Genomic DNA, 288,358 nt, shown 5'->3' on the forward strand with positions numbered 1-288,358 from the left:
GCCAGGGAGCTGGTGATAGGAAGAGGGTAATACAATGGAGAGGGTGACAGTAAGAATGTGACGCCAGGGAGAGGGTGACAGGAGAGCGTGATGTCAGGGAGAGGGTGACAGGAAGAGGGCGATGCCAGGGAGAGAGTGACGCCAGAGAGAGGGTGACAGCAGTGGGTGACAGGGAGAGGGTGACACAAGGTTAAGGGTGACAGGAAGATCGCGACGCCAGGGATAGGGTGACAGGAGTAGCAGTTGGTGAGAGTGTGATAGAGAGAAGGAAAGGGTGATGGGAACAGACAGTGAATGATAATGATATTGCTTTTTAATTACCTGGTCCTGGGCCTAGAACTGCAGCGCGGCTCCTCTGCACAGACTGCACTCAGAGTGACCATAGTAAGTCAGAGCAGTAGCGGATCTAGACTTTACTTTTAGGGGGGGGCGGTTTAAGAATGAATACAGATTCCTCCCCTCTATACTCATTGCTCTTCCCACTTACAGTCCTGCCAGGGGCAAACGCAGGATTTACTGGAGGGAGGGGGGAAGGGGGGGGGGGGTTTCTTCCCAGTAATGTAGCAGCAACCATCTGTGCCCTTTCTGTAAATAGTAATAACCGCAAACCAGTGGACAGCACTTGGAGGCTCATGTGGTACAAAATACGCTGACACAGCAAGTCTACATGCCAAAGTTTCAGAGCTGTGGCCCATCATCTTAATAAAAGGGCCACAGTTATGAAACGTCATTTAAACTTGCAGTTTCAGTACCACCACATGAGCCTCCAAGTGCCGTCCACTGGTTTGCGTATATATATATATATATATATATATATATATATATTTGCAGGCATGAGAGGCGGCACTCGGAGACTTCGAAAATCAACAAACGTGTATTAAAGTACTACATCATCTGATGTCACACTTTAATATACGTTTATTGATTTTCTAAGTCTCCGAGTGCCACCTCTCATTCCTGCAAATTTACATAGGGGTTCTTCCCTGGGGAGGGCACCGGAGTGGGACAGTCCCAAAGGGGATCTTCGGAGTGCCGGAGCAGCTGCATATATATATATATATATATATATATATATATATATATATAAAAGAAAAGAAATGGAGGGCACAAAGGTGAGTATTCAGTCAATAGTAATTTACTGCAAAGTATTAACTCTCATACATTTTGGTAAAGGTAACCGGTGCAATGTAGATAATCAGTGCAGCTTCCGGACAGCCAGCACTGATCACCGCCGTTGCTTCCCAGATACCATGGACGCTGTAGTTTCACAGCTACACGGACTCCAAACGAAAACCACACATTCCGGTACTCCGGTCGATGGGTCTCACGTCAATAGTCACACGTCCTGCTGGCCACGCCCAACGCGTTTCGTCACGGGACTTCACCAGGGGGTGTGGCTAGCACCATTACATCCGACTTTTTATACTACTGCAGCGTTATTGCACCAATCCAGATACATAATTACAAATTTGCAAAAAAAAAAAAAAAATATATATATATATATATATATAATGTTAGGCAGCACTCAGAGTCTTGTTAATTTGTAAAAAAAAAAATCAGTGTTTAATTATCAATGTTTCAGGTACTGTCTCCTCGTCATCAGGATACACTGCAAACATTGATTAAACACTGATTTTTGCACTGGAGCAAGGAACAGGAGTTTTAGCAGAGGGCTGAATTTGTACAAAATAATAATATATATATATATATATATATATATATATAATTTCCAAATGGTCGGCACTCACTTCTGTCCCCAAGTCTGTAACTTGCCAAGGTGCTGCGTCGGCTGAAAGCATGCAGGTATACCAAAGGACGGCACTCACTGGTCTCACGCAGAAGTAATAAACAAAGTCCTCTTGTCAACGTTTTGAGTTTATTTCAACCCGTCATCAGGATACACACATGTGTGTGTGTGTGTGTGTGTGTGTGTGTGTGTGTGTGTGTGTGTGTGTGTGTATAAAAGAATACACAGACACAGACTATACACACATACATAAACACCACACCACACACAGTCACACACACATATATATACTGTACCCGAGCTGCAGAGAAAACAATTCCAGCAGCACTGTTGAATGTGCAGACACATGAGGACCCGCAGCAGCTTCGGGTGTAGTATGGGTTGCCGGCGGTCAGGGTCCCGGCGACCAGCATACAGGCGCCGAAATCCTAACCACCGGCATACCGACAGCTGGGCGAGCGCAAATGAGCCCCTTGCGGGCTCCCTGCGCTCACAGCGCACCACGCTATTTATTCTCCCTCCAGGGGGGTCGTGGACCCCCAAGAGGGAGAAAAGGTGTCAGTATGTCGGCGGTCGGGATTCCGGCGCCGGTATGGTGGTCGCCGAGAGCCCGGCCGCCGGCAACCTGAAGACCACCCGCAGCTTCTACTGTCTGCTGGACACTATTTAGGCAAGCACAGAGCTTTGCCGGCAAGAGCTCTGTGCAGCGGCAGCTGCGATCGCGATCACGGTTTTGTTTAAAACGGAGACCCGTCTGTCAGACACCCCCCCCGCGCGTGTGGCCCGGGAGCGGTCCTCACCCACAGCCCTCAGCCGGCTACTGCTCACCTCGCACCTGGCTCTTCCTCCACTGATTGCTGCACACGAAGCCCGGGGCAGCCGGCGCTGATTTGCTGCTGTCACCGGCCAGGCCCAGGGGAGACACGGCGGAGGCCGCGGCAGCAGGTCTCCCGGCAGCAGTAGCCCCCAAGTCCTGCAGACTCTCCTGCTGCTCAGCCAGCCAAGCGGCTGCTACTTGCGGCCACGCTACAGCGGAAGTAAGTACAGTTGTCCCGGTGCCGGCTTCCAAATATGCAGGGCAGGTTCCCTAACCAGCGGCTCCCTCTTCTACCTGGTGCAGGTGGGCGGGCTGCTAGATGGTTAGAGGACGGGCGGGCAGGGACGGTGTAAATATTTCTAATTAAAAATATCCTAGATGATAGAGAGGGTTTTACATCCTTGGTACCCGCTTACTCCCCCCTCCCACCCTGAATCCGCTACTGCCCAATCACAGTGACAGGGGCGTGATTTCATATGGGCTGAAAGCACGCCCCTGCCAAAGAGGCACTTATACTAGTGCCGCTTATAGGGATTTTTTTAATGGCCTTTTCTCTGACGTCCTAGTGGATGCTGGGGACTCCGTCAGGACCATGGGGATTAGCGGCTCCGCAGGAGACAGGGCACAAAAATAAAGCTTTAGGATCAGGTGGTGTGCACTGGCTCCTCCCCCTATGACCCTCCTCCAAGCCTCAGTTAGGTTTTTGTGCCCGTCCGAGCAGGGTGCAATCTAGGTGGCTCTCCTAAAGAGCTGCTTAGAAAAAGTTTTTCGTTTTTTTATTTTACAGTGAGGCCTGCTGGCAACAGGCTCACTGCAACGAGGGACTTAGGGGAGAAGAAGTGAACTCACCTGCGTGCAGGATGGATTGGCTTCTTAGGCTACTGGACACCATTAGCTCCAGAGGGATCGAACACAGGCCCAGCCATGGAGTCCGGTCCCGGAGCCGCGCCGCCGACCCCCTTGCAGATGCCGAAAAGTGAAGAGGTCCAGAAACCGGCGGCAGAAGACTTTTCAGTCTTCATGAGGTAGCGCACAGCACTGCAGCTGTGCGCCATTGTTGTCACACACTTCACACCAGCGGTCACTGAGGGTGCAGGGCGCTGTGGGGGGCGCCCTGGGCAGCAATGAAATACCTATACTGGCTAAAAGATACATCACATATAGCCCCTGGGGCTATATGGATGTATTTAACCCCTGCCAGGTCTCAGAAAAACGGGAGAAGAAGCCCGCCGAAAAGGGGGCGGGGCCTATTCTCCTCAGCATACAGCGCCATTTTCCCTCACAGAAATGCTGGTGGGAAGGCTCCCAGGCTCTCCCCTGCACTGCACTACAGAAACAGGGTTAAAACAGAGAGGGGGGGCACTTATTTGGCGATATGATTATATATATTAAGATGCTATAAGGGAAAAACACTTATATAAAGGTTGTCCCTGTATAATTATAGCGTTTTGGTGTGTGCTGGCAAACTCTCCCTCTGTCTCTCCAAAGGGCTAGTGGGGTCCTGTCCTCTATCAGAGCATTCCCTGTGTGTGTGCTGTGTGTCGGTACGTGTGTGTCGACATGTATGAGGACGATGTTGGTGAGGAGGCGGAGCAATTGCCTGTAATGGTGATGTCACTCTCTAGGGAGTCGACACCGGAATGGATGGCTTATTTAAGGAATTACGTGATAATGTCAACACGCTGCAAGGTCGGTTGACGACATGAGACGGCCGGCAAACCAATTAGTACCTGTCCAGGCGTCTCAAACACCATCAGGGGCGTTAAAACGTCTTTTTACCTCAGTCGGTCGACACAGACACGGACACTGACTCCAGTGTCGACGGTGAAGAAACAAACGTATTTTTCTTTTAGGGCCACACGTTACTTGTTAAGGGCAATGAAGGAGGTGTTACATATTTCTGATACTACAAGTACCACAAAAAAGGGTATTTTGTGGAGTGTGAAAAAACTACCTGTAGTTTTTCCTGAATCAGATAAATTAAATGAAGTGTGTGATGATGCGTGGGTTTCCCCCGATAGAAAATTATTGGCGGTATACCCTTTCCCGCCAGAAGTTAGGGCGCGTTGGAAAACACCCCTTAGGGTGGATAAGGCGCTCACACGCTTATCAAAACAAGTGGCGGTACCGTCTCCAGATAGGGCCGCCCTCAAGGAGCCAGCTGATAGGAGGCTGGAAAATATCCTAAAAAGTATATACACACATACTGGTGTTATACTGCGACCAGCGATCGCCTCAGCCTGGATGTGCAGCGCTGGGGTGGCTTGGTCGGATTCCCTGACTGAAAATATTGATACCCTTGACAGGGACAGTATTTTACTGACTATAGAGCATTTAAAGGATGCATTTCTATATATGCGAGATGCACAGAGGGATATTTGCACTCTGGCATCAAGAGTAAGCGCGATGTCCATATCTGCCAGAAGTTGTTTATGGACACGACAGTGGTCAGGTGATGCAGATTCCAAACGGCACATGGAAGTATTGCCGTATAAAGGAGAAAAAGACAACGTCTTTTCAGCCTCAGTCCTTTCGTCCCCATAAGGGCAAGCGGTCAAAAGGCCAGTCATATCTGCCATGGGATAGAGGAAAGGGAAGAAGACTGCAGCAGGCAGCCCATTCCCAGGAACAGAAGCCCTCCACCGCTTCTGCCAAGTCCTCAGCATGACGCTGGGGCCGTACAAGCGGACTCAGGTGCGGTGGGGGGTCGTCTCAAGAGTTTCAGCACGCAGTGGGCTCACTCGCAAGTGGACCCCTGGATCCTACAAGTAGTATCCCAGGGGTACAGATTGGAAGTTCGAGACGTCTCCCCCTCGCAGGTTCCTGAAGTCTGCTTTACCAACGTCTCCCTCCGACAGGGAGGCAGTAGTGGAAACAATTCACAAGCTGTATTCCCAGCAGGTGATAATCAAAGTACCCCTCCTACAACAAGGAAAGGGGTATTATTCCACACTATATTGTGGTACTGAAGCCAGACGGCTCGGTGAGACCTATTCTAAATCTGAAATATTTGAACACTTACATAAAAAGGTTCAAATCAAGATGGAGTCACTCAGAGCAGTGATAGCGAACCAGGAAAAAGGGGACTATATGGTGTCCCGGGACAGATGCTTACCTCCATGTCCCAATTTGCCCTTCTCACCAAGGGTACCTCAGGTTCGTGGTACAGTTTCAGACGCTGCCGGTTGGATTGTCCACGGCACCCCGGGTCCTTACCAAGGTAATGGCCGAAATGATGATTCTTCTTCAAAGAAAATGGACGATCTCCTGATAAGGGCAAGGTCCAGAGAACAGTTGGAGGTCGGAGTAGCACTATCTCAAGTAGTTCTACGACAGCACGGGTGGATTCTAAATATTCCAAAACCGCAGCTGTTTCCGACGACACGTCTGCTGTTCCTAGGGATGATTCTGGACACAGTCCAGAAAAAGGTGTTTCTCCCGGAGAAGAAAGCCAGGGAGTTATCCGAGCTAGTCAGGAACCTCCTAAAACCAGGAAAAGTGTCAGTGCATCATTGCACAAGGGTCCTGGGAAAAATGGTGGCTTCTTACGAAGCGATTCCATTCGGCAGATTTCACGCAAGAACTTTTCAGTGGGATCTGCTGGACAAATGGTCCGGATCGCATCTGCAGATGCATCAGCGGATAACCTTATCGCCACGGACAAGGGTGTCTCTTCTGTGGTGGTTGCAGAGTGCTCATCTGTTAGAGGGCCGCAGATTCGGCATACAGGACTGGGTCCTGGTGACCACGGATGCCAGTCTGAGAGGCTGGGGAGCGTTCACACAGGGAAGAAACTTCCAGGGAGTATGGTCAAGCCTGGAGATGTCTCTTCACATAAATATACTGGAGCTAAGAGCGATTTACAATGCTCTAAGCCTGGCAAAACCCCTGCTTCAGGGTCAGCCGGTGTTGATCCAGTCGGACAACATCACGGCAGTCGCCCACGTAAACAGACAGGGCGGCACAAGAAGCAGGAGAGCAATGGCAGAAGCTGCAAGGATTCTTCGCTGGGCGGAAGATCATGTGATAGCACTGTCAGCAGTGTTCATTCCGGGAGTGGACAACTGGGAAGCAGACTTCCTCAGCAGACACGATCTACACCCGGGAGAGTGGGGACTTCATCCAGAAGTCTTCCACATGATTGTGACCTGTTGGAAAAAACCAAAGGTGGATATGATGGCGTCTCGCCTCAACAAAAAACTGGACAGGTATTGCGCCAGGTCAAGAGACCCTCAGGCAATAGCTGTGGACGCTCTGGTAACACCGTGGGTGTTCCAGTCAGTGTATGTGTTTCCTCCTCTGCCTCTCATACCAAAAGTACTGAGAATTATACGGCAAAGGGGAGTAAGAACGATACTCGTGGCTCCGGATTGGCCAAGAAGAACTTGGTACCCGGAACTTCAGGAGATGCTCACGGAAGATCCGTGGCCTCTACCTCTAAGACGGGACCTGCTTCAGCAGGGACCGTGTCTATTCCAAGACTTACCGCGGCTGCGTTTGACGGCATGGCGGTTGAACGCCGAATTCTAAAGGAAAAAGGCATTCCGGAAGAGGTCATTCCTACACTGGTAAAAGCCAGGAAGGAGGTGACTGCACAACATTATCACTGCATTTGGAGAAAATATGTTGCATGGTGTGAAGCCAGGAAGGCCCCCACGGAGGAATTTCAATTGGGTCGATTCCTACATTTCCTGCAAACAGGATTGTCTATGGGCCCTTAAATTGGGGTCCATTAAGGTTCAAATTTCGGCCCTGTCGATTTTCTTCCAGAAAGAATTGGCTTCAGTTCCTGAAGTCCAGACTTTTGTAAAAGGAGTACTACATATACAGCCCCGGTTGTGCCCCCAGTGGCTCCGTGGGACCTTAATGTAGTTTTGGATTTTCTCAAATCCCATTGGTTTGAGCCACTCAAATCGGTGGATTTGAAATATCTTACATGGAAAGTAACCATGCTACTGGCCCTGGCTTCAGCCAGGAGAGTGTCAGAATTGGCGGCTTTATCGTATAAAAGCCCATATCTGATTTTCCATTCGGACAGGGCAGAACTGCGGAAGCGTCCTCAGTTTCTGCCTAAGGTGGTGTCAGCGTTTCACCTGAACCAGCCTATTGTGGTGCCTGCGGCTACTAGCGATTTGGAGGATTCCAAGTTGCTGGACGTTGTCAGGGCATTGAAAATATATATTTCAAGGACGGCTGGAGTCAGAAAATCTGACTCGCTGTTTATACTGTATGCACCCAACAAGCTGGGTGCTCCTGCTTCTAAGCAGACGATTGCTCATTGGATTTGTAGCACAATTCAACTTGCACATTCTGTGGCAGGCCTGCCACAGCCAAAAATCTGTCAAGGCCCATTCCACAAGGAAGGTGGGCTCATCCTGGGCGGCTGCCCGAGGGGTCTCAGCATTACAACTCTGCCGAGCAGCTACGTGGTCGGGGGAGAACACGTTTGTAAAATTCTACAAATTTGATACCCTGGCTAAAGAGGACCTGGAGTTCTCTCATTCGGTGCTGCAGAGTCATCCGCACTCTCCCGCCCGTTTGGGAGCTTTGGTATAATCCCCATGGTCCTTACGGAGTCCCCAGCATCCACTAGGACGTCAGAGAAAATAAGAATTTACTCACCGGTAATTCTATTTCTCGTAGTCCGTAGTGGATGCTGGGCGCCCATCCCAAGTGCGGATTGTCTGCAATACTTGTACATAGTTATTGTTACAAAAAAAATCGGGTTGTTATTGTTGTGAGCCGTCTGTTCAGAGGCTCCTACGTTTGTCATACTGTTAACTGGGTTCAGATCACAAGTTGTACGGTGTGATTGGTGTGGCTGGTATTAGTCTTACCCGGGATTCAAAATCCTTCCTTATTGTGTACGCTCGTCCGGGCACAGTATCCTAACTGAGGCTTGGAGGAGGGTCATAGGGGGAGGAGCCAGTGCACACCACCTGATCCTAAAGCTTTATTTTTGTGCCCTGTCTCCTGCGGAGCCGCTAATCCCCATGGTCCTGACGGAGTCCCCAGCATCCACTACGGACTACGAGAAATAGATTTATCGGTAAGTAAAATCTTATTTTTGTGCCCGATGCTTGGCCCCGCCCCCCTCTTCCGGGCCTTTCACACAGACAGCGGGAGGCACCCCAGAGCGGTGCCTCCAAAACACTTTTAAAACTGAATATGTGTCATAAGTATCTTCTTTATATTATTTTAAGCATTATGACAGGGCCGCACGACCCTGATCTGGCATTGTGGGGGCATAGAGGGCTGCCATCAGAAATTGTGGGGCCCAGGACTGACAAAAATAGGAAGCCCCCCCCCCCCAAACAAAAAAGTTAAATTAAAATAAATATATTTCCCTTATGTCCTAGAGGATGCTGGGGTCCACATTAGTACCATGGGGTGTAGACGGGTCCACCAGGAGCCATTGGCACTTTAAGAGTTTGAGAGTGTGGGCTGCCTCCTCCCTCTATGCCCCTCCTACCAGACTCAGTTTAGAAAATGTGCCCGGAGGAGCCGGTCACAGCTAGGCGAGCTCTCCTGAGCTTTTCTAGTAAAGTTTTATTTTAGAGTTTATTTTTTTACAGGAGGCTGTTGGCAACAGCCCGCCCTAGGGACTAAGGGGGGGAGCAGTGTCCGCCCTGCGGGGTCTGAGCCACTGACTCCGCTGACTGGACACTGAGCTCCAGAGGGGTCTGATCTGTCTCTGCCACAGGGGAACCGCTCACCCCAGCAGCATGCCGCCGACCCCTTACAGAGCTGAAGAGAGTGGTAAGTTAGTCACCGACCCCCCTAGCAAGCGGGGGGGGCGGTGTGAAGATAGTGGCAATGGGGAGGGAGCGCGGTATTAACCACGCTCCGGGTTGGTACCAGAGGCACATAGTGCGGCGCTGTGTGGGGCGCCCTGGGCCAACGCCTACCCCCACACTGTTCAACAAGCCTGTCGGAGTCCAGGGATCTCAGCCAGCAACTTTCCTAAGGCCAGTATAATCACCTGAAGAGCAGGAAGACAGCGCCATTTTCCTGCCTGCAAGCGCTGAGAGGAAGATTCAGGTCCCTCCACAGCAACTCCAGCTTACTGTACACGGTACCAGGGGGTTGTAGAAGGGAGGGGAAGCTGTAATTAGACTGTATATCCTATTAATAGAGGTGTATCTAGGGTAGGGCGAGTGGGGCACGTGCCCTGGGTGCCTTGGCAGGCCCAGGAGAGGGGGGCGCCGCCGGCGTCCAGGGCATCATGCCCCACTCGCCCCCGTCAACCATAAATGTGAGGGGAGGAGAGCGCAGCGTCTCTCCCTCCCCTCACCGCCGCTGCCAGCAGCGCTGCTGTGTCCGGTCTCCGGCGCTAGCCAATCAGAGCTTGCGGACCGGCTCCTGATTGGCTGCCAGTCCGCGAGCTCTGATTGGCTAGCGAACCGACGCCAGACAGCTGTCGGAGACCTGGAGCGGTGAGGGGAAGGAGAGGCGCTGTGCTGCGCTCTCCTCCCCTCACATAACAACAAGCCAGCGGCCGGTGAGTGACGGGGGGGGAAGTCCGGCGGCACGGGGGGTCCTGCGGCACAGTGGGGCAAGTATCTGGCACCAAGTGGGGCCTGGCACTGTGGGGCATGTAGTTAGAACCAAACAAGAAAGATGTAGAATCCGTCTAGAGTGCGCAAACAGAAGCAGCTTGATAAGAATAGACACCTAGAGGTATCTCTCTAAAATACCTCTCACCTAAAAATTAGGAGTAAGTGCAAGAAGAGAAGTGGTGTCTATACATACAACCAAGCGCATGTTAAAGGAACCAATGTTGTCTGTAGTCCTATTTCCTGCAGATCTCCAGGGTAATGTTGTTAACCCCAGTAGGAAAAAGCAGATATAAAGTGCATATAGTGAAGCACTGTTTGGAAAATAAAGTGCAAGTGCTGGCACAATATCAAACAACAATTTAATAATTCATCAAAGTAACATATAAAATCTTGTAGCAGCATGTAAGAATATATCTCAAATAGAGACCGGACTGGGAGATCCATTGCGGAGGTCCAGCAGTTGCAGAGCAGGAGGTGCCTATGGGAGACTGATTGAGATACACTCATACCTACTGGCTTCTGGTAATTGCACTTTATAGGACCTTCCATAAGGACGTTGTGATGCTGCTATAGGATTTTATGTGCTGCTATTTGAGATATATTCTTACATGCTGCTACAAGATTTTATATGTTACTTTGATGAATTATTAAATTGTTGTTTGATATTGTGCCAGCACTTGCACTTTATTTTCCAAACAGTGCTTCACTATATGCACTTTATATCTGCTTTTTCCTACTGGGGTTAACAACATTACCCTGGAGATCTGCAGGAAATAGGACTACAGACAACATTGGTTCCTTTAACATGCGCTTGGTTGTATGTATAGACACCACTTCTCTTCTTGCACTGTGGGGCATGTATTTGGCACTGTGGGGCAATGTAACTGGCACTGTGGGGCAATGTATCTGGCACTGTGGGGCAATGTAACTGGCACTGTGGGGCAATGTATCTGGCACTGTGGGGCAATGTAACTGGCACTGTGGGGCATTGTATCTGGCACTGAGTGGGGCATGTATCTGGCACTGTGGGGCAACGTATCTGGCACTGTGGGGCATGTATCCGGCACTGTGGGGCATTGTATCCGGCACTGTGGGGCAATGTAACTGGCACTGTGGGGCATGTATCTGGCACTGTGGGGCAATGTATCCGGCACTGTGGGGCATGTATCCGGCACTGTGGGGCATGTATCCGGCACTGTGGGGCATTGTATCCGGCACTGTGGGGCAATGTAACTGGCACTGAGTGGGGCATGTATCTGGCACTGTGGGGCAATGTATCTGGCACTGTGGGGCATGTATCCGGCACTGTGGGGCATTGTATCCGGCACTGTGGGGCATTGTATCCGGCACTGTGGGGCAATGTAACTGGCACTGAGTGGGGCATGTATCTGGCACTGTGGGGCATGTATCCGGCACTGTGGGGCATTGTATCCGGCACTGTGGGGCATGTATCTGGCACTGAGTGGGGCATGTGTCTGGCACTGTGGGGCAATGTATCCGGCACTGTGGGGCATGTATCCGGCACTGTGGGGCAATGTAACTGGCACTGTGGGGCAATGTAACTGGCACTGTGGGGCAATGTAACTGGCACTGAGTGGGGCATGTATCTGGCACTGTGGGGCATGTATCTGGCACTGTGGGGCAATGTATCTGGCACCGTGGGGCATGTATCCGGGACTGTGGGGCAATGTAACTGGCACTGTGGGGCATGTATCCGGCACTGTGGGGCAATGTAACTGGCACTGTGGGCCATTTTCAGTGGCCACACCCCTTCTGGAGCGTAGCCACACCCCTTCTGGTGTGTGGCCACGCCCATTTTTTGCCACACGCACCTTCGGCGCGCGCACATGCTTCTTTTTATGTGTTTTTTTTTTTTTTTGGGGGGGGGCGCCATTTTCCATCTTGCCCTGGGCTCCCAAAACCCTAGTTACGCCTCTGCCTATTAAGGAGCACAGTCAGCGCTGACAAGGGGTTTCTCCTTGCTAAAAAGCGCTGTGTGTGGGTTGGCTCCAATCTTTGTCTCTCTCTTGCCATTCTTGGGGGGGAAACTCTGTCTACCCCCACCTGTGTGTGTGGAGTGTTTGGTGGTCACCTTTAGCTATGTCCAGGGACACTGTGTCATATGCTGCAAAGGATTTATCCTCCCAGGATGATCCCATTCCATTTAATCAGGATAGCACTGGTTTAGCACAGATACCAGCAAGGGAACCAGAGTGGTTCTCCTCTATCAAAACTTGGATTTCTCAGATCTCTGACAGGGTTGCTAGTAATGAATCTGCAACTCAGGTATTACAGAGCTCTATGGCAGTATGGCCTGTGTCTGTTACCTCAGGACACCCCGCTATATACCCCCACAAACGTGCGCTTGTGCATGTCACACAAGACGACACGGATACCGATTCTGACACTACAGATGGTGATGGGGATGTGTTGCGGGGGTCCGCATCTCTTGCTAGGCAGGTGGAATTGTTGGTAGAGGCTATCAGGGATGTGTTAAATGTATAATGATACCACACCTGAGCATGTTGAGGAGGCGTTTTTCACTGAAAATAAAAAAGCCTCGCTAACCTTCCCTGCGTCAAAGGAGCTGAATGCTATATTTGAAAAAGCATGGGTAAACCCTGAAAAGAAGTTTCAGATCCCTAAGAGGATTCTGGTGGCTTTTCCTTTCCCTGAGGAGGATAGGAAAAGGTGGGAAAACCTGCCGATTGTTGACGCATCTGTATCCAGACTCTCAAAAAAGGTGGTTTTACCTGTTCCAGGATCTACCGCCTTAAAGGAGCCGGCAGATAGGAAAATTGATTGCTAGTGCATGGATTGCAAAGGCTATAGTGAAGTGGTCGGCTACCTTAATTGAGGATTGGGATACAATGGATAGGGATGACGTTGCATTGTATTTACGCAACATTCATGATTCTGCAGGTTTTATGGTAGAATCCATGAAAGACCTGGGATCCATGGCTGCAGGAATTTCTTCCATGTCTGTTTCAGCTCGTCCGGGACTGTGGCTCTGCCAGTGGTCGTCCGACACGGAATCCAGAAGAAGTGTGGAGTCGATACCCTATACAGGTCAGGCTCTCTTTGGGGAAGCTCTAGACGCGTGGATATCCACCGCTACAGTGGGTAAGTCTCCGTTTCTTCCCTCAGCAGCACCTGCTCCGAAGAAATCCTTCTCCTCAGCTGCACAGCAGTCCTTTCGGCCTAACAAGCCTAGATAGGACAGATCATCCAATACCTTCTTTAGGGAAGGTAAAGTTAAGTCCAAGAAACCTGCCGCTGCATGTCTGGGTATCGTCTGACCTGGATCCCTGGGTAGTAGATATTGTGTCTCAGGATTACAGGCTGGAATTTCAAGGTCTCCCTCTTCATCGTATTTCAAGTCGGGCTTACCAACTCTGTTGGAGGACAGCACAGTGCTTCAAGACTCTGTCCAAAAGCTGGTGGAGGCACAGGTCATGCTGACAAAGGGTTACTATTCGAACCTTTTCGTGGTACCGAAACCGGATGGTTCGGTCAGACCCATTCTGAACCTAAGATCGTTGAACCCCTTTCTAAAGGCGTTCAAGTTCAAGATGGAGTCTCTCAGGGCGGTGATATCAGGTCTGGAAGAGGGGGAATTCCTGGTATCACTGGATATCAAGGTAGCGTACCTTCACATTCCGATTTGGCTACCGCATCAGGCTTATCTCCGCTTCGCATTGCTGGACTGTCATTTTCAGTTCCAGGCCCTGCCATTCAGCCTCTCCACAGCACCGAGGGTGTTTACCAAGGTGATGGCGGAAATGACGATGCTACTCCGCAAGCAGAGTGTGAACATCATTCCTTATCTGGACGATCTCCTGATAAAGGCATCGTCCAAGGAGAAGCTGCTGCAGTCCATTGTTCTCACAACGCGACTGCTCCAGAGTCTGAATTTTCCAAAGTCACAGTTGGAACCAACCGAGAGATTGTCTTTTCTGGGAATGATCCTGGATACGGAAGTGCAGCGGGTGTTTCTTCCGCGGGACAAGGCGTTGCTGATCCAATCAGAGGCAGAACTACCGCCAGTGCAACCAGTGTGTTGCACTCTGGCCCGCCACTGTCCAGGGGCCCAAAGCATGTAATGAGTCAAATTGACTCATTACATGCCGCTGTGTGCTGTGGGCAACCGCTGCCCACAGCACACAGCCGCCCACAGCACACAGGAGAGGAGACGGAGAGGAGCGCAGCTGCCACGGGCTAGAAGGAGGAGGAGGGAGGTGGAGGAGGGAGCCGCAGCAGCGCTGTGTTATTGGTAGAGGCGCTGCTGCTGCTGCTGTCCCTCTGCTTCACCATAGGATGTCTTCCGATGCTGTGAAGTGCATCCCAGCATTCACAGCGGCGGAGAACAGCCTATGGTGAAGGACTGGGACAGCAGCAACAGCGCCTCCACCAATAACACGGCGCTGCTGCGGCTCCCTCCTCCACCTCCCTCCTCCTCCTTCTCTCCTGCCCGGGAATCGGGATCTCTGCCAGAAGCTGCACCGAGGAGCCTGAGCCAGCGGACACAGTAAGTATAATTCTCTTTCTTTCTTTCTTTTTGTCTGCCTTAATGTGTAAAAAGGGGGACGCTGTCTGCCGTAATGTGTAAAAAAGGGGGGCGCTGTCTGCCGTAATGTGTAAAAAGGGCACGTTGTCTGCCATAATGTGTAAAAAGGGGACGCTGTCTGCCGTAATGTGCAAAAAGGGCACGCTGTCTGCTGTAATGTGTAAAAAGGGCACGCTGTCTGCCGTTATGTGTAAAAAGGGCACGCTGTCTGCCGTAATGTGTAAAAAAGGTGGACGCTGTCTGTCATAATGTGTAAAAAAGGGGGACGCTGTCTGCCGTTATGTGTAAAAAGGGCACGCTGTCTGCAGTAATGTGTAAAAAAGGAGACGCTGTCTGCCGTAATGTGTAAAAAGGGGGACGCTGTCTGCGGTAATGTGTAAAAAGGGGGACGCTGTCTGCCGTAATGTGTAAAAAGGGCACACCGTCTGCCATTATGTGTAAAAAGGGGCACGCTGTCTGCCGTTATGTGTAAAAAGGGCACGCTGTCTGCCGTAATGTGTTAAAAGGGGGATGCTGTCTGCCGTAATGTGTAAAAAGAGGGATGCTGTCTGCCATTATGTGTAAAAAGGGGGACGCTGTCTGCCTTAATGTGTAAAAAGGGGATGCTGTCTGTCTTAATGTGTAAAAAGGGGACGCTGTCTGCCGTAATGTGTAAAAAGGGGCACGCTGTCTGCCGTTATGTGTAAAAATGGCACGCTGTCTGCCGTTATGTGTAAAAATGGCACGCTGTCTGCCATTATGTATAAAAAGTGGGATGCTGTCTGCCGTAATGTGTAAAAAGGGCACGCTGTCTGCCATAATGTGTAAAAAGGGGAATCTGTCAGCCGTAAGGTGTAAAAGGGTCTCTACCTGGTGTAGTGGTGCTACTGTGCGGCGTAATTTGAATAATGGAGACTACTGTGCACCGTTATATGAATTGGTATTATTTTGTGGCCACACCCCTTCCCCACGAAGCCACGCCCCTATGTACTTTTGTGCATGCCCTGTTTTGCATGCAGGGGTGGGGCTCCGATGCCGTTTCTTGCACACAGTGCTAAAATGTCTAGTTACGGCACTGTTGCTAGGTATCCATTTCTCTGGCCCTGAGCAGGTCCCCCTCACCAGATCCTCTCCAGGGGTGAAGGGGTGGACTTGGATGGGATGAGGGGGGGCCAAAGCATTTTGTCGCACCTGGGCCCACCGCTCGCTAGTTCCGCCACTGGATCCAATCCATGGTACGAGCTGTCTTGAAGCCACCCCGGGTGTCGGTTCATCAATGCATTTGCCTATTGGGAAAGTTGGTGGCCTCCTACAGGGCTCTTCAGTACGGGAGGTTCCATGCTCGGCCCTTCCAACTGGATCTCATGGACAAGTGGTCGGGATCTCACCTTCACATGCATCAGAGAATTAGTCTGTCGCCAAGGGCAAGGATTTCTCTCCTCTGGTAGCTCCAATTGCCTCACCTCCTAGAAGGCTGCAGGTTCTAGGTTCTAGATGCAATCCTCTGGGGCTGGGGAGCAGTCACTCAAGAAGTAACCTTCCAAGGATGGTGGTCAAGCCTGGAAGCCAGCCTGTCCATCAACATCCTGGAACTAAAAACCGTCTACAATGGTCTTCTTCAGGCGGCCCCTCTTCTGAGAAATCGGGCCATCCAAGTGCAGTCGGACAACGTAACAACAGTGGCTTACATAAACCGACAGGGCGGAATGAAGAGCAGAACGGCAATGTCAGAGTTGACAGGAATACTCCTCTGGACAGAAAAACATGCGTTGGCGCTGACAGCCATCTTCATTCCGGGAGTAGACAACTGGGAAACAGACTTCCTCAGCAGACACGATCTCCATCCAGGAGAGTGATGACTCCATCCGGAGGTTTTCAAGGAAATAACAGATCTTTGGGGATTGCCCCAAATAGACATGATGGCCTCTCGTCTCAACAAGAAGCTTCGGCGTTATTGTTCCAGGTCGAGGGACACACAGGCAGTGGCAATGGACGCCCTGGTGTCTCCCTGGGGGTTCCAGTCAGTGTACGTGTTTCCACCACTCCCACTCATCCCAAGAATCCTAAAGCTCATAAGGAGAACAAGGGTTCTAGCGATCCTCATTGCCCCAGATTGGCCAAGAAGGGCTTGGTACGTGGACCTTCTGAATCTACTGCAAGAAGAGCCGAGGCCTCTTCCTCTTTGGGAGGACCTGCTGCAGCAGAGGCCGTTCGCCTATCAAGACTTACCGTGACTATGTTTGACGGCATGGAAGTTGAGCGCCTGATTCTTGCTCGGAAAGGTATTCTGAAGAAAGTTATTCCTACCCTCATACATCAAAACATTACCATCGTATTTGGAAGAAATATGTTTCTTGGTGTGAGTCCAAGAAGTTTCCTGTGGTGGAATTTCAACTGGGACGTTTCCTCCTCTTCCTGCAAGCAGGAGTGGATATGGGTCTGAGGTTGGGATCTGTGAAGGTCCAGATTTCAGCCCTATCCATTTTCTTTCAGAAGCAATTGGCTGCCCTCCCTGAGGTTCAGACCTTTTTGAAGGGAGTTCTACATATCCAACCTCCCTTTGTACCGCCTACGGCGCCATGGGACCTTAACATGGTGTTGCAGTTCCTCCAGTCGGATTGGTTTGAGCCTCTACAGGAGGTGGAGCTCAAATTTCTTACATGGAAGGCGGTCACTTTGTTGGCCTTAGCTTCTGCTAGACGTGTCTCCGAGCTGGGGGCTTTATCCTGTAAAAGCCCTTACTTGATCTTCCACGAAGATAGAGTTGAGCTCCGGACTCGTCAGCAGTTTCTTCTAAAGGTTGTGTCGGCATTTCATATCAACCAACCTATTGTGATGCCAGTGGCTACTAACTCCTCAATTACTTCAGAGTCCTTGGATGTCGTGAGGGCTCTGAAGATATATGTGAAGAGAACTTCTCGTCACAGAACGTCGGACTCTCTGTTTGTCCTATATGATCCCAAGAAAATTGGGTGTCCTGCTTCTAAGCAGACTCTTTCTCGCTGGATTAGGTTCACTATCCAGCACGCTTATTCTACGGCAGGACTGCCGTGTCCAAAATCTGTAAAGGCCCACTCTACTCGTAAGGTGGGGTCTTCCTAGGCGGCTGCCAGGGGTGTCTCGGCAGTGCAACTTTGCCGAGCTGCAACTTGGTCTGGGTCGAACACGTTTGCAAAGTTTTACAAGTTCGATACTTTGGCCTCTGATGATCTGAAGTTCAGTCAATCAGTTCTGCAGGAGCCTCCGCGCTCTCCCTCCCGTTCTGGGAGCTTTGGTACATCCCCATGGTCCTAATGTGGACCCCAGCATCCTCTAGGACGTAAAAGAAAATAGAATTTTGGTACCTACCGGTAAATCCTTTTCTCGTAGTCCGTAGAGGATGCTGGGCGCCCGCCCAGCACTTAGTTTTCCTGCTATTGTTATTTGGTTCAGTACAACTTCGTTTTAGTTGAGTACTGCATTGTTACTTGGTAAGTAATGTTTCAGCTGTTGCTGAGTAGTTCATGCTAGTTGTCTTGACGTGCCTTGTATGTGTGAGCTGGTATGAATCTCACCACTATCTGTGTTAAGTCCTTCTCTCGAAGTATGTCGGCTCCTCGGGCACAGTTTCTAGACTGAGTCTGGTAGGAGGGGCATAGAGGGAGGAGCCAGCCCACACTCTCAAACTCTTAAAGTGCCAATGGCTCCTGGTGGACCCGTCTATACCCCATGGTTCTAATGTGGACCCCAGCATCCTCTACGGACTATGAGAAAAGGATTTACTGGTAGGTACCAAAATCCTATTATTCCAAAAAATCAAAAATACAATTTCTATGCAGACACAAAGCCACCTCCCTCAAGTCTGTGTATTTAAGGTAGGAATATTTATTTATTTATTTTAGTTGAAATTTTTAAATTTGCCATCAGACACCTCCAGATCTCACCTCATATTTCTTGTTTTTATATATATATACCGTATATACATATATATATATATTATATACACATGCATACATACATGTGCCGCTGTTTGGAGGGCCTCTCAAAATGGCCGCTGCCTCAAAGGAGACAGTTATTAAAGATACTAGAGAGCTCCTCTAGTATCTTGAATAACTGTCTCCTCTGTGGCAGTGGCCATTTTGGGAGAGACATTTTCCCCCCTGATGGTGGCCCTGGGGGCATATACTGTGTATCTGGCACTGTGGGGGCATATAATGTGTATCTGGCACTGTGGTGGGCATATAATGTGTATCTGGCACTGTGGGGGCATATAATGTGTATCTGGCATCATAGGGGCATAATGTGTATCTGGCACTGTGGGGGTATATAATGTGTATCTGGCACTGCAGTACTGGGGGCATATAATGTGTATCTGGCACTGTGGGGGCATATACTGTGTATCTGGCACTGCTGGGGGCATATACTGTGTATCTGGAACTGTGGGGGCAGATACTGTGTATCTGGCATCATAGGGGCATAATGTGTATCTGGCACTGTGGGGGCATATAATGTGTATCTGGCACTGTGGGGGCATATATTGTGTATCTGGCACTGTGGGGGCATATACTGTGTATCTGACATCGTGGGGGCATAATGTGTATCTGGCACTGTGGGGGCATATAATGTGTATCTGGCACTGTGGGGGCATATACTGTGTATCTGGCACTGTGGGGGCATATACTGTGTATCTGACATCGTGGGAGCATAATGTGTATCTGGCACTGCTGGGGGCATATAATGTGTATCTGGCACTGCACTACTGTGGGCATATTATGTGTATCTGGCACTGCACTTCTGTGGGCATATTATGTGGGGCATATAATGTGTATCTGGTACTGTGGGGGCATATAATGTGGATCTGGCACTGATGAGGGCTTATAATTTGTATCTGGCACTGTACTGCTGGGGACATATGTGTATCTGCCACTGGTGGGAGCATATAATGTGAATCTGGCACTACTGGGGTTGTATGTGCATTTGGCACTACTGGGGGCGTATGTGTATCTGGCACTGCACACTATACTGGAGACATTATGTGTAAAGTACACTACTGTGGGCGTTATATGTAAGGCTTCTAATTGTGTATGCGAAAATATATCTATAGACTGATAAAATAAAGTTGCGAGGCCATGCCCACTTTTCCAGGAGCGCATGGGGGCTAAGCACTTTCAAATATTCTCGCTCAGGTTACTAGTAGGCCTGGAGCCGGCCCTGTATAGTAGCTTATGAGTTATTGTTCCTCAGACCCTTTTGGTGAGGAATACTTCAGCTGACTGCCATGCATGCGCAGCAGATATGTCTATGCCAAACCCTAATGCGGAGTGATAGCATAAGCTCTGGGACAGAACCGGCTCTTATCGGAGCCTCTGCCCTGGCAAGAGTTCTTTGCTAACTTCTTTACTAATTTAGGCAAAAATGTATCATATCCGCATTGAAAATGTGGACTGTGGTAAATAAAGCCCTATGGGCATAATTCAATTGTTTTTTAGCTGCGATAATTAATGGGCACCCAATTTTGCAATTCAATTGTGTTGGGCACCCTTATGTTGATCTTGCCGTATTAGACTGGATTTAGCTTCATAAAGCAGCAAACCCTGACAAAACTAATGGGCACGATGCAAAAAGTGCCATTTGGGTGCCCAAACACGACACTTTTCACTCATTTTAGCTCGCCACCTCAGGAGGTAGCAAGCTGAAATGCCTGCGCTGGCAGCTGCATGGAGCAACAATTGAATTGCTCCATTGGGCGGCCGGTAGTGACAGCTGCCATGCAAAACAATTGAATTCTGCCCTATGTCTTCATCTTGCAGGAAACCCATGCAAAGATGGCTAGAATATACAAACTATACACACATAATTCAGATTCAAATTCATGACCCCAGCGTTTTGAGGCAGCAATGCTTACCACTAAGCCATTGTGCTGCTCACTAGAATACAAACATATGACAGTCCACTTTACAATAAATTATAAAGGACTATATTGATAACTGCATCCCCTTCTGAGGACACTGAATTCCAAGCCTTTCTATTAGTCTATTATCCACTATTGTCCTTCATAATGAAGGATCCCTTGTATGCACAACTGAGGCAGTAGAAAGTATTGGCGACCGGTTTTCATTATTAGAGGTGCTTTCATTTTTAATCAGAAAGATTAAAATATTAAAGCAAAGAAATAGGCAATAGAATTTAACCGTGTTACAACTTACATGGCTACATTGGTTTAATGTGTTTCCATACCCTACCTAATAAAGGGGGTAATTCCAAGTTGATCGCAGCAGGAATTTAGTTAGCAATTGGGCAAAACCATGTGCACTGCAGGGGAGGCAGATTTAACATGTGCAGAGAGAGTTAGATTTGGGTGGGTTATTTTATTTCTGTGCAGGGTAAATACTGGCTGCTTTATTTTTACACTGCAAATTAGATTGCAGATTGAACACACTCCACCCAAATATAACTCTCTCTGCACATGTTAAATCTGTCTCCCCTGCAGTGCACATGGTTTTGCCCAATTGCTAACTAAATTCCTGCTGCGATCAACTTGGAATTACCCCCAAAATGTACGTAATGTCCATTGTTTAAATGTAAAAAAAACATCATTAAGAGTATTTTATTGCTGGGTACACACTATGCCGATCACTCAGCTGATCGAATTAAACACTCTGCTCCCTGAAGCATTTCTCCAATCAGTGTGATCTAGTACACACTCAGCTAGAAATAGCTCAGTGTGTACTGTATGTTCTTCTATGGGATCGGGAAATCAGCCAGTTTAAATATTAAATTGAATGCAACCTCTTGATTTGATAGCTTGCAAGAGCAGCTTAAGCCGTTGATTAGCTAACACTCCTGAATACACTCCTATACAATCCTCAGGCCCATCGGCTGATATTGTGTGATCAGCCTAACGATTGCATAAGTGTGTACCCAGCTTAACTTGTAGCAATTTAAGAGTGGACAGGCAACATGTTATAGGTTGAGGTCTGCCATATAAGTCAAAGGCAGAAGTACCAGGTGAAGCAAATCGAACCGATCGTACTGCAGAAAAATTGAGGCCCTCGGACTGGACAAAATCAATTTACAACTAATTTTAACTATAGCATTAAAAATAAATGGTCACTATTGCAGTTAAACTGTAGATGTTTCCAAACTACATATAAGAAGCACTTTATGAAAATGATTATACTTTGCTACCATTGGAGTGCTTTATTGTCAATGTAACCTGCTGCGCCATGTAGCAAGCAAAGCAGCACCAGACCAACTTCCTTGCATGATATCAGAAGACTAAATCAGTCCAATTCTCTTCCACAGGGTTCCATAGAGCTATACAGAATAGGATGGAATGGACTTGAAATGAGCCAATCTGAAAAGTGATCTATGTCCAATACAGGTAGGTTCTCAGGGCCCAACATATGTACAGTGTAATACTTTCTGTTTTATAGTCTAATATTTTATGTTATGTTTTTCAGAAACAGGCAGTATAATAACTGGCCACCATGGTTCATAAAAGTAAAACATTTTGGATTGGCAGTTTCAAGGATCATGCTATCAATATAAATGTTGGGGGACTGAAGAAGAGAATCAGTTCTATTACACTGTCGCAGTTCCCAGACACAAGGCTGGGTCGATTACTTTTTTGTGACTCTGAAGAATCCATTCTACAAATCTGTGATGACTATGACTTGGTGTCTAAGGAGTTTTATTTTGACCGAAATCCAGGCCTTTTCCCATATGTCCTGTACTTTTACGAGACTGGGAAACTGCACATGATGGATGACCTATGTGCCTTCTCGTTCTCCCAAGAAATAGAGTATTGGGGCATCAGTGAGTTTTTTCTAGACTCCTGCTGCAGCTATCGATACCATGAACGTAAATTAGAGAGCAGGAGGCGTAACTGGGATGAAGAAAGTGAGGTGAGCAGTGTGGACATGTCTGTCGATGAAATTTCCGACTTTAATCATGACCTAATGCGCTTCAACTCATTACAATGTGGTAACTTGCGCAAACGACTGTGGCTGACCATGGAAAATCCTGGTTATTCAATACCAAGCAAAATATTTAGTTTTATTTCTATTTGTGTAGTTCTTCTCTCAATATCCACAATGTGCATCAACAGCATGCCAGAATATCAGAAAGTAGACGAGGATGATGTTCCCATCGATGATCCAATTCTCCATAATCTGGAATATTTTTGTATTTCCTGGTTTACTTTTGAGGTGTCTTCAAGGCTGCTTCTTGCTCCCAACCTAAAGAAGTTCTTCAAGCATCCCTTAAACTTAATTGACATTGTTTCCGTGCTGCCATTCTACTTTACTCTATTGGTAGATCTGACCATTGGCAGTGATCACGAGTTGGGAAATGTTGGGAAAGTTGTTCAAGTCTTTCGATTAATGAGGATTTTTCGAGTCCTTAAATTGGCGAGGCATTCAACTGGACTTCGGTCACTTGGAGCTACACTTAAGGTAAAATGAATGATTTTAATATTTAGCATATATTCCAGACACTTCCATATATACACTTAATATAACCATAACCACAGACACCTACTGTAATAATTAGACTAGCTTGCAGACTCTGGGGGTTGTTCAGTACGGATTACAAATTCTGCTAAAAAGCAGAATTTGCAAGCCATAGTTTTCGCATGCTGGGGGCCGCCCATTGTAGGGCAAGGCCACCCAGCATGTTACCCGCCACCCACCAACTGCGACCGCGCCACAGTTAGTGTGCGGTCACAGAAACTAGGGAAGCCTCCTGCCGGCACAGACTGGGTGCAACGACAGGAACCCCGCTGCCATCTTTTTGCTCAGATCAGCTGCATGTGACGTCATACAGCTGCCCTAAAAACGCAGCTGACCCGCCCCTGTTTTTGGCACCCCGCCCCACTGTATGACCTGCGAACAACTCTGCCTGGCAATCAGGCAGAGGCCATTCGCAGTTAATGCAACCTGCCAGCATTAACTGTCCCCGCACGTGCACGACGGGACCTGCGCATGCGCACTGCATCCCGATCGCCAAAAATGCAGTTGCATTGTGTTTGCGATGTGGCCTCAAATAGCCCCATATACTAACTTTATTGAGGAAAAGTTGTTGTTTTGCTCCACAGAAAGTTTAATGACTGAAGAGTTCCACCTATCCTTCACTAGGCAACAAATGAAGGTCACCAGGCATCACTTATCTGGTCCCAGCAGTTTCCATACCCTCAGGGGCATAACTAGAAATATCGAGGCCTCTTCCAACTTTTCTAGGGAGGGACACTTTATGCCATGCCATTAGCTGAGGCCAGAGGGGACATATCTAGTTCTGACAATTTATGTTACCAATTCCCCATATCATTATCAATACACTTAATATTATAAAAAATCCCCCATATCGGTCTGTTCTCCAACAATTCCTTAAATCATATTTATCATAAATTCTTAATATTGTCATTACCTCCATTAAATAATCATATAATTATGTCCCCCCATCAATACCAATATTACCATGCCCTTTAGCAACCGCTAACATCAAGATATCTTCCATCCTCTGACAGAGCCAGGCATTGAGCAGCATGGATGGCAGACCTATGGGGCCTGGCAGTATGGGGCCTTGATGGACCCCATAGCAGCTGCTACTCTGCTAGTTATGCCATGGCACCCAGCACAGTACCATCCCAGAAGTAGAGGCTGACATTGCAAAGCCCCAAAGTGTCAGTGCCTTTGGCTGTGGATTACAGAAATAATGGCTCACCAGATAGGGACTTCGTTCTAACCTGTTCTACGGGCAAAGGGCTGTGAAAGAAAATCTTAAAGGAGAGGTGTTGCTAACATATTCTGCATTGTGCTAGTTGCATTGGGTGCAAACTGAAAGAGAGAAAGGATTGATCTTAACTTGCAAAAGTTAAAACCAGCTTTTCGAAAATGAAGTTGAAACATATTTGTCAGTGGTCTCATTAGTGAGTAGGCTTTCTGCCTTCATTTCTCTTCATGTACTGTAGTGTATTATGGGAATGGGAACAAGGACAAATTCATTATAGTTATTGATATTTCCCCAGTTTGTGAGGGTTAGACACATTGCAAGCAAAGTAATAAAATAAGTGTCATACACACTAAGATGTACTAAAGCCTTGGAGAGTGATAGATTATAGATAAAGCACCAGCCAATCAGCTCTCATGTTACAGGCTATGTTTGGAAAATTATGGTTAGGAACTGATTGGATGGGGCTTTATCTCTCTCCACGGAGAGATTTCGAGTCTCATGCAGCTCTGTATACGGTAGCCAATAGAATGCTACTACAGCTGCACGCATATGGGTCCCCACACTAGTCTGTTAGCTGTCGCAGCTGTCATTATTATTATTGGGACATAAGGTGCCCATACACTTGACGACCTGTAAACAATGCATTCTCGTTAACGATTTCCCTTGAACTCCCCCGGCAGTCCTGGGCAAACGATACACTGCGATACACATAAGATATAGCTTAAGATCTGGGAGTGGCTACATCCAGAAGCATGCTGTCATTGGCGATAGCTTCAGATCTACCCTGCAGCAGGGAAGTGCAGAAGCTCTGACCAACGACCAGTGGGACCGCTCATCATGATCGTTATCGTTCACAGACACTGAACAATCTGCACTATTATAAACAATTTGTAGTTCCGATCCATCGGAAATGGCCAAATCGCTCATAATATTGTCTAGAGTATGGGCACCTTATGAGATCCACCTGAAAAAGGTGTCCCCTTGGCATATGCATACTCTGGCTACATGCCTCTGAGACGGATCTCTTCTGTGCGAACACCCATTTGCCACCCAGTCGACACCCTGAGACATCCATATCGCATATAGGGAGAAGTGACCGAGATCTACCTGCTAGATGTACACAATGAAGCATATGCTCACTAGATGCGGCCATATTCACTGCATGTGACTCACAATCAGACTCAGACTGTGCAATAATTACTGGCTGGTGCCCCATACCTAGAATTATACATTTAAGACATAAATGTGGCTAAACTGAGCCATATTTTAGAAGAAAAAAATTAGAATTTACTCACCGGTAATTCTATTTCTCTATTGCGTACTGTCAGACCCTATGAAGAGGGATCCCACCCCCCTCAACATACCTAACCCCCTAATCTGGCTGCACCGCCATTAGAGCTGCTTCCATAAGTTTCATGGGCTGGTTTTCCATCCCAATCCGCCCCTGCCTGCATCACAGGTGATTGCAGGTGCGAGTGCAGAGGTGCCTCTAAACCAGAGGTTCTCAAACTCGGTCCTCGGGGGCACACACAGTGCATGTTTTGCAGGTCTCCTCACAGAATCGCAAGTGAAATAATTAGCTCCACCTGTAGACCTTTTAAAATGTGTCAGTGAGTAATTAATACACCTGTGCACCTGCTGGGTTACCTGCAAAACATGCACTGTGTGGGGTACCGAGGATCGAGTTTGAGAACCTCTGCTCTAAACATTATCCTATAAATGGACTGGAAGCGGTTCCCCGGTCAGCCAGTCCGACGCAGAATCCACCCCATATTGTCACTCAGATGACACCGCTGTAACCTGGGTGTGTGAAATAGCAGGAACAATGGGAGATGTGCACTGAGCAAGTCATGTAAAAGTATAATCTCCTGCACATTTAGTGCCACCCTTATCATTAAAATAACATTGTTTCTCTGACGTCCTAGAGGATGCTGGGGACTCCGTAAGGACCATGGGGAATAGCGGCTCCGCAGGAGACTGGGCACAACTAAGAAAGATTTAGGACTACCTGGTGTGCACTGGCTCCTCCCCCTATGACCCTCCTCCAGACCTCAGTTAGGAACTGTGCCCGGAAGAGCTGACACAATAAGGAAAGGATTTGGAATCCCGGGTAAGACTCATACCAGCCACACCAATCACACCGTACAACTCGTTATACTATTCCCAGTGAACAGTATGAATAACAACTGAGCCTCTCAAACAGATGGCTCCAAACAATAACCCTTTAGTTAGGCAATAACTATATACAAGTATTGCAGACAATCCGCACTTGGGATGGGCGCCCAGCATCCACTACGGACTACGAGAAATAGAATTACCGGTGAGTAAATTCTTATTTTCTCTGACGTCCTAGTGGATGCTGGGGACTCCGTAAGGACCATGGGGATTATACTAAAGCTCCCAAACGGGCGGGAGAGTGCGGATGACTCTGCAGCACCGAATGAGCAAACTCAAGGTCCTCCTCAGCCAGGGTATCAAACTTGTAGAATTTAGCAAATGTGTTTGAACCCGACCAAGTAGCAGCTCGGCAAAGTTGTAAAGCCGAGACCCCTCGGGCAGCCGCCCAAGAAGAGCCCACTTTCCTCGTGGAATGGGCTTTTACAGATTTAGGATGCGGCAGTCCAGCCGCAGAATGTGCAAGTTGAATCGTGTTACAGATCCAGCGAGCAATAGACTGCTTTGAAGCAGGAGCACCCAGCTTGTTGGGCGCATACAGGATAAATAGCGAGTCAGTCTTCCTGACTCCAGCCGTCCTGGAAACATAGATTTTCAGGGCCATGACTACGTCCAGCAACTTGGAATCCTCCAAGTCCTTAGTAGCCGCAGGCACCACAATAGGTTGGTTCAAATGAAAAGCTGATACCACCTTAGGAAGAAATTGGGGACGAGTCCTCAATTCCGCCCTATCCATATGGAAAATCAGATAAGGGCTTTTACATGACAAAGCCACCAATTCTGACACACGCCTGGCCGAAGCCAAGGCCAACAGCATGACCACTTTCCACGTGAGATATTTTAGTTCCACGGTTTTAAGTGGCTCAAACCAATGTGACTTTAGAAAATCCAACACCACGTTGAGATCCCAAGGTGCCACTGGAGGCACAAAAGGGGGCTGAATATGCAGCACTCCTTTAACAAACGTCTGAACTTCAGGCAGTGAAGCCAGTTCTTTTTGGAAGAAAATCGACAGAGCCGAAATCTGGACCTTAATGGAACCTAATTTGAGGCCCATAGTCACCCCTGACTGTAGGAAATGCAGAAATCGACCCAGCTGAAATTCCTCCGTTGGGGCCCTTCTGGCCTCACACCACGCAACATATTTTCGCCATATGCGGTGATAATGGTTTGCGGTCACCTCCTTCCTAGCTTTAATCAGCGTAGGGATGACTTCCTCCGGAATGCCCTTTTCCTTCAGGATCCGGCGTTCAACCGCCATGCCGTCAAACGCAGTCGCGGTAAGTCTTGGAACAGACAGGGTCCCTGCAGCAGCAGGTCCTGTCTGAGCGGCAGAGGCCATGGTTCCTCTGATATAATTTCTTGAAGTTCTGGGTACCAAGCTCTTCTTCGCCAATCCGGAACAATGATTATAGTTCTTACTCTTCTCCTTCTTATTATCCTCAGTACCTTGGGTATGAGAGGAAGAGAAGGGAACACATAAACCGACTGGTACACCCACGGTGTCACTAAAGCGTCCACAGCTATCGCTTGAGGGTCCCTTGACCTGGCGCAATATCTTTTTAGCTTTTTGTTGAGGCGGGACGCCATTATGTCCACCTGTGGCCTTTCCCACCGGTGTACAATCATTTGGAAGACTTCTGGATGAAGTTCCCACTCTCCCGGGTGAAGGTCGTGTCTGCTGAGAAAGTCTGCTTCCCAGTTGTCCACTCCGGGAATGAACACTGCTGACAGTGCTAACACATGATTTTCCGCCCATCGGAGAATCCTTGTGGCTTCTGCCATCGCCATCCTGCTTCTTGTGCCGCCCTGTCGGTTTACATGGGCGACCGCCGTGATGTTGTCTGACTGGATCAGCACCGGCTGGTGTTGAAGCAGGGGTCTTGCCTGACTTAGGGCATTGTAAATGGCCCTTAGTTCCAGAATATTTATGTGTAGGGAAGTCTCCTGACTCGACCATTGTCCCTGGAAGTTTCTTCACTGTGTGACTGCCCCCCAACCTCGAAGGCTGGCATCCGTGGTCACCAGAATCCAGTCCTGTATGCCGAATCTGCGGCCCTCTAGAAGATGAGCACTCTGCAGCCAACACAGCAGCGACACCCTGGCCCTTGGAGACAGGGTTATCAGCCGATGCATCTGAAGATGCGATCTGGACCACTTGTCCAACAGATCCCACTGAAAGATCCTTGCATGGAACCTTCCGAATGGAATTGCTTCGTAAGAAGCCACCATCTTTCCCAGGACTCGCGTGCAGTGGTGCACCGACACCTGTTTTGTTTTTAGGAGGTCTCTGACTAGAGATGACAACTCCTTGGCCTTCTCCTCCGGGAGAAACACTTTTTTCTGTTCTGTGTCCAGAACCATCCCCAGGAACAGTAGACGCGTTGTAGGAACCAGCTGCGACTTTGGAATATTCAGGATCCAGCCGTGCTGTTGTAGCACTTCCCGAGCTAGTGCTACTCCGATCAACAACTGTTCCCTGGACCTCGCCTTTATAAGGAGATCGTCCAAGTACGGGATAATTAAAACTCCCTTTTTCCGAAGGAGTATCATCATTTCGGCCATTACCTTGGTAAATACCCTCGGTGCCGTGGACAGACCAAACGGCAACGTCTGGTATTGGTAATGACAGTCCTGTACCATAAATCTGAGGTACTCCTGGTGAGGAGGGTAAATGGGGACATGCAGGTAAGCATCCTTGATGTCCAGTGATACCATGTAATCCCCCTCGTCCAGGCTTGCAATCACCACCCTGAGCGATTCCATCTTGAACTTGAACCTTCTTATATAAGTGTTCAAGGATTTTAAATTTAAAATGGGTCTCACCGAACCGTCCGGTTTCGGTACCACAAACATTGTGGAATAGTAACCCCGTCCTTGTTGAAGGAGGGGTACCTTTATTATCACCTGCTGAGAATACAGCTTGTGAATCGCCTCCAGCACTGCCTCCCTGTCCGGGGGAGCTGTCGGCAAGGCAGTGTCACAACTGAGGGCTGGTGCTGACCAGGGGGAAGCCTCAGTTGTAGGGGCTGAGGCATGTGTGTACCTGGGAGGCAGTACAGGGTTCTTAGACATGCAGGGAACCTTTAGAACAAATGCCCGAAGGCGTGACCAAGACAACGAAGGAAAGTTCAAAGGTTTATTAAACACAGTTCAGAGGAATACTGATGTCTTGGTACAGGTAACAGGAATCACAGTTCAGAGAAATACTTGGGATCGATGACGGAACACCGATGGTGACTTGGAATCTATGACGGAACACCGATGGTTACTTTGGGATCGATGGCGGAACACCGATGGTTACTGGAGATCGATGGCGGAACACCGATGGAGACTTGGGATCGATGGCGGAACACCGATGGTGACTTGGGATCGATGGCGGAACACCGATGGTGACTTGGGATCGATGGCGGAACACCGATGGAGACTTGGGATCGATGGCGGAACACCGATGGAGACTTGGGATCGATGGCGGAACACCGATGGAGACTTGGGATCGATGGCGGAACACCGATGGAGACTTGGGATCGATGGCGGAACACCGATGGTGACTTGGGATCGATGGCGGAACACCGATGGAGACTTGGGATTGATGGCGGAACACCGATGGAGACTTGGGATCGATGGCGGAACACCGATGGAGACTTGGGATCGATGGCGGAACACCGATGATTACTGGGGATCGATGGCGGAACACCGATGGTTACTGGCAGGGCAGGGCACCGCTGGAAGCTAGAAGCTGGAAGCCGGTCTCAGGTAACTGCCAGTCACAGGATGCAATGATGAGACACTGCAGAGTCAGGCTGTACTGCAGAGAAAGTCCATGGGAGGACTGCACACTGGAATCACTGAAGACAATTGAAGCACTGACCTCTTTCCACCCCAGGAACAAGATATTTATACCAGCTGGGAAACAGGGATTGGCTGGCTGATTAACCAGAGATCAGAGAGCAGCTGCTGGGTAATCAGGCTGAGAGCAGAGTGCAGCTGATAGGCTGAAAGGTATCACGTGATTAGGAAAACATGGCTGCGCCCATGTTAGCTTTTGGAGGGAAAGATTGTTTGTAACTTGCATGTGAGTTTTAACCATGAAGCTGCCAGAATCACAGTGAAGAGATTTGAGACATTGAGATGCAGCGTGCTGCATGCAGACAGTGCAGATGGAATCCAGGCTTGGAACACTGGGACAGTCTCAGGAGGCATTTGGAAGGTAAATACTGATAAGGAATTACCTGGATCGTGACAGCACCCCCTCCTTTAGGAGTGGCCCCAGGACACTTCTTATAAATTCTTTACCTGAACAAATGGAAGAATCTAGATTGAATCCTGATGAACTTGAACTGGCTGGAACCAGAGGAGACTGTACTGGACCTATGGACGAGACCAGATTGAGTCCAGACAAACTTGAACCGGCTGAGACCGGCGGAGACTTTAGACCGACGGATAGGGCAGCATTAGATCCGAAGGTACTGGAGTCGGCTGGAACCGAAGGAGGCTGATCCGGACAGACGGATGGGACCGGATTGGGTCCGGAAAAGCTTGAACCGGCTGGGACCGGAGGAGTCTTTGGATTGACATTCGAATCAGCTGGAACTGAAGGAGTCTTTGGACCTACGGATGGAACCGGATTGGGTCCAGAGATATCGGAATCGGCTGGAACTGAAGGAGTCAGAATCCGGTTAGAACCGGAATGAGTGGTATCCGAGTGTTCAGTTAGACCATCCTGGACCTGGTCCATGCTGGATGCCAACAGGTTGGTGCTCTCTGAAGACGGCAAACAGGAGTTCATAACTGCATCTGTAGCACAAAAATTTCCATCTGGGAACTTGGCTCTGGATACTTCCCTTGGGGCTGAAACTTTGGTGACCCCTCCTGGGGTTGACGAATCAGACACCTCTCTCAGGGATGTTTTCTCCAGCACCCCTCCTGGGGCTGACAGATCAGAAACTCCTTTTTGAGAAGACTCATATGCCCCTACTAGAGCTTGAACATTGGATACCCCTCCTGGGGTTGCAGAAACGAACGCCCCTTCTTGGGCTGTAGACACAGACGTCCCTTCTTGGGCTTTAGACACAGACGCCCCTTCTTGGGCTGTAGACACAGACGCCCTTCCTTGGGCTGAGGAAAGTTCGGACACTAGGATCTGGTACTGTACCAGATATTTACCGACTGTTTGTGTCCCCTGACGTAGCCGGAGGATATCAGAGGAGGCTGAGGTCACACGACCTGGTTCATCAAAGATGCACCTGAATGTTGCCACGAAGTCTGCATATGAAGAGAGCAGGGCATCAGACTTCTCCCATAGAGGTGATGCCCAATCGAGGACGGAGCCACTGAGGAGGGAGATGATGTAAGCAACCTTGGTGCGGTCAGTTGGGAAACTGCCAGGTTGTAACTCGAAATATATCTCACACTGATTTAGGAAACCCCGACAGGCTTTTGGGGAACCATCAAACTTGGCAGGTGTCGGTAAATGGAGACAAAGAGCAGAAACAGGAATGGTGGGTGGGGATACCACCAAAGGTACTGCAGTCGGCACACTGGACGCCCCTGAACCACGGAGGGTTACTTGTATTCCATCCAGCCGAGAGGAGAGGTCCTGGAGACAGCGGATCACATGGCCCTGTACAGTCTCCTGACGTTCAGGGCAGGCTGCAAGTTCTTGCATCGGCCTGGTCGCTTGGACCTGGTCTCCGGCCGGATCCATTTGGAGGTCAGTGCTTACTGTCACAACTGAGGGCTGGTGCTGACCAGGGGGAAGCCTCAGTTGTAGGGGCTGAGGTATGTGTGTGCCTGGGAGGCAGTACAGGGTTCTTAGACATGCAGGGAACCTTTAGAACAAATGCCCGAAGGCGTGACCAAGACAACGAAGGAAAGTTCAAAGGTTTATTAAACACAGTTCAGAGGAATACTGATGTCTTGGTACAGGTAACAGGAATCACAGTTCAGAGAAATACTTGGGATCGATGACGGAACACCGATGGTGACTTGGAATCTATGACGGAACACCGATGGTTACTTTGGGATCGATGGCGGAACACCGATGGTTACTGGAGATCGATGGCGGAACACCGATGTAGACTTGGGATCGATGGCGGAACACCGATGGTGACTTGGGATCGATGGCGGAACACCGATGGAGACTTGGGATCGATGGCGGAACACCGATGGAGACTTGGGATCGATGGCGGAACACCGATGATTACTGGGGATCGATGGCGGAACACCGATGGTTACTGGCAGGGCACCGCTGGAAGCTAGAAGCTGGAAGCCGGTCTCAGGTAACTGCCAGTCACAGGATGCAATGATGAGACACTGCAGAGTCAGGCTGTACTGCAGAGAAAGTCCATGGGAGGACTGCACACTGGAATCACTGAAGACAATTGAAGCACTGACCTCTTTCCACCCCAGGAACAAGATATTTATACCAGCTGGGAAACAGGGATTGGCTGGCTGATTAACCAGAGATCAGAGTGCAGCTGCTGGGTAATCAGGCTGAGAGCAGAGTGCAGCTGATAGGCTGAAAGGTATCACGTGATTAGGAAAACATGGCTACGCCCATGTTAGCTTTTGGAGGGAAAGATTGTTTGTAACTTGCATGTGAGTTTTAACCATGAAGCTGCCAGAATCACAGTGAAGAGATTTGAGACATTGAGATGCAGCGTGCTGCATGCAGACAGTGCAGATGGAATCCAGGCTTGGAACACTGGGACAGTCTCAGGAGGCATTTGGAAGGTAAATACTGATAAGGAATTACCTGGATCGTGACAGGCAGATTTGAGGAAACGGCGAGGGGGAGACGTCTCGAATTCCAGCTTGTACCCCTGAGATACTACTTGCAGGATCCAGGGATCCACCCGTGAGCGAGCCCACTGGTCGCTGAAGTTCTTGAGACGGGCCCCCACCGTACCTGGCTCCGCCTGTGGAGCCCCAGCGTCATGCGGTGGACTTAGAGGAAGCGGGGGAGGACTTTTGTTCCTGGGAACTGGCTGTATGTTGCAGCTTTTTCCCTCTATGTTAGGGTCTCCTGCCCTGTGCTGCCACGTCGTCATGGCAACCGGGAGACAAGTGCTAGCGGAGTAACCTGAGCGCAGCTGATACTCCGGTTCGGGTCTTTTGCTGTGCAGTGGTTATAGGCTCTGTGCATGGCAGGGGATCCGGTGCTGGTTTTTGTGCTCACAGTCTGTGAGGTCTGAGTGGGGCGTGGACAGCACCTGCTTTATAAGGCCTCTTTTCAGGGTAAGCAGATGCTGCTGAATCTTTGTTGGTTAGTCAGTTTCTGAAAGTTAGCCAGTACTGTGTAGCTTTGTATTTGTTTGTTGCTTACTGCAAATAGGCCTGGGGATTTGGTATTACACTCTGCCAATCCAGACCTAGCAGTAAGACTGGAGTCAGTCGTTTAGCTTGCTGGGGTTCTGTTACTACTCTGTGAACTTAGCAAGTTTGCGGCTGTATTCTAAGACTTGCCTGTCTAATCCTGTCTCACTGTGCTAGGTGTCAGGGGTCAGTTTAGTGGCAGTAAACCGAACCTGTGCACTGCAAGTGAGAATTAGGATTGTGGAGAATCTCCTTGTGTCTATCATTCCATCTCTGACCAAGGAGTTTACTGCCACACCCGTTGGTAACCCTTTAGGGTTTTGCTGTTGCCCTTAGCAACAGCATTTCGGGTTTTCTATGTATTAAAACACAACATCTTGCTTTTCACATCTGAGCAGTTCTAATACAAGGGAGATACCCAGTTCCTTAGCCTCTGGGCTTCTCTGTTCACGTTGTGTGTATTTTGTTACCCTACCACCTTCTGTGTACGTTATGTCATATTCCCTAGTCTGTCTGTGAGTCCATTTGTTTTGCATAACAGTTCAAACACCAGTACATTCCTGCAGGCACTGGAGTGCATAACAGTCCTGACACCAGTGCTTTCCTGCAGGCACTGGTGTGCATAACATATTCAGCAGCCCAATACTCCTGTTGAAATTTTGTGGGAATATGGAGCATACCCCTCAAAATACGTTGCAACAGGTGGTTGATCAGGTGCAGGTCCTGACTCAAAAATGTAATGATTTGTCCATTAAAATGCACACCTCCCAGGCTGCTGGCGGAGCTCCCGCAGCAGCAGCACCTGCAGGGGTTAAGGAGCCGAAAGTAAATCTCCCGGATCGTTTTTCTGGAGATCGCTCGCAGTTCTTTTGTTTCAAGGAGAGCTGCAAGCTATACTTCCGGCTTAGGCCTCAGTCTTCTGGGTCGGAGATTCAGCGGGTGGGCATAGTGATTTCCTTGCTACAAGGAGACCCACAGGTCTGGGCATATGGGTTGCAGCCTGACTGTCCGTCGCTTAAAAGTGTTGATGCTTTTTTTACGGCACTGGGCATGTTGTATGATGACCCTGACAAGACGGCCTCAGCCGAGGCTCAGATTTCGATCCTTAAGCAAGGGCGAAGGCCAGTTGAGGTTTACTGTACGGAGTTTCGGAGGTTGGCCCATGATACCCAGTGGAATGACCCAGCCCTGAGACACCAGTACCGAAGAGGTCTTTCTAACCAGATAAAGGACCAACTGGTACAACATCCCTTGCCTGATAGCTTGGATCAGCTCATGCAGTTATCCATCCGGGTGGATAGACGGCTGAGAGAGCGTAGGCTTGAAAGGGAGACTGAGATTTCCTTCCTTCCCAAGGGAACCTCAGACTCTGAGGAATTTTCCGAGGAGCCTATGCAGATTGGGGCTACCCGCCTCTCCTCGCGTGAGAAGATGCGGAGGAGACAGCAGGGGTTGTGTTTGTACTGTGGGAATAAAGGTCATGTGGTAGTATCATGCCCAGAAAAGCCGGAAAACTTCAGGGCCTGAGGGTGATGGGAAATATCCTGTCAGGCCAGAAGTCAGAATTTCCCAAGAAGACTTTTATCATTCCGGTGACTTTGAAGATCCTCGGTCAAACTGTCAAGACTGAGGCCTTTGTGGACAGTGGGGCCGACGGGGTTTTTATGGACCGCCAATTCGCCCTGAAACACTCTGTTCCCTTAGTACCCTTGGCATCGGAAATTGAGATTTGTGGGTTAAACGGGGAACCATTATCCCAAGGTAAAATTACCTCTTGCACTAGCCAGATTTCTTTGTTTATTGGAGCCACACACTCTGAAAAATTGTCCTTTTATGTGACTGTCTGTACTTTTGCCCCATTGGTGTTGGGGTTACCCTGGTTAAGGGCCCACAATCCTCAATTTGACTGGGTCTCTGGGGAGATTCTTAGTTGGAGTACTGATTGTTTCAGGAGTTGCTTGAGCCTTCCAGTCAGGTTCTCGCAGCTAAGTTTGCCAGGATTGCCAGGGTGTTATGCAGATTTTGCGGACGTGTTCTCCAAAAAAGTTGCAGAGGTACTACCTCCCCATCGCTCCTATGACTGTGCCATTGATTTGTTGCCAAATGCTAAGCTTCCCAAGAGCAGGTTGTACTCCCTGTCACGTCCTGAGACTCAGGCTATGGCAGAGTACATTCAGGAGAACTTGGCTAAGGGATTTATCAGACCTTCACAGTCTCCAGTTGGGTCGGGGTTCTTCTTCGTGGGTAAAAAGGACGGTTCGTTGCGACCCTGCATCGACTTCAGGGAATTGAACCGTATCACGATTAAAAACTCATACCCACTGCCTCTCATTTCGGTCTTGTTTGACCAGCTTCGTACTGCCACCATTTTTTCTAAGATTGACCTACGCGGTGCGTACAATCTAATCCGAATAAGAGAGGGGGATGAATGGAAGACTGCCTTTAATACCCACTCGGGGCATTATGAATATTTGGTGATGCCTTTTGGGCTCTGTAATGCCCCGGCAGTCTTCCAGGATTTCATGAATGATGTGCTCAGGGAATATTTGGATAGATTCTTAGTTGTATACTTAGATGACATCCTAATCTTCTCCCATTCCCTGGAGGAACATCGGAAGCATGTACGCTTAGTCCTCCAGAAACTCAGAGACCACCGGCTTGGGGCGAAGCTGGAGAAGTGCGAATTTGAAGTTCAGCAAATCGCATTTCTAGGATATATTATCTCCCCAGAAGGTTTCCAAATGGAGGGTTCCAAGGTACAGGCAGTCCTGGATTGGGTGCAGCCCACTAGTTTGAAGGCGCTTCAGCGTTTCCTGGGCTTTGCGAATTTTTATAGACGATTTATCGCTGGATTTTCGTCTATAGTGGCGCCCTTGGTGGCACTCACTAAGAAAGGGGCGGATGTTGCTCACTGGTCTTGTGAGGCTAAAGCGGCTTTTGCCCGTCTCAAAAGGGCATTTGTTTCGGCCAAGGTGCTGCGACACCCAGATCCAGAGCGTCCTTTTGTGGTGGAGGTGGATGCCTCTGAGATGGGTATTGGGGCAGTGCTTTCTCAGATGGGAGTGTCAGATAATCGCCTTCATCCCTGTGCTTACTTTTCCCGTAAATTTTCGCCTGCCGAGATGAATTATGACGTGGGTAACCGGGAATTGTTGGCTATTAAGGATGCACTCGAGGAGTGGAGACACTGGCTTGAGGGGGCTAAGTTTGTGGTCTCAATTCTCACTGACCATAAGAATCTGGCATATTTAGAGTCAGCGAAGCGTCTCAATGCCAGGCAGGCACGATGGGCTTTGTTTTTTGCTCGCTTTAATTTTTTGATAACATATCGCCCTGGGTCAAAAAACATCAAGGCTGATGCGCTCTCGCGGAGTTTTGCTCCAATCCAGGAGACCACCGAGGAGCCGTTGCCCATTGTTTCCCCATCATGTATTAAAGTGGGCATTACCCAGGACCTCTTATCATTAGTCCTTAGAGCACAGGAGCAGGCTCCTCCAGACCTTCCGGTTGGTCTTTTGTTTGTGCCTCCTAGGTTAAGACAGCGAGTGTTCCTGGAATTCCATGCCAAGAAGTCTGCAGGTCACCCGGGTATTGCCAGAACTCGGGAGTTGCTATCTAGGGCGGTGTGGTGGCCCTCGGTGGCTAACGATGTGGATCAGTGGGTTCGGGCATGTGACATCTGTGCCCGAAATAAGACTCCTAGAGGGGTTCCTGTTGGCCCACTACATCCACTCTCTATCCCATCTAAGCCATGGACCCACATTTCAATGGATTTTGTGGTGGACTTGCCCAAATCCTCGGGGATGACAGCCATCTGGGTTGTCGTTGACAGGTTTTCGAAGATGGCGCACTTCGTTCCACTGGTTGGGCTGCCATCGGCCAGACGCCTGTCTGAATTATTTATGCTGCATGTTGTGCGTCTCCACGGGTTGTCACTTGATGTGGTCTCTGACCGCGGATCCCAGTTTGTGGCCAAATTCTGGAGGGCATTTTGTTCCGATCTCCAGATTTCTGTCAGCTTGTCGTCGGGCTACCATCCGCAGTCTAATGGGCAGACTGAAAGGGTGAACCAGTCCTTGGAGCAGTTCCTCAGGTGTTATGTCTCCAAGTGTCAGACTGACTGGGTTGCTCATCTGTCCATGGCGGAGTTTGCCTATAACAACGCGGCTCACTCTGCTACAGGGATCTCTCCCTTCCTTTGTGTGTATGGGCATCATCCTAAGGCCAATTCTTTTGACCCCCTGGACTCCACGCCTGGTGGTTCCTCTGTGGTTTCGGTCCTTAGAGGTATTTGGCGGAAAGTGAAGAAAGCCCTTGTGTCTGTGTCATTAGTGACCAAAAGGGTTTTTGATAAGCGGAAAAGACCCTGCAGCTTCAAATTAGGAGACTTCGTCTGGTTGTCTACCAAGAATTTGAAGTTGAGACAGCCATCTCATAAGTTAGGCCCCCGGTTCATCGGCCCTTATAAGATCACCAGGGTTATCAATCCGGTGGCATTTCAGTTAGATCTGCCCCGTTCTTTGGGTATCAATAAAACATTTCATTGTTCCCTTTTAAAACGGGCGATTAGTAATCCTTCTTCCAGTGGAAGACCTTCCCCTCTTCTGATACGTGGCCAGAGGGAGTTTGTTGTTGAAAGGATTCTTGACTCCAAGGTGGTTCGGGGTCGGCTGTCATTTTTGGTGCACTGGAAGGGGTATGGCCCGGAGGAGCGGTCGTGGGTGCGCAGTTGTGATCTTCATGCCCCCAGACTGATACGCTCTTTCTTCTCGCAGTTCCCCGATAAACCCGGTGGTAGGGGTTCTTTGACCCCTCGTCAGAGGGGGGGTACTGTTAGGGTCTCCTGCCCTGTGCTGCCACGCCGTCATGGCAACCGGGAGACAAGTGCTAGCGGAGTAACCTGAGCGCAGCTGATACTCCGGTTCGGGTCTTTTGCTGTGCAGTGGTTATAGGCTCTGTGCATGGCAGGGGATCCGGTGCTGGTTTTTGTGCTCACAGTCTGTGAGGTCTGAGTGGGGCGTGGACAGCACCTGCTTTATAAGGCCTCTTTTCAGGGTAAGCAGATGCTGCTGAATCTTTGTTGGTTAGTCAGTTTCTGAAAGTTAGCCAGTACTGTGTAGCTTTGTATTTGTTTGTTGCTTACTGCAAATAGGCCTGGGGATTTGGTATTACACTCTGCCAATCCAGACCTAGCAGTAAGACTGGAGTCAGTCGTTTAGCTTGCTGGGGTTCTGTTACTACTCTGTGAACTTAGCAAGTTTGCGGCTGTATTCTAAGACTTGCCTGTCTAATCCTGTCTCACTGTGCTAGGTGTCAGGGGTCAGTTTAGTGGCAGTAAACCGAACCTGTGCACTGCAAGTGAGAATTAGGATTGTGGAGAATCTCCTTGTGTCTATCATTCCATCTCTGACCAAGGAGTTTACTGCCACACCCGTTGGTAACCCTTTAGGGTTTTGCTGTTGCCCTTAGCAACAGCATTTCGGGTTTTCTATGTATTAAAACACAACATCTTGCTTTTCACATCTGAGCAGTTCTAATACAAGGGAGATACCCAGTTCCTTAGCCTCTGGGCTTCTCTGTTCACGTTGTGTGTATTTTGTTACCCTACCACCTTCTGTGTACGTTATGTCATATTCCCTAGTCTGTCTGTGAGTCCATTTGTTTTGCATAACAGTTCAAACACCAGTACATTCCTGCAGGCACTGGAGTGCATAACAGTCCTGACACCAGTACTTTCCTGCAGGCACTGGTGTGCATAACACTCTACCTCTGCCTCTGGGCAGAAAGGACGCGCCTCTAACCCGCTTGCCTTTCTGGGGCCGAAAGGACTGTACCTGATAATACGGTGCTTTCTTTGGCTGTGAGGGAACATGGGGTAAAAATGCTGACTTCCCAGCTGTCGCTGTGGAAACGAGGTCCGAGAGACCATCCCCAAACAATTCCTCACCCTTGTAAGGCAAAACTTCCATGTGCCTTTTAGAATCTGTATCTCCTGTCCACTGCCGAGTCCACAATCCTCTCCTGGCAGAAATGGACATTGCGTTTATTTTAGATGCCAGCCGGCAAATATCCCTCTGTGCATCTCTCATGTATAAGACAGCGTCTTTAATATGCTCTACGGTTAGCAATATAGTGTCCCTGTCTAGGGTATCAATGTTTTCCGACAGGGAATCTGACCACGCAGCTGCAGCACTGCACATCCATGCTGAAGCAATAGCCGGTCTCAGTATAATTCCTGAGTGTGTATATACAGACTTCAGGATAGCCTCCTGCTTTCTATCCGCAGGCTCCTTTAGGGCGGTCGTGTCCGGAGACGGTAGTGCCACCTTTTTTGACAGACGTGTGAGCGCTTTATCCACCCTAGGGGATGTCTCCCAACGTGACCTGTCCTCTGGCGGGAAAGGGTACGCCATTAGTAACTTTTTAGAAATGACCAGTTTCTTATCGGGGGAAGCCCACGCTTCTTCACACACTTCATTTAATTCATCAGATGGGGGAAAAACCACTGGTAGCTTTTTCTCCCCAAACATAATACCCTTTTTTGTGGTACCTGGGGTAATATCAGAAATGTGCAACACATTTTTCATTGCCGTAATCATATAACGAGTGGCTCTATTGGAATGTACACTAGTCTCATCGTCGTCGACACTGGAGTCAGTATCCGTGTCGACATCTGTGTCTGCCATCTGAGGTAGTGGGCGTTTTAGAGCCCCTGATGGCTTTTGAGACGCCTGGGCAGGCACGGGCTGAGAGGCCGGCTGTCCCACATCTGCTATGTTGTCAAACCTTTTATGTAAGGAGTTGACACTGTCGCGTAATTCCTTCCACATGTCCATCCATTCAGGTGTCGACCCCGCAGGGGGTGACATCACATTTATCGGCACCTGCTCCGCCTCCACATAAGCCTCCTCATCAAACATGTCGACACAGCCGTACCGACACACCGCACACACACAGGGAATGCTCTGACTGAGGACAGGACCCCACAAAGTCCTTTGGGGAGACAGAGAGAGAGTATGCCAGCACACACCAGAGCGCTATATAATGCAGGGATACACACTGATTTTTCCCCTATAGCTGCTATAATACACAGTTTGCGCCTAAATTTAGTGCCCCCCCTCTCTTTTTTACCCTATTGAGCCTGGAAACTGCAGGGGAGAGCCCTGGGAGCGTCCTTCCAGCGGAGCTGTGAGAGGAAATGGCGCCAGTGTGCTGAGGGAGATAGCCCCGCCCACTTCTCGGCGGACTTCTCCCGCTTTTTTCAGGATATTTTTGGCAGGGGATTTTACACATATATAGTCTTACTGACTATATATTATGTGTTTTTTTGCCAAGTTAAGGTACTCTTATTGCAGCCCAGGGCGACGCCCCCCCCCCCCCCCCCCCCCCCAGCGCCCTGCACCCATCAGTGACCGGAGTGTGTGGTGTGCATGGGGAGCAATGGCGCACAGCTGCAGTGCTGTGCGCTACCTTAATGAAGACCGGAGTCTTCAGCCGCCGATTTCCTGGACTTCTTCTTGCTTCTGGCTCTGCAAGGGGGACGGCGGCGCGGCTCCGGAACCGGACGACCGAGGCTGGGCCTGTGTTCGATCCCTCTGGAGCTAATGGTGTCCAGTAGCCTAAGAAGCCCAAGCTAGCTGCAAGCAGGTAGGTTCGCTTCTTCTCCCCTCAGTCCCTCGTAGCAGTGAGTCTGTTGCCAGCAGATCTCACTGAAAATAAAAAACCTAAATATACTTTCTTTTCTAAGAGCTCAGGAGAGCCCCTAGTGTGCAACCAGCTCGGCTGGGCACAAAATTCTAACTGAGGTCTGGAGGAGGGGCATAGAGGGAGGAGCCAGTGCACACCAGGTAGTCCTAAATCTTTCTTAGTTGTGCCCAGTCTCCTGCGGAGCCGCTATTCCCCATGGTCCTTACGGAGTCCCCAGCATCCACTAGGACGTCAGAGAAACAATGTTATTTTAATGATAAGGGTGGCACTAAATGTGCAGGAGATTATACTTTTACATGACTTGCTCAGTGCACATCTCCCATTGTTCCTGCTATTTCACACACCCAGGTTACAGCGGTGTCATCTGAGTGACAATATGGGGTGGATTCTGCGTCGGACTGGCTGACCGGGGAACCGCTTCCAGTCCATTTATAGGATAATGTTTAGAGCAGAGGTTCTCAAACTCGATCCTCGGTACCCCACACAGTGCATGTTTTGCAGGTAACCCAGCAGGTGCACAGGTGTATTAATTACTCACTGACACATTTTAAAAGGTCTACAGGTGGAGCTAATTATTTCACTTGCGATTCTGTGAGGAGACCTGCAAAACATGCACTGTGTGTGCCCCCGAGGACCGAGTTTGAGAACCTCTGGTTTAGAGGCACCTCTGCACTCGCACCTGCAATCACCTGTGATGCAGGCAGGGGCGGATTGGGATGGAAAACCAGCCCATGAAACTTATGGAAGCAGCTCTAATGGCGGTGCAGCCAGATTAGGGGGTTAGGTATGTTGAGGGGGGTGGGATCCCTCTTCATAGGGTCTGACAGTACGCAATAGCGGCCTTCCTTGCATCTTTTGCTGCAGTTTTGTCTGAGACCAGGGGCAGATTGAGAACTAAAAGTGGCCCTGTAAAATGTTATAAAAGTGGTTGGAAATGGGCAGCACAAGTTATAACATACTGTGTAGCCATGGCAGCATCACTGGATAGCAGAGTTGCTGTACTGCAGAGATGAAATAACAGAATGAATAGGGACTATGCAGTGTACTGAGTGCGGTGATCTACCTGTCATGTGGAGGGGGAGCGGGGGACATGACAACACACATAACAGGCCCCAGAGACACATCTGCCTACCAGGAATCTTCCTGATGAGCCCTTTGGCCAATCCGCCCCTGGATGCAGGCAGCCAGTGTAAAGAGCTGGGTGCTTCTAAACACTGTCCCAGCATAAATGGTCCGGAAGCAATTCCTCAGTCAGCCAGTCCGACGCCGGGAGGATTGTCCACTAGTGTAGAACACACGCCGTGTTTAGTGTGCATCGAGTATGATTGGTGAATGGGGCACCCTGTCTGCACGGTATGTAATATTCTTATTACTTGGTGCATTAATGAAACAAATGTAATAAAAAAAAAACAATACATGTAGGTAACAAAAAAGTAGCATCAAATGATATATAGAAAAATGAGTTGATAAAACAGTTGTTCCCTTTAAATAAGAACTTCATGAGACATATTAGAGATGCACACTAAACAATCCAGCTCTAAATTAAACTTATGAAATAAAGATAAGCAAAGCTTTTATAGTGCTTTCAGCCTAACCAATGCAATGTGGGCAATTCTTTTTTGGAGACATGCCCTTTCAAGTAAGAGAAAGCAGACATTTTAACACCACTCAAATGGTCCAGTGCACCTGGTGAGACATTCAGTAATAGCTTATTTGTGGGACTCTGGGAATGAAGTCACCAGTGTTCTGTGTCTCTTGGCATATACAGTACATTCTAGTCACTTTCAGCTAATATCACATATCGCCTAGTGCACTATAGAGGTGTAAAACAAAAATAATCTCCCCGCTCCAAAGAGGGCCTTATTCAGAGATGTACGCAATGCCGATATTTGCGTAGTTGAATGATTATTGGTCGCACTGTACATGTGCTGTCGCTCACAGTGAGGATCTCTTCGCAAAGTGGTTCGACAGTCAGAGACCATTTGGGGGAGGTGATGGGGAGCGGTAGCAAAAATACAGGTGTGGAGCGACCGTTTTTGGGGCCTGTCTTAGCCTACAAATGCTATCCCATACACAGAAAACATGGCGCCAGTGTCTCATTTCCCATGGCCATACAGTTACGCAGATGGTCTATTATTGAAGGATCTGCATTCACTACTGGGTGTTTGTCAGTGACGTGCGGTGAGGTCAGGCAGGTGACACAGAGCCTTTCCTGTTATACTACCGTATAAGCAAGAGTTTTTACTATATAAAGTATATGAAATAGACAAAGAATATAATAGAAATATCTTCTTTGCATTATTCTAATAATTTTTATAGTCAAAACTCTGGAGTAAAAAGTCTATGACAGATGAGACACTGCCTCCCATGCCTATCTTATCTGCACATCTCTGATCAAAACTCACCAAATTCCTAGCAGTATATACTGCTGCACCTGTATATAATGCCCACATGCACCCTTTTGCTCATATATTGTGTGTAAATCTGGCTCTGGTGCTAGCCAGTGCCTTCCAAGCCATTTACCTCACCGCACGTCCCTGGTGTTTGTACATAGGGCCTAATTCAGCACGGAACGCTGCTCCAACAATGTTCGCATGCTGAAGCCCTGTGCAGTGTGCAAATGTGCAGAAGTGTGTGTGCACACAGTGAGGTGCGATGGCATCTCACATGTGCGAACGCCTCTGCCTGACGTACAGAGGTGTGGGAAGTGGGCATTGCAGCAGTGTTTCGGGGCAATGTTGCAGGAGCGTGGTCTGGACAATGTAGGAGTGTCCGGTCAGCCGATGCGGGGTGGGCCGCATCGGCTTCATGATATCACACACAGCCGATGTAACCCGAAGCATGGCGGGTAGCCATCTGCCTTAGCAACTAGGCTGCATAAGCAGAGGGTAACCCTAAACATGCAAGAGCATTGCCGTCTTGCGATGCGCTCGCATGTTTGCAGGGGGGAGGGAGGGCTGGACCCAGCATGTGGGCAGACTTGCCCTGTGCTGGGCGTCCCCTCGCATGTCAGAGTAAAGGGTTGTAGATGTGCAATTTTTCACACATCTACAACCCATGCTGAATAAGGCCCTAAGTTGCTTGGATCTGCAAAGCTGCCGGTGGGTGTCTCAATCCATTTCTAGGCGACTACAACATTAGCATTTTCGTTCATCCACTGCATACGGGATTGCAGCTATGAATACATTAGCATACATCTCTGAATCAGGCCCAGAGAACATTAAAACACACACACACCCTGTTGGCAAATGAGTGGTGTCAGCAAGAACTGCCCCATATTTTGCTTTTGGCTCGCTGCAGTGTGACTGCCATTTTATGACACAGCGATCAATTGGCACTATAGGGGTCATTCCGAACCGTTCGCATGCTGCTGTTTTTCGCAGCCGTGCGAACGGGTTGGTTCTGCGCATGCGCGGCGGATGCAATGAGCTGGCGCGTCATTGGGCAATGACAAGAAGAACGAAGAAAGCGATCGCTTCTGCGATCGCAAGAAGATTGACAGGAGGAAGGCGTTCCGGGGCGTAAACTGACCGTTTTCTTGGAGTGGTGAGTCCAACGCAGGTGTGTCCAGGCGTTTGCAGGGCGGGTGTCTGATGTCAATTTTGGGACCGGACAGGCTGAAAACATTGCAGCGGGTAAGTAACTTGAAAGCTACTTAGAAACTGCACAAAATGTTTTTGCATAGCACAGCTGCACAAGTGTTCGCACATGGTTTTGCCCAACTGCACAGTGCCCAACTGCTAACAAATTTGCTGCCGCGATCAACTCTGAATGACCCCCTATGGAGGTCATTCCGAGTTGATCGCTCGCTAGCAGTTTTTAGCAGCCGTGCAAACGCATAGTCGCCGCCTACGGGGGAGTGTATTTTAGCTTTGCAGGAGTGCGAAAGCCTGTGCAGCAGAGCGCCTGCAAACACATTTTGTGCAAAACAAGACCAGCACTGTAGTTACTTATCCTGTGCGATGATTGCTGCGACGAGTGACGCGGTTATGACGTCAGATACCCGCCCAGCAAACGCCCGGCTACACCTGCGTTTTTCCAAACACTCCCAGAAAACGGTCAGTTGACACCCATAAACACCCTCTTTCTGTCAATCTCCTTGCGTTCGACTGTGCGATTGGAATCGTCGCTAGAACCAGTGTAAAACCACAATGGACTTCGTACCCATACAACGCACATGCGCATTGCGATGCATATGCATGCGCAGATTAGCCTTTTTTTCACTGATCGCTACGCAGCGAACAACGGCAGCTAGCGATCAACTCGGAATGACCCCCTATGTCTTTAGCATGTGAGCTGAAACCAGAGCACCCTGAGGAAAGCCACACCAACTCACCACAGACAGCACCCTGGTTAGAGTCAAACCCACAAGCCCAAGTCGAAAACAGTCACACAGTGGTCACCATTGCTGCAATGGTGACCACTGTGTGACTGTGTTCGACTTTTAGTTACAGTAAGTGGCACAAAAAAAAGAGAAGACATCTTATTAGATTTAGACCCATATGTCAATGCCAATCCTATTTATTTTATTTTCAATTGAAATACTATCAGGCTTCTACTGATGTTTCTATACATGCTTAGTAGCGAGACACTGGTTGGGACCACTGGCTTATACAGTATAGAGCATAGTTGTCAACTATCCCAATTTCAAGGTCAGGTTGACATGTTAAAGACTTTACCCTGGACATAGCTTATTTTGTATGTCACATCATACAAGACATGCCTACTCCCCTGGCAGGGCCGAAACTAGGATTGCTCTCACCCGGGGCAAGACAGTAAATTTGCGTGCCCCGCCCCCAGTACAGCCACTTATAAATGTTACACCACAGTACAACAGCTTATACATGTTACACCGCAGAGGATACACTTATGCACATTACAGCACAGAGGAGCCGTGTATACACATTACATAGATTGTATAGGGGGCACACTGACACAAAAACAGATTGTATATGAACACATTGACACACACAAACTGTATACGGACCAGATGCACACTGACACACACACACTGTATAGGGACCAGATGCACAATGAAACACACACACTGTATATGCGGACCAGATGCACACGGACACACACACACTGTATATACAGACCAGATGCACACTGACACACACACACTGTATAGGGACCAGATGCACAATGAAACACACACACTGTATATGCGGACCAGATGCACACTGACACACACACACTATATATACAGACCAGATGCACACTGACACACACACACTGTATATACAGACCAGATGCACACTGACACACACTCACTGTATAGGAACCAGATGCACAATGAAACACACACTGTATATGCGGACCAGATGCACACTGACACACACACACACACACACACACACACACTGTATATACAGACCAGATGCACACTGACACACACACACACACACACACACTGTATAGGGACCAGATGCACAATGAAACACACACTGTATATGCGGACCAGATGCACACTGACACACACACACTGTATATACAGACCAGATGCACACTGACACACACACACACACACACACACACATACTGTATAGGGACCAGATGCACAATGAAACACACACACTGTATATGCGGACCAGATGCACACTGACACACACTGTATATACAGACCAGATGCACACTGACACACACACACACACACTGTATGGGGACCAGATGCACACTGACACACACACACACACACACACACACTGTATAGGGACCAGATGCACACTGACACACACACACACACACTGTATAGGGACCAGATGCACACCGACACACACACACACACTGTATAGGGACCAGATGCACACTGACACACACACAAACACTGTATAGGGACCAGATGCACACTGACACACACACACACACACAGTATAGGGACCAGATGCACACTGACACACACACTGTATAGGGACCAGATGCACACTGACACACACACACACACGTTGTAGAGGGGGAGCTGTCTGGCAGAGAAACATACCTCGTAAATCTCCTCTCTGTCACAGGTTCAGTCCCCTCTCGTTCAGAGTCCACGCTGCTGCACTGTGTCCCTCCCTCGGTTCCCAGGCATGGGGGAGGGCTGTATGCACTGCTCAGGGCTGCCGGAGACTGCTGTGAACGTTCCCCTGTCAGAGGAGCCTGCAGTGCTGCAGCGTGAGTGACAGTGACTCATTCACTGTCACTGACTGCAGCCAGCATGCCCTCATCAGTCCCGCGCGCAAGGGTTCAAACCTGCCAGCCGCTGCCAGACTCTCCGTCCTCTCTCTTTCCTCCTTCGATGCGTGATGCGTGTGACAGCATCGCTCAAGGTGCCCTCACATAATTTTGGCTGCGGAAACAGCCTCCCTAGCGCCCCCTCGTTTTAGCGCCCGAGGCGCGTGACCCCCTAGCCGCCCCCCCCCCCCTAGTTACGGCCCTGCCCCTGGAAATTGCAGATGAGTCACAATGTCAGCAAGTTTTCCTGAACACCCAGGAGAGTAGACCACCCTCCCAGATAACTACACTTCCTCATGGGTATATTGACACAATTTGCAGTGAATTATGACAATGCTGTATGTCCCCACCGCCTGCTCTGTGTTACTGAGAATTGTAGCCCTACGTAGTAGGGGGAAAGACATAATTGCGCAGACAATGCCATCATGCAGACTGCCCTTGCCACTTGGACCTCCCCTCCAGGAACTTCCAATGGGAAAGTAAAAATTGTCAGCAAGCATGCATTGTATGCCACTGTAACAATCTGTATTCTCCAGGTTTAATTTGAAGAATTCCTAGAGTGTAACATTATACCAAGCTCAGTGATCATATAACAGTGGGGACTATAGTGCATATATTACAATAGGAGTCATTATATCCATGCAGACAGTATGGCACATGATGTTCTGCTATGCACTACAAGTGATATCAAAATATTGTAAATATTGTATATGATGCATATCTAGCAACTGTCCCGATTCCAACGGGACAGTCCCGCTTTTCGGACACTGGGGGTCATTCCGAGTTGTTCGCTCGCAAGCTGCTTTTAGCAGCTTTGCACACGCTAAGCCGCCGCCTACTGGGAGTGAATCTTAGCTTCTTAAAATTGCGAACGAAAGATTCGCAATATTGCGATAAGACATCTCTGTGCAGTTTCTGAGTAACTCGAGACTTACTCGGCATCTGCGATCAGTTCAGTGCTTGTCGTTCCTGGTTTGACGTCACAAACACACCCAGCGTTCGCCCAGACACTCCTCCGTTTCTCCAGCCACTCCCGCGTTTTTCCCAGAAACGGTAGCGTTTTTTCACACACACCCATAAAACGGGCAGTTTCCGCCCAGAAACACCCACTTCCTGTCAATCACATTACGATCACCAGAACGAAGAAAAAACCGTGAGTAATATTCCTAACTGCATAGCAAATTTACTTGGCGCAGTCGCAGTGCGGACATTGCGCATGCGCACTAAGCGGAAAATCGCTGCGATGCGAAGAAATTTACCGAGCGAACAACTCGGAATGACCCCCACTGTCTTGCTTGCGGGCCACAGTGTCCCGTGTTCAGGGGGGGCCGGTTGGGACAGCTAGTGATCACCGCTGCCAGTGATCACTGAATAGATGCCGTGCGCATGTGCTTGGCATCTTATCATTGCAGGGAGGTGAGGCGGGTGCTGCCCAGCAGCTCAGGGAGCACTGGGCACGTCCCCTAAATGTAAAAAATGTGGGTTGTGCTGTGAGGTACTGACCCTTTTTTTTTTTAGGACACCACCCTTCTTCAGAGGCCCCACACCCTTTTTGGGCGTGGATGCGCCTCAAGTTGGGAGGTACACAAGTTGAGAGGTATGTATATGTAAATATCTAGCACGTCCCTAGCAAATCAGTCTAGCATGTTAATCCCTTATATAGAGGTCTAAAACAGGGGTAGACAACCTGTAGCACTCCAGCTGCTGTGGAACTACACATCCCAGCATGCCATTTCAGTTTTCCTGTTAGGGCATGCTAAAACTGTGGCAGGGCATGCTGGGATGTCTAGTAGTAGTAGCACAGCATTCGAGTAAGATAATTACCAGGGCCAGATTAACAATGATGTGGGTAGAGCTCAGTTCTAGGCCGTTTATAATAATAGGCCCACAGGCTTCACTGGAGACGTGTGCATAATCATATCACCATATTATACATTCCGTATTAGCCGATGCCTATGTCACCGACCGTGAATGTCACAGCTTTGGTCAGCTTGGCTACTCAATCGCTGTGCCTTATGCCAGGATGCACCTGGTGTGTAGACATGTGTGCGCCTTCTGATATGTTGGATCCAATCTATAAATATATGAAGCAGAACTTATTACAGGTTGAGTCTCCCTTATCCAAAATGCTTGGGACCAGAAGTATTTTGGATATCGGATTTTTCGGTATTTTGGAATAATTGCATACCATAATGAGATATCATGGCGATGGGACCCAAGTCTAAGCACAGAATGCATTTATGTTTCATATACACACAGCCTGAAGGTAATTTTTAGACAATATTTTTAATAACTGTGCATTAAACAAAGTGTGTGTACATTCACACAATTCATTTATGTTTCATATACACCTTTAAGACACAGCCTGAAGGTCATTTAATACAATATTTTTAATAACTTTATGTTAAACAATGTTTGTTTACATTGTGCCATCAGAAAACAAAGATTTCACTATCTCACTCAAAAAAATTTGTATTTCAGAATATTTGGATATGGGATACTCAACCTGTATAGCAATTATAGGTTCATATATAGCAATAATTGATTTTCCTTATGATTGCTGTTTTTATTAATATTCATAGAGGGGATTTTCTTGAATATTTGTGGGCGGGTTTATGGGGCATTTCAGTAGGATCCTGTACAGTGCTGGTTGTACCGTGACAGGAGGCGGACTCAGGTTTTCCATCCTCACTCCATCATGGCTGAAATGTAGTAGAATTCTGAAATTTTAAGAAAATATTTTAGGGACATTTTATTTTAAAAATGTAAAAAAGTGTTTCAGTTGTCGATTGCTAACAACATCGATCTTTAGATGATAGATTTGTGACTTGTGGGCATCTACAGTATTAACATAAATCACAGCCCATTATCTGCTTCTACTGTTGTGTTTTCTTCTGTTTTTTAGCATAGCTACAGAGAAGTGGGCATACTGCTGCTTTACCTGGCGGTTGGTGTCTCTGTCTTTTCTGGAATAGCATACACTGCGGAGCAGGATGAAGACACAGGGTTCGACACTATACCTTCATGTTGGTGGTGGGGAACCGTAAGCATGACCACCGTAGGCTACGGAGATGTTGTGCCTGCTACTGTAGCTGGGAAGTTAGCGGCTTCTGGCTGTATCTTGGGTGGAATATTGGTTGTGGCATTGCCAATAACCATCATCTTTAACAAGTTTTCTCACTTTTACCGAAGACAGAAAGCTTTGGAGTATGCAGTGAGGAACAGTGACAGGAAGCCATGCAAAGAGCCTGATGTCGATTGTGAGAAGGAATCAGAGACCTTTGCAGAACTTTAAATAGGATGCCAATGATTAAAGATACAATATGCACGTCATCAAATGCAGACATGTATACATTATGACATGCTTCTTTTCTCCATTTGTTAACTTTGAATGCTGAACTGAGTAACCTTGTAAAATATATACTGTTTATGCTGCTAATGCCTTTACGGATGTGATATGGGAGCCCACTGGTCGGGATGCCAGAGGCTACATGACTGACACTGGCATCCCGACAATAAGAATGCCGACAGGGGATGGGGTAATTATTTTCCCCCTCCCCTGTCCACTACCCTAACCCATCTGGGGTGGCGTCTAGGGCTAAGATGGTGAGGAGCTAAGGCTCAGGGGGATGACGGCTATGGCTAACCCCCCCCCCCTGGACCCTATCCATAGCACCGATACTTACCTTCGGGATGTTGGTGGTTGGCGTTCCGGCGCCAGTCACATGATCGTTAGGATGCTGGCCGCATCCAACCTTTACATAGGCATAGATACATACCTGAAAAGCAATTCTCACCATTGTCAACTTTCGCTCATGTTACAGAAACAAAACCCCAAACAGCCAATATTTTATACTGTAACCAAACATTTTCTTTAAGGGTAGCTTCAGGTGTGCCACAAAGCATATAACACTCACATGCAAAGATGCCACCACAACCCAGATGTCAAAGCATTTGCCATTTACAGTATAGTAGCCAAACACCACATCTAACTTATCAACTTCAATCTTTAATTTCCCACAATCCACCTAAAGTATAGCGCAAGCAGCATTTTATCATTTTACCCTTAATGAAAGATGAAATCATATCATTTTCTCTATCGTCCTAAGTGGATGCTGGGGTTCCTGAAAGGACCATGGGGAATAGCGGCTCCGCAGGAGACAGGGCACAAAAAAGTAAAGCTTTACTAGGTCAGGTGGTGTGCACTGGCTCCTCCCCCTATGACCCTCCTCCAGACTCCAGTTAGATTTTGTGCCCGAACGAGAAGGGTGCAATCTAGGTGGCTCTCCTAAAGAGCTGCTTAGAGAAAGTTTAGTTTAGGTTTTTTTTCTTTACAGTGAGTCCTGCTGGCAACAGGATCACTGCAACGTGGGACTTAGGGGGAAAGTAGTAAACTCACCTGCATGCAGAGTGGATTTGCTGCTTGGCTACTGGACACCATTAGCTCCAGAGGGATCGAACACAGGCCCAGCCGTGGAGTCCGGTCCCGGAGCCGCGCCGCCGACCCCCTTGCAGATGCTGAAGCGTGAAGAGGTCCGGAAACCGGCGGCTGAAGACTCCTCAGTCTTCATAAGGTAGCGCACAGCACTGCAGCTGTGCGCCATTTTCCTCTCAGCACACTTCACTGGGCAGTCACTGAGGGTGCAGAGCGCTGGGGGGGGGCGCTCTGAGAGGCAAATATAAACCTTATACAAGGCTAAAAATACCTCACATATAGCCCATAGGGGCTATATGGAGATATTTAACCCCTGCCTGACTGGAAAAATAGCGGGAGAAGAACCCGCCGAAAAAGGGGCGGGGCCTATCTCCTCAGCACACGGCGCCATTTTCTGTCACAGCTCCGCTGGTCAGAACGGCTCCCAGGTCTCTCCCCTGCACTGCACTACAGAAACAGGGTAAAACAGAGAGGGGGGGCACATTAATGGCTATATATATATATATTAAAGCAGCTATAAGGGAGCACTTAATATAAGGATATCCCTTGTATATATAGCGCTTTGTGGTGTGTGCTGGCAGACTCTCCCTCTGTCTCCCCAAAAGGGCTAGTGGGTCCTGTCTTCATTAGAGCATTCCCTGTGAGTTTGCGGTGTGTGTCGGTACGTGGTGTCGACATGTATGAGGACGATATTGGTGTGGAGGCGGAGCAATTGCCAAATATGCAGATGTCACCCCCCAGGGGGTCGACACCAGAATGGATGCCTTTATTTGTGGAATTACGTGATGGTTTATCTTCCCTTAAACAGTCAGTTGAGGACATGAGGCGGCCGGACAATCAATTAATGCCTGTCCAGGCGCCTCAAACACCGTCAGGGGCTGTAAAACGCCCTTTGCCTCAGTCGGTCGACACAGACCCAGACACGGGCACTGATTCCAGTGACGACGGTAGAAATTCAAACGTATTTTCCAGTAGGGCCACACGTTATATGATTTTGGCAATGAAGGAGACGTTACATTTAGCTGATACTACAGATACCGTAAAACAGGGTATTATGTATGGTGTGAAAAAACTACAAACAGTTTTTCCTGAATCAGAAGAATTAAATGACGTGTGTGATGAAGCGTGGGTTGCTCCTGATAAAAAGTTGATAATTTCAAAAAAGTTATTGGCATTATACCCTTTCCCGCCAGAGGTTAGGGCGCGCTGGGAAACACCCCCTAAGGTGGACAAGGCGCTCACACGCTTATCCAAACAAGTGGCGTTACCCTCTCCTGAGACGGCCGCACTTAAGGATCCATCAGATAGAAAGATGGAAGTTATTCAAAAGAATATATACACACATGCAGGTGTTATACTACGACCAGCTATAGCAACTGCCTGGATGTGCAGTGCTGGAGTAGTTTGGTCAGAATCCCTGATTGAAAATATTGATACCCTAGATAGGGACAATGTTTTACTGTCGTTAGAACAAATAAAGGATGCATTTATCTATATGCGTGATGCACAGAGGGATATTTGCACACTGGCATCTCGGGTGAGTACTATGTCCATTTCAGCCAGAAGAGCCTTATGGACACGACAGTGGACAGGCGATGCGGATTCAAAACGTCACATGGAGGTTTTGCCGTATAAAGGGGAGGAGTTATTTGGAGTTGGTCTATCAGACTTGGTGGCCACGGCTACTGCCGGGAAATCCACTTTTTTACCTCAAGTCACTCCCCAACAGAGAAAGGCACCGACCTTTCAACCGCAGCCTTTTCGCTCCTACAAAAATAAGAGAGCAAAGGGCTTGTCGTACCTGCCACGAGGCAGAGGAAGAGGGAAGAGACACCAACAGGCAGCTCCTTCCCAGGAACAGAAGCCCTCCCCGGCTCCTGCAAAAACCTCAGCATGACGCTGGGGCCTCTCAAGCGGACTCGGGGACAGTGGGGGGCCGTCTCAAAAATTACAGCGCGCAGTGGGCTCACTCGCAGGTAGACCCCTGGATCCTGCAGATAATATCTCAGGGGTACAGGTTGGAATTAGAGACGGATCCTCCTCATCGTTTCCTGAAGTCTGCCTTACCAACCGTCTCTTCCGAAAGGGAGAGGGTGTTGGAAGCCATTCACAAGCTGTACGCTCAGCAGGTGATAGTCAAAGTACCCCTATTACAACAAGGAAAGGGGTATTATTCCACTCTATTTGTGGTACCGAAGCCGGATGGCTCGGTAAGGCCTATTCTAAATCTGAAGTCCTTGAACCTCTACATAAAAAAGTTCAAGTTCAAGATGGAGTCACTCAGAGCAGTGATAGCGAACCTGGAAGAAGGGGACTTTATGGTATCCTTGGACATCAAGGATGCGTATCTACACGTTCCGATTTACCCCGCACACCAGGGGTACCTCAGGTTCATTGTTCAAAACTGTCACTATCAGTTTCAGACGCTGCCGTTCGGATTGTCCACGGCGCCTCGGGTCTTTACCAAGGTAATGGCCGAGATGATGATTCTTCTTCGAAGAAAAGGCGTATTAGTTATCCCATACTTGGACGATCTCCTAATAAGGGCAAGGTCCAGAGAACAGCTGGAGACAGCTTTAGCACTATCTCAAGAGGTGCTAAGACAACACGGGTGGATTCTGAATATTCCAAAATCCCATTTAATCCCGACAACTCGTCTGCTGTTCCTAGGAATGATTCTGGACACGGTTCAGAAAAAGGTTTTCCTTCCAGAGGAAAAAGCCAAGGAGTTATCCGATCTGGTCAGGAACCTCCTAAAACCAGGAAAAGTGTCAGTACATCAATGCACAAGAGTCCTGGGAAAAATGGTGGCTTCTTACGAAGCAATTCCATTCGGCAGATTCCATGCAAGAATATTCCAAAGGGATCTGTTGGACAAATGGTCAGGGTCGCATCTGCAGATGCACCTGCGAATAACCCTGTCACCAAAGACAAGGGTGTCACTTCTGTGGTGGTTGCAGAAGGCTCACCTATTAGAAGGCCGCAGATTCGGCATTCAGGATTGGATCCTGGTGACCACGGACGCCAGCCTGAGAGGCTGGGGAGCAGTCACACAAGGAAGAAACTTCCAGGGAGTATGGACGAGTCTGGAAAAGTCTCTTCACATAAACATTCTGGAACTAAGAGCAATCTACAATGCTCTAAGCCAGGCGGAACTTCTCCTGCAAGGAAAGCCGGTGTTGATTCAGTCGGACAACATCACGGCGGTCGCCCATGTAAACAGGCAGGGCGGCACAAGAAGCAGGAGTGCAATGGCAGAAGCTGCCAAGATTCTTCGCTGGGCGGAGAATCACGTGATAGCACTGTCAGCAGTGTTCATCCCGGGCGTGGACAACTGGGAAGCAGACTTCCTCAGCAGACACGATCTTCATCCGGGAGAGTGGGGTCTACATCCAGAAGTCTTCAACATGTTAATAGACCGTTGGGAAAGACCAATTGTAGACATGATGGCGTCTCGCCTCAACAAGAAACTGGACAAATATTGCGCCAGGTCAAGAGATCCACAGGCAATAGCTGTGGACGCACTGGTAACTCCTTGGGTGTACCAGTCAGTGTATGTGTTTCCTCCTCTGCCGCTCATACCAAAGGTATTGAAGATCATACGGCAAAGAAGAGTAAGAACAATACTAGTGGTTCCGGATTGGCCGAGAAGGACTTGGTATCCGGAACTTCAAGAGATGCTCACGGACGAACCGTGGCCTCTACCTCTGAGAAGGGACCTGCTACAGCAGGGTCCCTGTCTTTTTCAAGACTTACCGCGGCTGCGTTTGACGGCATGGCGGTTGAACGCCAGATCCTAAAAGGGAAAGGCATTCCAGAAGAAGTCATTCCTACCTTGATTAAGGCACGGAAGGAAGTCACCGTGAAACATTATCACCGCATTTGGCGAAAATATGTAGCGTGGTGCGAGGATCGGAGGGTTCCGACGGAGGAATTCCAACTGGGTCGTTTCCTACATTTCCTGCAATCAGGATTATCTATGGGTCTCAAATTGGGATCCATTAAGGTTCAAATTTCGGCCCTGTCAATATTCTTCCAAAAAGAATTGGCCTCTGTCCCTGAGGTCCAGACTTTTGTCAAGGGAGTACTGCATATACAGCCTCCTGTGGTGCCTCCGGTGGCACCGTGGGATCTAAATGTAGTTTTAGATTTCCTCAAATCCCATTGGTTTGAACCATTGAAAAAGGTGGATTTGAAATATCTCACATTGAAAGTGACTATGTTACTAGCCCTGGCCTCTGCCAGGAGAGTATCTGAATTGGCGGCTTTATCTTATAAAAGTCCTTATCTAATCTTCCATTCGGATAGGGCAGAACTGCGGACTCGTCCGCATTTTCTCCCTAAAGTGGTATCAGCATTTCATCTGAACCAACCTATTGTGGTGCCTGCGGCCACTAGCGACTTGGAGGACTCCAAGTTGTTGGACGTTGTCAGAGCCTTAAAAATATACATTGCAAGGACGGCTGGAGTCAGAAAATCTGACTCGCTGTTTATATTGTATGCACCCAACAAGTTGGGCGCACCTGCTTCTAAGCAGTCGATTGCTCGTTGGATTTGTAACACAATTCAACTTGCACATTCTGTGGCAGGCCTGCCACAGCCTAAAACTGTAAAAGCCCACTCCACAAGGAAGGTGGGCTCATCTTGGGCGGCTGCCCGAGGGGTCTCGGCATTACAACTCTGCCGAGCAGCTACGTGGTCGGGGGAGAACACGTTTGTAAAATTTTACAAATTTGATACCCTGGCAAAGGAGGACCTGGAGTTCTCTCATTCGGTGCTGCAGAGTCATCCGCACTCTCCCGCCCGTTTGGGAGCTTTGGTATAATCCCCATGGTCCTTTCAGGAACCCCAGCATCCACTTAGGACGATAGAGAAAATAAGAATTTACTTACCGATAATTCTATTTCTCGGAGTCCGTAGTGGATGCTGGGCGCCCATCCCAAGTGCGGATTATCTGCAATACTTGTACATAGTTATTGTTAACTAATTCGGGTTATTGTTAAGGAGCCATCTTTAAGAGGCCCTTTCTGTTGTCATACTGTTAACTGGGTTTAGATCACAAGTTGTACGGTGTGATTGGTGTGGCTGGTATGAGTCTTACCCGGGATTCAAAATGCCTCCCTTATTGTGTATGCTCGTCCGGGCACAGTACCTAACTGGAGTCTGGAGGAGGGTCATAGGGGGAGGAGCCAGTGCACACCACCTGACCTAGTAAAGCTTTACTTTTTTGTGCCCTGTCTCCTGCGGAGCCGCTATTCCCCATGGTCCTTTCAGGAACCCCAGCATCCACTACGGACTCCGAGAAATAGAATTATCGGTAAGTAAATTCTTATTATAATTTATATTCTTAGTATTAGCGTGGACAATATTGCACTGTGATTAATATTTACCATTCCTGATGACACAGGAACCATGGAAATGCCCAATTAAGGTGTCATATAGCAACCATCAATAACTAACCAGATACTTGCCATCATAGCTAACCTGCAGATAAAGACAAATAAACGCTAGTCGCTAATTGGTTGCATGGGTTCAGTGCACATTTTTAAACTAAAGGTCTGATTCTGACTGTACAGTACTGCAGAGTGGCAGGGATGCGGCTATGTAATACCATACACATAAAATGCACATGCAGCAGGAGATAGACGCCTCCTACACGCATCTGCAAGATCGAGTGCTGCATCTGAGAACGCACACTTGGATCACCGTAGCTACTCGCGATGTTAGCAGACTTTGGTCAGTCTATCATGAAGATTACCCAGCCAGGTCCAGGAAGTCTGCATCCAATGACACAGACCCTGGGCCCGGCGTGCCTACAAAATGGTAGCAACATCCCCCAGTTTTGAAGAATGGTGCTGGTAGTCTGCCCTTGCTCTGTCCCCCAAATGCTGAAGCATGTCACTCATGCTGAGCCTAAGAGGGGGCTGCGAGCGAGATAAGACCCATTCTGCACATGCATAGAAGGTGTCTTATGCCTGCGAAGACCCACAAACATTGGATTTGTACGTAAACCATTGGGCCTTAAATGCAGTGTTAATGATAATAAATGAGCCCTACTGGCCATGCAATGCATGATGGGACAGGTAGTTCTTCGAGTGACAGCACTATACAGAAAACATTGAAGAATGCAAGTTTACATAATATACATGCCTCCCAGTCCTAGATTGCACAAATTAAATAATGTAACCATATTTCTGTACATGGTATTAATATTTTGCAAGAGTGAGGGTGACATATAAAAATAGCACACAGGTAAGTAGTACATAAATGGCTTCAGTGATGTCTCAAACTGGAAATCGATGTAACATTGCATTACTGTTGATATAATATTAAGGTGGTCCAGGTGTCTATGGGTAACTAGCAGAAACGGAAACTGAAAGTGGTAGAATTAAAAAAAAAAAGAAAAGAAGAAAAAAAAAGAGGTAGCTGCTTTCAGTAACTTTTTATGTAGATTTTCAGGTGCTGATTCCGTAACATACCAGCCTGTTTATTGGCTGGCTCAGTTCATTTTCCTCACTGCGTATGTCCATACGCTACTTTGAGTAACTACGGGTGATACAGATTTATATGTTTCTCCATTTGCAGCTGAGTGGCTGCAGCTGTGCATTTGCGTGTAGGCTTAGTGTTCTGCGGATGTGACGTGGGCATATAGGCGAAATTGCAGACTATTCACAGGTGAGTATAGAGATCTGTCTGATTTTAGATGGATCTCTTACACCAGGTATAGGGCTAGCCTGCAGTGAATGCTCACTGGCACTGATAACCGCTACTAAGTGGATCAATAGGGGTGGTATGGCCACATAAATGTGCCAACTCTGAATATATATCCAAAGATCCAAATACATGTCCAATCACAGAATGCCGCCACATCTGCAGCCGACTTCTGTGAGATTAGTAATTAGGTTTTCACTGCCCCTGTAAATGAAAGAACAGATATTTGCAATACCACAAGATCCCATGCATGCTGTAGGTCTCAAGCATGAATGGCTTGTGTGCGTAACATTATCACTTAACTTTTCTTTGAAGTCCCTCAACAAAACTTGCTCTGAAAGAAGTATGTCTTGAAGCTAAAGACTAGGTTTCATGTATTTATGTACATGAAACATACATGAAACATATACTATTCCATGTATAGAAATGTATGACTGCTACAAAAGACATAACATCTCATGTGACCAGATTGTTAGTCTGACTTCATATGTCATTTTATATTTGATTCTTAATTAAATATTCATCTTTTTCCTCATTTGCCTGCAATAGCTTTGCTTTCACCAGCAGACCTCGGCTGGAAGGAGGGAAATCAATTCAGCATGACCTACTGCTGCAGTGATTGGCTGTGCACATTCCTGCTTAATATGGAAGTCCAGTAATGCTAATTTTCCAGCACACCTCTATTCAAACCCACCATCCAGTAGCATGAACTGGACATTGAATTTCCAGCACTATTATATGGACTATTGCAAATTTACAGAGGGGGTTATTCAGGTTTGTTAGCAAATTGATTGACAAGCAGAGGCGTTCACAATTTCTGCGGGGTGCCCGCAGAAAATGCGGGCGCATGCGCAGGACGCGTCCTGCGCATGCATTCTCTTTGTAGTTTTTGCTGTTGGATCACGCATTTCGATCCAACCTGAACTAGGCCCTCAGTCCCCAAGGACAACTAACAGTCCATGTTTTTAAAGATATCCATGGTTCAGCACAGATGGTTAAATCGTATTGACTGAGGTACAGAGGCGTCACCGGGTGTGGTGACACTCGGTGCGCGCCCCTGATCTCCTGCCGCGGAAAAAAGGGGTGTGACCTTGTACTTAGGGGGCGTGGCTTCGTGGGGATCCCGGAATCGTCACTCTGGGGGCGTGCCCAGCATCTCCGGGGATGCTGGGCTTCCCCCAGAGCCAGTCTCCGTCCGCTGTCGGCTCCTCTTCTGTGACAGGAGCCGGGTGCTGTAGGAGACTTTCTCACTGCAGCACCTGGTTCCTGTCAGTGCGGAGGAGCTGACATTTGGTGTCACCCTCCTCCAGGCGTCACACCCGAGTGCGGGCCGCACCCTCCGCACCCGCCTTGTGACGCCACTGCTGAGGTACTAATTAAGTCACCGATAGCCATGCAATATCCTGCAAATATTTAATGATAAATAGGGCCCTACTTGTGAATGTGTATTTCCCAAGCAAAATAAATTGTTAAACACAAGTGTAATCCTAAGCGTAGTGTAAACCTGGCACATATGCTACAGGCAAAGAAGTGCACACATCTAGTGATCGATGAAACTTTCCATATACACATTACCCTGCGATTGGGGCCACAACTGTGTCTCACTCAGCTTCCACATTTACAATAGGCACTTGCACAATCAGGCATATCTACTTACCGCCTCTGCAAAAAAAAATAAGAATTTACTCACCGGTAATTCTATTTCTCGTAGTCCGTAGTGGATGCTGGGAACTCCGTAAGGACCATGGGGAATAGACGGGCTCCGCAGGAGACTGGACACTCTAAAGAAAAGATTAGGTACGATCTGGTGTGCACTGGCTCCTCCCTCTATGCCCCTCCTCCAGACCTCAGTTAGGGAAACTGTGCCCGGAAGAGCTGACATTACAAGGAAAGGAAATTTTGAATCCAGGGTAAGACTCATACCAGCCACACCAATCACACCGTACAACTTGTGATACCTTTACCCAGTTAACAGTATGAACAACAACTGAGCCTCACTCAACGGATGGCTCATAACAATAACCCTTAGTTAAGCAATAACTATATACACGTATTGCAGAAAGTCCGCACTTGGGACGGGCGCCCAGCATCCACTACGGACTACGAGAAATAGACTTACCGGTGAGTAAATTCTTATTTTCTCTGACGTCCTAGTGGAAGCTGGGAACTGCGTAAGGACCATGGGGATTATACCAAAGCTCCCAAACAGGCGGGAGAGTGCGGATGACTCTGCAGCACCGAATGAGCAAACACAAGGTCCTCCTCAGCCAGGGTATCAAACTTGTAGAACTTTGCAAATGTGTTTGAACCCGACCAAGTAGCCGCTCGGCAAAGCTGTAAAGCCGAGACCCCTCGGGCAGCCGCCCAAGAAGAGCCCACCTTCCTTGTGGAATGGGCTTTTACTGATTTTGGATGCGGCAATCCAGCCGCAGAATGAGCCTGCTGAATCGTGCTACAGATCCAGCGAGCAATAGTTTGCTTTGAAGCAGGAGCACCCAGCTTGTTGGGGGCATGCAAGATAAACAGCGAGTCAGTCTTCCTGACTCCAGCCGTTCTGGAAACATATATTTTCAAAGCCCTGACTACGTCCAGCAACTTGGAGTCCTCCAAGTCCCGAGTAGCCGCAGGCACCACAATAGGTTGGTTCAAATTAAACGAGGAAACCACCTTTGGGAGAAATTGGGGACGAGTCCTCAATTCTGCCCTGTCCATACGGAAGATCAGATATGGGCTTTTACATGACAAAGCCGCCAATTCCGACACACGCCTAGCCGATGCTAAGGCCAACAGCATGACCACTTTCCACGTGAGATACTTCAGTTCCACGGTCTTAAGTGGCTCAAACCAGTGGGATTTCAGGAAATCCAACACAACGTTAAGATCCCAGGGTGCCACTGGTGGCACAAAAGGGGGCTGAATATGCAGCACTCCCTTAACAAATGTCTGAACCTCAGGCAGTGAAGCCAGTTCTTTTTGAAAGAAAATGGATAGGGCCGAAATCTGGACCTTTATGGATTCCAATTTTAGGCCCATAGTCACCCCTGACTGTAGGAAGTGCAGGAAACGACCCAGTTGGAATTCCTCTGTAGGGGCCTTCCTGGCCTCACACCAAGCAACATATTTTCGCCATATACGGTGATAATGCTTTGCTGTCACGTCTTTCCCAGCCTTTATCAGCGTAGGAATAACTTCATCCGGAATGCCTTTTTCCGCTAGGATCCGGCGTTCAACCGCCATGCCGTCAAACGCAGCCGCGGTAAGTCTTGGAACAGACAGGGCCCTTGTTGCAGCAGGTCCTGTCTGAGAGGCAGAGGCCATGGGTTCTCTGTGCGCATTTCTTGCAGTTCCGGGTACCAAGTCCTTCTTGGCCAGTCCGGAACAATGAGTATTGTTCTTATTCCTCTCTTTCTTACTATTCTCAGTACTTTTGGTATGAGAGGAAGAGGAGGAAACACATATACCGACTGGTACACCCACGGTGTCACTAGGGCGTCCACAGCTATCGCCTGAGGGTCCCTTGACCTGGCGCAATATCTTTTTAGCTTTTTGTTGAGGCGGGACGCCATCATGTCCACCTGTGGCAGTTCCCATCGGTTTGCAATCAGTTGGAAGACTTCCTGATGAAGTCCCCACTCTCCCGGGTGGAGGTCGTGTCTGCTGAGGAAGTCTACTTCCCAGTTGTCCACTCCCGGAATGAACACTGCTGACAGTACTTGCACGTGATTCTCCGCCCATCGAAGAATCTTTGTGGCTTCCGCCATTGCCATCCTGCTTCTTGTGCCGCCCTGGCGGTTTACATGGGCGACCGCCGTGATGTTGTCTGACTGAATCAGCACTGGCCGGTTTCGAAGCAGGGGCTCTGCTTGACTCAGGGCGTTGTAAATGGCCCTTAATTCCAGTATATTTATGTGTAGAGAAGTCTCCAGACTTGACCACAGCCCTTGAAAGTTTCTTCCCTGAGTGACTGCCCCCCATCCTCGGAGGCTTGCATCCGTGGTCACCAGGACCCAGTCCTGTATGCCGAACCTGCGGCCCTCGAGAAGGTGAGCACTCTGCAGCCACCACAGAAGAGACACCCTGGCCCTTGGGGACAGGGTGATCAGCCGATGCATCTGAAGATGCGATCCGGACCACTTGTCCAACAGATCCCACTGAAAGATCCTCGCATGGAACCTGCCGAAGGGAATGGCTTCGTATGAAGCCACCATCTTTCCCAGGACTCGCGTGCAGTGATGCACCGATACCTGTTTTGGTTTCAGGAGGTCCCTGACCAGAGATGCTAATTCCTGGGCCTTCTCCACCGGGAGAAACACCTTCTTCTGTTCTGTGTCCAGAATCATGCCCAGGAAAAGCAGACGCGTCGTAGGAATCAGCTGCGACTTTGGAACATTCAGAATCCAGCCGTGCTGTTGCAACACTTCCTGAGAGAGTGCTACGCTGATCAACAACTGCTCCCTGGACCTCGCCTTTATGAGGAGATCGTCCAAGTACGGGATAATTATAACTCCCTTCTGCCGAAGGAGTATCATCATTTCGGCAATTACCTTGGTAAATATTCTCGGTGCCGTGGACAGGCCAAACGGCAATGTCTGGAACTGGTAATGACAGTCCTGTACCACAAATCTAAAGTACTCCTGGTGAGGTGGGTAAATGGGGACATGCAAGTAAGCATCTTTGATGTCCAGTGACACCATAAAATTCCCCTCTTCCAGGCTTGCAATAACCGTTCTGAGCGATTCCATTTTGAACTTGAATTTCTTTATATAAGTGTTCAAGGACTTTAAATTCAGAATGGGTCTCACCGAACCGTCCGGTTTCGGTACCACAAACATTGTGGAATAGTAACCCCTTCCCTGTTGAAGGAGGGGGACCCTGACAATCACTTGCTGGAGGTATAGCTTGTGAATTGCCACCAGCACTACCTCCCTTTCCATGGGGGAAGCTGGCAAGGCTGATTTGAGGTAACGGCGGGGGGGAGTCGCTTCGAATTCCAGCTTGTATCCCTGAGATACAATTTGTATAGCCCAGAGATCCACCTGTGGGCGAACCCACTGGCTGCTGAAGTTTCGGAGACGCTCCCCCACCGCACCTGGCTCCGCCTGTGGAGCCCAACGTCATGCGGTGGACTTAGTGGAAGCAGGGGAGGACTTTTGTTCCTGGGAACTGGCTGCATGGTGCAGCTTCTTACCTCTACCCCTGCCTCTGGCAAGAAAGGATGCACCCCTGACCCTCTTGCCTTTTTGGGAACGAAAGGACTGCATTTGATAATACGGTGCTTTCTTAGGCTGTGAGGAAACCTGAGGCAAGAAAGTGGACTTTCCAGCTGTCGCTGTAGACACGAGGTCCGACAGACCGTCACCAAACAATTCCTCACCCTTATAAGGCAAAACCTCCATGTGTTTTTTAGAATCAGCATCTCCTGTCCATTGCCGAGTCCATAAGACCCTCCTGGCAGAAATGGACATAGCATTAATTCTAGAGCCCAGCAGGCAAATGTCCCTCTGAGCATCTCGCATATATAAGACGACGTCTTTGATATGGCCCAGGGTTAGCAAAACAGTATCTCTGTCGAGGGAATCTATGTCGTCTAACAGAGTATCTGTCCACGCTGCTACAGCACTACACATCCAGGCTGAAGCAATAGCAGGTCTCAGTAGAGTACCAGAGTGTGTATACATTGACTTCAGGATAGCTTCCTGCTTTCTATCCGCAGGCTCCTTTAGGGCGGCCGTATCCTGAGACGGCAGGGCCACCTTTTTAGATAAGCGTGTCAGCGCCTTGTCCACCCTAGGGGATGTTTCCCAACGTAACCTGTCCGTTGGCGGGAAAGGGTACGCCATCAGTAACCTCTTAGAAATCACTAATTTCTTATCAGGGGAACTCCACGCTTCTTCACACAATTCATTTAATTCATCAGATGGGGGAAAAGTCACTGGATGCTTTTTCTCCCCAAACATATAAACCCTCTTGGTATTAACAGGGTTAATCTCAGAAATGTGTAATACATCTTTCATTGCAATATTCATGTATCGGATGGCCTTGGTCATTTTAGACTGTAAATGTGCCTCATCATCGTCGACACTGGAGTCGGACTCCGTGTCGACATCTGTGTCAACCATCTGAGATAGAGGGCATTTATGAGCCCCTGACAGCTTCTGAGTCGCCTGGGCAGGCGCGGGCTGAGACCCCGGCTGTCCCAAGGCTGCAGCGTCATCAAACCTTTTATGTAAGGAGTTTACATTGTCATTTAAGACCTTCCACATATCCATCCAATCAGGTGTCGGCCCCGACGGGGGCGATACCAAACTTATCTGCCCTTGCTCCGCCTCCACGTAACCTTCCTCATCAAACATGTCGACACAGCCGTACCGACACACCGCACACACACGGAATGCTCAGACTGAGGACAGGACCCCACAAAGTCCTTTGGGGAGACAGAGAGAGAGTATGCCAGCACACACCACAGCGCTATATAACACAGGGATTTTCACTGCTAATAAGTGATATACCCAATAGCTGCTTTTTTTGTATTCTTTGCGCCTAAATTTATGTGCCCCCCCTCTCTTTTTAACCCGTCTTGTACCTGGATACTGCAGGGGAGAGCCTGGGGAGCTGCTTCCAGCGGAGCTGTGAAGAAAAAATGGCGCTGGTGTGCTGAGGAAGAAGGCCCCGCCCCCTCAGGGCTTCTGTCCCGCTTTCAGTGTAAAATTATGGCGGGGTTTTTTTTACATATATACAGTGCTAGACTGTATATATGTATTTTTATGCCAAAGGTACTTCAATTGCAGCCCAGGGCGCCCCCCCCCCCCCAGCACCCTACAGTGACCGGAGTGTGTAAGTGTGCTGGGAGCAATGGCGCACAGCTGCGGTGCTGTGCGCTACCTTAATGAAGACAGGAGTCTTCAGCCGCCGATTTCGTCGTCTTCTAGCTTCTGTTCTTCTGGCTCTGCAAGGGGGACGGCGGCGAGGCTCCGGGAACGGACGATCGAGGACAGGTGCCTGTGTTCGAACCCTCTGGAGCTAATGGTGTCCAGTAGCCTAAGAAGCACAAGCTAGCTGCAAGCAGGTAGGTTTGCTTCTCTCCCCTTAGTCCCACGTAGCAGTGAGTCTGTTGCCAGCAGAAGCTCACTGAAAATAAAAAGCCTAATAAATACTTTCTTTACTAGTAAGCTCAGGAGAGCCCACTAGGAGCACCCAGCTCTGGCCGGGCACAGATTCTAACTGAGGTCTGGAGGAGGGGCATAGAGGGAGGAGCCAGTGCACACCAGATAGTACCTAATCTTTTCTTTAGAGTGCCCAGTCTCCTGCGGAGCCCGTCTATTCCCCATGGTCCTTATGGAGTTCCCAGCATCCACTAGGACGTCAGAGAAATAAATGTTGTTTCATAATTTATTTTCTCTAAAGTATTCATTAAACGCTTTAATGGTTACATTTAAGTGAAAGAAAATGAATGTGCAAGTGGTGAGCAAAATATTTTTTCAGAGCTATAAAAACACAATTCAGCTGCTGAACTACTAAATGATCGAAATACCTCATCTTAAGCTTACAAAGTAAACCAAGAATACCAAAAGCTCCATTGACAATGTCCATGATGACATCCAGGGTCATTTGAAAATCAAGAAATAGAACAATAAAAACTATAAATAAAAATAGAATTTTAATACCTACCGGTAAATCCTTTTCTCTTAGTCCGTAGAGGATGCTGGGGATGCTTCAAGAACCATGGGGTATAGATGGGATCCGCAGGAGACATGGGCACACTATAAGATTTTGAATTGGTGTGAACTGTCTCCTCCCTCTATGCCCCTCCTCCAGACTCCAGTTATAGGAACTGTGCCCAGGGAGACGGACATTTCGAGGAAAAAGATTTATTTAATTATTTTAAACTAAGGTGAGATACATACCAGCTCACACCACTAACACGCCGAACAACATGGCATTCAACAACAATGCATGCAACGGCATGACCAACAACAGTCACAGATTGACTGAACTCAACGCAACATGAGCGTAACTATAACCAAACTGCAGATACAGGCCGCACTGGGACAGGCGCCCAGCATCCTCTACGGACTAAGAGAAAAGGATTTACCGGTAGGTATTAAAATCCTATTTTTTCATACATCCTAGAGGATGCTGGGGATGCTTCAAGAACCATGGGCTTTATACCAAAGCTCTAGAACGGGCGGGAGAGTGCGGATGACTCTGCAGCACCGATTGACCAAACAAGAGGTCCTCCTCAGCCAGGGTATCAAACTTGTAAAACTTCGCAAAGGTGTTTGAACCCGACCAAGTAGCAGCTCGGCAAAGTTGTAACGCCGAGACTCCCCGGGCAGCCGCCCAGGATGAACCCACCTTCCTCGGAGAATGGGCTTTTACCGATTTCGGCAACGGCAATGCTGCCGTAGAATGAGCCTGCTGAATCGTATTACAAATCCAGTGCGCAATAGTCTGCTTAGAAACAGGAGCCCCAATATTGTTGGGAGCCCACAGGACAAACAGAGCCTCTGTTTTACTAATCTGCGCCATCCTGGCGATATAGATCTTCAAAGCTCTGACCACATCTAGAAACTTTGACTCCGCCAAGGCGTCAGTGGCCACTGGCACCACAATTGGTTGGTTAACATGAAATGATGAAACCACTTTTGGCAGAAATTGTTGACGAGTTCTCAACTCCGCATGGAAAACCAAATATGGGCTTTTGTGAGACAAAGCCGCCAACTCAGACACTCGCCTTGCAGATGCTAAGGCCAACAACATGACCACTTTCCAAGTAAGCAATTTTAACTCAACCTTGCACAAAGGTTCAAACCAATGTGATTGCAAGAATTGCAACACCACATTAAGGTCCTATGGTGCCACTGGGGCACAAAGGGAGGTTGGATGTGCAGCACGCCTTTTACGAAAGTCTGCACTTCTGGAAGGGAGGCCAATTCTTTTTGAAAAAGATTGACAAGGCCGAAATCTGTACTTTAATAGAGCCTAACTTTAGGCCCGCATCCACACCTGCTTGTAGGAAATGGAGCAAACGCCCCAGGTGAAATTCTTCCGTAGGAGCCTTCTTGGATTCACACCAAGACACATATTTTCTCCAAATACGGTGGTAATGCTTTGCCGTTACTTCTTTTCTAGCCTGAAGAAGTGTAGGAATGACTTCACTGGGAATACCCTTTCAGGCTAGGATTTGGCGTTCAACCGCCACGCCGTCAAACACAGCCGCGGTAAGTCCTGATACATGCACGGCCCCTGTTGTAACAGGTCCTCCCGAAGAGGAAGAGGCCAGGGATCTTCTACGAGCAACTCCTGAAGATCTGGATACCAGGCCCTTTTTGGCCAATCCGGAACAATGAGGATCGCCTGAACCCTTGTTCTTCTTATAATTTTTATCACCTTTGGAATGAGAGGAAGTGGAGGCAACACATAGACCGACTGAAACACCCACGGTGTCACTAGGGCGTCCACCGCTATCGCTTGAGGGTCCCTTGACCTGGAACAATATCTCTGAAGTTTCTTGTTGAGGCGGGAAGCCATCATGTCCATTTGAGGAACTCCCCAACGACTTGTCACTTCTGCAAAGACCTCTTGATGAAGACCCCACTCTCCTGGATGGAGATCGTGTCTACTGAGGAAGTCTGCTTCCCAGTTGTCCACTCCTGGAATGAAGACCGCTGACAGAGCGTTGGCATGTTTTTCCGCCTAAGCGAAGAATCTTCGTGGCCTCGGGCAGTGCCGCTCTGCTCTTTGTTCCGCCCTGTTGGTTTATGTACGCCACTGCTGTCACGTTGTCTGACTGAGTCAAGACCGGCAGACCTCGAAGATGTTCTGCTTGCAGTATGCCATTGTAAATGGCTCTTAATTCCAGAATGTTTATGTGTAGACAAGCTTCCCGGCTCGACCACTTTCCCTGAAAGTTTCTTCCCTGTGTGACTGCTCCCCAGCCTCGGAGGCTTGCATCTGTGGTCACCAGGATCCAATCCTGAATCCCGAACCTGCGTCCCTCCAGAAGGTGAGAACTGTGCAGCCACCACAGAAGGGAAATCCTGGTCCTGGGAGATAGAACTATTTTCCGGTGCATGTTCAGGTGAGACCTGGACCACTGGTCCAACAGGTTCCATTGAAACACCCTGGCATGGAAACTGCCATACGGAATGGCCTCGTAGGCCGCCACCATCTTCCCCAGCAACCAAGTGCAGTGAAGAACTGACACCTTTGCCGGTTTCAGAATCTGTTTTACCATGTTCTGCATTTCCAGAGCTTTTTCCACTGGAAGAAAAACTCTCTGCAATTCTGTATCCAGAATCATACCCAGGAACGACAGCCGTGTTGTTGGATCCAACTGTGATTTTGGCAAATTTAGGAGCCAACCGTGTTGTTGCAGAATCGTCAGTGAAAGGGCAACATTCTTCAACAATTGTTCCTTGGACCTCGCCTTTATGAGGAGATCGTCCAAGTACGGAATAATTGTGATTCCCTGCTTGCGCAGGAGAACCATCATTTCCGCCATTACTTTGTTGAAAATCCTCGTGGGCAGTCCGAACGGCAACGTCTGAAATTGGTAATGACAATCCTGCACAGCAAATCTCAGGTAAGCCTGATGTGGAGGATATATGGGGACATGTAAGTAGGCATCTTTTATGTCGACAGACACCATAAAATCTCCCTCCTCCAGACTGGAGATCACTGCTCGTAGAGATTCCATCTTGAACTTGAATTTTTTGAGAAAGAAATTGAGGGATTTAAGTTTAGAATCGGTCTGACTGAGCCATCCAGCTTCTGGCCCACAAACAGGCTTGAATAAAAGCCTTCCCCCTGTTGAGACGGGGAGACTGTGACAATCACTTGATTTTGACACAACTTTAGTATCGCAGCGCTTACTATCTCCCTTTCTGGAAGAGAAGCTGGCAAGGCCGATTTGAAAAATCGGTGAGGGGGCACGTCTTGAAACTAACTTGTACCCTTGGGCTATTATTTCCAATATCCAAGGATCCAGGTCCAAGTGCACCCAGACCTGACTGAAGAGTCGGAGACGTGCCCCCACCGGTGCGGACTCCCGCAGAGGAGCCCCAGCGTCATGCGGTGGATTTGGTAGAAGCCGGATAGGACTTCTGCTCTTGGGAACTTGCCACAGCCTGTGACCTTTTTCCCCTTCCTCTTCCTCTCGCAGCAAGGAAGGAGGACCCTCGGCCATTTTTGAATTTATTGGGCCGAAAGGACTGCATCTGATAGTGGGGCATTTTCTTCTGTTGTGCCGGAACATAAGGTTAAAATGACAACTTACCCGCGGTAGCCGTAGACACCAGGTCAGTGAGGCCGTCGCCAAACAAGACCCTATCGTTAAACGGTAGAGACTCCATCGCCTTCTTAAAGTCAGCCTCAGCATTCCATTGATGAATCCACAACGCTCTTCTCGCTGAGACTGCCATGGCATTGGCCCTTGATCCCAAAAGGCCAATATCCCTCACAGCTTTTTTAAATATGCTGCAGCATCCCTGATGTGACCCAGAGTCAAAAGCACACTATCCCTGTCTAGGGTATCTACCTCAGATGACAAGTTATCTGCCCATCTTTCAATAGCGCTACTCACCCATGCCGCAGCAACGGCAGGCCTGAGTAGCGCCCTCGTAGTGACATAAATGGATTTTAGTGTATTTTCCTGCTTACGATCCGCAGGATCTTTTAGGGCTGCCGTGTCGGGACGGGAGCGCCACCTTTTTGGAAAGACGCGATAAAGCTTTGTCTACCGTGGGGATTGACTCCCACCTTTCCCTATCCCCAGCAGGGAATGGATATGCCACTGGAATTCTTTTGGGAACATGAATCCTTTTGTCAGGATTTTCCCAAGCTTTTTCAAAAAGTGCGTTCAGCTCATGAGAGGGAGGAAACGTTACCTCAGGTTTCTTTCCTTTATACATACAGACCCTAGTATCAGGAACAGCAGGGTCCTCAGTGATATGTAATACTTCTTTTATCGCCGTAATCATGTACTGAATACTCTTAGCCAGTTTCGGATGTAATCTGGCATCACTATAGTCGACACTGGAATCAGAGTCCGTGTCGGTATCTGTATCAGTTATCTGGGTAAATGCACGTTTCTGTGACCCCGAAGGGGTCTGGGCCTGTGACAAGCATCTTCCATGGATTTCCTCCATGACTGGTTCTTAGACTCAGATTTATCAAATCTCTTAGCCAACTTAGTCACATTTGCGTTTAAAACACTCAACATATTCACCCAATCCTCCGTCGGCGGTGCCGACACTGCCCCTCTCACAGAATTGTCTGTCCCCACTCCAGCCTCCTCCTGGGAAGAGCATTCAGCCTCAGACATGTCGACACACACACGTACCGACAGCCACAACCACACTGGGGCTATAGGAGACAGACCCACAATAAAGCCTGCCAGAGAGACACAGAGAGACTTCTGCCCTGCAGTGCCGTGATCTGTGTGGGAGCATGGCGCGCAGCACGGCCACTGCGCGGTACCTCAAACGCCATCTTCTGCCGTCACTAAAGTCTTCTGATCTTCTCATACTCACCCGGCTTCTGTCTTCTGGCTCTGTGAGGGGGGTGACGGCGCGGCTCTGCGAACAAGCAGCTAGGCGTACTAAGTGATCGAACCCTCTGGAGCTAATGGTGTCCAGTAGCCTAAGAAGCAGAGCCCTTGAACTTAGAAGAAGTAGGTCTGCTTCTCTCCCCTCAGTCCCACAATGCAGGGAGCCTGTTGCCAGCAGGTCTCCCTGAAAATAACAAACCTAATAAAAGTATTTTTCTGAGAAACTCTGGAGAGCTCCTCAGTGTGCATCCAGTCTCACTGGGCACATAATCTAACTGGAGTCTGGAGGAGGGGCATAGAGGGAGGAGCCAGTTCACACCCATACAAAGTCTTATAGTGTGCCCATGTCTCCGGCAGATCCCGTCTATACCCCATGGTTCTTGAAGCATCCCCAGCATCCTCTAGGACGTATGAGAAAGTGGGTGTAGTGTGTAGCACATAGTACAGACCTGGACAACCTGTTGTTCTCCTGGTATTGTGAAACTACAAGTCCCAGCATGCTCCACCAGACAGCTGATTGGGTATGCTGGTAATTGTAGTTAGTCAATGAAAGAAACTTATTCATCTGGCTTGACCTAATGTATATAGCATTTTGGACTCCCAAGGCTGGGGTTACTTATACATTTATTATAATCAGGAATTCATTGCATCCTTGTTATTGAAGCTTAGCAGTTTTTGTCACTCTCTGCTGTTACACCCCTGTTTAAGATTATTCGCATCAATACCAGCACTGGCACGTCTTGACTTCAATGTTGTGACAGCAGAGATTGACATTACCTGTTAAGCATATTAGTATTACAAGTTCCTGACTAAAGATAGAATATATTTGGTGGCCACTATCTGAGTTATGGGGCCAAATGTAATAGTGAGAGTTTCAAAAAGTGAGAGATTTGGTAAGGTTTTTCAGTGTTTTTTAAAGCGGCAATCATTTACACTGCAAAACCAGGTTGATCTTGCTGTGTAAATGATTGCCACTTTAAAAAACACTGCAAAACCTTACCAAATCTCTCACTTTTTGAAACTCTCACTCTATTACATTTGGCTTATGAAGTCTGAGTTTGGTGCAACAGATTAAACAGTGTTAGGACCCTAACCAGCACTACACAGAAATAGAATACTTAATGTGCATGGGAGCCATAAGCCTTACAGTTCCTTTATTTGACCTTATAGATTCCTTAAAAAGACATCAGCAGTAAATTATACAGTAGTTGCATACAATAGTTATATAAAGTACTATTATTACTATCTGTCCGCTTCATTTTAGTGGGAGACTTTCCTAGGTATTTGTTGCTTCTTCTCGGTCAATGTACTTTTTTTGTTTTTGAACTATCACAAATCACTTCTTGTTTTATTAAATAACAATTGACTTATATGTTCATAATGAGCTTAATGGATTTGGACTCTATTTTCAGATTTTTTTTATAGGATTCCCATAAAGTATAGAGTGGCTTGGTGCATTAAGAAATGGCAGCTGGCATTGTGGTTTGTTCAATCCATCATATTAAGTTGAGTTGCTTTTGTTTTTAACATAAAACCTATGAGCAAAGGAAAGAGGTCCCATTTTTACCGGAGCAGACCGGCACTGAATGTATTATATTCAGGAATTGCATCTACCCTTATCTTCCTACTATAGTCTCAGTTCTGGAACAAAATGATCAAGTGATAAATATAATTTATGAAGAATATAGACTGAGATAAATGAAATACATTTGTTTTAAATAAATATCTGTAACTGATTTAGCATGAAAGGATGGAAGAACAGCCTTTTTGTATACTGAAAAAGGAGATTAGATAGAGAACAGATGTTTCACTATTGTAATGTAGGCACTGTACATTATTTATAGGCAGATTAATACAAGGTTCAGATCTCATGAAAAGTACTGAATCAAAAATATTCAGCATTTAAGTATGAAATATGGATACACTGTGGACATATCAACCTCTGTATATAGAGGATATTACATTGCAGTATATAGAGGCCATTATATGAGAGCAATGAGGATGTGCATGCTAACAGCGAACAGAATTGAACCCTTTTGCATTGGCAGGATAAATGGAGATACAAACGGTAACTTCAATACAATGCAGATTGTATCTCCACTTTTATTTCAGGGGGAAAAAGAAACAAAATCAGATATATTTGAATCCCTTCTATATTTTGTAAACAAAACCCACAATAAAGATTTGCCACAGTGACAACTTGGAGATAGTTCACAGCTAAAATGGAACCTTGTGGCAGGATGTAATGGAGTCCGAGATCGGCGGACGTGCGGGATACCAGCCAATCTCTGACTTTTTTTTTAAAGGAGCACTGACTTACAAAGCAAAAATATGCCTTGTAAGCGAATGCGCCTCCAGCGATCTCGGACTCCATTATATCCCGCCGTTGGTGTCTCGTATGCAAAAGGCACTAAATAGTATACTTTGCAAAGAGAGAATTTGTAATTTAGAACATTTAGGCATGGCAACCACCCATTTTACTTTATTTTTAAAGTGAACATACTCTTATCAAATTATTATACCCATCACAGTCCTATTTTTAAAGCACAGTACTGAATTGCCAGGGTTGCCTGTAGGAACTGGGGGGTGGCCACTATACAAAGTGTGGGTGTGGTGAGAGAGAAAGTGTCCCTGGTTACGTAGCTTGGGGTGCATATGCTTGGTGATGAAGGATATTTTAGGCTCCTCACAGAGGTACATTAACTAAGTATTACTGAAACCAGAACCCAGAGAAATGAGTCAAGGAACAGACTGAGATATCCCAATGTATGATCAATAAGTGAGTTGTATTGTTGTGATATCTAAGCTGTCATATTTAATGTTTTGATTATGACTCCGTTCTTGTATTAACTTACGGAGACTTACCATGTCTACAAGGAGGCGGTCAATTCAAATTGGCTTGCGCCAACAGAAATCTAGCTCCACGCAGAACGGAGGCATTGGGGGGAATTCAAATGTTTGAAAAGTCGGTTGGGTGTCTGTTTTTTTCCTATTACATAGGAAAAAACAGACTCCCAACTGACTTTTCAAACAATTGAATCTCCCCCATTGTGTCTAATAAACTCACTGTTTGACACACATCAGAGAAAATCTGAAGAACATTATAAAAAATCTATACAATATAGTGACCCCCATTTATCAAGCCTTGGAGAGTGATAAATAGCACGGTGATAAAGTACCAACCAATCAGCTCCTAACTTCAATGTTACAGGCTGTGTTTGAAAAATGACAGGTAGGAGCTGGTTGGCTGGTTATCACCGTGCTATTCATCACTTTCCAAGGCTTGACCCATCGATAACTGCAGCTTGAGGATTCTCCATATTACAGAATAAGTGGATCATTATTAATGTTTTGTTGTTTGTGTGTTTGTCGTTTCATTTTGAATATTTGGAATAGTAAAATACGTTTATTCATTAAATGTTGTTCAAGTCGGAATTTCCCTGTAGCAACAAAAGCGCCTTGCATATTTTCTTGTTTGAAGTAGCAATCTTATGTAGCTTAACTGAATAAACAAAGATTTAGTTTATTCTTATTGGACTCCATACATTCTAATAAGAGGTCTCTGCAAAATATAAAATATTTAACTATATAAAAATACAAAAATGTTTCAAAAAAATAGATTGAAGTCTAATCATGGTGGAAATGCCTTTAAAAGTTTTGCTGTCTGCGTTTCTTTGATTCAATGGCTTCCAGAATGGGCTGCCGCTTTGACTGGTACTTTTGATGAATTTCCTCAATTTCCCGTTCCATCATTGGATCCAGTGCACTTAGTCTCATCCGCAGGTCGGCCACACTCCAGTCTTTTAACTGGGAGGAACAGAAACATCAATTAACACTTGGCAGAAGGGGAAATCCAGGTGACAGACACTGATTTATGAGGTATTACCTCTTTGTTATAATATGACTTTGTGATGGCATACATAGGGGGAGATTCAATTCTTTTCACCCCTTTTCACACCCATTCTGTTTCTGTCCTCAGGGGCGTGGTATCATTATTTCAGCTTGCTAACTCCGGAGTATGGAGGCACCCAACCCTTTACACAACTAAACCTGATCACTATGGGCGCAATATGCGCAATAACGGAGATCATTTTAGAAGGAAATTGGGAAATATGTCATTTGAATCTCACCCATAATGTTTTGGGGTGATATTATTATTGTTTGCAGCAGCTGATTTGAGATGCACGCTGCTGCAACCACTTTACTATCTTTTGCTGTAATTGCATCTACAGCTATATAATTAATATACTTCCTAGTGAAGTGGGCAGAATGGGGGAGATAAATACCTTGTATATCCGGTCCATCAGAGGAGGCGGAGCCTAATGATGCAATTCTGTTGTAATTGCATCATTATAGTCCCGTCCCCTATGCAAACAGTGTTATTTTACTGCAAGGGGGTGGAGCCTAATGAGCAATTTGTCCAGACTTGGCCCTCATCACTGCTCACCTTCTACTCCTCTCCAGGTTTCTCCCGGAGAGGAAAATTTGGTAAAAGCCTATGCATTGATGAAAATAAATATTCCATAATAACAATGACATCATCAGGAACTTCCAAGAAAGCCTACAGGGGAGATCTGTCTCAAATCACTTGAAGAGCCAGAAATGGCCTCACATATCTGCTATTAGATCCAGGTTACACTGAACCTACAAATTCATACCCCTGAATATAGACAATACAGTCTACCGTACATACATACTTTACACACCTGGGGGTACATTTAATATTTACCCCCATTTAATAAAAAAGACAGGTGTAGGTGTTGCTCGAAGCAACCAATCAGATTCTCTCCATGATTTTCTAGAATGCAACAGAGAATGATAGCTAGAATCCGATATAACACAACCACTAAGCTGTATTAAATCTATGCCCTGGCATGAAAAAATTGCGGACAGCAGGATGTAATTATAAAACAAAGGTCAATGAAAAGGAGGTGAGTTTACAACTCCCCCCCCCCCCCCCAAAAAAAAAAAAAAAAAACCCGTCTTAGTTGGCATAAGTAGGAGCTGTCATGATTAAAATTCTATAATAGAAAAAGTGTGTGTTTATATGGAGAGTGGCCTCAGGAATGTAATTCCATATCAATAGCCTTTTTCTTCATTGGTGCAACTGAACTGCAGGTATCAAGAGAAGGAGAAATTAATTAGCAAAATCATGGGTATCAGCATTGAAGAACTACACAGCATTTTGCCAATGTAAATAGCTTGTGTTGTCCAAATGTGGACAACTTATTTAATTTAAAAAATATATATATAATCTAAATTAGTGTAATAAAAACTATGCAGAACAAATGTATAGTCATTTTTATGGGCTCACCTAAACATAAAACTACAGTATGTGGTTTCCTAATGTATTAAACAGCACCCCTCAGATACACACAATGGTGTTTATCTAGGATTACAGTGAATGAAAAACAAGAGCTGCAAAGCATGGGGTGCAAATCATATTTTATTTATTTTTGGCATGTAGGCAAAATACTTAATACTTTTGTATGTACCCAACAAATATTGTACAGTATTGTGTTTACACTGATATTTAGAATGGAGCTATCACACCCCCCTTTCCAATCCTAAATTTCTTGTCACATTTTATATCTGCCCCACCTGCAGTGCAACATGTTTGTGCCAAGGTACATACTCGCTGCTGCTTTTTTATTTTATTTGTTTCTGCTCCCACCTCTGCATAAGCTCTAATGGCATAAGCCTCTATGAATGTGTAGCCTATCACTTCCCTAGGAAGCAGTGACATCACAAAGTACCTCAGTGAGGTGACTGAGTCTTAGTGATTTGCACAGTCTGCATACTGATGCATACTGATATAGCCAAGATAAGTGCAGTAATGGAGTGCAGGTGATGATTGTCCTTTATATGTGCCGCTGATAGTGGAGTGGAATGTGCGGCTATTACTGTGACTTTCACTTGACATTGGGACAATCCATTCTTGTATTATGTTTAAAATTAACCTGATTGATTTCAAATAGAGTGAAAACAAAAGAAATGGCAGCACGTATTGTGCTGAAGTGCAGAATAAAGCCTTTACAATGTATTGATCGTGGATTACATCACCTATATCTGATTACAGAATTTGCTCCTATGCCTAAGATAATAATGTTTAGGTTCTCATATATCCCATTGTTTTCCAGGAATCTCAGGAAGTTTCAGAGAAACGTATAGAATAGCTTAATGGTTGTGGAGGTAACGATCTGAGAACAATTCTATTAATCATGGTATTGAATGGAAATACATTTCTTCAGAGCTTTGCTACACTTCAGTATCTAAGCTGCTCTCATTATATCTCTGTAAATTATATTTAGCACTTCCCAAAGGGAGATGCCGGGCTGAGTGGCAGAAGCAGCTGTTGTGTGCCTCAGTCCCGTCTTCCGGCTTTACGCTGTTGCTGCTACAAAGCCCCGCCCCGGTGTACATCTGTGCATATGATTGTGTAAGGCCTGAGATGCCACTTTACCATCTGGTGCACAAAGACACAAACATTAGTCGCACCATAGGAACTTGAACCAACCCTGTGGCAGGTGCAGTTGCTGTGTCAGATTATGGCCTCTTGTGTGTCTCTGTATGCAACCGCTTTCACCGCCACACCCGCGACACTCCCATAATATCTCTGCTTGCACCTTTATGCTCAGTAACACACCATACAGTGCCTATACGATTATCTCTGCAAGCACCTGAATCGCTGCTGCAGCTTAGTAAGCCCACCTTCTGGACACATACGCAGTGCCACTTTTTAGCAGGTTTCAATGGATGTGTATTAGCAAAATATCATTCTCCTCCATGAACATCTGCATTGTATGTGTCATAGATTACCTAATGTTGTTATTAATAACTTACCCATGCTGACATATTAGAGGCTGAATTGTCAGCTAAGTCAGAGGCTCCCAAACGCGGTCCTCAAGGCACCCCAACGGTCCAGGTTTTAAATGTATCCATGCTTGGCCACGGGTGACTTAATTAACACCTTAGTCAATTTGATTTAGCCACCTGTGCTGAGCCATGGTATACCTAAAACCTGGACGGACTGGGTGAATCAAACAATGGACGACATAGACATAGACACCCTTCCGGTTGACCGACTACACCATGCATGCTCTTGTGTGTAGCAACAGCTGAATATATTGCCCAGATGCTCCCACTGATGTAAATACATTTGTATCAGATTTTGATTGACCCAACAAGTATTATTCTAGCAGCACACATCTTACAATATAGCATTTCCATGCGCGTAGCTAGCATAGGTGCAGGGAGTGTAGCTGCTATGGGGCCCAGAGCTGAAAGAGGCCCACCTTCCCTTGTAACAGTGACATCTGTTATATACTTTTCTCACCATTGGTAGATACAGAGGCCCTTACATTTTGCTTTGGGGCCTACAATATATGTAGGTAGGCCCCTGGACCTGCTCATCGAATTTGTGATATAAAATGAACTGGAGGGTATTATAATGTAACATAATATGCACTGGAGCACTGTAATGTGGCACAATATGATGTGGAGGCACTAGTTATAGTGTGGCATAATTTTACATCATTGGGGACACTGTGTGTCATAATATGAATTGGGGATACTGTGCTGCATAATGTGTACTGCCAGCCCTGCAATGAAACATAATATGAACTAGGGCACTACTAATTTACTATGGTTCATATAGCAAATAAGGGCACGATCATGGGGCATAAAATGAACAGCTGCTGTGGAGAGTTTTTTCTCTAGAAGCATTGGTATAGGGGCCCCATCAAAATGTTGCTATGGATCCCACAAAGTTCTGGCTACGCCCCTAAGCATTTCAACACAACAAAATAAGACAAATCTTTTATTTTATTATTATTCATCTTTGTTATTTTGCTTTTTCTTGCTACAATGTTTCGCAATCTAAGCAGGTTCCACATAGGCAGAGGCAGGATGATAAACAGATGGTGAGGAATCTCCACAGCTAATTTTCTTACTATACTCATTCATTCTGCAACCACAAGATAATTATAAATGCTGCATAACTCTACATAATATAGCCATGGCTGCACTCTTCTACTGCAGACAGCCATGTATACTGGCTTGTAATCTGTAAAATGTATATGTAACCCATAAAAATATTATGTGAAATCTGAATAAAGGTGGAGTTATCGGCTAAATGGTCAGGACTGATAAATGATGAAGACGGGACTAGGCAGGATTAGGGTTCATGTGAGAATACACTGTGGGCCATGTACTACACTAAAAATGGGTCATCATTCTTGCTAGTAACAGCAAAACACACATTTTCCTGCACCCATACCATATCTATCAGGGCACTTACAAAGCTGTAGTCTCCGTTAAGAGGTATTTTCCATTCAGAGGAATCTGGAGTTTGTGCTGTTATTTTCTTTTCTGGTGTTCCGAACTGGTTCTCATTCTTCTCAAAATACTCAAGAAACGATGGTTTGGCAGGCTGTGAGGGCGAATTGCTTTCTGTATTGATAAAAATGACAAAAACGGTTTTTAAATATAAGAATATATATATATATATATATATATATATATATATATATATATATATATATATATATAAAGTTAGCCTTTCCTAAATTGTATTATATAAGAAGCACTTCAATTATACATCTATCACATAGCAGAAACAACGGCACGCTCGTACTGTATGCCTGAATTCTGCATTGCACTTTTAGTGATGCCACTGGTGTAGTGATACAGGTAGCCACATTCACAGGAATAATGGTTTAGTTCACAAAATGGCTGCCCCTGGCGGCATAACAAATGTCTGAGCAGAAATGCAAGATCTGAAGTGGGTCACCCACATGTACTTCCATGATTCCACAACTCGCACAATTTATTGGACCCACTTCAGACTAGAGATGAGCGGGTTCGGTTTCTCTGAAACCGAACCCGCACGAACCTCATGTTTTTTTCACGGGTCCGAGCAGACTCGGATCCTCCCGCCTTGCTCGGTTAACCCGAGCGCGCCCGAACGTCATCATGACGCTGTCGGATTCTCGCGAGACTCGGATTCTATATAAGGAGCCGCGCGTCGCCGCCATTTTCACACGTGCATTGAGATTGATAGGGAGAGGACGTGGCTGGCGTCCTCTCCATTAGAAATTAGATTAGAAGAGAGAGAGAGATTGTGCAGAGTCAGACAGAGTTTACCACAGTGACCAGTGCAGTTGTTGTTAGTTAACTTTTATTTATTTTAATATATCCGTTCTCTGCTATATCCGTTCTCTGCCTGAAAAAAAACGATACACAGCAGCAGCCAGTCACACAGTGTGACTCAGTCTGTGTGCACTCAGCTCAGCCCAGTGTGCTGCACATCAATGTATAAAAGGCAAAGCTTATAATAATTGTGGGGGAGACTGGGGAGCACTGCAGGTTGTTATAGCAGGAGCCCCCAGGAGTACATAATATTATATTAATTTAAAATTAAACAGTGCACACTTTTGCTGCAGGAGTGCCACTGCCAGTGTGACTAGTGGTGACCAGTGCCTGACCACCAGTATAGTAGTATATTGTTGTATGTATTGTATACTATCTCTTTATCAACCAGTCTATATTAGCAGCAGACACAGTACAGTGCGGTAGTTCACGGCTGTGGCTACCTCTGTGTCGGCAGTCGGAACTCGGCAGGCAGTCCGTCCATCCATAATTGTATTACAATATATACCACCTAACCGTGGTATTTTTTTTTCTTTCTTTATACCGTCGTCATAGTGTCATACTAGTTGTTACGAGTATACTACTATCTCTTTATCAACCAGTGTACAGTGCGGTAGTTCACGGCTGTGGCTACCTCTGTGTCGGCAGTCGGCAGGCAGTCCGTCCATCCATAATTGTATTATTATTATAATATATACCACCTAACCGTGGTTTTTTTTTCATTCTTTATACCGTCGTCATAGTGTCATACTAGTTGTTACGAGTATACTACTATCTCTTTATCAACCAGTGTACAGTGCGGTAGTTCACGGCTGTGGCTACCTCTGTGTCGGCAGTCGGCAGGCAGTCCGTCCATCCATAATTGTATTATTATTATAATATATACCACCTAACCGTGGTTTTTTTTTCATTCTTTATACCGTCGTCATAGTGTCATACTAGTTGTTACGAGTATACTACTATCTCTTTATCAACCAGTGTACAGTGCGGTAGTTCACGGCTGTGGCTACCTCTGTGTCGGCAGTCGGCAGGCAGTCCGTCCATCCATAATTGTATTATTATTATAATATATACCACCTAACCGTGGTTTTTTTTTCATTCTTTATACCGTCGTCATAGTGTCATACTAGTTGTTACGAGTATACTACTATCTCTTTATCAACCAGTGTACAGTGCGGTAGTTCACGGCTGTGGCTACCTCTGTGTCGGCAGTCGGCAGGCAGTCCGTCCATCCATAATTGTATTATTATTATAATATATACCACCTAACCGTGGTTTTTTTTTCATTCTTTATACCGTCGTCATAGTGTCATACTAGTTGTTACGAGTATACTACTATCTCTTTATCAACCAGTGTACAGTGCGGTAGTTCACGGCTGTGGCTACCTCTGTGTCGGCAGTCGGCAGGCAGTCCGTCCATCCATAATTGTATTATTATTATAATATATACCACCTAACCGTGGTTTTTTTTTCATTCTTTATACCGTCGTCATAGTGTCATACTAGTTGTTACGAGTATACTACTATCTCTTTATCAACCAGTGTACAGTGCGGTAGTTCACGGCTGTGGCTACCTCTGTGTCGGCAGTCGGCAGGCAGTCCGTCCATCCATAATTGTATTATTATTATAATATATACCACCTAACCGTGGTTTTTTTTTCATTCTTTATACCGTCGTCATAGTGTCATACTAGTTGTTACGAGTATACTACTATCTCTTTATCAACCAGTGTACAGTGCGGTAGTTCACGGCTGTGGCTACCTCTGTGTCGGCAGTCGGCAGGCAGTCCGTCCATCCATAATTGTATTATTATTATAATATATACCACCTAACCGTGGTTTTTTTTTCATTCTTTATACCGTCGTCATAGTGTCATACTAGTTGTTACGAGTATACTACTATCTCTTTATCAACCAGTGTACAGTGCGGTAGTTCACGGCTGTGGCTACCTCTGTGTCGGCAGTCGGCAGGCAGTCCGTCCATCCATAATTGTATTATTATTATAATATATACCACCTAACCGTGGTTTTTTTTTCATTCTTTATACCGTCGTCATAGTGTCATACTAGTTGTTACGAGTATACTACTATCTCTTTATCAACCAGTGTACAGTGCGGTAGTTCACGGCTGTGGCTACCTCTGTGTCGGCAGTCGGCAGGCAGTCCGTCCATCCATAATTGTATTATTATTATAATATATACCACCTAACCGTGGTTTTTTTTTCATTCTTTATACCGTCGTCATAGTGTCATACTAGTTGTTACGAGTATACTACTATCTCTTTATCAACCAGTGTACAGTGCGGTAGTTCACGGCTGTGGCTACCTCTGTGTCGGCAGTCGGCAGGTATCCAATACTAGTATCCAATCCATCCATCTCCATTGTTTACCTGAGGTGCCTTTTAGTTCTGCCTATAAAATATGGAGAACAAAAAAGTTGAGGTTCCAAAATTAGGGAAAGATCAAGATCCACTTCCACCTCGTGCTGAAGCTGCTGCCACTAGTCATGGCCGAGACGATGAAATGCCAGCAACGTCGTCTGCCAAGGCCGATGCCCAATGTCATAGTACAGAGCATGTCAAATCCAAAACACCAAATATCAGAAAAAAAAGGACTCCAAAACCTAAAATAAAATTGTCGGAGGAGAAGCGTAAACTTGCCAATATGCCATTTACCACACGGAGTGGCAAGGAACGGCTGAGGCCCTGGCCTATGTTCATGGCTAGTGGTTCAGCTTCACATGAGGATGGAAGCACTCAGCCTCTCGCTAGAAAAATGAAAAGACTCAAGCTGGCAAAAGCACCGCAAAGAACTGTGCGTTCTTCGAAATCCCAAATCCACAAGGAGAGTCCAATTGTGTCGGTTGCGATGCCTGACCTTCCCAACACTGGAGGTGAAGAGCATGCGCCTTCCACCATTTGCACGCCCCCTGCAAGTGCTGGAAGGAGCACCCGCAGTCCAGTTCCTGATAGTCAGATTGAAGATGTCAGTGTTGAAGTACACCAGGATGAGGAGGATATGGGTGTTGCTGGCGCTGGGGAGGAAATTGACCAGGAGGATTCTGATGGTGAGGTGGTTTGTTTAAGTCAGGCACCCGGGGAGACACCTGTTGTCCGTGGGAGGAATATGGCCGTTGACATGCCAGGTGAAAATACCAAAAAAATCAGCTCTTCGGTGTGGAGGTATTTCACCAGAAATGCGGACAACAGGTGTCAAGCCGTGTGTTCCCTTTGTCAAGCTCTAATAAGTAGGGGTAAGGACGTTAACCACCTCGGAACATCCTCCCTTATACGTCACCTGCAGCGCATTCATAATAAGTCAGTGACAAGTTCAAAAACTTTGGGTGACAGCGGAAGCAGTCCACTGACCAGTAAATCCCTTCCTCTTGTAACCAAGCTCACGCAAACCACCCCACCAACTCCCTCAGTGTCAATTTCCTCCTTCCCCAGGAATGCCAATAGTCCTGCAGGCCATGTCACTGGCAAGTCTGACGAGTCCTCTCCTGCCTGGGATTCCTCCGATGCATCCTTGCGTGTAACGCCTACTGCTGCTGGCGCTGCTGTTGTTGCCGCTGGGAGTCGATGGTCATCCCAGAGGGGAAGTCGTAAGCCCACTTGTACTACTTCCAGTAAGCAATTGACTGTTCAACAGTCCTTTGCGAGGAAGATGAAATATCACAGCAGTCATCCTACTGCAAAGCGGATAACTGAGGCCTTGGCATCCTGGGTGGTGAGAAACGTGGTTCCGGTATCCATCATTACTGCAGAGCCAACTAGAGACTTGTTGGAGGTACTGTGTCCCCGGTACCAAATACCATCTAGGTTCCATTTCTCTAGGCAGGCGATACCGAAAATGTACACAGACCTCAGAAAAAGAGTCACCAGTGTCCTAAAAAATGCAGCTGTACCCAATGTCCACTTAACCACGGACATGTGGACAAGTGGAGCAGGGCAGGGTCAGGACTATATGACTGTGACAGCCCACTGGGTAGATGTATGGACTCCCGCCGCAAGAACAGCAGCGGCGGCACCAGTAGCAGCATCTCGCAAACGCCAACTCTTTCCTAGGCAGGCTACGCTTTGTATCATCGCTTTCCAGAATACGCACACAGCTGAAAACCTCTTACGGCAACTGAGGAAGATCATCGCGGAATGGCTTACCCCAATTGGACTCTCCTGTGGATTTGTGGCATCGGACAACGCCAGCAATATTGTGTGTGCATTAAATCTGGGCCAATTCCAGCACGTCCCATGTTTTGCACATACCTTGAATTTGGTGGTGCAGAATTTTTAAAAAAACGACAGGGGCGTGCAAGAGATGCTGTCGGTGGCCAGAAGAATTGCGGGACACTTTCGGCGTACAGGCACCACGTACAGAAAACTGGAGCACCACCAAAAACTACTGAACCTGCCCTGCCATCATCTGAAGCAAGAAGTGGTAACGAGGTGGAATTCAACCCTCTATATGCTTCAGAGGTTGGAGGAGCAGCAAAAGGCCATTCAAGCCTATACAATTGAGCACGATATAGTAGGTGGAATGCACCTGTCTCAAGTGCAGTGGAGAATGATTTCAACGTTGTGCAAGGTTCTGATGCCCTTTGAACTTGCCACACGTGAAGTCAGTTCAGACACTGCCAGCCTGAGTCAGGTCATTCCCCTCATCAGGCTTTTGCAGAAGAAGCTGGAGGCATTGAAGAAGGAGCTAACACGGAGCGATTCCGCTAGGCATGTGGGACTTGTGGATGCAGCCCTTAATTCGCTTAACAAGGATTCACGGGTGGTCAATCTGTTGAAATCAGAGCACTACATTTTGGCCACCGTGCTCGATCCTAGATTTAAAGCCTACCTTGGATCTCTCTTTCCGGCAGACACAGGTCTGCTGGGGTTGAAAGACCTGCTGGTGACAAAATTGTCAAGTCAAGCGGAACGCGACCTGTCAACATCTCCTCCTTCACATTCTCCCGCAACTGGGGGTGCGAGGAAAAGGCTCAGAATTCCGAGCCCACCCGCTGGCGGTGATGCAGGGCAGTCTGGAGCGACTGCTGATGCTGACATCTGGTCCGGACTGAAGGACCTGACAACGATTACGGACATGTCGTCTACTGTCACTGCATATGATTCTCTCAACATTGATAGAATGGTGGAGGATTATATGAGTGACCGCATCCAAGTAGGCACGTCACACAGTCCGTACTTATACTGGCAGGAAAAAGAGGCAATTTGGAGGCCCTTGCACAAACTGGCTTTATTCTACCTAAGTTGCCCTCCCACAAGTGTGTACTCCGAAAGAGTGTTTAGTGCCGCCGCTCACCTTGTCAGCAATCGGCGTACGAGGTTACATCCAGAAAATGTGGAGAAGATGATGTTCATTAAAATGAATTATAATCAATTCCTCCGCGGAGACATTGACCAGCAGCAATTGCCTCCACAAAGTACACAGGGAGCTGAGATGGTGGATTCCAGTGGGGACGAATTGATAATCTGTGAGGAGGGGGATGTACACGGTGATATATCGGAGGGTGAAGATGAGGTGGACATCTTGCCTCTGTAGAGCCAGTTTGTGCAAGGAGAGATTAATTGCTTCTTTTTTGGGGGGGGTCCAAACCAACCCGTCATATCAGTCACAGTCGTGTGGCAGACCCTGTCACTGAAATGATGGGTTGGTTAAAGTGTGCATGTCCTGTTTTGTTTATACAACATAAGGGTGGGTGGGAGGGCCCAAGGATAATTCCATCTTGCACCTCTTTTTTCTTTTCTTTTTCTTTGCATCATGTGCTGATTGGGGAGGGTTTTTTGGAAGGGACATCCTGCGTGACACTGCAGTGCCACTCCTAGATGGGCCCGGTGTTTGTGTCGGCCACTAGGGTCGCTAATCTTACTCACACAGCTACCTCATTGCGCCTCTTTTTTTCTGTGCGTCATGTGCTGTTTGGGGAGGGTTTTTTGGAAGGGACATCCTGCGTGACACTGCAGTGCCACTCCTAGATGTGCCCGGTGTTTGTGTCGGCCACTAGGGTCGCTAATCTTACTCACACAGTCAGCTACCTCATTGCGCCTCTTTTTTTCTTTGCGTCATGTGCTGTTTGGGGAGGGTTTTTTGGAAGGGCCATCCTGCGTGACACTGCAGTGCCACTCCTAGATGGGCCCGGTGTTTGTGTCGGCCACTAGGGTCGCTTATCTTTCTCACACAGTCAGCTACCTCATTGCGCCTCTTTTTTTCTTTGCGTCATGTGCTGTTTGGGGAGGGTTTTTTGGAAGGGACATCCTGCGTGACACTGCAGTGCCACTCCTAGATGGGCCCGGTGTTTGTGTCGGCCACTAGGGTCGCTAATCTTACTCACACAGCTACCTCATTGCGCCTCTTTTTTTCTTTGCGTCATGTGCTGTTTGGGGAGGGTTTTTTGGAAGGGACATCCTGCGTGACACTGCAGTGCCACTCCTAGATGGGCCCGGTGTTTGTGTCGGCCACTAGGGTCGCTTATCTTACTCACACAGCGACCTCGGTGCAAATTTTAGGACTAAAAATAATATTGTGAGGTGTGATGTGTTCAGAATAGGCTGAAAATGAGTGTAAATTATGTTTTTTGAGGTTAATAATACTTTGGGATCAAAATTACCCCCAAATTCTATGATTTAAGCTGTTTTTTAGGGTTTTTTGAAAAAAACACCCGAATCCAAAACACACCCGAATCCGACAAAAATAATTCGGTGAGGTTTTGCCAAAACGCGTTCGAACCCAAAACACGGCCGCGGAACCGAACCCAAAACCAAAACCCGAAAAATTTCAGGCGCTCATCTCTACTTCAGACTGGCTTTCATTCCTAATACTCAATAGAGACGGCACTGACTGGTGGTATAAGAACTGATCATTGCTGAGCCTAAAGTGCATTACTCTCTTCTAATTCTCCTGGATCTCTCTGCTGCATTTAACAATGTTAACCATTCCCTTCTCATACAAATGCAACAAGCCCTAGGTTTTCAGGACACTGCCCTAACCTGGTTCTTAATACAGTGTGGGATTATGCATTACAATATCCTGGTTTTCATCCTACTAATCAAATCACTGTGGGGGGCTGCAGTCCTGCAGCCTATAGGTAAAATTCGCCACTGCTCAGGAGGTATATTGGGTGTCCCTCCTGCATCTTACCATTTCTTCAGTTAGGGGGGTGTGATGCGATTTGCTATGAAATGCATTAATGCAGCCCTACCCATCATGATGCAACCTAAATGCAATTCATGCTACCTCTGTGACCGTTATTACCCAGTTTTCTTTTAGCACTGTTGTTTCCAATTGTAAAAAGCAACGGAATTTGTTGCGCTATATAAGACACTAAATAAATCTCCTGGTGACCAGATAGAAACATAGAATTTGACGGCAGATAAGAACCACTTGGCCTATCTAGTCTGCCCCCCCCCTTTTTTTTACCATATTTTTATCTCTAACCTTTTTTGATCCTTATTTCTCTGTAAGGATATCCTTATGTCTATCCCATGCATGTTTAAATCGCTCTACTGTCTTAGCCTCTACAACCTCTGATGGGAGGCTATTCCACTTATCCACTACCCTTTCTGTGAAGTAATTTTTCCTCATATTTCTCCTGAACCTCCCCCCTTCCAGTCTCAGTGCATGTCCTCGTGTCCTATTGCTTCTCTTCATTTGGAGAATGTTTCCCTCCTGGACTTTGTTAAAACCCTTGATATATTTGAAAGTTTCTATCATGTCCCCCCTTTCCCTTCTCTCCTCCAAACTATACATATTTAGATTTCTTAGTCTTTCTGGGTATGTTTTGTGATGTAGGCCATGCACCATTTTAGTTGCCCTTCTTTGTACAGTCTATAATGTATTAATATCCTTTTGAAGATATGGCCTCCAGAACTGAACACAGTATTCTAGATGAGGCTGTACCAATGACCTATACAGTGGCATTATTACTTCTTTCTTTCTGCTGTTGATTCCTCTCCCAATGCAGCCAAACATCTGACTAGCCTTCCTCACTGCTTTGTTACATTGCTTACCTGCCTTTAAGTCACCTGAAAAAGTGACTCCTAGATCCCTTTCCTTCTCAGTAGTTTCCAGTATAGTGCCATTAATACTATATTTAGACTTTGGATTTTTGAGACCCAAGTGCATGATTTTGCATTTTTTGGCATTACACTGTAATTGCCACACTCTTGACCATTCCTCTAGGCTACCTAGATCCTCAATCATTTATTTTACCCCACCTGGTGTGTCTACCCTGTTGCATACCTTTGTGTCATCTGCAAAAAGACATACTTTCCCTTTAATGCCATTTGCAATGTAACCAATAAAGATATTAAAAAGCACTGGTCCAAGTAGAGATCCCTGGGGTACTCCACTGGTAACATTTCCCTCCTGTGAATGCACTCCATTTATCACAACTCTCTGTTTTCTATCCTGCAACCAAGATCTTATCCATTCAATAATCCTAGTATTCAATCCCAAGCTTTCAAGTTTATTTAGCGGTCTGCGATGTGGAACAGTGTCAAAAGCCTTACTAAAGTCTAGATAAGCTATATCCACGGCTCCACCTTTATACATCACCATAGTCATACAGTCAAAAAAGTCAATAAGATTTGTTTGACATGAGCTCCCCCCAGTGAATCCATGCTGTTTGGGATCCTGTAAATTGCTGGATTTGAGATAATTTACAACTTTGTCTTTTAAGAGTGTTTCCATCAATTTCCCTACTACTGATGTAAAACTCACTGGTCTGTAGTTGTTTGCCTCTTCCTTGCCTCCACTTTTGTGCAGTGGGACTATATTTGCTCATTTCCAGTCCTCTGGAATTACTCCTGTAGCTAATGGCTGGTTGAATAATTCTGTCAATGGTGCTACCAGCACCTCTTTAAGACCAGTTAGAGAAATAAGTAAGTATGCTGTATACTGCATCTACGGGAGGCAATAATCTTACTGTCAGGATACAGACGCCGAAATCCTGACACCCAGTGAATTACCGGTGGTCACTAGGGTGTGGTCCACACCACCAGCTGAGGGGGAATATAACTCTGTGGTGACCAAAGGTCGCCACCGGGCCCAAAGCGTGGCGAGTTCAGCGAGCCCACGAGGGGACGCGATGCGCTTACCGTCGGTATTCTGGCTTTCAGGATCCCGGCATCGGCCTCCTGACCTCCGGGATCCTGACAGCTGGGATATTATTCTGAACCCGTATCGACTTATGAGTTGGCAAAGTAGGCAGGTAGATTGGAGAAAAATGATTATGAGACTGGACACTTTTCCCATTTATAAATGAAGCCCACTATCATTTTAAATTGCAAGTGTAATTTAGTATTAATAACTGGAAGTTCCAATACATAGGAACCTGAACTTTCTAATGGCCCATACACATGGTGAGATTCGGGCTATGCCCGATTCCCACTATGCGACAGGGGCTAGGTCGGCACATAGTCAGTATCGCAAGCACACTCAGTATGTGCTTGCGATACTGACTAGGAGGGTCATTCCGAGTTGATCGTAGCTGTGCTAAATTTAGCACAGCTACGATCATGAACTCAGACATGTGGGGGGACGCCCAGCACAGGGCTAGTCCGCCCCGCATGTCAGTCCCGCCCCCTTCCCCCGCAGAAGTGCAAAGGCATCGTACAGCTGCGATGCCTTTGCACTGAAGAGTAGCTCCTGACCAGCGCAGCTTTAGCGTGCTGGCCGGGAGCTACTCATCGCTCTCCGGTCTGCAGCGGCTGCGTGTGACGTCACGCAGCCGCTGCGGGCCACTCCCCGCATGGTCCAGCCACGCCTGCGTTGGCCGGTCCGCGCCCACAAAACGGCTGCCAAACGCCGCCGTTTCGCCCCCTCCCGCCCTTCGACCGCCTCTGCCTGTCAATCAGGCAGAGGTGATCGTGGCGCAATGATGGGCAGCCGTGCGCCGGTGCGGTTCTGAACCGATCGCTACGCTGCGAAAAACTGAAGCGTGCGATCGGGTCAGAATGACCCCCCCCATATGAGATTTTGGCTAAGTGTCAATTTTGACCATCTCTTCTATAGAGATAGTAAAAATTGACTTGCCTGCGCAGTCTATCTAATCTTGCGATGCTGAGCACGCGGGACCGCGCATCGGCATCGAATCGGGATCGCAAGGTGACTTTCACCTTGCGATCTGCACTAACTTTTCTTATGATTTTCACTATATAGTCAAAATCGTAAGAAAAAATCTCACCGTGTGTACGCACCATAACTTGTATAGCCCATCAGTGATACACACACAAATGTCACTTTTTGAGAATGGTAGCATACTGAAAAAGTTGAGGGTGAGGGCAGAATTTTACAGGTTTAAAAACATATATTTTTCATTTTGGGGTTAATAGTATTATATTTCAGGCTTGCACTGTTGCCATCCCTCCGTCTTGTAATGTGTACTCGAATTACATTGCGTACTATATTTTTCTGCATTATTTTCTATGAGCTCTGTATCTTTGATACACACATACGTGTGTGTGTGCGTGCGTGTGTGTGTGTGTGTGTGTGTGTGTGTGTGTGTGTGTGTGTGTGTGTGTCCGATAAAGACTGAAATCCTTTCTGTCTTTCACATGCCTTTCCCTGTGACCTTGGCTCAGTTGGAAAGGTTTTGACTAGCATGTGATGCCTTGTGAGAAGCAGTAAAGTGCCTTTCTTCCTTTGGGAGGATAGTCTTTCAGATTCAAGTATTGGTGAACTTGTTAGGAACAATTTAAAAGATTGCTGTGGGATAGAGTTGCAGAGACTCAACCTGCAACTAGACTGGCACTGACTGAAAAGGCTCCCAAGCAAAATCTAAAACATCCAAAGGACAACAAAAATCAATATGGTGTCTAAGACTAAGGGATACAAGGAAGCATCTCTTCACAAATGCTTTACTCAATTATGACACATGCATTACACACAAATTTCTGTTCATAATGTAAGTTGTATGCGACTGATATATAGGTTCTACAATAAATCTCTTTAATATTCTACAGTAATATACATTGGCTCTTAAATAAATAACTGTGTATTAAATAATACACGTCAAGATAGACTGACTAAATATGTGCTCTATTAAAAATGTATTGTTCAAGTCATCCCAAAGAATTATCAATGATTCAGTTGGAGACAACATGACAATCTATATCAGAGGGGACCGTGGACATGCGACCAGTCGATTGCAGACACTCAGCCAACAGCAGCCAAATCTGAAGCAGCCGCTGCAGGCCGTCACTGGGACAATATAGCCAGTAGAAATCAGGCTGATTCCTATCGGCTGAGGCTGTCACAGGTGACAGCCTTCATTCCGCCAGTGCCAGCCGCAGTAGGAGAATCAGGGGAAGGGGGCACAGGGGCAGGGCTGGCTTAGGGGAGTACATTGCGGATGACGACTGGACCATATACTAATGAAGACTGGTAAACATGGCGGCAACCGCAGCTGCTTGCTGTCCCGCTTGCACATACCAAGCTCTGAAGCTGCTGCTGCTGAGTTGCCATGGCTAAGGGACTGGGTGCTCCTCTCCAACAGTCAAGTCAGCCTTTATGTGGTGAGGCCGGGACAATTTAATGTATGTTTTCTTTTTTCGTGGGGGACAATGTTTTTTTTCCTGTGGGGGAGAATATATTTGGGTTTTCTTGCGGGGGCCAATGTGTTTGGGTTTTTCCAGTGGAGCCAATGTGCATGTTTTTTCCCTGTGGAGGCCACTCTGCGGCTTTAGCAAAACAGTCCCCACACCATGTGGAGTGAGGCCATGGGGTAAATTTACTAAGATGGGAGTTCTATTTAAGATGGGATGTTGCCCATAGCAACCAATCAGCTTCTACTTCTCATTTATCTAGCACCCTCTAGAAGATGATACCTGGCATCTGATTGGTTGCTATGGGCAACATCCCGTCTTAAATAGAACTCCCATTTTAGTAAATTTATCCCCATGTCCCTTTTTCTTAGGCCATGCCCCCATTTTCAGGCGCACGCAAATAAGTAACCATTAGTAGATAGCAACAGCTTTTCAGCTTTAAAAGTAGATAATGAACCCTTAAAGTCTGGACAACCCTGGTCTATATGAAAGTCTGTGAGGCTCTGTGGCTGACAGAGTAACATTGTATGTCGAGTGTTAAAATTTTTCCATGACAATGACACTTATGTCTCTAACTGGTTATTTTTTATGGCACTGTGAGCTAGCGACAGGGGTGCTTGAAAGTTTGTGAACCATTCAGAATTTTCTATATATTTTTAATGGCAGACGGGCAACAATTTTTCTTTTTGGAGAGCAGCGGCTTTCTCCTTGCAATCCTGCCATGAATACTATTGTTGTTTAGTGTCCTCCTGATGGTAGACTCATGAACATTAACATTAGCCAATGTGAGAAAGGCCTTCAGTTGCTTAGAGGTTACACTGGGTTCCTTTGTGACCTTGCAAACTATTAAACACCTTGCTCTTGGCGTGATCTTAGTCAGGGCCGGATTAACAATGGGGCGGATGGAGCTGCAGCTCCAGGCCCCCCATGAAAATAGGCCCAGACAGTACTGGTAGACATTGGTGACAAGAAAAAAAAATATTGTTTCTGTCACCACCATTAGTGGCCGTCCGAAGTCACGCCCACTGCCTCCCTGGCTCCCTCACCCCCTCCACCCCACAGAGTGCTCACATTAAACATAATGTAGCGCAGTCGAATGCACTCCCTGCATGGATGCGGAAGAGGCTGGCCGCGGGCCGAGGCAGCCCTCCCCTCAAGTCCTGTTTCCTCCCCCCTCCTCCTTTCCGCCGTGTGCTGCCGCGGCTTAACACTGCAAGATCCAAATGATAGGGGCTGCTGCCGCCGCTAAAGTCTAGGACCCGCTGCTGTCGGCGCTAAAGTCTGGGACCCGCTGCTACCGCCGGTAAAGACTGGGACCCGCTGCTGCTGCTGGTAAAGACGGGGACCCGCTGCTGCTGCTAAAGACATTGATCCACTGGCACTGCTATTGAAGGAACGAAGTGCTGCCTGGGCGGGGGGTTAGGGGGATGCCTGGTAACATGGTACCAAAGTGCACCTGTAAAGGGGGGGTTAGGGAATACCTGTTTTAACTCTTTTTCTCTCTCTCTCTCCCCACCCTTTTCTCTCTCACTCTGTCTCCTCCCACTCTCTCTGTCCCTCCTTCTCTTCCTCTGTGTCTCCCCCCCTTCTCTTCCTCTCTATGTCCCCACCCCTTCTCTTCCTCTCTGTCTCCCCCCCTTCTCTTCCTCTCTGTGTCTCCCCCCTTCTCTTCCTCTCTGTGTCTCCCCCCCTTCTCTTCCTCTCTGTGTCTCCCCCCCTTCTCTTCCTTTCTGTGTCCCCCCCTTCTCTTCCTCTCTGTCTCCCCCTCTTCTCTTCCTCTCTGTGTCTCCCCCCCTTCTCTTCCTCTCTGTGTTTCCCCCCTTCTCTTCCTCTCTGTGTTTCCCCCCTTCTCTTCCTCTGTGTTTCTCCCCTTCTCTTCCTCTCTGTGTCTCCCCCTTCTCTTCCTCCCTGTATCTCCCCCCCTTCTCTTCCTCTCTGTGTGTCCCCCCTTCTTTCTCTCTGTCCCCCCCCTTCTCTTTCTCTCTGTGTCCTTCCTTCTTTCTCTCTGTGTCTCACCCCTTCTCTCCCTCTCTATCTGTTTCCCATTTCTCTCTCCCCCTTCTCTCTGTGTGTCTCCCCTTTCTTTCACTACACTCTGTGTCTCTCCTTTCTTTCTCTGTCTCCCCCCTTCTCTATGTGTCTCCCCCTTCTCCTCTCTCTGTGTATCCCCACGTTCTCTCTCCCACTTCTCCCCCCTTCTCTCTGTGTATCCCCCATTCTCTCTCCCACTTCTCCCCCTCTCTCTCCCCCCCCTTTCACTCTCTGTGTCCCCCCTTTCACTCTCTCCCCCTTCTTTTTCTCTCTGTGTCCCCCCTTCTCACTCTCTCATTTTCTCTCTCTCTCTCTGTCTCCCCCTTCTCTCTCTCTCTGTCTCCCCCTTCTCTCTCTCTCTGTCTCCTCCTTCTGTCTTCCTCTTCTCTATCTCTGTCTCGCCCCTTTTCTCTCCGTGTGTCAGCTACCTTCTCTCCCTGTATCCCCCTTCTCTCTCTGTGTCTCACCCCTTCTCTCCCTCCCCCTCTCTCTCCTTGTGTCACCCCTCTCTCTCTGTCTCCCCCTACTCTCGTTTTATCTCCCCCCTTCTCCCCTTCTCTTCCTGTAGCTCCCTTCTCTCTCCCCCTTCTCCCCCTCTCTCTCTCTCCTCTGTCTCCCCCTTCTTTCTCTCTCTGTATCTCGCCCCTTCTCTCTCTGTGTCTCGACCCTTCTCTCTCTGTGTCTCGACCCTTCTCTCTCTGTGTCTCCCCACTTCACTCTCTCCCCCTGCTCTCCGTTTCCCCCCCTCTCTCTGTCTTCAACATCTATCTCTCTCCCCATCTCTCTCTTTCTGTGTATCCCCTCTTCTCTCTCCCTCTCTCATCACCCCTCTCCCCCTTCTCTCTCTCCCAGTTCTCCTCCTTCTCTCTCACTCTCTCTGTCTACCCATTCTTTCTCTGTGTCCCCCTTTTCTTTCTCTCTCTGTCTCCCCCTTCTCTCTCGTCTCACCCTACTCCCTCTGTCTCCCCCTTCTCTCTCGCTCTGTCACCCCCCTTCTCTCTCGCTCTCTGCGTCTCCCCCCTTCTCTCTGCGTCTCCCCCTTCTCTCTTCCCTCTCTCCCTCCTCTATATCCCCCCCCCTCTTCCCCCTTTCGCTCTCCCACTTCTCCTCTCTCTCTGTCTACCCCTTTGCTCTCTTTGTCTCCCTCATGCTCTCTCTCTCTCTCTCCTTTGCTCTCTTTGTCTCCCCCTTCTCTCTCTCTCTCTCTTGCTCTCTCTCTCCATGTCTCCCCTTCTCTTTCCTCCCTTCTCTCTCTACACTTTCACTAATATAAGTATAGCAGGGAGGGTTAGGATTAGGCACTAGGATTAAGGTTAGTGTTAGGCTGCGGAGGGGGAGGTTAGAATTAGGCTGTGGCAGGGGAAGGTTAGGGTTAGACTGCATGAGGAGAGTATTAGGAAGAGGGTAGGGTTAGTTTACTTACCAAGTAGTGTCAGTATTCTGACCACCGGCATCCTCACTGTTGGGATCCCATACCCAACCCATAGACGGGTACATTCAGACATAGGCACATAAAGACATAGCGGAGCACATATAGGCATACTACAGGCACATACGGACATACAGGAGCACATGGACATAGAGGTACACATATGGATATAGGCACGTACGACCATAGACGGGCACATTCAGACATAGAGGAGCACATACAGACATAGGCACATTTGGACATAGAGGAGCACATAGACATAGGCACATTTGGACATAGAGGAGCACATACAGACATAGGCACATAAAAGACTTAAGGGTCTATTTACTAAGCCTTGGGTGGAGATACTTTATCTCCGGTCACTTTATCAACCAAACGGCTCCTAACTGACATTTTTCAAACACAGCCTGTGAGATGGCAGTTAGGAGGTAATTGGCTGGTACTTTATTTCCGTCCACTTTAACTCCATCCAAGGCTTAGTAAATAGACCCCAAAGGCACATATAGACAGAGGAGCACATACAGACAGGCACATATGGACATAGCGGAGCACATACAGACATAGGCACATATGGACATAGAGGAGTACATAGAGACATAGAGGACCACATGAACTCCAAATTCTAACTTGCCACTGGAATGACTTTACACCCCACAGCACAGGTCACACCCCCACATCACTAGTCACACCGCCACAGCACTGGTCACACCCCTGTGGTGCAACACAATAGACCCTTCAGCAATTTCAGCTCCAGGCCCATGTGGACCTTAATCTGGCACTGATCTTAGTTGGTCGACCACTCCTGGGGAGGGTAACAATGGTCTGGAATTTCCTCCATTTGTACACAATCTGTCTGACTATTGATTGGTGGAGTCCAAAGAGATGGTTTTGTAACCTTTTCAGCCTGATGAGCATCAACAACTCTTCTTTTGAGGTCCTCAGAAATCTCCTTTGTTCGTGGCATGACACACTTCCACAAACGTGTTGTGAATATTAGACTTTGATAGATCCCTGTTCTTTTAAAAAGAAAGGTTATCCACTGACACCTGACATTAGGGTTGGACTGGCCAACAGGGGAAACCACTGAGGGGGTATGGATTATTAGATCTACACTAAAAAGGACTACAGTCAATAGGTCGAGCACTAATGGTAGACATGCATTAGGTCGACAGGGTCAAAAGGTCAACATACAATAGGTAGACAGTAGGGAAGGTCGACATGGTCAAATGGTCGACATGTAAATGGTCGACACATAAAATGTAGACACAATTTATTTTATTTTTTTGGGGGGTGTTTTGTCACTTTTCTGCCACAAACAAGCCCCATTAGTGCACTGCGTCCCCTCACATGGCTCGCTTTGCTTGCCATGCTTTGGGCATGGTGCCTTGCTCCACTACTGCTGCTCTTGGCACAGGTTACTATTCCCAACTGTAGTCCATGTTGATGGTAAAGTATGAAAAAGTGGAAAAAAATAAAAAAAACTTGTATCTACCATATGTGTATTGAACATTGTCATGTCGACCTTTTGACCCTGTCGACCTAATGCATGTCTACCATTAGTGGTAGACCTATTGACTGTAGACTTTGTTTACTGCAGATCTATAGTCTGGATACCACCGGTGGGCCCCACTGCCTGGGGCCCCCTTCTTCTCCTTTAGGGACCTGGTTCCAGACAGTGCAATTGAGTTATACAGTATTCATATGTTACCTTATACTGCACAGGACTATGGTGTATTTTCTACAGTGCACTGCTGTTATTAATCTGATACATTATCATGCATGCACTAGCAGTATTTACTACATAAATGTACAGTGGATCCAGCCCATGTGCTCTCTAATGGCTAGGAAACCAATGTGGTGCCTAGCCACACCCCCTCTGAAGACTGGCCACACCAATAAACATGGGCCCCTACCACTCCATTCGCCCAGTGGGCCCTTCATGCCACAGTCTGACACTGCTATCTAGCCACCATTCCAGAGTAACAGACTCAGCATTAGGCTGAAGTTGAGGATTCCACTTAGATCTGGTAGAGTACAGAATGGGCTGTCGTATAGCAATAACCAGCGCTGTAACTACGTGTGTGCCAGGTGTGCCTGGCACACAGCTCAGTCGCCCTGAGGGCGCAACGGCCAGCGGCTTGTACTGAGTCAAATTGACTCATTAATAGCCGCCTCTGCGCCGCGCTGGAGAAAAGCCGGAGGCAGGGGAGGAGAGCAGCAGCGCCGGAGGCAGCAGAGGAGGAGGAGGGAGGGGGACTGGAGCCACAGCAGCGCTATGTAATTGGTAGTTGCGCCGCTGCAGCAGTCCCCTCTCCTTCTGCATTGGCTACCTGGCGCTGCTGTGAATGCTGGGATGCGCTTCCATCATCCCAGCATTCACAGCGGTGGCGGGCAGTCAATGTGTAAGGAGAGGGGACTGCTGCAGCGGCGCCTCTACCAATTACATAACGCTGCTACGGCTCCAGTCCCCCTCCCTCCTCCTCCTTCCCGGGATCTGATCATCTGCCAGCACCGAGAAGCCTGACTGCCAGCGGGGAGAGATGGTAAGTATCTGTCTGTCTCTCTCTCTATCTATTCTGTCTGCCGCAATGTGTAAAAAGGTGGATGCTGTCTGCCGTAATGTGTAAAAAGGGGGACGCTGTCTGCCGTAATGTGTACAAAAGGAAAGCTGTCTGCCGTAATGTGTAAAAAGGGGACGCTGTCTGCTGTAATGTGTAAAAAGGGGGACTGGCTGCCGTAATATGTAAAAGGGGTTCTACCTGGTGTAGTGGCGCTACTGTGCAGCGTAATTTAAATAATGGAGACTACTGTGCACTGTAGTATGAATTGGTATTATTTTGTGGCCACGCCCCTTCCCCATGAAGCCACGCCCTATATATTTTTCGCACGCCTACGGTGCGCACTGCCCCTATCTTGCATGGGGGGGGGGGAGGGGGGGGCAATGCAGTTTCTTGCACACAGCGCTAAAATATCTAGTTACGGCACTGACAATAACTGCCTGTATGGATGTGCTGGACTGTCAAAATGTTGGAGACTTGGGTCCAATTCCCAGGGGATCTTGGACACACAAAAACAATGTAAGGGAAGGGCACTAGATCATTGGTTTATCGGCCCATTACACATCTGAATACTGGCAGACAAAAACACCATCTGTATATGCAAGATCATCATCTTGTGGTGCAAAGCCTGATACCAATTCAGACAAAATAAAGTAAAAAATATGGGCCATCTGAACTTTATGCTGCAGTGAAGTGAACTGAATGTTTAATTAATTAATTTTTTTTATCATCAATAGTATTTATTGACATTTTTCAGGGAAGGGATACAGAAAGAAAAAGGGGTGGGCATGGGGCGGGCACAATAAACTTGAATTGGCATGGGCGAAAACGGGACAAAAAACAGGCAAAAAGGCCCGCAAATTTGCCAAAACAGGTGGATCGGCAGTGAATTCGCCGATCCACCTGTTCTTTGCCAGTGTCGGAATTTCCAACAAGTCGAAAAGATGGCATTTACATTGATTGAAAGAAGCGAATAGAAATTCACCCTAAAAACGTAGAAAAGTGCAGTTTTTTCAAACTGTCGTGCATTCCAACATGAACTGAATATACCCCAAAACTGTAAAGTATCTGATCTAGACGGTTTATGGACAAACCGTCCACCATATCCATCAGTCACATATTCATGCCAAGCCATCCACTTCATAATCTGAGAAGAGGCGGAGGAGGAAAATGGTATAAACACTAGTGAGGCAGCGTACAGTGGTTAAGAAGGCAGTAAGGGGGGAAAGGGTTCAAATGACGACACTCCAATGACATAAATGACAAATGCATTCTCTTGCTGTGAATACAAGTAAAAGAAGCAGGTAAAATTGCACACACAAAAAAAAAAATGCTCCTGAATGTAAGTGTTAGTCAGTACGGGAATGAATATGTTCAATTTCCATAACCATTTACATGATTGATGCCCGTTGGTAATGGCCCCAAGGACATAAAGATAATTCCAAGTGAGTAAATGATGGACAACATTGGACCTCCTAGTGTATTACATTTCTGCTCCAGGTTTCCTCTTAAATCTCTGGTGCTACTAGAGTTCAGAGGTCATCAAATAACCTCCTGTTAAATGGGCATCTGTGTGCCGCTAAAATGTCAAAAATCCATAAAAGAAAATGACTATTTACTACATTGAACAGCTCAATATGTAAAGAAAACATTATGCTCAATAGAAGTTTTGTTCCAGCAGCTGGACCATTTTGTTAATGTGTGGACAAGGGCTGGCACACTTTCCTGGCTGCCTTCCCTCCCTGCCCCGTAAGGCAAACTGGCAGATCACGCTAAAAGCCATTTAAAATATACAATTATATAATTTATAGTTCTTTAGGAACATTTGGAGGAAAAATAAAACCTGTAAGTAAGTAGAGGTGCTTTCAGATGACTGCACAACATATGGATACAGCTTTTAACATGTTTATAAATATATCAAAATAATTTATGGAAACTGAGACAAAGTAAAATAAAAACTGCTAAAAAAACAGCAGACCCCCTGAAAAGAAATCGGCCTCAGACTATCTCATGTTCACTTACTGTGGAGCTATATGGCCGCAATCGTGTTTTAATTTTTCATAGTGGAGTCACATTTGCTTACACTTTGTTAAAGTCAAGACATTGTTTTTTTTACTAGATCTCAACCCTGACTACAAGGCATAATTGACAAAACTTCACTGGTCACGAATATTTGGTATGAATCATTGATGTACGCCATGCCAATATTTTTGCAGTTGAGCGATTATCGGTGATCTGAGCATGCCTCACTGCTGCACTTAGCATGCATGGAGATGGAACTGCAGTTATGGTCGCAGTGAGGATTCATTTGCAAGTGACTGACATAGAGCAGCCATTTTGTTTGAGGAAACAAGGAGTCCCGTACACAGGAAACACACCTCAGGAGACCATATACTCACTCAGGAGTTTTATGTTTGCCTGATCTGCGCCGATGCTGTGAATGTACACACAGTTGCGGGCAGCTGCAAGGGCTCTGGTGGGCATCGCTATACAAATCCCGCCAACTGTTACATTAGCCTATTTTTTCAGCTGCATATTTCGCACGTCCTGTGAGTTGCACCAGCATTAGCATAAAACCTGAATCAGGCCCATATTCCTGATACAATGTAGTCGACTTAATACGATTTTGTGGTTTGAAATTTGCAACTTTGTTTCACCATTTGCATTTCAAGTTTACGTTAAAATTTGTATTGTTATGCTTAAACAGGTTTTTTTGCTTTTTTCAAACAATAACTTTTTATATTCGACTGTATTGTAAGTTCAAAGTCTGTCATTCACAATTAAAAACAATTACGCTAAAACTTTTTTAAATTGATCAAATAATAATAATAATAATTTTCACATCTGTATACTGAGTTGACACACTAAAGGCCTGATTCAGAGGCAATGCAAGAGCCCAAAGCCTGCAATGCAATCCAATTGTCAGACTCAACAACGGACTTGAACCAATTTGGTCACACACATGTGCTGCCAAATTACTTAGTGACCCAACACTTTTGAGGCTGTGCAGAACAAGCAGATCACAGTATTTATAAATACCAGAAGAGAAATAACTGTCATAAATAATCAGCCAATGGGACATTGCTTTCATTAGTATGACCAAAATTATGCAACATATTTATTGAAACAATCTGAATAGTTATTAGTCTCAGATTAGACAACTGCTATATATGATATATTTTGGGGAATTCAACTGAGGTTGAACATTGTGAAATGCAATTGTCACGGTGTTCAAATGCTGGCATCGGCAGTCCGACTTACACACTTCGCCTGGCCGTTTTGCACCCTGGCTCGTTCAAAAGTGCTCGCTAGCCCTATGGGGTAGCGAACACTTTTAAGTGAGATCCCACTGCCGCACATATTCGGCCTGGCGAATCCATTGAATTCCCCCGATTATGTGAAAAGTAACTTTACTACCTACTACCAAGGTCCCTTTACTACCTAACTACTGCTTCTACTAATCCAGTAACCGCATACTGCTAACATGTTATGAGGTAAAATGCGTGTGCTATACAAAATATATTATTTTAAGTTCTACAGTCGGCCATTGTACATGTACAGTATATTGTAATGAGTGCTGAATATTTTATTCCACCTGTGTTAGCCACTATAGATTTTTATGGTCTCTTTATAAGTTACACAGATATTTCCCATTACTTTGCCAAGCCATTGCTGTTTTTTGAACATTTGTAAAATGGAAGTCAAATTAGCATAGCGTAGGGCAGCCGGCTGCCTCCTGAATCATTTTTCTCTTGCTAGTGATCGCATGTGAATTTGACAAGTTCACGCTCATCTGTGCATCAGGTTAGGCTGCACTTTTCATCTACCAAACTAGTCAGTCACATGCTAACATAAGGGTAAATGTAAGAACCGTCAATATGGGGAAGAAGTGGTATAAGGGGCACGTTATGTGCACTGATACCCATTCTCCCCCATGGATTACAGCGGTGATGCATGCTCAGCTGTCATTATTGGTGCTGCTATCTTTTTAGATAGCATGCTGTTATGCAGGGCAATGTGTGAATGGTCAGTTGCACTCACCGTTCCAACACCTGCAGCTATCAAATTCAACAACTGCAGGTGTCGTTGTTCATACACTACAACCAGGGATAGAGCTGCAGCGGCTGCCGACTCCAGGCTGCAAAGGAGATCACGCAGTAAAGAGGTGAAGCAGGAAGCGTTACACCCACACGGTATGTGCGAGTATAATACATCTCCCCCTTACCGCTTGGACTGATTGAATTCTTCATTCTGGTGCTACTCTCTCATAATGTGGTCCTATAGTTTTGAAACCACTTGTTAAGTCAACATCCACTTGAAATACCCCTGAAAACTCATTTTATCCACCACTGATATAGACAGAACTGACAGAAATGAGAGTGGGCAGCATTCCTTACATGAACAGTTATAGGTTGGCTAATTTCTTCATCTGTGCAGCAGCAGTAGTGCTTCTACAGCATTTGTTCAGGGTTCGCTCATGTGCATGAATGCTCATAGAGAGGCCTTACCCAGTCATCTCTGCATTAATATCTTATGTGATGCGGTCAGGATCACAACAGCAGGATCTCAACTATCAGAATCCTGACAGATCCCGAAGGTAAGTACAGGGATTACAGTTAGGCACCATGAGAAGGGCAGGTTACGGTTAGGCTGTGAGGGAAGGGGGGAGATTGACTGCCAGAATTATGTACCCAGCCCTATCTAACACATATAGCAAAAGTACTGTTAATCCAAAACGGAAGATAGAATGGACTAGAATCTTACGTTTCATGGTACCAGACTCCTCCTCATCGTCCTCTTCTTTATTTATTAACATGGTTCCCAATTGCATCTCTAAGTGGTCATTTTCCAACATTGTGCTATCAGCCCCTTCACTCATGGTACTGAACTCCTGCATTGTGTTCATATCTCCACTTCTGGCATGGACCATTGTGCTGGAATCAACATCATCCTCATCCTAGAGAGGCACAGAATACATTCATATACAAGGAGTATAAGGTAAATCAGGATTAGAAGGAAAACTACCGTACCCCTCCAAACATTTTTGGTACTTAATGAATAAACTCTTCATATTTATTTTACTTTTAAAACAAAAATATTTGCAAGAGGGGGAGGAAAGAGGAAAAAGAGCAGGAAATACCCAAGAGAAACCTACCTGTGTTATGAAATAATAATGCTGGTCACATTCGGCCCAAGCAAAAGCAACAGAATCAAGTGGAAATTTGCCACATATGAGATGATAAGTTGGATGACATCTGGCTATTTGCCCTCTAACTGAGAGGACCGATAACTTCTGGGGTCTCTGGTGCTAATTATTGCAGTTTAGCAACCTTTCGCTAACAGTTGGGGCAGATGTATTAAGCCTGGAGAAGTGATAAAGCAGTGATAAGTGCAAGGTGATAACGCACCAGCCAGTCAGCTCCTAACTGTCAATTTACATATTGGAGCTGATTGGCTGGTGCGTTATCACCGTGCACTTATCACTGTTTTATCACATCTCCGGGCTTAATACATCTGTCCCAATGTGCTAGTTAAAATCTAGTTGAGCTTAGTGTGCAGCTTAAAAAAAATAGACAGATCCATTTTGCATGCTACTCTGAATTACACCCAAAAAATGTCACTGCCACAATTTGCTTCTGGCTCAGGCCTGGAACAAATAAGTAACCCACAAAAATCTTGAATCTTTAAAGGCGATGTTATGAAAATCTAGCATTAAATGCTCATTTCTGACCATGACCAACAGGGATAGGCTTGAAGAGGACAGAGCTTGTAGCTATAGAGCCACAGCTGATTAGCTGGTAGCCAGGCATACACGCCCTTTAATCAAAGAGTTTTTATGTTACATGTCTCAATATTTTTACAGAACACAAACCCCATTTTCCTCCTCTTCAGGTTCCACTTCACGCTGCTGTAATTCACTGCGTTTGATCTTTTTCTCCATGGCTTCATTTATTAAATGCCGCAAAATAGCTGCTCCTTTAGTCGTTTTCACAAATGGGTGCTAGATGAGATAAAAATCAATATATATCAGACTTTCTAACAATGTAATCTTATAAATGCAAATAAAACCAATAACCAAGCACTTCCTCTCCACTATTAAATACATATAAAAGGTATCTGTAAATATCTACATGCCCATTGTTTACACAATTTATTCCTTCAATCACATTTTCACAAGCTGAACACACAAACTGCATGGAAAATGCATGAGGCCATGGAGCTTTTACCATATAAAAAGAACATTTCACAGAATCTCTTTTGATATTCCTCCAAACTAAGGGCCTGATTCAGTTTTTTACAAAAACTCGGTTTACATATAAATCTGATGGTGGGGGAATTGCGCATGCACAGCGGGTCTCGCATGATCACTCGCAGACCCCCCCTTAGTCACATGATGCAGCATTAGGAGGGCATAGGGCACGGGGACTCTTCTACAAAATGGAGGGGGGGAGATTTTTCTATATTCCTGCGGAAATTTTATCCTAAAACTACCTCAGATTTTCACACAAGTCCTAAAGTAGAAAAAGGGAACTAAATCAAACAAACGAGACAAATTTCTTTGAGACATGCTAATTTTTTAATTGATTCAATATCACATATCTGTGAGTGGCAAAAGTATGTGAACCTTTTGCTTTCAGTATCTGGTATGTCCCCCTTGTGCAGCAATATCTGCATGTAAACGTTTCTGGTAATTGTTGATTAGTCTTGAACATTGGCTTGGAGGAATTTTACCCCATTCCTCTGTACAACACAGCTTCAGCTCTTATGTTTCATCCCATGAACTGCTTGCTTCAGGTCCTTTCACAACATTTCAATAGGATTAAGGTCAGGACTTTGACTTGGCCATTCCAAAACTTTACATTTATTCTTCTTAAACCATACTTTGGCTGAATGACTTGTGTGATTTGTGTCACTGTCTTACTGCATGTCCCACATTTGCTTGAGATGTACCTCTTGGACAGATGCCCTGACGTTTTCCTTTAGAATATTCTAGTATAATTCAGAATTCATTGTCCTATCAATGATGGAGAGTAATCCTTGACCAAATGCAGCAAAACAGGCCCAAACCATGATATCACCACCACCACCGTGTTTCACAGATGGTATGAGGTCTTTATGCCAGAATGCAGTGTTCGCCTTTCTCCAAACAAACGCTTCTCATTTAATCCAAAAAGCTCTATTTTGAACTCATCTATCCAAATTATTAATGCAGGGGGATGCATTCAGAAAATAGCACCAATGGGTCTACTTCTATCATCTATGTATGCACAATTGTTTAGATGCGTGGATAGATCCTTCAGTACAAGTTACTGCATATGTAAATATTGGTTATGCCTGCACAACATATTTACTGGTAATAATCTGTGGACCGTGAAAGTACTTGTTGCTACAGCAGCCAAGGTCTTCAGAAATCTTGTAGCAGACGTGGATCAAAACATTCACTTCTGAGGAAGCCGCCGATTCCAAAAAAAGGCGGGGAAATGCATTCAGCCACGATTCACTATATTCCTGTACAACCAGACCGGAATCTACTTTTGTGCTGCACCGTGTTGGAATGGTGGAACAGCCTTAACTAAGAGATCCTCTAGAGATGACTGCAATACAAGGGTAATGCGCCAGCAGCCGGGAGGATCATCCACAGCAGAACAAGTAAAGCCAGTGGTGAGACTACGTACATACGTTTTAACAATCTGGCCTGATCTAATAACAATTTGTTCATTGAATGGATGGGAGATTACAAGTTTAGAGGTAGAAAACGCTGATGCTAATCTTGCTTTGCTTTAACAGCATAAGTCCTCTAAACAGCTGGTGTCAGAAAAACTGATAATAAAATTGGACACATTGTTGTTTCATTAACTGGCTACAAAACAACAAGCTGATAATTTCACTGATGTCTATATATTTACAGTCATGAATTGATGTTTCCGATTATGTCTTCATAATAACAATATAAGCCTTTCAAGCAACTGGTGCTAAGACAAATTGATACTTATTGGACACAATGCTTTTAATCAACTGGTTACTAAATAACAAGTTGAAATACCTTGTATAAGAAAGGATACAACTGTTACTGAAAGAAACAGCCAGTTAGATTTGATTATTTTATTATATAAATGTAATACCGGCCGGTGGTTACCTATATATTGCCTGATATACATTTTTGATATATATTTTATATGTTATGAATAAGGGAGGTCATTCCGAATTGTTCGCTCGCAAGCGGATTTTAGCAGATTTGCTCATGCTAAGCCGCCGCCTACTGGGAGTGAATCTTAGCATCTTAAAATTGCGAACGATGTATTCACAATATTGCGATTACACACCTCGTAGCAGTTTCTGAGTAGCTCCAGACTTACTCGGCATCTGCGTTCATTTCACTGCTTGTCGTTCCTGGTTTGACGTCACAAACACACCCAGCGTTCGCCCAGACACTTCTCCGTTTCTCCGGCCACTCCTGCGTTTTTTCCGGAAACGGTAGCGTTTTTCCCCACACGCCCATAAAACGGCCTGTTTCCGCCCAGTAACACCCATTTCCTGTCAATCACATTACGATCGCCAAAACGATGAAAAAGCCGTGAGTAAAAATCCTAAGTGCATAGCAAATTTACTTGGCGCAGTCGCAGTGCGGACATTGCGCATGCGCATTAAGCGGAAAATCGCTGCGATGCGAAGATTTTTACCGAGCGAACAACTCGGAATGACCTCCAAGGTGAATACATTCTTCAATTCCTGTGTGCTGTAATATTTCTTCTTGCATATGTAAATATTGGTTATGCTTGCACAACATATTTACTGGTAATAATCTGTGGACTGTGAAAGTACTTGTTGGTACAGCAGCCAAGGTCTTCCGAAATCCTGTAGCAGACGTGGATCAAAACATTCTGCTGCCAGACGTGGCAACTGACTAACATGGATATTCAATTTGGCCCGAAGAGACATCGGGAGTAAAGAGATGTGTCTTTGGGTGCTGCGGTCGGTCTATTTGATTAACTCGGCCGATAAAACATACTATTACACCTGTAAACACACAGGTTCAGTGAAACCTGTGTGTTTTCGGGAGAAATGGCCCCGTTTGAGTGAAAACGGGGCTGTTATCGGGGATTTTGCTTCGCCTGCCGCATTACACAATCTACCATAAACACTTTTAATAGAAACGTGTGTAGAGCAGTGTAATCTTTAAAAGTCACATAATGTATTTTCTATGCTAAAACCTGGATGCCACTAATTCAAACGCATCCCTGTCCTATGGCCACCTGCAATTCCAAGTGTGACTTGTGATTATTTGTAAAGGTCTAGACCCTGTGCTGACCCCAGCGCTTTCACACTGGTATGAACATTAACAAGAAACACAACGTCCTGGTGTATCCAATAGGTTAACATACCTTGTTACTAATAATGGATGACATTACCCTTGCCACTTTGTTTTATTTATTTTATATTTGTTTTATTTATTTTATATTTAATATGAGTTGTATTTGGCAATGGCCTACTCTAAGGTCACTAAATAATTCAGTATAATATTTACAGAACACACTATTCCCACCACATCATGTCCTAGTTTTCTCAAGTCACGTCTTCCTGCAGCCTACGCAGCTCCCTGACCACTTTATCTCTTCAGCAGTGAAAATACTGAGAGGATTCATACTGGCTGTGAAGGGAAATCCGTACCCTGAGAGTTCCCAAGGAGTTTCACAGTTTAAGCTGTACAAGCAATTAAATGAAAACACTGCTTCTAGCTACACTCAGCGATGCATAGTAAACTACTGTGAAGGGAAGCTGCATACTGGCCTTTCCATGATCTACTGCATCAGTTTGTTCCCATGGACAGCTTACTATGAACACTGCCTCCACTGCTTAGACTCAACCATGCGGCTCTCTGAGTGGTCAGCTGATAATACATACACATGATTGATCTATGAGGGTTCCACAAGTGGGATGTAGTCAAAAAGGTCAACAATATTGACATTCATACAGGACAATGTCAACAGTTATGTTAACGTGCAAAATGCGTCGACAGTCCCCTGGGACCCAGAAGCCGTGTTGGAGTGCTGCAGTGATCGAGAGCAGGTAAGTGACTGCTGGGCCACCAGGGACAATATGTCAATGTTCTAACATGTGGACATTTTTCCGCACTGTCTACACGATGTATGTTGACAGTATGACTGTCAACATATCATACCACATCCAGCTGCAGTCTGGTTTCACCCTTGCTAAGAACATACATGTGTATTTAATAGTCACTATCAAGCCTTCTCTATGATATATAGGTGTGCATCCTATGTCCCATATGGCAAAAGAAAACAGATTGGAAATCATAAAGCTTCATACCTGTAGAAGTTCCGTTGCACTCACTCTCTGCTCTGGATTCTTGACTAAGCACTGGTTAATAAAATCTATGAACTCTTTTGACCAAAGTTGTGGTTTCCGGAGTGTTGGTGGTGGGTTTGATGGGATCATGAATATTGCCTTGAAAGATAAAAAAAATCAGGTGAGTATAACAACAAAATATGTATATTTAAAGGTTAGATTAAAAGCTTTAAAATGAGCCCAATAAAAATCAAAGTTTTGTCACCTTATAAAAGAAAAGAAGGAGTGTGTACATCTAGCCATGAGGTTTTAATGCAGGAAATACATGGTATAGAGGCCTTAATCAAAATGCATTCCTAGTGACTTTGCTGAAAATTCATACACCATGACTATAAGATGGACTAAAGGAAGGCAAAGTAAGTGAAATTAAACTAAGCTCTGTGGACTTTTTCATATACTGTAGAAAGTATAATAAGTGACAAATGCCTTATATCATGCTTGCCTACCCTCCCGGAATATCAGGGAGACTCAAATTTCAGGAAATTCTCCCACACTCCTGGGAGTAGAACAAACTCCTGTATTTGCTCCCTGTTCATCCTCCTGGACCTATTTGCTACCTTCGACACTGTGGATCATCCTCTCCTCCTCCACACCCTCCAGACCATTGGCCTCTATAGCACTGTCCTTGCCTGGTTCACCTCTTAGTATCTAGTTGGGGTTTGAAATCTGCACAGCAATGGATTGGAATTATAATTGCATACATCTATCTATATGTGTAAATATGTGTTACCAACATGCGGCTATAATATTAGTAATTTTAATAGCTCTAGGTTGGTGGTGCTACCAGATAATAGTTCAGGAAAATGTATAAAAGGGATTGGCAAGGGCAAGTAGACTGTCAGTCTGGGGCACACATATGTATGTTTTTACTTACGTATTGTGAAAAGTGATTAAAACATAACTTTTATTAATGTACACTTAAAATGACAAAACGACATAAACACATTTATAAAAAAAAAAAAAAGTAATATTAAATAAGTTCCAAAATCCGGTCATAAATAAATAGTGACTACAATAATGGTCTGTTACATTTCTCCTTTTTCCCATTTGCCCAAATAGCCACAATAGAGTGACACTATGGGGGAATATCCAATTAGCCACGTTAATTTACCGTGGCCAATTGGTTCGCCGGTGGGTTATCCAATTAGCCCCGATACGGAGCGCTCCTCCCCCCAATGCCGGTACTTATCGGGATTATACCCGAGGCACACGAAGCATAATCTGCAATAAGTGCCGCGAAAATACATAGGTCCACGGCTATTATTTTTGCCAAAAAATGGGACCTAATAATATGATAGGGTGATAAAAAAAAAACCTGAAAAACACCCGTCTTTCATGCCAACGGCACTATCGTGAGTAATTGGATACCCCCTATATCCTTCTTATAGTGTGCAGCGATAACAGGGGGAGGGGGGTTTGTTTGATAATACAAAAATTGCAGCGACTGAGCGAGAATATAATGTTTTATGGTGTGTACACACGGTGAGTTTTTTTCTTACGATTTTGACTATATAGTCAAAATCGTAAGAAAAGTTAGTGCAGATTGCAAGGTGAAACCCACCTTGCGATCCCGATTTGATGCCGATGCGCGGTCAGCATTGCAAGAATAGATAGACTGTGCAGGCAAGTCAATTTTGACTATCTCTATAGAAGAGATAGTCAAAATTGACACTTAGACAAAATCGCACATAGTTAGTATCGCAAACACACGGATTATGTGCTTGCGATACTGACTATGTGCCGACCTAGCCCCTGTCGCATAGTGAGAATCGGGCATAGCCCGAATCTCACCGTGTGTATGGGACATTACTCTTATTAAATTTAGTGTTAAGGGTTATATATTATGTCCCAAATAATTATGAAAGAGAAAAAACATAGGCTGTATTTCTCCAAACGCTCATAACAAGAAGCAGTTTAGCAACATAATGTCAATATGTTTTCAATGCAGCGCAGTATTTGATAGCAACAGATAGCAAGTTTTTTTTAAAATGTAGTAATACAGTCTCAAAAGATATTTCTTGTCCCAATTATGAAAGAAAGAAAACTACAGGCTGCGTTTCTCCAAAACACTAATCAGAAGAAACAATTTAGCAACATAATGGCAATAAACTTTCTAATGCAGTGCTGTTTCTGAGAGCAACACATACTGCAGTCATTTAGTCTAAAGGGATATATAATAAGATTTTACTTACCGGTAAATCTATTTCTCGTAGTCCGTAGTGGATGCTGGGGACTCCGTAAGGACCATGGGGATTATACCAAAGCTCCCAAACGTGCGGGAGAGTGCGGATGACTGCAGCACCGAATGAGTAAACACAAGGTCCTCCTCAGCCAGGGTATCAAACTTGTAGAACTTTGCAAAGGTGTTTGAACCTGACCAAGTAGCCGCTCTGCAAAGCTGTAATGCCGAGACCCCTCGGGCAGCCGCCCAAGAAGAGCCACCTTCCTTGTGGAATGGGCCTTAACTGATTTAGGCAGCGGCAACCCAGCCGCAGAATGAGCCTGCTGAATCGTGTTACAGAACCAGCGAGCAATAGTTTGCTTTGAAGCAGGCGCCCCCAGCTTGTTGGAAGCATACAGGATAAAGATTCTGTTTTCCTGACCTTAGCCGTTCTGGCTACATAAACCTTCAAAGCCCCGACTACATCCAGTGACTCGGAATCCTCCAAGTCAGTAGTAGCCACAGGCACCACAATAGGTTGGTTTATATGAAAGGATGAAACCACTTTCGGCAGAAATTGTGGGCGGGTCCGCAATTCTGCTCTATCCGCATGGAAAACCAGATAAGGGCCTTTATGTGACAAAGCCGCCAATTCTGACACACGCCTAGCCGAAGCCAAGGCTAATAGCATGACCACCTTCCACGTGAGATATTTTACTTCCACCGTTTTGAGTGGTTCAAACCAGTGTGATTTCAGGAAACTCAACACCACGTTAAGATCCCAAGGTGCCACTGGAGTCACAAAAGGGGGCTGAATATGCAGCACTCCCTTTACAAACGTCTGAACTTCAGGCTGAAATCTGAACCTTAATGGAACCCAATTTAAGGCCCAAAGTCACTCCCGACTGCAGGAAGTGAAGGAAAAGGCCCAGCTGGAATTCCTCCGTAGGGGCATTCCTGGCCTCACACCAAGCCACATATTTTCGCCATATACGGTGATAAGGTTGAGCCGTCTCATCCTTCCTAGCCTCTATCAGCGTAGGAATGACCTCATCCGGAATGCCTTTTTCTGCTAGGATCCGGCGTTCAACCGCCATGCCGTCAAACGCAGCCGCGGTAAGACTTGGAACAGACAGGGCCCCTGTTGCACAAGTCCTGTCCTAGAGGCAGAGGCCACGGTCCTCTGTGAGCATTTCTTGCAGATCTGGATACCAAGTCCTTCTTGGCCAATCCAGAACAAAGAGTATTGTTCTCACTCCTCTTTTCCTTATGATCCTCAGCACCTTGGGTATGAGAGGAAGAGGAGGAAATACATAGACCGACAGGAACACCCACGGTGTCACCAGTGCGTCCACAGCTATCGCCTGAGGGTCTCTTGACCTGGCCCAATATCTCTGCAGCTTTTTGTTGAGGCGGGATGCCATCATGTCCACCTGTGGCAGTTCCCACCGACTTGCAATCTGCATGAAGACTTCTTGATGAAGTCCCGACTCTCCGTGTGGAGGTCGTGCCTGCTGAGGAAGTCTGCTTCCCAGTTGTCCACTCCCGGAATGAACACTGCTGACAGTGCGCTCACGTGATTCTCCGCCCAGCGAAGAATTCTGGTGGCTTCTACCATCGCCACCCTGCTCCTTGTGCCGCCTTGGCGGTTTACATGAGCCACTGCGGTGATATTGTCTGACTGAATCAGAACCGGTTGGTCTCGAAGCAGGGACTCCGCTTGACGTAGGGCGTTGTATATGGCCCTTAGTTCCAGGATGTTGATGTGAAGGCAAGTACCCTGACTTGACCACAGCCCTTGGAAATTTCTTCCCTGTGTGACTGCCCCCCACCCTCGGAGGCTTGCATCCGTGGTCACCAGGACCCAGTCCTCAATGCCGAATCTGCGACCTTCGAGAAGGTGAGCACTCTGCAGCCACCACAGGAGAGACACCCTGGCCCTGGGGGATAGGGTGATTAACCGATGCATCTGAAGATGTGATCCGGACCGCTTGTCCAGTAAGTCCCATTGGAAGGTCCTCGCATGGAACCTACCGAAGGGAATGGCCTCGTATGATGCCACCATCCTTCCCAGGACTCGAGTGCAGTGATGCACTGACACCTGTTTTGGTTTTAATAGATTCCTGACCAGTGTCACGAGCTCCTGAGCTCTCTCTATCGGGAGATAAACCCTTTTCTGGTCTGTGTCTAGGATCATGCCTAGGAGAGGCAGATGAGCTGTAGGAACCAACTGCGACTTTGGAATATATAGAATCCAGCCGTGTTGCCGTTACACTTCCAGAGAAAGTGATACACTGTTCAGCAACTGCTCTCTTGATCTCGCTTTTATGAGGAGATCGTCCAAGTACGTGATAATAGTGACACCTTGCTTCCGCAGGAGCACCATCATTTCCGCCATTACCTTGGTGAAAATTCTCGGGGCCGTGGAGAGACCAAACGGCAACGTCTGAAATAGGTAATGACAATCCCGTACCGCAATTCTGAGGTACGCCTGATGAGGTGGATAAATGGGGACATGAAGGTATGCATCCTTTATGTCCCGAGTCACCATAAAATCTCCCCTTTTCAGGCTTGCAATGACCGCTCTTAGCGATTCCATCTTGAACTTGAACCTTTTCAGGTATATGTTCAGGGATTTTAAATTCAATATGGGTCTGACCGAACAGTCTGGTTTCGGGACTACAACATGGTCGAATAATAACCCCCTCCTTGTTGAAGGAGGGGAACCTTGACCACCACCTGTTGAAGATACAATTTGTGAATTGCAGTTAACACTGTTTCCCTCTCGTTGGGGGAAGCCGGCAGGGCCGTCGGTGAGGGGGCATCTTCTCAAAGTCCAGCTTGTATCCCTGAGACACAGTATCTATTGCCCAGGGATCTAACAGGGAGTGAACCCACTTGTGGCTGAACTTACGAAGGCGTGCCCCCACCGGGCCTAGCTCCACCTGTGGAGCCCCAGCGACATGCGGTGGATTTTTGTAGAGGCCGGGGAGGACTTCTGTTCCTGGGAACTAGCTGTGTTGTGCAGCTTCTTTCCTCTGCCCCCGCCTCTGGCAAGAAAGGACGCACCTCGGACTTTCTTGTTTCTTTGTTCGAAAGGCTGCATTTGATAATGTCGTGCTTTCCTAGGCTGTGCAGGAATATAAGGCAAAATATCAGAATTACCAGCTATAGCTGTGGAGACCAGGTCCGAGAACCCTTCTCCACACAATCCTCAGCCTTCCATATGCCTCTTAAGTCGGCATCATCTGTCCATTGCATATTCTACAGGACACGTCAAGCAGAAATCGACATAGCTTTGACTCTAGGACCCAGTAGACTCATGTCTCTTTGGGCATGTTTTATATATATATATATATATATATATATATATATATATCTCTTAAGACAGCATCTTTAATATATATATATATATATATATATATATATATATATACATACATACATACTAGGGTCTCAATCTCTGCTGATAAGGTACCTGTCCACGCTGCCACAGCGCTATAAACCCATGCCGACACAATCGCCGGTCTGAGTAGTGTACCAGAATGTGCACGCTATCTGCAGGATCCCTGACAATAGCTGTTACGTCAGGGCTACCTTTTGGGCAAACGTGACACCCTAGGGGAAGATTCCCATCATATCCTGGCCCTAGTGGGGAAAGGATACTGCCTGAGAATTCTTTGTGGGAAACTGCAGTCTCTTGTCTGGAGATTCCCGCTCTTTTTTATCATGAGAGGAGGGAAATTTACCTCAGCATTCTTCCCCTTAAACATGTGTACCCTTGTGTCAGGGACAGATGAGTCATCAGTGATATGCAAATCATCTTTTATTACAATAATCATATATTGAATACTTTTCTGCCATTTTGGCTGTAACTTTGCATTATCGTAGTTGACACTGGAGTAAAACTCCGTGTCGATATCAGTGTCTATTATTTTGGATAGTGAGCATTGAGAGACTCTGAAGGTCTCTGCGACATAGGGACAGACATGGGTAGATTTCCTGTCTGTTCTCTAATCTTTTGTGCAATAAATTCATCTTAGCACTTAATTACACATATCCAAACAGGTGTCGGTGTTGTCGACGGAGACACCCTCTCACACACATATTTGCTCTATCTCCTCCTTAGGGGAGCCTTTTACCTCAGACATGTCGACACACACGTACCGACACACCACACACTCAGGGAATGCTCATCTGAAGACAATTCCCCCATAAGGCCCTTTGGAGAGACAGAGAGAGAGTATGCCAGCACACACCCCAGCGCTATTAACCCAGGAATAACACAGTAACTTAATGTTAACCCAGTAGCTGCTGTTTATTTTGATTTTTGCGCCAAATTATGTGCCCGCCCTCTCTTTTTACCCTCTTCTACCATGTAACTGCAGGGGAGAGACTGGGGAGCTTCCTCTCAGCGGTGCTGTGGAGAAAAAACATGGCGCTGGTGAGTGCTGAGGAAGAAGCCCCGCCCCCTCGACGGCGGGCTTCTGTCCCGCTTTCATGTACAATTTTGTCGGGGGCTCATACATATATACAGTGCCCAACTGTATATTATGCAAACTTTTGCCAAAGAGGTCTCTAATTGCTGCCCAGGGCGCCCCCCCCTGCGCCCTGCACCCTTACAGTGACCGGAGTATGTGGGTGTAGTGTGGGAGCAATGGCGCACAGCTGCAGTGCTGGGCGCTACCTCATATGAAGACTGGAGTCTTCTGCCGCCGATTTCGAAGTCTTCTTGCTTCTGCCGGCTTCTGTCTTCCGGCTCTGCGAGGGGGACGGCGGCGCGGCTCCGGGATCGGATGACAAAGGGTGAGATCCTGTGTACGATCCCTCTGGAGCTAATGGTGTCCAGTAGCCTAAGAAGCAGAACCTATCTTCAGAGAGTAGGGCTGCTTCTCTCCCCTCAGTCCCACGATGCAGGGAGTCTGTTGCCAGCAGAGCTCCCTGAAAATAAAAAACCTAACAAAATACTTTCTTATAGCAAGCTCAGGAGAGCTCACTAAACAGCACCCAGCTCGTCCGGGCACAGTTTCAAACTGAGGTCTGGAGGAGGGACATACAGGGAGGAGCCAGAGCACACCAGAATCTAAATTCTTTCTTAAAGTGCCCATGTCTCCTGCGGAGCCCGTCTATTCCTCATGGTCCTTACGGAGTCCCCAGCATCCACTAGGACGTTAGAGAAAATGTATTTATTATTTATTAACAGTTTCTTATATAGCGCAGCATATTCCATTGCGCTTTACAATTAGAACAACAGTAATAGAACAAAACTACGCAAAAACAGACAGACATATAGGTAAGAAAGCCCTGCTCGCAATCCTACAATCTGTAGGCCTAATTCAGACCTGATCGCAGCAGCAAAATTGTTCTCTAATGGGCAAAACCATGTGCACCGTAGGTGGGGCAGATGTAATGTGCACAGAGAGTTAGATATTGGGTGGGATCAGTGCCAGATTAAGGACCACATGGGCCTGGAGCTGAAATTTATGAAGGGCCTATTGTGTACCGCCGCAGGGGTTGTGACCAGCAACAGCGGGTTTGTGACTCATGCAGGGCCCGCCACACATTGGCCCTCATTCCGAGTTGTTCGCTCGCTAGCAGTTTTTAGCAGCCGTGCAAATGCTAAGCCGCCGCCCTCTGGGTGTGTATATTAGCTTAGCAGAAGTGCAAACGAAAGGATCGCAGAGCGGCAACAAAAAAAAGATTGTGCAGTTTCTGAGCAGCTCCAGACCTACTCAGCGCTTGCGATCACTTCAGACTATTTAGTTCCTGTTTTGACGTCACGAACACGCCCTGCGTATGCCCAGCCATGCCTGCGTTACCCCAGGCACGCCTACGTTTGTATCTGACACGCCTGCGTTTTTCCACACACTCCCCGAAAACAGTCAGTTACCACCCTGTTACCACCCAGAAACACCCACTTCCTGTCAATCACTCTGCGGTCAGCAGTGCGACTGAAAAGCGTCGCTAGACCTTGTGTGAAACTATATCGGCTGTTGTGAAAGTACGTCGCACATGCGCATTGCGGCACTTACACATGAGCAGAAGTGCCGCTTTTTTGACTAAACGCTGCGCTGCGACCGAAAACAGCTAGCAAACAACTCTGAATGACCACCATTGTTCTTTGCCTGAGTCAAAGCCATCCTGGGTCCTAGTGGTTCATTTACTAAAGGTTCTAAAAATGAAAATTGGTGATGTTGCCCATAGTAACCATTCAAATTCTGTCTATCGTTTCTCTAATGCATCCCAGATAAATGATAGTCAGAATCTGATTGGTTGCTATGGGCAACATCACCACTTTTCATTGTTAGAACCTTTAGTAAATGCCCCTAGTGTCTGCGTGCTGTAGCAGGTAAGCAGAGGCGCGGAATCACATTTGCTGATTACAGAGTATGGCATGTTTTAATTTTAAAGGCAACATTTTGGTTGCGACGCATCACTGCAGCTGTGTTGTGTATAATGATTTGTGCACTAAAGTGTGGTATTGTATTTATGGGATGCAGTCAGCATGTCAACAATTCCAATGTCAGAAGTTATGATGTCAACATTTTTGAAATGTCAGCATGGACTATGTCAGCTTCTGCAGAATATTGACATGTTCACAATGTCGGCATCAATGTTTCAGTCCCCTTTCGGACCATTTTCAAGACTGCCGATAATTAGTGCAGCCGATCTCAAGCCGACAAGTAAATGCCGGTACTTTCTGCTTTGAGAGCGGCTTGTGTGATTGTTGGTGGTCTTGAAATTGTTCCAGAACGGCATCAAAGCATTGACACTTTAGGTGAATATATAATTCATAGCCTTCGGTATCCGGTCTGTACGTCAGCCACACTTAGGTTGACAGTAATTAGGTCGACGTGCATTCGGTCGACATGGTCACTATGTCGACATGGATAAAGGTCGACATGAGGGGGTTTTTTTTTATTATTTTTTAAACTTTTTCATATGTTACGATCCACGTGGACTACGACTGGGAATAGTAACCCGTGCGGTAGCGGAGCGAGGCACCTTGTCAGCCATGCGAGGGGACACGGTGCACTAACTGGGGTTCCCGGTCACTTTACGAAGAAAACGATAGCAATTTTTTAATTAAAACTCATGTCGACCTTTTTCCATGTCGACCTAATGACCGCGTCTACCTATTTCGGGTGTCGACCTAGTCGCTGTCTACTAATAGTGGTCAACCTAAGTGTGGTCGACCCTATGATCCACACCCTAGCCCATGGGTCTTCAACCTGCGGCCCTCCAGCTGCTGTGGAACTATAAATCCCAGCATGCCCTGCCTCAGTTTTAGCATGCCTTAATAGCAAAACTGTGGCAGGGCATGCTGGGATGTGTAGTTTCACAGCACCCGGAGGGCCGCAGGTTGAAGACCCATGCCCTAGCCTTTACTACAGCATGTGATGCAGGTTATACATTTTTCTGGTGGTATTACACTTCCATTCTTTCTTCTCTCTCTCTCTCTCACTCTATATCTATCTATATCTATCTATATATACACGCTGTCAGGCCTGGTGCAAGCCGCTCAGCAGGTTCTGCAAAAGCAGGGAGGCGCCGGATGGGAGAGGCGCTCTCCTTGCTCTGTTTCTGTCGGCTGCCGCTGCGCCTATCACACTATGATAAACAGCGGCGCCAGCACCTTGAAGCGTGGCATCCAACACCCGGCAAAATCAACACCCCCCCCTCTTCGGCTGAGTGTGAGGGCAGTGACGATGAGGGGGAGTTAGAGGGAGGCTGAGGGCAGGGGCTCTGAAGGGGGACTTACAGGGAGGGTGAAGGCAGGAACGCTGAGAGTTACAAGGAGGGTGAGGGCAGGGACGCTGAGGATGAGTTGGAGGGAGGGTGAGTGCAGGGACGCTGAGGGGGAGTTGGAGGGAGGCTGAGGGCAGGGGCTCTGAAGGGGGACTTACAGGGAAGGTGAGGGCAGGGACGCTGAGGGAGAGTTATAGGAAGGGTGAGGGCAGGGACGCTGAGGGGGAGTTGGAGGGAGGGTGAGGGCAGGGACGCTAAGAGGGAGGGACGCTTAGAGGGAGGGTAAATTGAAATGAAAAATTAAACAAGAACAACTATGGGTCTCACATATGCCTTGCAACAAAAGACTGTACACATTAATAACAAAACCCCATATTTGTATAAACATAGTCAACATGGCACCCCACAACTGCTTACACAGTACCTAGTAAACGGCTGAGACATACCCCCAGAAGATTTACAGGATTTTCCTCCAGTTTCCCATCCCATAGCAGGAGGTGCAGAGCCGACGGCAGGTAGTAAATGTCCATCTAACGAGAGTGATCAAACAGGGGGACGGGGCCAAATGCCAAAATCTTCCCAGTGAGGAGCCTTGGCCAATCCACACCTAGGATGTTAACTGGTCCGTGCCTATTCTCCGTTACCTTTGCTCCAGGGCAGTGGGGATTGGGAGCCACATCCGGGAATACAGGCAGCTCCCAGGGCTGTAGTGTGCTGCTGCCGCTGTGCTGTCCGTGCAGTACGGTGCCCTGGGCCTGCTGCCCTGAGCGCCGGCACTGGATGCTCATCATTTTCCGTGGGTGCTACCGGGCCCGAGCATCCACGGAATCGGCACCTATGCCCTACACACACACACACACACACACACACACACACACACACACACACACACAGCCTGTCCCACCAACCCCAGTCCCTACACACACACACACAGCCTGCCCCCCCAGTCCCTACACACACACAGCCTGTCCCCCCCAGTCCCTACACACACACAGCCTGCCCCCCCAGTCCCTACACACACACACACAGCCTGCCCCCCCAGTCCCTACACATACACAGCCTGTTTCCCCCCCATCCCTACACACACACATACACAGCCTGTCGTCCCTACACACACATACACAGCCTGTCCCTCCCCCCCAGTCCCTACACACACACACAGCCTGTTCCCCAAGTCCCTACACACACACACACACACACACAGTCTGTTCCCCCCAGTCCCTACACACACTCTGTTCACCCCCCCCCCAGTCCCTACACATACACAGCCTGTCCCCCTCCCCAGTCCCTACACACACACATACACAGCTTGCGCCCCCCGCCCCCCAGTCCCTCCACACACACAGCCTGTCCCCCCCCCCCCCTACACACAAAGCCAGCCTACCCCCTCCAGGCACCATACGTATGCACACACACACACTGCTCGCCCCTCACCCACCCCGTTACTGAGCAAGCGGGACACAGAAGAAGAAAGCAGGGGTGCATAAAAACAGACCAGGCACAGTCGGGGGCGTGGCCTAATCACGGGTCCGTAACCACGCCCCTTTGAGAGAAAAAATCCTAACATTCAGAAAGCAGCAGGAGCCGGTCTCGGCAGAGAAAGTCACCCGACTTCCAGGCAGGCAAGTCCGCTACTGGCTGCTGCTGTCTTGCACGCTGGCCGGCGCTTGTGCCTTATCTCAAGGGGGCGGGACATCAGACGGCTACTGAACAGGAAAACAGGAAAACATTTTTTTCCTGTTTCCATCTGCAGGGGATCCTGTGGGCCTATTTTGAAGAGGGGGCCTGGAGCTGCAGCTCCATCCGCCCCATTGTTAATCCGGCCCTGGGTGGGATATATTGTTCCTGTGCAGGGTAAATACTGGCTGCTTTATTTTTACACTGCAATTTAGATTTCAGTTTGAACACACCACACCCAAATCTAACTCTCTCTGCACATGTTGTAATTGCCCCCCTCTGCAGTGCACATGGTTTTGTCCATTAGCTAACAAATTTGCTGCTGCAATCATGTCTGAATTAGGCCCTATTTCAAATACCAAAAGGGATAGAACACAGATTGTATTTGTCCAGATGCTCATCAAGACAGGCAATTATACAACACAATGTCTGAATTAGGCCCTATATCAAGTCGCAAAAGGGAGAGAACACAGATTGTATTTCTCCAGATGCTCATCAAGACAGGCAATTATACAACACAATGTCAGTAAGTGTGATGTTTAGGAGCAGCACGTGTCCAATTTTCAACCTGTAGTGTTTATGCATAATTATACTCTGATAGCTTTAGTCAAAAATAAATAAAATCAACCTTAAACCACATATTAGCACAAATGGTTTGACACTTATACCAGGAGTGTTATTCATTTAATAAGTAATTCTTTATTTATACTAGACCAGATGAAATTCTGGATGGAGGGAAAAAAGAATATACGAAATGTAATTGAGCTAAACCCCTTCTGCTTTTGCTCATCTGTTTAAACATTGAATGAGCAATGAGAGTGTCGTGAGATCAAAAATCTGATATAGAAGAAAGTATAGTGGTACATTTCTGCTTTCGAAAAAGGGGAACCCTGTTGCTTAGAAAAGCATTGCAGAGCTCCTCCTATAATATGGATGAGAGAGTGTACATAGGAAACCTTTTTCCATATCATAGGAGGAACTCTGCAATACTTGCCTAAGCAACAGGGTTCCCCTTTTGAAAAGCAGAAGGCTGTTCCTCTCCAAGAATGCGACTAAACTTATTATTCACTCACTGGCCATCTTACAGCTCAACTATTGCAAGAGTCTCCTCACTGGCCTCCCAAGCTCCAATCTTGCTTCCCTTTGATCTGTTCTCAACTACGCAACTAGACTTATCTTCCTCTCCCTCCGCTCCATATCTGCCACACCCCTTCAGTGAAATTTGTACTTGCTCCCATTCCTCTTACAGAATCCTCTTCAAACTCATCACCTCCACATACAAAGCCCTCTCTAACCCCACTCCTCCCTACATCTCCAACCTCATTAACCTACATACTCCCTCACACCCTCTCCGGTTGGCTAATGACCATCGCATCCAGTGCCGTTTCTAGTGGTGGATGTGCAGTGTAACTGCACAGGGCACCCGCCGTGGCACTTTTCCTGTTCCTGAACTGCTCCCCCTCCTTCCTGTCATAGTACACCACTCAGGGGGGGTGGAGTTTCACAGAATTATGCATTTGCATCGTGATGTCATGACACAACGCATCATTTTGCAAAACTCCGCCCGCCCAAGTGGAGTACTATGGCGGGTCTGACGCTGGCGTCAGCTGTACAAACCCCTGACAATGATCATTACACACCCCTGGCAGTTACATTACCTCTGGCAATGAGCATTACACACCCCTGGCAATGGGCATTACCTCTGGCAACAAGAATTACACACCCCTGGCAACTAGCTTTACACCCCCCTGGCAATTAGCATTACCCCTGGCAATGAGCATTACACACCCCAAGCAATGAGCATTACCCCTGGCAACGAGCATTACACATCCCTGGCAATAAGCATTACACACCCCTGGCAATGGGTATGACACCCGTCTCAGAGCATGAAACCCCTGGCAATGAGCATGGATCCCAGAGCATGAAACCCCTAGCAATGAGCAATACACCCAGCCCATGAAACCCCTGGCAATGAGCATGACACCCAGCCCATGAAACCCCTGGCAACGAGCATGACACCCAGCACATGAAACCCCTGGTATCAGGCATGACACCCAGCACATGAAACCCTTGGCAATGAGCAGGTAATTTAAAAGTAATTAGAAGCATAATGGGACATAATGTATCACGGGCATTGTGGTGTGTGGCATAATATGGTGCAAGGTGCATTACTGTGTGGGGCTAAATATGGTGCATTTTTTTCCTGTGATGGCCGCGGTCTGTTGGTGCAGGGTCAAAAATTGGGGTGTAAGGTAGGCTTTTCCTGTGAGGCCATGCCCATTTTAGTGAGACCATGCCCATTTTAGCAAGGTCACTCCCCCTGTATCTATGGGGGGGATGCATTTATGAATGTCAATGGGGGGGCGCATTTTTAAATCTCACACTGGGAGCCAAATTGTCTAGAAACTACCCTGGTTGCATCTCCTCTACCCTGGTCACTGCTTCCCATGCGCGAATCAAAGATTTTGCCTGTGCTGACCTCCCTCACTCTCACTTTCTCAGACCTTGCAAGGCTTCAAATGGGCACTACCTCTCATCAAAGCGTACCCTTCTACCACATAACCTAGTCTTGAGGTCGCTCTCCCAACCCTCTGCCTCACGCCTTGGCCATCTCTGCCTTGCTTACTTCCTGTCATCAAGCCACCTTCTGTTTGCTTGTGCCTCATGAAACCTGTGAAATACTATGAAAACGTCCCTCCCAAAATGGTCACTGCCTGAGAGATGACAGTTTTGAAGGATGCTAGAGAAGGCAGCGGCCATTTTGGGAAGGACATTTAATAGACGGAGCCTGGGAGGAGGCAGACAACGACACAGCAGTTCCAGGAATGCGGCAGCAGCGTTGGCAGTGGTAGCGGAGGGAGCATGCTAGCAGCAGCATGAAACAACCCCCGACAAGCAGGTACAGTGCCAATTTTAAGAGGCATTTTAACTAAGTGAGGCATGGTGCAAGGGGTATTACTGTGTGGGGCATAACAAGGGCCATTAATGTGTGGGACATAATTTGGTGCTAGGGGCATTACTGTTTGGGGCATAATATGATGTAAGGTAGTATTTTTCTGCAAGACCATGCCCATTTCAGCAAGGCTACACCCATTTGTTGGTAGACTAGGTCCCTTTTCCTGGGGCGCACACATTTTTTTTTCCATGACTATGGTGGTGGCGCATTTTTTTGAGTTCGCACTGGGATCCAAATGGGCTAGAAACAGCCCTGCTCCCAATATTTCTTGTTGCAACATTACGCAGTGGGTTTAGGCCACAATTATGTTATTTGTACACCCCACACCACCCACTTATACCTTCCCTCTGGGATCTACCAGTAGGGATGTTTTAAATGTAGGCAGTGGTAGCGGGGGGAGCATGCTAGCAGCAGCATGAAACAACCCCCGACAAGCAGGTACAGTGCCAATTTTAAGAGGCATTTTAACTAAGTGAGGCATGGTGCAAGGGGTATTACTGTGTGGGGCATAACAAGGGCCATTAATGTGTGGGACATAATTTGGTGCTAGGGGCATTACTGTTTGGGGCATAATATGATGTAAGGTAGTATTTTTCTGCAAGACCATGCCCATTTCAGCAAGGCTACACCCATTTGTTGGTAGACTAGGTCCCTTTTCCTGGGGCGCACACATTTTTTTTTCCATGACTATGGTGGTGGCGCATTTTTTTGAGTTCGCACTGGGAACCAAATGGGCTAGAAACAGCCCTGCTCCCAATATTTCTTGTTGCAACATTACGCAGTGGGTTTAGGCCACAATTATGTTATTTGTACACCCCACACCACCCACTTATACCTTCCCTCTGGGATCTACCAGTAGGGATGTTTTAAATGTAGGCAGTGGTAGCGGAGGGAGCATGCTAGCAGCAGCATGAAACAACCCCCGACAAGCAGGTACAGTGCCAATTTTAAGAGGCATTTTAACTAAGTGAGGCATGGTGCAAGGGGTATTACTGTGTGGGGCATAACAAGGGCCATTAATGTGTGGGACATAATTTGGTGCTAGGGGCATTACTGTTTGGGGCATAATATGATGTAAGGTAGTATTTTTCAGCAAGACCATGCCCATTTCAGCAAGGCTACACCCATTTGTTGGTAGACTAGGTCCCTTTTCCTGGGGCGCACACATTTTTTTTTCCATGACTATGGTGGTGGCGCATTTTTTTGAGTTCGCACTGGGAACCAAATGGGCTAGAAACAGCCCTGCTCCCAATATTTCTTGTTGCAACATTACGCAGTGGGTTTAGGCCACAATTATGTTATTTGTACACCCCACACCACCCACTTATACCTTCCCTCTGGGATCTACCAGTAGGGATGTTTTAAATGTAGGCAAGTTTGCCTTAAATTGGCATGGAAATCTGCATGTCATCAATGGTAGAGAGAAATGTGTCCATACAGTTAAAAGAAACTGCTGCTTTACTTCCTTGTGCAGGATACAAGTAAGGAACCCTTCTTAATCAAGGATGCTCCACTCCACACCCATGCACAGCACATAGGGCGCCAGTGATTGTCAGTACCGTGCACCGGTCACCGCAATTCAATTATTGTTCCATTCAGGCACAAACAGCTGCTGGAGCCAGCATTTTCTACTCGCAGCCCTCCCTGTGCTGTCAGACAGAAATGTGCGAAAAGTGACCCATTTGGGCATCCAAATGACACTTTGTGTCGCATCCAGCACTTTACAATACAATACAATATCGTTTTATTGTCATCAGGAAAAAACAAGTTTCACAGACAAAATTCCTTTGTGCAAATACAATTGCAGTAAAATAGCAACGTCTCTAACAATAAAAACATACATATACAATTCAGACATTCAACATTCGGACTGCTGATGGGAGGAAACTGTTATGTAAGCGTCCAGTGCGTGCCTTCAAAATACTAAACCGTTTTTTGGAAGGTAATTTCTCAAACACCTTATGAAAAGGATGGCTAGGGTCTAATAAAATATTTCTGGATCTCTTCTGAACTCTAGATTCGTAAAGATTTGTAAATCTTAGTAGTGTTTAGTCACTTTACGCCAGGAAACCCGGCACAGCGGGGAGCAATTAGCACAAAGAAAATCGAATAGCACCCCCCGATCTCCCGTCACTTTAGACAGGAGATCGGGCAATCATAAACAATTGAATCATCCCCATACTGAGAGACCCCTTTGCCATAAAAACTACACCTGTCACCTGAATCAGAGTGCTGGCTCTCAATGCTCCATCCATAAACCCTTAATAAAGAATGAAAGGTATATAGCAGGCTCCCCAACTCCGGACACACTGGGATTCCCATTGGTAGATAGGATACATTATGAAGAACAGCCACTCTTATCTAAATGTAGTCAACAATTTATGGCAGTTGTGATATAAAATTCCCCTGTTAAAAAATTGCCAGGAACAGCAAACACACTGTCAGTTTCTTCTGCATTATGGGGACAATGCTGCTGCTTCACAGACCGTACTCATTTGTAATGATTAATGAATGAATTAGCATTCTCATGAACATTGGTTCAGTTCATAAATGGCAGCTTCCACAGCAGTAGTGGACAGGTATAATATAACCCTATCCTCAAATGCTCAGGACAGGTTTGTATCTCTGTTACATCTTGTATTTTCCATTATATAGTGAGTCACAGATTCCACTATAGAAGACATTGCAATACTGTATAGCATGAGAGTAGAATGATTTCAGATGTAAAATGGACATAAAGTTGGACACAGTACGCAAGCAGCCAAAGTTTTCTATAATGCACCTGCGCCTGAGACACTATGGGTGTGTCCCGGTAATCTGCACACAAAGACACAATAAAGAAGATTTGGAAGTACAGTTTGAGAATTTTAGTGGACGCTCCTGGAAGGTAACAGGGAGGTGGCTAAACAGACACATGCTAATGTTGCGTTTTATGAAAGCACAGCCACTCAAATAGGAGGCCAAAGTCAGATGGAGTATCTGCACCTGCCATAGGGCTGCTGAAAGTTGTGATGCTGCAAACAATGATGGTGTCTAGAGACGCACCAGACAGTAATGCAGCGGCCCACAGAGGGCTTCTCAGTCCATGCATATACGGGCGCACCCTTTTACACAATGGAAATCATTTGTAGTGCCTGCGACAAAAGCCAAATACAGCCGCGTCTGTGTTGGCCACAGAATCAGGCCCAAGACGTCCTTATCCTATTTACAGTACAGACTGATCATTGAAAACATCACGAGGTTGACAAAAAAAGGCGTTATTTCCCGATCATTCACTTGACACTCCCGCTGATACTGTACTTTTAGCTCACAAGTAGATTTGTTACAAAAATAACTTTAATGCAGGTTTGTGTGTAAACAAAGTTTACCAGGAATTTATTGATATATCTGTATCCTCAATTGTAGTATAGGATTTAATGAGCCTGTTTGGTTAAGTCTTTAACCTTGAAACAATGGTAATGCTGGCAATAAAGCATTTTATATGTAAAGGATTTCACAATAGCTATTTGTAAAGCTGGAAATGTCCTTCCCTGAGCACCGCTAACACGGCCCATCTACAATGCCGTGAACCTGTCTAATGTTCTCCCTCAATATCCTGACTTTAATGTGAGATATATCAGAGATGATTCCAATCAGCCCTGATTTCCCGGCATGGCTCCAAGATAAAGAGGACTGGCAGTGTTCACTCTATAGGCCCTATAATTAGATCCATTAACCAGAGATCAATGACCATCTATTAGTTTCATTTAGATGTTACTGTGCTAGGAATACTGGACTTCTATTGTCTGCTGAAAAAGCTGCAACGCCTCATAATAGGACTCATACTTGTGAAAATATAATGTATATATGTAATATCCAGTTGCCTGATCCTACAGCTATGACCAATAACAGGTTTGTGTTTTCACAAATGCTTATAAAAACTATAAAATTATGCTTAATAATCATTAATTGAAAAATGTGTTTCATGGTGGAAAGCACAAGTAAATTAGAAACACCTATTAATATGTATCTACAAATCGGCTCCATGGAAGGGCTGACCCTGTGATGGAACGATGTCACACAAATGGGAGAGCAGGACGATGGGAAACTTTCTATGTAGTGAGGTGCCCTCCAAGGCACCCTGCAAGCTGTAAACAGGTGTTGTCAGGTCAATGATCATGCCACACCCCCAGTCTTATGCACCAGTCACACACCCTTCTATACAGCCCTGCTCCAAATACAGCTATACCAATTCACAACACACTATTGATCACCTACTCGGCCACCTAGCCCAATTCCGGTGCACACCTATTCTGCAGTCTTTTGAAACACTATTTAATTCAGTTTTTCTTGGCAGAAGATAAGGTTCGCACCACTCCTCTTAGAAGAGGTAACTACTATAGTCCTTTCTACTGCCACTGTGAGTTGTAAGGGGAGTCCAGAATCCCCTTGGGGGTAACAATGAAAAAAGGAATGAACTCTTGGATGCAGGTTGGCTTATTGAATCTATATCGAATATAAATTTTCCTGATATCGGTTACTCTATGGGCCTAATTCAGACCTGATCGCTAGCTAGCTATTTTTTGCAGCGCTGCGATCAGATAGTCGCCGCCTATAGGGGAGTGTATTTTTGCTTTGCAAGGGTGCGATCGCATGTGCAGCCGGGCGGTACAAAAAAGTTTTGTGCAGTTTCTGAGTTGCCCAGAACTTACTCAGCCCTTGCGATCACTTCAGCCTGTCAGGTCCCGGAATTGACGTCAGACACCCGCCCTGCAAATGCTTGGATACGCCTGCATTTTTCCAAACACTCGCAGAAAATGGTCAGTTACCACCGACAAACGCCCTCTTCCTGTCAATCTCCTTGCGATCGGCTGTGCGAATGGATTCTTCACAAAACCCATCGCACAGCAACTATCCGCTTTGAACCCATATGATGCGCCTGCGCATTGCAGTGCATACGCAGTTCTGACCTGATCGCAGCGAAAAAAATTAGCATGCAATCAGGTCTGAATTACCCCCTATGTTAGGATCAATGGTGGTAAAAGAGAGAGTGAATGCTATACCATCCAATGCATAACCTAGTCCTTAGGCTGCTCCTCCATCCCCCTGCCCCATGCCTTGGACATCTCTGCTTTGCTCGCATACCACCATCAGGCTTCTACCTGCTTGCTTGCACCTCATGTCATCTGTCTGTTGCCCCTCCCCACTAGATTGTTAGCTCTTCAGAGCAGGGCCCTCTTTCCTCTTGTCTAAGCCCTCTTCTTGACACATTTCACTCAGCGACCATCTTTACCTGCTTTTTCTCCTGCTGGTAAAGGCTAATCTCTATCTATGGCCGCCAGCCCCAAGTAGTACAATGATTACTCCTTCGCTACTTACATCTAAGCTGTATTATGCTTTGAGAATTGTGGTGCTCTATGTTACCTGCACTCCATTTTTGTTATTTATTTACTGTTATGCTAAGTTTTGTCTCCCTGTACTGTCCTTTGTACGGCGCTGCGAAACACTTGTGGCGCCCTATAAATAAAATGTAATAATAATAATAATAATCCAAAAATATAAATGTATTCCAAAATGGAGGTATTATGAGCAGATTACAGTACATCTCAGAGGATTAAGTAAATTTCAGTTTTGAAACTATTATGCATTGCAAGGGTCGCTGCCCACTTCATAAGACACAGAAAAGTGCTAAAAGTGACATAGCTTTTTGTGCGTCAGAATTAAGGCAGCCAGTAGTTTTCTATGAGTTGCAAGGAAACAGCAACATGTGTCCTCTTTGCTCAGAGTCCCATGTGGGTTTGGGGCCTAGCTTTCTGGGTTGGTTGATGCTCAGGGTAATGCTAATGGTGAATAACAGTAAACATCACGGCTCAGCCTCCTTCAATTTTGCGATCTTCACATTCATTCATTTAAACTTTCAGTTTCTCTGATACAAAATATCCTCATTAATGTCAGAAAGCAGGATGGTACAATGAGATTTTATTACAAGCCTGACTTAAAGTTTGAAGCTTACAAATGTACAACTTGAAGGTGCAAAATACGGGTCTACTACGTTATGTCGGCTGTCGGGATCCCAGCGCCCAACATACCGGTGCCAGGATCCCAACTGCCGGTATGCCGGCAGCGGGGCTAGTGCAAAAGAGCCCCTTACGGGTACGGTGGCGTGCTACGCGTGCCACACTATTTATTCTCCCTCCAGGGGTGTCATGGACACCCCAAGAGGGAGAATAGTTGTCGGTATCCTGACTGTTGGGATCCCGGCACCGGTATGCTTAGCGCCGGGATCCCGACAGCCCTCATATCAAATGCTCCCCGCAAAATACATCCTTATTCTACATAAAGGGGAAAACCCCAAACATTAATTGCAGGAAATTCTTCTCTCAAAGCAGTGATCATCCATCAAATGTAACCTCACTGCTCCTTTATCTCATTTACATAAACCAATGTCGCAAAATGAAATCTTGTTTATGCATTTAAATGACAATTGACCATTTGCTCCCAAACACTGGAAAACAGACAAAAATGGTCAAATTTGGTTAATCCATTGATTTAACTAATTTGTCTGATTGGCCATTTTTGACAGTTTTCCAGCATTACACAGCAAATGGTCAATTGTCATTTGCTCCCATACATTACCAGATTTTCATTTCAACCAGTCAGATAGGACAATAAATATTTAGGTGTATGGCCAGGTTAAGCCCACAGCCTCCGCCACCCTGGCATGCAATTATAGGCACTGCTCTGTAAAATTAGGTGCACCTGCTCAAAGGTGGAGCAGGAGGTCACAAAAGAGGATTTTCTCAGTGGTATTGCAAGTCAAACATGTCATCCATATATTGAGGATTCTACAAAACAAAACAAAAACGTTGGTATACAGTATGTGTACCCAGGGCTGCCATCAGAAATTCTGGGGCCCAGGACTCACAAAATATGCAGGGCCACCCCCCCCCCCCCCCCATAAAAAAAAATGGATAAAATAATAATAAAAAAATTAATATATATATATATATATATATATATATACACACACATACATATATCTATATACATGCATATATATTATATATATACACACACACACACATACGTAATATGTATGTGTGTGTGTGTGTGTGTGTGTGTGTGTGTGTGTGTGTGTGTGTGTGTGTGTGTGTGTCAAAAATAGAAGTAATCAGCGCCTAATAAAGAAAATGACGGTGGGGACATAGTATGAAATTTAGTGAAAAAAATGGGACAAGCACTTATCTCAGATAGGAATCTTCGGTCCTCAGACCAATATCATCACAGTGATATGCAAAAGAGAAAAAGAAACAACCAATAGTGTGTACCGTTTAAACCTATATGTACTTATAGCATTTTTCACTTGAAGATTAACTCCCGGCCAGCGCAGCTCCTGCGACTGGCCAGGAGTTACTAGTCACTGCCCTGGGTCGCAGCGGCTGCGTGTGACGTCACGCAGCCGCTGCGGCCCGCCCCCTGCACGGTCCGGCCACGCCTGCGTTGGCCGGACTGCGCCCACGAAAACGGGGGCCAAGCGCCGCCGTGCCGTCCCCTCCCACTAGGTAACGACGGTCCTTCGGCCGTCTGGCATGCACCAGCGCACTGCGGCGCCGCCGCATGCGCAGTACCGACCCGATCACTGCGCTGCAAACAACTGCAGCGTACGATCGGGTCGGAATGACCCCTATTGTGCACTGCAGGGGGGGCAGATATAACATGTGCAGATAGAGTTAGATTTGGGTGGGGTGTGTTCAAACTGAAATCTAAATTGCAGTGTAAAAATAAAGCAGCCAGTATTTACCCTACATAGAAACAATATAGCTCACCCAAATCTAATGGGCCCTACACATTCGGCGACCCGTCACCGAGCTGCCCGACGGTCGATACGGCAGACGGGCGACCTTGCATCGGGGGGGGGGGGGGGGGGGTGGAAGTGACAAGGGGACTGAAGTTTCTTCACTCCCGTCACCCGGCTCCATAGGGTGCAAGCTATGGACGAACTTGTCCATATTGGCTTGCATGCATAAACGGCCCGGCACCAACGATGATCGTTGGTGTCTACACCATACCTCCCAACATGACCTTCTCCAGGAGGGACAGAATGCTCTGCTCCTGGACTTCCCTCTTAATTTGTGATTGCTGCCAGCACCTGTGCTGAAACACCTTTCTTGTCCATTAACCTGCTCAAAACAGGTGCCAGCAATCATAAATTAAGAGAAAGTCCAGGAGCAGAGCATTGTGTCCCTCCTGGAGAGGGTCATGTTGGGAGGTATGGTCTACACACTGAACACTGTTCTTGTTCATTAATGAACGAGAACGTTCATATCGTTCAGTTATATCGCCTAATGTCTAAGGCCTATAACTCTGTCTGCAAATGTTATATCTGCCACACCTGCAGTGCACATGGTTTTGCCCAACTGCTAACAAATTTACTGCTGCGATCAACTCTGAATTACCCCTTTAGATCCCCTAACCAAAAATGCACTAACATTAACTTTTTGGGTATATCTGATAAGGCTTCATTAATGTCTATTTGTATATTAATCTCCTAAAATCTGCTCAATTTAGCCAAATTTTTGTCTTAAATGAAGGATATATGAATGGACTGCCTTTATTACTTGTGCTACGTTTGTGACTTTGAAGCTGTTGTTTGAGAGTTGCCTCAGTTATAAAGACACCACTCTGCAACAAATTTACTGCGGACAGTTTAAAAAAAAAAAAAAAACAAAGTGTATCACAAATCAACATTGAACAGTACTTTTAATTTAACAGTCAAGGTCTTACAATGGTATAGCATTCATTTGCTGCCATCTAGTGGTACACATGCATAAATATGAAAGAGCATGTTTCATCTGTCTTTTGAGAAATAATAAAGGATTAGTTTTTATTGCTGCTAATTAAGAATAGGCACATTAGCAAGGAAAAGTAATTTGCTATGCTGGTGAATTTCAGATAATGCTATAATGTCTTGTGGTGCCAATATATTTTCAACTATAGTGATGAGGATTTTTATAGTGATGAGAAGTCTGAATGCTGTGGAAATGTCTGCTTTTACATGGTCCTTTGGTGTAATTTACAAACCAAAGACAATAATGAGGTGCTACTCTACTTGTCTGATATACAGATACATAAGTCATAGATAGGGTACCACCACACTACATAATTTTTTTAAACATCTTCATACCTCCCAACATGACCCTCTCCAGGAGGGACAGAATGCTCTGCTTCTGGACTTCCCTCTTAATGTATGATTGCCATCACCTGTGCTGAAACACCTTTCTTATCCATTAACCTGTTCAACACAGGTGATGGCATTCTTACATTAAGAGAAAAGTCCAGAAGTAGAGCATTGTGTCCCTCCTGGAGAGGGTCATGTTGGGAGGTATGCATCTTTGAGCATCATTCGGCATATTTTTGGTCTGTAAAACTTGCATACGTCCCAACATGACCCATTCCAGTAGGGACAAAATGCTCTGTTCCTGGACTTCCCTTTTTATTTATAAATTGCCTTCACCTGTTTGTTCATAGACTTCCCTCTCAATTTATGATTGCCATCACCTGTGTTGAAACCTTTTCTAGTTCAACACAGGTGATGGCAATCAGAAATTAAGGGGGAACTCCAGGAGCAGACCATTATGGGTCATGTTGCGAGGTATAAATATGTGCATGCTAAGAAATGTAAAAACATTTCCACAAGGCAGTGGCATAACAGTTCCAGGTTACAGATGCAGTGGCTCTCAGGGGGTTACATATGTAATCCCGGCGGGTGGCATGCCGGCTCTCAATATCTTGTCATGTCCTTGAGTGGCCTAGCCAGAGCCCAGACTTGAATCCGATTTAACATCTCTGGAGAGATATGAAAATGGCTGTGCACAGACGCTTCCCATCCAACCTGATGGAGCGTGAGAGGTGCTGCAAAGAGGAATGGGCGAAACTGGCCAAAGATAGGTTTGCCAAGCTTGTGGCATCATATTCAAAAAGCCTTGAGGCTGTAATTGCTGCCAAAGGTGCATCAACAAAGTATTGAGCAAAGGCTGTGAATACATGTGATTTCTTAGTTTTTTATTTTTAATAAATTTGCAAAAATCTAAAAAAACAAAACAAAACAAAACAAAACACTTTTTTCACGTTGTCACTATGGGGTATTGTGTGTAGAATTTTGAGGAAAAAAAATTATTTATTCCATTTGGAATAAGGCTGTAACATAACAAAATATGGAAAAAGCGCTGTGAATACTTTCCGGATGCACTGTATGTACTGAAGAGTGTTGGTATTCTGAACGCCGGTATCTTGACTACTACTACTACATTTTGGGTGAATAGTTAATAGCGCTCTATGGGGTAAATTCATTTCAGCTAGATGGTCACAGAAGTGCTCAGGGAAATTAGCGGTTACTGTATCATATTATAGAGTGATGTGTTCAAACATCATGGCGGCAATTGCTGAGAACTGAATCTTTCCCCCTTTATTTTGTTATTTCTTAGTAGATATGGAATATTGAGTAAGAGGGCAACTGTTAATGAGCTGTAAATAGGAAAGTAGGAAGATGACATTAAATAATTAAATTAAATCTCCACAACTCTTTCACAGAAGATTTGGCAGCACACATCAAACAGTTGAGAGCATTTAGTTTTCTCTAAACCCATGTCAGTATAGCAGGTAAATGTAGGAATGCTAGGCTGTTTTAGCGGGGCCCAGCACCCTATCCGATTTTAAACTGAAGAAAATTTGCCCTGACGCCTCATGTTACTCTGCCTTTCTGTGAACTTGCTCCCTCACCACTATGTACTAGGTCACTTCTTTCCATTGAAGTCCGCCTGTAACTGGATGCAGAAGTATCTGGCAAGAGACAGTAGGGCTGGGTTTGCCTCTGGCCGCCAGGGGAAAACCCAGCCCCATCTGTCTCTAGATAGCAGGACTCAGCAGATGCCACTGAGGTGCAGCCATTAAAAGACCAGCTCATCTTTGTGGGAATTGGAAGCCACTTTAGCAGCAGAATCACCTAAATTCTATCTGCCTCAGCCATCTGTAGTTGTCAGCTCTGTGGACAGCTACAGTGGACAGATAGGGAGCAGGCTTCCCCGTCTGTCTCAGATCGCAGGAGACACTAGTAAGGCGCAGCAATTAACAAACCAGGTCCGAGGACCAGCTCATCTTCCTGGGAACAGAATGATCGGCGATCACTCCACTTGCAGGTATCTAACTCATTGAAGGGGCATGTGTGGTGGTTTGAGGGACACTGATAGGGAATGCAGGGTGGTCAAATGGCAAAGAGTTTAAATATTACATTTAATATTATGCTACTCTTTAGTGCTCCCTATTCATAATAGTACACTACACAGCTATAGCATACCTTCTAACAATCCTGCTTATCGGGGAATATCCCCCTAACAGTCCCCTGTGAGACACTGCAGTATCTCACATGGGGATCACTCACGCCACTGCTCTGAATAGCAGATCAGCGCATGAATAGATGCCGTGCATATGCACACTGTATCTGTTCACAGAGTCTGGGGACAACCCAGCATCTCTGGAATTGCTGGGCAGGGCCCCAGAAAGATGGAAATGGGGGAGTGTCAAAAGGTCATGCCCCTCCCTATGAGGCTATGTAGGCACAGTTCTCGGACTTCACATTACAGAATTTTGGAAGTTACGGCTATAGCGTTGCATCAAAACTGTGCTCTTCAAATTTAAAAGTGCCCTCCTCAGTGACCAGCACCGTGCCGTAAAAAACCCTAGCGTGAACACTAGGAAACCCTGGGAATTTACTGGTGGTCGATTTCAGTTATCCTGCTGCGAGTAAGCATTAAAGAGAAAGTAGATATAAAGTCCAAACAAACCTATAGCTAAAAATCATGAACCCTAGGAGAGTCCCAAACTAAATGCCAAAATTTACACTCGACAGCCCAGGAACAAACCATGGCTGGCGGGCCATACTGTTGAAAAAAAATAAAAAATAAACACGGTTTTATTAAGAATCTGATATGAATTGCTGTGTTCTGTGGAGGGGGGTGGGGGGGCGTTTGTTTTTTTTCCATTTCTGTGTTGCTTAGTTCATGTGTTGCATGTGTTGCATGTCATATGCTGCTAGCATATGGACAAAAAACGGTCAGGACTCACTCCAGCCGGGAGGAGCAGTGCTTTCATGAATTGGTCCTACTATAAGTGATCCCTATTCGGAAGCAGGTAGCAGAGTTCGCCAGACAGGGGCAGAGTATGCTCCAGCCGAAGGTCCGCACTGCCGCAGAGATTGTGGAAATAGTGGTTATCAACCAGTGCATAAGTACCCCTAGGTCAAAATATGCAGCGCTGGCTCAGACACACTGATCCACAAAACTTGGAGAAGTTAGCTGTTGTATTGGAGCGGTTTGAAACCACTGAAAATATGGCGAAAATATACAATAAACCAGGGAATGGGCGTCCCATCAAGTTGGCACCCCACCCGATGGCCAAGGACCCCAATTGCAACCCCAGTACAAGGAGACACCACTGCAGACGCTATATATACACAGCTTTCCCTACTATGGTACCCCTGGACTCCAGACCACCATTAATGTAGGAGCCAGTTTTGTTAAGTAGCCGAGAATTACCAGCTATAATTGCTTCAGGGAGTGAGCAGACCCTGATTTCAGAGGATGTCCTACCCAGGCCAGCAGAGCAAGTACCAAGGATATTGTAAGTGTTCTGTGTACGTGGATCCATAGAAAGTTTTTCCCGTGTGCAAATGAGTCTCAGTCTAAATGGGGTGCACGTATAATGTAGTTACCTTGGTTGGGCCAAAGCTCCCTTACTCACTGATACTGGGACACAACTTCCCAGAGTTCACTGAGCTCTTAAAAAGCACCTCAGAGACGGAAAAGGAATAAAGGCTCTAAAACCCTCCCTCACAAAGTGAAGAGTGGTGTGTTAAGATAACCAGTTCTCTTAGTAGAGGAACCTTGACAGGACCCATGTAAGACTGATGGGCCCTACACACTGCGCGATCTGCCGCCGAGCTGCCCGACAGCGGATACCGCCAATGGGCAACCCCGCAGCGGGGGGGCAGTGCAGTCACCCAGCTCCATAGCAGTGCAGGCAAATATGGACGAGATCGTCCATATTGGCCTGCATGCACAAGCGATGGGGCACCAGCGATGAACGAGCGTGGGGCCGCGCATCGTTCATCGCTGGTGCCTCCCCGGTATCTCGTTCATTAATGAACGAGATCGTTCATATCTTTTACTAATATTGCCCAGTGTGTAGAGCATATAAGATACTACACTGCCAAGTGACACTTATTTACGAAGCTTTGCCCGAGACCGACAGAACAACGCTGCTCTTAGGAATATCAAGGCCCATCTCATCGAGGTCAATGGCATAGCAAAAAGCACATACGCACCGGATGGCACTCCATATTTTATCCTTAAGACAGACCTACTATTTAGGGTTAAGAAGGAACAAGGGGAAAAGTCGAGCAGTTATTGGTGTCTAGGGTGCATATCCCTCTATTGTTATGAGCAGCTCACACCCATCTTTGGGGAGGCCATCTTGGAATGGAAAAGACCCTAGATCGTATCCTGCTCCTGTTCTTTTGGCCAGGAATCATGACTGAAGTTAAGACGTACTGCCTACAGTGTCCGGCAAGCCAGGGGACCAGTTCTGGTAACCTTGGACTATGCCTCTTGTTATCCAGCAGCAATACCCCTGCAGAACACCAAGACAACTACCACTGCCAAGATATTGCTGCTCCTCTTTTCACAACTCAGGTTTCCTAAGGAAATCCTTACAGATCAAGGTACACCATTCATGTCCCAGAAAATGTCATGTAGGAGGTTGGAAATAGCTCGTCTAGACACTTTGGTCTACCACACACAGACAGATTGGCTGGTGCAAAGACTTAGTAGGAACTTAAATGTCTATAATTCATTGGGCTGTCCTAGATAATAAATGGGAATGGGATGAAGTACTCCTTTGCCTCATATTTGCTATACGTGAGGTACCGCAATCTTCAACAGGATTCAGCCCTTTCAAACTTCTCTTTGGGAGACAGCATAGAGGCGTTTTGGACATTTGACAGAAGGCTTGGAACAGCAGAAGACAGAGGAATCAAACATGAACGACTATATAAAATAGGTATTGTTGAGGACAATCTGATAGAGGCTCAAAGATGGCAAAAGCGAACCTATGATCCAGAGGACAAGGCTTTAGTATTAGTATCAACACAAGAGAGCAAGTTGTTTGCCCATTGGCATGGTCCCTATGAGGTGGTAGAACCTGTAGGACCAGTAAATTACCATGTCAGGCAGCCAGGACAGAGGCATACAGAGCAAATATACCATATTAACTTGCACAAATCCTGGCAAGAAGCGGGGCCCATGCTTGTACCCCTGGCTGGGTCACTTGGTTCTCTCACTGTTCCCTAGAGGGTACTCTGTCTGCGGAGCAGCGAGGAAGAGTAAAACCTGGTGTCCACAGGAAAAGGAGGGTTGTTATTCCTCTGGGGGAACACACCACATTCATGGGATATGAGGAAGACACGCCTAGAAAGGTATTCCGGAAAGCTGAATGGTGTAGAGCATCGCAAATGAAAATGTGTGCTTCCCTAAGCTTGGAAAAGCGAAAGGCGGGGGGGGGGGGGGGGGGGGTGGATGTGTAGTGAGATGGGTTGTCTCTCACCTGAATTGCCCACATTTCTGTGGGACCAGGTCCCTCCAAGGGAGAGGAAGTAGCAATGGTGGTTTGGAACTCCAGATTTTTCAAGATGCGCAGAGTCAGCTGGGAATCATCACCAGAGAACAGGAAGAAGTTAAAACTCATCTGCCCAGTGCTCTGGGCACTGATGCTTGATGGATAGCGGCCAGTGAGAAGGCCAGAGTGTGATTAGTGCCAGGGACCGATAGAATAGCTTTTCAAGGAAGCATGGCAGGATATGGCTGCACTCCAGGGCAGCAGAATGAACTCTGAAGACTTTGGTGCAAGAGACTTTGGTGCTGGGTTGTTGGAGTACACCTGCACACTACTAGTGAATTTTATTCACCTAAATGATCCCAATTCTATTGTTACTATATTAAGTTTTACTTTATGGGGGTGTAGCCCTAATTCAACCAATTCAAATTGGCTGTAGCAAATAAAGGGGGGTGGGGAACAAGGGGTGGTTTTTAATGGGTGCATATATGTAGGAGATAATTTCTCTGGATTTTACAGCTTAATAAAAAACTTAGCCTTTATTGTTCATAGTATAAAAGTATCCCAATCTATGGGTAAGATTCAGTGAAATCTAGAGGTTCAAATTAAACTAATTGATATAATTAATTATAAACAAATTATGTTAGAATAGATGTGAAAATATAGAAGTTAAAAAGCGAAGTAGGATATTAAATCCCTTATATTATTTGATATTACACTGTAACCAGATGAGGTAAATCTGAAAACTACAGAGCAGAAATCAGTCTCATAATCGGTGTATGAGCAAAAATGACCTCAACTCAGTGGACAGTATGATTATCAATCAAGGTATTTAAATATAATGGGGCTAATAATTGCTCTCTGTGTAGCGTTAAGGTCACCATATATTGGTATTTCTCTTGTCACTATGTGTTTATTAATAAAGCACAATTTTATCAGTGGTTGTGTGTTCTTTTATTTATTAATATAATGTGTGTTTATACAATTATGTTGTAGCTACAAATCATGTATCAGTATTCTTAATACATGATATTATAAAGTAGCTGTTGTTACTGAGAAGTAACAATTGTTGCCAGTGATAGTCCTGCTGGTGGTTTAGCAATATATTCTGCTTATTTCACTCTAGGTAACATCCCCTACTGATTTAGGGGCTAATTCAGGTTAGATTGCAAATCCCGATCCAATCAGAATTTTTACAATTGCCCTGCGCATGCTCCCGCACTGTCAATCAGGCAGAGGCGGTCGCGGGTCGAAGGGGGCGGGCAATGCTCCATTTCCAGGGAGGAGACGTAGCGTTGTGGGGGCAGTGCAGCGCGAACAGGGGGCGGAGTCGGACGAGCGGGGGCGTGATCATGGTGACATCATGCAGCCTCCGTGATCAGGGAGAAGGCAGTGGGTCTCCTGCGGGCAGAAATTGGGATCACTAGCAATTTCTGCTTGTTGAAGGGGGAAGGGGGGTGGAGGCTCTGGTCAGCATGCTGGGCGGCCTTGCCTAGCGATGGGCGACCTCCAGAATGCTAGGAGAAGGATAGCAAATTCTGCTGATTAGCAGAATTTGCTATCCTTACTGAATTAGCCCCTCAGAGCGGATTCTATATGCACGTGTAAGTGACGAATGCATAGCCATGTATTTTCAGACATATGTATTTGCTGATAAAATCAGAAATATCTTAAATAGGTTGAATCGTGTCAAACACCAATACCAGTCACAGGATATAATTACAGATCTATCAGGATCCTCCCTTTAGAATTTATTTGACACAATTCAACTTATTTATGCTACCTGAAGATGGGGTGTGCAATCCCTGAAACATTGTAGTCAGCATGAAGTACATTTTTCACTACTATATTAAACTGCAGTGCTGTGCTTGTTTTCCATTGTGTTTTCCAGTGTTGTGCTTGTTTTCGGTTTGTGTTTGCAGTTGCATGGCAACGCAGGAGGTTAATTGCCATAAGGAGAGTGCCGGACCTAATTGGTTGTTTATTATATACGTATATCACAATGTTTTGGCTTTTATTATTTTCATGTAGTTTTCCAGCAGTCACAGTATACTGCAGCAGCAGAGTTTGGTGCTGATGATGGGCCTGCACTGCACTTAGGGCCTAATTCAGAGTTGATTGCGGCAGCAAATTTGTTAGCTAATGGGCAAAACCATGTGCACTGCGGGGGGGGGGGGGGGGGGGGGGAGGGGGGAGGCAGATATAACCTGTGCAGAGAGAGTTAGATTTGGGTGGGTTATATTGTTTCTGTGCAGGGTAAATACTGGCTGCTTTATTTTTACACTGCATTTTAGATTTCTGTTTGAACACACCCCACCCAAATCTAACTCTCTCTGCACATGTTACATCTGCTCCCCCTGCAGTGCACATAGTTTTGCCCATTAGCTGTATGTATGTGTATATATACACATACATACATATGCATACATACACAACAAAAGGGGAGATAAAGAACAATTGCAGATAACTAGTGTCAGAAGGAATATTGGGATAACATTATTTTGATAAGATCATAGTACGGGTGGGTATGAGAATGTGGATAGCACCCTCAGGACCAATGGGGATGTCCATGCTCAGCCTGGTCCTGGTGCTCTTCCCCCACAGTTCCCTGCTCATCTTTAGGTTTAGGCCAAGGGGCAGACTTGATGTTCTCAGCCAGAGAGGTGGTAAGCCTGGTCCTGGAGTTGTCATGGTAGACGTAGTAAAGCAGTCCTTCTGTTATCTTGTTGTTTGCCTTCTGTTTTCCTTCAGTTTAACACAGGTATAACACTGCTATTGATTTTAGCTGCCACTTTATAACTAGCCACTTCATATACTAGGCACTGCAGCGTCCTGGCCTATACTGAATAAATAAGTCTACAAACACATGTTCAACCTGATTACAACCCTCTCCCCCACACAGCAACCCTCCACCTCCAGCAAAAGGTGTTTATGAAATCTAGCAAATGTAAGTAAAGTTTCTTGCATAGACAGATATAAATTCACTTAGACCAGCTTTCTAAACTTTTAACCATGCAATGTAATTTGAAAAAACAAAACAAAAAACCTGCAATATTGATATGAGTAGGTTTACCGAGTAAACCTTTAGTAAGGCAGTTGCAATACTCTGCTGCAATATGGTTTACCGAGATCTTTCACTTTTAATCACTAATAGGTTTTCTCAGAATAGGACACCCATCTGTGATCCATCTGTGTTTAAGCCCTTATTGGGACTGAAAATTTTAGAACAAAATACCCTGTGGTTATTAGTACATCCAAGATACATTTTGGTATGTATGAACCTGCTCCACCTGCTCCTCAAGATAGTTAATGGTTCAAAGGTGCACATTGATGTTTAATGTATATCTCTCAGTTTCCAGATTGGACATCACTTGACATACCGTGGGATGGCCTATCTGTATCAAGCCATTGAATTTATGTATAAATAATCACTGGCACCTTGTATGTATCTAAGCCTGAATGAATAATGTATATGTCCTGATATGCATCTATAGGTATGGTTTTTTTTTTTTATTATTTTATTTGCTATGCAGATCGCTTAACCCCTGAAGAAGTCCTTGGTGACGAAACGCATTGGGTTTTTCTGACTTACGCAACATCTGCATCTTATTAAGATCAATGTCCACTAAAGGAACACAGTGTATTTAATGTGGATGAATTGGCTTCCCCTGCTGTGAATCACCTATTATGTACTGTGGATGTGAACTGATACCATTGTTTTTTAATCCATTTTATTGTGAATAAATCTTTTATGTAAAAGTAAAATCTATAGTGACTTAAAGGAATATTGTGAATACACTACTGTTTACATAGGGAAGTCTCACACTCAGCCCTCAGATTATATATATATATATATATATATATATATATATATATATATAAACACTAAACAATCCCTTCATGCGCTCTAAAATTAGAACTACTGTTTTATTTATTCAAAATCAGTTAGTGTATTTTGAATCAATTTCTTTAACCCTACACCTTTATCAATGGGCAAGCTTCCACACAGAGATGATCCCCTGTCGAAGGAGACTAAAATTAAATAGAAACCGAAAAAAGTATCTCTGTGGAGCGCACTTATTAAAATATGATTTGGTATATTGCATCTTTAATGAACAATAATACATTGTGAAAATGTTTACCAATTCTTTTTAATGGAAATGAGGATTTAAATTGTTTTTAGCAATAAAAAGAAACAAGTGTTTTAAAGAAAAAGGGTGTTTATGTAAAGTCATCCTCTCTTCATTAGTAACCAGATATAAATATACAAAATCATACTTAACCAGTAACCAGATACAAATATACCAAATCATATTTTAATAAGTGCGCTCCACAGAGATACTTTTTTCGGTTTATATTATATATACACAAACATATATATATATATATATATTATATATATATATATATATATATACATACACACACACACATACATACACACACACATATAATAAGAATTTACTCACCGGTAATTCTATTTCTCGTAGTCCGTAGTGGATGCTGGGACTCCGTAAGGACCATGGGGAATAGCGGCTCCGCAGGAGACTGGGCACAACTAAAAGAAAGCTTTAGACTACTGGTGTGCACTGGCTCCTCCCACTATGACCCTCCTCCAGACTTCAGTTAGGATACTGTGCCCGGAAGAGCCGACACCATAAGGAAAATTTTTGAATCCCGGGTAAGACTCATACCAGCCACACCAATCACACCATATAACTCGTGATACAATACCCAGTTAACAGCATGAAAACAACTGAGCCTCTCAACAGATGGCTCAACAATAACCCTTTAGTTAAACAATAACTATATACAAGTATTGCAGACAATCCGCACTTGGGATGGGCGCCCAGCATCCACTACGGACTACGAGAAATAGAATTACCGGTGAGTAAATTTTCTCTGACGTCCTAAGTGGATGCTGGGACTCCGTAAGGACCATGGGGATTATACCAAAGCTCCCAAACGGGCGGGAGAGTGCGGTTGACTCTGCAGCACCGAATGGGCAAACTCTAGGTCCTCCTCAGCCAGGGTGTCAAACTTATAGAATTTTGCAAACGTGTTTGCCCCCGACCAAGTAGCTGCTCGGCAAAGTTGAAGAGCCGAGACCCCTTCCTCGTGGAATGGGCTTTCACTGATTTAGGATGCGGCAGTCCAGCCGCAGAATGTGCAAGCTGAATCGTACTACAGATCCAGCGAGCAATAGTCTGCTTTGAAGCAGGTGCACCCAACTTGTTGGGCGCATACAGGATAAATAGCGAGTCAGTTTTTCTGACTCCAGCTGTCCTGGAAACATAAATTTTCAGGGCCCTGACTACATCCAATGACTTGGAGGCCTCCAAGTCTTTAGTAGCCGCAGGCACCACGATAGGTTGGTTCAGATGAAAGGCTGATACCACCTTAGGGAGAAATTGGGGAGGAGTCCTCAATTCTGCCCTATCCATATGGAAAATCAGATAAGGGCTTTTACATGACAAAGCCGCCAATTCTGATACACGCCTGGCCGACGCCAAGGCCAACAACATGACCACTTTCCACGTGAGATATTTCAATTCCACGGTCTTAAGTGGCTCAAACCAATGTGACTTTAGGAAATCCAACACCACGTTGAGATCCCAAGGTGCCACAGGAGGCACAAAAGGGGGCTGAATATGCAGCACTCCCTTAACAAAAGTTTGAACTTCAGGTAGTGAAGCCAGTTCTCTCTGGAAGAAAATCGATAGAGCCGAAATCTGGACCTTAATGGAACCCAATTTTAGGCCCATAGTCACCCCTGACTGTAGAAAGTGCAGGAAACGGCCCAGCTGAAATTCTTCCGTTGGGGCCTTCCTGGCCTCACACCACGCAACATATTTTCGCCATATGCGGTGATAATGGTTTGCGGTTACTTCTTTCCTAGCTTTAATCAGCGTAGGAATGACTTCCTCCGGAATGCCCTTTTCCTTCAGGATCCGGTGTTCAACCGCCATGCCGTCAAACGCAGCCGCGGTAAGTCTTGGAACAGACAGGGCCCCTGCTGCAGCAGGTCCTGTCTGAGCGGCAGAGGCCATGGGTCCTCTGAGATCATTTCTTGAAGTTCCGGGTACCAAGCTCTTCTTGGCCAATCCGGAACAATGAGTATAGTTCTTACTCCTCTTCTCCTTATTATCCTCAGTACCTTTGGTATGAGAGGAAGAGGAGGGAACACATAAACCGACCGGTACACCCACGGTGTCACTAGAGCGTCCACAGCTATCGCCTGCGGGTCTTTTGACCTGGCGCAATACTTTTCTAGCTTTTTGTTTAGGCGGGACGCCATCATGTCCACCTGTGGCCTTTCCCAACGGTTTACAATCAGTTGGAAGACTTCTGGATGAAGTCCCCACTCTCCCGGGTGGAGGTCGTGTCTGCTGAGGAAGTCTGCTTCCCAGTTGTCCACTCCCGGAATGAACACTGCTGACAGTGCTAACACGTGATTTTCCGCCCATCGGAGAATCCTTGTGGCTTCTGCCATCGCCGTCCTGCTTCTCGTGCCGCCCTGTCGGTTTACATGGGCGACCGCCGTGATGTTGTCTGACTGGATCAGTACCGGCTGGTTTTGAAGCAGGGGTTTTGCCTGAGTTAGGGCATTGTAAATGGCCCTCAGTTCCAGAATATTTATGTGCAGGGAAGTCTCCTGACTTGACCATAGTCCTTGGAAGTTTCTTCCCTGTGTGACTGCCCCCCAGCCTCGAAGGCTGGCATCCGTGGTCACCAGGACCCAGTCCTGTATGCCGAATCTGCGGCCCTCTTGAAGATGAGCACTCTGCAGCCACCACAGCAGAGACACCCTGGTCCTTGGAGACAGGGTTATCAGCCGATGCATCTAAAGATGCGATCCGGACCACTTGTCCAACAGGTCCCACTGAAAGGTTCTTGCATGGAACCTGCCGAATGGAATTGCTTCGTAGGAAGCTACCATCTTTCCTAGGATCCGCGTGCAGTGATGCACCGACACCTGTTTTGGTTTTAGGAGGCCTCTGACTAGAGATGACAGCTCCTTGGCCTTCTCCTCCGGGAGAAACACTTTTTTCTGTTCTGTGTCCAGAACCATCCCCAGGAACAGTAGACGTGTCGTAGGGACCAGCTGTGACTTTGGAATATTTAGAATCCAGCCGTGCTGTTGTAGCACCTCCCGAGATAGTGCTACCCCGACCAACAACTGCTCCCTGGACCTCGCCTTTATCAGGAGATCGTCCAAGTACGAGATAATTAAAACTCCCTTCTTTCGAAGGAGTATCATCATTTCGGCCATTACCTTGGTAAAGACCCTCGGAGCCGTGGATAGACCGAACGGCAACGTCTGGAATTGGTAATGACAATCCTGTACCACAAATCTGAGGTACTCCTGGTGAGGATGGTAAATGGGGACATGCAGGTAAGCATCCTTGATGTCCAGTGATACCATGTAATCCCCCTCGTCCAGGCTTGTAATAACCGCCTTGAGCGATTCCATCTTGAACTTGAATTTTTTTACATGTGTGTTCAAGGATTTCAAATTTAAAATGGGTCTCACCGAACCGTCCGGTTTCGGTACCACAAACATTGTGGAATAGTAACCCCGTCCTTGTTGAAGTAGGGGCACCTTTACTATCACCTATTGTGAATACAGCTTGTGATTTGCCTGTAACACTGCCTCCCTGCCTGAGGGAGTGGTTGGTAAGGCAGATTTGAGGAAACGGCGGGGGGGAGACGTCTCGAATTCCAGCTTGTACCCCTGAGATACTACTTGAAAGATCCAGGGATCCACCCGTGAGCGAGCCCACTGATTGCTGAAATATTTGAGACGGGCCCCCACCGTACCTGGCTCCGCCTGTGGAGCCCCAGCGTCATGCTGTGGACTTAGAGGAAGCGGGGGAGGACTTTTGCTCCTGGGAACTGGCTGTATGCTGCAGCTTTTTCCCTCTACCTCTGCCTCTGGGCAGAAAGGACGCGCCCCTAACCTGCTTGCCCCTATTGGGCCGAAAGGACTGTACCTGATAATACGGTGCTTTCTTTGGCTGTGAGGGAACATGGGGTAAAAATGTAGACTTCCCAGCAGTTGCTGTGGAAACTAGGTCCGAGAGACCATCCCCGAACAACTCCTCACCCTTATAAGGCAGAACTTCCATGTGCCTTTTAGAATCTGCATCTCCTGTCCACTGCCGAGTCCATAACCCTCTCCTGGCAGAAATGGACATTGCACTTATTTTAGATGCCAGCCGGCAAATATCCCTCTGTGCATCCCTCATGTATAAGAGTGCGTCTTTAATATGCTCTACGGTTAGCAATATAGTGTCCCTGTCTAGGGTATCAATATTTTCCGACAGGGAATCTGACCACGCAGCTGCAGCACTGCACATCTTTCCTCTGGCGGGAAAGGGTACGCCATTAGTAACCTCTTAGAAATTACCAGTTTCTTATCAGGGGAAGCCCACGCTTCTTCACACACTTCATTTAACTCTTCAGATGGAGGAAAAGCAACTGGTAGTTTTTTCTCTCCAAACATAATACCCTTTTTTGTGGTACCGGGGGTAACATCAGAAATGTGCAACACATTTTTCATTGCCTCAATCATGTAACGTGTGGCCCTACTGGAAGTTACATTAGTCTCATCGTCGTCGACACTGGAGTCAGTATCCGAGTCGACATCTGTGTCTGCCATCTGAGGTAGCGGGCGTTTTAGAGCCCCTGATGGCTTTTGAGACGCCTGGGCAGGCACAGGCTGAGAAGCCGGCTGTCCCACATTTGGTATGTCGTCAAACCTTTTATGCAAGGAGTCGACACTGTCGCGTAATTCCTTCCACAGCACCATCCACTCCGGTGTCGACCCCGCAGGGGGTGACATCACATTTATCGGCATCTGCTCCGCCTCCACATAAGCCTCCTCATCAAACATGACGACACAGTCGTACCGACACACCGCATACACACAGGGAATGCTCTGACAGAGGACAGGACCCCACAAAGCGTTTTGGGGAGACAGAGAGAGAGTATGCCAGCACACACCAGAGCGCTATATAACACAGGGATCCCACTATAAATGAGTGTTTTTCCCTTATAGCTGCTTATATTATATATACTGCGCCTAAATTTAGTGCCCCCCCTCTCTTTTTTACCCTTATGTAGCTTGACACTGCAGGGGAGAGCCAGGGAGCGCCCTTCCAGCGGAGCTGTGAGGGAAAACTGGCGCCAGTGTGCTGAGGGAGATGGCCCCGCCCCTTTTCCGGCGGACTTCTCCCGCTTTTTCTGGAGTTCTGGCAGGGGTATTTTTAAACCTATATAGCCTTCCTGACTATATATGGTGTAGATTTGCCAGCCAAGGTGTCTTATATTGCCCTCAGGGCGCCCCCCCCAGCGCCCTGCACCCATCAGGTAAGGTCCTGTGGTCGATCCCTCTGGGGCTAATGGTGTCCAGTAGCCTAAGAAGCCCAAGCTACCACCAGTTAGGTAGGTTCGCTTCTTCTCCCCTTAGTCCCTCGTTGCAGTGAGTCTGTTGCCAGCAGATCTCACTGTAAAATAAAAAACCTAAAATATACTTTCTTTCTAGGAGCTCAGGAGAGCCCCTAGTGTGCATCCAGCTCAGCCGGGCACAAGATTCTAACTGAAGTCTGGAGGAGGGTCATAGTGGGAGGAGCCAGTGCACACCAGTAGTCTAAAGCTTTCTATTAGCTGTGCCCAGTCTCCTGCGGAGCCGCTATTCCCCATGGTCCTTACGGAGTCCCAGCATCCACTTAGGACGTCAGAGAAATATATATATATATATATATATATATATATACATACACACATATACATATATATACACAGGTTGAGTATCCCATATCCAAATATTCCGAAATACGGAATATTCCGAAATACGGACTTTTTTGTGTGAGAGCGAGATAGTGGAACCTTTGTTTTTTGATGGCTCAATGTACACAAACTTTGTTTAATCCACAAAGTTATTAAAAATATTGTATTAAGTTACCTTCAGGCTGTGTGTATAAGGTGTATATGAAACATAAATGAATTGTGTGAATGTACACACACTTTGTTTTATGCACAATGTTATAAAAAATATATTAGCTACAATTACCTTCAGGCTGTGTGTATAAGGTGTATATGAAACATAAATGCATTCTGTGCTTAGATTTAGGTCCCATCACCATGATATCTCATTATGGTATGCAATTATTCCAAAATACGGAAAAATCCCATATCCAAAATACCTCTGGTCCCAAGCATTTTGGATAAGGGATACTCAACCTGTATATATATATATATATATATATATATATATATATATATCTCTGATCCATGGCTATGCGGTACTTGCCAAAAACTAGTAGTATTTAATGCAAGCAAAAGCAGAGAATGTGCACTTCCCGATAATGGTTAGTGCAGACAGAAAGAAAACAGAGTGATTTACAGTGTAGTAACAGCAGTAGAACCATTGGTTGCCTGCTTATAGACATACAGAAGTATAATAAATTTGTCAGAGCAGGACTGGATACTACAACAGAATTTTAGCATAATCTTGGAACTACAGTATGAAAGAAACTACTTCAGAATTTGTCATAAGTAGTAGTAATATATTGCACTAATAGTAATACAGTATTATTTCATGCTATTTCCACCATAATCTATGTATCACTTTTTCCATTTGACAAATTTGTTCTTAAATCATTACTATGCATAATGTCTGCTTAGAGTTTACATTGTCTGTCTTCTTTTAGTGCTATAATATCATACAAATGTCTTTGTTATAGAGCTAGCTTTTAACTTAGGATTAGGCTGCAGAAGGCGACGATTAGGGGTGGGGGTAATATACTTACCTGGAAAACGTCGGCATTCTCAGCATCGAGATTCCGACCACCGGGATTTCATACCTAACCCATTTGTAATGTAGACTCCCAGCTAAGAACTCAAGCTCAGACTTCTTTACTATCTTAGGGCCCGATTCATGTTTGTAAGTAAAGCAAAAAAGCAGGCAACTGGGCAAAACCATGATACACTGCAGGTGGGGCAGATGTAACATGTGCAGAGAGATTTAGATTTTGGTGGGGTGTGTTCAAACTGAAATTTAAATTGCAGTATAAAAACAAATCTGTCTAACATTTGTGGGCTATATGCAAAATTAGCCAATATCTACCCTGCACGAAAAAATATACATGTATTTGTTTTTCTTGCATGTCAACATGGTTTGTTCCATATACAAAGTTACTTTACTTTTTTATACTTTACTTACAAAAATCAGGTCCTTAAAATGCCTTTACTGTATTCTGGAATTGGGGTGTTTGGCAATGTGCAAGTGCTTTGATCTAAGAATATCTTTAATGTCTTCTTTTTGGAAAGTGTCATAAACAAACCGCATGCTAAACAGGTTATCTAAACCATATTACTTAGTCACGACACATATGATACAAGTGGTATATGTTAATAACCATATGTGGATTTATCTGCTCTTGAAGATACAACAGTGATGTAATGACAATTGTCACGGCCTTTATAGTCCACATGGTAGGAATGCTGCAAGTTCTATAAAGCTAACAACAACGACCTTGAAGGCAAATAAGGCAGCTGCTAGATGTTATGAGTAGTGTTCAATGGGTAGGCAGAAAAGCAAAGTGACATTTGTACACACTCCACATGGCCTGCTTGTCTCAGAATGTAACGGTTATTCTGTGTCCGTACTGCTTACCCTCATTGGATGAATATCAGCATATGGAGGTTTTCCTTCAGCCATTTCAATTGCAGTTATACCAAGAGACCAAATATCTGCCACACAGTTATATCCAATCTCTTGGATCACCTCTGGAGCCATCCAAAAAGGTGTACCAATAACGGTATTCCGCTTTGCCATAGTGTCCTAACGGAAGTAACACAAAAAATAAATGAATAGAAATGATCACATATTACATTTAACTGGTGCAAACACAAATAATTAATATTTGATAAAATAGTTTTTAAAAAGTTTTATGACAAAGGAGCAAAACATCTCAACCAAATTGTATTTTATTAAATAGTTAAATACTATAAATGTGTGACAAATAGATTATGGTATTTGTCCTTTTCTTTACTTATGGGACTATGGGGGTAATTCAGATCTGAATGCTGCTGCGCGTTTTTGCACAGTGGGCAATCAGATCTGAATTGTGCATCCATATGCACACAATGCGCAGGCGCGACGGACGGCTGCAACGGGGATCACCAGTCAGCAACGGGATTGTGTGGAGGATCCATTCGCAAGGAGATTGACAGGAAGAGGGCGTCTGTGGGTGGCAACTGACCGTTTTCAAGGAGTGCCCGGAAAAACGCAGGCGGGACCAAGCGTTTGAAGGCGGCGACTATCTGATCGCAGCAGTGCAAAAATAGCTGCCTAGTGATCAGATCTGAATTACCCCTTATGGCCTAATTCAGATCTGATCGTAGCTGCTAACTTTTTCTCTAATGGGCAAAACTATGTGCACTGCAGGTGGGGCAGATATAACATGTGCAGAGAGAGTTAGATTTGGGTGGGGTGTGTTCGAACTGAAATCTAAATTGCAGTGTAAAAATAAAGCAGCCAGTATTTACCCTGCACAAAAACAATATAACCCACCCAAGTGTAACTCTCTCTGCACGTTACATCTGCCTCTCCTGCACTGCACATGGTTTTGCCCATTAGAGAAAGATTTTGCTTTTGCGATCAGGCCTGAATGGGTATTTCCAGGTGTTGATTGGAATTTACATCTGTTGAACCCACAAAATGATAATAGGCAATTTACTATGCAGGTATAGCAAATGGATTTTGCTTTTATTATTATCCTTTATTTATATGGCGCCATAAGGGTTCCGCAGCACCCAATTACTGAGTAAATAAACAAATAAACAAAACAGGAAAACAGTGACTTAAGGCCCGTACACACTGGTCGATATATATCGACCGTTCTCTAGAACGGTCGATATATCGCGGGACCGTCGGCCAGTGTGTACGGCCGATACGTCTGTGAACTCCGTCGTTCACAGACGTATCGCGTCGGCCGCGCAGCACAGCCGACGGCCAATATATCTACCGATATATTGGCGCGTCGCTGTGTGTGTACGGGGCGGTCGGCCGACCGCCCGTACACATGCTGCGGCGGCCGGCGGTGATTGACAGCTGAACTGGGCGGGCATGTGTACACGCCCACCCAGTTCATGACGTCAGTCCCCGACGGATCGGGCAGTGTGTATGCACAGCACACTGCCCGATCCGTCCATAGATATATCTGCAGATCAATTGATCTGCAGATATATCTATTAGTGTGTACCCACCTTTATAGTTGACGACAATATAGGACAAGTACAGTGTAAATAAACATAGCTACAAAAGCAGATGACACTGAAATAAGTATCAGGTGGCAGAAGACTGCTGGAGTTGGTGCAGCTGAAGATTATTAAAATAAGAAAAAGGATAAGCACATGAGGGAAGAGGGCCCTACTCGTGACAGCTTACATTCTAAAGGTGAGAGGTAAACAGACAGGGGTAACACAGACGGGGTACATAGAGAGCGTGGAACAGAGGGTTAGGATGAGATTTGGCTGGGTTTGGTGAAGCAGTGGGTCTTGAGAGTCCGTTTGAAGTTTTGTAGAGAGGTGGAGATTCCAGAGAATTGGAGCAGCACGTGAAAAAAATCTTGGAGATAGGAGTGGGAGGTAGTAATCAGAAGATAGGAGAGTCGGTGTGCATTAGCAGAGCGAAGAGGATGGGTGGGAGGGTAAAGGGAGATAAGGTCAGAGATGTAAATGGGAGAGGAGTGTGTGAGGGCTTTGTAAGTGAGTGTGAGAATCTTGAAAGGGATTCTGAAAGGGAAGGGAAGCCAGTGAAGGGCTTGTAGGAGAGGAGAGGTGGACGTAGTGTGTTTGGTGAGGAAAATGAGCCGGGCAGCAGCACTGAGGATAGATTGGAGTGGAGAGATGTATTTGTCAGGAATGCCAGACAGTGGTCCAGTCTGGAGATGACCAGTGAGTGGATAAGGGTCTTAGTAGCATCCTGGGTCAGAAAGGGTCTGATCCTGGAAATATTTTTTAGATGAAAACGACAGGTTTGCATTGCTCTTCAACACGGTGGGGGGTAATTCAGACCTGATCGCTAGACAGCGCTTTTTGCTGCCCTGCAATCAGACAGTCGCCGCCTACAGGGGGAGGAAGAAGTCGCTGTGCAAGTGTGTGTTCGGATGTGTAGCAGAGCTGCACAAACTGATTTGGTGCACTCTCTGCTCAGCCGAGGACTTACTTTGCTGCTGCGATTGGGGCCGACGCAGACGTCAGACAACCTCCCTGAAAACGCCTGAGCCCGCCTGCGTTTTTCCAGACACTCCTGTAAAATGGTCAATTGCCACCCACAAATGGCCTCTTCCTGTCAATCACCTTGCGAATGCCCATGCGTTCGGATTTTTCGCACAATCCTATCGTTGACCGGCAAACTCCGTTGCTGTGGTCCGTCATGCCTGAGCATTGCGGCTCAGACGCATGCGCAGTTCAGATCTGATCGCACGCTGTGCAGAAACACACGGCAGCGATAAGGTCTGAATTACCCCCACAGTCCTAGGTGAGTTTATTAGCAGATATACAACATAACTTACCACGTAAATGGTGAGGTACATGAGGGGAGAACTTACCGTCAGCTGGCCTGCCACACCAAAATCTGCTAGTTTAGCAATGCCTTCGGAATTTAATAATATATTCCCAGCCTTGATATCCCTGTGTATTTTCCTCATAAAATGAAGATATTCCAGTCCTTTTAAAGTTGACTGCAAAATGGTTGCTATTTCATCTTCTTTTAACTACAAAGAAAAATAAAAGACCACAACAATAAAACTGAATGCATGTGACCTGTCAAAACTGCATTCACGCTGATAAAAAATAAGATTTTACTTACCGATAAATCTATTTCTCGGAGTCCGTAGTGGATGCTGGGGTTCCTGAAAGGACCATGGGGAATAGCGGCTCCGCAGGAGACAGGGCACAAAAAGTAAAGCTTTTCCAGATCAGGTGGTGTGCACTGGCTCCTCCCCCTATGACCCTCCTCCAGACTCCAGTTAGGTACTGTGCCCGGACGAGCGTACACAATAAGGGAGGATTTTGAATCCCGGGTAAGACTCATACCAGCCACACCAATCACACCGTACAACTTGTGATCTAAACCCAGTTAACAGTATGATAACAGCGGAGCCTCTGAAAGATGGCTTCCTTCAACAATAACCCGAATTAGTTAACAATAACTATGTACAATTATTGCAGATAATCCGCACTTGGGATGGGCGCCCAGCATCCACTACGGACTCCGAGAAATAGATTTATCGGTAAGTAAAATCTTATTTTCTCTATCGTCCTAGTGGATGCTGGGGTTCCTGAAAGGACCATGGGGATTATACCAAAGCTCCCAAACGGGCGGGAGAGTGCGGATGACTCTGCAGCACCGAATGAGAGAACTCCAGGTCCTCCTTAGCCAGAGTATCAAATTTGTAAAATTTTACAAACGTGTTCTCCCCTGACCACGTAGCTGCTCGGCAAAGTTGTAATGCCGAGACCCCTCGGGCAGCCGCCCAAGATGAGCCCACCTTCCTTGTGGAGTGGGCCTTTACAGATTTAGGCTGTGGCAGGCCTGCCACAGAATGTGCAAGTTGGATTGTGCTACAGATCCAACGAGCAATCGTCTGCTTAGACGCAGGAGCACCCATCTTGTTGGGTGCATACAATATAAACAACGAGTCAGATTTTCTGACTCCAGCTGTCCTTGCAATATATATTTTTAATGCTCTGACAACGTCCAGTAACTTGGAGTCCTCCAAGTCACTTGTAGCCGCAGGCACTACAATAGGCTGGTTCAGATGAAATGCTGACACCACCTTAGGGAGAAAATGCGGACGAGTCCGCAGTTCTGCCCTGTCCGAATGGAAAATCAGATATGGGCTTTTGTAAGATAAAGCTGCCAGTTCTGACACTCTCCTGGCCGAAGCCAGGGCTAGAAGCATGGTCACTTTCCATGTGAGATATTTCAAATCCACCTTCTTTAGTGGTTCAAACCAATGAGATTTTAGAAAGTCCAAAACCACATTGAGATCCCACGGTGCCACTGGAGGCACCACAGGAGGCTGTATATGTAGCACTCCCTTAACAAAGGTCTGGACTTCAGGGACTGAAGCCAATTCTTTTTGAAAGAAAATCGACAGGGCCGAAATTTGAACCTTAATAGATCCCAATTTGAGACCCATAGACAATCCTGATTGCAGGAAATGTAGGAATCGACCCAGTTGAAATTCCTCCGTCGGAGCACTCCGATCTTCGCACCACGCAACATATTTTCGCCAAATTCGGTGATAATGTTGCACGGTTACTTCCTTCCTTGCTTTAATCAAAGTAGGAATGACTTCTTCCGGCATGCCTTTTTCCTTTAGGATCCGGCGTTCAACCGCCATGCCGTCAAACGCAGCCGCGGTAAGTCTTGAAACAGACAGGGACCCTGCTGAAGCAAGTCCCTCCTTAGAGGTAGAGGCCACGGATCTTCCGTGATCATCTCTTGAAGTTCCGGGTACCAAGTCCTTCTTGGCCAATCCGGAACCACTAGTATCGTCCTTACGCCTCTTTGCCGTATAATTCTCAATACTTTTGGTATGAGAGGCGGAGGAGGAAACACATACACCGACTGGTACACCCAAGGCGTTACCAGCGCGTCCACAGCCATTGCCTGCGGATCTCTTGACCTGGCGCAATACCTGTCCAGTTTTTTGTTGAGGCGAGACGCCATCATGTCCACCATTGGTCTTTCCCAACGGGTTACCAGCAAGTGGAAGACTTCTGGATGAAGTCCCCACTCTCCCGGGTGAAGATCGTGTCTGCTGAGGAAGTCTGCTTCCCAGTTGTCCACTCCCGGGATGAACACTGCTGACAGTGCTATCACATGATTCTCTGCCCAGCGAAGAATCCTTGCAGCTTCTGCCATTGCACTCCTGCTTCTTGTGCCGCCCTGTCTGTTCACATGGGCGACTGCCGTGATGTTGTCCGACTGGATCAACACCGGTTTTCCCTGAAGCAGAGTTCTGCCTGGCTTAGAGCATTGTATATTGCTCTTAGTTCCAGAATGTTTATGTGAAGAGACGTTTCCAGGCTCGTCCATACTCCCTGGAAGTTTCTTCCTTGTGTGACTGCTCCCCAGCCTCTCAGGCTGGCGTCCGTGGTCACCAGGATCCAATCCTGTATGCCGAATCTGCGGCCCTTGCGTGGAATCTGCCGAATGGAATTGCTTCGTAAGAAGCCACCATTTTTCCCAGGACTCTTGTGCATTGATGTACAGACACCTTTCCTGGTTTTAGGAGGTTCCTGACAAGCTCGGATACTCCTTGGCTTTTTCCTCCGGGAGAAAAACCTTTTTCTGAACCGTGTCCAGAATCATCCCTAGGAACAGCAGACGAGTTGTCGGCATTAACTGGGATTTTGGAATATTCAGAATCCACCCGTGCTGTTTTAGCACTTCTTGCGACAGTGCTAATCCCATCTCTAGCTGTTCTCTGGACCTTGCCCTTATTAGGAGATCGTCCAAGTATGGGATAATTAATATGCCTTTTCTTCGAAGAAGAATCATCATCTCGGCCATTACCTTTGTAAAGACCCGAGGTGCCGTGGACAATCCGAACGGCAGCGTCTGAAACTGATAGTGACAGTTTTGTACAACGAACCTGAGGTACCCCTGGTGTGAGGGGTAAATTGGAACGTGGAGATACGCATCCTTGATGTCCAAGGATACCATAAAGTCCCCCTCTTCCAGGTTCGCTATCACTGCTCTGAGTGACTCCATCTTGAACTTGAACTTCTTTATGTACAGGTTCAAGGACTTCAGATTTAGAATAGGCCTTACCGAGCCATCCGGCTTCGGTACCACAAAAAGAGTGGAATAATACCCCTTCCCTTGTTGTAGAAGAGGTACCTTGACTATCACCTGCTGAGAGTACAGCTTGTGAATGGCTTCCAAAACCGTCTCCCTTTCGGAGGGGGACGTTGGTAAAGCAGACTTCAGGAAACGGCGAGGTGGATCTGTCTCTAATTCCAACCTGTACCCCTGAGATATTATCTGCAGGATCCAGGGATCTACCTGCGAGTGAGCCCACTGCGCGCTGTAATTTTTGAGACGACCACCCACCGTCCCCGAGTCCGCTTGAGAAGCCCCAGCGTCATGCTGAGGCTTTTGTAGAAGCCGGGGAAGGCTTCTGTTCCTGGGAAGGAGCTGCCTGTTGCTGTCTCTTCCCTCGACCTCTGCCTCGTGGCAGATATGAATAGCCCTTTGCTCTCTTATTTTTAAAGGAACGAAAGGGCTGCGGTTGAAAAGTCGGTGCCTTTTTCTGTTGGGGAGTGACTTGAGGTAGAAAGGTGGATTTCCCGGGTGTAGCCGTGGCCACCAAATCTGATAGACCGACTCCAAATAACTCCTCCCCTTTATACGGCAAAACTTCCATATGTCGTTTTGAATCCGCATCGCCTGTCCACTGTCGCGTCCATAAAGCTCTTCTGGCCGAAATGGACATAGCACTTACCCGTGATGCCAGTGTGCAGATATCCCTCTGTGCATCACGCATATAAAGAAATGCATCCTTTATTTGTTCTAACGACAGTAAAATATTGTCCCTGTCCAGGGTATCAATATTTTCAATCAGGGACTCTGACCAAACTACCCCAGCACTGCACATCCAGGCAGTCGCTATAGCTGGTCGTAGTATAACACCTGCATGTGTGTATATACTTTTTTGGATATTTTCCATCCTCCTATCTGATGGATCTTTAAGTGCGGCCGTCTCAGGAGAGGGTAACGCCACTTGTTTAGATAAGCGTGTTAGCGCCTTGTCCACCCTAGGAGGTGTTTCCCAGCGCTCCCTAACCTCTGGCGGGAAAGGGTATAATGCCAATAATTTCTTTGAAATTATCAGCTTTTTATCAGGGGCAACCCACGCTTCATTACACACGTCATTTAATTCTTCTGATTCAGGAAAAACTATAGGTAGTTTTTTCACACCCCACATAATACCCTGTTTAGTGGTACCTGTAGTATCAGCTAAATGTAACGCCTCCTTCATTGCCAAAATCATATAACGTGTGGCCCTACTGGAAAATACGGTTGATTCGTCACCGTCACCACTGGAGTCAGTGCCTGTGTCTGGGTCTGTGTCGACCGACTGAGGCAAAGGGCGTTTCACAGCCCCTGACGGTGTTTGAGTCGCCTGGACAGGCACTAATTGATTGTCCGGCCGTCTCATGTCGTCAAACGACTGCTTTAGCGTGTTGACACTATCCCGTAGTTCCATAAATAAAGGCATCCATTCTGGTGTCGACTCCCTAGGGGGTGACATCCTCATATTTGGCAATTGCTCCGCCTCCACACCAATATCGTCCTCATACATGTCGACACACACGTACCGACACACAGCAGACACACAGGGAATGCTCCTAACGAAGACAGGACCCACTAGCCCTTTGGGGAGACAGAGGGAGAGTTTGCCAGCACACACCAAAAGCGCTATATATAACAGGGATAGCCTTATAATAAGTGCTCCCTTATAGCTGCTTTATATATATCAAAATATCGCCATAAATTTGCCCCCCCTCTCTGTTTTACCCTGTTTCTGTAGTGCAGTGCAGGGGAGAGACCTGGGAGCCGTCCTGACCAGCGGAGCTGTGAGAGGAAATGGCGCCGTGTGCTGAGGAGATAGGCCCCGCCCCTTTTCCGGCGGGCTCGTCTCCCGCTATTTAGTGAATCCAGGCAGGAGTTAAATATCTCCATATAGCCTCTGGGGGCTATATGTGAGGTATTTTTAGCCTTTATATAGGTTACATTTGCCTCCCAGGGCGCCCCCCCCCAGCGCCCTGCACCCTCAGTGACTGCGTGTGAAGTGTGCTGAGAGGAAAATGGCGCACAGCTGCAGTGCTGTGCGCTACCTTTAGAAGACTGCAGGAGTCTTCAGCCGCCGATTCTGGACCTCTTCTGACTTCAGCATCTGCAAGGGGGCCGGCGGCGCGGCTCCGGTGACCATCCAGGCTGTACCTGTGATCGTCCCTCTGGAGCTGATGTCCAGTAGCCAAGAAGCCAATCCATCCTGCAAGCAGGTGAGTTCACTTCTTCTCCCCTCAGTCCCTCGTTGCAGTGATCCTGTTGCCAGCAGGACTCACTGTAAAATAAAAAACCTAAGCTAAACTTTTTCTAAGCAGCTCTTTAGGAGAGCCACCTAGATTGCACCCTTCTCGGCCGGGCACAAAAATCTAACTGGAGTCTGGAGGAGGGTCATAGGGGGAGGAGCCAGTGCACACCACCTGATCTGGAAAAGCTTTACTTTTTGTGCCCTGTCTCCTGCGGAGCCGCTATTCCCCATGGTCCTTTCAGGAACCCCAGCATCCACTAGGACGATAGAGAAAAATTATTTGTGGACCATCCTTTGTAATGGATATACAGCTATCAGCCATAACATTAAAACCACCTGCCTAATATTGTGTAGGCCCCGTCCGCCAATACAGCTATGACACATTGAGACATGGGGGGTAATTCAGATCTGATCACTGGGCTGCCTTTTTTGCTGCCCTGCCATCAAATAATTGCCGCCTACAGCGGGAGGGGGAAAGTGCTAGTGTGCGATCGCTTCTTTTGCAGAGCTACACAAAAATCAATTTGTGCAGTCTCTGCGCAGCCCAGGACTTACTCTTCGTGTGCGATGGAATCCTGCTGATCGGGGCCAGAGCTGACGTCAGACAACCTACCTGAGAGCGCCTGATTCCGCCTGCGTTTTTCCGGACACTCCGCCCGTGTGTTTGGATTTTTCACACCATGCCTGTTGCATTGCGGTGCATACGCATGCGCAGTTCAGATCTGTTCGCCCGCTATACGAAAACACACAGCAGCGATCAGATCTGAATTACCCCCATGGTCTCCACAGGACCTCTGAAGGTGATTTGTGGTATCTGGCACAAAGAAGTTAGCAGCAGATCCTTTAAGTTGCGAGGTGGGTCCTCCATGGCTTGGACTTGTTTTTCCAATACATCCCACAGATGTTCACTCGGATTGAGATCTGATGAATTTGGTGGCAAAGGCAACCCTTTGAACAGTTTCTCATGTTCTTCAAACCATTCTGAACAATTTTTGCAGCATGGCAGGGCGCATTATCCTGCTGAAAGAGACCACTGTCATCAGGGAATACTGTTATCATGTAGCAATGTTTAGGTAGGTGGTACATGTTAAGGTAACATTCATATGAATGCCTGGTCCAAAGGTTTCCAAGCAGAACTTGCCCAGAACATCAATCTGCCTCTGCCAGATTGTCTTCTTCCAATAGTGCATCCTGGTGCCATCTCTTCCCCAGTTAAATGACACACATGTACCCGGCTGTCGACATTATATAAAACATGATTCATCAAACCAGACCTTCTTCTTCTTCTGTTGCTCCATGGTCCAGTTCTGATGCTCACTTGCCCATTGTAGGCAGTTTCGTGGTAGACAAGGGTCAACATGGGCACTCTGACTGGTCTGCGTCTACGCAGCCCCATACTCAGAAAGCTGCTATGCACTGTGTGTTTTGACACCTTTCTATCATAGCCAGAAATCATTTGTTTTTAGCAATTTGTGTTACAGTAGCTATTATGTGGGATAGGAATAGACAGGTTAGCCTTCACTTTCTAGGCACATCAATGAGCCTAGGGCACCATGACCCTGCCATCGATTCACAGGTTGTCCTTCCTTGGACCACTTTTCCTAGGTACTAATTGCTAGTTACTGGGTAGACCCCACAAGACCTGCCGTTTTGGAGTTGCTCTGACCCAGTAGTCTATCACAATTTGGGCCATGCCAAAGTAACTCAGATCCTTACGTTTGCTCATTTATCCTGCTTCCAACACATCAACTGCAAGAACTGAGTGTTCACTTGCTGCCTAATATATCCTACCCCTTGACAAGAGTATTATAAGGTGATAAATAATGTTATTCACTTCACATGTCAGTGGTTTTAATTATGACTTAAAAGTGTATAGTATATATAAAGGAACTAGCTGTTCTACCCGTTCTTCACACGGAGTTTCCGATTTCCACGTTTGTACATATAAATGATTGTTAAAAATGTGGTAAATCTACAAAGATGCAAATTTGAGACGTCTTAATGTAAGTAAATATTAATCCATGGTTCTTGGCGTTACCCGAGAAACACCCATAGCAAATACAGTAAAAAGTGACAGGACCATTTTTGTAGTTTATTAAATTCTTCACACTGGAGGTGCAATCCAAATTTTGATCCGATTTTCCATTTGGGCGTTACCGATGCGTGGCTTGCATTGCATAAACGATAATGACGTCATTAAGTCAACCCCCTTTTCATCCACTTAGGGGAGGTTTATTACAATTCTAATTATGTAGTTTTCCTATTTGCCGCCTGAAGAATACCTATGTTAAATTTCATCTTCCTATCATTTCAGGAAGAAAGAGAATTAGTGATGTGCCAGCCAGTCAGTGAGAGATATGGTAAAAAGTGACAGGACCATTTTTGTAGTTTATGAAATTCACACTAAATTTTGTGTCTGTGTTATCAGGATTACCGCTGCATGACAACCTCAAACATTATACAGGAGGGACCTTAAACAAACCATGCACCTGCCTTGTGTAAAACATGAAGTGAAACTCACTCATATACTATACTGGCACACTATATTTTAAGCACTTCCTCTTAGCAGGACACTATAAATAGAATTGTCAGAACAAGACACTGTAAATTTCATCTATATAACCAACTAATCAAAAACCTGTGAAAATGACAGACACCAGGGCCGGATCATAAGGTGGTGGGTGGTGGTGGTGGTGAGGGGGGTGTCGCTACTCACACATGAGCAGCCTGGATTCTGGAACTCCTGCTGCTAGGAGCTGGGACTCTGTCATGCTGAGCAGGTGTGTGTGTTCTGCCAGCGCACCGTAGAGGTGAGGAGCAGTGTTAGCCATAATATCCCTTCCAGATACAGGACATGGTAGTGGGCATTGCCCTTCTCTTAATACAACCAACACTAAAATCACAAACAAAAAACCTACATAAATTGCACCTACTAAAACTGACTGTAGCTCTCTTTTCAATCCACATCTTTACAGCTCTCCTATGCTTCTGTATCCTTGCACCAATTCAGTATACATTTATTGTCCTCTATCATGGATTAAAACTGGCACACACCTGCTATTATGGGATAGCAAACAGGCAGTCAGAGTTGCCTGCACTCTGCGCATAAGAGAATAACATCCTAAAATCACTATTACTTCTTTCAGCTACTGCATGCTAGTTTGGGAAAGAGAGAGAGGTGAGTGATGAATGCTCTATGAGCAGAGGTAGAGACTATCAGCGCTATCAGGCCTCCCTATTCTCACACAGCAGTTATATCTTCCATTAGGACACGGTCATGGTCTGCATAGGTCAGACTATATGGGGAGCGAGCTGTCAGTCTCCCTCTGCTCACACAGGTGGTGCTGCTAATAGTGCTATTAGTACTGTCTGCTCACATAGCAGTCCCCACAAACCACTTGGTCACACTGTCTAGGGTGGTTTTGTGGGGATACTAATACATCACAACAACAACAACAAAAATTGGTCAAAGATCAGATCACTTTTGCTAGCACCATTACAGACTCTAGGTAATTCTGAAAAAGATTAAACAAAAAAAAAAAGGTACAAATAATCAGATGGAAATCAAACATTCACAGAGAAATGATCTTACGGTTTGTTTCCTTAGACGGATGATGTCAGACACGGATCCCCCTCCACAATATTCCATAACAATCCAGAGGTCAGTATTCTTAAAGTAGCTGCCATAATACTTCACAACATGTGGGCTGCAATGGAGAAGATGTGGATATTATAGTAAACAAATCACATAGTTTTATGTATTCTTAGACTGTTCCTGTCTTTGATGCTTATGAAGAATTTACTTTTTGACTAAAAAAAGGAAGGGCTGAAGATTTTTGCAAAGGGAGATGTATGTAAACAAGGCTAAACGAAAATCAAAAAGACAGAGAAGAGGCTTGTGTGAAGACAATGGATAGAGGAGAGGCTAGGGAGAACGATCAATGATAAATGCATGTGAAGGGTAAGATGAGAGGAGTATGTGAAAGCAAGAGAGTAGATGAGAGGCTCATGTGAAGGTAAGAAGGTAGATGAAAGGCTCTTGGGAAGACAAGAAGATGCATGAGAGGCTCGTGGGAAGACCAGCAGACAGCTGAGAGGCTAGGGAGTAGGGTAAATGATAAGTGTATGTGAACAGAGCTCATGTGAAGGCAAGAGGGTAGAGGAGAGACTGTGAAAGCAAGTGGGTAGATGAGAGGCTCATTTTTGTTATAACTCTTTTGCTTTTAAAAGGTATTTGTCCTTTTCAATTGGCTCACCACCAGGTGACCGCTGTGTTTTAGCATTCAATCTGTGCTTGGTTTGTGGATAATTTATGATGATGAGACAAATCAGTCAGATTAGCTAAATCTGTGTTAATTGCTATATTAGCACTCCCTCCAGGGCAGGCGAATGTGGTTCATTAGTGTTCTAGGCCTGGTTTGGAGAGGATGACTGTGGCCTAGCTCCATGTGGTTCTCACTCTATCCTGGCCAGTTATATTCCAGTGTACACATTATATCCTAGAGAGGGCCTGAGGTAATCCAGTGTTGGTTTCAATATCATTCAGGTAAATCGGTATAATCGGTATCTTCCTATAGTTTGCAGTTTTGTTCTGTTTTCAGTTTAACCCTGTGTACTCTGCCTGTCTATTCTCATCCTGGTATTGTATCTACTGCGATTCCCAGCAGAACATACAGTAAAGAGGGGTACACACTAGGCCAGGGCTGGCCAAACCAGTCCTCGAGATCTACTAACAGTTCACATTTTCCAGACCACCTAGCTGGGGCACAGGTGTAGTCATTACTAATTAAGATGTGCTGCATTCATTCCTAACTGACAATTCTACAGATCTCCAGGAGGCCTGGAAAACATGAACTGTTGGTAGATCTCGAGGACTGGTTTGGCCAGCCTTGCACTAGGTGATTTATTGATAAAACATAAACAATAACGACATTTATGTTGTTATTGTTTATTTTTAGCCTGAAATTGTCCAGTGTGTATGGGGGTGATATTGGTGAACAATAAACAATGCGCACTCCCGTATGTCGTTCAGCGTTCACAAATATTGAGTTGACCTGCAGCTCAACCCGTCAATGTCGGGCTCAGCTGCATGTTCGGGAAAGCCGGCAGTGACTTCACATTATCGATGAACAATAACATTCAGTGTGTACGCACTATAACGTTGAACACTATATCGTTCAATGATGTAGTCGTTCACCGCCGGCATTTAAAGATCAGGTAGTGCGTTCCTGCCTTAACTCCACAACATGCCTGCATTTACATGTGTGTTCTATTTTATATCCCTTCAGGTATCAGTATCTACTTAAGTCTGTGTTGGGGTTCGGTGCATACATGGTGACTTACCGGGTCATTCCGAGTTGATCGTAGCTGTGCTAAATTTAGCACAGCTACGATCTTCTTCCCCGACATGCGGGGGACACCCAGCAAAGGGCTAGCCCGCCCCGTATGTCAGTGCCAGCCCCCCTTTGCAGAAGTGCAAAGGCATCGCACAGCGGCAATGCCTTTGCACTTCAAGAGTAGCTCCCGGCCAGCGCAGCTTTAGCGTGCTGGCCAGGAGCTACTCAATGCTCCCCGGCCCGCAGCGGTTGCGTGCGACGTCACGCAGCCGCTGCGGCGCACCCCCCATTCGGTCCGGCCACGCCTGCGTTGGTCGGACCAAACCCACGAAACGGCGACCAAATGTCGCCATTCCGCCCCCTCCCACCCAACGATCGCCTCTGCCTGTCAATCAGGTAGAGGCGATCACATCCCTGCTACGGCCTTCGGCTGTCTGGCATGCGCCGGCGCATGCACAGCAGGGACCCGTTCGCTCTGCTGCGTTAAAATGCAGCGAGCAAACGGGTCAGAATGACCCCCTTAGAACAATGAGAAGGCAAGAGGATAGAGGAGAGTCGCGTGCAAAGCAAAGTGGATAGTGGAGAGGTTAAGAAGGATAAATTATCAAGTGCATGTGGAGGGTTAGTGGAGAGTGTCGTATGCAGGCAAGAAGGCAGAGGATAAATGATAAGTGTACATGAAGAGAGCATAGACGAGATACTCGTGCGAAAGCATGTGGACAGAAAAGACTGCATGAAGGCAAGCAGACAGATCAGAGGTCTGTGTGAAACAAGCAGATAGAGAAGAGTCTAATGTGAATTCAAGTGAATAGAGGAGGGCTCATGTGAAGGCAAGCGAATAGATGACACACTAGAGAATTCAAGTGAATAGATGAGAAGCTTGTGAGAAGGCAAGCAGATAGAGAGGAGGCTGGTGTGAGGGCAAGAGAATAAGCTAAGATGAAGGAGAAATGCAAAGGTTATGTTAAGGAAGCATAGATACGAGACTTGTGTGCGATGAGATGGCCAAAGATGAGGCACCTATGAAGTTAGGTGTACAGATGTATCCTCATACAGCTTGTCTCAATACGCCACACATCTCTGCTAGTGTTGGGTATCTTCTTTACCGAAAATATGTCTTAGTATCAAGGTGATGCGACTAGGACACACCAGGAGACTGTGCTGATTAATTTGAGATGCAACTCAAGTCTGTATATGAAGCACTACTGAACTCGGCATAGACAAAGCCAGGGCTGCTGCTTCGTAGCACTTCATAGATATACAAGTGTCGCAGATCAAATTAATCAGCACAGTCTGGACAGTGAGCTCTGAGAGTGGCAGCTTAGCTCAACTTTAGGACACATCTGTAGGTGTGTACCTTACAGAATGTGACGTGAAAATGATCGATGAGAAATTTGTATGAAAAAGATGTACATGTGGCTAATCTCAAATGAGGAAGATGGATGCGAGTCATTTAAGTGAAACATGCAAATGGAGGCAAGGCTGAAGTTATAAATGGATGGTACAGATAATACAATATTATTATTACACTTTATTTATAGGGCGCCATAAGTGTTTTTGCATACGGCAGACATTAGAACAATACAGGTTACATAGAATTTAACATTACAGTAACAGAAAAACTAAAACAGAGCACAGTTAACAATTACCAACACAATTCTCGGTACACACTACAGCCGAGATGAAAGGAAGCAAAGGAACAGTCTGCATACTACTAGGGGCAGGCAACCACTGGAAGAGATAAACTGTAATGAGCGAGAGGAGATGCAGGTATAGACATTCACTACGTAGGCTGAACAAGAGGGAAGAGGGCCCTGATCCAAGGAGCTCACAATCTAGGGGGTAGGGGAAAACAGACAGGTGACATGAGGTGCGAGCAAGCGAAAGGCGGCCTGATGGTATGAAGTAAGCGAGGCATAGATGGCCTAGTGGGTTGGGCAAGTGGCTTCAAAACTAGGTTATGCGGAAGGGTACGCTTTGATGTACAGGTGGGTTTTCAGTGCCCGTTTGAAGTTTTGCAAGGTCGGGGAGAGTCTAATAGAGCGAGGGAGCTCATTCCAGTGAAGGGGGGCAGCAAGGGAAAAATCTTGGATTTGTGCATGGGATGTACTGACCACGGTAGAGGAGAGGCGATGGTCATTGGTGACCTGAGTGGGCGGGAGGGAGTATGTAGGGAGATGAGGCAGGAGATGTAGGGAGCAGTGGAATTAGAGAGGTGAGGAGTTTGAAGAAGATTCTGTAGGGAGATGGGAGCCAGTGCAGATTTTGTTGAAGGGGAGTAGCAGATGTGGATCGGCGGGAGAGGAAAATGTCAAGCTGCGGAGTTGAGAACAGATCGGAGTGGAGCGAGATGGAAGCATGGGAGGCCAGTGAGGAGAATGTTGCAATAGTCGAGCCGTGAGATGACCAGTGAGTGCATAATAAGTTTAGTCGCACTCTGGGAGAGGAACAGCCTGACCCGAGCAATGTTGCGTTGCTGGAACGGACAGGATTGAGCCAGAGACTGAACGTGGGGGGTCAAGAGTGACGCCCAGGCCGCGGAGTTAGGGAACAGGGAGGATGGCGGTGTTGTCAACAGTGACAGAGATATTAGGGAGGGTGGAGACCCTGGATGGGGGAAAGATGATGATGATTTCGGTTTGGTCCATGTTGAGCTAACACTGCTTCTCACCTCTATGGGGGGAATTCAAGTGTTGTGCACACTGGCGGCCACTAGATAGCGAGGGACTAAGCAATTTAAGTGTTAGTCCATTCAGGTGCACACAGAGGCCGGCTCTGACATTACTATTACGTTGTTACATCATTTTGACAGACTGGTAAGTAGTTTTTTATATTTACAAAAGGAACTGACAAGTGACACACTAATTTCTCACAAAAGTGCAGTCAGAGAACAAATATAAGCTTTCAATTACAATGGTTAAATAATAATTTTTAATTTGATAATTTCTGTCTTTCATTTCTAGTCATTTGTGTATTGTGTTTGGAAGGAATTAGTATGTCTTACTGACAGACGAGATGACGGCTGTCAGTATACCGACAGCGGAATCCTGTCTGCCGGAATCCCGGCAGCGAGGCATCGAGTCCCCTTGCGGGCTCACTGCACTCGCCACGCTTCGGACTCGGTGGCTCACCACAGGTTGTATTCCCACTCAGTTGGGGGCGTGGACCCACCAACCGAGTAGGAATACCCGGCGGAGTTCAGGATTTCATCGAGCGGTATTTCACTGGCTGTCGGGATTCCAGCGTCAGTCTCCTATATGTTGGAATCTAGACAGCTGGTATTTTAACTGCATCCTGTTTGGAATACCTGTTTTCAACTGGCACTACAATACTATATCAGTGCCACAAATCCCATTAATAATCTATTTAAGATTCAAAATCAGTGGCAACAAAGTGATTGGAGAAGAATACATTTTCGAGACACTGAACAAGCTGCAAAGTCACTCACACTTATGCTATTATTACATTCCCCTGCTCTTCTTTCTCATACTTTACATGACCAGCAGTGTCAGTGAAAAGAATTGTTGGGGAAGAAGGTATGTCTATGATGTGTGTATTTTCCATACCACTTCTAAAGAGGTGGAGAGGAGTGCAGCAGCTGTTATCACTTACTAAAATTGTATCAAGTCCAAATCATCCAAAATATCATAGAACAGCCATTCCTCAAACCTGTATCAGCACCAGATCAAAGAGGAACAAGAGAGAGGCGAGTGCTCATATGGGCTAATTCAGCATGGATCGCATTTGTAAAGCTGCTCTCAGGCAACTTTGCAAATGCGATCCATACTAATGCAAATGCAGTAGGTGTTAAACACCTCCTTGTTACATTTGCGATCCCAGCACTGCGTGTCGCAGCCTGAGATCAACATTGCGACTGATGGTTGCGATGTTCCCAGCAGACTCCCAGCTGAGTAAGCTTCAGCTTATTCAGGCTGGCCATTGCAGGGGACCTTGCGAAGCCAAGAAATCTACGCTGAGACGCAGACCTTGGCCTCGCCACTCCCGGAAAATGGGAGGCAACCTGACCCCATTTCCATAAACGCCAGCCGTCTCTGCCCCCGCCCCGCCTCTAAATGCCTCTGACTGTAAATCAGACAGAGGCTGCTGGAAAAATCTGAGCGATCCATACTAATGCAAAGGCATTAGTATGCACATGTGCAGAACATGTCCAGTGCCTGTGCAGTTTCCCGATTATCAGGAAACTGCGCAGGGGATTGCATAAGCGACCCATACAAAATTAGACCAATAGTGTAGTATACACAGCGTCTTAACCCTTTAATAACTGCTGCATACATGAAAATAAGTGAAAATGGGTTTATCTGATAATAATTTCCAATCTTTCAACTCCAGGTATACAAAAAAGTTGGTCACTGGGAGTATAATCTGAAATGATCTCCAGCAGTGGCAATCTTACCTATGGGAGTGAGCCAGTTGCAGTCTATGACTGGCAGTGATGACTTCTAGTAGAAGTCTTACCTTCCAGTAAAGCCCAGTACAGGTAGTCCCATTGGGAGATTTTTCCTCCCTCAGGGACTGCAAGACTGGGCTGCGATCCCCTCAGAGAGATCAGTGCATGCACAGTCAAGTGGCTGCTTGACTGGGCATGTGGTAACCCTGGCTCCTATGGACTGCAGCAGATATAGTACATAGCTGCCGGGGTTTGCACATGTGCAGTCCAGCCTACGCTTGACCGCACATATGCAGTTCCAGGACTTGGCTAGCAGCGGCTCACTCCTCTCCTGGGACCCGGCCAGTGGCACGGTCATCTCCCGGGATCTGGCCAACGGCAGCCCCCCTCCTACTCAAAGGCAGGAGCCGCTACTGATATCCAGAAACCTATATTGTTGTAAGAATCCCTGCATCAAGAATGGATATAAAGTCCCAGAAAAAGTCCATAAAATTAAGGTAAGTGTTCGCATACAAACACTTTGGGAGATCACATAAAATGTTTCATTTAGCCACACTTCATCAGGTCACCCATATGGAGTCTCCTGACTACAGCTGATCTAACCACTCCATCTTGCCAGCATAATCAGAATTGAACATTGTACTGTGAAAAGTGACTTGTGGTTCTTAATCGAAATTCAAAGAAATCAGGTTTGAGATGAAGCAAAGGGAATTGAATGCAAACACTATGGTTGACACACCAAAGATGGCAGGAAATTCAGGATAGGCATGTATTGGTGTTTCATATGAGCGTATATAAAAAATAAAAATAAAAAGTCATATTACCAAAATAGACCCTTATGGTCTATTTAGACCCCATAGTGGAGCCGGTAAAGATCTTCAATATTAAAAGCAGGACTGATCTCTTTATTCTTCACAGTATGATAAGCTGATATATATGTAAAATATTTTACAGGAAACTTCTCTAAATTAACTAGAGAGGAATAAATCACTTGGATGCAGAAAAAAAGGTCAGGATTTAATAATTTATAACCGTTAAATATTGAATGATTCCTTATTCCCTTGTGTACTGGCAACATTTTCTCTACACTGCTCTCTAAAAATATGTAGAGACACTTGAAGCAAAGGATTTTTTTGGGGGGAAAAAACAATTTCTCTTTGAGGAAATTTTATCTATTACTTGTGGATGGATATTTTTATAAGTTAACTAGAGAAGGTTTTTATGGAAAGAATAACTCTTTTTTACTTAATGGCTGCCTTTTATACCACTGTCTTCGAAAACAAAGAGCTACAATTACAATATAATCATATATAACATATTCAGAGACTGTCCTTAGTGTTTGAACTGGTGATGAGATGGACAAAAAAATATCTGTTGAATTGAGGAGCCATTCAATTCATTTGTATCTATAAGTCAGCATGAGATTTGCATCCTCAAACATCAATAGAAAGACAAAAAAGTAGTCATCATCATCATCCAATACTTGGCTCTTGGGATTTGAATAGCCCTGAACTATTGCATATTGGGCCTAATTCAGCCCTGATCGTAGATGTGCTAAATTTAGCACATCTACGATCAGTCTTCAGACATGCGGGGGGACGGCCAGCACAGGACTAGTCACCCGGCATGTCAGTCCTGACCTCCCCCCCATCCCCGCACAAGTGCAGTGCTTCTGTACTGGAAGAGTAGCTCCCTACCAGTGCAGCTCCTGCGCACTGGCAGGGAGCTACTCGTCGCTGCCCGGGTTGCAGGGGCTGCGTGTGACGTCACGACACCTGCGTTGCCCGGACCATGCCCCCTAAATGGCAGCCAAATGCTGCCGGCCCGCTCCCACCCAGCGACCACCTTTGCCTGTCAATCAGATCTGTCGGTAAGTCCGTATGTACTAAACAATTCTAACCAATGAATGGAGATTTCGGTCTGCAAACATCTTGTGCAAGCAGAAATGTCAACAAATCACTGGGGGGAGGGTTTAGCTAGAAACTACGGGCCATGCAGTGAGAATAGTGGGGATGGCGGTAGTTAACGAAATGGGGGAGAAGTTGGGGGGAGGGTAAGAGCAGGCAGTAAGGTTACTAACATTGGTACTAAAAGGGATTTTACCAAAGCACTAACCAATGACGATTACAGGTCATCCTTGCTACATAAGGTGAAAGATGTCCCTAACGCAAGGGAAAATACTTATCTTAGTTGTATGTATGTAAACGCCAGAAGCATTACTGGTAAAAAGGGCGAACTAGAAATACTTGCAGCAAGCAACCAGTATGATATTATAGGCATTACTGAAACTTGGAGGGACGAATCTCATGATTGGACAGTCAATCTAGAGGGCTATACACTGTTTAGGAGAGACAGACTAAATAAAAAGGGTGGAGGGGTGTGTCTTTACGTAAAGCCGTTTTTCAAACCTGATATACGGGAAGATATTCAGGAGGGGACTGTAGACACTGTCGAGACATTATGGGTAGAAATTGCATGCGGGGAAAAAGGAATAAAAAAAGTTAGTATTGGGTGTATGCTATAGGCCACCTGGTATCAACGTATCTGATGAGGAATTGTTACTAAAGCAAATTGAAAGAGCAGCAGGAGTAGGAGACATAGTAGTGATGGGAAATTTTAACTATCCAGAGATAAACTGGAAAAACAATTCATGTGATACTGCTAGGGGCAATATGTTTTTAAACACACTTAATGATAACTACTTAGTTCAACTAATTGAGGAACCAACTAGGTACAATGCAATCTTAGACCTGGTATTAACAAACAATGGGGATTTGGTATCAGGTATTATAGTAGGGGAACCCATAGGAAACAGCGACCACAATATGGTCACATTCAATATCAGTTTTCATAAACAGCCCTATACTGGCTCAACTAGGACTCTAAACTTTAGCAAAGCAAATTTTGAAAAGATGAGGGTATTTTTCAGGGATATTGAATGGGAAGGTTTGTTTTTAGGAAAAAATACTACGGAGAAATGGGAGGTACTAAAATTCCTGCTAGCTAAAAATACTCTCAAATTTATTCCCACGAGCAGCAAAAAAAGGAATAAAAATCATAAACCGATGTGGCTTAACAAAAAGATAAAGGAACTTATGGGCAAGAAAAGGCGAGCATTTAAAAAATACAAATCTGACAGGGAAGCAGAGTAATTTCAGCACTATAAGGAATGTAACAAAATACGCAAAAAGGAAATAAGAGCGGCTAAAGTAGAAACTGAAAAACTAGTAGCAAAGGAAAGCAAAGCGAATCCCAAAAAAATATTTAAATACATTAATAGCAAGAGATTAAAGTAGGAGAGTATAGGCCCTTTAAAAGACAAGTTGGGAGTCTTAAGCAAAAATGATAATGACATAGCGGACACACTAAATTAGTTTTTTTCAACAGTATTTACTAGAGAGGACCCAATTCAGGGACTAACACATAATCTCAATAATGAGAATATCCCACTGATACGTACTTATTTAAGCGAGGAAGTAGTCTGTGAACGATTAAAATATTTAAAGATTAATAAGTCACCAGGTCGCGATGGTATTCACCCAAGGGTTCTAATGGAGCTTCACTCTGAACTTGCAAAACCGCTATTTTTGATCTTTAAGGATTCAGTAATATCAGGTATGGTTCCCAAAGACTGGCGTATAGCGGAAGTAGTGCCTATATTAAAAAAGGGAAGTAAAGCTGAACCAGGTAATTATAGACCAGTTAGTCTTACATCTATAGTGGGGAAAGTATTGGAAGGTATTCTAAGAGATAGTATTCAGAAGTTCCTTGAAGTCAATAAGGTCATTAAAAGGCATCAACATGGGTTTATGAAGGACAGATCCTGCAAAACCAACTTACTTGGCTTTTATGAAACAGTAAGCGCAAACCTAGATCAGGGTAAAGAGGTGGATGTAATCTTTTTAGATTTTGCCAAAGCATTCGACACTGTACCACACATGAGACTTATCTACAAGCTACAAGAAACACGGCTAGGAAGCACAATATGCACTTGGGTCAAAAACTGGTTAGATAATAGGGAGCAGCGCATTGTGGTTAATGGATCTTTTTCAAATTGGACTGAAGTGCTAAGTGGTGTGCCGCAAGGCTCAGTATTAGGACCGCTATTGTTCAATATTTTCATTAAAGACCTAAGAGGAGGTCTAGAGAGCATGGTGTCAATTTTTGCAGATGATACCAAATTGTGTAAAGTTATAAATGCGGAGGGAGATGCTGAGTCGCTTCAGAACAACTTAGTTAAATTAGAAGCTTGGGCAGCAAAATGGAGAATGCGCTTCAATACAGACAAGTGTAAGGTAATGCACTGTGGTAACAAGAACAAAAATAACACCTACCTACTAAATGGGGTAAAATTAGGGGATTCTGTACTGGAAAAGGACTTAGGTGTCCTCATAGATAGCAAACTAAGCAGTAGTACCCAAAGTAGGACTGCAGCAAAGAAGGCTAATAAGATATTAGCATGCATAAAACGGGGAATTGATGCTAGGGACAAGAGTATTATACTCCAGTTATATAAATCACTTGTGAGGCCACATCTTGAATACTGTGTACAATTCTGGGCATCTTACTACAAAAAGGATATCCTGGAGCTAAAAAAGGTTCAGAGGCGGGCAACCAAACTAATTAAGGGTATGGAGACGCTGGAATACGAGGAAAGGCTTGCAAGACTAGGCATGTTTACACTGGAAAAGAGGAGATTAAGAGGGGACATGATCAACATTTACAAATATATAAGGGGACAATATACAGATCTTGCGCAGGACCTGTTTTTGGTTAGATCAACACAGAGAACTTGTGGACACTCGCTCAGGTTAGAGGAGAGGAGATTCCGCACAATACGGCGTAAAGCCTTTTTTAAGGTAAGGATGATACGTGTTTGGAATTCCCTGCCTGAGGGAGTTGTAATGGCCGACTCAGTCAACACCTTTAAGAATAGGTTAGATAAATTCCTAATGGATAAGGATATCCAGAGTTACGGGGCATAGTCACGCACTATGGTTATTATAAAAAAGAGGGGTAAAACGTAACGGCAGTCATCAACTTCAGCCAAAATTTTATACAAAATAATAGTGCATAGGAGATCACAAATAGGTTGAACTCGATGGACAATTGTCTTTTTTCAACCTTAGATACTATGTAACTAACTTCAAAACTCACCTGATTATTTTATATATACTGTGCATGTATTTATTTATATATATATATATATATATATATATATATTTATTTTTTATATATATATATATATATATATATATATATATATATATATATATATATACACACATACATACATACATACATACATACATACATACATACATACATACATACATACATACACACACACACACACACACACACACACACACACTTATTAATGATTTTATTTACTGTTTTATATAGAATGCCAGTATATTCAGTTGCACTTAACAACTGGTGGAAAAAGATGGAATAAAAACAAAATTTAGTAATAACAGATAGCAAAAGATGTAAGAGGACCCTGCTTACAAGCTTAACATTTATAATGAACTAGACATCGATACACAAGGATACGTGCTACAAGACTGCAGAGGTACTGGTGGGCTGTATGATCCAGTCCTACAGGAATGTTGACCAAGGGTCAGGAGGATGTGAAAGAGAAAATGTTTAAAGTACTGTGTGGACTGTAAAGAGGACATGTAATTGGATAGGAAAGCTTATTGAGGTTATGTGGGTGGTTCTGGAAATTTGATAAGCTTGCCTGAAGAGGGAGTTTTCAGGGAAAGCTTGAACATTGGAGGAAAGTCTTCTTGTGCATGGAAGGACATTCCACACAGGGGGTGCAGCCCAAAAAAGTACGGTTACTGTGAATGAAAGCAGGTAATGGGTATGGATGAGATTGCAGAACAGAGGGAGTCGAGCTGGGATCTACTCTGAGATAAGCAAAGAGATGTACAGTATGTTGGTGGTGTTTGGTTAAAAGCCTGATGTATAAGTGTCTTACAATGAATTGGTAGAATACATATAACCAATATTGGGACTGACAGGGTGGCGCAGCAGACACTTAGCGAGGAAGATTAGCCTCGCAGATGCATTCACAATAGTTTGTAGAGATGACGGTCTGTTTTGGGGAAGACCAATAAGAAAACTATTGCAATACTCAATGCGGGATTTAATAACTGCATGAATTAGGAATGGTTTTCAGGTTTACATTGATTCTGTCTACCTTGTTTGTCCCAGTTTTAAGCATGTTGTATTTTCCTTTCTGGCTGCTAAAGCATCTTACAAATCAACGATAATAATGATTGTGAAATCAAATGCACTTCTATAAGAACCAAGGGTAATACATTCAGGCTGTTACTTCAATAATTCAATGTTAAACATCCAACAGACATCTGAGTTTAAAACATATAATCAATTAATTGCTAATTACAGCAAACCCTTTTCTAAAGGTTTCCAAAAGAAGATGGATAGATGCAGGACCAGACATTAACAACAGAGGCGTCACCAGGTGTGGGTACACCCGGAGCACACTCTGCATTACTACACTCCCCCCCCTCCCCTTTTCCCACACTCACCCCGCCGGAGCCGCGGCCGGCTGAGAAGGGGAAGTGGCCTAATTTAGGGGGCGTGGCCTCGCAGGTCTCCTCTTTTTCACTCCAGGGGGTGTATCCAGCTTCCTCGGACATGCTGGCTGCCCCCGGAGACTAGGCAGCATGCAGTGTTGGCTCCTTTTCTGTGACAGGAGCCAAGTGCTGCAGAGGATTATCATACTGCAGCACTTGGCTCCTGTCACTGCAGAAGAGCCAGCATTTGGTGTCACCCCTTCCATGGGTGACACCTGGGTGCGGGCCGCACCCGCCTTCTGACGCCACTGATTAACAACATAAGTTTTTGGGTTTTATTATCTTTGGAGTAATGTAGCTGCATCACACATTCTTATTACTATAGATTCCCACTGATTGCTCCTAAAACCACTGCTTTTTTTCCTTTGTTGTGTGCATGCCTGCATGCTGAAAGCTGAAATTGCCCTTAGGTTTGTCTCCACATACCTAAGGCAGTTAAGCCAACCAATGACATTAAAGTAAATGTGCCAATTCTGACATAGTATGTGCCTAAAAATACGGCCAATACAAAAGGAACACTCCAATATGTAATGGGATGGTTCATAAATAAGGCTGTATGATGACCTTGTTTGGCAAAGCATGTGGTATTCATCTAACCACATATCTGTGACATCTATGATCTAGGGGTATATTTACTATCATTCAGTTTTCAGTTTTGCGTGATTTGGCATTCGATTTCCATTCGATTTTGATTAAAGACCTTTACTAAAGGCAAAATTGAAAGTCAAATCGATTCTATGACTGAATTCAACTCAAATTCGAATTTCTGAAAAACAACTTTTTCACATAGTCCAATATAGGATCCCCTCATTTACTAAAATTCAATGTGCAAATCGATTTGAAATCAAACTTCAAATCCCCAAATGAATTGAATCAAGTTAGGCACTCGATTTGTGCTTCTAAACACCATTCTATTGTTGGAAAATTGATTGTGATGACTGTTAAAGTACCCAAAAGCATGTGGAGCATTATGGCTGTAGGAATAATGGCTGCCAAGGTTATGGTATGTATGCAAATCACCTGACTGAGGGGGTAATTCAGAGTTGATCGCAGCAGCAAATTTGTTAGCAGCTGGGCAAAACAATGTGCACTGCAGGTGGGGCAGATGTAACATTTGCAGAGAGAGTTAGATTTGGGTGGGTTATTTCGTTTCTGTGCAGGGTAAATATTGGCTGCTTTATTTTTACACTGCAATTTAGATTTCAGTTTGAACACACCCCACCCAAATCTAACTCTCTCTGCACATGTTATATCTGCCACCCCTGCAGTGCACATGGTTTTGCCCAACTGCTAACAAATTTGCTGCTGCGATAAACTCTGAATTACCCCTGAGAGAACCCAGGAGCATTAATCAGAGCAACATCAGCAGCTTTATGAGTTAATACTGACATTTATACAAATAGGCATTATACCTAGTCCATGAATGAGCAAGAGATGGCAGCATAACACAATATCTGGCACGTTTGTCGGATGATATACTGAAACTTAAATTCATGAGTGTTGTAACTGACTATTCTGGCTTGTGCTACAATGCCTACATCCTCAGCAAATCATCCCTGGCTATAAAGCTAATAGTACTTGTTTTTATATTGTTCTAATTTCCCCCCCCCCCCCACCCCTCCTCCCACCACCACCACCACCACCACATGTGATTTAGGCTATGGCTATTGCACCTGGCTTCTGACTCAATTGTCAAATCATCAAACTCCTGCTGGACAGAAGTATAAAGAGGCACATATAGCCACCCAATCCATGACAGAATGTACCTTTTGTCTTTTAAAAACAAGGTTGATAATTCGGGAGGCATATTATTATAACATTTGGCGAAAGTGTTCTATATTGTGCTCTGCTGCCATCTATTGCATAACCGTGCATGAAATAAACCCCCAACCAGGTTTTGTTACCTTCAACTGACTACGTGAGCACAGAGAGTGGCAAGCAGGAAGGCAGATTAGGGCTAAACTTATTGCCAAATATGTCGGCTGTATTTTTTATAAAAAAAAACCACACTAAATTTTAATCATCAGTTAGGTTTTCATGTATAAAACAGTGTAAAGAGAGAGCTTCCCCTTTAATTAGCGTGCATGTGATACATTTGGACCAATAAGTAGAAATGAGGAAGTTCTGTTTGATTTGGCATTGGATTTTAATGGGGATGTAGGTTCGATTTTGGAAGGGATTTCAAAATCTCAACACAAAATCCCTTCTAAAAATGAATCAAAATTGAATTTTGATTTGAAAATCGAATGTAAAATAGATTTTTAGTAAATGAGGGATTTTATAAGGGATTTGTTTATTTATTTTTTTAATTCATAAAAATCATTCCCAAATCAAACTTTAGTAAATATACCCCCTGGACCTCATACAGAAAAGTCAGGTATTACAGATTTGCAATACACGTTTGCTCAGATATGATCAAGATCTCACCAATCGGCAGTCGGGTCAATTGACTGTTCTAACTATATAGGACAACCAGGAGAAGTTCGCTCTGCCTAATGATGCAAGTTTAACATATCTATGATTACTTACAGCTACTGTTTCCACAACTATTTATTCCATTATTCATATATTATCAAATGCGTAGCTATACTACTACTACATTGTGCCCTAAACTTACTGATCAAGATAAGTGTTGTGCTTTAGACATTGGGCTGTGTTGTCACCCTGCAACAGGATTTTCCACCTCCTTCATTTACACTTATATTAGACGTTCTAATTAATTTAGAATTGTTTCCACTGCCATAACCAAGTGGCATACTGTATTCCCAACTGTGTGATTAGTGAATATTCTTACATCTTTTGGGAGACTGAACAAACAACTAATCTCTACCTCCTATGCAAAAATGAATTACAAATTTCTACACCGCTCATACATTACCCTGAATTTACGCTTTCTTATTGGAGTCTCATAAAAATTAAAACGAGATTTATGGAAAGAACTTACCATTGTTAAATCTCTTTCTGCGAGGTACACTGGGCTCCACAGGGAATGACATTGGGGTGTAGAGTAGGATCTTGATCTGGCACCAACAGGCTAAAAGCTTTGACTGTTCCCAGAATGTATAGCGCCGCCTCCTCTATAACCCCGCCTCCGTGCACAGGAGCTCAGTTTTTGTTAACCAGTCCAATGCAGTAGCAGGTAAAAGAGACGACAACCATTAGTAGCCACATACACCACATTTTCACGACAGGAGAAAGTGTCAGCGGCTAATGCCATACCAACCCAAAGAAGCTATGTGCGTCAGGGTGGGCGCCCTGTGGAGCCCAGTGTGCCTCGCAGAAAGAGATTTAACAATGGTAAGTCCTTACCATAAATCTTGTTTTCTGCTGCAGGGTACACTGGGCTCCACAGGGAATGACATTGGGGATGTCCTAAAGCAGTTCCTCATGGGAGGGGATGCACTGTAGCGGGCACGAGAACCCGGCGTCCACAGGAAGCATCCTGGGAGCCGGAAGTATCGAAGGCATAGAACCTTATGAACGTGCTCACTGAGGACCACGTAGCCGCCTTGCACAATTGTTCAAGGGTCACACCACGGCGGGCCGCCTAAGAAGGTCCAACAGACCGAGTAGAATGGGTCTTGATGGTAGCAGGAGCTGGAAGGCCAGCCTGTACATAAGCATGTGCAATCACCATTCTAATCCATCTGGCCAGGGTCTGCTTATGAGCAGGCCAGCCACGTTTGTGAAAACCAAACAGTACAATAGAGAATCAGACTTCCGAAGGGATGCAGTTCTCTTCACATAGATATGGAGAGCCCGTACCACATACAAAGACCGCTCTTTGGAAGACAAGTCAGGAGTGGCAAAGGCCAGAACCATGATCTCCTGATTAAGGTGGAAAGAAGACACCACCTTAAGTAGCCGGGACGTGTTCTAAGAACCGTCCGGTCATGGTGAAAAATCAGATACGGGGACCTACTAGACAAGGCACCCAGATCCAATACCCGTCTAGCAGAGGCAAAAGCCAGCAGAAACAATATCTTAATAGAAAGCCACTTAAGGTCTGCCGATTCAAGAGGCTCAAATGGAGACCCTTGCAACGCCTCCAGAACCACCAACAAGTCCCAAGGAGCCACAGGCGGGACACAAGGAAGTTGAATCAGCAACACACCCTGAGTGAACGTATGAACATCAGGTAAAGTCGCAATTTCTCTGAAACCAAACCGACAAGGCAGAAATATGAACCTTGATGGAGGCCAGACGAAGGCCCAAGTCCAGGCCCTGCTGTAGAAAGGACAAAAATTTGGCCGTACTAAACTTGTAAGCGTCATGATTATTAGCGGCGCACCCAGCAAAGTAAGAATTCCAGACCCAATGATAAATCAGAGCAGAAGTCGGTTTCCGGGCCTTCAACATGGTTTGAATGACCGCCTCAGAAAATCCCTTGGTCCTCAAGACAGAAGCTTCAAAAGACACACCGTCAAAGCCAACCGGGCTAAATCCTGATATACACAGGGGCCCTGAATGAGGAGATCTGGGCACTGCGAAAGTAGAAGGGGATGCTCTATCGAGAGATCCTGAAGGTCTGAGAACCAATGCCATCTGGGCCACGGGGGAGCGATCAGAAGTAGGATTCCTCCTTCTTGTTTGAACTTCCTTATTACTCTGGGCAGGAGTGACACCGGAAGGAACACGTATTGCAGACGAAAAGTTCCATGGAATTGCCAGTGCGTCCACGAACGCAGCTTGAGGATCTCTTGTCCTTGCTCCGAAGACCGGAACCTCGTGATTGTGTTGAGATGCCATCAGGTCCACATCTAGAAGGCCCCACTTGTCCACGAGGAGTTGAAACACTTCTGGATGGAGGCTCCACTCTCTGGTGTGTACGTCCTGACGACTGAGAAAGTCCGCTTCCCAGTTTAGGACCCATGGAATGAATACTGCCGATATGGCTGGCAGATGGCGTTCCGCCCATTGATGAATCCTGGATATTTCCCTCATTGCCATGCGGCTTCGAGTGCCACCTTGATGATTTATGTACGCCACTGTGGTGGTGTTGTCCGACTGTACTTGAACAGGTCAGTTCTGTATTAAATGCTGGGCCAAGTTCAGCGAGTCGAACACCGCCCGCAGTTCCAGAATGTTTATTGGGAGGAGAGACTCCTGGTCCACTGACCCTGAAGGGAGTATTGCTCCAACACCGCTCCCAAACCTCTCAGACTGGCATCCGTCATCAGAAGGACCCAGTCGGAGATCCAGAAGGGACGACCCCTGCTCAATCGATGGTCCTACAGCCACCAGTGTAGTGACAGACGGACCTCCGAAGACAAGGAGATCATTTGCAACCTGATCCGGTGAGGCAGGCCGTCCCACTTGGCAAGAATCAGTTTCTGCAGAGGGCGGGAATGGAATGGAGCATACTCCACCATGGGCGAAAAGCCAACACCACGAGACCTAGCACTTGCATTGCCGAATGTATCAACACTTGCGGACAAGATAGGAAGCATCGAATTCTGTCCTGAAGGACTTTCTCCTCAGACAAGAACAACCGCTGGCTGTGAGTGTCCAACAACGCCCCCAGGTGCACCATGCTATGAGCAGGGACCAGGGGAGATTTCTTCCAGTTGATGAGCCACCCGTGGGCATGCTGAAACCGGATAGTCAGATCCAGATGGCGTAGGAGAATTTCTGGGGAATTTGCCAGGATCAACAAGTCATCCAGATACGGCAGGATCCTGACCCCTTGACGGCGGAGTACAGCCGTCATTATCGCCATGACCTTCGTGAAAACTTGCGGAGCCGTAGTCAAACCAAAAGGTAATGCCTGAAATGGGTAATGGAGGTTGCCAACCGCAAACCTCCGGTACTGCTGATGCGACATTGCAATGGGAATATGCAGGTAAGCATCCTGTATATCAAGGGAGACCATATAATCCCCAGGTTCCAAGGCCAGAACAATAGAGCGAAGAGTTTCCATACGAAACTTGGAGACCCTCACAAATTTGTTCAAGGACTTGAGGTTGAGAATGGGCCAAGAGGACCCATTCGGTTTCGGGACTAGGAACAGCGGTGAATAGTACCCCCTGCCCCTCTGAGCCAGAGGCACCTGTACTACCACTCCTGTGTCCAGGAGGGACTGTACCACCGAATGAAGAGTCTTTGCCTTCACCGGATTCGAAGGGACGTCTGTCAGGCAAAATCGATGAGGGGGACGATATTTGAAGGATACGGCGTACCCTCGAGTGACGACTTCCTGTACCAAGGCATCTGAAGTGGTCCTCAACCATTCCTGTGAAAACCCTAGAAGTCGCCCCCCCCACCCTGGGATCCCCCAGAGGGAGGCCCACCCTGTCATGCAGCAGGCTTGTCAGTTTTGGAAGCAGGCTGACGGGCAGCCCAGGCCCGTTTAGGTTTGGGCTTATTAGGTTTGGAAGTGCAATCCTGTTTCGGGTACGCCTGACCCTTCGCTTTCCCTGAAGGATGAAAGGAGCGAAAGGAAGTACTCTTAACCTTCGGTACCGAAGGAGCAGTACTAGGTAGACATGCTGTTTTTGCAGAAGCTAAGTCAACCACTATCTTGTTGAGGTCTTCTCCGAAAAAAAATGTCTCCCTTAAAAGGGAGCACCTCCAGAGTTTTCTTAGAGTCCAGATCCACAGACCAGGACCGCAACCAGAGAATCCGGCGAGCCAAAACGGGCATAGTAGAAGCCTTGGCCGCCAGAATACCGGCATCAGAAGCCGCCTCTTTAATGAAATGAGAAGCTGTGACAATATACGACAGACATTGTCTAGCATGATCAGAAGCATTGGAAGACAACTCAGTTTCCAACTCCTGAGCCCACGCTTCAGTAGCCTCTGCAGCCCAAGTCGCTGCAATGGTGGGCCTATGCGCATCACCAGCTAAGGTGTCAATCGCCTTTAAACAACCCTCCACGCGCTTATCCGTCGGTTCTTTCAGAGACGTGACTGTAGTTACAGCCAGAGCTGAGGATATCACCAGCCGCGCCACTTGCGAATCCACTGGCGGGGTGTCTCCCAATTTTTACTTAGCTCCGCCGCAAGGGGATAGCGAGCCAGTATCTTCTTGTGAGGCGTAAATTTCTTTCCTGGATTTTCCCAGGATTCCTGACGTATGTCAACCAAATGGTCAGAGTGAGGTAAAACTTGTTTAACCACTTTCTGACGTTTAAATCTGTACGGTTTCTTAGGGTCAGTATCAGGCTCTGGATCACAACATGGCATTCGACAGAACACACGCCAACAGGCATGAACCAATTACAGCAACATGCTGAAAACTAATATAACACAACTTGTGTAACTTTATTAAACAAAACTGCAGGTAAAGTACGCACTGGGTCGGGCGCCCAGCATTCTCTACGGACTAGGAGAAAAGGATTTACCGGTAGGTATTAAAATCCTGTTTTCTCATACGTCATAGAGGATGCTGGGGTCCACTTCATGACCATGGGGTTTATACCAAAGCTCCAGTATGGGCGGGAGAGTGCGGATGACCCTGCAGCACCGATTGACCAAACTTTAGGTCCTCATCGGCCAAAGTGTCAAACTTGTAGAATTTAGCAAAAGTGTTTGACCCTATCCAAGTAGCTGCTCGGCAAAGTTGTAAAGCCGGGACCCCCCGGGCAGCCGCCCAGGACAAGCCCACCTTCCTGGTAGAATGGGCCTTCACCGACGTCTGTAACGGCAATCCAGCCGTAGAATGAGCGTGCTGAATCGTACCTCTGATCCAGCGCGCAATAGTCTGCTTGGACACCCAATCTTGTTGGGAGCATACAGGACAAACAGAGCCTCTGTTTTCCGTATCCGAGCTGTTCTAGCGACATAAATCTTCAAAGCTCTAACCACATCTAGAGACTTTGACTCAGTGAATGTGTCAGTAGCCACTGGCACCACAATTGGTTGGTTTATGTGGAAAGATGAAACCACCTTTGGAAGAAAATTTTGGCGAGTTCTCAACTCCGCTCTATCCTCATGGAAGATCAGGTAAAGGTTGTGAGACAAGGCCCCCAACTCAGACACCGCCTTGCGGATGCCAAGGCCAGAAGCATCACCACTTTCCAAGTGAGAAACTTCAACTCTATCTCCTGGAGAGGTTCAAACCAACTCGACTGAAGGAACTGCAAACACCACATTAAGGTCCCATGGTGACACTGGAGGCACAAATGGAGGCTGGATGTTCAGAACCCCTTTCACGAAGGTCTGAACTTCTGGAAGAGAAGCCAATTGTTTTTCAAAGAAAACTGATAAGGCCGAAATCTGGACCTTGATTGACCCCAATCTAAGGCCCGAATCCACACCAGCCTGCAGAAAATGGAGAAAACGTCCCAACTCAAACTCTTCCGTAGGAGCCTTCTTGGATTCACACCAAGATATATATTTTCTCGGAATACTGTGGTAATGTTTAGACGTTACTCCCTTCCTGGCCTGAACAAGAGAGTGGAAATGACTTCCTTGGGAATACCCTTTCGGGGTAGGAACCAGCACTCAACAGCCATGCCGTCAAACGTAGCTGCGGTAAGTCTTGATACACGCACGGCCCCTGCTGTAGCAGGTCCTCGCGAGGAGGAAGAGGCCGAGGATCTTCTATGAGCAACTCCTGAAGATTTGGGTACCAAGCCCTCCTTGGCCAATCTGGAGCAATGAAGAATTCTCGAACTCTTGTTCTTATTATTCTGAGAACCTTTGGGATTAGCGGAAGTAGAGGGAAGACATACACTGACCGGAACATCCACTGGGCCACCAGTGCATCCACTGCTATTGCTTGAGGGTCTCTCGACCTGGAATATCTCTGAAGCTTCTTGTTGAGATGAGATGCCATGTCTACTTGAGAAACGCCCCAGAAACTTGTCACTTCTGCGAAGACTTCTTGGTGGAGGCCCCACTCTCCTGGATGGAGATCATGTCTGCTGAGGAAGTCTGCTTCCCAGTTGTCCACTCCCAGAATGAAAATTGCCGCCAGAGCTCTGACATGTCTTTCTGCCCAGAGGAGAATCCTTGACACCTCTGCCATTGCTGCTCTGCTTTTCGTTCCGCCTTGCCTGTTTATGTACGTGACTGCTGTTACATTGTCCGACTGGATCTGCACGGGATGATCTTGAAGAAAATGTACCGCTTGTAGAAGGCCGTTGTAAATGGCTCTCAATTCCAGAACGTTTATGTGAAGGCAGGCTTCCTGACTTGACCATTTTCCTTGGACGCTTTCCCCCTGAGTGACAGCTCCCCAGCCTCGGAGACTTGCATCTGTGGTTACCAGGACCCAGTCCTGAATCCTGAACCTGCGTCCCTCCAATAGGTGAGAACTGTGTTGCCACCACAGGAGCGAAATCCTGTTTTTTTGACGACCGGATTATCTTCCGGTGCATGTGTAGGTGGGATCCGGACCACTTGTCCAACAGGTCCCACTGGAATACTCTGGCATGGAATCTGCCAAACTGTATGGCCTCGTAGGCCGCCACCATCTTCCCCAGCAACCGGATGCACTGATGGATCGACACACTTTTGGTTTCAGTATATGTTTGACCATTCTCTGGATTTCCATAGCCTTTTCCACTGGAAGAAATACTCTCTGAACTTCTGTGTCCAGAATCATCCCTAGAAAAGACAATCTCGTCGTCGGTTCCAACTGAGACTTTGGAAAATGTATGATCCACCCGTGTTGTTGGAGTATGGACAGGGAGAGTGTGATGCTCTGCAGCAACTGCTCCCTGGATCTCGCCTTTATCAGGAGATAGTCCAGATAAGGAATTATATTGACTCCTTTTTAACGAAGGAGGACCATCATCTCCGCCATCACCTTGGTGAATACCCTTGGTGCCGTGGAGAGACCGAAAGGCAACGTCTGGAACTGGTAATGGCAGTCCTGAACCGCAAATCTCAGATAAGCCTGGTGAGGAGGATAAATGGGAACATGTAGGTAAGCATCCTTTATGTCTACTGACACCATGAAGTTCCCTTCCTCCAGACTGGAAATCACTGTCCTCAGCGATTCAATTTTGAACTTGAACCTTTTCAAGTAGAGATTCATATCTTTTAGGTTTAAAATTGGTCTGACCGAGCCGCCCGGCTTCGGAACTACAAAGAGGCTTGAATAAAACCCCTCTCCTTGTTGTGACAAGGGTACCAGGGCTATGACCTGATCCTGACATAACTTTTGAATTGCCGTTGTTACTGCCTCTCTTTCTGGAAGAGAAGCTGGCAAGGTCAATTTGAAAAATCGGCATGGGGGGGGGACATCTTGAAACTCCAGCTTGTACCCCTGGGATAGTATTTGTAAAACCCATGGGTCCAGGCCAGATTGAATCCAACCTTGACTGAACAGTTTCAGACGTGCCCCCACCCGAGCGGCCTCCCACAAGGGAGCCCAGGCGTCATGCTGTAGATTTGGCAGAAGAAGGGGTTGACTTCTGCTCCTGGGATCCTGGAGACGCTGCGGACTTCTTTCCTTTTCCCCTTCCCCTACCTGCAAAGAAGGGGGAACCTTTGGCCTTTTTGTATTTGTTGGGCCGAAAGGACTGCATGTGAGAGTGATGTGCCTTTTTTGCCGGGGCAGGAGCATAAGGCAAAAATGTTGACTTGCCTGCGGTAGCCGCCGAGACTAACGCATCCTGCCCATCACCAAATAAGGCCTCACCTTTATATGGGAGAGCCTCCATATTCTTTTTGAAATCTGCATCCGCGGTCCACTGGCGAATCCACAACGCCCGCCTAGCCGATACTGCCATGGTAGCGGCTGTTAAACCCAAGAGTCCAATATCCTTCATCGCTTCTAGCATGTATGCGGCCGCGTCTTTGATATTACCTAACTTTAGGAGTATCTCATCTTTATCAATTGTGTCAATTTCTGATGACAAGTTGTCTGACCATTTTTCAATAGCATGACTCACCCATGCGCAAGCAATTGTGGGCCTGAGCAGCGTACCATTGGCAACATAAATGGATTTTAATGTAGTCTCCATTTTGCGGTCTGTCGGCTCCTTTAGCGAAGCCATCCCAGGTACAGTGAAAATCACCTTCTTTGTCAATCTAGACAGGGCACTGTCCAACACCGGGGGTGACTCCCATTTTTTTCTATCCTCTAAAGGAAAGGGATAAGCCATCTGAATCCTTTTGGGAATGCAAAATTTCTTTTCAGGATTCACCCACACCCCTTCAAAGAGAGTATTTAGCTCGTGGGAAGGAGGGAAAACAACCTTAGATTTCTTTTCTTTATAGAAATAGGCCTTCTCCTGAGGTACAGGAGGGGCTTCAGTAACTTCCAAAACTTCCCTTATAGCCACAATCATATATTGTATATTTTTCGCCAATTTATGACCTACTTCCCTGGAGTCACTATCGTCGACACAGGAATCAGTCCGTGTCTGTATCAGTATTTACAATATTTGCAAACGGTCTTTTATGTGACCCAGAGGGGTCGCCTGCGGATGGGAAACAGAGCCTTGAAAAAGCACATCTTCCACAGATTTTCTTCAGCATTCTGCATGAGATTCAGACTTAGCTAATCTCCTATTGATATGATGCACACTATCACGTATTTCTTTCACCCATGCAGGCTCTTGGTGTGGCGGCAGCGCCACCACATTACAACTCTGTGTCCCTAAAATGGCTTCCTCAGGGGAAGAACTCCCTGACTCAGACATGTCACACTCGTGCACACACACACCACAGACACTCTGGGACTTATAGGGGACAGACCCACAGTAAAATCTGTCAGAAGGACACAGTTAGGAGCAGCCAGTTCACAACCCTAGCGCCAGTACAATGTCTGTGAACACAAAATACCCACTGACACAAGTGCTTTTTATAATGTAAATACACCCTGTAAAGCACCAAATTCACTGTGCCCACCCTTGTTTTGCACCCTGATACTTGTATTCAGAAGTGGAGGAGGACCAGCGTTGTCTCTGCAGCTGAGGAGAGAGAGGAAATGGCGCTGAGCAGTGTGTTGGCTGACTGAGGAAGCTCCGCCCCCGTAATGGCGCGTTTCCCCTCAGATTTTTCACATAATATTTATACTGGCAGGGGTAGGGCTGTGCCTTGGTATCTTATGCCCTCTGTTAGCCAGTTTACAAGGTTATTTGCTGCCCAGGGTGGTGGGGTGTGTGACTGACAGGAGCAAACTGGAGCCTCCGCTGTAAGTACCCGGCAACCAGGGCGTGGGAGTATACAGCGCCGCTGGGGAAGGTGATGGAACTGCAGCAGGAGATGTCTGACTGCAGCCCTTGAAGTCTTCATTTTTCACTTTAAAAAAGCTCTTCTGAGGGCTGCTGGAGCAGCCCACCTGTTGTATGCCTGCACTGCATGGCACCAACTACAAAACTGAGCTCTTGTGCACGGAGGCGGGGTTATAGAGGAGGCGGCGCTATGCATTCCGGGAACAGTCAAAGCTTTTAGCCTGTTGGTGCCTCGGATCAAGATCCTACTGTACACCCCAATGTCATTCCCTGTGGAGCCCAGTGTACCCCGCAGCAGAAATTGTGTTAAACGTCATTGGGGGATATCCAATTACCCGTGGAACATTACCGCAGGTAATAATATCACCTGGGGCTATACTATTGTGTCACCTGGCTCAGTGCCGGCTCACCTCCTGAACACTCCATCACGCTCCCCTCCAGCTCCTTTGTAGGAGGCACTGCCTGGCCGCAGCACTCGGTGTGGATGCAAGGCACAGAGCTGAGCGCCAGCTTCCAGGTGCTGTAGCGGCCACGGGGCACTGACTGGAGGGGTTGCCGTGGCTTATGAGAGATTTTGTTTCACCTGCCTCAGGCAGGCTAAGTGAAATCCCCAATAGGTGCCGGCTTTTCGGAACTGCAACGGCGAAAACACATAGGCTTCACTGAACCTGTGTGTTTTTGGACCAAAAAAATATTTTGTTCACGGGAGATCTAATTGGATACCCATAAAAATAATATGGTGAACTACTGGGAAAAACATCTGTTTTTTGCTCACGATGAAAGTAGAGCAGACATTTTTTTTTCTTCATTTAGCTACCGTACACTGGCCCAATTATAATGGGTGCACGGGGGCCCACACCACACACGCTGTACCCATTTGTTGAATCTTTACCCCCCTGGTGTCCTGCACCAACGTCAGCAGTGCTGTTAAATCACTGTGAAAATGGTGCAGCTGCCAATTTCCCAGAGATCTGCGCATGCACTCTAGTGCTCAGACTCTCAGCGCTGCCGGCAGAGAGGAGGAGGCTGCACACAGGCCTCCTCCTCTCTTAAAGTGCCCCTGCTCCCATATATACACATGCTACCCCCTTCATTCAAGAGTTCCCTTAGATCAGCAGTACGTTTAACATCACAGTATAATTTAGAATTGCTGTCAGGAGACCCCTCTCCCCCCCCCCCCCCCCTTCTCACCTAGGGGCACATTTATTAAGCCTGGTGAAGTGATAAATTGCATGTGATAAAGTACCAGCCAATCACCTCCTAACTACCATGTCACAGGCTGGGTCTGAAAAATGACAGTTTGGAGCTTACTGGATGGTGCTTTATCACCTTTCACTTTATCACTTCGCCAGGCTTAATAAATCTGCCCCCTAGCTCCCTATCGCAACCCGGTGATGTTCCTATATTTTGTTAGTGGTTGACGTCCCATCTATAATTATGTGCTCCCCTATGTATGGTGCATATGCGTGGATACCCTCCTCCTACATGGCATTTTAGCTGGACCATATTTCTTTTCATTGTTTTCTCTATCAAACCGGTTTAATTGTCATGCTTTATCATTCTTGATGTGCTCCCTCCTCTGTGCAGTTTTACAATAAAGTACATTTGAAAGATTTTTGGGAGTCCAGTTCCAGGCGTCCTTTTATCCCTTGACACAGAAGAAGCGTTTGAAATGGGTCAACTGGGATCATCTATTTTAGACTCTCCGGAGGTTTGGATTCCGAGAGGCGTACCTGACTATTATAAAAATGATGTATTATACCCAAATTCTGGCTAATGGATTGCTGTCCACTTCCTTTGACTCTAACAGCTTTTCAAAATGCTGCTCATCTTCGGTATGATAAAGGATGGCTCTTGGAAGATTCCACATTTGTAAACCTAGAAATAGAGCATAATCTGGTCTATACCTACTCCCCTGGGGCTTTACTGCAGGTTCCTAGGACAAAAATCCCTACCCAGATTAGATAGAACATTCTTTTTCATGGTACTTATACGTCCTGGCTAGCCATAAACAAAAAACTGGGACGTTCCAGTTTCACTACTAAATATATCCCAACATGGGGCAATGGTGGTCATTCCGAGTTGTTCGCTCGCTGCCGTTTTTAGCAGAATTGCAATCAGGCTAAAAACCGGCAATTCTGCGCATGCGTATGTGCCGCAGGGCACACGCGCAAAGTACTTTCACACAAAACTATACAATTTTACACAGGGCTGTGCGACGCTTTTCAGTCGCTCTGCTGATCGGTGAGTGATTGACAGGAAGTGGGTGTTTCTGGGTGGTAACTGAGCGTTTTCCGGGAGTGTGCTAAAAAACGCAGGCGTGCCAGACGAAAACGCAGCAGTGGCTGGGGAAACGGGGGAGTGGCTGGCTGAACGCAGGGCGTGTTTGTGACGTCAAACCAGGAACTAAACAGTCTGCAGTGATCGCAATCTAGGAGTAGGTCTGGAGCTACTCAGAAACTGCAGGTAAATATTTAATAGCAGAACTGCTAAACTTTCGTTAGCAATTCTGCTAAGCTAAGATACACTCCCAGAGGGCGGCGGCCTAGCGTTTGCAATGCTGCTAAAAGCAGCAAGCGAGCAATCAACTTGGGATGACCACCAATGTTAACTTTCTGCCGGGTCTTGACAATGCTAAATTTCTAGATTGTAAAGAAGTGGAAATTGCACAAATAAATGTTGTATTTGATATGGGAGGAGTTCTCTACTCTTTTCAGCAATCACAGGAGAGGTTTGGCATTCCCAGGACGTACTTACAACTTTCGCAATTATACTAGGACATTTACATGACATCTATGGGTGGTCTTCAGTATGCCGAATGTCGGGAGTTCCGGTGCACAATATACTGGCGCCGGAATCCCGACACCCGGCATACCGACAGATATTCTCCCTCGTGGGGGTCCACGACCCCCCTGGAGGGAGAATAAAATAGCGTGGCGCGCTACCACCGTGCTCCGCAGCGTGGCTCCTTTGCGCTCGCCACGCTGTCGGTATGCTCGCGGTCGGCTCCCGGCGCCGGTATGCTGGTCGCTGGGAGCCCGTCCGCCGGCATACCATACTACACCCGACATCTATTACCTCCCTCAGATAAACTGGAGTTATTACTTCATCTTCTTTATACTAAACCTTATAAAATGTGGTTTCTTCACTCTGAATTATTAGAGAAAGATATGTCTAAGGTATGGTCGAATACGTTTAAAGCCAGGGCTCCATGTATAGCAGGCCAAGAGTCATCGGATTATATTCTCAAACACTATGCTATTACGTTAAAGTACTTATATTGTACTTATAGTGTACTACCCTACAGGAAACAAAGGTAATTTCATTAATAGAGCATATACAGGTTGAGTATCCCATATCCAAATATTCCGAAATACGGAATATTCCGAAATACGGACTTTTTTGAGTGAGAGTGAGACAGTGAAACCTTTGTTTTTTGATGGCTCAATGTACACAAACTTTGTTTAATACACAAAGTTAATAATAATATTGTATTAAATGACCTTCAGGCTGTGTATATAAGGTGTATATGAAACATAAATGAATTGTGTGAATGTAGACACACTTTGTTTAATGCACAAAGTTATAAAAAATATTGGCTAAAATAACTTTCAGGCTGTGTGTATAAGATGTATATGTGACATAAATGCATTCTGTGCTTAGATTTAGGTCCCATCACCATGATATCTCATTATGGTATGCAATTATTCCAAAATACGGAAAAATCCGATATCCAAAATACCTCTGGTCCCAAGCATTTTGGATAAGGGATACTCAACCTGTATATGTCACCTGCACAGAGAAGTCATTTTGTAAAAGAGGAAGATGGTCTATGTCCGAAGCGCAAGCAGAGTGCAAAACCTATCAATAACTACATGAATAAGAAAGATCACAGTTTTTGTCATACACAAAAGTATGTGTAAGCCTATTGTATTTTTGTACAAAGTGCCTCCTCTCCCAGTCACCAGGAGTCCTGCTAAAAAAGTTAGTTATGAAGGAGATGTCAGTGAAAAAAGGCAGGGGTAACTTTTATAGGTAATTCAGCATATTTTATGTTTGTACTCTAAAATCTGTAAAAAAAATTGTGAAATACCCCAAGTTATAAGCATAAAGGATAACCATTCCATTATCTGTGGCATGATTTTATAAATTCCCTCCTAAAACGGCTATATATTCTGTATTTACAAACTCTGTTGTATATGCATTTCCCTGTATGTCCTTACCTGTCACATTGCTGCATGATGGAGATCTCCTTAATGATTTCTTGAAGGTCCGATTCCACAGGAATTTGTTTTATGGCCACAATCTGGCTGGTTTCTTTGTGACTGGCTTTAAAAACACTGCCATAGGATCTAAGGAGGAAAATTTGCATCACAAAGACATCTTGAGAATATAGTGCTATACAATCAGGCCTGCAACTTTGACATAACACTGTAGTGGTTCCTGGAATTACTGCTGCTTACACACGCACACATTGGAAGTAGCTATTTTGTGAGTTGAAAGTATAGCCATGGGATTATAGCCCCATTGGAACAGCCCCTAATGTGCTATACTGGACTCGCATGACAGTACACCAGCCTGGATTCCGCACACTTCCCCATTCCAGAACTTGATTGACAAATCATGGTGTACACATAATTGTGGCCCTGTTGCTCCAAGGCACAACTGAGCAGCAGCAGGTCGGCCACAATGATGTGAATCAAGGCCCCATGCTCCTCCCTGGACCTTCACCTTCTTTGATCACTCTAATGCCAGGCATTGAATGTTGACAAGTATGCTTCTGTCTATCAAGTCACATGGAACCAGTGGTCTCAATGAGATATGTACTGCTTTATGTCACTGCTTTCTAGTGAATAGATAGACTGAAGTCTCACGACAATTTATAAGCTAATACAATGGCTTTCCCCATTGCACTTTACAAGGCACCATAAGCATGGAGCACAAAAATATCAGGATGTGCATCTACTATATAGGTTTGTGGAGATACACATCTGAAAAGGCACACTGTGCAAATATCATCATAACCCCATGTTCCACACATATTATTACCAACAATTTCAATAGACTTATTTATTCAGTTCTTCTCCTGAAGTGCTTGCTCAGCTTAGCCTGATTGATGGCTCCAGTTATTACCGAGAGTGAGTGAGCAGTGGAACTGTCCCAATTTACATGTGTCACTGTTGTCTGTGGTAGCATTATTTAACTGTGGGCAAAGCAGGTAAGACATGGTGAGGGACTAGAACACTCTGGGAGAGAGCAGAATGCTATAGTCTCTTAGTCAAAGTATACACTAAGACCTCATGTTTATTTCAGATATCATAACAAAATGACAGCACCAAATACTCCAATGTTTCTTACTGCAGATGCAGGGGACAGGACACAAATTGAGTCATCACGGCCCTGCACTCTACTGTTCAATGCTAAATGTGTGCTATAGAGCAGTGAGTGATGGTCCACAATGTTGCGATTTCACTGTGAATGTGCCATTAAACCCCCAATCCATCCACTTTCACTGGGAACTGGTCAAGATTCAGGAGGCTGATTTAGTTTCCTGGGAGCTGGTGAGATTTGTCCGACATTCAGGAGTCTCTCAGACATAATGGAAAAGCAGGCAAGTACCATATGTCTTATTGTGATTAGTATGTCCTTAGTGTGCTAAAGCATTCCTGCCCTGTATTGTGTAATGTTAGTCACAGGGGTCATACATTTAACAAACCTGGGTATGTGTATTAAATCTCTGTTTAAATCTTTGAAGATACAAACTTTACTCTCTCTCTTTGCCATCATGTCAACCATTTATTCATGATTGTTTTAATGTGGCTTTCAGGTCATAACATCATTTTCTATAAACTGTAGCCAGAGGCAACAGTGAAGTGAGTATCTTGTTTAAAAAAAAAAAACAGCTAGCGTTAGATTTCAATCATGTGGTTACCTTGCGGTGGTAGATAGGTAATCACAATAGGATAGAAATGTGCACTACAAACCAGTTAATTTCAGATATTATATTTGAATAATACACGTTCCATATTGTGATTAGTATGTATTCCATGTCTTATGTATGCTACTCAGGGTGAAGGGGGTGCCATTGCTATAGGGTCCAGAGGCAGAGGCCCACCTCTAGGACCAACCTTTCCTGTATCCAGCTGACATTGCAGAGGTTGATTAAGGGTGGGGTGAAGTCTGCAGCTGCCCCAGGACCCAGCCACCTGCAGTTTACTTTTTTGTCTTAATAAATAGAGGGGTAAATTTACTAAGATGGGAGTTCTATTTAAGATGGGATGTTGCCCATAGCAACCAATCAGATTCCATGTATTATATTCTAGAAGGTGCTAGATAAATGAGAAGTAGAATCTGATTGGTTGCTATGGGCAACATCCCATCTTGAATAGAACTCCCATCTTAGTACATTTACCCCAGAGTCTACTAAACATGCCTGAAGAAGAGTCCTATTCCCAGAGGCAGGAGTGTTGAATGAGTTATAGTATACTGGAGACAGTCCTTATGTCCACTGCCTGGTGCCTAGCAACTTTCATGGGACCAAGTCACCTTATTAAATGTTCTGAGATCCATCCTTACCCTTTCTCCATACTGCTCCTCTGTCTTATCACAGCAGGCTGCAATACTCAGGAGAGGGTAAACGAGATCTGCAGTCTGATCACACTCTTTGTAAAGTCATATTTGATCACCCAGGAAAGATCCAACTATAATGAATTGCTATTTACTATTTCTGCAGGATGGCAGTTGCTAGATCTACACTGTCTACATGTAAATAGGTCGACACTATATAGTTGACAGGGCTAAAAGGTCGACATGACAATGGGCAACAATTTTTTTTTTTTTTAATACTTTACCATCTATGTGGACTACGATTGGGACTAGCACAGGGAGGGAAGCGCTACAATAACTATGGTCAAAGACTGTGAAATGGACACATTTATGCCAATTTAAAAAAAAAGAAAAAAACTTGTGTTGAACTTTTGCCTGTCAACCACGTAGGGTCGAACTATTGACTGTCTATCTAGTTACTGCGGATCTAATGATCCATACCCATTTCTGCAATTGGACCATAATACCAAATCTTTTTACCGTATTTCCTAAGCCATCAAAAGCAATTTGTTATCACTGATAGATTATAGAAAATAACATCCACACTAGAAAAAGAAGCAGTTGTCTGGGTGCACTAAGAACCTCAATTAGTTATTAAATGAAAACAATTAATTTGTATTAGTATCATTTAAATGATATAGAAAGTATATCAGCCAATATGAAATATTTCAAAAATAAAGAGTTAAAAAGAAGAATGAAAATAGTGAAATAAAACTGTTCTCTATAAAAAAAAAAAAAAAAAGACAGCTTTATTTATTGTGATGATTTTATTATAAATAAAGGCATTATAGCCCCCCTCTAGGTGCAATAAAGGATTTCAAAAACTCTCTCTTGATCTGCGTATATTTTGTCATTCTGACATTCAGTGACAAAGTAAAGGGCCGTACGGACGGGGAGCTTTCCCCAGAGATGTGTGCTACAATAAACTCACTTGATACAATAGTAGAAAAGAGGCTGCTAGATCAATTCTCACCATGTATATGTAAACACAATGTGGTTTCTTTTGTTTGCTTTTGGAAATATGCAGGATACCAACAAGAATATTGACAGTAGGTAACTGATAATTTAACAGAAGCATGACAACTGTTAATTGAGCAGTCTAAAAGCACATTGATGGTAATGTGTGCAATTATTGTAAGGCACATTACGTCACTGTAAAATGAATGTTTGATGTAAGAGGTGAAAATTTAAATGAGTAACTACAGGCTTTTGGCATTTTATTATTTAAATGTTCTATGTATGTTCTGTCTATCTGTGAGTCCACACATAAAAATGATATTTTAACAGTATTAATTGATAAGCGTGCCCCACCAAAAGAGTTTACTTTTTTCTTTGTCCTAAGTATTATGGTTATACCAATTTTTAACCTATCCAACTGTATATTTCCCGCATAGATAAACCTGCTTACAATATTTAGCCACCCATCTTATATCTTACCTTCAATAATGTTTATATATGTATATTAAATGTAATTAAACATAGTTTTTGCATTGTATTAATAATATTATTTTGATTAAATTCAGTACCAACAGTGTGTCCATAAAATAAGTGTCAAACCTAAAATGAATCACTTTTTGATAGTGTGTTATTTTTGTTTAAATATGAAAATAAGATTAGTATTTTTTTTTTTCATTACTAGTGTTATTTTTAATTACTGGATTAAATAATATATAATAAATATCATTTTACAATGAACATGTGTTATGCTATTCATTTATTATCACCTGCAGGTGTCTGTGTGAGTATATGACTATTTCCAATAAGCAGCTACACAAAAAATCATAAGATTGTACACACTGCTGCTGATTGCTGATACACTCCTCACTCCCCCATAGTTGAGGGGGAAATCCAAGAATGTAAACTACAGCCTTCATCGGGTATGGGACTCTAGGACACTGTAAATATGTCGACATGGACATTAGGTCGACATGAGAATTTTTTGTTTTTTATGGTGTCGTTTTCCTTGACAAGTGACCAGGAACCCCAATTAGTGCACCGCGTCCCCTTGCATGGCGAGCGACTACCGCTGCGCTCGGCAGAGGTTACCATTCCCAATCGTAGTCCACGTGGATCATAAAGTATGAAAAAGTCCCCCCAAAAAATGTGAAAAACTCATGTCAACCTTTTTTCATGTCGACCTATCCACTGTCAACCAATGGGTGTCGACCTAATTGGAGTCCGGATACCCTTTCATCAGTGCTTCAAAATAGTTATACAAACACCAAGAATCATGACCTCACTGATAGAATTACCGGTGAGTAAATTCTTATTTTTCTATTTCTCGCAGTCCGTAGTGGATGCTGGGAACTCCGTAAGGACCATGGGGAATAGACGGGCTCCGCAGGAGACTGGGCACTCTAAAAGAAAGATTAGGTACTATCTGGTGTGCACTGGCTCCTCCCTCTATGCCCCTCCTCCAGACCTCAGTTAAGGAAACTGTGCCCGGAAGAGCTGACACAACAAGGAAAGGATTTGGAATCCAGGGTAAGACTCATACCAGCCACACCAATCACACAGTACAACTTGTGATAACCTTACCCAGTAACAGTATGAACAACAACTGAGCCTCACTAAACAGATGGATCATAACAATAACCCTTAGTTAAGCAATAACTATATACACGTATTGCAGAGAGTCCGCACTTGGGACGGGCGCCCAGCATCCACTACGGACTACGAGAAATAGAATTACCGGTGAGTAAATTCTTATTTTCTCTGACGTCCTAGTGGATGCTGGGAACTCCGTAAGGACCATGGGGATTATACCAAAGCTCCCAAACGGGCGGGAGAGTGCGGATGACTCTGCAGCACCGAATGAGCAAACTCAAGGTCCTCCTCAGCCAGGGTATCAAACTTGTAGAATTTAGCAAATGTGTTTGAACCCGACCAAGTAGCAGCTCGGCAAAGCTGTAAAGCCGAGACCCCTCGGGCAGCCGCCCAAGAAGAGCCCACCTTCCTTGTGGAATGGGCTTTTACTGATTTAGGATGCGGCAGTCCAGCCGCAGAATGTGCCAGCTGAATCGTGTAACAGATCCAGCGAGCAATAGTTTGCTTTGAAGCAGGAGCACCCAGCTTGTTGGGTGCATGCAGGATAAATAGCGAGTCAGTTTTTCTGACTCCAGCCGTCCTGGAAACATAAATTTTCAAAGCCCAGACTACGTCCAGCAACTTAGAATCCTCCAAGTCCCGAGTAGCCGCAGGCACCACAATAGGTTGGTTCAAATGAAACGCTGATACCACCTTTGGGAGAAAGTGGGGACGAGTCCTCAATTCTGCCCTGTCCATATAGAAGATCAGATATGGGCTTTTACATGACAAAGCCGCCAATTCTGACACACGCCTAGCCGAAGCTAAGGCCAACAGCATGACCACCTTCCACGTGAGATACTTTAGCTCCACGGTCTTAAGTGGCTCAAACCAGTGTGATTTCAGGAAATCCAACACAACGTTAAGATCCCAAGGTGCCACTGGAGGCACAAAAGGGGGCTGAATATGCAGCACTCCCTTAACAAACGTCTGAACTTCAGGCAGTGAAGCCAGTTCTTTTTGAAAGAAAATAGATAGGGCCGAAATCTGGACCTTTATGGACCCCAATTTTAGGCCCATAGACACCCCTGACTGTAGGAAGTGCAGAAATCGATCCAGCTGGAATTCCTCTGTTGGGGCCTTCCTGGCCTCACACCAAGCGACATATTTCCGCCACATGCGGTGATAATGCTTTACAGTCACATCCTTCCTAGCTTTTATCAGCGTAGGAATCACTTCATCTGGAATGCCCTTTTCCGTTAGGATCCGGCGTTCAACCGCCATGCCGTCAAACGCAGCCGCGGTAAGTCTTGGAACAGACAGGGCCCCTGCTGTAACAGGTCCTGTCTGAGAGGCAGAGGCCATGGGTCCTCTGAGATCATTTCTTGTAGTTCTGGGTACCAAGTTCTTCTTGGCCAATCCGGAACGATGAGTATAGTTTTTACTCCTCTCTTTCTTACTATCCTCAGCACCTTGTGTATGAGAGGAAGAGGAGGGAACAGATAAACCGACTGGTACACCCACGGTGTCACTAGTGCGTCCACAGCTATTGCCTGAGGGTCCCTTGACCTGGCGCAATATTTTTTTAGCTTTTTGTTGAGGCGGGACGCCATCATGTCCACCTGTGGCAGTTCCCAGCGATTTACAATCTGTGTGAAGACTTCTTGATGAAGTCCCCACTCTCCCGGGTGGAGGTCGTGCCTGCTGAGGAAGTCTGCTTCCCAGTTGTCCACTCCCGGAATGAACACTGCTGACAGTGCTAGCACGTGATTCTCCACCCATCGAAGAATCCTTGTGGCTTCTGCCATTGCCATCCTGCTTCTCGTGCGTTCCTGGCGGTTTACACGGGCGACCGCCGCGATGTTGTCTGACTGAATCCGTACTGGGTGGTTTTGAAGCAGGGGCTCTGCTGGACTCAGGGCGTTGTAAATGGCCCTTAGTTCCAGTATATTTATGTGTAGTGAAGTCTCCAGACTTGACCACTGTCCTTGGAAGTTTCTTCCCTGAGTGACTGCCCCCCATCCTCGGAGGCTTGCATCCGTGGTCACCAGGACCCAGTCCTGTATGCCGAACCTGCGGCCCTCGAGAAGATGAGCACTCGCCTTGGGAACAGGGTGATCAACCGATGCATCTGAAGATGCGATCCGGACCATTTGTCCAACAGATCCCACTGAAAGATCCTTGCATGGAACCTGCCGAAGGGAATTGCTTCGTAAGAAGCCACCATCTTTCCCAAGACTCGCGTGCAGTGATGCACAGACACCTGTTTTGGTTTCAGGAGGTCCCTGACCAGAGATGACAATTCCTGGGCCTTCTCCACCGGGAGAAACACCTTCTTCTGTTCTGTGTCCAGAATCATGCCCAGGAAAAGCAGACGCGTCGCAGGAATCAGCTGCGACTTTGGGATATTCAGAATCCAGCCGTGCTGTTGCAACACTTCCTGAGAGAGTGCTACGCTGACCAACAACTGCTCTCTGGACCTCGCCTTTATGAGGAGATCGTCCAAGTACGGGATAATTATAACTCCCTTCTTCCGAAGGAGTATCATCATTCCGGCCATTACCTTGGTAAATATTCTTGGTGCCGTGGAGAGACCAAACGGCAACGTCTGGAATTGGTAATGACAGTCTTGTACCACAAACCTGAGGTATTCCTGGTGAGGTGGGTAAATGGGGACATGCAAGTAAGCATCCTTGATGTCCAGCGACACCATAAAATCCCCCTCTTCCAGGCTTGCAATAACCGCCCTGAGCGATTCCATTTTGAACTTGAACTTCTTTATATAAGTGTTCAAGGATTTTAAATTCAGGATGGGTCTCACCGAACCGTCCGGTTTCGGTACCACAAACATTGTGGAATAGTAACCCCTGCCTTGTTGAAGGAGGGGGACCTTGATTATCACCTGCTGGAGGTACAGCTTGTGAATTGCCGCCAGTACTACCTCCCTTTCCTTGGGAGCAGCTGGCAAGGCTGATTTGAGGTAACGGCGAGGGGGAGTCGCCTCGAACTCCAGCTTGTATCCCTGAGATACAATTTGAACAGCCCAGAGATCCACTTGTGAGCGAACCCACTGGTTGCTGAAGTTTCGGAGACGCGCCCCCACCGCACCTAGCTCCGCCTGTGGAGCCCCAACGTCATGCGGTGGACTTAGTGGAAGCAGGGGAGGATTTTTGTTCCTGGGAACTGGCTGCCTGGTGCAGCTTCTTTCCTCTACCCTTGCCTCTGGCCAGAAAGGATGCTCCTCTGACCCGCTTGCCTTTCTGAGGCCGAAAGGACTGCATTTGATAATACGGTGCTTTCTTAGGCTGTGAGGGAACCGGAGGTAAAAAAGTCGACTTCCCAGCAGTTGCTGTGGATACGAGGTCCGAGAGACCGTCTCCAAACAATTCCACACCCTTATAAGGCAAAACCTCCATGTGTTTTTTAGAATCAGCATCACCTGTCCACTGCAGAGTCCATAATACTCTCCTGGCAGAAATAGACATTGCATTAATTCTAGATGCCAGCAGGCAAATGTCCCTCTGTGCATCCCGCATATATAAGACGACGTCTTTTATATGTTCGATGGTTAGCAAAACAGTATCCCTGTCGAGGGAATCAATGTTGTCTGACAGGGTATCAGTCCATGCTGCTGCAGCACTACACATCCAGGCTGAAGCAATAGCAGGTCTCAGTAGAGTACCAGAGTGTGTATACACAGACTTCAGGATAGCTTCCTGCTTTCTATCCGCAGGATCCTTTAGGGCGGCCGTATCCTGAGACGGCAGTGCCACCCTTTTAGATAAGCGTGTTAGCGCCTTGTCCACCCTAGGGGATGTTTCCCAACGTAACCTATCCGTTGGCGGGAAAGGGTACGCCATCAGTAACCTCTTAGAAATCACTAGTTTCTTATCAGGGGAACTCCACGCTTCTTCACACAAATCATTTAATTCATCAGATGGGGGAAAAGTCACTGGCTGCTTTTTCTCCCCAAACATAATACCCCTCTTGGTGGTAACCGGGTTAATATCAGAAATGTGAAATACATCTTTCATTGCAGTAATCATGCATCGGATGGCTTTTGTAGACTGTACATTTGTCTCATCCTCATCTACACTGGAGTCAGACTCCGTGTCGACATCTGTGTCTACCATCAGAGCTAGCGGGCGTTTATGAGCCCCTGACGGCTTCTGAGTCGCCTGGGCAGGCGCGGGCTGAGAAGCCGGCTGTCCCAAGGCTGTTGCGTCATCGAACCTTTTATGTAAGGAGTTGACACTGTCGGTTAAGACCTTCCACATATCCATCCAATCAGGTGTCGGCCCCGTCGGGGGCGACACCACACTTATCTGCCTCTGCTCCGCCTCCACGTAATCCTCCTCATCAAACATGTCGACACAGCCGTACCGACACACCGCACACACACAGGGAATGCTCAGACTGAGGACAGGACCCCACAAAGTCCTTTGGGGAGACAGAGAGAGAGTATGCCAGCACACACCACAGCGCTATATAACACAGGGATTTACACTGCTAATAAGTGATTTTCCCAATAGCTGCTTGTCTGTATCGAATTTGCGCCTAAATTTATGTGCCCCCCCTCTCTTTTTAACCCGTCTTGTACCTGGATACTGCAGGGGAGAGCCTGGGGAGCATGCTTCCAGCGGAGTTGTGAAGGGAAAATGGCGCTGGTGTACTGAGGAAGAAGGCCCCGCCTCCTCAGCGGCGGGCTTCTGTCCCGCGTTTTCTGTAACTTAATGGCGGGGGTTTTTACACATATACAGTTAACTGACTGTATTATGTGTATTTTATGCCAAAAGGTATTATAATTGCTGCCCAGGGCGCCCCCCCCCCAGCGCCCTACAGTGACCGGAGTGTGTAGTGTGCTGTGGGAGCAATGGCGCACAGCTGCAGTGCTGTGCGCTACCTTAATGAAGATAGGAGTCTTCTGCCGCTGATTTAATCGCTTCTTCTTCTGTCTTCAGGCTCTGCAAGGGGGACGGCGGCGCGGCTCCGGGAACGGACGATCGAGGTAAGGCCCTGTGTTCGAACCCTCTGGAGCTAATGGTGTCCAGTAGCCTAAGAAGCACAAGCTATCTGCAAGCAGGTAGGTTTGCTTCTCTCCCCTCAGTCCCACGTAGCAGTGAGTCTGTTGCCAGCAGATCTCACTGAAAATAAAAAACCTAACAAATACTTTCTTTTCTAGCAAGCTCAGGAGAGCCCACTAGGAGCACCCAGCTCTGGCCGGGCACAGATTCTAACTGAGGTCTGGAGGAGGGGCATAGAGGGAAGAGCCAGTGCACACCAGATAGTACCTAATCTTTCTTTTAGAGTGCCCAGTCTCCTGCGGAGCCCGTCTATTCCCATGGTCCTTACGGAGTTCCCAGCATCCACTAGGACGTCAGAGAAATATCTCTGAGAGTAAGTCCTGCTGATAGCAGCTAATGATAAGCAATGTGATATTTTAGATCATTACATTAATGTTTCTAATGTACAATTTTTCAGTTAGTTGCACTAAAGAGTTTATGACATAAATATGTAGTTAGACTCTATATTTTAGGTATTCAGGTATGTGATATCAGTGTGCTTTGTGTGTAATGACCAGTAGCCATCAAGTATGTGATATCAGTGTGACTTGTGTATAATGAATAGTAGCAGCTGACCAGGCTGTAGGGTTCTGTTTGAGGTACCCTACCCTACTCACCAAATACAAATGCCACCTCCTTGCTAGGGTTTACCAACTCTGCCATTACAGTCCAGGTTTTAAGGATATCCATGCTTGAGCACAGGTGACTTAATTAGTACCTTGGTCAATTTGTTTTAACCATCTAAACTCAAGCATGGATATTCTTACATTGTAATGGCAGCGTTTAGGGATACTTTCCCCGAGGCCCTATTCCATGGGCAAAGGCACTTCTTGCACTGGGTGACATAATGTGAACTAGGGAATTACTATAGAGCATAAAATAAACAACCTCTCTGGATTGAGGGCCTCTTCAAAATGTAGCTATGGGGCCCAAAAAGTTATAGTTGTGCTCCTGATGCTACTGTATTCTTGTCCTATATCATGTCTTCCATGTGGCATTACACATACAGCATGAGGTTACATTCATAGATGCACAAATGTAAAATAATATTTTACTCACCGGTAAATCTATTTCTTGTAGTCCGTAGTGGATGCTGGGGACTCCGTAAGGACCATGGGGAATAGCGGCTCCGCAGGAGACTGGGCACAACTAAAGAAAGCTTTAGGACTACCTGGTGTGCACTGGCTCCTCCCACTATGACCCTCCTCCAGACCTCAGTTAGGATACTGTGCCCGGAAGAGCTGACACAATAAGGAAGGATTTTGAATCCCGGGTAAGACTCATAACAGCCACACTAATCACACCGTATAACTCGTGATACAATACCCAGTTAACAGTATGATAACAACTGAGCCTCTCAACAGATGGCTCAACAATAACCCTTTAGTTAGGCAATAACTATATACAAGTATTGCAGACAATCCGCACTTGGGATGGGCGCCCAGCATCCACTACGGACTACGAGAAATAGATTTTCCCGGTGAGTAAAATCTGATTTTCTCTAACGTCCTAAGTGGTTGCTGGGGACTCCGTAAGGACCATGGGGATTATACCAAAGCTCCCAAACGGGCGGGAGAGTGCGGATGACTCTGCAGCACCGAATGAGCAAACTCTAGGTCCTCCTCAGCCAGGGTAACAAACTTGTAGACTCTTGCAAAAATGTTTGAACCCGACCAAGTAACAGCTCGGCAAATTTGTAAAGCCGAGACCCCTCGGGCAGCCGCCCAAGAAGAGCCCACTTTCCTCGTGGAATGGGCTTTTACAGATTTAGGGTGCGGCAGTCCAGCCGCAGAATGTGCAAGTTGAATCGTGCTACAGATCCAGCGAGCAATAGTCTGCTTAGAAGCAGGATCACCCAGCTTGTTGGGTGCATACAGGATAAATAGCGAGTCAGTTTTCCTGACTTCAGCCGTCCTGGAAACATATACTTTTCAGGGCCCTGACTACGTCCAGTAACTTGGAATCCTCCAAGTCCCAAGTAGCCGCAGGCACCACAATAGGTCGGTTCACATGAAAAACTGAAACCACCTTAGGAAGGAATTGGGAACGAGTCCTCAATTCCGCCTTATCCATATAAAAAATCAGATAAGGGCTTTTGCATGACAAAGCCGCCAATTCTGATACACGCCTGGCCGACGCCAAGGCTCACAGCTTGACCACTCTTCACGTGAGGTATTTCTAGCTCCACGGATTTAAGTGGCTCAACCCAATGCGACTTCAGGAAATCCAACACTACGTTGAGATCCCACGGTGCCACTGGAGGCACAAACGGGGGCTGACTATGCAGCACTCCCTTAACAAAAGTCTGAACTTCAGGCAGTGAAGCCAGTTCTATTTTGGAAGAAAATCGATAGAGCCGAAATCTGGACCTTAATGGAACCCAATTTTAGGCCCATAGTCACCTCTGACTTGTAGGAAGTGCAGAAATCGACCTAGCTGAAATTCCTCCTTTGGGGCCTTACTGGCCTCACAGCACGCAACATATTTCCGCCATATGCGGTGATAATGGTTTGCGTTCACTTCTTTTCTAGCTTTAAATAGCGTAGGGATAACTTCCTCCGGAATGCCCTTTTCAGGATCCGGCGTTCAACCGCCATGCCGTCAAACGCAGCCGCGGTACGTCTTGGAACAGACAGGCCCCCTGCTGCAGCAGGTCCTGTCTGAGCGGCAGAGGCCATGGGTCCTCTGAGATCATTTCTTGGAGTTCTGGGTACCAAGCTCTTCTTGGCCAACCCGGAACAATGAGTATAGTTCTTACTCCTCTCCTTCTTATTATTCTCATTACCCTGGGTATGAGAGGCAGAGAAGGGAACACATACACCGACTGGTACACCCACAGTGTTACCAGAGCGTCACAGCTATCGCCTGAGGGTCCCTTGACCTGGCGCAATATCTTTGTAGCTTTTTGTTGAGGCGGGACGCCATCATGTCCACCTGTGGCCTTTCCCAACGGTGTACAATCATTTGGAAGACTTCTGGATGAAGTCCCCACTCTCCCGGGTGGAGGTCGTGTCTTCTGAGAAAGTCTGCTTCTCAGTTGTCCACTCCGGGAATGAACACTGCTGACAGTGCTAACACCCATCGGAGAATCCTTGTGGCTTCTGCCATCGCCATCCTGCTTCTTGTGCCGCCCTGTCGGTTTACATGAGCGACCGCCGTGATGTTGTCTGACTGGATCAGCACCGGCCGGTGTTGAAGCAGGGGTCTAGCCTAACTTAGGGCATTGTAAATGGCCCATAGTTCCAGAACATTTATGTGTAGGGAAGTCTCCTGACTTTTCCATAGGCCTTGGAAGTTTCTTCCCTGTGTGACTGCCCCCCAGCCTTGAAGGCTGGCATCCGTGGTCACCAGGACCCAGTCCTGTATGCCGAATCTGCGGCCCCCTAGAAGATGAGCCCTCTGCAGTCACCACCACAGCGACACCCTGGCCCTTGGAGACAGGGTTATCCGCCGATGCATCTGAAGATGCGACCCGGACCACTTGTCCTACAGATCCCACTGGAAGATCCTTGCATGGGACCTGGCGAATGGAATTTCTTCGTAAGAAGCTACCATCTTTCCCAAGGCTCGCGTGCATTGCTGCACCGACACCTGTATTTGTATTAGGAGGTCTCTGTCTAGAGACGCCAACTCCTTGGACTTCTCCGGGAGAAACCCTTTTTTTCCTGTTCTGTGTCCAGAACCATACCCAGGAACAGTAGACGCGTCGTAGGAACCAGCTGCGACTTTGGAATATTCAGAATCCAGCCGTGCTGTTGTAGCACTTCCTGAGATAGTGCTACTCCGACGAACAACTGCTCCCTGGACCTCGCCTTTATAAGGAGATCGTCCAAGTACGGGATAAGTACTTCGGCCATTACCTTGGTAAATACCCTCGGTGCCGGGGATAGACCAACGGCAGCGTCTGGAATTGGTAATGACAATCCTGTACCACAATTTTGAGGTACACCTGGTGAAGAGGGTAAATAGGGACATGCAGGTAAGCATCCTTGCTGTCCAGCGATACCATGAAATTCTCCAGGCTTGCAATAATCGCCCTGAGCGATTCCATTTTGAACTTGAACCTTCATATATAAGTGTTCAAGGATTTCAATTTTAGAATGGGTCTCACCAAACCGTCTGGTTTCGGTACCACAAACATTTTGGAATAGTAACCCCGGCCTTGTTGAAGGAGGGTTACCTTGATTTCACCTGCTGGAAGTACAGCTTGTGAATTACCGCCAGTACTACCTCCCTTTCTCCGAGGGCAGCAGGCAAGGCTGATGTGAGGTAACGGCTAGGGGGAGTCGCCTCGAACTCCAGCTTGTATCCCCGTGATACTACTTGCAGAACCTAGGGATCCACCTGTGGGCAAGCCCACTGGTCCTTGAAGTTCCCGAGACGCGCCCCCACCGCACCTGTCTCCACCTGTGGAGCCCCAGCGTCATGCGGTGGACTCAAAGGAAGCGGGGGAAGATTTTTGATCTTGGGAATTGGCTGTCTGGCGCAGCTTTTTCCTTCTTCCCTTGTCTCTGTGCAGAAAGGAAGCGCCTTTGACCCGCTTGCTTTTCTGAAGCCGAAAGGACTGTACCTGAAAAAACGGTGCTTTCTTAGGCTGTGAGGAAACCTGAGGTAAAAAAAATTTCTTCCCAGCTGTTGCTGTGGATACGAGGTCCCAGAGACCATCCCCAAACAATTCCTCACCCTTATAAGGCAGAATCTCCATGTGCCTTTTAAGGCAGCATCACCTGTCCACTGCCGGGTCTCTAATACCCTCCTGGCAGAATGGACATTGCATTAATTCTGGATGCCAGCCGGCAAATATCCCTCTGTGCATCCTTCATATAAGACGACGTCTTTAATATGCTCTATGTTAGCAAAATATTATCCCTGTCTAGGGTATTAATATTATCTGACAGGGTATCAGCACTATTTATGCTGAGGCAATTTTAGGTCTCAGTATAGTACCTGAGTGTGTATATACAGACTTCAGGATAGCCTCCTGCTTTTTATCAGCAGGCTCCTTCAAGGTGGCCGTATCCTAAGACGGCAGTGCCACCTTTTTTGACAAACGTGTGAGCGCCTTATCCACCCTAGGGGATATCTCCCAACGTGACCTATCCTCTGGCGGGAAAGGGTACGCCATCAGTAACTTATTAGAAATCACCAGTTTCTTATCGGGGGAACCCACGCTTCTTTACACACTTCATTCACTCATCTGATGGGGGAACAAAACACAGGCTGCTTTTTCTCCCCAAAAATAAAACCCCTTTTATGTGGTACTTGGGTTCATGTCAGAAATGCGTAACACATTTATCATTGCCGAGATCATGCAACGGATGTTTCTAGTGGATTGTGTATATATATATCTCAACCTCGTCGACACTGGAGTCAGACTCCGTGTCGACATCTGTGTCTGCCATCTGAGGTAACGGGCGTTTTTTTGAGCCCCCGATGGCCTTTGAGACGCCTGGGCAGGCGCGGGCTGAGAAGCCGGCTGTCCCACAGCTGTTACGTCATCCAGCCTTTTATGTAAGGAGTTGACATTGTCGGTTAATACCTTCCACCTATCCATCCACTCTGGTGTCGGCCCCACAGGGGACGACATCCCATTTATCGGCCTCTGCTCCGCCTCCACGTAACCTTCCTCATCCAACATGTCGACACAGCCGTACCGACACACCGCACACACACAGGGAATGCTCTGACTGAGGACAGGACCCCACAAAGCCCTTTGGGGAGACAGAGAGAGAGTATGCCAGCACACACCAGAGCGCTATATAATGCAGGGATTAACACTATAACTGAGTGATTTTTCCCCAATAGCTGCTTGTATACATATATTGCGCCTAAATTTAGTGCCCCCCCTCTCTTTTTAACCCTTTGAGCCTGAAAACTACAGGGGAGAGCCTGGGGAGCTATCTTCCAGCTGCACTGTGAAGATAAAATGGCGCCAGTGTGCTGAGGGAGATAGCCCCGCCCCTTTTTCGGCGGACTTCTCCCGCTTTTTCTGGAATACTGGCAGGGGTATTTTTACATCTATATAGCCTCTAGGACTATATATGATGTAGATTTGCCAGCCAAGGTGTCTTATATTGCCCTCAGGGCGCCCCCCCCCAGCGCCCTGCACCCATCAGTGACCGGAGTGTGAGGTGTACATGAGGAGCAATGGCGCACAGCTGCAGTGCTGTGCGCTACCTTGGTGAAGACCGAAGTCTTCTGCCGCCGATTTTCCGGACCTCTTCACTCTTCTGGCTCTGTAAGGGGGACGGCGGCGCGGCTCCGGGAACGAACACCAAGGTCGGGTCCTGCGGTCGATCCCTCTGGAGCTAATGGTGTCCAGTAGCCTAAGAAGCCCAAACTACCACCTGTTAGGTAGGTTCGCTTCTTCTCCCCTTAGTCCCTCGCTGCAGTGAGTCTGTTGCCAGCAGATCTCACTGAAAATAAAAAACCTAAATATACTTTCTTTCTAGGAGCTCAGGAGAGCCCCTAGTGTGCATCCAGCTCAGCCGGGCACAAGATTCTAACTGAGGTCTGGAGGAGGGTCATAGTGGGAGGAGCCAGTGCACACCAGGTAGTCCTAAAGCTTTCTTTAGTTGTGCCCAGTCTCCTGCGGAGCCGCTATTCCCCATGGTCCTTACGGAGTCCCCAGCATCCACTTAGGACGTTAGAGAAATATAAATTATGATCAGGTATAATCATTCTCTGGACCAGGATGCAGTCAGAATCCCGGCACGATGGAAGCCGGCGGTCAGGTGACCGGCCCCGGAATCCCGACACCACACAGAATCCCAACCGAATGCAACCCAATGGCGGGTATTGGGGTGAGGGTTAGGTTAGGCACCACAGGGTGGGATAGCTTTATTCCCTATCCCCTGTGTCCTTAGCCCTAGCCGCCACCCCCTGTGATTAGCCGTAGCGGACACCCCGTGTTCATAGCCCGAGCCACCACCCCAGGCGGGTTTGTGTAGGGGGGAGGGGTAAATTAATTAACCCGTCCGCTGTCAGCATTCTAAAAATTGGGATGCCGCAGTCGGTCCCGTTACCGCAAGGATCTCAGCCGCCAGCATTTATTATAATACAATTATTATAAACTATATACACATAACAAAATACATAGTTTTCAGATGAATACTGTAAGTACATTCATAAGGGCTAAGCAGAGACAAAAAAAAAAAAAGCATAACAAAGTCTATATATAGTATATATGTCAGGCGTGAAAGTAATATATACATACTATTTATCCAAAAAACGCTACACAGGACACCCCCTGAGGTTAGGAGAAATAAAAAAAATCTCATACACAACAGAGAAAAGGGTTCTTTACATTAGGAGCAGTAAAGATTTGGAATTCTCTGCCAGAAAAGGTAGTAATGGTGGACTCAATCAATAAGTTTAAAAATGGACTAGATAAATTCCTAATTGAAAGAAATGTCCAAGGATACAACATTTAAAATGGTATAAAATTTCATAATACAGGTTGAACTCGATGGACATTTGTCATTTTTCAACTATGTAACTATGTATATCATAAAGCACTTACCCCTCTCCAAGTTTTTCTAGGACATCAAAAACTTCTTCTGGCTGTTTATTCAAACTTTCTTCACTTAACTTTTTTAATTGCCTTTGTAAATAATAAAATTAAAAAAAAGTTTTGTTAAATAATGTAAAAAAAAACGTAATTTTACTATAGCTCCTTCCTCCTTCCAATATTTTAGCATCCACCTATTTTCCAAGGTGCAAGAGGGGCATGAGAGCAGGACTTGGCTATGGTACAAGGGAAGTGTCCATGTCACACTAAGGATGCCTTAAACTACTGTATGAAGCACTGCACCACCTCCTGCCCACTTTCTTTGTGTACCCCTTCAATGCAGTGCGCATCTGTTCTGGAATCGCATCCTGATCCCGGAAGCGGCATAACCCTCTTCTTAAATTTGGGAGACATGAGTAATAGGTGGCATTGCTCATGGCAACCAGACTGACTAATTGTTTTAATACAGTTTAGAAAATGAAGCAAATATGAAAATGGCTGGTATAACCACCACCACTTGTACTTTGCACCAGTTTTAGAAATGTCTCTCATTATATTAAGCAATATACACACAGGATACAGCAGCACACAAAGTTATCCAGTTTTATGAAACACGCTTCACTTAACCTTTTGCAGAAAGGGCAGACATGTAACGTTTCAAGACTGTGGGGTCTATTTACTAAGCCTTAGGTGGAGCTAAAGTGGCCAGAGATAAAGTAGCAGCCAATCACCTCCTAACTGTCATTTTTCAAACCCAGCCTGTGACATGGCAGTTAGGAGCTGATTGGCTGATACTTTATCGTCTGCCACTTTATCTCCATCCAAGGCTTAGTAAATAGACTCCTATATAATATCATACTAATTACTAGTCCATCAAAATTACAGAACAACATAACGGTAATGTCAGCGCTTGAACGGAGCAACACTTGAATTGCTCTGTCGGGCGCCATCTAGTGGCCTCTGGAGCGCAAAACTCTTGAATTCCCCCCATAGAGGTGAAGAGCAGCGTTAGCCTTTTATTATATAGGATATCAATCATAACAACTTTCATTAGACATTTCCACCAATCACAATGCTAATATTATACCATGTGGTCATTATGCCACTATTCAACCTTAACCCGCCCTTTGTCAGCAAAAATAGTTTGCCGTCAAGCTCCTTCTTAGATCTCTCAATGTACTTCATTAGGTATACACCAATGAACTAAACTTTGCCATAGTAAAACACTGAAAATACAGTACATGTAATAAATATTTTACCTTATTTACAATATTTAGTTGGATTTTCTCTATATATATTGAGACTGTTCAATATATATCCAAAAAGATATAAAAACTATGAGGCATGTTATAGAACAATAAAAAGTATTATACAAGAAATACAATATAATAAAAAAAATAAGATTTTACTTACCGATAAATCTATTTCTCGTAGTCCGTAGTGGATGCTGGGACTCCGTAAGGACCATGGGGAATAGCGGCTCCGCAGGAGACAGGGCACAAGAATAAAAGCTTTAGGATCAGGTGGTGTGCACTGGCTCCTCCCCCTATGACCCTCCTCCAAGCCTCAGTTAGGATACTGTGCCCGGACGAGCGTACATAATAAAGAAGGATATTGAATCCCGGGTAAGACTCATACCAGCCACACCAATCACACCGTACAACTTGTGATCTGAACCCAGTTAACAGTATGATAACAACGAAGGAGCCTCTGAAAAGATGGCTCACAACAACAATAACCCGATTTAGTTAACAATAACTATGTACAAGTATTGCAGACAATCCGCACTTGGGATGGGCGCCCAGCATCCACTACGGACTACGAGAAATAGATTTATCGGTAAGTAAAATCTTATTTTCTCTGACGTCCTAGTGGATGCTGGGACTCCGTAAGGACCATGGGGATTATACCAAAGCTCCCAAACGGGCGGGAGAGTGCGGATGACTCTGCAGCACCGAATGAGAGAACTCCAGGTCCTCCTCAGCCAGGGTATCAAATTTGTAGAATTTAGCAAACGTGTTTGCCCCTGACCAAGTAGCTGCTCGGCAAAGTTGTAAAGCCGAGACCCCTCGGGCAGCCGCCCAAGATGAGCCCACTTTCCTTGTGGAATGGGCTTTTACAGATTTTGGCTGTGGCAGGCCTGCCACAGAATGTGCAAGCTGAATTGTACTACAAATCCAACGAGCAATAGTCTGCTTAGAAGCAGGAGCACCCAGCTTGTTGGGTGCATACAGGATAAACAGCGAGTCAGACTTTCTGACTCCAGCCGTCCTGGAAACATATATTTTCAGGGCCCTGACAACGTCAAGTAACTTGGAGTCCTCCAAGTCCCTAGTAGCCGCAGGCACCACAATAGGTTGGTTCATGTGAAAAGCAGAAACCACCTTAGGGAGAAATTGAGGACGAGTCCTCAATTCTGCCCTGTCAGAATGAAAAATTAAGTAAGGGCTTTTATATGATAAAGCCGCCAATTCTGACACACGCCTGGCTGAAGCCAGGGCTAACAGCATCGTCACCTTCCATGTGAGATATTTTAAGTCCACAGTGGTGAGTGGTTCAAACCAATGTGACTTAAGGAACCTCAAAACAACATTGAGATCCCAAGGTGCCACTGGAGGCACAAAAGGAGGTTGTATATGCAGTACCCCTTTTACAAATGTCTGAACTTCAGGTACTGAAGCCAGTTCTTTTTGGAAGAAAATCGACAGGGCCGAAATTTGAACCTTAATGGACCCTAATTTTAGGCCCATAGACAGTCCTGTTTGCAGGAAATGGAGGAAACGACCCAGTTGAAATTCCTCTGTAGGGGCCTTCTTGGCCTCACACCACGCAACATATTTTCGCCAAATGCGGTGATAATGTTTTGCGGTTACATCCTTCCTGGCTTTGACCAGGGTAGGGATGACTTCATCTGGAATGCCTTTTTCCTTCAGGATCCGGCGTTCAACCGCCATGCCGTCAAACGCAGCCGCGGTAAGTCTTGGAACAGACAAGGCCCCTGCTGGAGCAGGTCCTTTCTTAGAGGTAGAGGCCACGGGTCTTCCGTGAGCATCTCTTGAAGTTCCGGGTACCAAGTCCTTCTTGGCCAATCCGGAACCACGAGTATCGTTCTTACTCCTCTCCTTCTTATGATTCTCAGTACTTTTGGTATGAGAGGCAGAGGAGGGAACACATACACTGACTGGTACACCCACGGTGTCACCAGAGCGTCCACCGCTATTGCCTGAGGGTCCCTTGACCTGGCGCAATATCTGTCTAGTTTTTTGTTTAGACGTGACGCCATCATGTCCACCTTTGGTTTTTCCCAACGGTTTACAATCAGGTGGAAGACTTCTGGGTGAAGTCCCCACTCTCCCGGGTGAAGGTCGTGTCTGCTGAGGAAGTCTGCTTCCCAGTTGTCCACTCCCGGAATGAACACTGCTGACAGAGCTATCACATGATTTTCCGCCCAGCGAAGAATCCTTGCAGCTTCTGCCATTGCCCTCCTGCTTCTCGTGCCGCCCTGTCTGTTTACGTGGGCGACTGACGTGATGTTGTCCGATTGGATCAATACCGCCTGACCCTGAAGCAGGGGTTTCGCTTGACTTAGGGCATTGTAAATGGCCCTTAGTTCCAGAATGTTTATATGAAGAGATGTTTCCATGCTTGACCACAAGCCCTGGAAATTTTTTCCCTGTGTGACTGCCCCCCAGCCTCTCAGGCTGGCGTCCGTGGTCACCAGGACCCAATCCTGAATGCCAAATCTGCGGCCCTCTAGTAGATGAGCACTCTGCAGCCACCACAGAAGAGACACCCTTGTCCTTGTCGACAGGGTTATCCGCTGATGCATCTGAAGATGCGATCCGGACCATTTGTCCAGTAGATCCCACTGAAACGTTCTTGCATGGAATCTTCCGAATGGAATTGCTTCGTAAGAAGCCACCATTTTTCCCAGGACCCTCGTGCACTGATGCACTGACACCTGGCCTGGTTTTAGGAGGTTCCTGACTAGCTCGGATAACTCCCTGGCCTTCTCCTCCGGGAGAAACACCTTTTTCTGGACTGTGTCCAGAATCATTCCTAGGAACAGTAGACGTGTCGTTGGAATCAGCTGCGATTTTGGAATATTTAGGATCCACCCGTGCTGACGTAACACTACCTGAGATAGTGCTACTCCGACTTCTAACTGTTCCCTGGACCTTGCCCTTATCAGGAGATCGTCCAAGTAAGGGATAATTAAGATGCCTTTTCTTCGAAGAAGAATCATCATTTCGGCCATTACCTTGGTAAAGACCCGAGGTGCCGTGGACAACCCAAACGGCAGCGTCTGAAACTGATAATGACAGTTTTGTACTACAAACCTGAGGTACCCTTGGTGAGATGGGTAGATTGGGACGTGGAGATAAGCATCCTTGATGTCCAGAGACACCAAATAGTCCCCTTCTTCCAGGTTTGCTATCACCGCTCTGAGTGATTCCATCTTGAATTTGAACCTCTTTATGTAAGTGTTCAGGGATTTCAGATTTAAAATTGGTCTCACCGAGCCGTCCGGCTTCGGTACCACAAACAGCGTGGAATAATACCCCTTTCCCTGTTGTAGGAGGGGTACCTTGATTATCACCTGCTGGGAATACAGCTTGTGAATGGCTTCCAAAACTGCCTCCCTGTCGGAGGGAGACTTTGGTAGAGCAGACTTCAGGAACCGGCGAGGGGGAAACGCCTCGAATTCCAGTTTGTACCCCTGCGATACCACCTGTAGAATCCAGGGGTCCACTTGCGAGTGAGCCCACTGCGCGTTGAAATTCTTGAGACGGGCCCCCACCATGTCTGAGTCTGCTTGTAAAGCCCCAGCGTCATGCTGAAGACTTGGCAGAAGCAGGGGAGGGCTTCTGCTCCTGGGAAGCGGCTGCATGGTGCAGTCTTTTTCCCCTTCCTCTGCCCCGGGGCAGGAAGGAATGGCCTTTAGCTCGCTTGTACTTATGGGAACGAAAGGACTGAGTTTGAAAAGACGGTGTCTTTTTCTGCTGATGTGAAGTGACCTGGGGTAAAAAGGTGGATTTTCCAGCCGTTGCCGTGGCCACCAGGTCCGATAGACCAGCCCCAAATAACTCCTCCCCTTTATACGGCAATACTTCCATATGTCGTTTGGAATCCGCATCGCCTGACCACTGTCGCGTCCATAACGCTCTTCTGGCAGAAATGGACATAGCACTTACTCTTGATGCCAGGGTGCAAATATCCCTCTGTGCATCACGCATATATAGTAATGCATCCTTCAAATGCTCTATAGTTAAACAGTATATTGTCCCTATCCAGGGTATCAATATTTTCAGTCAGGGAATCCGACCACGCGACGCCAGCACTGCACATCCAGGCTGAAGCGATTGCTGGTCACAGTATAACACCAGTATGTGTGTATATACTTTTAAGAATATTTTCCAGCCTTCTATCTGCTGGTTCTTTGAGGGTGGCCGTATCAGGGGACGGTAACGCTACTTGTTTAGATAAACGTGTGAGCGCCTTATCTACCCTAGGGGGTGTTTCCCAACGTGTCCTAACCTCTAACGGGAAAGGATATAGTGCCAATAATTTTTTAGAAATTAGCAGTTTTTTGTCGGGGGAAACCCACGCTTTATCACACACCTCACTTAACTCATCTGACTCAGGGAAAACTATTGGTAGTTTTTTCACACCCCACATAATACCCTTCTTTGTGGTACTTGTAGTGTCAGAAATGTTCAACGTGATCATGTAACGTGTGGCCCTACTGGACATTACGTTTGTCTCCTCACCGTCGACACTAGACTCAGTATCTGTGTCTGGGTCTGTGTCGACCCACTGAGGTAACGGGCGTTTTAGGGCCCCTGACGGTGTCTGAGACGCCTGGACAGGCACTAATTGATTTGCCGGCTGTTTCATGTCATCAACCGTTCTTTGCAAAGTGCTGACATTATCACTTAATTCTTTAAATACGATCATCCAGTCAGGTGTCGACTCCCTAGGAGGTGACATCACTAACCCAGGCAATTGCTCCGCCTCCACATCATTTTCCTCCTCATACATGTCGACACACACGTACCGACACACAGCACACACACCGGGAATGCTCTGATAGAGGACAGGACCCCACAAGCCCTTTGGAGAGACAGAGGGAGAGTCTGCCAGCACACACCAAGCGCTATATATATATACAGGGATAACCTTATATAAGTGTTATTCCCTTATAGCTGCTGTTTATATAGTTTTTAGCTGCCAATAGTGCCCCCCCTTCTCTTTTTTACCCTGATTCAGTAGCAAGTCTGCAGGGGAGAGTCAGGGAGCCATCCTTCCAGCGGAGCTGTGAGGGAAAATGGCGCTTGTGTGCTGAGGAGATAGGCTCCGCCCCTTCACGACGTCCTTATCTCCCGCTTTTTCTGTAAAAAATGGCAGGGGTTAAAATACATCCATATAGCCCAAGAGCTATATGTGATGTATTCTTTAGCCAACCTAAGGTATTATCTGTTATATTGCGTCTCAGGGCGCTCCCCCCCAGCGCCCTGCACCCTCAGTGACCGGAGTGTGAAGTGTGCTGAGAGCAATGGCGCACAGCTGCGGTGCTGTGCGCTACCTTAGTCTGAAGACAGGATCGTCTTCTGCCGCCGATTTCACCGGACCTCTTCGCTCTTCTGGCTCTGTAAGGGGGCCGGCGGCGCGGCTCCGGGACCCATCCAGGCTGAACCTGTGATCGTCCCTCTGGAGCTAATGTCCAGTAGCCTAAGAAACCCGATCCACTCTGCACGCAGGTGAGTCCGTTTCTTCTCCCCTTAGTCCCACGATGCAGTGAGCCTGTTGCCAGCAGGACTCACAGAAAATAAAAAACCTAAAATATACTTTTATTCTAAGCAGCTCAGGAGAGCCACCTAGCCTGCACCCTTCTCGTTCGGGCACAAAAATCTAACTGAGGCTTGGAGGAGGGTCATAGGGGGAGGAGCCAGTGCACACCACCTGATCCTAAAGCTTTTATTCTTGTGCCCTGTCTCCTGCGGAGCCGCTATTCCCCATGGTCCTTACGGAGTCCCAGCATCCACTAGGACGTCAGAGAAAGAAATGTTCATGAATTCAAGTCATGCAAACAGCAAAGGAGGATGTAAATGTGAATAGTAGGGTAATTTAATGATAGACTGTTGTTCCTCTACATAACAAACAAAAGCAGAACCAAATTACAGTTGCCCAATTATGTCTTGCACAATCTCAGGCTGCAGTTACACTAATATGAAAGCATCCACATAGACCATCAAACAATTCTACTATTGTGTCAGTAAAATACAGAGACTGACTTACTGATCTCTAATTATGACAACACATCCTGTATTTACGCCTACAAAACATCCCTTTCATTATCATAGGACAGCAAACTGCAATTCACAGCATTGTTACCTATAATCAGGCATACATTTCAAACAGATCCAAGTATTCCTTTAAGGAAAATGATACTTCTAGCTTGGTTAATAAACCAATTAACAGGAAAAATCACAATTAAATGCTGAAAATAAAATTAACATGTAGCAATGCATTGTGGATGTTGATTTAGATGGCAGAGTGATCTAGCACAGAACGCTCGGCACGCATCTCTCCTCCCGTGATGTGTGCTGAGCGGGGGGACAGAGGCTCAACTAGATTGTGCTTGCATGCAGGCCAATCTAGAGTCACCGGTAGCGACGAACGGACCACACATCGCTATCGCTATGGGGCATACACACGTAGAGATGTGTGCTTCATTTCTAAGCAATCTAGTCATATTGCTTAGAATTTAAGCACAAATCGCTATGCGTGTACCCCCCTTTACTCCCTTCATCAAATTTACTTCAGTGAAACATTACACAGTTTAAAATAGATTCAGAACTCATAAACCAGCTCCTCGGATTTAGGGGGTCATTCCGAGTTGATCGCTCGCTAGCAGTTTTTAGCAGCCGTGCAAACGCTAAGCCGCCGCCGCCCTCTGGGAGTGTATCTTAGCTTAGCAGAAGTGCGAACGAAAGGCTCGCAGAGCGGCTACAAAAAAATATTGTGAAGTTTCTGAGTAGCTTCAGACTTACTCAGCGCTTGCGATCACTTCAGACCATTCAGTTCCGGATTTGACGTCAAAAACACGCCCTGCGTTCGGCCAGCCACGCCTGCGTTTTTCCTGGCACGCCTGCGTTTTTTCGAACACTCCCTGAAAACGGTCAGTTGACACCCAGAAACGCCCACTTCATGTCAATCACTCTGCAGTCAGCACTGCGACTGAAAAGCTTCGCTAGACCTTGTGTGAAAATACATTGGACGTTGTGAAAGTACGTCGCGCGTGCACACTGTACTGCATAAGTGCCGTTTTTTTCCTTAATTGCAGCACAGCGAACATTTTCAGCTAGCGATCAACTCGGAATGACCCCCTTACTCGGGTATTTCGGGTTTTGCTTATTGGCTATCCAAAACTGAACTCCTGAACATTGACTGTCCCTACGGTATACCTATCTGTATGATTCTACTTGACCCCGACCTGCTTATCAGTTAGCTACTTGGCTGTTGCATAGCAAACCGAAGCCAAATTCCTAGTATACACAAGTATACCCGGCCAATTAAGCCGTTCTGATTCTGATTGAAGATCTTATGGCCATGTTGACATTTCATCAGTGGTGACATTCTTGATATGGTCACAGTCTATATTATATACCAATACTACTATCATATATGTGATACACTATGACGGTACCATTAGTTATCATTTTTGCTTGGATACAATGGTTACAAAATATCATTATTTTAGGATTATTATTATTATTATTTTTTAAGGAAAACGATACATAATTATGATGAGTACTGCAAATGGAAATAAAAATGATAAGAATCTGCCATGACAGGTATCTACTTTGTGTGTCTGCCAGCGATTCCAGTAGTTACACATATACAGTACTATTAACACCTACATATCCACAGAATACACCTCATTTTAAACTTACAATTTAGGAATGAATGCAACTCGTGGTGCAAAGCCGTCCTGATCGGGTTTGCGGACACGGCCACTATACACAGTACATGCTACTCTCACGTTCTGAACTATCAGATCAGCAAAGCGATAACAGCTATTCACTAAAAACTACTCATCAGAAGAGACGGCGCACAGCGTGCCTGTATACACAACACAAAGTAATTACTAAGAGGACGGACCGTAGCTATCATCATCATTATTATTATTATTACCTCCTTGGGTGGTTCCGTAGCTGCACAGTCTCCATCCCGGTGGCTGAGGGTCAGTGTGGGCAGATACGGGGCTGAGAGGTGTCCGGGGGATGCAGCCGCCCCCTCCCACTGCGCGCACTACATGTACCTGCTGCTGCTGCTGCTGCTGCGGGTCAGACCTGCTTGTGGCTGTGACACTTATCTGCCCCCCACCTTACAGACTGTAGAAAGACATGCAAGTGAACGGAAGTAGGAACAGGAAGCGAGTGTAACTGTATAATTACACACACTGCACAGTGCACAGAGCTATATAATAACTGAGTGATTGCGGAGAACACAGCAGCGCCGCAGCCTGAGCACAAGGAGGCGACTGCCAGCCTCGTACCCGCACATACAGGGAGCAGCAGCGGCTACAAGGAGTGCGGGGAGGAGGTGTCCCCCATGGGTCATACGGTCAGGCTTGGCTGGGCAACCTGTGGCTCAGCGACAGCTGGTGTGGAAGTACAAGCCCCAGCACGCCCTGCAAGCTGCACGAGTTAATTTGATGCACAAAAGCATGAGCCCGTAGGGCAAATGCCATTTGTTTGGACGCTTGCTGTCCTAGACAAATACAGTATATTACCGAGTGCAAAGTGGGGGTTTTTTGTAATGGTGGCGGGAACATTTTATCTGACTTCATGCGGTGGACTCGTAGTGCACATTGTAAGAGGCTTGGGGTCCCAGTTTCGTAGGATGCTTCAGAGTCTTTTTGGTCAGTCTTCTGAAGGGGATTCGGTGAAAATCGGACCGGATCACTGTCCGGAACGCCGGATCAGCTCCCTGCAGCGACCTCTGCCGCTGGGGCAGAACCGTCTTAACAGCAGTGTAGGCCCCTGGGCACAGAAATTCACTGGGGCCCCTACCCACCCATCAGCGGTAGGGGTGGAGGATGCTATCAGTGGCAGCTTTGATGTTCCGTGGGGGTATGGGGGTTCTATCTTTCACTCAGCATGTAGGACCTGGAGAAATTATTTCTGCTAATTACTCCTTTACTGCACAAATGGGGCAGGAAGGAGAACACTAAACTGTAGAAGGAGACATTGTGCTGAATGAAGGGGCCCTGGTACATGACTTCCAGGGTGGTAGGGGGTGTTTAATACACAAGGGAGGGGTGAATAGTGGAGTGGGCTTAATATTCATCATTTTCTGGGGTCAGGGCAGCGTGCTTTACTGCAGATATCTCCAGTTCCTAGAAATAGATTTCTTAGCTTTAATGGGATAAAAAAAACTAGAGAGTCCCACCTTTCAGAAGGTCCTGGGGACTTGGGGATCAGACTTCAGTAGCCAGAGCAATCCACCAACAAACATATAAAACTGCATATTAGGCTTGTGGAGCTGGAGCAGGGAGCAGCTGCTTGAAGGCTGATATCTCTGTTTCTGGGCATAGTAAAGACAAGTTGCCAGTGTCAACTGAAAGGAGAGAGTCCCAGCTTTTGAAGAATACCCTCAAAAAAACTCTAAGTCAGACAGAACCCGAGATATCTGGCTGGTAAAAACAATTAACAGGCTTGGATGGGGACCACTGCTTTGAAGTCAGATATCTCCGGTTCCCCAGGACCGATTTGAAAAAATCTGGTACCCCTGGAAAGAGGGGACCCTCAGCTATCAGCCTATGGCCCTATTACTCCTGGGGCCCTTGGGCAAGAGCCCATTGAGCCCATACGAAAAGACGGCCCTGCGCTGGGGAGCTGTGTAAGCGTGTCCGCGGACGGGCTGTCTGCTCTGCGGTGAGGGAGAGATGTCTACAGACTCCCTGCTTGAAGCTGCTGCTGCTCCCGCACTGCTAGGAGGCTGTCAGCCCTGCACAGTGGCGCTGTCTGTGCGCTGTTGTCACACAGGGTAACCCTGTGCAGGGCTGACAGCCTTCTACCTACCCCGCTGATACTACATTCGGGCAGAGGGAGGGGGGAGAACGGAGATAGCTGCTGGTGCCACAGCTCATCTATTTCAAACACTGGCTGCATAGGGAGGGGGATTTTTTTTTAATGCAGTAAAATATAAATAATTAATAATAAATGACCACTTGCACTCGGTTTTTGTTGGGAGGGTAGGGGGTGTGACCACGCCGCCATTGTAAAAAATATAATTAAAACTAGTATTTATGAGCAGCGCCGCACGCAGTGGTGCCGAGAGGCGGGTATTAATTACCACATCCCAGGCTGCTGGAGGGGCCCGACAGGGGAGTCCGTCCCCCCCTTCCCAAATATACTTAATCCTGGCGGTGCTGGGTGGCGCTATCTTCCCAGTGACAACATAGTGAAGATGGCCGCCGCACATTGAAAGCAAAGTCTTTGCTCTGTAATGCACATACGCCATGTTCCCACATGTCACTTGGAAGATGGCGCCGTTGGCCAAAGAGGAGGGACCCACTTCCGATCAAGCAACCTGGCCCCGTTGAATAAATTGCGCACGGCTAATACTTTAATCAATTATTTCTTTCAGGGGTGTAGACACAACCCCAATTTAGGCCACACCCCGTTACATTACTGGGACTCAGCATGGCTCTCCACGCCCCTGACCACACGCTCTATTGTGGGGTGGGGCGCCGTTATACCCATTCCGGTTGGTAGAATTGTGTGCAGAACACCCAAACAAACTTCGATGTTCAGGGTGCCGGAATAGGACCACCTTAGATATCAGTTCCAGGTGCCGGAATGGGGTGCAGACCATCTTAGATAGCTGTTCCGGGTGCCGGAACGGGGTGCAGACCACATTAGGTAGCTGTTCCAGGTGCCGGAATGGTGTGCAGAACACTCAGATAACCTTAGATAGTTGTTCCGGGTGCTGGAACGGGGTGCAGAACACCTAGACAACCTTATATAGCCATTTTGAGAGATGGAATGGAATGCAGGCCACCTTAGAAAGTCACTTCTAGTGCCGGAACAGGATGCAGACCACCTTAGATACCCGTTCCGGGTGCCGGAATGGTGTGCATAATAACCAAATAACCTTAGATAGTTGTTCCGGGTGCCGGAATAGGATGCAGACCACCTAAGATATCCGATCCGGGTTCCGGAACAGGGTGCAGACCACTTTAGACAACTGTTATGAGTGCCATAACAGGATGCAGACCACCTTAGATAACTGTTTCAGATGCCGATATGGTGTGCAGGACACCCAGACAACCTTAGATAAGCTGTTCCGTGTGCCAGAACAGGTTGCAGACAACCTTAGATACTTGTTCCGGGTGCCGGAGTGGTGTGCAGAACACCAAAATATCCTAATACAGCTGTTTCGGGTGCCAGAATAGGATACGGACCACCTTAGATGACCGTTCCGGGTGCCGGAATGGTTTGCAGAACACCCAAATAACCTTAGATAGCTGTTCCGGGTGCCGTACAGGGTGCAGAACACCCAGAAAACCATTTTCGGGAGATGGAATGGAATGCAGGCCACCTTAGAAAGTCGTTTCGAGTGCCGGAACAGAATACAGACCACCTTAGATACCCGTTCCGGGTCCCGGAATGGTGTGCAGAGCACTCAAACAACCTTAGAGATCCATTCAGGGTGCCGGAATATGACGTAGACCACCTTAGATACCCGCTCCGGGTGCCGGAATGGTGTACAGGACACCCAGATAACCTTAGATAGCTGTTCAGAGTTGCCGGAACGGGGCACAGTCCACCTTAGATAGCCATTCCAGGTGCCGGAATGGGGTGCAGTCCACATTAGATAGCCGTTCTGGATACTGGAACGGGACTCAGACCACCTTAGATAGCCATTTCCGGGTACCAGAAGGGAGTGCAGAACACCCAGACCACATTACTCAGCCTTTCCAGGTGCCGGAATGGGCAGCAGATCAACGTAGATAGCCATTCCGTGTGCTGGAATAGGGCGCAGGCCACCTTAGATAGCCGTTCCGGGTGCTGGAATGGGCCGCAGACCACCTTAGATACCTGGAAGGAGGTGCAAAAAACCGAGACCACATTACACAGCCATTCTGGGTGCCGGATCAGGCAGCATCACCATAGATAGCCGTTCCGGATGCAGGAACAGGGCACAGACCACATTAGATTGCCGTACCATGTACCTCAACCTGGTGCAGAACACCCAGACCACATTACGCAGCGATTTGGGGTGCAGATCATTTTAGATAGAATTCCAGGTGCCGGAATGGGCCACACACCACCTGAAGATAGCCGTTACAGGTACCTGGGAGGGGGTGTAGAACACCCAGACCGCATTACACAGCCATTGCGGGAGCCAGAAAAGGCAGCAGATCACCATAGATAGCCGTTCCGGATGCAGGAACAGGGCACAGACCACATTAGATTGCTGTACCATGTACCTCAACCTGGTGCAGAACACCCAGACCACATTACGCAGCGATTTGGGGTGCAGATCATTTTAGATAGAATTCCAGGTGCCGGAATGGGCCACACACCACCTGAAGATAGGCGTTACAGGTACCTGGGAGGGGGTGTAGAACACCCAGACTGCATAACACAGCCATTTCGGGTGCAGGAACAGGTAGCAGATCACCATAGATAGTATTCAGGGTGCAGGTATGTGGCGCAGACCACATTAGATAGCCGTTCCGAATGCCGGAAGCAGCCACAGACCATCTTAGATAGCCATTTTGGGTGCCGGAAAAGGATGCAGACTACCTTAGATAGCGGTTTCAGGTGCCGGAATGGTGTGCAGGACACCCAGACAACCTTATATAACTGTTCAGGGTGCCGGAAAAGGGCACAAAACACCTTGGCTATCTGTTCTGGGCGGTAGAGGGTGCCCGCAGAAAATGAGAATGCCTCTGCCTGTCAATCAGGCAGAGGTGTTTGCGGGTGGGGGACGGCAATGCTCCTTTTCCAAGGCAGAGACAGAGCATTGCAGGGGCATGGCTTAGAAACGGGGGCATGCCAGCATGAACGGGGGGGGAGGGGCATGATCGGGGTGGCTGCGTTACCAGAGCCTGCCCTAACCAATAAGATTTTGGCTGGTGCCCCCTAGCACCACCGCTAGTTCCACCTCTGACCCTGCACCCCTTTCCCAGCACCATCACCCCTTACCCATAGCAGTCCTCATTTTGGTGCTCTTACCCACTATATTTTATATAGAAACACTGTGCACATTCGGCGCACAGCCCAAAAATGGGTGTGTTCTTGCTGGGAAGGGGCATGACCACACAATAGTACCCCCAATTCAAATTACGCCACACAGTAGTGCAACTTTATTCATATTTTATCATGCGATGTTGTCTCTAATTCACGATACATTACACAGTAGTACGACTTACATTACTCCTCACAGTAGTGCCCCTTATTCACATTACACCACACTGAATTGCTCCATATTCACATTACACCACGCCATAATGCTCTTTATTAACATTAGACCACACAGTAGTGCCCTTTCTATACGTTATGCCACACAATAGAGCACCTTATACACATAATGCCACACATTAGTAATGACTTTATACACATTATACCACACAGTAATGCCCTTTACACATAATGCACCTAATATATTATGCCAACCTTTATTAATGCCCTTATACACATAATGTCCCTTACACATTTGGCGCACATTATTAATGTCCTTGTACACATAAGTATACACACAATGGCCCTAATTCCGAGTTGTTCGCTCGCTAGCTGCTTTTAGCAGCCGTGCAAACACTAAGCCGCCGCCCTCTGGGAGTGTATCTTAGCTTAGCAGAAGTGCGAACGAAAGGATTGCACAGCGGCTACAAAAAAAGATTGTGTAGTTTCAGAGTAGCTCCAGACCTACTCCTACCTTGCGATCACTTCAGACTATTTAGTTCCTGCTTTGACATCACAAACACGCCCTGCGTTCGGCCAGCCACGCCCGCGTTTCCCCAGGCACGCCTGCGTTTATATCTGACATGCCTGCGTTTTTATACACACTCCCCGAAAACGGTCAGTTACCTCCCAGAAACACCCAGTTCCTGTCAATCACTCTGCGGCCAGCAGTGCGACTGAAAAGCGTCGCTAGAGCTTGTGTAAAACTGCATCAGCTTTTGTGAAAGTACGTCGCCCGTGCGCATTGAGCCGCATCCACATCCGCAGAAGTTTTAGTCTGAGCGCTGCGCTGCGAACAACGGCAGCTAGCGATCAACTCGGAATGACCACCAATGTCCCTTACACATTATGCCAACCTTTATTAATGCCCTTATACACATAATGTCCCTTACACTTATGCCGCACATTATTAATGCCCTTATACACATAAGTACACATTTTGGGGAGTATTCAATTGTTTGAAAAGTCAGTTGAGTGTCTGTTTTTTCCTATCTAATAGACAGGAAAAAACAGACACCCAACCAACTTTTCAAACATTTGAATTCCCGCATAATGTCCCTTACACATATGCCGCACATTATTAGTGCCCTTATACACATAATGACACACATTATGTCCCTTACACATATGCCGCACATTATTAATGTCTTTATACACATATAATTACACACATAACATTCCTTACACATATACCGCACATTTTTAATGCATTTATACACATGACACACATAATGCCCCTTACACATATGCTGAACACTACTGCACAACCGATCCACCCACACACAGCACTCACACGGTCGGTAACACTGTGACCTCTGCCTCTACTTGGATACAGGTGTGTCCTCATATATCTTGCCTCAGTACGCCATGCAGCAGGAGATGCCTGGCGTGAGCCACCTGGCAACTCAAGGCCAGCTCTGCTAACGTCGGGCGCCTTGTTTTGATGAAAATGCATCTTATTTACATTACTATGTGGCTAGGATGCACAAGCAGCTTCTGCTGAATAAAATTATATGAGGCATGCCTATATTCTGTGTGCGACTGAGGCTGTATCTGCATATGAAATGCTACGTTACACTGATTTCCAGGAATACACTGTAATGTAGCATTTCGTACGCAGATACAGCCACAGTCACACACTGAATATAGGCATGCTGCATATCATTTTAATCAGCAGAAGCTGCTTGTGCCCCTAGGCATACCAAATGCCCCATGCTTTTGCCTAGTTTGCCTATACCTAGGGCCGGCTCTGGGCGTTACGTCACATGCAGCTGCCACGATCAAAGAGACGGAGGCTGGACCCCTGCAGGCGCAGCCAGGCTGCACCTGCAAGAGGCTTCCTTAATTTTAAGGCGATCAAGCAGAAATTGTGGTGCTGTTGCAATTTATGCTTGATAAAGGGGGGTGGGGGTGGAGCCTGAACCAGGCCCTATATTCCGCTCAGCATGCAAGACCCGGATCAGTAATTTCTGCTAATTACTCCTCTACTGCAGAGAAGGGGCGGGGGGAGAACATTAAACTGTAGAAAGGGACATTGTGCTGAATGAAGGGGCCCTGGTACATGACTTCTAGGGTGGCAAGGGGGTGTTTAATACGTAGTGGAGGGGTGGATAGTGGAGTGGGCTTAATATTTATCATTTTCTGGTGGAGGGCAGCTTGTTTGACTGCAGATTTCTTGCAGAAATAGATTTCTTGGCTTTGAATGGGATAAAAAAAAACTAAAGATTTTCCCCTGTCAGGAGGTGCTGGGGACCTGGGGATCACAGTTCAGGAGCCAGAGCAAACCACCAATGAAAATATACAAATATATTATAATATATATTAGGCGTGTGGAGCTGGAGCCAGCTGCTGGAAGGCTGATATCTCTGGATCTGAGCATAGTAGAGATAAGCTGCCAGTGTCCACCAAATGGGGGGAAAGCCCCAGCTTTTGCGGTATACCGTCCGAAAAACTCAAAGGCAGACAACCTGAGATATCTGGCTAGGAAAAGCAATTAATAAGCTTGGATGGGGACCACAGATTTGAAGTCGGATATCTGTTTCCCCAGGGACGATTTTAAATACATCTGGTACCCCTGGAAAGATGGGACCATCAGCTATAAGCCTAGGGCCCTTATAAACCTGGTGCAATGCGTAAAAGGAAAGGGGGCTCTATCTGGTGCAATGTGTAAAAGGGGGCTCTACCTGGTGCAACGTGTAAAAGGAATGGGGGCTCTTCCTGGCGCAGTGTGTAAAAGGGAGCTCTACTTGGTGCAGTGTGTAAGAGGGCTCTACCTGGCATTGTATAAGGGGACTGTACCTGGCATAATGTGTAAAAGGGGCTCTACCTGGTGTAGAGTATATGAGGGCTGTCCCTTGTACAATGTGTATAAGTGGGACGACTGTGTGGCGTAATTTGAATAGTGGAGACTGCATAATATGAATTGGTATTATTTTGTGACCACGCCCCTTTCCCCTGAAGCCATGCCCCCTATATTTTTCCGCACATCTTTGGGGGGAGGACACCAATTTTATTTCTGGCACTGGATACCAAAATGTATAGTTATGACTCAGGGATCCAGTATGATATGCCTGCGGTCAGAATATCCATGCTGGCATCCCGATTTTCTAAATCTCGACAGGGGGGATGTCAGTATATTCCACACTGTCCCCTACCCCTCCATGCCCGCAGCCTAATCCTAACCTTAATCTCCCCCTTAGTGCCTATACCTAACCTCCCTCTGGTGGTGCCTAAGCAGCCTAACCCTACCCCTCCCCACACATACCTAACCCCCCCCAGGAGGTGCCTAAACCTAACCCCCTCATACTGGCCCTAACCTGCACGCTATACGTACGGTTGGGAATCCGGGGTCGGTCTCCTGATCCTGTTGGGAGTCCGGCACCGGGATTCTGACAGCTGTTGGGATTCTGATGCCTGTTGGCATTCTGGCTGCCGTGATCCCGACAGCTGGCATCTTGACCGCATATTCCCTTAGACAGCATGTGTCATATACCAGTGGAACTAATGTTCCTGATCATGAACCGTAGCTGAAAGAGGAGATTCAAGTGTTTTACACTACCTTAAAATTTGGAGGACATGGCCATTCCCTTCCTTCTATAAACCAATCACAGGCTATTGTACAATTAAGTCATACTAATAACAAATAGTGCATGTGTTCACATCAATGAGACTTAAGGGGCATATTCAATTAGGTGTGAGAATAGCAAAAATCTCACACCTGGGGGTTTCAGTGTGCCTAGCTCCAGAGCCTGTAGCCACCACTAGTCATCTGTGCAGTCTTCTTGGGCACGCACTTCCTCATCCTCCGCCACTGGTCCATCCCCCTGTCTCATGGTACTGCGCTGCTAGAGGAAGTGAGCTGGGCCACGCAAGGAGGAGATGGTGACTGCTGCTGCCTAGGAGCCGGGAGGAGCGGAACAGTCCGTCATACCCACACAGGCTATCCATGACCTGTGAAGCTGCTGTCAGCACGAGCGGCAGCCGTGACCTGGGAGCTACAGAGATGAGGTGACATACTTGTTCAGCTTCCACTCCCATCCTGGTTGCTTCTTCCCAGTTAAAACCACTACCCCCAGTCTGTTCCCCGCTCCCCACTACTACCACTCCCAGCCTGCCGCTATTCTCCATCACTACTACTCCCAGCCAGCCCCCTGCTCTCCACCACTACTATTTCCAGCCTGCCCCCCGCTCTGCACTGCTACTCCTGACCTGCCACTCCTGCTCTGCACTACTTCTCCCAGCCTGCCCCCTGCTCCCCACAACTACTACTCCCAGCCTACCTCCTGCTTTGCACTACTACTGCTACTTCTGACCTGCCCCTCCTGCTCTGCACTACTAGTACTCCCAACCTGCCCCCCTGCTCTGCACTACTTCTCCCAGCCTGCCCCTTCTCCCCACAACTACTACTCCCAGCCTGCCTCCTGCTTTGCACTACTACTGCTACTCCTGACCTGCCCCTCCTGCTCTGCACTACTAGTACTCCCAACCTGCCCCCCCCCCACTCTGCACTGCTACTCCCGACCTTTCCCTTCTGCTCTGCACTACTATTGCTCCCAACCTGCCACATGCTCTACACTACTTCTTCTCCAGCCTGCTCCCCCCCTCAACTACTAACCTCAGCCTGCCCCCCGCTCTGCTCTATGACTGCTACTCTTAGCCTGTCCCTTCTGCTCTGCACCACTACTTCCAACCTGCCCCTTACTCTGTACAATTTCTTCTCAAAGCCTGCCCCCCTGCTCCCCACAACTACTACTTCCAGCCTTCCACCCTGATCCACACTACTGCTTCTGTCCTGCCCCCTTCTCTCTACTACTACTTCTTGCATCCTGATCCCCGGATGTGAACACTAACCACATCTCTTGTACAGCACTAGCCATACCAACTGTGGTGGAGAGCTGAGTTGGGGGGGCCCTTACATATTTTGCTATGGGGCCGACAAATTTCTAGTTACGCCCCTGGATATCACTCATACAGGCTAGGACTGGCCCACAGGGGTACAGGGGAAACCACCGGTGGGCCCCCTCTGCCTGGGGGCCCACCTCCTGCTCTAAGGATCAGGTTCTAGACTGTGCACTTGAATTATACATTATACATATGTTACCTTATATTGGACTATGGTGTATTTTCTACAGTGCATTGCTGTAATTAATCTGTTATTAATCTGGTACATTATCATGTATGCAGCAGCTGAATTTACTGTATATATTTATGAAGGGGCCCAGATGTTGCACTCTCTAATGGTTAGTGAAATGAATAAGGTGGAAGGCCACACCCCCTCTGACGACTGGCCACACCCCTAAACATGGGCCCCTACCACTGCATTCCCCTGGTGGGCCCAACATGCCCCAGTCTGACACTGCACTCATATCTCCTTGTCACAAACCTGCCATGATAATTTCCACACTCTCATACTAAAGAATGGGGATATGGAAATTGTGCTATTCATCAAGTTCCCCAAAAACATTTTTTCAGAACTTGTTAGTGATACTATACACCATCCTGAGATGGCATAGAGTCCCCAAAGCCATCATATGCTGCCGAGAAACGCATCAAGGATCCTGGACATATGGATACAATCAGCTGCTTGACACCACTATTTAATTGCCTTCTACTAAGACCATGTCCTGCACACTTACAGGGCATCTTACGCCTACTACAGTTCAGCTACTACCGGCGGTTATATCTAGCGCGGCACACCTGAGCCTTGATCCATCACGGAGAGAAGACACCATTTAGCGGTACTGTAGGCTGCACGATCCTTGCATCTGAGCTGCTGCACACCCAGCTTAGTGCAGCTGTCACCCATCTATGCAGAGAGGAGACACCGCTCAGCATTAATCGCCGACTGAACGATCCCCGGATTTGAGCCGCTGTACATCTAGCCTAGTGCAGCTGCTTATTATCTGCCCTCCAACCCGTGGACGCACAGCTGATAAAAAGAACTGACATTTAAGGACGTTGTCTCCTTGACACTTATCACAACCCATTGCTGAGGATTTGTACAACAGGAAGACTGAGAGATATATATTGGGGTATATTCAAGTGAAGTCGAAAGCTGTCGTCTATCGAAAAGATGTCAGTTTTCGACTTTTTTTGGTCGGATGGGGTTCCGACCTATTCAATCTAACCCCAAATTATTCAACAAGTCGTGGAATTCGACTTGTCGAAAAGCACGTAGATCGGCGGAATCACTGCCAATCCGCATGCTTGAGCCACCTTTTCGACCATCTCAATTCAACTTTAAAAAAAGTCAAAGTGAGATGCGGGAGCAGAGACAGGAAGAGCCGCAGGCAGATGGGGGAGAGCAGTTCCGGAGGATGTTACAGCCGCCGCTCACAGCAGTGTCCACGCGGCTCCAGCAAGTGAGACCTCAATTGCTGGAGCCGAGTGGATGCTGCTATGAGCGGTGGCTGTGATGCGGGAACAGACAGGCCCGCCATCAAGGGGGGACTGTGGGTACTCTAGGCCCGGGTCTGGACTGAGATGGGGCCCGGGTGCTTGTAGTCAGGTTCAGGGACGCACGTCAGCTGCCTGCCTGCGCATCGGCAGGCAGCCACGGACGGAGAGGCAGAGACGCGGACTGCAGCCATATTCTTAATACAGAGCCAGCTGTGAGCCAATCGGAGCTCACGGACCGGCTGCCAATCAGGAGCTGCCATTAGGCAGCTCCTGATTGGCTGCAGATCCGTGAGCTCCGATTGGCTCACGGCCGGTTCTGTATTAAGAATATGGCTGCAGGTCGTGGCTCTGCTTCTGTCCCTCCGTGGTTGACCTTCTGATGCGCTCTGTCCCTCCGTGGCTGCCTGCCCCCTGATCCTGACTACAACCATCTCCGGCCCGCTCAAAAGGTAAAGGTGGGTAATGCAGGGAAGGGGGGGAGAGGGGGAGTGGACAGGTGTGTGTGTGGGGGGGGAGCGGACAGGTGTGTGGTGGGGGGGTCCTGTCTTGTGAGTGTCAGTCCTGGGCCCCATCATTTCTGATAGCAGCCCTGGGAACAGAGACATGGGAGAGGAGGAGACGGGGGGGGGGGGGGGGGGGGGGGGGGGGGGAGCCGCGGGCAGACGGGGGAGAGCAGCGCTACAGCAGCCGTGAGCGGTGGCTGTGACATCCTCCGGCTACGCTGCCCGCTGCTGTAGCGCTGCACTCCCCCGTCTGCTCTCGGCTTTCCCCCGTCTCAGCTCCCGCATCTCAATTCAACTTTTTTAAAAGTCGAATTGATATTGCATTGAATAGCCCAGGTCGGATCCATTCCGACAAATGAATGTCGGAATGGATCTGACTTCAATTGAATATTCCCCATAGTGGGTAAGATACACACTGACTTTCTCATGGATGCTTTTCATGTCTAAACTTTAGTTATTTATTGCAAAGGCTGCCGCACCCCTTCCGCTAAAGGATGGAAAGGGGTTTAGACAGCCCTGGGGTGTGGGTGTGTGTGTATACTTCAGCCTCCAGAGCAGCTGCTTCCACCTGGCTGCTGGTCTGTCACCCGCTCTGTGTTCTTCTCCTACTGCGGACATTGGGACTTAGAAGGGGCGGAGCATAGGTGGTACAGGATGCTGCAGTCACTACCCGGCAGCCTGTCACTGTGTGAGCAGTAACCGGTATAGTACACCACTGGCGGGGCAGCGACGGGAGCACAGCTGTGTAGGCGCTGGCTTATCTAAGGATGTATGGGTGTTTCTGCACCCCGTTCCGACACCCAGAACGATTATCTAAGGTGGTCTGCGTCAATTCTGGCACCCAGCACGGCTATCTAAAGATGTCTCTGTGTTCTGCACACCAGCACGGTACCCAGAATGGGTATCTTAGGTGGCCTGCTGCCCGTTTCGAAACCCAGAATGGGTATCTAAGGTGGTCTACATCCTATTCCGACACCCGGAACAGCTATCTAAGTTTGTCTGGGTGCTCTACACCCCATTCTACCAACTGGAACAGATAGCTAAGGTGTTCTGCGCCTATTCCGGCACCCTGAACAGCTATATAATGTTGTCTGGGTGTCCTACACACCATTCCGGCACCTGAAACCACTATCTAAGGTAGTCTGCATCCTTTTCCGGCACCCACAATGGCTATCTAAGATGGTCTGTGGCCCCTTCCGGCACTCGTAACAGCTATCTAATGTGGTCTGCGCCCCGTACCTGCACCCTGAATACTACCTATGGTGATCTGCTGCCTGTTCTGGCACCCGAAATGGCTGCGTTATGTGGTCTGGGTGTTCTACACCCCCTTCCGGTACCTGGAACGGCTATCTTCAGGTGGTGTGTGGCCCATTCCGGCACCTGGAATGCTATCTAAAATGATCTGCACCCCAAATCGCTGCGTAATGTGGTCTGGGTGTTCTGCACCAGGTTCAGGTACACGGTACGGCAATCTAATGTGGTCTGTGCCCTGTTCCTGCATCCGGAACTGCTATCTGCGGTGATCTGCTGCCTGTTCCGGCACCCGAAATGGCTGTGTACTATGGTCTGAGTTTTCTGCACTCCGTTCGGTAGCTGGAATGGCTGTATAATGTGGTCTGCACACCGTTCCAGCCCCCGGAAAGGCTATCTAACGTGGACTGCGCCCTGTTCCGGCACCCGGAATGCTATCTACGGTGATCTGCTGCCTAATGGCTGTGTAATGTGGCCTCGGTTTCTTGCACCTCCTTCTAGTACCCAGAACGGTTATATAAGGTGGCATGCGGCCCATTCTGGCACCCGGAATGGCTATCTAAGGTGTACTGCGCCCCGTTCCGGCACCCGGAATGGCTATCTAAAGTGGCCTGCACCCTATTCCAGCACACGGAATGGCTATATACGGTGATCCTCTTCCCGTTCTGGCACCCGGAATGGCTGTGTAATGTGGCCTGGGTATTATACACCCTGTTCCGGTACCCAGAATGGCTATCTAATGTGGACTGCACCCCATTCCAGGACCCGGAGTGGGTATCTAAGGTGGTTTGCATCCTGTTCCGGCACCCTGAATGGTTGTCTATGATGGTTTGAGCCCTGTTCTGGCACCCGGAACAGGTATCTAAAGTGGTCTGCGCCCTATTCCGGCACCCTGAACAGCTATCTAAGGTTGTCTGGGTGTCCTGCACACCAATCTGGCACCTGAAACAGCAATATACGGTGGTATGCATCCTGTTCTGGCACCCGGAACGGTTGTATAACCTGGTCTGCGTCCTGTTCCAGCATCAGGAACAGGGATCTAAGGTGGTCTGTGCCGTATTCTGGCACCCTGAACAGCTATCTAAGGTTGTCTGGGTGTCCTGCACACCATTCCGGCACATGAAACAGCTATCTAAAGTGGTATGCATCCTGTTCCGGCACTCGGAACGGTTGTATAACCTGGTCTGCGTCCTGTTCCGGCACCCGGAACAGGGATCTAAGGTGGTCTGCGCCCTATTCCGGCACCCTGAACAGCTATCTAAGGTTGTCTGGGCGTCCTGCACACCATTTTGGCACCTGAAACAGCAATCTAAGGTGGTCTGCATCCTGTTCCGGCACCCGGAACGGTTGTATAACCTGGTCTGCGTCCTGTTCCGGCACCCGGAACAGGGATCTAAGGTTGTCTGCGCCCTATTCTGGCACCCTGAACAGCTATCTAAGGTTGTCTGGGTGTCCTGCACACCATTTTGGCACCTGAAACAGCAATCTAAGGTGGAATGCATCCTGTTCCAGCACCCAGAACGGTTGTATAACCTGGTCTGCGTCCTGTTCCGGCACCCGGAACAGGGATCTACGGTTGTCTGCGCCCTATTCTGGCACCCTGAACAGCTATCTAAGGTTGTCTGGGTGTCCTGCACACAATTTTGGCACCTGAAACAGCTATCTAAAGTGGTATGCACCCTGTTCCGGCACCCGGAACGGTTGTATAAGCTGGTCTGCGCCCTGTTCCGGCACCCGGAACAGAAATATAAGGTGGTCTGCGCCCTATTCCGACACCATGAACAGCTATCTAAGGTTGTTTGAGTGGTCTGCACACCATTCCGGTAGCCGGAGTGGGTATCTAAGGTGGTCTGCATCGTATTACGGCACCCTGAATGGCTCTCTAAGGTTGTTTAAGTGTTCTGCACCCCGTACCATCACCAGGAATGGGTATCTAAGCTGGTCTGTGTACAGTTCCGGCAGCTGTAACGATTATCTAAGGTGGCCTGCGTTTCATTCTATCTCCCGGAATAGCTGTCTAAGGTTGTCTGAGTGTTCTGTACCCCATTCCAGCACCTGGAACAGGTATCTAAGGTGGTCTGTGTCCTATTCTGGCACCCTGAACAGCTATCTAAAGTTGACTGGGTGTTCTACACACCATTCAGGCACGGCTATGTAAGGTGGACTGCGCCTTGTTCCGGCACACAGAATGCCATCTATTGTGATCTGCTGCCTGGTCCGGCACCCGGAATGGCTGTGTAATGTGGTCTGGGTTTTCTGCATCTCCTTCAAGCACCTGGAACGGCTATCTAAAGTGGTCTGCGGCCCATTCCGGCACCCGTAACAGCTATCTAAGGTGGTCTGCGCCCTATTCTGGCACACGGAATGGCTATCTACGGTGATCTGCTGCCTGTTTCGGCCCCCGGTATAGCTGTGTATTGTGGTCTGGGTGTTCGTCACCCCGTTCCGGCACCCGGAACAGCTATCTAAGGTGGACTGCGGCCCGTTCCGGCACCCGGAATGCTATCTACGGTGATCGCCTGCCTGGTCCGGCAGTCGGAATGGCTGTGTAATGTGGTCTGGGTGTTCTGCATCTCGTTCTGGTACACGGAATGGCTATCTAATGTGGTCTGCGCGCCGTTCTGGCACCGGAATGGCTACGTAAGGTGGACTGCTTCCAATTCTGGCACCTGGAAAGCTATCTACGGTGATCTGCTGCCTGTTCCGGCACCCGGAATGGCTGTGTAATGTGGTCTGGGTGTTCTGCACCCCGTTCCGGTACTCGGAATGGCTATCTAATGTGGTCTGCACCCCGTTCTGGCACCCAGAACGGCTATGTATGGTGGACTGCACCCTGTTCCAGCACACAGAATGGCTATCTACAGTGATCTGCTGCCTGGCCCGGCACCCGGAATGGCTGTGTAATGTGGTCTGGGTTTTTTACACCTCCTTCCAGCATCTGAAAGGGCTATCTAAGGTGGTCTGCGGCCCATTCCGGCACTCGGAACGGCAATCTAAGGTGGACTGCGCCCTATTCCGGTACACAGAATGGCTATCTACAGTGATCTGCTGCCTGTTCCGGACCCCGGAATGGCTGTGTAATGTGGTCTCGGTTTTCTGCACCTCCTTCAAGCACCCAGAATGGCTATCTAAGGTGGTCTGCGGCCCATTCCGGCACTCGGAACGCCAATCTAAGGTGAACTGCACCCTATTCCGGACACAGAATGGCTATCTACGGTAATCTGCTGCTTGTTCCGGCCCCTGGAATGGCTGTGTTATGTGGTCTCGGTTTTCTGCACCTCCTTCAAGCACCCGGAATGGCTATCTAAGGTGGTCTGTGGCCCATTTCATCAACCGGAACGGCAATCTACGGTGGTACTTGCCCTATTCCGGCAACCGGAAAGTGCTCCCACTTTTCTGGGGGTTTTTAATCATCCCCTCCTCTCCTGTCTGTGTTTTTTGGTTACAGTGCCAACCCCTGTTCCCCTGCCACGGACCACTTGCCTCCATCTCTCAAAAACTTGCAGCCTTCTGCCTTCTGCCTTCTCCCGGCTCTTTTGTCCAGCAGCATTGCGTCTTCATTACAGCAGACGTGCAACGCTGCAGGGATGCCAGAAACCGGCTCTGCTATCTCAGTGCATATTTCTGCCGGGGCAATGGCAATCCGCCACTGGCTGGTATGTGGGACATGCAGAGGGGACTATGTGGCCGGCGCCTAGCTCCCACCATGTAAGCAAGCCCGCCAACTTGACTCCCCTGGCACATACCCCGCTCGCCCCACCCTTATTATGCCTCTATTTTCTGTGGGGGCTATTCAGAGTTGTTTGCAGAAATTTTTCACATGCAGCAAAATCTGTGACCATAGACTCACATGATGGGGGCCACCCAGCATGTGTGGTGCCAAACTGCGGTGCATTTGCAATTTAATTGTGAACCCATCGATTAGAGGTCGACCTCTGCTTGCGCAGCCTGGCTGCGTAAACAGGGGCACCACCGCCATGTTTCCATATGCAGGAAATGTAGGCGACATCATAGACTTGCCCCCAAAAGGTCCATGACACACCTTAATTTCCCTATGTCCTCTCCCCCAATGCCGTGTCGCCGTCCGTCACCTGTCAATCACCTAAGAGGCCACCCTGGACAAACCTATATATTTTCGCAAAATATCCACAACCTTTGTAATTTTCATTCATCAAATGAGCAAAATAAACAATTAATAGATAAAAATAGAAGGATAAACAAACTTTCAAAAGTCGGAGGAGTTGGGCGCAGTGTGCCTGAGAGGCTAGGAGGGTCACTACTGCACTCCACGCAGGTGGCTGGAACTGACTAGGGGGGTTTGGAACAGCATCTGGAGATAGGAAGGTACTAGGAGATACAGGCCCCTGTGCACCCTTGGGGCAGAGCAGGGAGCGAGAACAGCTTTGCGGCGCCTGTCAGGCCAGCTGCGCCTGACTGAGGGTTCAATCAAATTAGCCAGGTGTCCCCTTACCTGTAGTACAAAAGGAAGACACATCCGCACTGAACTGGAATTCTTACCAATGGCCAGGGTGATATCCTGATACTACTGAACTGTATCTTAGCAGCAGGGACGTTTTAAGAGAGGAGAGGGCCCATGTGCAGCCTCTGTTACAGGCCCCCTCCTCTCTGGCAGCGAGCAGACTGTGGCATTTTGCATTTTACAACTGGCACAATTAGATGACAAAACTAGGTAAAAACAAACAGTCACAGAGGTAGGAGGGCCCTGCTCGCAAGCTTACAATCTATGGGGAAATAGGCATTGATACACAAGGATAGGTGCTATATATTGCATAGTTGTCCACCAGATTCAAAAGTACTTGGTGGGCTGCATGATATCACATCACAGCAGTGATGAAGCAGGGTCAGGAGGGAGAGTGAAGAAAGAAAATATGTGAGGGATGTGTGGACTGTACTGGGGGGATATAATTGGATAGGAAAACTATGAAGGTATTGTGAGCGGTTCTGGAATTTGATAAGCTTGTCTGAATAGGTGGGTTTTCAGGGAACACTTGAAGGTTTGAAGACTAGAGGAGAGTCTTACTGGTAGGGCATTCCACAGAGTGGGTGCAGCCCGAAGAAAGTTCTGTAATCGTGCATGGAAGCAAGTAATGAGTATGGATGAGAGACATAGATCTTGTGAAGAGCGAAGGGGTTGGGTTGGGAGATATTTTGAGATAAGCGAAGTGATGTATGTTGGTGTAGTATGGTTAATAACCTTGTGTGTAAGTAACAGTATTTTATATTGAATACGGTAGAATACAGGTAGCAAATGGAGGGACTGACATAGTGGGTCTGCAGACGATGAACGGCTAGCGAGGAATATTAGCCTTGCAGCTGCATTCAGAATGGATTGTAAAGGTGAGAGTGTCTTCTTAGTGACCAGTAAGAGGATTATTGCAATAATCAATGCGGGAGATAATGAGAGCATGTATTAGGGTTTTAGCAGTATCTTGTGTAAGGTATGATCGTATTTTGGATATGTTTCTTAGATGCATGTAACATGATGTTGAGACAGATTGAATGTGTGGAGCAAAGGACAGTTCTGAGTCAAGTATGACACCTAGGCAGCGAGCTTGTGGTGTAGGGTTGATTGTAGAGTTCTCAACAGTGATAGAAATATCAGGTTGGTAACTTCTATTAACCGGTGGAAATATAATTAACTCTGTTTTGGAAATATTAAGTTTGAGGTGGCGAGATGACATCCAAGATGAAACGGCAAAGAGGCATTCAGCGACCCGGCCCAATAGATAGAGACAAATCAGGAGAGGATAGATAGATTTGAGTATCATCTGCATACAGGTGATACTGAAATCCAAAAAAGCTGATTAGTTTCCCAAGAGATGAGGTATAGATTGAAAACAGCAGAGGACCTAGGACTGAGCCTTGCAGTACTCCAACTGAAAGAGGTAGCAAAGAGGAGGTGGATTTATAGAAACGGACACTGAAAGAGCGATTAGATAGGTAGGATAGGAAACCAAGAGAGGGCCGTGTCCTGAAGACCTAGGGATTGCAGTATGAGTATGTATGAGAAGAGAGTGGTCAACAGTGTCAAAAGCAGCAGAGAGATCTAGAAGAATAAGTAGTGAGTAATGGCCTTTAGACTTCGCAGTGACCAGATCATTCACTACTTTAGTCAGTGCTGTCTCTGTTGAGTGTTCGGAGCGAAAGCCTGATTGATGTGGGTCCAATAAGTTGTATGAGTGTAGACCACCATGTGACAGTGCTGCAGGGGAGGCTGGTTGTGTGTCCATGACTTATTCCCAGGGACTTGTTCTCCAGTGCGCATGTGCAAATCACTGCAGGACTCCAGCGGGATAAGTGTAATACCTGTATATGGGTGCAGGGTCTGCAGAGGTGCCCCCACCCCCTCTGGATCTTACACCCATTATAGAAAGGCCTATGCTTAGCAGTAGTGCTTCCACCCAAGCCTCAGATGAATGTGGACTCTGCAAAGTGGTGTTGGGAAAACTTCAATAGACGAAAAATACAAGGTTCACAATATATTAACTTTAATTACTTTAGTTATACTACCTTCACCTTATATGGTATTCTAATCTCTGACTTTCCAGTTCGCATTTAGTCAACATGGTCAAAAGGTCAATATGGTCCATCGGTTGACCTATGAAAGATCGACAGAGCTTATGGTCGACAGGTACAAACGGTTGACAGGTTCAAATGGTCGCCATGCCAATGGTCGACGCATATGGTCAATATGAGTTTTATGTTGTTGTTTTTCACTTTTTAAAACTTTTTCATACTTTACCATCCACGTGGACTACGATTGGGAATAGTGACCTGTGCCGAGTGCAGCAGTAGTGGAGCACACTAATTGGGGGATCCACGTGCTCAGATGGCGAAAACGTCACCAAAAAAATTGCAAAAATGTTGTGTCAACCTTTTCCTGTGTCAACCTTCTGTACCTGTCAACCTTTTCATGTGTCAACCTTTCATAGGTCGACCTAATGACCATGTTGACATTTCACTGTCGACATGCCCAGCCCTATGCATACGTCAACTACTGTATGTGGCTGCGTAGAGCGCCGGACCAATGAGTGCACTGTTGTAGTACATTACGCTGAGTCACCATCACTCATGCTGCGGTGGCAGCATGCCACCCACCCTGGACACTTACAGCCAGGCTGCTCTGACAAGTGCACAGAGGAGACCTAGAACTACCTGCTCCACCTCCCGGGAGACTGCTTTATCTCCACAGCCCTCTCCCGATGCCAGGGAACATAGGGCAGATAGGGCAGCATCTGGTAATGAGGGAGAGCTGAAGCTATGACAGATAGTTGGAAGGTATGTGCCTCTGCATGGCAGCCAGCTCCCCCTGTAGTGTGTGTGTGTGTGTGTGTGTGTGTGTGTGTGTGTGTGTGTGTGTGTGTGCGTGCGTGCGTGCGTGCGTGCGTGCGTGCGTGCGTGCGTGCGTGCGTCAGTGTGCCCCTGGTTTCTGTACAGTGTGCATCTAGTCACCATACGCAATGTGCGTCAATGTGCTCATATACAATATGTTTTTGTGTCAGTGTTCTCCTGGTCTGTGTGTGGGTGTCAGTGTTCCCCTGGGACCTGTACCATATGTGTGTGTGTTAGTGTGCCCCTGTACAATCTATGTAATGTGTATAAGCAGCTCTACTGTGGTGTAACGTGTATACTACTGTGCAGTGGCGGAATTTGAGAGTGGCGGGCCCAGGTGCAAAAATATGCTGTGGGCCCCCCCTCTCTGCCCCACCCCATGGTCACAATATGCCACATGGCAGTGGATGGCAGGGACAGAGAGAGTGACAAGCATTGAGTGACAGGGGGAGGCATAGAGTGAAGAAGAGAGGATGACAGGAGGAGAGAGGGTAAGGGTGATGGGGAGAGGGTGACAAGCAGAGGATGACGGAGAGGGTGATGGAGAGGAAGGGAGTCATGGGGAGAGGCAATAGGTGATGGGGACAAGCAGAGGATGGCAGGAAGATGATAACAGGGAAAGGCAGGGAGTTACAGGAAGGGGGTAACAGGAAGAGGCAGAGGGTGATCGAGAGTGGAAGAAATGGAGAGATAGTGGGTGAAGGTGAGAGGGAGATGGGGAGAGAATAACAAGCAATGGTGACAGGGGGAGGCAGAGGTGATGGAGAGTGGGTGAAAGGGAGAGGCAGTGGATGACGGGGAGAGGGTTAAGTGTAGAAGCAGAGGGCATGTGAGGTCTTTGTAGGAGGGAGTAAAATGGGTAAATTGGGTTGAAAGGGTTCACTAGGATATGAAGGGAAAGTACCAGTGGGGGAAACAAACAGAAAAAAACAAGGTGGTTTATCATCAGAGCTGAGGAAAAATGTTATGAGAGAGAGGGAGAGAGAAAGAGGTGTAGGGAGAGAGCCTGCTGTTCTCCTGCACACTGGCTGTTTAAGGACATCATGAACAAAGGGGTTAATCCTATTACATACGAAGGGTGCACTGTACAGTTGCCACAACATTTAAACGCCGGCATCAGCACCCAATTTCGCAGCATTCGTGGGCTGGTTTTGGGCTGAGGGATAATTCATACCTGATCGCTGCTGTGCATTTTCACACAGTGGGCGATCAGGTCCTAACTACGCATGCGTATGCACCACAATGCGCATGTGCGTTGGACAATAACAACGGGCATTGCCGGTCAGCGATAGGATGGTGCGAAAATACTGATCGCACGGGCGTTCGCAATGTGATTGACAGGAAGAGGCCGTTTGTGGGTGGTAACTGACCGTTTACTGGGAGTGTTCAGGAAAATACAGGCGTTTTCAGCTTGCACGCCAAATTTACACTCCCCCTGGGGGGCGGCGACTATCTAGACGCAGGACAGCAAAGTTAGCAGCCCAGCGATCAGGTCTGAATCACCACCTGAATCCGCACCAAATTGCTCGGAGCATTCTGGGGCAGTGGGCACTTTTTTGTGAATTTGGGCCGCTGTAAAGTGCGGCCGCGATATCATCTCGGCTAATAGGATCGACTCCAAGGTGTGTGAGATCAGAGGATTGGGAGAAATATTAGGTAGGATCCTGAAAGCATTCCAGCCAAACAGCAGCTAGAGGCATAAAGAGCAAATGCATTTTACAGTGTATATCAGGGCTGGCCAAACCGGTCCTCGAGATCTACCAACAGTTCATGTTTTCCAGGCCTCCTGGATATCTGTAGAATTGTCAGTTAGGAATGAATGCAGCACATCTTATTAGTAATGACTACACCTGTGCACCAGCTAGGTGGTTTGGAAAATGTGAACTGTTGGTAGATCTCGAGGACTGGTTTGGCCAGCTCTGAGGTATATGCTCTTAAACTCCTCTGATTGCTCTCCCTTGTTTGTTGCTTTATATCAAGGAGTAATGCTATTACAGGATGTAGTTATGTGACTGGCGGTCACAATACCGATGGCTGCATGCCGACTAACAGGAACTATTCCATGACACCCATAGAGTGAGAATAGAACTTGTGGCAAGCGCAGCTCGCCACCGAGCCCACAGCATAGTGAGCCCGCAAGGGGCTTCGTTGTGCTCCCCCCCCCCCCCCCCTGCCGGGATTCCGCTGCCAGGAGCACACGGTCGGTATGCTGACCGCCGGGATCCCCAGTAGCCATACCCAACCCGCTGTTACTACTGTGACACACTGTGCATATTTCAGCTATGATGCACTGTCACTATGTCAGTACCAGCTCCTCTTAGTAAGTCCTTCCTGGCTCCCCCAACTCAGGTGATCTGTCAGATGCTGCAGACTATGCCTACTTCTGTCCTTCTCCCTTACATATCTCTGTTACACCTGCCTGTTTCACCAGTGCTGGAGCCAGGGGCGCTGTAAGAGAGGAGGAGACCCGTGTCCAGCCTCCTCCGTTTGGGCCCCCTCCTCTCTGCCGGGAGCATTGTAGAGTCTGAGCACTAGAGGGCTCAGACTCTACTGTGCATGCGCAGATCTCTGGGAAAATGGCACGGTGGCCATTTTCCCAGTGAGCTCTCTACTGCGCATGCGCAGAACATCGCCAGTGGCATTGTTGCGGGACTCCGGAGGGTGAGTATTAAAAAAATGGGTGCAGTGTGTGCGGTCTGAGCCCCCCTGGACTCAGGGCCCTTGTGAACTGCACACATTGCACCCATTATACATACGCCAGTGGCTGGAGCCTGTTCCTTTACTCAGGCCATTACCTCAGGAGCTGCTCCCCTTTCCCCTCACCAGATGTAGGGGAGCCAACAGGTCCCTGCCTGTCCGGTAAGTTGCCTCAGACTAGGCATAGACATCGAATTGTGATGGTTTGCAACCATCAATGTTCTTGCAAATACCATTTGATGGCAGCATTCCGAATGGGAATGATTTGGTGGTGTTCCAATGGTTGCCTTTTAGATGCAGAGATGGGCCTTCCCTGGCTTCTTGCTGGCTGATGTTATCTGCTTCAGGAGGGGCATCTTGCTCCGTTGGAGGCTGTCTCTGCCTCTCAGACGTGACTGCTCCAGTCCCTCCTCTCTTCCAGGCTGTTGCTAAGCAACAGAGCAGATTGCTTGCTTTGACTGGCTCTCTGAGACATTGAGAAGCAATCAGAGCACAGCGCTTGTCCCTGCAGCTGTGCAGAGTGTGATGAGTCTGGCAGGCTGTGTCTTCGTGTCTGTGGCGTCACTCAGGTCGGACTGTCACTAGATGAGGCAGAGCAGATGCAGGACTGGACACAGTCACCACAGCTAGTGACCGCCACTGGCCGCGTTGATTGTGTCAAGTCCTGCAGCTGCTCAGCCTCATCCAGTGACAGTACAACTCCGTTCTTGGGACCGCCCTCAGGACCACCCCCATCTAGCTATGCTGCAGGGTATTGCGCCTTCGCGAATTAGAAAAATTGTGCAAGTGCAAACATCGAGATCGCGTAACCATCGAGTGCTTTTAAGGTGATGGTTAACTACCATTGCATCAGAACATTCGATGGTGGAAGCCCATCCACCATTCGATAATGTGCATTCCAATGTCCATCCCATACCTCAGACCAACTATCTCTGTCTCAGTGCTATTTATAGCTTTTCTTAGGTTACCATGGACACCTTCAAATCAGCCCAGAGCCAACCGCATAATGGGCACTCCAACTTCAACCCCATCAAATCTAAATCCCAGCAGGTGTGGTTTCTGGAAAGCTGACGGTTACATACAGTATATAAGTGCCCCTGCTTCACTGTTAAATATTAAAGTTCAGTTCAGCTCTGCTCAGATGGCAAGTGTTTTCCTGCGCATTTTAAAATATGAATGTAATCATATTTTCAGACCATGAACACACATCTGTACATTCTAAAAAATATATTATTTTACACCAGCTAAAGGTAACTACTGCTAAAAGGTGGTTACACTAATATACTGAGACTGATATTCGCCGATGACACCACCGTCATCGGCCTCATCAAGGACGGGGACAAATCGGCCTATAGACAGGAAGTAGACCGGTTGGCCCAGTGGTGCACCCACAACAACCTTGCGCTCAACCCCCTGAAAAACTGTTGAGATAATAGTGGACTTCAGGAAGAAGTCAGCTAGTGCACCTCTGCTAACGATTGCTGACAGTGTGGTATCGCTAGTGGACTCCTTCAAGTTTCTAGGGACCACAATCTCCCAGGACCTTAAATGGGGGTCCAACGCTGATGCCACTGTCAGGAAAGTGCAGCAGAGGTTGTTCTTCCTCAGGCAACTAAGGAAGTTCAACATCCCACAGAAGCTTCTGCTCCTCTTCTACTCTGCTATTGTGGAGTCGGAACTGTGCTCCTCGATACTGGTATGGTACAGCTCCGCCAGCGGGAGGGACAGATGCAGGCTCCAAAAGGTGGTCAGAACCACAGAGAAGATCATCGGGACCGACCTTCCCTCAGTCCAGGACCTGTACCTGAAAATGCACTAAAGGATAGTGTAAAAAGTAATAAAATGTACAATACGGTTAAATCTTCACAAGGATATTCTTAGGGCACTCGTTTGGTCCAAATTTCCACAGCACATGTACAAAAGAAGCAAAGAAAAAGTCCAATGTGTAATATTTTCTAAATAGTCTGTTTTCGTGACTTCCAGAAATAGAGCCCTGATGTGGGTTTATACTTGATAGGAGAAAGTATAGGGTCTCACCACCGATCACAGATCAGAGGAGCGTACATCAGGGCTCTATTTCTGGAAGTCACGAAAACAGACTGTTTAGAAAATATTACACATTGGACTTTTTCTTTGCTTCTTTTGTACATTTTGTACATGTGCTGTGGAAATTTGGACCAAACGAGTGCCCTAAGAATATCCTTGTGAAGATTTAACCGTATTGTACATTTTATTACTTTTTATACTATCCTTTAGTGCATTTTCCAGTATTCTTTTTTTTGTGTCGCCTTTGATCAAATCCCTTTTTTCTAATTTATCTGTTCTTGGGCTGGTACTACGGATTTCTGATTGGGCAGACTTTTCAGTGCATCAGAGTTCACCCATCTACCATTTTTATTCAGGACCTGTACCTGTCCAGAGCTAAAAAACGAGTAACGAAGATACTAAAAGACCAGCTACACCATGTTTAACTTGCTTCCTTCGGGCAGGCGTTACAGGGCCGTCCCCGCCATCCCCGCCAGGTCCACCAGAAGCCTCAAAAGTTTCTTTCCCCAAGCGTTCCACCTGCTGAACTCCCGAACATTGACTGACTAGACGTACATGTAACTGACTTGTGTCCCTATGGTATGCCTATCTGTATGACTTTACTTGCCCCCACCCCACCCCCATCTGCTCATCTGTTACCTACTTGGCTGTTGTATAGCAAACCAAAGCCAAATTCCTAGTATATGCAAGTATACCTGCCCAATAAAGCTGATTCTAATTCTGATATACGGGAAAGCATTCCATAACTAGGATGGAATAATACATAGGGGAATGTAATATAGTAGTACCCTTCCACATAAGCATGAGAGCCCTATGGAAGATACAGGGAGAGGTCACAGATATCAACAATTTTTTACTTTTATATGTACTAAGGGTAAAATTATGTATGTGGCCATGTACTGTATGTTGTAATGTAATTGTATAACTACTATATATAATCTATACTGCACTGTGATTATGTGTTTCCATTGTATATACAGCCGTGATACACTAACTTTAGTGTGGCTAAAAGGTCAACATTATTTATATAGTGAAAGGGACTGGAGTAGGTATGGTCTATATACTGTAGTACAAACGTTTGCGGATAAACAATACCATATCTTAGGAAGAGTATAAAAGTAGCGAGTCTTTAATAACGTCTTTATAATCATCTAGTGGTTTATGGCCTTATAAAATTCTTTTTAATACATATATTCTTGGGCGTGGTATACAAGTAAAACAATCATAATGTTGACGTTCAGCATTTAACTATCATTTTGATTAGTTTATAGGTTGTCTGATTTCAGCCTTTTTCAGTGTTGTTCCAAATAGATATAGGGCCTGATCCAGACCGATGGCGGGGGGACTACGCATTCACAGGACCAGTTCTGTGCATGTGCAGAATGGGTCCTGCATCGTTGCACACAGTGCCCCCTCAGCTGCAGCCTGATTGTGGCAGGGAGGGGGTGGCATTGGGCAGCATAGCTGATAATGGTGGCGTGTTACCCTGTTTTCTGGGAGTGCCAGTGTCTGCATCTTCTGACGCAGATTTACAGGTCTCGGCTATGGATGTGAGATGGCCATTCTAAGTAAGCTGAGGGTTACCCAGATGGCCAGTGTTCTCACAAGTGATCCGATGCTGTGTCTACTAACACAAGACACCTCTTGCAGCATTAGCAAATTTGCATAAAAAATTCCAAAGACGCAGCTGCTGTGTTCACTGTCTCCACCTCTGAATCACCCTCATAATAATTAGTTCTGCATCTGTTTTCTCAGTTGATCAAATCACTATGCCATAACATTCACATGGAAGCCCTCAAATCGGACATGAATACCCCGTACATATGTGCTGAACAATGATGTTTAACACCTACATGTCCACTCCTTCTATCTGTAGTATTAGTATAGGTATTCAGCATGCAATTTGCACGTTACGTATAATTGTGTATAGCAACTTTCAGTTTTATATGTGCACGTTATCCTAAACTTTTAACAGAAAATTTATAGCTTTTGTGTTTGATATTTTATGTTTAAATACACAGAAAGGAGAATGCAACAATCTTATAATGACCATTATTTAATATCTTCACAACTAGTTTAGCTCTTAGTAATAGCATATTACAGTGATTCTCAAACTGTGTGCCGTGGCACCCTGGGGTGCCTCAGGACACTTGCAGGGATGCCTTGGATTGGTGGTCCAAGAGCAATAAAAATTATTTATAGTCAATGTACTAGGCAAAACCAGTGCTGGTGGCTGCCAATCATAATATATGTGAACAGAAGCAAATCTTGGCCCTCACCACATAACTGACCTTAAGGATGACATATAAACACAATTTACTTCATTTAATATTTCTTTCTAAATTTATCAGTAAGAAACTTTTAGCCTAGGGGTGCCTTGAAAAAAACTCTGTTACTCTAGGGCACCGTGATTCAAAAAAGTTTGAAAATTACTGGCAAATTATAATATAATGAACCCAATATAATAAAAAGATAAACAGTTTCCAATTTAGGGGTCTATTCAATGCCTGTCGGATCCTCTCCAACGGAGAGGACCCGACAGTTCAGTATTCAATTTGCTAGCAATTCCAACAGGTTTTTTCCAGTTTTCGACAATGCCGATCCGACTTTTTTATCTCCCGCAAATCGGCCAAAACACGTGGATCTGCGGCTAATCCACTAATACACGTGTTTTCTGACAAGTCAGATTTTTTAAAAAAGTCGGAAAAACAGCACAATAATTATTATTTATTTATTAACAGTTTCTTTTATAGCGCAGCAAATTCCGTTGAATTGGACACGATGATAAAACAAAACTGGGGAATAAACAAACAGTCATAGCAGTAGGAAGGCCCTGCTCGCAATTTTACAATCTATAGGGATTGAATAGGTTGAATCCAAATTCAACCTAAAAAAAAGTCAGAAAGTTCAGTTTTTCCTACTTTTTTAAAAATCCGACAATAATTGAATAGACACGTTAGCCTCTATAAAAAAAAGTGATAAATGTAATCATATAATTTTATGTACAGTACAGTATGTGAAACATAGAAACATAGAATTTGACAGCAGATAAGAACCACTTGGCCCATCTTGTCTCCCCCTTTTTTATCCTTTAGGTAATCTCCTCCCTTTTTGATCCTTAGTTCTTTGTCAGGATATTCCTATGCCTTTCCCAAGCATGTTTAAATTGCTCTAATGTCTTAGGGGAACATGTACTAAGCAGTAATAAAAGTGAAGTGAACCAGTGGCATTGACGTAACATTTATAATTTGCATACTAATAAAATATACAGAGCGGCAGATTGGTTGCCATGGGCAACTTTTCCACTGACTCACTTCTCCACTTTTATCACTGCTTAGTACATGTCCCCCACAGTCTCCACCACCTCTGATGGGACCTTATTCCGCTTATCCACTACCCTTTCTGTGTAGTAATTTTACCTTAAATTTCTTAAAATTATTAAATGTACTTAAATTTGAATAATTCCTTAAATAAGCATCATATTTGCCGACTTTCTGGCCATCAGGTCAGCAATGGAGGTGTGGGGTGGGGCATGAAGTAGCCAGGGGGGCATGATTACATTATCATTGCATCATCATGGCCCTGGCCCCACTATACAGTGTCATAATTACTGGCGTTGTAAAGCTGGTGCCAGGGCCACAATGACACAGTTCAACACATATCTCGTCATCAAGCCTTCTGAACTACCCTCTTCACTCGTAAAACGGGAGATTTGACTACTTTTCCAGGTGTCCTAGAAAGCTACTGTAGATTCTGGAACCTCCTGGAGGCTAAGGGGGCACCGGATTTGAGGGGATGTTGAGACCTGGCTCCCTCAGATAGCTTCCCCGAACCGCTATGCCTCCGCCGCCATGATCACCTCCTGTAGTACAGAGTGCCCGCAAGCACTTGGTAGTCCTAGGAGCTCTGCTACTCCATTCATCCAGACTGTGGCAGACTTTACAATCAGTCTAAAATCCTCACAGCAAAGCACTGCTTGACAGTCAGTGTAGGGCCGTAACTAGGTGTGTGCTGAGGGGGCACCAAACATAGCTGCAGGGTAGGGGGCGCTGTTGATGGCACTTGTCAATTATCTGTTTTAATTACGTTCACTTGCAGCCTCCCCCTTTTTTGAAGACCAGCATCTCCTGACTGACGCTGTCTGCTACCCTTGACCCTTCTGTCCCTAATACCTATACAACATTCATGAACTCAATTTGAGATTAATTTGTTATTCCATCACACTGTCCTTTATTACATTTCAAGATGATTGCATACCGGGGATTCAAACCCATTGTCTGTGGCACTGCAGTGAGACAATCTATTCCTTGAGCTAAGCTAGAGAATTCTAACCATTTGAAGCTTACCTTGTGAAAAAATGATCAGCATTACGGCTGAGCAGATCTATGTAGTGTGTGGCTGCAAGAGATTGGAAGTGTGGCTGCACATTACATAGATCTGCTCATCTGCAATGCTGATTATTTATTTTACAAAGTACCAGTAGCTTCATATAGTTCTCATAGTTTTTATGCAGGATCAAATAACTCAATGAGTAGGGTGATTGATTACAACAGGTTAAAGGTTTGAATCCTGGGTATGGCAGTATATTGAAATGTGTTATTTAATAAAGGGCAATGTAACTGAATAACAGTGAGCTCTCAAGTTAAGGGCATGAATGTGGTATAAAGAGGATTTGTGTCCAACTCCTTTTTCTTGCAGTGGTCTATAAATGTGTGTGTATTTTTATTATATATATAATATATATATAAGGGGGAAGGGGCATCATGTATATATATAATATATATATAAGTGGGAAGGGGCATCATGGCATACGCTTTTTCTGGGATCAATCTTGAACTCCCCCTTCACCACGAGGCATGCACCTTATGTCCCTATTTAAAAAAATGTGAGGGTGGGGGGCACCAATTGTCTCTCCGGCACAGGGCACAAAAAAGTGTAGTTACTGCTCTGAGTCAGTGCTTTGCTGTGAGTATTTTGGATTTACTGTACAGTCTGCCACAGTCTAATTAAATCAAGTGCTGAACAAAGTACATAAGCATGTAGGGGCAATTGGTTGCTGTGTGCTGTGACTGGTGGCAGCATGCATCTTCATCAGTGATCAGATGTATTAAGCGTCGCTATGTGCTTTCTGCACATAGCGCGCTCTACGTGCTGCAGTTCCCGCTTCACCGCAATGAATGAATTGGCTCTCAAGGAAGGCACACAGTGCAAACTACAATAATGTATGCCTTGCTTATATGCCAAACATTGCATCAAGAACGTTAAGGACATAATAAAACATCTGCCCCAGTGTGTGGTAAGTATATTTTTTAGTTCAATTGCCATTCTCTCTCCCCCTCACCCATCTCCTCTCTCCCTGTTTCTCCTCCTCTTTCTCCCCCCTCCTCTCTCTTCCCTCTTTCTCCCCCCTCTCCCATGTTCTGAACTTGAGCCAAAGGGCACTACTGCTGTGTGGCATTATGTATATAAGGTGTATTACTACTGTGTGGCTTAACATGTATAAGGGGTACTACTGTGTGACATAGTGTGCTCTAAAGGGCATTACAACTGTGTGGCATATCATTAATAAGGGGCACTATTATGTGGCATAATGTGTATAAGGGGTATTACTGTATGGTGGATTATGAATAAGGGACATTTCTGTTTCTGTTGGGTGTTTCTTTAATAAGGCATACTGCTGTGCAGTGTAAGGTTGCGCTACTGTGTGGCGTAATTTAATTTTTTAATTATTTTTTTGGGGGGCGGGGGGGAATTATTGCTTTGCCTCGGAGCCCAGAAATCCTAGTTTTGGCCCTAAAATAGGTGCAATGCTTTCATAAATACATCAGCATATTATACTAAGCCCTATACAGTCTAATACAGATATCAATTTCCCATTGGAAATAACCCATCTAGCAATACCATGTAGTTGAAAACAAAAAAGGAAAGGGAAGAAAGATTCGTTGTTGGGGCACACTTAGACAGTTGATTGACGTTAAAATGTAACTTTTAATGGTAATGCATATAAAATATAAACACATAGACAAACATAAATATAAGTTATAACCCTATTCATCCAAAATGACACATGAGGTCCATTAATTGGTATTGTATCAGTATCTAGCAAATCTTCTCGATGTAAGACACTGGACCTCAGATATTGTTGAGTCACATATTTTGGAAATTACCACCAGTGAAATATAGGGAACACAATGTTTTGTTGAAAAAAATATAAATTATTAAGATTAATATCAGATAGAGAGCACAATATATAAATTAAATATATTGTTGATAGGATTGATTCCTAATAGGGTGCTCTAAAAAGTAGTCTCAAGGTAGTGAAAAATGTCCGTAGTGAACTGTTCTTTTTAGTGTTGGATAGGGAAAGAGGTCCAATAATAAATGTTCAAAGGAAAAGAGGGGGGAATACGGGAAAAGAGGAGGAGTTGGTCCAAGTTCCTTAGAATAAATGACCCACGGTGGCGGTATGGGTCATAGGTTTCTCCACCACTTCTGCTTTTTGCTTGATTATGGAGACTTAGTACTGCACCTGATATTCCAAAGTGGTCTCCCAACCGAGTACTGATCAGGCCTATCACTGCTTAGCTTCCAAGATCAGACAAGATTGGGTGTGGCAAGTGAAGTATGGCAGTATTAATCAGGGAGAGAGGAGTTGGGAGACCACTTTGGAATATCAGGTGCAGTACTAAGTCTCCATAATCAAGCAGAAAGCAGAAGTGGTGCAGAAACCTATGACCCATACCGCCACCTTGGGTCATTTATTCTAAGGAACTTGGACCAACTCCTCCTCTTTTCCCGTATTCCCCCCTCTTTTCCTTTGAACAGTTATTATTAGACCTCTTTCCCTATCCAACACTAAAAAGAACAGTTCACTACGGACATTTTTCACTACCTTGAGACTACTTTTTAGAGCACCCTATTAGGAATCAATCCTATCAACAATATATTTAATTTATATATTGTGCTCTCTATCTGATATTAATCTTAATCATTTACATTTTTATCAACAAAACATTGTGTTCCCTATATTTCACTGGTGGCAATTTCCAATATATGTGACTCAACAATATCTGAGGTCCAGTGTCTTACATCTAGAAGATTTGCTAGATACTGATACAATACCAGTTAATGGACCTCATGTGTCATTTTGGATGAATAGGGTTATATTTATGTTTGTCTATGTGTTTATATTTTATATGCATTACCATTAAAAGTTAAATTTTAACGTCAATCAACTGTCTAAGTGTGCCCCAACAACGAGTCTTTCTTCCCTTTCCTTTTTTGTTCTCATGCAATATACCGACTCTGGGAGTACCACAAATAAGCTACTGAGGATACAGGTTGAGTCTCCCTTATCCAAAATGCTTGGGACCAGAGGTATTTTGGATATCGGATTTTTCCGTATTTTGGAATAATTGCATACCATAATGAGATATCATGGTGATGGGACCTAAATCTAAGCACAGGATGCATTTATGTTACATATACACCTTATACACACAGCCTGATGGTAATTTTAGCCAATATTTTTTATAACTTTGTGCATTAAACAAAGTGTGTGTACATTCACACAATTCATTTATATTTCATATACACCTTATACACACAGCCTAAAGGTCATTTAATACAATATTTTTAGTAACTTTGTGTATTAAACAAAGTTTGTGTACATTGAGCCATAAAAAAAACAAAGGTTTCACTATCTCACTCTCACTCAAAAAAGTCCGTATTTCGGAATATTCCGTATTTCGGAATATTTGGATATGGGATACTCAACCTGTACCTGTATTTGGGATCAGTTATGTAACACTGTTGGTTTTTTTCAGAGAAATCAAATAACTGTAATCTCTGAGTTTGTAGTCCTGTGCGGAACCACCCCTTCCATTTGTGAATACCATGTAGTTACCTGCATCTATATATAGGTTTACATTATTTTACTTTTATAGAGGTTTACACTCTTCATCTTTCTAAATGTTTATACTCAAACACACATATACCTGCTAATTAGTTCTTATCAGCTTTGTATAGAGCACACATATTCTGTATATACACACTAGGGAAATTTTCTAGTTATTCTAATTAACCTACCAGTATATTTGGAGTGTGGGAGGAAACTGGAGCACCCTGACTAAACCCATGACAACATACAAACTCTACACAGATAGTCCCTTGGTCAGCTTAGGGGTAGGTACAAAATTCCAATAATCAGAAGACTGACAGTGGGATATACCAACAGCCAGAATACTGACACATCTCAGTAAGTATTTTCACCCAACCCCTCCTGCAGCCTAACCCTAACCTCCCCCACCCCCGCAGCCTAACCCTAACTTCCCCCACCCCCGCAGCCTAACCCTAACCTCCCCCTAGTGGCAAACCCTAACCACACTACTTACTTCCGAGATCTGTCAGGTTTCTGATTGCTGGGATCCCGACTACTGATATTTTGGCTTCATCCCGAATTCAACTCATGACCTCAGTGCTGTGAGACAGTAATACTAACCATTACACCAATCATGTTGCCCCAGAGATAACATACATTACAGCATCTCATATACCGTTATCATGTCTTATTTTAGTTTATACTTTTTATTTTGTGCTGTTAATGATAATTAGTTGTTCTTCAATGTGTATGTAGACAATGCCAGGGCTTTCAGAGTAAGACCTGCTATGCCTACCTGGTAATCTGCCAGACATAAGAATGACATGATAAACCTAGGGGATTGGCATCTGACACCAGTGCCCTGAACATCGCCCAGTAATGTATCTGCTAAGGCATGGTCAAAATAGGATTTTGGTTACCTACTGGTAAATCCTTTTCTCGTAGTCCGTAGAGGATGCTGGGGTCCACATTAGTACCATGGGGTATAGACGGGTCCACAAGGAGCCATTGGCACTTTAAGAGTTTGAGAGTGTGGGCTGGCTCCTCCCTCTATGCACCTCCTACCAGACTCAGTCTAGAAACTGTGTCCGAGGAGACGGACATCTTCGAGAGAAGGATTATACACAGATAGTGGCGAGATTCATACCAGCTCACACATACAAGGCACATCACTCTAAATGAGCTTGAACTACTCAGCAACTGCTGAAACATTACTTACCAAGTAACAATGCAGTACACAACTAAAACTAAGTTGTACTGAACCAAATAACATTTGCAGGAAAACGAAGCGCTGGGCAGGCGCCCAGCATCCTCTACAGACAACCGAGAAAAGGATTTACCGGTAGGTAACCAAAATCCTATTTTCTCTTACGTCCTAGAGGATGCTGGGGTCCACATTAGTACCATGGGGATGTACCAAAGCTCCCAGAACGGGAGGGAGAGCGCGGAGGCTCCTGCAGAACTGATTGAATGAACTTCAGATCATCAGAGGCCAAAGCATCGAACTTGTAAAACTTTGCAAACGTGTTCGACCCAGACCAAGTAGCAGCTCGGCAAAGTTGCAATGCCGAGACACCCCGGGCAGGGGCTCAGGAAGACCCCAACTTACGAGTAGAGTGGGCCGTAACAGATTTTGGACATGGCAATCCTGCCGTAGAATAAGAGTGCTGGATAGTGAACCTAATCCAGCGAGAGATCGTCTGCTAAGAAGCAGGACACCCAATTTTCTTGGGATCATATAGGACAAATAGAGAGTCCGACTTTCTGTGACGAGCAGTCCTCTTCACATAGATCTTCAAAGCCCTCACAACATCCAAGGACTTTGATGTAATTGAGAAGTCAGTATCCACTGGCACCACAATAGGTTGGTTGATATGAAATGCCGACACAACCTTTGGAAGAAACTGCTGACGTGTCCGAAGTTCAGCTCTATCTTAGTGGAAGATCAAGTAAGGGCTTTTACAGAATAAAGCTCCTAATTCGGACACGCGTCTAGCAGAAGCTAAGGCCAACAACGTGACCGCCTTCCATGTAAGAAATTTGACCTCAACCTCCTGTAGAGGCTCAAACCAATCCAACTGGAGGAACTGCAACACCACGTTTAGGTCCCAAATGCCGTAGGTGGTACAAAGGGAGGTTGGATGTGCAGAACTCCATTCAAAAAAGTCTGAACCTCAGGAAGGGCAGCCAATTGTTTCTGAAAGAAAATGGATAGCGCCAAAATCTGGACCTTCACAGATCCTAACCTCAGGCCCATATCCACACCTGCTTGCCGGAAGAGGAGAAAATGTCCGAGTAGAAACTTCACCATAGGAAACTTCTTGGATTCACACCAAGAGACATATTTCTTCCAGATATGATGGTAATGTTTAGACGTTACCCCTTTCCTAGCCTATATGAGGGTAGGAATTACATTCTTCGGAATGCCCTTCCGAGCAAGTATCAGGCGCTCAACTTCCATGCCATCCAACGTAGCCGCGGTAAGTCTTGATAGGCGAACGGCCCCTGCTGCAGCAGGTCCTCCCGAAGAGGTAGAGGCCTCGGCTTCTCTTGCAGTAGATTCAGAAGGTCCGTGTACCAAGCCCTTCTTGGCCAGTCCGGGGCAATGAGGATCGCTTGAACCCTTGTTCTCCTTACGAGCTTTAGGATTCTTGGGATGAGTGGGAGTGATGCAGACCCCACTCCCCTGGATGGAGATCGTGTCTGCTGAGGAAGTCTGCTTCCCAGTTGACTGCTCCCGGAATGAAGATGGCTGACAGCGCCAATGCGTGTCTGTGTCCAGAGGAGTATTTTTGTCACCTCTGACATTGCCGCTCTGCTCTTCGTTCCGCCTTGTCAGTTTATATAAGCCACTGTTGTTACGTTGTCCGACTGCACTTGAATGGCCCAATTTCTTAGAAGAGGGGCCGCCTGAAGAAGACCATTGTAGACAGCTCTTAGTTCCAGGATGTTGATGGGCAGGCCGGCTTCCAGGCTTGACCACCAACCTTGGAAAGTTACTCCTTGAGTGACCGCTCCCCAGCTCCAAAGGCTCGCATCCGTGGTTAGAAGGACCCAGTCCTGAGTCCCGAACCTGTGGCCCTCCAGAAGATGAGGCAATTGTAACCACCAGAGGAGTGAAATCCTGGCCCTTGGCGACAGATTAATTCTCTGGTGCATGTGGAGATGAGACCCCGACCTCTTGTCCAGAAGTTCCAGTTGGAAGGTCCGAGAGTGGAACCTCCCGTACTGGAGAGCCTCGTAAGAGGCCACCATCTTTCCCAACAGGCGAATGCATTGATGAACCGACACCCGGGCTGGCTTCAGGACATCCCGGACCATAGTTTGTATCACCAATGCCTTTTCCTGCGGAAGAAACACCTTCTGCACTTCTGTGTCCAGGATCATTCCCAGAAAAGACAACCTCTGGGTTGGTTCCAAATGTGACTTTAGAAGGTTCAGAATTCAACCATGACTCTTGAGGAGGCGTGTTGTGAGAGCAATGGACTGCAGCAGCTTCTCCTTGGATGATGCCTTTATCAGCAGATCGTCCAGATATGGAATGATGTTCACCCCTGGTTTGCGGAGGAGAACCATAATTTCTGCCATCACCTTGGTAAACACCCTCAGGGCTGTGGAGAGGCCGAATGGCAGGGCCTGAACTGGAAATGACAGTCCAGCAATGCGAAACGGAGATCAGCCTGATGCGGCAGGTACGCATCCTTGATATCCAGTGATACCAGGAATTCCCACTTTTCCAGACCTGATATCACCGCCCTGAGAGACTCCATCTTGAACTTGAACTCCCAAAGAAAGGGGTTCAATGATTTTAGGTTCAGAATGGGCCTGACTGAACCATCCGGTTTCAGTACCACGAAAAGGTTTGAATAGTAATATTTGTTCTGCATGTGAGGTGGTACTGGCACAATGACCTGTGCCTCCACCAACTTCTGGGCAGCTTCTTGTAGTACAGTGCTGTCTGCCAACAGAGTTGGTAAGCCTGATTTCAAAAAACAATGAGGGGGGGGGGGTCACTTTGAAATTCCAGCCTATATCCCTGGGATACAATATCTATCACCCTGTGATCCAGGCCGGATGATACCCAGACATGACTGAAGTGCCTGAGTCTCGCTCCCACCGGACCCACCTCCAGGCCGCGCGGTCCACCATCATGAGGAGGGCTTTGGCATACCTGAAGCAGGCTTTTGTTCCTGGTAACCTGCAGCGGCAGGTTTCTTGGACTTAACTCGACCTCCCCTAAAAAATGTATTGGACTGTCTGGCCTTTCTAGGCTTGTTAGGCCGAAAGGACTGTGTTGCAGATAAAGAGAAGGATTTCTTCGGAGCAGGTGCTGCTGAGGAAAGAAATGGAGACTTACCCGCTGTAGCCGTGGATATCCACACGTCTAGAGCTTCCCCAAAGAGAGCCTGACCTGTATATGGTAGGGACTCCACACTTTTTCTGGATTCCGCGTCGGCCGACCACTGGCGCAGCCACAGTCCCCGATGAGCTGAAACAGACATGGAAGAGATTCCCGCAGCCATGGAACCCAGGTCTTTCATGGATTCTACCATAAAACCTGATGAATCATGTATGTTGCGTAAATATAATGCAACATCATCCCTATCCATTGTATCCAAATCATCCAGTAAGGTAAACGACCACTTTACTATTGAATTTGCAATCCATGCCATAGCAATAGTGGGACGTAATATGGCCCCTGAAGCAGTGTACATTGATTTAAGTCTGTTATAAATTTTTCTATCAGCCGGCTCCTTTAAGGCGGTAGATCCTGGAACAGGCAAAAACTTTGAGAGTCTGGACACAGATGCGTCAACAATCAGCAGGTTTTCCCATTTTTTCCTATCCTCCTCAGGGAAAGGAGACGCCACCTGGACCCTTTTAGGGACCTGGAATTTTTTCTCAGGGTTTTCCCATGCTTTCTCAAATATAGCATTCAATTCTTTTGACGCAGGGAAGGTTAGCGAGGCTTTTTTATTTTCAGTGAAAAAAGCCTCCTCAACCTGCTCAGGGGTGGTTGCCAGCAGCCTCCCTGTAAAATAATAAACTCTAAAAAATTACTTTTCTAGGAAAACTCAGGAGAGCTCCCCTAGCTGTGACCAGCTCCTCCGGACACATTTTCTAAACTGAGTCTGGTAGGAGGGGCATAGAGGGAGGAGCCAGCCCACACTCTCAAATTCTTAAAGTGCCAATGGCTCCTGGTGGACCCGTCTATACTCCATGGTACTACTGTGGACCCCAGCATCCTCTAGGACGTAAGAGAAAACCCAGAAATTGTGTATCATAAAAGCAAATGTTGGCTTTGAGGCACCGAAGGAGCAAATGGCATAATAATTATAATACCTGAGGAGAGAAAGCCTGCTGCTTATTGTAAATGTTCCAAAAATGGGTTGACACTGAGGCTCTCAACATGCCAAGTTGCTGACAATGCACTATCACTACTTTCCTACTAAATAGGCGCCAAAACTGACTGACCCGGCTGCATCCGCAAAAAGCCACAGGACCAGGCTAGCAAGCTAAGCAGCATCTCAAATTGGGTTTTCTGTTAAAAGCCATCAAGAAAGTTTAGTGATTTCTGTGGTCATCCTCTCCAACTTCCTAAAAAAAAAAAAAATGTTCCACTGGGATGATAATATGCAAATTTAATAAGCCCCTACATGGACTCTAGCTGGCGCAATGTAACTTTCCCTATGCCCATATACAACCTAATCAGTTCTAAACTTTATCGTCAGGGAAACAGGAGGTTGTGCCCTGTGTCATTTGGAAGCTTTTAGTACTAAAATGAGTCTACACTGAAAAAAGCACATCTACTCAAACAATGCTAACTCCCGGAAATATAATGAAAAAGTTGTCTAAGTAATGGGCTAGTCCAGCATGATCTGTGCCTGTCTGAATGCACCATTGCAGGAATGAAGTAAACTTCTTAAATAAGGTGCAATAAATGGTGCAGCCCACAGGCTTGTGATATGTAATATGCTTGTAAATACTATATGTCCCCGGGGAACCAATATATTTAAAACCTATAGTGAAAACACATTAAATGTCTCTCCAGAAGTATCCAGGACAGATGAAACAATGTGAATGAATTAGATAAATTGGAAGCAAAGGTAATCACAGCTTCTGTACAAAATTCGTAGTAAAACGTATACTTTGTTGCAATTTTTGCAGATACAGGTTTGTACCACAGGTACAACACAGAATTAGATCAGCTTCTGCTGACCGGTGTTTATTTCAGCCAAAATGTGATGGCACATATTTACAAGCACTTTAGCTAATTCATTAATGAGTCTTATTTACTAAGCCTTGGATGGAGATAAAGTGATCCAAATTGATTCTTAGTAAATTCATGATTAGCAAAATTGCATCTTTTTCACACAAAAAAAACAGCAATTCCACTAAAGTTGACCTTTAGTAAATTTCACCCCATGAGAAGTGGAAGAGGAACAGGAGGGAGTTACATATATAATTCGGTCACAAAAACAGCCAGATGTGTCCTCATATCAGGGGTGTATTTAGGGGTCCGAGCGCCCCTGGCAAAGTAAAGGACTGGTGCCCCCCCCCCCATATTTGAAATAGGGAAGGCACGTGTGCCAAAAAAGGGACGTGGCCACTCAATAGTACCCCATTTCAAATTACACCACAATAGTGGTGTAATAGTTACTCACATTACACAGCACAATAATGTACAGTACATTATTCACGTTATGCTACACAGTAGTACCAGGGGCATCTCTAGAGAGGAGGGGACCCGTGTGCAGACTCCATGTTTGGGCCCCTCCTCTCTCATAGCCGTCACCAATGCTGCTAGCGCTCTGAGTGCCAGAGTCTACAGCACATGCGCAGGACTCAGAAAAATGGCCACCACGCCATTTTTTTTAAGTCCTACGCATGCGCTGTACAGTGCCAGAGCCTCTAGTGCACTGTACAGTGCACTATAGGGGGCCCATACACAGTCAGCGATGGACTCTGGAAAGGAAAGTATAGGAGAAATGGGTGCAGTGTGAGCCCCCGTGGACTCAGGGGCCCATGTGCACCGCACACACTGCACCCATTATAGATACGCCACTGAGTACTACCCCTTATACACATTATGCCTCACAGTAGTGCCCATATATATGGGAAGGCGTGCACGCTCCTGGGAAAATGGGCATGGCCTCACAATTTTATATTATATCAAATTATAAATATATAATCACACCCCCTACACATGCACTCGCACAATTAGCAGCCTTACACACAATACCCACAGTAGTTCTCCTTACACATAATGTCCCGAGTATAGTGTTAGATGCACATAATGTCCCCCAGTATAGTGCCAGTTACACATAATGACCCCAGTAGTGCAGTGCCAGATACACATAATGCCTCTGAGTATAGTGCCAAATACACATATGCCTCCACAGTGCCAGATACACATACAGTATGCTTCCACAGTACCAGACACTCATATGCCCCCACAATGCCGGACACTCAAATGTCCCCCCAGTGCCAGATACACGTATGCACCCACAGTGTCAGATACACGTATGCCCCGACAGTGCCAGACACACATATGCCCCCACAGTGCCAGACACACATATGCCCCCACAGTGCCAGACACACATATGCCCCCATGTTGATTTTACTAGTAAAGGCAGCACTTTTAGGTAGATTCACTTTTAGAGGTGGCAGCTATCCCATGTAGTTCCTCAACAGCAGGGATGCCCATTAATGATCAAAGAATGCAGCAGCCACTGTAATTGGCGCCAGGGTCCAGTACCGCACCACAATACAGACAAGAAACTCTACATAAACTACAGCTCCCAGCAGCCGCTGCTGTATGCTGTGATCATTACTGGGCATCCATGCTGGTGAGGAACTACACGGGGGTGGGGGGATAGCTGCTTCCTCTAAAAGTGAATCTACAGTACATACTGTCCGTGGATGGGCACCTCTGGATGGTGCCCCTCCTCGACTGGCGCCCCTGGCGAGTGCCATCCTGGCCAATAGGAAGATACACCCCTGCCTCATATACCTAGCCTCTATAAACCATACAGCGTGAGATGCTCAGCACAACTGAGAGGTGTAGTGTATCAGCTTTTCCTATCAATTTTGTATCTCATTTCCATCACAGATGCAGCAAAACATCACTTAAACTGTACTAGAGATGCTGGGCTGAGACTTTAACTGCACATAAATTAGTTTTAAACACATATAAAGATACAGAGAAAGCAAAACGGAACATGACGTGAGAAAAAAGCCACAGCCGTTGCATCGTAGCACTTCATATACAGATTCAGACTTGTTCGCACACAGATGTATGAATGTACTTAACCAATATAATCTTGCTAAGTTTTTTTGCTTCCAGTTGTTTTATTTATGCGCACATGTTAGATGAAAAAAGACACCTGGGACATAGAGCGCCAAGAGTCTGTTTGTTGTGATGGAATAAATAATAAATTTAATTCAATTTAAAAACATAAATTTTTTTAATTTTAAAGCAAAACAATTTAAAAAGCACAGAGAAACTGAGGGGGATTCTGAAACAAAGTTTTATTACTATCACTCAATATTCAGGTTTCAGTCTTGACCAAACCATAAGAGCTGCTTGTCTGGGCACATCACACAGCCAACTTCTCCACAGACATTGTTTAACAGAGAGTGATAGGCAGGGATTCTGGTAGCTGTGGGAGTTCTCTAGGGCGCATTGTAGGCTCCATCTTAAACATTCTTTTTGCAGGTAAAGCAGTCGCTTCCTCTACACCCCCCTGGCTACGCCACTGGTTCTAGAGCTGGATAAACATGGGGCTCATCTTAATGCTTTTCCAGAGTGACAGGAACAGTGTGCAACTTAGAAACACACTGAAATGACTACCAGGGATAACAGTATTGTAGGTAGGTTACATCTGCCAGTCTAGTTACTGTCCCTTTGGCATAGAAATTCATATGTTTACCAGTACATCATACATGTATATCTATAGTAGTGTACAAAACATAGGAATACAAAATGGGCAGAAGTAATATAAAATTAACATGGAAAGTAATGAGGTCAGGACAAGAGGAAACAATGGTCAAAAACACAGGGAAGATCAATAACAGTTACATTTGATAAGAACACCCAGCCATAATTAATAAGGGGTTTTTAAGTAATGTCTGGATTTAAATAGTGTGCACAACAATCATGACAGACAATAATTAGCCAGGAGACAGCTCTGGATATGGCTAACAAGCTACTCTAGGGGTAAGTATCATACACATGTCTAATGAACAGACAAAGTCAGTGCCATAACTAGACATTTCAGCGCTGTATGCAAGAAACAGCATTGGAGCACCACCCCACCACCCTCCTCCCATATACAAACCAGGGCCAGTGTGCACCTAGGGTGTGTGCCAAAGATATAGGGGAGTGGCTTCATGGGGAAGGGGCATGGCCACAGAGCTCCCTTTTATACATTACGTCTGGCAGATCTCACTTTTACACATTACGGCAGGCAGAATCCCCCTTTTTTACACATTATGGCAGCAGAGCCCCTTTTATATACATTAGGCAGGCAGATTCCCCCTTTTTTATACCTTATGGCAGCAGAGCCCCTTTTTCTTACACATTAGTCAGGCAGAGTCCCCCTTTTTTACACATTAGACAGAGTGCCCCTTTTTTACACATTACAGCAGCAGAGTCCTCCTTCATTACACATTACTGCAACAGAGCCCCCCCCCCCCCCTTTTTTTTTTACACATTATGACAGGCAGACCTCCTTTTTAGACATTATGGGAGGGAGGTGGGGAGAGAGAGAGAGAGAGAGAGAGAGACAGAGAGAGATTTAGACATACTCACCTGTGACCAGCTTGCATGCCTCTCCACTCCCCTCTTCCTCTATTGCGCATGTGCAGGTTTTCAGAAATGTGGTGCCCGCCATGTTCCCGGCGATGAATCTCTGCTGCGCATGCATGATTAACTGGGAAAATGTCTGCCACACCCTTTTCAGAGCGATTTCTTCTGCAGCAGCTACGCCAATGCAAATAAAACGATGATGTGCAATGTGGGCCCCCCTGGACTCAGGGGCCCGCATGCACCGCACACACTGCACCCATTATAGATCTGCCTACGATGATGATGATGATAATGATATTGTACTGAACAGGAGGAAAATTCCTGAAACAAAACCAATGAAAGAAATATCTATATAGTGACTGATTATGGCTCCTTTCGTGTTCAATTAAAACGTTGAATTTTTTTTTTCTGCAGTTCACATACAGACTGCTATTCAGTGAAATCTGTCAAGTTCACGGGGTGAGCAGACAGTTAATAATACGGGGCACTTTCTCTCCACGGCACGCAGATGTCATGACAATAGGTCCACTGTGAGGTGAGACAAGAGGAGGCAGATCTGTCATCATTGCGGAGACACAGAGAACAGCCATAGACTATGCAAAAGAAATGATATGAATGCACAAGAAGAATCAGTGCTAAAGATAAAGCACTGTAAAGCTAAAATACATAAAATAATAACAATATCAAAACAATATGTCATTACTTCATTAACGTTTCAAATTTGAGCTTATATGCTTGTATTGACTACAGCATGGGTCTTCAACCTGCGGCCCTCCAGCTGATGTGGAACTACACATCCCAGCATGCCCTGCCTCAGTTTTAACATGACGTAATAGCAAAACTGCAGCAGGGCATGCTGGGATGTGTAGTTCCACAACAGCTGGAGGGCCACAGGTTGAAGACCCATGGCCTATAGTAAGGGAGTCAATAAGTTTCACTAAAAGCAGACTCATCTGAGCAAACATTTGCCCAGGTCATAAATTCCTCCTTAAATTTAAACTTGGGTCCAATATAAAATGAAAATCTTAAAATAATCTATTCCCTTCCATGAGTGTTTATTGTTTACTCTGAGGGATAGCAGAGAACTATAGTTTGAATGAATCTATGACCTCCAAACTGTATTTCTCCTTGGAATAGGACTGCCACCTAACAACTAGAGATGAGCTGCTCAGTTACGATTAGGTTATGCTCCGGTCTGAAAAAGTCATCTTATTGGCAGTCCAGCTCTCACATGTTTTGTATAATCAATAAAATAAATTAAAATATGCAATAAATTGGCTATAAAGCCAAATCCGAACCGCTAATCTCTACTAGCAACAGCTAGTGGGCTAAGGTGGCAAGCATCCGAATTACACACTGATGGCAGGGAGAGTGAGAGTGAATTCTAAATGACTTCCCTGACAAACTGAACAGCACTGCCGCGCAGGCACACAGTGGCTCATGTGCAGTGGTCACTCATACCTGACAGCTATAGGGGTATGGGTCATTAGGTCAACCACTATTGGTCGACATGGTCATTAGGTCGACATGGAAAAAGGTCAACATGAGGTTTTTTTTACTTTTTTTGGTGTCATTTTCAAGTGATGAGGAACCACAATTAAATGCACCGTGTCCCCTCGCTTCGCTTGTAAAGTATGAAAAAGGTAAAAAAATTAAAAAATATGTGAAAAACTTATGTCGACCTTTTTCCATGTCGACTAATAGTGGTTGACCTAATGACTGTCGGCCTAAGTCTTGTCGACCTAATGACCGTATCCCCAGCTATAGCACACACAGCAGCTGAGAGTATCAGATTTCTGAGCTTATACATGGTATTACTAATCCTTAAGGTGTGTACACACTAGAATGACTCGCATGTGATGCAATGTCGTCAGCGGCAGCAGTGGCCCTCACTGGTGATGTCGCCCATCTGGAGATGTCACTGACGATGCATGGAGGAGCGCATCATCAGTAACATAGTGCATACACACTGGACGATATAGTGAACAATGTGTCCGAATGGGGCACATGGTGTCGATATCGTCCTAGTGTGTATGCACCTTTAGAGCCATGGAATATATTTTTTGTGAAATAGTTATGTGAACCTGGTATATTATGTTTACTGTAATAAGTAAAACACTTAAGATGCATAAATACTTGCCGAGAAAATGAATGACATCGCTCATTTTAACCCTTCTTGAGCGTCTTTGCACACTTTCCTCAGCAAGTGTGTATGCTGTCGGCGACAAGCGATTTGCGGCCCCATGGGTCATTAACGACCCTCGCTGTCGGCCGTGCATGCAGCTCAACTGAGCGATATGGTCGTCATATCGCTCAGCGTGTACGCACTGCAGACGACCGTATGGAATCTAAAAATAAATTTTCTCTTACGTCCTAGAGGATGCTGGGGATCCATTAGTACCATAGGGTATAGACGGTTCCGCAGGAGCCTTCAGCACTTTAATATTTTTCAACAGTGTGAACTGGTTCCTCCCTCTATGCCCCTCCTCCAGACCTCAGTTTAGAAAATGTGCCCAGGAGACTGGTTGCACACTAGTGGAGATCTACAGAGCTTTGCTGGAAAAAGACTTTCTTAGGTTTTTTATTTTACAGGGAAGCTGCTGGCAACAGCTTCCCTGCTTCGTGGGACTTAGGGGGGGGGGGGGGGGGGGGTAAGTAGGAACCAACTTCTCAATTAGTTAATGGTTCTGCTTCAGCTGACAGGACACTATTAGCTCCTGAAGGGTACTGAACACAGCCCAAGCCTGGCCAGCGTTCACTCCCACAGCACTGCCACCACCCCCTAACAGAGCCAGAAGTCAGAAGGCTGGTGAGTATATTACCGGAGTCCTGCAGAGAGGGGATCATCCGGTCATCGTTGGCGGCATACAGGTACATGCGCAGCAGCGCGCCATGTCTCTCAGCACAAGGGTGCAGAGCGGTGGGAGGGGGGGGGGGGGCGCGCTCTGAGGGCATGTTTTAAAACCTTACTCTCACTGGCAAAAAGGGCACATACATGTACAGCTGCTGATGTGCCATCCCCAGCCAGTTTAAATATTACATTGCTGAGGCTGAGGGCGAGGCTTCTCCTCAGACTTGCCAGAACACTCACTGGGTGCCATTTTCTCCTGACAGAAACTCCAGTGTGAAGCTCGGGAACGCTGTTTCTCCTCATAACAATGCTGATACAAGTACAGGATACAAGTTATAGAAGGGGCAGAGAGTGTTCATTATAATTAGGTCTGTGTGCCTATTATTGGTATATGCGCTGTAAGTGGGTAATATTTCCACAATTCACAATAAGGCACAGTGTGTGGACTGGCAGATCCCTCTGTGTCTCTCTGACTGACTTTAGTGTGGGTCTGTCCCCAATAGCTCCCGGTGTGTGTGTGTGTGTGTGTGTGTGTGTGTGTGTGTGTGTGTGTGTGTGTGTGTGTGTGTGTATGTATAACATGTCAGACATTGGGAAGGGTTCTTCCCAGGAAGAACCCATTTTAGATACACAAGAGGGTAATGTGGTGGCCCTTCCCTCTCAGAAGAAGCCAGAGTGGGTGAGAATGTTGCAAAAGAATATGTCAATGCTGGCAAAGAAATTCTCTGAGTCTGAACAACAGACCAAATATTGGAGGCAGTCTGCGGAGGATGCAATGTTTAATGACCTCTCCATATCATCCACTCGGGTCCCATCCACTTCCCAGAAAAGATCTCTGGCCCAGATAATGCAATTGGACACAGATTCCGACTCGGACGTTGACACTGGGGATTTGAGAGAGGTAGACTCCAAATTAGCCAAAACCATACAATATATGATAGTTGCTATAAAGGAAGTGTTGGAGTTTCCTGAAACAACACTGGTCCCTGAGGAAAAGGATTATTTGAAATTAAATAAAAAGCAGGTTGTGACTTTTCCTCCTTCAAAGGATTTTAATGCGTTCTTTGAAGAATCCTGGGCTAACCCAGAGAAGAAATGTACCCTTCCCAGAAGGATACGTGTAGCGTACCCTTTCCCTGAGGAAGACAGGCACAAATGGGAGACACCCCCAATGATAGACACCTCAGTTTCTCGTCTGTCTAAGAAAATAGTTTTGCCTGCCCCTGGTTCAGCCTCTTTAAAAGATCCAGCTGACCGTAAATTAGAAACAACCCTAAAATCCATATATACGGGTAACGGAACGGTGCTCAGGCCCACCATTGCTTGTGTGTCGGTAGGTAACGCTGTGGAAAAATAGTCTGACAACTTGCTTGTTAACATAGACACAGTTGACAGGGATGAAATAGTGCTAACTCTCGGCCATATCAAAGATGCTGCATGTTACTTAGTTGAAGCTATGAATTATATTGGGTTGCTGAGTTCAAGATCCTCCGCTATGGCGATTTCAGCGCTGTGGATCCGCCAATGAAATGCTGATGCGGAATCAAAAAAGGAATATTGAGGTGCTTCCTTACAATGGAGAAGCCCTCTTTGGAGACAAACTGGATGCCATGATTTCAACAACTAGATCAGGCAAATCAGCATTTCTGCCTTTCGCAGCTGCTTCACCTAGGAAAGGATTTCATTCTCATACGATGCAATCCTTTCGGCCCAACAAGTCCAAAAAGGCAAAGGGTACCCCCTTCTTCGCAGGAAGAGGTCGAGGAAGAGTTAAAAAATCTACAACACCCTCAGGATCGCAGGAGCAGAAGTCAACAGCTACTTCTGCTAAAACCTCAGCATGACCTCAGAAGTACGATCGGGTGGGGGCACGTCTACTGTCTCTTAGCCAGGTCTGGGTTCACTCAGATCTGGATCCTTGGGTATTGCAGATAGTATCCCAAGGGTACAAATTGGAATTTCAGGATCTTCCCCCATGCCGATTTTTCAAATCAGCCTTACCAGCTTCTGTTCAGGACTGAGCAAAAGTACTGAACGCAATACAGAAATCATGTCAAGACAATGTCATTTCCTTAGTTCCTGTGTCACAACAGGAAAAATGGTTTTATTCAAGCCTGTCTGTAGTGCCGAAACCGGATGGCTCGGTCAGACCGATTTTAAACCTAAAGACTCTGAACCTTCATTTTAAAAGGTTCAAATTCAAGATGGAATCCCTGAGAGCGGTGATCTCCAACTTGGAGGAAAAGGAATTTCTGGTATCGATGGACATCAAAGATGCTTATTTACATGTTCCCATCTACCCGCCGCATCAGGCATACCTGAGGTTTGCGGTGCAGAACTGCCACTGCCAGTTCCAAACTTTGCCTTTCGGGCTCTCCACTGCTCCAAGAATATTCACCAAGAAGATGGCGGAGATGATGGTTCTTCCTCGCAAGAAAGGAGTCAAAGTCATCCCATACTTGGACGATCTCCTCATAAAAGCGAGATCCAGGGAGAAACTAGTGCAGAACATTGCATTTTCCCTGATGGTGCTTCAACAGCACGGTTGGATCATAAACCTTCCAAAATCAAAATTGGAACCCACAAGGAGGTTATCATTTCTGGGAATGATATTGGACATGGAAGCACAGAAAGTATTCCTACTGGTGGAAAAGGCTCTGGAGATCCAGAGGATGGTCAAACAAATTTTAAAACCAGCACGCGTATCGATTCATCAGTGCATCTGCCTGCTGGGGAAGATGGTAGCGGCCTACGAGGCTCTACAATTTGGCCGATTCCATGCCAGGGTGTTCCAATGGGACCTACTGGACAAGTGGTCCGGATCGCACCTACACATGCACCGGAGGATAATCCTGTCAACAAAAGACAGAATTTCACTCTTGTGGTGGCTTCAAAGTTCTCACCTCCTGGAGGGACGCAGGTTCGGGATTCAGACTTGGATCCTAGTGACCACAGATGCATGCCTCCGAGGTTGGGGAGCTGTCACGCAAGGGGAAAGCTTCCAAGGACGATTGGAATGCTTCCAAGCATTCTGGAATTGAGAGCTGTGTATAACAGCCTTCATCAAGCGGCACACCTTCTTCAAGGTCGTCCCATACAGATCCAGTCAGACAATGTAACGGCAGTAGCTTACATAAACCGCCAGGGCGGAACAAACAGCAGAGCGGCAATGGCAGAGGTGACAAAGATACTCCTCTGGGCAGAAAGACATGCAAAAGCTCTGTCGGCAATTTTCATTCCAGGAGTGGACAAATGGGAAGCAGACTTCCTCAGCAGACATGATCTCCATCCAGGAGAATGGGGCCTCCACCCAGAAGTCTTTACGGAGGTAGCAGATCATTGGGGCGTTCCTCAAGTAGATATGATGGCATCACGTCTCAACAAGAAGCTTCAGAAATATTGTTCCAGGTCAAGAGACCCACAAGCAATAGCAGTGTATGCACTGGTGACCCAGTGGGTGTTTCAGTCGGTGTATCTGTTCCCTTCACTTCCATTAATACCAAAAGTTCTAAAGATCATCAGAAGAACAAGAGTTCAAGCAATTCTCATTGCTCCAGACTGACCAAGGAGGGCTTGGTATCCAGATCTTCAGGAGTTATTACTGAAGAGCCTCAGCCTCTTCCTCTTCGCGAGGACCTGCTTCAGCAGGGGCCGTTTGTTTGACGGCATGGCTGTTGAGCGCAAGATCCTAGCCCGTAAGGGTATTCCCAATGAAGTCATTCCCACACTTATTCTGGCCAGGAAAGGAGTAATGTCCAAACATTACCATCGTATTTGGAGAAAATATGTATCTTGGTGTGAATCCAAGAAGTCTCCTGCGGTGGAGTTTAAATTAGGATGTCTTCTCCTATTTCTACAGGCGGGTGTGGATGCTGGCTTGAGATTAGGATCTATCAAGGTCCAAATTTCGGCTTTGTCCATTTTCTTTCAGAAACGGTTGGCTTCCCTTCCTGAGGTCCAGACGTTCATGAAGGGGGTTCTGCACATCCAACCTCCCTTTGTGCCTCCTGCGGCGCCATGGGATCTTAATGTGGTGTTGCAGTTCCTTAAATCGGACTGGTTTGAGCCTCTACAAGAGGTAGAGTTGATGTTTCTCACTTGGAAAGTGGTCATGCTGTTGGTCTTGGCCTCAAGCAGACGAGTGTCTGAATTAGGGGCTCTGTCACACAAGAGTCCTTATTTGATTTTTCATGAAGATAGAGCTGAATTGCGGACGCGTCAGCATTTTCTTCCAAAGGTGGTGTCTTATTTCCATATCAACCAACCTGTGGTGGTGCCAGTGGCTTCTGACACCTCAGCCATTTCAAAGTCCTTGGATCTCGTCAAAGTGTTGAGGACTTATGTTGCAAGAACGGCTCGGATAAGGAAAACAGAATCTTTGTTTGTCCTCTATGACCCCAACAAGATTGGGGGTCCTGTTTCTAAGCAGACTATTGCGCGCTGGATCAGAGGTACCATTCATCACGCTTATTCCACGGTAGGATTGCCGTTACCGAGTTCGGTAAAGGCCCACTCTGCAAGGAAAGTGGGTTCTTCCTGGGTGGCTGCCTGGGGTGTCTCGGCAAATTTGCCGAGCAGCTACTTGGTCAGGGGCAATCACGTTTGCTAAGTTTTACAGGTTTGAAACCTTGGCTGCTGACGACCTTCAGTTTGGTCAGTCAGTTCTACAGGAACATTATCACTTTCCTGTCCATACTGGGAGCTTTGGTACATCCCCATGGTACTAAAATGGACCCCAGCATCCTCTAGGAAGTAAGAGAAAACAGGATTTTAATTACCTACTGGTAAATCCTTTTCTCATAGTCCGTAGAGGATGCTGGGCGCCCGCCCAGTGTTCATTTTTCCTGCAGAATTACATTTTATCTTTTTACACAGGTTCTCATGTGTTAAGATGTTCACAGCTGTTGCTGTTGCGTTATGCATGCACGTTGGCATGGGTTATGTTGAAAGCCATGCTAGGCGGCATGTTTTGTATGGTGTGAGCTGGTGTGAATCTCGGCACTAGTTTAATGTAAATTCTTCTCTCAAAGTTGTCCGTCTCCTCGGGCACAGTTCCTGTACTGAGGTCTGGAGGAGGGGCATAGAGGGAGGAGCAAGTTCACACTGTTTTAGTGTCTTAAAGTGCCGAAGGATCCTGCGGAACCGTCTATACCCTATGGTACTAAAATGGACCCCAGCATCCTCTACGGACTACGAGAAAAGGATTTACCGGTAGGTAGTTAAAATCCAGTTTTTTTGTGGTGTAACTGAACAAGTAAATAAATCCACGGCTAATAGCTTGGGATCAAATTATTAGTATTACATAATGGTTATAACTGAATAGGTTGAATGAATTTAATGGTGCCCATACACTTTGAGATTATCGGTACTAGCCTTCGATTTCGACTGGATCTGTGAGAGAAATCGGGGGATTGTATGCACATTTTAGGTACCTTTCGACGCCATGTATGCGCACGTCGGTCGAATCTCGCATCTCAAGCTATTATGTGCTGAACTTAATATTTATCGAATCGCAGTGCGGTGACGAATATTTATCGAATCACTCGGCGGTGACGTGCCCATCACATGATTACCATGCGATCTATCGCATGGTAATCACTTTGGCAGTTCAGGTGCGATGCCCAGCAATGTCGTGTCGCAGGGCATCGCACAAGTGTGTGGGCACCATAAGCTTTATTTTCTTTGCAAACAGAGGCCTCTTCTTCTGGTCCCTTGAGGAGCCTGAAATAGATGAGAGTAGAGTTTTAAAATGTATGCAGCTTACTTGAAATAAACCAACAGAATAAATATATGTATAAGGGATGGGCGCTATTGCTAGGTGTCTGTCCATTACCTTTGAACAAATATAGTTTGCGGGTGTTGTGCACACATGCAGCTAGGGGCAGGAAAATGGGTCCCCGGTACCATCACCCTGTCCCTAGCAGCATGTGTGCATTGTCCGCCTGAAAGCGTTGACACTCACCGTAGTATCAGACTACACCACATCTGTTGGTATGGGCACCAGTAATTGTGAATCACCCTACATTTGAAAGAGACTTGTCTCCTCCTCTTGTTCCCCCCCTGACATCAAGGAGGTCAAAATTGCGGAGGAGACGGAGGATGTGTGGCTGCCTTGGGTAGCTGGTTTGAGGAAGAGATTGGAAAGTGGGGGATGGGTGGGTGGATGGGGGTTGACGAAAACGGGAAGGGTGGCTGGTTTGAGGAGGAGGGGTTTGAGGAGGATGGAAAGTGGAGGAAGGGTAGTTGGATGGGGCATGGGGTTGCGGATAACCGGAATGGTAGCTGGGATGCGGAGTAGTAGATGTAGGGTTGGTGGGTGGTGGGGAACTGAAGGTCAATGGGAGATGAGGAGCAGGTGCTTGAGGTTCTGGCCCATGAATGTTCCACTCTGGTGTCAGTTGTCCTGAGTGTGTTTGGTACCTAACCTGTGACACCAGGCGCTTGCACTCTACTTGCTGCTGCGCAGAAACCTTCTGCATAGTTTTGCTCACATATGATGCAAAGTCATCAAACTCATCCGGTTTCCGTAGCAGCTGTGAACGGGCCTCCAATAGTAGAGGGTCTTCTACAAATTTTGTTTTCCGTGGCTTCCTCCTGCCAGTCTGTCGCTGTGGAGAGTTTGGTTCCTCTGGAGAGGTGTTGATGAGGGCAGGGGTACGGCTGAGGTCTTCTTCAGGTGTCTGGATATTAAAGAGAAACATATTTAGTGGATAGTCAAACTTTTTTTTTTCTTTTACAGTTCCCTACAAGCGTGGCAGAATGGCAAGCTATTGCAGAGGACTTTGACAGGCGCTGGCATTACCCAAACTGTGGTGGTGCGATATACAGGAAATATGTGTGCATCACCAAACCCACCAACAGCAGGTCGGACTACTTCAATTATAAAGGCTACTTTAGCATTGTTCTCATGACAATGGTCAATGCAAACTATGAATTTATTTTCATGGATGTTGGGAAAAATGGTCGTTGCTCAGATGGTGGATCGTTGAAAAATGCGCGCTTCTATGAAAGGCTCACCACCAACTCCATTCATATGCCGCCTCTGGAGCAAACAAAGAATGGCCTGGGATTTGTGTTCGTGGCAGATGAGGCCTTCGCACTGCACAAACACATAATGAAGCCCTACCTGCAAAGAGTCCTGAACCACGATAGGCGCATCTTTAACTACCGCCTTTCTAGAGCCCACAGGGTTGTTGAGAATGCATTTGGCATTCTCAGCAACCGGTTTAGGATCTTCCACAAACCCATTAACATGAGGCTGTGTAGTAACAGCATGTTGTATACTACACAACATGCTCCGTCACAAGGCCACGAGGCAAATGCATTTGCTGCCAGCAGGACCGGAAGATCCCAACCTTTGGGCAACAGCATACCTGCACCATGGGAGTTAGAGGGGGGGGGGGCGGTTACTGGTCTCTTCAGGCATCAGAGCCACTTCCCCGCAGCAGGACCACCAGCCTGAGAGGTTGTTGTACAGCGGGGCACTGCGCCTAAGCGGTCACAATCGCAGCACACCGCACACCCCTAACATTGCCTGAAGGTGACAAGTGGTGAGTACAAACCGAGGGCCCCGCTAGGGGCATCCCCCGGTTCTTGGTGCAGCACAAACGCAGGGATGGCATACAGGACCGCCCTGGGGGGGACCCGCTATAGCCCCCCTGTGTACACTGGCAGCGGTAGTAAAAACTAAAACTTCTGTGATGTTTTTACACTTATATGGAGACTTTGCCAGTATAAATATCTATGAAGCTCCGGCGCCATTAGAGGGGGCAGAGCTTCCTCAGTGGGGGACCAGCTGCATTTTTGCACCTTCCTCTGCTTACAGCTGTAGCCTCAGGCACACACAGCTCCTCCAGACACTCAGGATACGCAGGAAAACTGGTACAGGGGTGTAGCAAAGGGTGAGAGACGCTATTGTACACATTCTATGTCCTGAAAAAGACAAAAACTCTGGTGTTACACCGTGATATAACAGCTTGCAGTCTTCACTAGGGCTGCTTAGCTTGGGTGTGCTGATCTGTCTCCCTCTCACATACAGTAAGGGCAGGCTTGCTATTATATTACTTGTCTGTGTGTATAAGTGTTGTTTACTGTAAACATTGTAAAACACCAATTATGCAGTGTATGTCACATCAGATTATCTCCCTCTACATCTGGTTCCATATCATGTGAACAATGCAGCCAGTCATCACAACTCAGTGAGGGGGTTGGGGGGGACGGTCAAGAGCCTTCCTGGCTAGGTGCCATAAAATCCATTATATGTCATCTCAGCTCACTGCTAATATTAAAAACTTGTCTGTGTGTATAAGTGTTGTTTACTGTAAACATTGTAAAACACCAATTATGCAGTGTATGTCACATCAGATTATCTCCCTCTACATCTGGTTCCATATCATGTGAACAATGCAGCCAGTCATCACAACTCAGTGAGGGGGTTGGGGGGGGACGGTCAAGAGCCTTCCTGGCTAGGTGCCATAAAATCCATGATATGTCATCTCAGCTCACTGCTAATATTAAAAAAAACCTCAACAACTGCAGCAGGCTGTTGCAGACCTAGCTGCAAGGGCAGATGTTCAACAGCCCCCATCTCTGGATCAGGACCACAAAAACGTGGGTTACCCATTTTACTCTCAGACTCTGATGAGATACAAGAGGTGGAGGACTTAGATATTGTTAGTGTGGATGCCCCTTCAGCACAGGATATTGAGCCCCTCATTCTTGCTATACGGAATGTTTTAAAACTCCCTCTAGAGGACGCTGCAGTACAGCAGTCGTTTTTCTTAACACAGAACAAACTCAGTGTCACTTTCCCTGATTCTGCAGAGCTGGATGACCTGTTTAAGTTAGCCTGGAAATATCCAGATAAGAAATATCAAGTGACAAAATGGGTTTTGCACATTTTCCCATTTGCTCCTAAAGGCAGGAAACTCTGGGAAGAACCCACGTCTGTAGACGTTTCAGTCTCGCACCTATCTAAAAAGGCGGTACTACCAGCTCCGGGCTCCTTTACCATAAAGGACCCTGGGGATAGAAAAATAGAGACTACACTGAAGACTATATACAGCGGCTGTTGTATCACAAAGACCGGTCATAGCGGGTTGCACTCATGCCATTCATATGTGGGCTACTCAAAATCAAGAGGGCCTCTCGGGGGATATGTCCCTGGTCACTACGGTGACTCTCCTAAAACACATTCAAGATGCTGCATGCGTCTTATGTGACTCTCTCAGGGAGATAGGCAATATTAATGCTATGACCACTGCTATGGCAGTGACAGCAAGCAGAGCTTTGTGGTTGCGTCAGTGGATAGTGGACGCAGAGTCTAAGCGCAGTGTAGAGTCTCTTACTTTTTCAGCTGGATTGGCTATTCGGGGTTGAATTGGATAAATGGATTTCTAAAGTTACTGTGGAGAAATCTACGTTTCTCCCCTTTGGGGCCCCTCTGGCTAGACGTTCCTACCCGGGGCCGTCTGCCCAGTTCTTTCAGTCTAACAGATTTAGATCTAGGGCTAGAGGTGCCTCCAATGTGGCTAGAGGCACCAGAGGTAAGACAAGAAAACCAGCAACCGCAGGTTCTCAGGAACAGAGCACCCGTTCAGCTTCCACTAAGGCCTCAGCATGACGGTGCCCACCCTGAGGGGATCTCGAGGTGGGAGCTCGGCTGCATCACTTCAGCCGCATCTGGGAAAGCTCCTGCCAGGATATCTGGGTAAGGACCTAATTTCTCAGGGCTACAAGCTGGAGTTCGATGGCGCTCCTCCTCAACGATTTTTCAAATCAAGCTTACCAGCTTTGGAGGATACGCGGGTTATGCTGCAACAGGCCATCCTAAAATTTGTCCAGTACCAAGTCTTTGTTCCAGTACCACTGCAACAACAGGGAAAGGGTTACTACTCCAACCTGTTTGTGGTACCGAAACCGGACGGTTCGGTAAGGTCCATTTTGAATCTAAAATCCTTGAACCCTTACCTTAAGGTTTTCAAGTTCAAGATGGAATCCTTGCGAGCAGTGATTGCGGGCCTGGATGAACGGGAGTTCACGGTCTCACTGGATATAAAGGATGCCTATTTCCATATTCCGATTTGGCCACCTCACCAGGCTTACCTGTGGTTTGCCCTGCTGAATGATCACTACCAATTCCAGGCACTACCCTTCGGCCTGTCCTCAGCTCCGAGGATGTTCACGAAGTTGATGGCGGAGATGATGTTCCAACTCCGGGCCAGGGGGTCAATATTGTCCCTTATCTGGACAATCTCTTGATAAAGGCAAGATACAGGGAGCTTTTATTGCTCCATATAAACCGCACTATCCAACTTCTGTCACACCATGGCTGGATCCTCAATTTACAGAAGTCCCACCTGGAGCCAACTCAGCGGCTCCTGTTCCTGGGGATGTTGCTGGATACTGTGGCCCAGAAGGTGTTCCTCCCAGAGGACAAAGCGAGAGCACTCCAGGAGATGGTCCGAATGGTTCTACGGCCTACTCGAATATCCATCCATCTTTACATAAGATTGTTAGGGAAAATGGTAGCCTCATACGAGACGATCCAGTATGGAAGGTTCCATGCCAGAACATTTCAATTGGATCTCCTGAGCAAGTGGTCCGGATCACATCTTTAGATGCACCGGATAATACAGCGGTCACCTCAGGCCAGAATTTCCCTCCTGTGGTGGCTGAAGTCCTCAAACCTACTGAAAGGTTGAAGTTTCAGGATTCAGGATTGGATCCTCCTATGACAGATGCGAGTCTGAGAGGATGGGGAGCTGTCACCCAGGGGGTTCAGTTCCAGGGCAGGTGGTCAGCCCACAAAGCCCTACTTCCGATCAACATTCTGGAACTTCGGGTGATCTACAATGCTCTGCTTCAGGCCTCTCTTCTACTCAGGGATCACGAGATCCAAGTTCAGTCGGACAACGCCACGGCAGTGGCATACATAAATTGGCAAGGAGAGACAAAAAGCAGGGCCTGCCTGCGAGAAGTGTCAAAGATGCATGCAAGAGCAATGTCCGCAATCTTCATTCCGGGACTAGACAACTGGGAAGCGGACTTCCTGAGTCGTCATGATCTCCCGGGAGAGTGGGGTATCCACCATCAGGTGTTTCAGCATATCATCGAATGGTGATATGCCCACAAATAGACATGATGGCTTCTCTACTCAATAAGAAGCTTCACTGCTATTGCTCCTGAACCAGGGACCCTCAGATGAGGGCAGCAGATGCGCTGACGTCGCCTTGGCCTTACCGGCTGGTCTACCTGTTTCCTCAGATTCCATTGCTCCCAAGGGTGTTAAAGTGAATCAGGAATCAAAGAGTACAGGCAATTCTGATTGCCCCGGCTTGGCCTTGGAGGGCCTGGTACGCGGATCTTCTGGAAATGTCCGTCGAAGACCCTTGACCTCTGCCAATGAGAACAGATCTTCTTCAACAAGGACCGTTCATCTACCTGGACTTACAGCGACTTCGTTTAACGGCATGGAGGTTGAGCGGAACATCCTAGCTCACAAAGGGTTTTCTAAAAGGGTTATTGCTACCATGGTTCAGGCCAGGAAACCTGTGACATCAATACACTATCATCATATCTGGAGAAGATATGTCTCTTGGTGCAAGGAACGCATGTATCTGCCATCAGAGTTCCACTTGGGACGTTTCTTACGTTTCCTGCAGGCTGGTGTGGATAAGGGCTTATGTCTGGGTTCAATTAAGGGCCAGATTTCAGTTCTCTCAATTTTCTTCCAGAAGAAATTGGCAGTGTTGCCAGAAGTTCAGACCTTCTTGCAAGGGGTACTTTGCATTCAACCTCCTTTTGTGCCGCCCACGGCACCCTGGGACTGTAATGTAGTGTTGGAATTTCTACAGTCCTCCTGGTTTGAACCTCTGATGACGGTAGAAGACAAGTACCTCACGTGGTAGATGGTGATGTTACTGGTCCTGGCATCTGCTAGGCATCTCTCGGAATTGGGGGCCTTGTCGTGGAAAAGTCCATACTTGATCTTTTACGAGGACAGAGCGGAGCTCAGGACTAGGCAGCAGTTCCTGCCGAAGGTCGTCTCTGCATTCCATTTAAAATCAACCTATTGTGGTTCCATCAGGTTCTGGCACTTCGGAGGCATTGGATGGTGTGCGGGCCTTGAAGATCTATGTCAAGAGAACAGCTCGGATCAGAAAGACTGATTCCTTGTTTGTGCTCTATGATGCGCAGAAAAAGGGTTGCCCTGCTTCTAAGCAGTCCATTGCTCGTTGGCTTAGGCTTACTATCCAACAGGCCTATGTGTTGGCAGCCTTACCTGTTCCGCAGTCTCTGAAGGCCCACTCTACGAGATCTGTGGGCTCTTCCTGGGTGGCTGCCTGTGGAGTCTCGGCCTTGCAACTATGCAGAGCTGCTACCTGGTCGGGGAAGAACACCTTTGTGAAGTTCTACAGGCTTGATACCCTGGCCAAAGAGGATACCCAGTTTGGGCAGACGGTGCTGCAGACGTTTTCGCAAAATCCCGCCCGTTCTGGAAGCTTTGGGACGTCCCCATCGTACTAATTCCCCAATATCCCTTATGGATGCTAGAGAAAATAGGATTTTAATTACCTACCGGTAAATCCTTTTCTCGTAGTTTAGGGGATACTCGGCGCCTGCCACAGTGAGTTGACTTTTCTGCAGGTTTTCTCTTCTATGGTTACCTGTTCAGCTGTTGCTGTTTTGTTACAAGCCGTTGCTGGTCGTTTTATGTTATTGGTGTGCTGGTGTATGAATCTCACTACTCATTGGGACTCATTCAGACCCGTTCGCATGCTGCATTTTCTCGCAGCCGTGCGAACGAGTCTGAACTCCACATGCATGTGACCGCAATGCGCAGGCGCATGATGGGGTTCACCGGAGAGTGATGGCTTCAACGACGAAACGATCGCAGGGGCAAGAAGATTGTTAGGCAGAAGGCAGGCAGAAGGCGTTCCTGGGCGGCAACTCATCGTTTTCTGGGAGTGTCGTGAAAAACGCTGGCGTGCCCAGGTGTTGCAGAGGAGGGATTCTGACGTCACCGCCGCCCCGATCATCGCTGCATCTGAGTAAGTCCTGGGCTGTGAAAAAACTGCACAAACTTCTGTTTGTGCAGTTCACTGCACAGCCCATTGCACCCCTGCAAAGCCCTTACCCCCTTTCTCCTGTGGGCGGTGATTACCTGGTCGCAGCAGTGCAAAAAATAGCCTGCGTGCGACCAGGTCTGAATTAGGCCCATTGTTGATATGTTCCTTCTCTCAAGTATGTCCATTCTCCTTCGGGGACTATTTTACCTATAACTGCCTGGGGGGAGGTGGCATAGAGGGAAGGAGCCAGCACACCCAGTTGAAGAAATGTAAAGTGCACCTGCTCCTTTGGATCCCGTCTATACCTCATCGTACTAATTCCCCAAAATCCCTTATGGACTACGAGAAAAGGGTTTACTGGTAGGTAATTAAAATCCTATTTTCAGACCTTGCATCTGAGTTCACAACCAGTTCAACAATATGCCCACAACATTCCCATAAAATGGTGTATCTCCGTGTGTCTGAATAATCCAGTCACCACCCAGAACACCTAATGCATTTCCAATAAATGTAACACATCATACAGTGGGGATCGAAAGTTTGGGCACCCCAGGCAAAATTTAATTTTAATGTGCAAAAAGAAGCCAAGGAAAGATGGAAAAATCTCCAAAAGGCATCAAATTACAGATTAGACATTCTTATAACATGTCAAAAAAAGTTTGATTTTATTTCCATCATTTACATTTTCAAAAGAACAGAAAACAAAAAATGGCGTCTGCAAAAGTTTGGGCACCCTGCAGAGTTAATACCTTGTACTGCCCCCTTTGGACAGCTGAGACCTGGCAGTGTCATGGATTGTTCTCAATCATCGTATGAAAAGACCAGGTGATGTCAATCTCAAAGGTTTTAAAAGCCCAGACTCATCTGACCTTGCTCCAACAATCAGCACCTTAGGTTCCTCTAAGCAGTTGTGTAGATCACTAAAACTGAGAAAAGTTGACGCTCACAAAGCAGGAGAAAGCTATAAGAAGATAGCAAAGCGTTATCAGATGCCCATATCCTCTGTTCGGAATGTAATTAAGAAATGGCAGTCATCAGGAACAGTGGAAGTTAAAGCAAGATCTGGAAGACCAAGAAAAATATCAGACAGAACAGCTCGCAGGATTGTGAGAAAAGCAAGTCAAAATCCACGTTTGACTGCACGATCCCTCCAGGAAGATCTGGCAGACACTGGAGTTGTGGTACACTATTCCACTATAAAGAGATACTTGTACAAATATGGTCTTCATGGAAGAGTCATCAGAAGAAAACCTCTTCTACGTCCTCACCACAAAAATCAGCGTTTGAAGTTTGCAAATGAACATATAGACAAGCCTGATGCATTTTGGAATCAAGTTCTGTGGACCGATGAGGTTAAAATATAACTTTTTGGCCGGAATGAGCAAAGGTACGTTTGGAGAAGGAAGGGCACAGAATTTAATGAAAAGAACCTCTGTCCAACTGTTAAGCATGGGGGTTGATCAATTATGCTTTGGGGTTGTATTGCAGCCAGTGGCACAGGGAACATTTCACGAGTAGAAGGAAAAATGGATTCAATAAGATTCCAGCAAATTTTGGACGCTAACTTGATGCCATCTGTGTAAAAGCTGAAGTTAAAGAGAGGCTGGCTTCTACAAATGGATAATGATCCTAAACACACCTCAGAATCCACGGTGGATTACATCAAGAGGCGTAAACTGAAGGTTTTGCCATGGCCTTCACAATCTCCTGACCTCAACATAATTGAAAATCTATGGATAGACCTTAAAAGAGCAGTGCGTCACAGACAGCCCAGGAATCTCAAAGAACTGGAAGACTTTTGTAAGGAAGAATGGGCGAAGATACCTCAAACAAGAATTGAAAGACACCTGGCTGGCTACAAAAAGCGTTTACAAGCTGTGATACTTGCCAAAGGGGGCAGTACAAGGTATTAACTCTGCAGGGTGCCCAAACTTTTGCAGACGCCATTTTTTGTTTTCTGTTCTTCTGAAAGTGTAAATGATGGAAATAAATAAAACTTTTTTTTGACATGTTATAAGAATGTCTAATCTGTAATTTGATGCCTTTTGGAGATTTTTCCATTTTTCCTTGGCTTCTTTTTGCACATTAAAATGAATTTTTGCCTGGGGTGCCCAAACTTTCAATCCCCACTGTATGTCTCAATCACAACTGCGCCTTTGTGCGTACACAGGGATTTTTGTGAACATAGTTATTGTATGCAACTCAGGCCCTATGTGTAAGCACCAAATCACCAATCGCTGTACAATTTTAGGGGCATCTGAACCAAGATAATGAGTATAAATATAATGGAGCCTATTTCTGGATTATCTCCGCATATGCAGTGGCAGTTAGGATTAGGAATGCCTCACCTTATCGCTGAAATTTTCAAACAAAGGCAAAGTAGTTTTAAAAGTAAGAGGATCAGGATATAGAATACCAACAAATTTAAGCAAAGGTTACAGATCCGGAACAGGTAGTCCCAGTTACTCATGAGATTGAAATGAAGATGACTACTGGAAAATCGTGCCCCTGTCGATGCCCTCAGGTGACAGACACTTGCACTGCTGATGGGCGCTTGTAACAGTTTTAAGGCAGCTATTTCTTCTCTGCCAAATGCCAAGAGCAGTACAGTACATAAGAGGTAAATAAAATAACCCACAGCATATCACTGAGCTCACCTACTCACTCACTGTTAGGAACTCTAAATAGATATAAATTTGATTTGTTATGCTTGCAGTTGGTTTTCATGTCTAGTACCATATGCTTGAATTCATGTTTCTATCTGTAATTTGATCATGAATATAACCCTTATTTGAGAATAATCAATTTAGTGTCTCTAGTGGCTTAACTAGGGCAGGGCATGTACCCAGCAGAAGTGGGGGTGGCACCGGCCGGTGCATCATACCCACACCACCTACCCACCCACAATTGCGCCACTGAGCAATGGTTGCTGCTGGAAGCGTGACAACAATGCCAGCGTCATGCTCCCTTCAGCCCCTGCTGTGGTGTCTTCTGGTGCGGGCTCCCAGAAAGTGAGGACAGAGGGGGAAAAGAGAGAGACATACTGTACATAGAGACATGGAATAGAATGAAGGGGAGGGGGGAAGGGGCACAGAGAGACATAGAATGAAGGGGGGCGGAGAGACACAGAGGCAAAGGCCGGTATTCAATTAAGTGCAGAGAAACATTGGGTCTGAAAATTTGTTTTTTTTTGCTATTTTTCCCGATGTTTCACATATATTATCTTCCAGGCTATCCAATTAGGGCCCTCATTCCGAGTTGTTCGCTCGCTAGCTGCTTTTAGCAGCATTGCACACGCTAAGCCGCCGCCCTCTGGGAGTGTATCTTAGCATAGCAGAATTGCGAACGAAAGATTAGCAGAATTGCGAATAGAAATTTCTTTGCAGTTTCTGAGTAGCTCCAGACTTACTCCTACATTGCGATCAGTTCAGTCAGTTTCGTTCCTGGTTTGACGTCACAAACACACCCAGCGTTCGCCCAGACACTCCCCCGTTTCTTCAGACAGTCCCACGTTTTTCCCAGAAACGCCAGCGTTTTTTCGCACACTCCCAGAAAACGGCCAGTTTCCGCCCAGAAACACCCACTTCCTGTCAATCACACTACGATCACCAGAACGATGATAAAGCTTCGTTATGCCGTGAGTAAAATACCTAACTTTTGTGTAAAATAACTAAGCGCATGCGCTCTGCGAACCTTGCGCATGCGCAGTAAGCGACTAATCGCAGTATAGTGAAAATCAGCAACGAGCGAACAACTCGGAATGACCCCCTAGGTTGGCTGAACAAAAAACAACTTCTCCTAAAAACATACAGGTTCAGTGAAACCTGAGTGTTTTCACTAGAAACAGACCCATTTACGGATAAAAATCAGGCTGTTTTCTGGGATTTTGATCCGCCTGCCTAAGGCAGATGAAACAAACTCTGTGATGAGCTGCGGCTCACGCCAGCTTAACAAGGCTAACTGATTAGCCACCAGTGACACAATTAAATGATCGCGGGTAATTGAATACCGGCCACAGAATAAAGAGAGGGAAGGGTTGGTGGAGACACAGAGAAACAGAATTAAAGAGGAGAGGGAAAGACACAGAGAGACATAGAATGAAGGGGAGGCAGAGACATAGAATGAAGGGGGGAGGTACACAGACACATAATGAAGTAGGGGAGGCTGTTTAACAGAGTGCAGGGAGGGGGAGACAGAGACACAAAGTGAAGGGGATGGTGAGAGACAGGTGGAACATGATGGTCTGGCAGAGAGATGCAGTCAGGAGATGGGGATGTGACAGAGAGACGCAGGCGGGAGATGATGGTGTGCTTGAGAGAGATGCAGAGGATAGTGTGGCTGAGAGAGATGCAGAGGATAGTGTGGCTGAGAGAGATGCAGAGGATAGTGTGGCTGAGAGAGATGCAGGGGATAGTGTGGCTGAGAGAGATGCAGAGGATAGTGTGGCTGAGAGAGATGCAGAGGATAGTGTGGCTGAGAGAGATGCAGAGGATAGTGTGGCTGAGAGAGATGCAGAGGATAGTGTGGCTGAGAGAGATGCAGAGGATAGTGTGGCTGAGAGAGATGCAGAGGATAGTGTGGCTGAGAGAGATGCAGAGGATAGTGTGGCTGAGAGAGATGCAGAGGATAGTGTGGCTGAGAGAGATGCAGAGGATAGTGTGGCTGAGAGAGATGCAGAGGATAGTGTGGCTGAGAGAGATGCAGAGGATAGTGTGGCTGAGAGAGATGCAGGGAGGAGAGGATAGTGTGGCTGAGAGGCAACGCAGAGAGAGGATGGTGTGGCTGGGAGACACAAGGGGGAGATGATGAGGCTGAGAGACGCTAGGGGGAGATGGTATTGCTGAGAGATGCAGGGCACAGGAAGTGACACAGGAGGCACAAGTCTGGTTGAACCGCTGTTGTATGACGACGACCTTGGTAATATTTCTACATAAGCATTTTATGCAACTATGGGCTTATGGGCGTGTGAAAATTCCGGCAGGCAGTGGACAGCTGCAAATCAGTTTGCAACTCACTCACCATTGAATGATTTTTCCAGTCTGTGCAGTATGTGCGTAGCGCAGGACTTACTCCTACAAATCGATACAAACAGGCTGATCGCGTACGGAGCTGATGTCATACACCCGCCCTGAAAACACTTGGACATGCCTGCGTTTTCCCTGACACTGCCAGAAAACGGCCAGTTACCACTCACAAACGTCCGCTTCCTTTCAATCACCCGTGCGATCGAAATTTCTCACCATCCTGTCGCTGTTTGGCAACACGCGTGCGCATTGCGGTGCATCCACATGTGCAGTCATTCGATAATCGGCCACTGTGTGATTTCGCACAACAGCGATCAGGTCTGAATCAGGCCCTATGTTGCTTTTGTAGCTTACTATATATATCTCCTCACCGTGTGTGTACACCTTCCATTCCCCTTCATCACTGGTATTTAACTGATGCAGGAAGCCCACTAAGCTTCTGTCAATTAAATTGGTGCAATGGATTCTGGGCCTAATTCAGACTGGATCGCTGCAGCAACAACGATCGCAGTCTGAATCCCTATGTGGAGTGCGCGGGCTCACCCCGGGAGCCCAGAGAGATGCTAACTGCATCTCTGGGCTGCGATCGCCTCTGTCTGATTGACAGGCAGAGGCGGTCGCAGTGTGGGAGGGGGCATGGCAGGTTGACGGGGTGCGATCCAGACAACACAGGCATGTCCGTACCGTTGGGGTGGGGGGAAGGGAGCTGCGGCGGCTTCGTGACATCTCACGCAGCCACTGTGTGATGTCACAGGCAGCCGCTGCGACCTGGGACGTGGCAGGTAGCGGTCTACCAGTACACAGGTGCTGCGCTAGCAGGAAGCTACTCGCCATGTGCCAAAGCATCACCGCTGTGCAATGCTTTTGTACCTGTGCGGGAGGGGTAGGACCTGAAATACGGGGCGAACTAGACCTGTGCTAGACGTCCCCCAGCATGTCTGAGTAAATGATCGTAGATGTGCTAAATTTAGCACATCTACGATCAGATCTGAATTACCCCCTCTGTGCAGTAGAGCCTGATTAGGTGTTTGGCAATAAGGTCCTTTTAATGAGAAGTAGCTGACATTTGGAATTTTAGCAATGGGATTTCTACACTCGTATAACAATGCAGGAATCACAGTCCAGATTTTAAGATATTCATGCAAGCCCCAGGCAGCCGCACATGTGACCATCTGGACTCGAGCATGGATATCCTTAAAACCTGGACTGTAATGGCTGAGTTAGGGCCCATACACTTGTGAGATAATCGGTGCTAACCTTCGATTTCGACCGCATCTGTGAGAGAAATCGAAGGATTGTATGCACATTTTAGGTACCTTTCGACGCGATGCGCAGGCACGCCGTTGAATCTCGCGTCTCAAGTTAGTATGTGCTGCACTTAATATTTATCGAATCGCGACGCGATCGCATGCTGTTTTTTACCACTTTCGATTTATCACACTGCGATGTGCGATATGTGAAGACAGGAGCCGACTTCCTGGCCACTCCTCTTCCCCTCACTGCGCACATGACTGGAGAGGAGGCTGCAAGCACGCTGCTGAGCTCCCAAACACTGCACAAGGTAGGCAGGCTACACCACTGGCCACCAATTAATTTTATGCTTTTTTACCAACACTGCCCACCATTATGCTGCTGCACCTAGAATTATACTGGCCCATTGCCCAAAATGCTGCACCACTGCAAGCCCCAGGCAGCCGTGCCCAAAACGCCATTATACTGCGCCACTGGCCACCAATGACTATTATGCTTTTTTTTACCAACACTGCCCAACATTATGCTGCTGCACCCAGAATTATACTGGCCCACTGCCCAAAATGCTACACCACTGCAAGCCCCAGGCAGCCACGCCCTAAACGCCATTATGCTGCGCCATTGGCCACCAATGACTATTATGCTTTTTTACCAACACTGCCCACCATTATGCTGCTGCACCCAGAATTATACTGGCCCACTGCCCAAAATGCTGCACCACTGCAAGCCCCAGGCAGCCGCGCCCTAAACGCCATTATACTGTGCCACTGCAAGCCACAGCCCACCATTATGCTGCTGCACCCTGCACACCAATGTATTCTCACTACATATTTCAGATAACTCACACCAGTAACTGGAAAACAAACTTTATTTAACAAGAATAATGGAACTTATTTCATGTTTATTAATTTTCCTTTTTTTGTATTCTGCAGATGTCCTATGAGAGCCGCGATTTTCTTTCAGGCTTTATCAGCCTGTACCGTGAGGAGAAATGTCTGTGGCTGACGTCCTCACCAGACTACAGCAACAAACAGAAGAGGGAGGCTGCTTATACCCGCATGGTGGAGTACTCGAAGCCCACCTACTTTGCTGCCTCGGTGGCCTGGGTCCGGAAGAAAATTGCCAATCTATGGACAGTCTTTGTCAAAGAGAACCGCAAGGTGGAGGAGTCCAAGAGGTCAGGGGCCGGTGCAGACAAGGTATATGTGCTGCAGCTGTGGTACTACAAAGAACTAAACTTCCTTCTGGAGAAACGGTCAGCTAAGGAGTCCCTAGTGGTGATGGCAGAGTCTGAGGAGGGAAGTCTGGACGTGGAGGAGGCCAAAAGGTTAAGTTGCTTTTAAATAATTTTTCTTATCTGATGTATTCCTCCTGCCATGCCACAGCTCCTGCCCCACTGAAGAAGGCATGATATTTTTCACGGACCTCTTTTGCCCTCGCAGTGCCGTGTAAAGTTGCTGCAGCTGGTCCCACCGAGGAAATTGGCGCTGTCACCACTGGCTGGTTGGGATCTTCCGGTCCTGCTGGGAGCAAAGGCATTTGCCTTGTGGCCTTGAGATGGAGCATGTTGTGTAGTATACAACATGCTGTTACTGCATAGTCAATTTTGTCCAGCCTCATGTTAATGGGTTTGTGGAAGATCCTGAACCGGTTGCTGAGAATGCCAAATGCATTCTCAACAACCCGACAGGCCCTAGAAAGGCAGTAGTTGAAAATGCGCCTGTCGTGGTTCAGGACTCTTTGCGGGTAGGGCTTCATTAAGTGTTCATGCAGTGCGAAGGCCTCATCTGCCACGAAAACAAATCCCAGGCCATTCTTTGCTCCACAGGCGGCAGATGAATGGAGTTGGTGGTGAGCCAAGCGCATATTTTTCAACGATCCACCATCTGAGCAACGACCATTTTTCCCAACATCCAGAAAAATAAATTCATAGTTTGCATTGACCACCGCCAAGTAGCCTTTATGACTGAAGTAGTCCGACCCGCTGTTGGTGGGTTTGGTGATGCGCACGTTTCCCGTCTATCGCACTACCACAGTTTGGGTAATTCCAGCGCCTGTCAAAGTCCTCTGCAATAGCTTGCCATTCTGCCACGCTTGTAGGGAACTGTAAAAGGAAAAATAAATGTTTGAATATTCACTAAATATGTTTTTTTTTTACCCTACAGTCACAAGACCTACAGACACCTGAAGAAGATCTCAGCCATACTCCTGCCCTCAACAACACCTCACCAGAGGAACCAAACTCTCCACAGCAACAGACTGCCAGGAGGAAGCCACGGAAAACCAAATTTGTTGAAGACCCGCTACTATTGGAGGCCCGTTCACAGCTGCTCGGGAAAACGGATGAATTTGATGACTTTGCGTCATATGTTGCCAAAACTATTCATAAGGTTTCTGTGCAGCAGCAAGTAAAGTGCCAGTGCCTGGTGTCACAGGTTTTGTACAAAGCACTCTCAGGACAACTGACACCAGAGTGGAACGTTCATGGGCCAGAACCTCAAGCACCTGCTCCTCATCTCCCATTGACCTTCAGTTCACCACCCACCTACCCTTCCTCCAGTACCCATCCTTCTCCGCATAAGAGCTACCATTCCGGCTATCTGCAACCGCAGACCCCATCCACCTACCCTTCTCCTCCACTTTCCATCCTCCTCAAACCCTCCTCATCAAACCAGCCACCCTTCCCGCTATTGTCAACCCCCACCCCCATCCACCCGCCCTTCCCCCACTATCCAATCTCCTCCTCAAATCAGCTACCCTTCCCAAGGCAGCCATACATCCACCGTCCCCTCCGCAATTTTGACCTCCTTGATGTCACAGGGGGGACAAGAGGAGGCGGAGGAGACGAGTCTCTTTCAAATGTAGGGTGATTCTAATTTATTGCTGCCCTTGTTATACATACCAACAGATGTGGTGCATTCTGATACTACGGTGAGTGTCAACGCTTTCAGGCGGACAATGCACACATGCTGCTAGGGACAGGTTGATGGTACCGGGGATCCATCTTCCTGCCCCTAGCTGCATGTGTGCATTGCGCCCCTGGCACCGTTGACACTCAACAACACAGTATCAGAATGCACAACATCTTTTGGTATATATAAAATTCCTGCTGCCCTGGTATATACTGTGATAAATCTGGTGCACTATGATATACAGCGTTTTAGTGGTGCCGCTTTCAGGTGGACAATGCACACATGCAGCTTGGGTCCGGTTGATGGTGCCGAGGAGCCTGAAGCCGGGCCAACCTGCATGTGTGCATCGTGCCCCTGAAAGCGCTGCCACTCAAAAAACACTGTATATCATACTGCACCGTATTTATACTTAAAATTAGAAGAAACATCAATATACAGTTCTAGTGTTTGAAAAAGTTCTGCCATGTTGGTTGCATATTTAAAGTATATTTATAAAAATACTTACGTTTGGATATATATCTACATAATTTTTTTTTGGGTTCACACGTGTATTCATGCACTTATATATTGCAACAGATGTGGCACATTCCGATACTACGTCATTGAGTGGCACCGCTACCAGGGGCACAATGCACACATGCAACTTGGTGCAGGTTGATGGTACCCCAAGTTCCATGTGTGCATTGTGCCCCTGGCTGCGGTTCCACTCAATGGTGTAGTATCAAAATGCCCCACATTTGTTGCTATACAGTATATAGCATTTTTTTTAATCATCTCATAAATGTAATGATGCACATGTGCTGCATCATGAAAACTTATACTGTTTGCTAATGTTTAGCCATGTTGGCCACATATGTAATACAATTATGTCTTGAAATAAAAATCACATTTTTTCTACGCAATTTCAGTTTGCAAAAAAAATAAATTGTTACACGACAAGCAATGTATGGTGTCATTTCCTTACCTTGCAGTACTTATACTGAAGCACTTTGATAATAGCCTTGCAGGTTTCAGGTATAATGTGTCCCAAAGCCTGCGCAGAGATACGGGTCCCATACTTCAGCTCCTCAAACGACTGTCCAGTAGCAAGGAACCGCAGGGTAGCCACAAGCCTCTCCTCAGCAGGGATAGGCACCCGCCATTTGGTATCCCGCTTCTGTATGAGGGGGGTCACCAGACGCAGCAACTCCTGGAAGATTTCATCATTCATGCACAGGAAGTTGCGGTAGTCATCCGAGTTGTTGTCCCTGATCTCATCCAGGAGGGGCATGTAGAAGTGAGTAGGCCGCTTAAGCAGCCACTCCTTGGACCAGCAAGATCTCTCCCTCCGCCTTTGCTGGGCCCTCTCCCTGTCTCCCCTCATCTTCAGCACAGAGTAGCACATGAGAGCCTGATAGTGAGTAGACTCCATCTCTACACACACACAGCAGTATAGAAACACTTTGTAATGCAAGCAGAACAAAGCAGTGCACGACAGCTAGCAATGTGGAACAAGCAGCAGGTATAAACCAAACTTCTCTAGTCACAGAGCAGACAGAAATGCACAGAGTTAAAATGGCTGATTGTTTATATATCTCCCAGATAGGCCCAGCCCTCTATTTACATTTTTCAAAATCTTGCAGATAAATCTGGTGTGCTTTGGTCAGCATGCGATGCGCTCGCATTCGATCATCCGATGCCACCCGATTCCTGGTCGTAAGGGGTATGCGATTAATCGCAGGATTCTATGCGCATCGAAAAGCACAAAAAAGCACTTTTGATGCAATTTATCTCAAGGTGAGCTTCAAGGGAAATCGGGCCCGATATCGCGTCGAAGGCAATCGCACAAGTGTACTGGTACCATTACTCGGAAGTACCTAATATAGACTGATTGCTTAAGTTTTGAATTACTCATCTCCAATTAAAGGGTGATACCCAATTTTAATATGAATACATGGTATGACTTAAGGCAACTTCTGTGCTATTCGTGGCTGAGCAATGTTGTAGAAAAATGAGACTGTACTGTTAATGTTCTCAAACAAGTAATGTATGTGGAATGATCTCATGTAGTTCTTCAAATTCTTTTATTTCCCTCATAGATTTGGAGGTATCGGCTATACAACACTATAAAAGACAAGCCCCATTATGAAGACAGCCTAAAGATGGAACATATACACTTACATTTACAACAATATCAATAAGTTGCATATAATAATATCACTGAGAAATTACCACCAATTAATAATGCACACTAGCAAAACTAGAAGACATGCATGGCATTAGGGTTTATAACTGAGTAGAAAGTAACATGTACCTTACATGTTGTTACAGTACATGTAAACTGGTTATACTTCAAGAACTGTCCATGTGGTCTACATGTTACAAATGTTGTTCTTTAATTTGGTGCAAAGGTTAAGAATCATATTTTATGAGCATTACAGAAATAGCTCTTGTAAAGGATCAGGAAAAACAACGGCCATTCTACAGCGTGTCTGACAAAGGGCAGTCTGAAACAATATATCATACTCAAACTAGCCAAAGTGTAAATTGAAAGCTATAGGAAACTGAGCCTTGTACAATGTCTAAATTGAAGGATGAAAAAAATAAAAAAAATCACCCTGGGGATATAAGACTGAAAGGATATAACTACTGAAAGGCTATCACTACCACAATTGCTTTGCAAGGCTCTGCAACGGACAAACAAGGTATTCCTGACTGGACTTGTACAAAATGTGATAACTTACATCTTCCAGCACCCACAGTCATTCCACTACAG

General features: G+C 46.5%; 2 protein-coding genes and 1 pseudogene across 3 annotated transcripts; 1 reads left to right on the top strand and 2 right to left on the bottom strand.

Annotated features, from left to right (window-relative positions):
- Positions 1-22,138: 22,138 nt before the first annotated feature.
- Positions 22,139-51,149, top strand: LOC135055465 (potassium voltage-gated channel subfamily S member 1-like). Of its 2 annotated transcripts, XM_063959580.1 has the most exons (3): positions 22,139-23,104; positions 50,698-50,798; positions 50,989-51,149. In XM_063959580.1, the coding sequence occupies exons 1-3, from the start codon at positions 22,139-22,141 to the stop codon at positions 51,008-51,010; spliced, it is 1,089 nt and encodes a 362-aa protein (XP_063815650.1). In that variant the 3' UTR covers positions 51,011-51,149. The 2 variants fall into 2 exon arrangements, with proteins under 2 accessions (XP_063815650.1, XP_063815649.1); XM_063959579.1 differs by having other exon boundaries at positions 50,698-51,149.
- A 21,457-nt stretch (positions 51,150-72,606) lies between these two features.
- STK4 (serine/threonine kinase 4) lies at positions 72,607-217,735 on the bottom strand. The gene is made up of 11 exons (XM_063959581.1): positions 217,275-217,735; positions 208,089-208,169; positions 190,595-190,723; positions 161,481-161,595; positions 152,384-152,548; positions 149,443-149,610; positions 108,538-108,675; positions 104,081-104,209; positions 102,973-103,165; positions 79,788-79,939; positions 72,607-75,295 (listed from the first exon to the last, which is right to left on the bottom strand). Exons 1-11 carry the CDS (start codon positions 217,307-217,309, stop codon positions 75,137-75,139), a joined length of 1,464 nt encoding a protein of 487 aa, XP_063815651.1. The 5' UTR covers positions 217,310-217,735; the 3' UTR covers positions 72,607-75,136.
- A 31,587-nt stretch (positions 217,736-249,322) lies between these two features.
- LOC134894416 (5S ribosomal RNA) lies at positions 249,323-249,441 on the bottom strand (annotated as a pseudogene).
- Positions 249,442-288,358: the final 38,917 nt, after the last annotated feature.

Source organism: Pseudophryne corroboree, chromosome 3 (assembly GCF_028390025.1).
Source record: "Pseudophryne corroboree isolate aPseCor3 chromosome 3, aPseCor3.hap2, whole genome shotgun sequence".
Taxonomy (NCBI): Eukaryota; Metazoa; Chordata; class Amphibia; order Anura; family Myobatrachidae; genus Pseudophryne; species Pseudophryne corroboree.

Coding starts and splice junctions, on each gene's coding strand:
- LOC135055465 (XM_063959579.1), top strand. CDS start 22,139: ATGGTTCATAAAAGTAAAACATTTTGGATTGGCAGTTTCAAGGATCAT. Junction 23,105..50,697: donor CACTTGGAGCTACACTTAAG/GTAAAATGAATG, acceptor TCTGTTTTTTAG/CATAGCTACAGAGAAGTGGG.
- STK4 (XM_063959581.1), bottom strand. CDS start 217,309: ATGGAGACTGTGCAGCTACGGAACCACCCAAGGAG. Junction 161,596..190,594: donor ATCATGCAGCAATGTGACAG/GTAAGGACATAC, acceptor TCTCCATTGCAG/CCCACATGTTGTGAAGTATT. Junction 103,166..104,080: donor CTGAAGAGGAGGAAAATGGG/GTTTGTGTTCTG, acceptor GTGCCTCTCTAG/GATGAGGATGATGTTGATTC.